This window comes from Myodes glareolus, chromosome 7, assembly GCF_982192425.1.
Source record: "Myodes glareolus chromosome 7, mMyoGla1.1, whole genome shotgun sequence".
NCBI lineage: Eukaryota > Metazoa > Chordata > Mammalia > Rodentia > Cricetidae > Myodes > Myodes glareolus.
The window spans coordinates 22,262,465-22,547,022 of NC_142032.1; the positions used below are offsets into that span (position 1 = coordinate 22,262,465).

The window sequence follows — 284,558 nt, forward strand, 5'->3', positions numbered from 1 at the left end:
AGCAAAAACAAAAATAGCATATATAATCCAACCTCTCGGTGTATTTTTCATCTTTCATGGGTTATTATACTTTTTATTACTTCATTTCTTCTTTAATGAATACTTTATTTAATTGCTCTTTTAATCTATGACTGTCTCTTTCCCTCTTCTCTCTCAAGTTTACATCATTTATTAAATGTAGTGTGACATATTTAGAGGTTTATTTTTGTTTTAATCTCTCTTTATTGTATATCTATAATCACTTTCTGACAAGGAGAGTTTGTAAAATGCTAAGTAGGCATAGCTAGTACCAAAGTGGAGCCTTTGACTGCTGACTTCCTCCTACTCAGATTTCCAACATGGCAGAGGTATGCCTACTGCCAGTTCTGGTTTCCATGCTTACCACCCCCACTTTGAGAATCAATGTGTCCATGCTGCCACCAAGCAGTCTGCAGCATGCTTCCCCCAAATCCCATTCAAGTTCTCTGTAGCAGGACCTCCTAAAAGAGATCCATTCTGCCTGCACAGACCAGGAAGTTGTCTCTTAAGGGAGACATCCATCTGCTCTTTGCCAATGCCCAGAACATGTCAGAAAAAAAAATTAGGCTACAGAGATGCCATTTCTGACTCTGATTTTGTGTATGTAGGTGAGGGAGGAGGAGAGGGAGTAGGGGGAGCGGGAGGGTATTGGGAGGAGGGGAGGAAGTGGAAAGAGTGTTTTCGGATACTTGAATAAACAAACAAACAAACAAAAATTAGATATCCAGGACAAAAAAAAAAATTCTCAGGCTTATGTGAATGTGAGCGCTCTGCAGGGCCATCGTATGTAGTTGAAAGTTTTTCTTCTGCCTGTCTGTTTCTGAATAGCTACCCAGAGGCTTATGTTAGTTACAAACTGTTTGGTCTATTAGCTCAGGCTTATTATTAACTAGTTCTAACTTCTTAGATTAACACATTTCTATTATTCTATATTTTACCATGAGTCTTACAGCTTGTTATCTCACATCTTGTTTCCCTTGTGGTTGTTGCTATCTCCCTGACTCTGCCTTTCTCCCTTAGATTTCCTGCTTGGCTCTATTCTGCCTGGCTATTGGACAAATCAGCTTTTTAAATTAACTAATAGTATTAATATCACAGCATACAGAGAGACATGCCACATCAACTAACTTATTGAATACTATTAAAGACAATTAAGTCATGAAAGTAACTAGTCATCTTATAAATTACCATTTCTTAATGTGTTCAGCACTTTCGTCTTAATCACTAGTGTAGTTGATTACTGGAATAAGCGTAACCTCCTGTGAATGTTTATTGTTTAGGTTATTTTACTTTATTATTTTTAAAAAGTTTTATTGTATTATTATTCATTGCACATTGTAAAATTACATAAGGCATATTCATAAACCTATATAACAAACACCAAGCTCAGTTCTCAGATACTTTCTGACTTGGTCCTTTCTCTAGCCTGTCTTCCATCAATCCCTCTTTCCTCTAGATGATTTTATTTTTATTTTCATTTCAAATTCTTTTTCCATTTTACATACCAACTACAGTTATCCTCTCCCCTCCTCCAACACACACCCCCTACCATGCCCCCATCTCACCCCATTCACTCTTCAGAAATATTAAGAATTCCTATGGAGAGAAAACCAAGGCTGGTATATCTAATAGAGGTATGACCAAGTTCTGCTCCACCCCACCCCCACCCCACATCAAGGTTGAACAAGATATTCTACTGTAGGGAATGGCATCTAGAAAGCTAGCTCAAGCATCAGGGATAGATACTGGTCCCACCACCAGGGACAACGCAAACATACCAAGCTTCACAACCATTTCTCATGTGCAGAGGTCCTAGTTCAGTCCTGTGCCAGCTCTCAAAGTGTCAGTCAAGAGTCCATGAGACTCCATGAGTTTAAATAAGCAGTCTCTGGGAGTTTCCCTGTCATGACTTTGACCAGTATTCCTCATATAATCCTTCCCCTCTCTCTTCAACTGGACTCCTGAAGCTCAGCCCACTGCTTGGGTGTGGATTTCTGTATCTGCTTCCATCAGTTACTGGATTGAGGGTCTATGATGACTATTATGGTAGTCATCAATGTAATTAGTGGAGAAAGTGAGTCCAGGCATCCTTTCCACTATTGCAAAGAATCTTAGCTAGGGTTATCTTTGTGTATTCCTCATAATTTCTCTGTTATTAGGTTTCTTCTTAACTCCACAATGGCTCTCTCTATCAAGATATCTCTTTCATTGTTCTTCCTTTCTGTCCCTTCTCCAAATCATACATCTCGTTTTCTAATATTTCCAGCCTACATTCCTCCCTGAGTTTACCAGAAAATCTCATCTACTTCTTCTTCCTAAGACAGTCATGTGTCCCTTTTAGGGTCCTCCTTGTTACCTAGCTTCTCTGGGACTGTGGATTGTATCCAATAGCCAGTTAAGAAAACAATATTGATGCAGTGACTAATCCAGCTGTCGCTGTCTTGTCATTCTTCTAAGGGTAATGAGGACCAACCACAAGGCATGCTCCAGTTCTGAACACCCAAGAGAGCATGCACAACCTTTCTCCTCCATTTTATACCATCACATCACCATAGAAAGCCATGCCCATGGCAAATTATCCCAAAAGACATTGGCCAAACAGATCAAGCTCCATTTTTTGCTAATTAAGAGGGTTCTAATTCAACATAAACTATGTACAGTAAGAATTATCGAGTATTATACAGATGAAAGAACAAAAAATGAGCAAAAGTGAAACTACAATGACCAAGAACAACATCAAGCAAGAAACACATTCTAAATATCCAGACCATAGGTAACACTCCAATAGCTGTCCTATTCTGAAGAATCCAAGTCTTGTACCTCATATGCCTTTAGTAAGGCAGAAAAGGATTGTAACTATAACTATCTAGTCTTCAACCCCATCAAAGTTCTGAGAAGAAAAATAATATTACCTGACTAGGCAGGAAGTCCAAGTCTATTCAAATTCCAAAAAACTGTAAGGAATAACAGAAAGAACAGGCCGCCAGGACAGACAAACAATGTTTCTCTGTAATATTGGGGCATCCAACTTAGGCTATAGGCCTAGAATATTATCATTATTGTATTCAGCATCACCAGCATCAGCACAGACTTTTTCTCTGGAGGAAATTAGAACACTAGAGAGACAGATAAGAAATCTGTAACTAACAGCTCTTGAAGCAGGAGAATCTACAATGGACCTTTGGAGGTTGTTTTCTCCAAAGAGAATAGGACCTCATAAAGCCAGTACATGTATTAGTGACAAGTCCCAGTGCCATTATCATTGGCCCCTCCGTCTACTCCAACTGTCAACCACATTCAGAGGATCCAGTTTGATCCCATGCTCATTCATTCCCATGTGGGTCGCAGTCTTTGTCCCCATCCACAGGGTGGGTGCCATCAGTAGGACTGGAGGGGGGTGGTGGGGAGGGTGTTCCGGGGAGCAGGAGGGAAGTGTGAGGAGGAGAATAAGTGGGAATTTTGATTGGTATTATTTAAAAGTAATAAAAGAATAAAACTTAAAGAAGAGAAAAAATTCTTGAAACATTTAGGAAATCAACTTCAATCCACCTCTCCCAGGTCAAATGGACTCCAGATAAGTTTTCCTGTCAATGAACAGCCTAACTTTCCACACCTGTTATCTATGCTGGTTGATGTGATCTCTTCCTCCTTTCTCTAGTTATGGAATTACCATTCCCCAAGTAACAAAACCCTGAGCCTAGAAGTTTCAAATGCACATCTAAGACAAAAATATTGCCCTAAACTCCTTAACTTCACATTCCATCACTCCTATGTATCTGTTCCAGCATATTTTATATTAATTAAAGGCTACAAACATCTCAAATGCTGCCTGCTCTTTCCCAGGCACAGATGGTCCCACAGAACCTGGGCAGTGCGTGAAACAACCTGTTCTTTCTGGCCTTAGTGAGCATTCCAGCTTTCTCGGATCTCCAAAGATATTGATGCCCCCAGATAACAGGAAACAGTCTAAAGAGCAAGGTGTTCCATTCCTACCTGACCAATAACTCCTTCCTATTTACTTACCTTTTATAATAAAATAGGAATGAAAGTTTTTCAACTCACATTCCAGAACCACGTGCTCCTCCATACTCACAAGACCTCCAACCATTGTCAGCACTGAAGGCCATGTGAAAAATCGTTACCAAGGTCCAATGGTACACATAATAACTAGACGCCTTTGACACCCAAAATAAATATAAGCAAAATTTACAAGAGCAGTTCTTCCCAGAGAGGTGAGTGGGTGCTAGCCTGGGCAGCCTGCCTGCCTCTCCGGGAAGGGAGGACAGCCCTTCCCCCCTCAGCTTCTGCGGCAGGGTCTTCCTTGTTCCAAGGGACCCCTCCCCTCCCCCCACTGCTGCGGGCCCTTTGTCTCCTGGGTCCTGGGAAGACCAGCTAGCCCTGTTGCCCTGCTGAGGAGTTCTTCCCAGAGAGGGCTGAGGAGCTCTATCCAGAGAGTGCTGTGAAGTCCTACCCAGAGAGTGCTGAGGAGTTCTATCCAGAAAGTGCTGAGGAGTTTCATCCAGAGTGGGGGAGATGGGCAGGCGCCAATGCAAGAATTCCTCCAACAACCTGAAAGGCAACATGACATCGCCTGAATCCAGGGAGCTCGAAACTAGAAGAATTGAACACCCTACTCCAGAAGAAATAGAAGAAATCGACTCTAAGCGCTTCTTTATGAAAATAATAGAGGAACTTAAACAGGAGGTGAAAATCTGCCGTAAAGAAATGGAAGATAAGTATAACAAAAAAATTGAGGAAATGAGTAAAGAATTGGAAGAGAAATATACCAAAAAGTTTGAAGAAATGAGTAAATCCGTAAATGAAATTCTGGGAAACCAAGAAAAAACAATCAAACAGGTAATAGAAAAAGTTCAAGATTTGAAAACTGAAATGGAGTCAATGAAGAAATCACAAACCGAGGGCCGGCTGGCTATGGAAAATCTGGGTAAACGAACAGAGACTTCAGAAACAAGCTTAACCAATAGAATACAAGAGATAGAAGAGAGAATCTCAGACTCTGAGGACACCATAGAGAAATTAAACACTCTGTCCAAAGAAAACAGCAAATCCAACAAATTCTCATCACAAAACATTCAGGAACTGTGGGACACAATAAAAAAACCAAATCTAAGAATAATAGGAGTAGAAGAAGGAGAAGAATTGCATTTCAAAGGTCCAGAAAATATACTCAACAAAATTATAGAAGAAAACTTTCCCATCCTAAAGAACGATATTCCTATGAAGGTTCAAGAAGCATACAGAACACCGAATAGACTGGATCAGAAAAAAACATCCCCTCGTCATATAATAATCAAAACACAAAGCATTCAGACTAAAGAAAGGATATTGAGAGCTGCAAAGGAAAAAGGTCAAGTAACTTATAAAGGTAAACCTATCAGACTTACACCAGACTTCTCGATGGAAACCATGAAAGCCAGAAGGTCCTGGATAGAGGTACTGCAGAAACTAAGAGACAATGGATGCAAACCCAGACTACTTTACCCAGCCAAGCTATTGTTCACTATCAACGGAGAAAACAAAATATTCCAGGATAAAAACAAATTTAAACAATACGTAGCTACTAATCCAGCCTTACAGAGAATACTAGAAGGAAAATCACAACCCAAGGAATCCAACATTCCCAACACTGCCTACATTAACTCAGACATCTAGCGACCCTTCACAAGCACAACTCAAAGAAGGAAAACACATACACGCTACTACCCAAAAAAATGACCGGAGTCATCGATCACTGGTCATTAATATCACTTAATATCAATGGTCTCAACTCACCTATAAAGAGGCACAGACTTAGAGATTGGATACGAAAACAGGATCCAACATTCTGCTGTCTACAAGAAACACACCTCAACCACAAAGACAGACACCTACTCAGAGTAAAGGGTTGGGAAAAGGTTTTCCAAGCAAATGGACCTAAGAAACAAGCGGGTGTGGCCATTCTAATATCTAACAAAATCGACTTCAAACTAAAATCAATCAGAAGAGATGGAGATGGACATTTCATACTCATAACAGGAACAATTCATCAGGAAGAAGTCTCAATCTTGAATATCTATGCCCCTAATATAAAGGCACCCACATATGTAAAAGAAACTCTTCTAGAACTCAAGGCAGTCATCAAACCACACACACTAATAGTAGGAGACTTCAACACTCCTCTCTCACCAATGGACAGGTCAAACAGACAAAAACCTAACAGAGAAATAAGAGATTTACTGGAGGTACTGAATCAAATGGACTTAACAGACATCTATAGAACACTCCACCCAAATAGGAAAGAGTATACCTTCTTCTCTGCAGCTCATGGAACCTTCTCGAAAATTGACCACATACTTGGTAACAAAGCAAACTTCCACAGATACAAAAAAATATTAGTGACCACCTGTGTCTTGTCAGATCACCATGGATTAAAATTAGAATTCAACAACAATGGTACCCCCAGGAAGCCAACAAACTCATGGAAGTTGAACAGTCAACTACTAAATCACCCCTGGGTCAAGGAAGAAATAAAGAAAGAAATTAAAGTCTTCCTTGAATATAATGAAAACAAAGACACAACGTATTCAAACCTATGGGACACTATGAAAGCAGTGCTAAGAGGAAAGTTCATAGCACTAAGTGCCCACCTAAAGAAAACAGAGAAAGCACACATTGGAGACTTAACAACACACTTGAAAGCTCTAGAAAAAAAAGAAGCTGATTTACCCAGGAGGAGTAGAAGCCTGGAAATAATCAAACTGAGGGCTGAAATCAACAAAATAGAAACACAGAAAACAATTCAAAGAATCAATGAAGCAAAAAGCTGGTTCTTGGAGAAAATTAACAAGATTGACAAACCCCTATCCAAACTAATCAAACGGCAGAGAGAGAACTTGCAAATTAATAGGATCAGAAATGAAAAGGGGGACATAACCACAGACACAGAGGAAATTCAGAGAATCATTAGATCTTACTACGAAAGTTTATATGCCACAAAGTTGGAAAATGTAAAAGAAATGGACATTTTTTTAGATAAGTACCATATACCAAAGTTGAACCAAGACCAGGTGAACAATCTAAATAGACCTGTTAGTCGTGAAGAACTAGAAGCTGTTATCAAAAATCTTCCTACCAAAAAAAGCCCAGGACCAGATGGTTTCAATGCAGAATTCTACCAGAACTTTCAGGAAGAGCTAATACCTATACTCCTTAATGTATTCCACAATATAGAAACAGAAGAGTCACTGCCTAACTCCTTTTATGAAGCTACAGTTACCCTAATACCAAAATCACACAAAGACACAACCAAGAAAGAGAATTACAGGCCAATCTCACTCATGAACATTGAAGCGAAAATTCTCAATAAAATACTGGCAAACCGAGTCCAAGAGCACATCAGAAAAATTATCCATTATGATCAAGTCGGCTTCATTCCAGAGATGCAGGGCTGGTTCAACATACGCAAATCTATCAATGTAATCCATCATATAAATAAACTGAAAGAAAAAAACCATATGATCATCTCACTAGATGCTGAAAAAGCATTTGACAAAATTCAACACCCATTTATGATAAAGGTGTTGGAGAGACTGGGGATACAAGGATCATACCTAAATATAATAAAAGCAATATACAGCAAGCCGACAGCTAACATCAAACTGAATGGAGAGAAACTCAAAGTTTTTCCACTAAAATCAGGAACGCGACAAGGCTGTCCACTCTCTCCATACCTCTTCAATATAGTGCTTGAAGTTCTAGCAATAGCAATAAGACAACATAAGGGGATCACGGGGATTCGAATTGGAAAGGATGAAGTTAAACTTTCGTTATTTGCTGACGATATGATAGTGTACATAAGCGACCCCAAAAACTCTACCAAAGAACTCCTACAGCTGATAAACACCTTTAGTAATGTGGCAGGATACAAGATCAACTCCAAAAAATCAGTGGCCCTCCTATACACAAAGGATAAAGAAGCAGAGAGGGAAATCAGAGAAGCATCACCCTTCATGATAGCCACAAATAGCATAAAATATCTTGGGGTTACTCTAACCAAGGAAGTGAAAGACCTATTTGACAAAAACTTTAAGTCTTTGAAGAAAGAAATTGAGGAGGATACCAGAAAATGGAAAGACCTCCCCTGCTCTTGGATTGGGAGAATCAACATAGTAAAAATGGCAATTCTACCAAAAGCAATCTATAGATTCAATGCAATCCCCATCAAAATCCCATCAAACTTCTTCACAGACCTTGAGAGAACAATAATCAAGTTTATATGGCAAAACAAAAAACCCAGGATAGCCAAAACAATCTTATACAATAAAAGAACTTCTGGAGGCATTACCATCCCTGACTTCAAACTCTATTATAGAGCTACAGTATTGAAAACAGCTTGGTATTGGCATAAGAACAGAGAAGTCGACTTATGGAATCGAATAGAAGACCCAGATATTAACCCACAAACTTATGAACACCTAATTTTCGACAAGGGAGCTAAAGGTATACAATGGAAGAAGGAAAGCATCTTTAACAAATGGTGCTGGCATAACTGGATGTCAACCTGTAAAAAAATGAAAGTAGATCCATATCTATCACCATGCACAAAAATCAAGTCCAAATGGATTAAAGACATCAACATTAATCCGTCCACTTTGAACCTGATAGAAGAGAAAGTGGGAAGTAGTCTACAAGATTTAGGCACAGGAGGCCTCTTCCTAAGTAGGACCCCAGCAGCACAGACAATAAGAGAAACAATGAATAAATGGGATCTACTGAAACTGGGAAGCTTCTGTAAAGCAAAGGACACTGTCAGTAGGACAAAAAGGCTGCCTTCTGACTGGGAGAAGATCTTCACCAACCCCTCATCAGACAAAGGTCTGATCTCCAAAATATACAAAGAACTCAAGAAACTAGGCACTAAAACTCTAATTAACCCAATTAAAAAATGGGGTACTGAACTTAACAGAGAATTCACAACAGATGAACTTCGAATGGCCAGAAGACACTTAAGGTCATGCTCAACCTCCCTAGCGATCAGGGAAATGCAAATCAAAACCACTTTGAGATACCATCTTACACCTGTCAGAATAGCTAAAGTCAAAAACACCAACGATAGCCTATGCTGGAGAGGATGTGGGGTGAGGGGAACACTCATCCATTGTTGGTGGGAATGCAAACTCGTGCAGCCACTGTGGAAATCAGTGTGGCAGTTTCTCAGGAAACTGGGAGTCAACCTCCCTCAGGACCCAGCAATACCACTCTTGGGAATATACCCTAAAGATTCCCTAACATACTACAAAAGCATTTGTTCAACTATGTTCATAGCTGCACTATTTGTAATAGCCAGATCATGGAAACAACCTAGGTGCCCCTCAATAGAAGAATGGTTAAAAAAGGTGTGGAACATATATACATTAGAGTTTTACTCGGCGGTAAAAAACAATGACATCTTGAATTTTGCATGCAAATGGATGGAAATAGAAAACGCTTTACTGAGTGAGGTAAGCCAGACCCAAAAAGAGGAACACGGTATGTATTCACTCATAAGTGGATTCTAACCATAATTAAAGGTCTTTGAGCCTATTATTCGTGATCCTAGAGAAGCTAAATAAGAAGATGAACCTGATGAAGATTATTTAGCTATCCACCAGGAGGTAGGAAATATACATGAGTCCCAGGTAACCTCGGGTGCATGGGGGGGTGGGAGGGTCGATGGAAGGGGAGAGGACTAGAGAGAAGGGAGTAGGGGAGGAACGGGGAAAGCTTGGTGGCCGGGGATGGGGGGGGGGAGGTAGGATGAATATGGGATCAGGGAACAATATATTTCAACTAAGGGAGCCATTTTAGGGTTTACAGGAGACTTGATTATATATGGGATCCCAGGTCCAAGGAGAAATCCCCCAGATTGCTCTCTGGACAGAGGAGAGGGTGCCTGAATCGGCCGTGGCCCATGCCCATACTGATGTATATTTTGCTTATCACCATAGATCCTTCCTCTGGCGAAGGACGGCTATGCAGTCGGAGGCCCATATTGGAGCACCGGATTGAGCCCCCCGAGGTCCGGAGGGGGAGCGGAAGGAGGAGGAACATGAAAAACGAAATCAATACTGCGAGGGATGCTATCACCCACTGATACAAGGGAATGGATCTGATGAGAGTTTACCAGGGCCAGCCGGACTGGGACTGAACGAGGACGTGATCTAGCCAGATTCTCGGAATTTGGCCGGATTCTCTGACTGTGGCTGGCCCGGGGTCTTTCTGAAAAGCCATTGACTATGACACTGGGACCTGTTTCCTCTGCATATGCTGGATTTTGGGGATCCAGTCTGTTTGGACGCTCGCCTTCCTGGACCTGGAGGGAGGGGGAGGGAGCTGGAGCTTCCCACAGGGCAGGAAACCCTGACTGCCCTGGGGGACAGGAGGGGAAGGAGGGGGGGAGTGGGGGAGTGGGAGGGTGTTGGGAGGGGGGGCGGAAATGGAAACTTTTATAATCTAATAAAATTTACTAAAAAAAAAAAATTTACAAGGTTCCACTATCACCAGTATTGTATGTTTTCTTTTATGTGTGTTCCATATCACCCTCTAAAGCATGTGCTATCACAGCCTGCTCTCTCTCCATCTCTCTCTTTCTCTCTCTCTTTATGTCTCTCCCTCTTTCTATCCTAGATTTCATTACCTCTTCTGAGGCAGTCATTTTCATACCATTTTCTCAATAAATACCTTGCTTATGTCTATTGCACAGTGTGATTTTTGTGGCATCATTCACTCTATAATTGATAAGAAAACCTTTAGATAAAAATTCCTTATGCATATATTGTAATATATTTATATGCATATGTCTAATAATAAATACAATTGCCACAGTTTGTATATTGTATACTTGTATGCATATTCACAAGTAACAGTATACATTTTTAAAGATGTAATCAATATATTCTGTGCCTGTGTTTATATATACAGTTTTGAGCAGGTATCTGAGTAAGCCCTAGAAAAGTGTTGAAAGTTCTCAGTGTTGTTGCAGGCAGTTGCGAGCCTCCATATGTGAGTAGTGAAAACCATGCTGCAGCCCGTTTCAAAAGCAGTAACCCTATTTATCTCCTTATTTGTCTCTCTTGTCCCAATTTATTACACATTTTCTTAAAATTAAACTACATAGAAGATTGTTCCATGTTGTTTTTGTATCTTGATATATTTAGCGTTGTATCTTTTAATAGAAAAACCCAATTGAACAAAGTATAAATATCTTGATCCAGTTTTACAGAAAACCTTATTTTAAAACATTTTATCTATGTATAGATTGTAGAGGTTGCACGGTCATTTGCTTCTGCACTGACACTGATATGTATGTAGACGTATGTCTGCATTCACCACTATAACAGTGGCTAAGGGGGAACAAAGTGACTTTTTTTGGAGTTGTTAGGAAAGCCTATGAGTGATGTCATTTGCCATGTGACATAACAAGATATCAGCAGATGGAAATTGATATTTAAGTTGTCAGCCCACCAGGAGGAATTGTTCTGAGGGGAAAACATCCTGTGAAGTAACAGACAGAAACAAATGATCTTAAAGAATCTATAGCTTCATGCTTTATAAGACGATCTCTAGATAGATAACAAAATGACTGCTTCTTTCCTTGCATCTGTAAGCTACAGCTCACGAATTAGAGTGGTGACTGAGAAAAAAATGTTTCTTCCTTTCTATGTGACAAGTTATTTATAATTATTTCGTGTGAGTTATTGAAATAACTCTGTTTATATCATTTACCAAAGAATTGAAATGTGACATTCAAATGTTGCTCCTGGATTACTTGATAGATTCTGTTGGGTAAATATATCTGTGAAGAACAAAGAAGAACTAAAGAATTCAACATAATAGAATTAAAAAAAGTATCTTACAAGACAATGTATAAGTAAGCGTCTTTTCTAATCAAACACTCAGATAGAAAGTCTTAGTGGATTTCATTCACACCCTGGGCAGTATAGGAGTTTGCTCTCTCTAGGTTATGATTGTTACATCTCATTTAATACCTTCCTGTGCTGCGGGGAGAGAATATAGCAACTAACAATAAAAATGATGCTTCCTCTGTTATTCTTGCTGTAGAGAAGATGGGAGCTTAGAGATGTGACAACCAATATAGAATTGAAATACATGCCCAGGATTAAACATGAAGAAGCAAGTCAAAAGAATACATTTGTTTACTAGCTAAGCATGAAATGACCTTACTCTCCCTGTATATTCTACCTATTTCTCTGAAGCTGGCTGCTGCTCCTGTTCACAGTTTATCTTTTTAAAATGAAAGCGCTTCCAGTAACTAGAGGGGATCCCCTGCTAAAGAGCTTTCTCATGCCATTCTCTTCAATAATTTCTTTTGCCTATCTGTGTTCCGGGGAAGAGTATAGGCCTGTGTGCGTATGTGATAACACACTGCTTGTACAATAGTGAGTATTTGCCTCTTTGTGTGTTGTGTGTGTAAGTGTGTGCACCTTCATGATCATGTGGAGGTCTGAGTTCAGTGTTTGGTGTTGTTACAGGGTATCCCAGTGAGACTCAAGGCTTGGCGAATATACTGGATGAGTTGCCTCTATCCAGAGATGCTTTTGACTCAGTCTCCCACTTTGGTATAAATAGTAATCACCACCAGGTCTGACTTTTAAGTTTAGTTTTGAATATAAATGTATGTACTTAAGCCCTTTATGACAAGAACATTGCTGTCTGAGCCATCTCAACATTATTCCCACTTTACATTCAGAAAATTTCTTGTTATATGATCCTTTGGGAGCTCCTTTTTCTTTCATTTCTTATTAAAACTTATGGAAAGTCTTTTGAAATGAGAAATACAAATTTAAAATGTTATTGTCAAGGACATACAGGAGATACAAACATAACTGTGAATTATTATATTGTTGGATCCTATTGATTTTATGTGGAAGACATGTTAACTACAACTTTACCTACATGTAAGTACAAGGGATGGTAACAGTGCCACGGAGAATGTGCAAAGGCAAATATCTTTGGCGATGACTTCAGAGACTGTAAAATGGAGAATTGATGATGTCCATGGGAAATTAGAGAATAGATGCTGTGAGAATATGGAAGGACAAAATGTTATATACAAACTTTGGGGGTGATTTCAGAGAAGAACACAGCAGGAACCAGGCATATAATTTTCATTAGACAGGAATGAAGCAGAGCTGGAAAGGTGGAGGTAATACAGAAAATCCATTGACCACTGGTGCATCATTGATATTTTTCAGAGGAACCAGAGATTTCAGCTTGAATTTCTGTAAAATAGTGGTCAGGAATAGAAACAGCTCCATGCGGGCCAGACCTTCTCCAAAACACACTCGTTTTCCTGTAGGGAAAAAAAGTCAAAAAAGGTAACTATGCCTTGTATATGAGTGAGTGTGGGATGCTCTATGTTTGTAACTAGCATAAGAAACTTATGTAAGTGCTGTGTTATTGGATGGGTGGTTAGTTGTATGGGTGGGTTCTTGGACAATTGCTTAAGCAAATACATAAAGGTGGGGTGTCAGAAGCTATGCAATCCAGTGTCAGATCAGAATACAAAAGTAAGTTCCTTCTCTGCAAAGGAAGTCCAGTGGAGACAGTATGTCACTTGTCAGGAAACAGTGGATTTGGGTGCCTAGAAGGATAGTGACATATTTGCTAGGCTTGTGTGCACTTTTCTCTTTCATTCTATTGGTGAATCTTTTGGTGAGTTTTAGTTTCCCTTTGGCAGTCACACATGCAACAGCTGTAATCTTCTCTAGAAACTCCATTCTTTCTCAAATAGTTTCTTCTAAGATTCAGCAGGGGGTTAATACTTCTTAATTTTCTTATCTGGAAATATTAACTGCAATGCCTTATTCTGGAAACTTTCCTGACTCAGTAGAGGCAGCAAATATTAACAAGGTATGCTTTTTTAATTGTTTTCAGGGAAAGGCAGATAGCAATACACCGTGAAGAAAGGAACTCAGAACGGTAATGGCAGGAAATACTGCGTTCATGTGAGGAAACAACACCTGGAACATTAACCATACCTCACAGTTCTGGGTAGGAGATTGAGGTAATCAATATACAAGAAATGGAATTACACAGTACCAACACTTGTGAATATGTTCCCTGGATACTAAGCATTAATGGCAGGATATGGTATACTACAAGAGTACAAAATGCAATGCAAAATCTGGGATGGATAAACCAGGAGCAATTTGTTGGTGGAAGAAGGAAGGTACAGTGGGATGGGAGAAGAGTGTGTTGACAAAGTTTGTCTTTTATAGAGAGAATGAGAGGAATAGCACCATCTTGAAGGCCAGGAAAATATATAAAAGCATTTCCTACAGACACAAAGCATTACTGAGGTTTAAATTTCGTTGTCCTAAGAGCAATGTACCCATGTCGGTAACCTTTTAACTTTTAAACTGTGAGTAGCTGCCAGCTTAGGTATGCACTCAAAGAACAGGATGTGCTTGGCTAGATAGTTAGTTAAACTTGCATAAGTGCCAGACTCTATGCCTAGACTGTGGTTGTATAAGGGATGAGAAAATGTGTTTCTGTAGTAGATGAGGGGCTAAAAAAGGTTTTTATGATGACTATGATGTAATTCTTAGAAGTCAATAGGAGAAACCAATAATAAAACTATTCATGGAATCCTGGTAGAATAAGCTCTGTTAATGTGTAAATAAAGATTGCTCATATTATTTGGGGCTAATTGTGTGCAAACATTAGTTAGTCATTTGAAGGTCCTGAACTTGAGACAGGATACTGACACTGGAGTACATGTTTTTCCCAAATAACATACAATCTTCAGAAATATATTGCTGAAGATTATCCTGAAAGGAAAATAAACCAGAGGAATGCATGAGCTATATATACAGCAACATAAATCAAATTAGCCTAGCAGATATTTATTGATAATGTAACACAATCATTGATGATCTACCTCATTCTGAGAAGTTCATGAACCTTTCTCTAAAACAGAATACATACATGGACACAAAGCATTTCTCAACAGATGTAAGAAAGTTAAAAGAAGACCTTTCAAACTAACTGATTGCCATGGACTAAAGATGAATACCACTACCTATATATATGTGTGTGTGTATGTGTTTGTGTGTATATACATAAAATTCTCTATTATTTCAAACAATTAAACATGTTTGAATGTGTGGGTGAATGAATATGTCCAAGTTACTTGTTTAGGAAGTTCAGGGGATGGCTCCAGGTCTCCTGGAGCAGGGAATACAGGTGGTTGTGAGCTTCCCAGGGTTAGTGCTGGGCATTTGACTCAGGTTTATGGTAAAGGAAGCAAATTCTGTTAATTGCTAATTCATTTACCCAGCCCTTTATTACCTTAGCAAAAATGGCTAACATTAGCCAAAATCCCAGCCAGGACTGGGAATATGCTCAAAAAGTCTCCCTCTAATGAAGAGAAGTGGGCAGCTAGAGGCTACTCGAAGAGTAGATCCAGTTTTCTGTTATCAGTTTGGCCACCTGTAGGTTATTCATTCTTCAGAGTGTGTCACTAAACTTGAAGCACACTAGCAGGACATAGTGTACTCGGTGCTTTAAGAACGTGTTGCATTGCTGAGGCTAACTAAGGGGCCACTGGCAGTGGCACCGGGATTTATCCCTACTGCATGGTCTGGCTTTTTGGCATCCATTCTATTTGGATGTATACCTTGCTCAGGCTAAATATAGTAAGGAGGGTCTTGGAACTTCCACTAGGCAATGTGCCTTGTGCTCTCTGAGGATTGGTTGGGGGTGGGTTGAGAGGGTTTGTAAGAGAATGGGCAGAGGGGAGAGCGAAAAAACTTGGATTGGTATTTTTTATTTTTTAAAATCTAAGAAGTTGAAATAAAGATAAAGAAAAGGTGTGAAAACTGGAAAAGGAATAAAAGTGCTGTGTACTAGTTGTATACTAAAAAATGATCATATACGAAGTTGTGGTAAGAGAGAATTGTGCAGGGTGAGAATTAAAGGCATTTGATGATTGGGATGAAAAATAGGTGTGGTTTTGATGAGAAGTCATTGTTTACATATATAAAACTCAAACAATAGGAATGAGATTGTAAAATGATATTAATTTTTGGTTTTGTCTTTCATTTATGTCCTTTGTGAAAGATAGAAAGTCGTAAATTAACATGTTGATTCACGTTTGTGTTTTATATTTGAAGTATTATTAGAGAGACAAATTGTGCATATTTTCCCTTAGTCATCCTTGGTCAGGGATGGGTGTTTCTCTCTAACCACAGTCCGAGCACATCAACCTCTTTCTCATCTGCTTCCCTGAGTGGGCTTCATGCCGTCGGAGCTTTTCTGTATTTTTTGGATGTGTTTCTACATAGCTGAGCCTGGAGAAGTGTGAAACAACAACAAAACAGGTAAAATTATGGTAGAGACTTTATTTAATGGTGATTGTTCAAAGGATAGGTGATGTTCATTCTCTATGAAGATGTCTTTTGTTCCATGGGATGTACAGATACAGGAAGACTACAAATTGTATGACCACTAGTATTCTTTACTTGATTGAAATGTGTGAAGTAAGTGTAACCTCCAAATTTGACTCCAGCATGGAAGAGGTGTCAATGACAGTGCACAGGTTCTAACCACACACAAAATGTAAGTCTATGAGTCCCTTAGGTGTCACTGTAAAATTTCCCACAGATCCTCATGTCACCAGAGTCATGAAAATGAGGTTTTATTACCTGCTGAGAAAGGCATAAAGTAGTCACTTTTCTTAAAGTTTCCTTTTGCATCCAGAAAATGAGCAGGATCAAATGTCTCTGGATTGGGGAATTCATTGCTGTCATACAACACTGATGATAGTGATGTTAATATGGTCGTTCCCTGCAAACAACTCACACAAAGACACCAAGTTACAAAGATATCATGGCTCCATAAAGTAGGTACAAAGAAGATCGGGGACATTTCAACAGATAGAACATGCAGGGAACAGGGAGGACTCTGAGAAAAGCCACAGTGATATGGCTAATGTGCCTCTACTGAATTTGAAGTCAGCACTTAGGTTTTGGTAGTAATCCTTCTGAGTGTTCCCTTTCCTTGCACACTTGGACATGGGTGTTTCAACACCTGCTTCTCTAGTTTGTCAGTTGCTTTATATAAGTCACATGGGTCATGATATCATGTGGAGAGCTGTACTGTATGTAAATAATATAGAAACTCATTCATGATGGAACACAAACAAAGTCTAGACACACAAACATCAATTGGTTTCTGTCATGGACAGAATTCAGATATAGATGCATTCCTACAGATCAACAAAGGAACGGTCTCTTCTCACATATACTGTCTATGTATATAAACACACATAAACCAGCAGGAGGGATGCTGCTTCATGAGGGACTAAAACTAATAGAACATAGAGGAAGCAATGTAGTTCTTTTTTATTTATTCTTTCATATTCTGTATCCTCATCTCCTTCCAATCCCCCTAGTCCCACAATTAACCCTCTTATTCAGAACCACTGCCACTCTGTTCCCCTTCAGAAAAGGCGGGACTCACAGAAATGTCAACTGAGCAATGGTTAACAATATGCAATATAGCTATGCAAAAATATCCATATCAAGGCAGAGAGGTAAAACATAATAGGAGCAAAAGGGTACCAAGAGCAAGAAAAAGTACAAAATATACCTGCACTGCCAGTGTTTGGAGATCCACTAGAAACCCAAAATAAACAACCAAAACATACTTTCAGAGGACATAGTACATATTCATTCAGGCTCTATGATGGCTGTTTCAGTCTCTGTGAGCCCCTGTCAGCCCTCCTGAGCTAATTCTGTGGGCTGTGTTTTCTTGGAATTCGTGATTCCTCAGACTCCTACCATCCTCCCTCCTCCTCTTCCACAGGAATTCCCAAACTCTGTCTAAAATTTTACTGTCAGTCTGCATCTGTTCACATCATCTGACAAAAACAGTCTCTCTGATGACTACTGATCTATATAGCAGATTACCTTTAAAGAGCATCTATTAATTTTTATTTTTGTTTTTTTTGCCAGTTCTTTTTTATTCTACCCTATGTCTCTGGGTCATTTAATTGTTTCCTGTGCTTCCATCCAGGCAGCATTTGACTTGGGTCTCATCTCCTGACATGGGCCTCAATTAGACAAGTCATTGGTTGGCCACTCCCACAAGTTCAGAGCTATTATTACCCCATAACATCTTGTAGGTAGGACAAATTGTTGGTCAAAGGTTTTGTGGCTGAATTAGTATTCTAGTCCCTCACTGAAAGCTTTGCTGGCTAATAGAAGATGGATGGTTTAGACTCCTTAGCCCCTATTACTAGGAGTCCTAATAACACACTTACAGATTCCAGGGATTTTCCCCTGAACAAGGATTCCACCATGATCCCCAAATGCCACCAAATTTTAGCCATCTTGCCCCATGAACTCTTCTTCCATCACCCCCCACACATGATCTCTCCTATTCCCATTCCCAATAGCCTTCAGAATCCACCAAATCTATTCTACTTTTCTTCCAAGTTCATCCATGTATTTCCCCTTGAGCCCTCGTTGTTATTTTGCCTCGCTGGGTCTGTGGATTAGCAGTTATCCATTAACTAATAGCTACTATGAACTTATAAGTGCGTAAATACCATATTCTACTATTAAATAGACCACATTTTTTCTATGGTGTCTTAAATTAGGGGCAATCTATAGTTTTTCCTGTTCATGGATCTTATAAGCAAAACTGCTATGAACATAATTGTGCAGTGTGGTTTTGGTAGGAAGGATCATCTGTTTGAGTATTTGCCCATCAAGTAGAAAATTTGATTCTTGAGGTAGACTGATTAACAATGTTCACAGCAACATGCACATTATTTCTGCAATGTATTTAAAATTTTGTACTCCCACTAACAATGTAGGAGCATCCAGATTGCTACACATTCTTGTCAACATGTGGTGTTACGTGTGCTATTGATCTGATATTCTAACAGGTATAAGATGAAATCTCAAAATACTTTTGGTTTACATTTCCCTGATGACCAAGGATCTTGAAAATTTGAGGTTTGCTCAGTCACTTGTGATTCCTCTATTGAGTATTCTTGTTTACTTATATATCCTATATTTAAATGGACTTTTTTATTTCTTGGTCATAGAACTTTGAATTCTTTATATATCTTGGATTTTGGCTATCTGTTAGATGTGGAATAGGTGAAAATCTTTTTCCATTCTGTAAGCTTCTCTTTTCTCCTATTGAGGGTGTCCTTTGCCTTATAGAAATTTTTCAGTTTCATGAGGTCTCATTTATTAATTATTAATCTTTGTGACTGGGCTATCAGTTTCCTGTTTAGAAAATTGTCTCAAGGCTAATATGTATTTCCTCTTGTATCAGGTTTAGTGTGCCTGGTTTTATATTGAAGTATCTGATCCACTTGTTTTGGTAATAAGTCATTCCTGTCCCATAATTAGTCTATTTACTATTTAGTTATGTAGAGTCATAAATTAAGTGTTGTTGTATTATTCTAGACTTCAGTATTAAAAACCACAATTCATATCTCAGGAATATCCTTTTGCCACAACTTAATTAGATAAAAATACTTCCTAAAGTATCCAAAGACATTGGTTTGACAAGTGGATATTGAAGTTACATTGATCAGAAAGGAAACTTATGTGCCATTAGATCAGTCGTACCTATTCACCAACTCAACTTTATCACATATTTATGTCAACTTCATCTGTGCTCTAAATGAATCATAAATTGAAAACATAATTTACATTTTGAGTTTCCCTACTCCCTTCTAGTCTCTGATTGCTCACACATTCTAAGTGTACTGATAAAAATTTTAAAACATTATATTTCAGTAAGGTTAGAAATTAAAATCCAGTTTTATTTCATGCCATCTGAAATTCATCAATTAGCTCAATAATAACACAAGCAATAGTGAAGTAAAATGAATTAAATTAAAAGTATACATAAATATTATGTGGGAAAATTAAATATAATTTACATTCTTACAATTTCAGATAAAGCATTTGTTCAACTAGTAAAATATATGTGTTTAAATAAAGTAATATCAATATAAGAGTTAAATCAATTTTTACAACCTTATTTAAAAATACAATATCAAGAATATTCATTATTCATTGAAACTCAAAGAAAATATTTCCAAACTACATCAGTGAAGCCATATCATTTTGGATTAAAAAAAAAACAAAGCACAAGTAAAAGTATAATTTTTTTATATTGCTTGAATAATGCAGGATATAACCTCCTCAGAGTTTTCATTAATTTTTTCTCTATGATAAAAATCACAAAATTTTCTTGAATGAATTTGAAAGAAAATTGGAAAATACATGTGGAAACATTAAACTCCAATCCTCATCCAAGCAAAATGTGGAAGGCTGAGCAAAAGTGGAATTATCACTATTGTGTCCCTGCCTGCTGTAGGACTGCCTTCCTGATTATGAAGCAGCATAAGGATCCCCAAAAACAGTGTGACTCAGAGGACCCGAACCACACTGTGAACCTGGGAGCATCATTAGCACAGAAGTACAGTAGAGAAGAAACAAGTTTACCTTGGGGATGAGGTAGTTCCTGAATTTAACATCACAGGTCACTTCATGGGGTAGGCCATTGGGGGCGATATCAATGAATCTCTGAACCTCATGAATCACGGCATCTGTGTAGGGCATTTGCTTCCTGTCCTGCATGCAGGGGCTGCGTTGTCTGCCAATCACACGTTCAATCTCTTCCTGGACTTTAGCTGGTTAGGAGCAATGACAAATGTAGAAATAGGGAAAAGTAGCAGGGTATGTGTGGGTCTTTGTTTGCACAGTTTACTCCAGTTATCTTATTAACCATCAGTGGGCAGGTTCAACACCAAACACTACTTGGAAATATATTTGTATTTTAACAACAACTGTTTTTATATTGAGTTATTGGTATGGAAAAAGAAAATGTCAGTTAAGCCCACATTCTATTTATAATTGCATATCACATATCACAGACATGTCCGTACCCATGTATACATGCATCCTTTCATTTCTCTATAATAGATATTAGATTATCATACTTAGTAATATGGATACTCATTGTGGAAAGAATTGCATATACATAAATATCATTCCCTATAACAAATATTAGAGTTAGGTTTCATTTTGATACATATTTTATTAATAAAAAGTTTTTCACTTTAGTTTATACTTTTCCCTTTAGTCAATTACAATTACTTAAAGGCATGTGCCACCACCAGACAGGACAACACATGATATGAATGAAAGAAAGTTCAGCAGAATTTTTATGGATTCTTGTAAAAATTCCAAATACTGATTTGAAATCATAATTTCAACATTATTGTAAATATATTTCTAAATGTCCAAACAGTCTTGATTTCTTCACAGAATGTAAAATTTCACAGGAAAAAGCATAGAATACTAGGATTACTTATTAACTTTTGTGATGTGAGTTCTTTTTTTTTTACCACATAACTATATTTATCAGAATAAAGAAAATAACTGCAAGAATTCATCTTTTCTAAAAGCTTGAAATTGGTGAAGAAGTCAATATCCAGCCATAGCTCCATATATGCTTTAGGTGCCTAAAACAGTACACCTGCCAGGGAGCACAAGCAAAGGACAATCTTTGATGGAAATTTCTTCAGCTACGGTTTCTTCATTTTTCTCAGTTATGCAACCCTTTGAAGCCATTGGAACTGCAAGTTAAATACTGAGATTTTTGAATAACAGCACACAGGGTACTGGCAGCATCTTGCCAGCATATTCCCAAATGCTATGGTTTACCACATGCAAACTCACCTGTGACATGTGGGTGCTTCAGCAGGAGCAGGAGAGCAAATCTCATTGTTGTCTTTAAAGTATCTGTTCCACCTTGAAGCATACTACTCAACGTGGCTGTCAGGTTTTCACGTGTATATATTGATTGCTGATTGTGATTTTCCTAAGGATGATTTGATACCGTTATCTAACAAATTCTCTCCTGCCATATTTAAGCTACAATTGAATATACAGTATTGTACAATTCTAAATTTTTGATAGCACAGAATCTAGAAGGTACAGCAGTGACTGAAACTAAATGGCATTTTGGAGACTGTGGTATAGATATCTAAACTTCATTATTCATACTTATATTTCCTGCTTATCGAAATTGCACTTGTAAGATTATATACTTGTGTGTGTGTGTGATTGTGTGGTGTATATACAATGTTGAACTGTAAAACTGTAGAAAATATGAATAGAAGCTGATTTTGTTTGTTGTCTCTTTTCTCAAATTAAAACACATGTGCTTGAAGAATTTATGTTTCATTTTACATGGACATAAGAAGACTCATTTATAAAAGGAAAGCCTATATACTCAACATGGTAAGGACATTGACAAGTTGACTCTAATGCTTCATGTCTACTCTATGATAACATGAGGGTTACAAGTCTCTTCATACCTGAGTTCAGAAGACATTTTATTTAAGGCATTCATAACTAGTTTTTCCCTTAAATAAGGAAACACAATCTGAATTAGAAGAAATAGGAGAATTGGGGACATAATGCTACCTTTTCAAAGCTCTATCAAGAACTTCCTTTTAAAATATTCTCAAAGATTTTTATGGACTAAGTATAGTTGTACACTCATTACTGAGTTCAAAGTGTTTAAAATAGATGAAGCACAGCTAGCAAGATTAGGTTCCCTGTCAAGATGATCTATCTCCATTCCATTAAGAAGTCAAATAGCAACATGATATATGTCCAAAGAGATATCATGGCCTGTATGGAATAAATCAAAAGAATGAATAATGCATTTGACCAAGCTGTAAAGATGCTGTGCTACAGGATTGTCAACAATGTTACATCTTGAAATGCTGAGGCAAGTCCAGAAATAAATCATCATTATTTTAGAATTATCAAACTGATAACATTTTCATGATTACTCGATGGTCTCCAGTGTATTAATATCATATAGTTAACACTATTTATTGCAACTGTCAAAGAAGCTCATCTATTTCTCTTCATAATACAGCTTCATGTGATTTTCTAACCAGAAATTGACATTACTTATGTCCAAATTAAATTTAATTAACTCTAGAGAATTATACTTAAAAACTAACAATTATATTTATATATGCTTATATGTATTTGGATATACAGTGGTTCAATTTTGGTTCATATCTTGTTAGTAAAACCACTTATTGAGTGTAAGGATTGCTCAACAAAGGGAACACATGTATGCGAGTGGAACCGTAGCTTCCTACTCTAGTGAGGAAATAGTTCTAAGAGAACAACACCCTACTTGCACTTTGACAAACCAGTAAATTTCTTAACTGTGTTAAAAATATTTATCCTAATACCCAAATAGTAGTGATGTGGGATATCCTTCTGTATATGTGTTGTGTCGCGACCACCTCGACCAGCAAGGAAGATGCAACACTTGACTCTTCTTTCAGCAGTTTATTCAGGAACCTTGAACAATCTTCTGACCCCGGGGAAAGCCAGCCCACAGCTTAAATAGCCTCTGGGTAGCCAACCCCAGCATGCCACATGGGAGATGCAGATAGGTCCAGATACGCGGAAGCAAGCCAGATCCTTAGCCTTAGCCATATATGGAGTTGTTTATGATCGAGAGCACTGACCATCGAGAAGGTGGAAGGCAGAAATCAGTGCCATCTTTAAGGCGTGGCACTACGCAGCTCTCTACAGTGTTGGTTTTATTGGGTAATGAATAAAGCTACTTTGGACCATGGCAGGGCAGAATATAGTCAGGGTTGAAGAGGTACACACACACACACACACACACAAACACACACACACACACACACACAGGAGAGAGACAGAGACAGAGAGAGAGGGCAGAGTCAGGGAGACACCATGTAGCTGCAGGAGAGGATGCCACAAGCTTACTGGCGGGTAACAGGGCCATGAAATTGATCCTAGCCATGACTGCTTAACATAAAAAAAAGTGCTTCTGGTCAGAAAATGATCACAGATACACGCTAAAGATAGATACAGACAGAAATAAAACTCTTAATGGGCCATAGTGTATTTTAAAAATGTACATAGGTTTGAGAGAGAGAAGGAAAAGAGTGTAGAGAATTATAAAAAGAAAGAGTTTCAAAAATAAAATAAAATCCATAAAGAGACAGTAAAAGAAATATAAAAGAGCATAGAGAGCTGCAGATTAAAAAAGGAAAGAAAATAAAATAATCCACATAACGATGGATTATACACAGACAATCTAAATGATAAAAATTATTGTGCTTTCTTTGGAATTTTTGACAGAAAAGAAACATTTGATTCTGGGGCCTTCTAAATTAAACCAACATTAAGTGTTTTGAATTGAAAATTGAGGACTAAGATGATATTGCTTTGAAAGAGGTTCAACTCTTGTTTCCACACAAGATGAGAACCTGTGGATTTCTTTCAGGCTAATGGGTTTTGATGGGACAAGATTCCCTGAAAAGTTTCTGTGAACGCTAAAATTACATTTCTCAAAGAATAGTAGGAAGAAGTTTTGAGAAAACTATGCCCAAATTTTCAAAATGATTGTTTATAAATGTTTGTTTTCATTTAAAGGGGGATATAATATAAAGATAAACACCTGGCATTGGTGTAGATCTTGGTCAATTGATACAATTTAAGGTTAATTTTGTTACATTTGAACATGTATTTCTGCTCTTGTTTAAGATAATATATTTGTGTAGCTAATTTAAAATTTATTGTATATTTAAGAAATACAAGTTAATAGATTGTCATCTACAATAATCAAACTTTAGTCTTATTAGTTAGTTTTCTAGATATATAGAAATATATTTCATTTAGATAGAAAGTCTTCAACTCTTCAAAGACCTATAGAATTAAAAAGGTTTTGAAGAACTTAAACTTTTCTTAATGATGATATGTGTCTGTTTGGGACAGCAACAATCTACTTAAAGAGGTTGAAGGACATTGAAGAAACTTGCTATGGAATTTGCCCTTCAGTGTGGTAGCTATATGATCTGTATATGCAGGACCTGGAGAAAAATGATTGCCGATATTGTTAAAAGAAGATGAGATAGTACTTCAGTGCTCCTGCTTCACCAAAGAAAATGCCAGACATTATGATGGACACCAAAGAAAGTGACTGACGAGGTACCAATATCGACTAAATAGTCTTTCAAATTTCCTGCTTCATGGAAGATTCTGTTGGATACTATGGATCTATAAATTGATGGTGGATGGCTCAACATTACAGAAGAACTCTGGGTTATTGTCCAGGCAGCAAGATGTCTCTGTCATTTCTATGAAATTAGAAGTTACTTACAATGCACTTCCTGCTTACTTAAGTAAAATTATATCCTTCTGGGTTCTTTGAACAGTTGAAGATAGATAGTTACAGTTATGGTTTTCCTAAGTTACAATAAAGGATAAATTAGGTATAAAGCTTTTTAGGCTCACAAAGATAGGTTAGATAATAGAGTATTTTTGTTAATTTGCCAAATGTAAATGGATTAAATATTGTAACTATAATTCTTGCTTGATAAATGTTTTGTGCATTTAATTTTACTATGTTAAAATTAAAACTTTCCTTGTTATTTAGACAGAAGAGGAGAGATTATATGGGATGTCCTACTGTATATGTGTTTCTTTTATTGGTTAATGAATAAATCTGCTTTGGCTTGTGGCAAGGCAGAATATAACCATGCTGGAAGAAATATATAGAGAGAGTAGGCAGAGTAAGAGAGACGTCTTGATATTGCTGAAGGAAAAGGATATCAGAAACTTATCAGTAGGCAACAGCCTTGTGGTGATACACAGATTAATAGAAATGGGTTAATTTAAGATGTAATAGTTAGTTAATAAAAATCTGGAGCTAATAGGCCAAATTTTTTGTTATTAATATAGTTTCTGTGTAATCATTTGTATCTGGGCAGCTAGGAAACAAATGAACAGTCTCCATTACACAGTAGTACAGGATTCACATCTCACAAGTGATGTATTTTTTTTACAGCATCAGAAGAAATTATAACCTATTAGCTTGTGGAGACAACTATCTATGGGATGTTCAGCCCCAGTTATAACATTCATCATACACCCATTATACTTGAGGCTCAGTGTACATCTTAGAATATGAGTGAGAATGATCGCAATAATCAGATATGTAAGAAACTTTTCTGCAAGATGGATTTTGTTGATATGACAGGGAAACTACACTCATGAAATCTCTAAAATATGACTGTTGAATATAATCTAAGTAGTTTTAACGTCAAGTGAATTATGATGTTGCTGAGAAGAGTTCCTTGGGACGACAAGCCCAGATGATGATTTGCAATTAAAAACTGTGGAGAAATAGAGATGCAGTCTTTCTCAGTGTTGAGCATTAGAAAAGTTTATTTAATGTTAAGGGGTCAGTCCTAAAATATACAGATGGTCAATATTAAATCTTCTCACATTGTTGAATTTATGTACTTATCCTTATGCAGTTACACATGTAGCAATAATCATTAAAGAATATTGGACCATGAATATCAAGGGCAGCTTGGTGCATGGTAGGTATAGGTAGAAGGAAAGGGCAGGAAGAAGTGGTGTAATTATATTATATTTAAACAACATACTAAAAATTACACAGACATTCTTTAGATAGTTCAGTTAAAAATACAGAACAAAAAGGAGTAGAGGAGTTAGATAACTCTCTAAAGTCCCATGATAAATTAAAGAAGACAGATAAAGATAAGTCAGGAGAGCACTTGAGCAATGGGAAGAGATCCAACCTTTGGAAAGTGTATATAGAAAGAGACTAACACAGCATAGATCACATTCTTTAGAATATCTTGGTAGAAAATTTCCAAAAACTGGAGAAGAATATTAACATCTATGTATAATAGGTGAACAGATATGGAAATACAGAGACAAGAACAGGATCTGGCATGACAATATACTCAAAATCCTACCCTTCTGAGGAGTGGATGTGTATGGGTTAGTAGGTGGTGGGGGGATAGAAGGATTGAAGGGAGGCGGAACTGTGGTTGATATATAAAATTAATAAAAAATAAATAGAAAAACAAAAAAATTACCAAATCTAACAAATTACATCAGTGAAATTTGAAGTAAAAAATTAAACTTAGGTATGACTCTGTATAACAGAAATTAGTGAACTAAAATGAAATCAAGGAAATAATCACATTTAAATTGTTGGAAAAGATTTAATATTGCATAATTACATGCATGAAAGATTGACATACTTAGAATCATTTCTGTATTTAAGAAGCTGAAAATAAATAAATAAGAATAAAACCAATTCATGCACAAGCCCTTAAATTTGAATAGCTTTAAAATGGAGGTATTATGTAGTAAGAGGAGAGCAGGCTGCGTCTTGCTGCCCAAGTAGCTTAACCCTCAAAATAACCACACAGAAATTGCATTGAATAAACACTGTTTGGCCCATAAGCTCTAACCTCTTATTGACTAACTCTCACATCTTAACTCAACCCATTTCTAATAATCCGTGTGTCACCACGAGATCGTGGCTTACTGGGAAAGATTCAGCATGTCTGATCTGGCAGCTGCATGGTGGCTCGGCTCTATCTGCTGTTTTCTTCCTCCCAGAATACAGTTCTGTCTTCTCTGCCTATCTAAGTTCTCTTCTATCAAGCCAAGCAGTTCATTGATTAACCAATGAAAGCAATACAAATAAAGAAGAACCTCCTACAACATTGTTATTCCTCCTCAAAGCAATCTAATGAGTCACTTCTATCTGTACTAAAAATCAAATAGGAAAACAAGTCCACAGATTAAAATGAAACTATGGAGTAAGATCTGAACCCTCAAAATGGAAACCTACAGCAATGAATGCAGTGTAGTGTTGGCACACATATCAAGATGCAAAATACTTTGATATCTAGATATACACAGAATACTATGTGGGCAAGGAAAAAGGCAAAAATCTTTTACACATGAAAGAAAACTCAAAAAATAAAGATTCTGAAAGCTATGAATCTTAAACTGTTAGTTGAAAATTTTGTGTGTTCTTCACAAAGGTAAATATGAAAAGAGTTTGAAACAGAAACTCCATGCTGGGGATATGCACAAAGAAAATGCAAACCTACCATCAAGAAACACGTGCACACATGTTTCTAAATGAATAGCTCAAAAGAGTCAGAGGTAGAAATAATGCAAAGACACAATATGATAAATGAGTGTATTGTTCCCATGCTTGTAAATGAAGGTTGCAGTAGCAGGTGACCACAGCACAGAAACAAACTGAACTTGAAGAGGCTTCCAAGATTTTATGCATGTGCAGGAAAAGAGAAAGTAGACCACCACTACTGAGAACTGGTTTAGATGTCAGTATATTCAGTCAGAGAGATACAGGAAAGTCCATAAAGAGAAAAATTACACTCACAGTTACTAATAATGCCTTGGAGTTTGGAGAGAAATTGTTAATGGTTTGGTGTGTTTGGTAGAGTGACGCAACATTTTGAAACTAGGAGATCATCAGTGCTTCAAATTGAAGTCTGGCAACATATGTTATTAATATGTCTGTTTTAAATGATTGACATTTTAAGTGCAGTCTCTGGGTGAATTTCCACTGGCCTCTCTACAAATATTGACAACATATCTTAAATTCATATGGAAATTTAAAGTATTCAGAATGTTAAAGCAGTCTGTCAGAAACATGTAGCAAAGTTCAGGGACTCACAATTCTGGATTTTAAATACTGATAAAATATTTCAATAACAAAGACCTCGAACACTGAACTACTAATAAAATATACAAACCAAGAAAGTGGAAGTACAACTGACTCCCATCACACCAGAATATTTATCATTAGTTTACTTCTTAGCAAGAGTGCAAAATAAATTGTGGAGAACTTTTTCTGAAAATACACAATGCCAACAGTTAATCCTGACAGCAAACCCAATCTCTAACCACACTGGCATTAATTCATTAACTCATGAGAAATTATACTCAAAGCTTTTCATCCACCTACTCTTTCCCATGGTACACATCATTTCTCCTTTAGAAGTCATATGTGGTGTTGATCAGTGCAAATATGTACATATCTCTTTTAATCCACATGATATGCAAGTGATCAAAACACAGTCATTGATGGTATTCATGCTCAAGTTAAGACAGAAAAGTTTGTGATTTATTACTTTATTGAAGTTTGTTTCCTTTTGTATTGTTTTTCTACTATGCTAGATTTTTTTTTGATTTTTCTTTTTTGGTTTTAATTAAAAGAACGGGGTCAATGTGTTTTTTATTAAAAATTTTAACCATTTTTCAGGCTTACATGCACATAAAAAATACCAATTTTTTTCCAAATGATACTTTTCAAATGATGGTTTTAAACATCACTTCAATGAATTATAAAATACTTTAGGTATTTAATAATTGAATAAATGAATATTAACACTTTACCTGCCTTCCTTTAATTAGGAAATAATCAATAAAGTCCTGAGGGTTGGTAGCATCCAAGGATTCCTCATGTTCTATTATTTTTGCCAAAAGGTAACTCTGAATACAAGTCAAGTTTTTATAATATGTATTATGGGTTCCTGGACAATAATCAATCAGAACAGGGAACATATTGCAAACCTGCAAGGAAATACAAGAATTTACTAAAAATAGACACTGTATTGACCTAAGTAAAATATATTAGTAATGTGTCCCATGAATGATTTGAATCACTAGATTGAGGATTGATTTATATTCATCATAAGAAGGAGTATTAATTACATTCTTTATTCTAATAGAGTGATTTGAGGAAGAAAATTCTCCCATAATTGTTAATGACCTTAGTAAAATTTACATATTCACCTATCTTTTATCATAAATTTTGTTCATGTAAACTCATTGAAGGCTCAAATAAATTCTGTCCTACAGTTTGACATACATGTGATTTAAACACTCACACACTTTCAATGTGACAATAGAAATTAAAATTTTGGGGGTGACATTTACAGAAAAATCTAGTACCCCAGGTTCAATATCTATCAACCACCTTCTGAAATGCAATGACTACTTAGTGTTGGGTTTGGCTAAGAGAAATGGATGTGTGGTAAAATCAATTGCACCACATATGTCTTAGGGGTTTCTCTTTGATCAAACAATCATTTTGTATGCAGAGAGCAAGAAATTTTAATTCAAACTAGAAGAATTCTGTGAGGATATTTAAGGTCCACACAGCATTAAAACATACATCTTTCCATTTTTAACTGACACCCTATAAACTAGAATCCCAACTGACCCATTAAATGACAGGAGTACTCAGTGTTTACTGACAGCTTTCTGTGCCATTAGTTTTCTTCCTCCTTTCAGAGAAAATTCTGTCTATACTGAAATAAAGCTCCCTAGTAATATGCTCAGAATGTGCTTAATGAAAAGTAGATACAGTATTTGATTAGTAAAACATACTGTGAATGACTGATCACTCTTATAGAAATGGGTGCAGCATTTTAATAATTCTGTAGTAATCGACAGGAAGATTCATGGATAAGAAACAATCAGGGTTAGTCAGTTGGCATCTGCCTCTAAGTTTTTGCTATTTGTACACTTATGGGTTGAGGCCTCCCTTCCGAGAATTATTTTCATAATACATTAGCCCTTGTCAGTTGGTCACCTCCCACCTTCATGATCCATATTGAATTTGAGCTCTAAGGAAGAAAGACCATAAGTATGTTCTCATAAGGAAAGAATATTAGCTTTACCTGCACCCAGAGAGTACCCAGAATCTTAGAGTTCGCATTCAGTTTTTCAATCAAGATAACAAAAACTTGATCTTTATATTCAAAACGATTTTGGAAAATAATGGAGCAAATGACATTGCAGGGAGCACAGGTCAAGATGAAGGAGGGATCATAGGGTGAGCCTGGAGAGTTGGAAACAAATGCCAAATGTTACTAAAATATATGAAGAAGAAATTTTGCTTTTGTTAGCTAGTTAAAGTAATTTAAACATTTAAAATTGTATTATAATTTTGAATATACTTAACCGCTATATATTTACCTGGTGAATAATACACAGTCATATTGACATTACATTTCAGTTAATCTTCAAACTCACTAGTTATATAAGAAGAGATCACATCTATTTTACTGGCTGTTTTAACCTCAAGTACGTGCTATTATCTGAAAAAAGATTTTTATTTATTTATTTAATTTTGACTTTGGTTTTCCCTTTAAATAAGACAATTGGGGTTGTGGAGTACATAGTACTCAGTAACAATTATATAGGCAAGATTGTAACCCAAACATGAAGTACAGGCTATTATATATAAATATAAAAGGCATTAAATTGAAAATTATTCTATGGAGTAAAGAGGGAGCATGTCAAACACAACATACAGTATGTCTAAACATATTGAAATTCTATTATTAAATTAAAATGTGAAATACTCTACCCATTTCTGCTAGAGAGTAAATGCTCCTTTTTCTGGATTTTCCTAAGTCGTAGTATCAGAGTTTACGTTTAACCACACATCAAAGCTTTACTCTCAGTACAAATAACCACAGAACACGTGCAAAATGCTTGTTGGTTTATAATTTCCATGGATCATCTAATGTGTAATGAACACAGTTACAATCCTACTTTGGGGTGGCCATATACGAACTTAAAAGTCACAACTTCCTGACTGAATATTTTTATTAAATAGGCAGGTCATCTGGGACTCTTGACTATTTCCTACCTCCTGGGGGATAGCTAAATAATCTTCATCAGGGGGTGGGGTGGGAGGGTTGTTGGAAGGGGAGAGGGTTAGAGAGAAGGGAGTAGGGGAGGAATGGAGAAAGCTCGGTTGACCGGGATGGGGGGAAGGGAGGAAGGATGAATATGGGATCAGGGAAGAATATATTTCAACTAAGGGAGTCATTTTAGAGTTTACAGGAAACTTGATTATATATGGGATCCCAGGTCCAAGGAGAGATCCCCAGATTGTTCTCTGGACAGAGGAGAGGGTGCCTGAACCGGCCTTGGCCCATAACCATACTGATGAATATTTTGCTTATCACCATAGATCCTTCATCTGGCGTTGGATGGCGATACAGACGGAGACCCACATTGGAGCACCGGACTGAGCCCCCCAAGATCCAATGAGGAGCAGAAGGAGGAAGAAAATGACGAAGGACTGCGAGGGATGCTATCACCCACTGATACAAGGGGTCGGATCTAATGAGAGTTTACCAAGGCCAGTTGGACTGCGACTGAACGAGCACGTGATCCAACCAGATTCTCTGAATGTGGCTGGCCTGGAGTCTTTCTGAGAAGCCATTGACAATGACACTGGGACTAGTTTCCTCTGCATATACTGGATTTTTGGGATCCAGTCTGTTTGGATACTCACCTTCCTGGACCTGGAGGGAGGGGGGAGGAACTTGAACTTCCCACAGGGCAGGAAACCCTGACTGCCCTTAGGGACAAAGAGGGAGGAGGAGAGGGAGGGAGGGAGTGGAGGAGAGGGAGGGGGGAGTGTGGGAATTGCTACCCCGAGTTATATTTCCCTGCCCCCATTTGAGGTGCTTATCTGCAAAGAATCTTAACTTCCCTCTGCTCCTGGAGTTGGATGAGGAAGTTTGAGTGCAGGTGATTATTCCTTGATCCCTGCTGGGGTCAGGTGACAGTCCCTACTGGGGACAGGTGAAGGTTGAGTGCATGTGATCAGTCCTTGACCCCTACTGGGGTCAGGTAAGAGTTCTTCCTTGGGTCAGGTGACAGTCCCTTCGCAGCCCCCTCCCCATTTGGTGCCATGGTATAAAAGCTAGCCCCAGCAGAACAATAAACGAGCTGCTGTTTCACCTCAACCTCGTGCTCTGTGGATTTCATTCAACCTGGACACCCTCCGCCGAGACTCGTGGTTCCAGACCGTGCTGGCGCGGTAGGGGAGTGGGAGGGCGTTGGGAAGAGGGGCGTAAATGGAAACTTTTTATAATTTAATAAAATTACTTTCAAAAAAAAAAAAAACCAAAAAAAAATAGGCAGGTCATTTTTACTTCTCATGAGGATATTATACTGTCATTTGATCATCAGACTTCCTTAGACTGACAGGAATTACCAGTTGCCCATTTGAAAGGATACTGATGATACTTTTAGAGCACTTTGTATCCTAATAGGTAAGGTCACTAAAAAGTTTTTGTTTGTATTCTGCAATTTTTATAACAGAACAATCTACCAAGTTCTAGGATCTTACAATAAATGGCACTACATCCACAAAATTAACCAATTACATTGTCATAGACTATTTGCAGTGCAAAGTTTGAACAATGACCAATATTAATTATTTATTTTTGTAGCTATATGAATGAGATCTGATGCGTTCAATACTAGTGTTCTAAAACATTTAATCAAATGAGTAAACTTCCATTACTCAGCGATATGCAAGGACTCTCTAGCTATCTTATTGGGCTTAATCACAGACCATTCACAATAATAGCATTTTCATATGAATTGTAGCATGACATTAAACCATTTCAGTTCTTGTATGTACATGGTGCACTGCTGGCTGATAATAGAAAAATTTTTCTGGCAGTATATTCTTAAGCTAAGTTGCATCCATCTATTTATGTGGCACCAAAATCAATGTCTTCATCTCATCTTTGGCAGATAACACTTTTGATCTTTGGTACACTAACGATTTTTGAATATACCACTTAAATATTTTCACCACCATCTTCCTTTTATCACGAAAAGATAATTCCTCCATGTCCATCAAAATTTTATTAATGATTCTATTTGAACACAAATCACTTTGACGAATTCTTTTGAGATATATTTTTTAGAGAGTATTTCTATCCATCTGGGGAATTTTGTACTACTAAAGGTCTGCATCACACATCTCTTTTAAGATATGACAAATCCTTGTCTTCTTCACTTTCCTTTTACTTCTTGAATTGCTATCAACATTCTCACTTGGGTTTTTGATAATGAATGTCCAGAATTTATGACGCATATCAAACAAGTTTGATACCCACAGACATTATAAGAATCACCTATTGTTTGGTCCTTTGGCATGACATACAAATCTGTTTCAAGATTCTCACACTCAGTACAGAAAAAAAGTTTATTTGTCCCATGAGATCCATTGAAAATATAGTAGTGATTCTTGAAATCAAAATGGGTCTGTGCTCCAAGGTCACAAACAAAATATTTAGGTGGAACTACTGGAGTCCTTTGAAATGTCATCCATGTTGATTATAACTGATTGATATATAACTGAGTTGATTATAACTGTTTTGATTCTAGTCTTATCCTTCATCCTTAGCAATCAACTGAGGCAAGTTGTTGAGATAGAAGAGTTTGACAGAGTGTGATTGACGGTGACAGGTACTTGGGCATATCAGTTCCTTTAATATTCAGGTGAATGTTTCTTTCATTGCAATTTTTTTGGTTTGTTTTTCTGAAGAATAAGAGCTGACATAATTTACTGCAAGAGTTCTTTCTTATATGATAACATTTTTACCACAAAATTTTAATCTTTTTGCTTCTGTGAGATGTTTCCTGAGAATAGGTACCAGTGACTACTCAACATCTCCTTTCTCAAATAAAGATATAAGCCCTTGGGGCTCATCATTGATAGGGAAAAGAGTCCCTGATCTGTCTGGATTGGCAGTTTTTCTGTGCTTGTGTATGCAGGGCTGAGAATGCTACAGGACAATCTCAGCAATGCTCCCATCTAAGTCAGTAGTACCTAATCCTAGAAAACTGGAGAGGACAATTCTGTGAGTCATGGGTGAATCTGAGTTCCAGGCAAGCCTTGTCTCCAGATCTACTTACAGGCCATTTAGTTCTACACAGAGAAATCCTATTTCAACAAACAAACCAAAAAACATAAACCAAAACAAAGCAAAAATTAATAATCTATTGTGCTAGTAATGTGGACTAGTAAGAATCATGTAGAAACATTCAAGGATTAGGAGGAAAAAAACTTGTGAAATGTGATACATCAGTGTTCTATGGGAAGAAAGTGTAAAAACAACAACTTTAACTGTGACCTGAACTGTTTACATTACTAAATTATATGAGAGACTGTATTTCCAATGTTCATTACAGGTAAAGCAAAATCATGAGAAAACTATTGAGGACTTTCCTTTTCACATGTTCATGTTTAAAACAGTGAATTTTGCTGTTTACAAAAGAATTATTTCATGTTACTACCTGTAGTGAAAGTATGATAAAAACAAAACTGGATGATAAATGGAAATAATGGAAAAAAATGGAGGAGAAAATATCAGTGTGACTTAAAACAAAGTTCATGACCAGTTATTAGAAACTTGTCTCCACGGTCTCATCCCAGAATCCAGTGGATTTTCAACAATGTTATTTTCTGGAAAGAAAATATTATTTATCATGGTGAAACTTCACTTTCAATACATTTGAGCGAAATTTACAGTTGTGGATATTTTCATTACTACTTTAGAGTAAGTATCAAAATAGTATATGACAGAAATGATTAAAATGTATGTATTACATAGATCATGTGATAGATTTTACAAGTAAAAAAGTTAGTAATCTGTGTTGATTAGTTTGAGTCAAGTTGACACAAACCACAGTTAGAACAAAAGAAGAAAACTCGGAAGAGTAAATGCTTTATCAACCTAAACTGAGTTCTTATCTCTTAATGATCTTCCTTCATTTCTGATGATGTGGGAGGACTCAACATACTACGGGTGATATGACTCACTTTGGTGAATTATTTTTAGGACAACACAGAAAAGAATAAAAAGATAGGAAAAAGTGATTATTTTCTTTTATTTCTTTCAGTGGTGAATTTACTGTGACCAAGAGACCATATTGTTTGTGCTGAAGTTGATCATAATTTATGTAGACTCAAAGAAGGGCAAATGATTTAATGAACTGGACTCCTGAGCATAAGAAATTCCTTGAACTTACTGATACTTTACCATACAATTAACATAATGTAGTACTCTAAGCAATACCAAGAGTTTAAGCAAAGCATTTGGAAGGTAAGACTTTGATATTGTTATTGTATGTGTGCATGCCATTCATATATAAAATCTGATAGTCAATCTTCTATTATATTTGTCAAGAATGCTAAAACAAATTCACTTAGGAATTCATAGACATAATGAGATTCTTCATTCATAAGCAACAGGTGAATAACATCCAGAGTGTTGGCAAAGTAACAATCATCACTTTTCTAACACAAAAACTTAATGGGGAAACTGACATGCAAGACTGAAGACACACAGGGAAATGCTAGAGAGCCAACAAAGCCACCTTTTTAAGTAAAATTACTAAGTTTAGTTTTTTCCACATGTACATTTATTTTGAATATTAGTGTTGAAATATGTTTTATTAAGGTCATAAATCAAACCATTAAATGTTATGCAAGAAGATATAACAATATCATTTTGATACCATGCAAACAGCTGAATTGCACGAATCAAAAAGAATTCTACTACAGTCATTGAGAAATAAATTATTACATCATACCACAGTAGCCAAAAACTACAAACATGATACAAGAAGGACCCTTAGACACTTTAGAGAAGCAGTCTAGACCATTGCCGTTCAAGAAAGAAAGGAAAAGTGAAGAAAAGAAAGGTGATGAAAAGAAAGCTAATACAATCTTTTCTAGGGTTCTTATGTTTTCTTAGTAACTATTGCTATTGGAAATTGTATTGTGATGAGATGATATGCAAAGGAAAACAGTATTTTTGATGAGGGGAATGTTGAAGGGGCACAATGCGATTGGTAATTAATGATCCACCAGACTAGATTAATATAAAATATACAGCTTTAATAAACAGAAGGAAGACTTACATCAGAACTCCAACAGTCCGTCAGGAACGTAGAAGCCAAGTGAGAGAGGGTAGGGAAGTTCACTGGCCAGGTTTATAGGTAAACTTTTGCCTTAGGGCAACACGCCCCATGGACAGAATGTGATTGGCTGAACTCCCCTATCAGAATGTATGGCTCTATATTTCCATAGAAATTTAACATGAGACCCATACCCATGACATCTCTTTAGAAAACAATGCTTAGAATAGGATAGAAAAAAATTGACTAATGCAGATATACATAGCACGAGATGTAAACATCAGATTATAAACCTGCACTTACCATTGGTTTTCTTGAGTTCCTCTACAAGGAACTGTGCTTCGTCTTGAATACGGTTCTCAATACTCCTTCGCCCCATGCCCAGTTTTCTCAGGGTTATGAGTGAGAAGTGCCTTGTTTTTTTCCATGTCTCTCCATTGCTAAAACCAATGCCTAAAGAAATTGGAATAGAAGACTAGGGAGTATGTCTGAGAGAGAGATAAAGGAACAGACTGGTCAGAGATATAGATCCCCAAACTTATTCCTGAAGAGCAAACATGACTTCTGCTTTCCATCCTCCATCTCACTACATATACTATCCAATATACACAGAAGCGCATGCATACTTACCAAGGTCTTTTAAAACCATCTGAAGAATTGGAACTTTTCCTCTTCCACTAAACTCCTCCCCATGACCTATGAGAGCTTCTTTTATTGCCTCATAGCCATGCAACACCACAGTGGGTTTCATGCCAAAATACAGAGTGAACACAGGGCCATAGATTTTAGAGAACTGGAATGATAATAGAAAACACAAATATTCTAAAAATGTCACTGTAGTTTATCTATTCATACCGGTAATTGAACTGTGTTAAAATATTTTTATGCAGAAAATCTAAGTTTGAAGTTTGCATATACATTTCAATATGATGATTATTACATATAGATGACCTTCTGGATGCCCGGTAATATCCCAGACCGTTTATAGTCTAATGAGAAAAAATCACCTTACTATGATATTCAACAGGTCACTTTGCCATATTTCACAAAGTACCTGAAGTAAAAATTCCACACTATTGGTGATCCAATAGTACACAGGTGGTTACTACAATTTTTTGTATCTATGGATGTTTGCTTTGTTACCAATTATGTGATCAATTTTTGAGAAGGTTCCATGAAATGCTGAGAAGAAGGTATATTGTTTTCTGTTTGGGTGAAATGTTCTATAGATGTCTGTTAGGTCCATTTGGTTCATTACATCTGTTAGCTCTCTTATATCTCTGTTAAGTTTCTGTCTGGTTGACCTGTCCATTGGTGACAGAGGAGTGTTGAAATCACCCACTATTAGAGTGTGTGGTTTGATGACTGCCCTGAGTTCTAGAAGTGTTTCTTTTACATAAGTGGGTGCTTTTATATTAGGGGCATAGGTATTCAGGATTGAGACTTTCTCCTGATAAATTGTTCCTGTTATGAGTATGAAATGTCCATCTCCATCTCTTCTGAATGATTTTTGTTTGAAGTCAATTTTGTTAGATATTAGTATAGCCACACTCACTTATTTCTTTGGTCCATTTGATTGGAAAACCTTTTCCCAACCTGCCGCGCACCACGGCCCCATGTCTGCACTCTGTGTGCTAGAACCCAGTTCTGCTAGCTTTGGACAAGGGGCTGGAGGTCGAGAATACACATGCAGAGACAAACCGACACATGAAGAGACAGACCGACACACGGACCTCCCAACACTGGTTCAGAAAGCCCTCTTTATTAACACCATGTAGGCTTAAATACACTGCAGTCAATGGCCAACAGGTGATAATCCCATCCTCTGATCCTCTAGACTAGGCACAGTTTCTAGTAACTTTAATTAGAAGGTTCTAGGAGGGAAGAGCAGCTGAAGGCCAAAACCATTAGTCCCAACATCCAGCTGAAGGCCAGGACTCATGAATTCCAACACCAAACCTTTACTCTGAGGTAGTTTCTGTCTTTGAGTTTGAGGTGTGTTTCTTGTAAGCAGCAGAATGTTGGATCCTGATTTCATATCCATTCTCTTAACCTGTGCCCTTTTTATAGGTGAGTTGAGTCCATTGATAATAAGTGATATTAATGACCAGTGGTTGTTAACTCCGGTTATCTTTTCTGGTGGTAGTGTTTGTGTGTTTCCCTTCTTTGAGTTGCGCTGGTGGAGGGTTGTCAGATGCTTGTGTTATTATGGGTGTTGTGGTGCAGCTTCTATCAGATCATTCTCACGCTAACTGCATACAGATATAGACATCAATAGTCACACGACTTCTGTGGAACCAGCTGTGAAATACTTTCTGCTGAAAATTACAAAACCTGTGATGAAGGGTAAACATCCAAACTCTTGGGTCACCACAAGTGTTCCAATTCAGTCCTCATCTATTGTTACAAAAGTACAGAGTAAGCGTCACAGAAGCTGCACCACAATAACAGCACCTTTAGAAAAATTATTCTCATCATGCACTATTTTTGGTCCCAGGCATAGACTTGTATGGAATCAAAGGAGATCAGGAAACCACAATATAAGAGAAGCTTCACTGTTTAAGGTTTCCTTTTCCTGTGTGATGCCATGCCCATTGCTTTACTTTTAATCAGGATCTAATTAATTCTACAGAGTAAGGCATGAATGAATAATCCACGAACAATGTATCTCTACAATTATGACTCATTTAAATAAATATTCACTGTAATGCTAATCCCAATTGGACTTAACAATAAACACCTAGAGTAAGATGTTAGGGGGTGAAAGCTGAGAGATCAGAGAAGCACTGCAGCCAGTCACTAGAGAGACTTTTATCCTCTACAGAATCCTCATATTCAAAGGGGTGACCCTACCTTTATGAATCTTCAAACTGCATCTCGAGACTGAATCCTCAGACTTAATGCTCAGACTGTATCCTCAAATGGCCTGCTCAGAGCACATTTGAACTCTTGTCTCCTCCCGCCTTGTGTCCTCTCTCTGCCCAACCATATCACTTCCCTTCTCTAACTCCCTGCTACTTGATTTAAAGGTGTAGCCACTACCACATGACTCTGTTTCCTTTGAGACTGGACCAGTATAGTGTAGCCCAGAGTGGCTTTAAAATCACAGAGGTCTGTCTGCCTTTATCTTCCAAGTCCTGGAATTAAAGTAATGTGCTACCACTGCATATATCTTTAGTTCTAATTTAATTAGCACATACCTGAAATTTATTTGTTAGAGCAGGAAATATCACTATAACACCCCACTCTACACCATTAGTCAAAATAATAGAAACTGTTCCTAAAAGGAAGATTTGAAAAAGTAGATAAAACTTTTAATTCTATGATTATATTATAAAATGTGGTGTCCTAAATATTCTGTAACATGAAATCTTGTTTAATACTAATATCAACTCCAGTACTACAGGCAACTCTCAGAAAACAAAAAACAACTTTATTGTTTTTCACTTTACACCCATTTAAAAAAATATTTTCTCTAGTACTACAGTTTCTTTGAAAGCAGCATCACTTATATGTCTCAAAGTGCCAGACAAGCATAAAGTATACTCACACTGGTAAAGGATTGGTGAACATTTTTTACATCTATCTGGTGGATATTGCCAATAATTGGCAGAGGAGTAGGTCCAGGAGGTAGCTTCCCTCTCTTAGAACTCCATTTGCGATGTGAAAAGAGAAGTAGACATGTCAGAATGAGCAACGAGACCATGACTAGATCCATGGTTAACCTTCCCACTGGCACAAGTGTGATCAGGTAGTACAGAGGTTTTATAATGCGGCCATAGAACTGACCTCTTGTACTTTGGAGCATCATTGAGTAACCAACTAGGCACTGTTTGAACTCTCCTCCAAGTAGACTTTGTCCCTGTGGTAACAAAAAAATAAGAATGAACAGTTATTTGACCTTGTCCATTTTAGGGTGCTTCTTAGTGATTTTGACCTAATTTTACAGACTTATGACCTAATATTGGTGATAACTATGAACAATGAATTTGATATTTGAAAACTGTCTTTATTTGAAAAAAGTTAATTTTTAGAAAGTATTTTATTCTGAAATTATAGAATAATTTAGTCATTTTACAGTTTCCTTTTCTTCATCCAAGTGTCCATGTTTGCATTTCCTTGTTTTCTTTCTACTGTGTGTTGTGTCTCCTCTTTTGTTTTCTTAGATTTTAAAAAATGATTTATTTACTATGTACACAGTGTTTTTTCACTTATTGTGCATACCAAACACAGTTTTCCCTTCCCTTCTCTTCTCCCAGTCTCCCCCTGCTTTCCATCTACTTGATTCTCTTTCACCCCCCCTTTTCTCCATTTAGAAAGGGGCAGAACCCCACAGGCTTGAAAAAAGCATGGCACATCAGGATGAGGCAGGACCTAGCTCCTACACTTGTATCAAGGTTGGGCTAGGTAATCCTCCATGGGGCCCATGCTTCCAAAAGTCAGCTAAGCATCAGTGACAGGAACTGATCTCACTGCTAGCAACCTTACATAAAGATCAATCTACACAATCTTTACACAGATGCCGCATGCCTAGATCCATGCCATGAAGGCTCCCTGAGAACTGATCCAGAGTCCACTAGCTCCCACAAGCTCAGATATCTCTGTGAGTCCCCCGACTGTAACACGCATGGGCTCCTACAATCCATCCTCCCTTTCTTCAGGAAGATCCCCAAAGCTCAACTCAGTGCTTAGGTGTGGATCTTGCATCTGTTTTCATCAGTTTCTGGATAGAGTATCTCTGGTGATAATTATTGTAGGCACCAATCTGATTACAGTGGATCGTGAGTTCAGGTACACTCTCTACTATTTCTAGGAGTGTTAGTTTATGTTATCCTTGTGTATTTTTGGAGGTTTATATGGTACCAGTTTCTCTCTAACCCCCAAGTGCTCCCCCATCAAGATATTTATTTAGTTAACTTATGTTATATAATATGATGAATAAACTGAAAGAAAACACAAATATCTGAATCAATATATTCTTAGAAAAAACACCGATGTCAACTATAATCCTCATTTCTATTACTGTTCTTGTGGCCTTATCTGGTGGTTATAACTAAATTCCCCTCCCATGCATTTTGGTTTTGCTTCAAACTCAAAAAGCACTACAGATAGCCTTGGTTCCTCTTAGTGATTTTGACCTAATTTTACAGACTTGTGGCCTAATATTGGTGATAAATATGAACAATGAATTTGATATTTTGAAAGTCTTCTTTATTTGAAAATAGTTAATTTTTAGAAAGTATTTTATTCTGAAATTATAGAATAATTTAGTCATTTTACAGTTTCCTTTTCTTCATTCAAAAGTGTCCATATTATATTTCCTTGTTATCTTTCTACTGTGTGTCCTCTTTTGCTTTCTTAATTTTTAAATTAAGATTTATTTATTATGTATACAGCATTTTTTCACTTATTGTGCATACCAAACACAGTTTTCCCTTCCCTCCTCATCTCTCAGTCTCCCCCTGCTTTCCATCTACTTGATTCCCTTCCACTCCCCCCTTTCTCCATTTAGAAAGGAGAAGAATCTCACAGGCTTGAAAAAAACATGGCACAGGCAGCCTTAGTTCTTTGTCTGGCTAAGAGACCTTCACCTTCATTCTTCACTGGTCTATGCCATCCTGCCAGGTTTAGGCACTATTAATCTCAATCACAGGACTTGCTATAAGCATGGGATGCTTGAAGTGATTTCCTTCACTCCAGACATATTTTCCTACTTCCATTGTGGGGCAGCAATTCATTTGCCCCATTGTAATCTATATCAATCACCCCTCCTAACATTGTTATTTATTTATAAGCCTTTTAGTTCAAGGGCAACAAAAGCCTAAAGTGGCCAGGGCAAAGACTGAACTTACAGTTCAAAGAAATGTTTATTATGTCTTCTGGCAGGATTACTCTCACAACTGTATGTAAAACTTCTAGTCCAGAGGAGCTCAATGTTTATTGAAAGGAAACAAAAGTTTTTCTAGTGTGTGAATAGAAGTGATAATATGTGCAATTTTTTTCAGACTTTGATTCATGAACCAATGGATATTGGCTGTGAGAGAAATTATACCACGTATTAGATGCTGATTCAAAATATATACTGCCTTCTGGAGAACCCTATCCAATCCTACAAGCTTATGACACCTAATTGATAAGGTAACTGTTTTTTTCTTAAGGATATTTCATTTTATTAGGTCAGATGCTCCAGGATATAAGGACACAATTAGAGTGTACATGCCATGATATGGGGCTTACAATCACACTTGTCTAGCTGCCACATGTGTTCATTAGTGAGAAGCAAACTGTATGGAATAATATGGAAGTGGATAAACTATTCTCTAAGTCCAAAGACGGTGGTTTTAGTGAAGGTATTATATGCAGGAGAGGAACCTCCATAACATAACCAGAATATGTATCTACTTGTATATAGTTAACACATTGTCTTTTCCACGAAGGAAGAGGTACAACTTTATAAATCTACTACAAAATCACTGGCTGGTCAGTCCAGGTATGGTGCTATATCTGAGACTCTGGTGTTTGTCTGTGAGAATATCTGGCACTCAGCAATAGGTGTTGACAGGTCAACCTTGGTGAGTGGATGCTGATGTTATCTAAGCCATTTACAAATCCCATCTCGGCAGCCATGGTTACTTTTTTATGGGCCCATTTGTCAGGACAAGGAAAAAAGCTGACAATCCACAGAATGTGTTCTTTGATCTACTATGTTATTAAATGCTTCCTCAGTTGAAGTCCCAAGCTGATGAGCATTTACACAGGAAACAATTATTTTCATATGCCCCTCACCAATTTGGAGAAAACTACCCATGGAAATCTTTCTCAACAATTTTATACTCCTGCTTTGCTCAAGACCCTGACCATCCAACAAATCAAGAACACCAAGGCCAGCTGACTGGGACTGATGGAGCATGTATTCAAACCAGACTCTCTGAACAAGGCTGACAATGGGGACTGACTGAGAAGCCAAGGACAATTGCAGTGGGTTTTGATTCTACTGCATGTACTGGCTTTGTCGGAGCCTAGTCTGTTTGGATGCTCACCTTCCTAGACCTGGATGGAGGGGGGAGGACCTTGGACTTCACAGGGCAGGAAACTCTGACTGCTCTTTGGACACTAGATGGAGGGGGAAGAGAAGTTGGGGAAAGGGAAGTGGTGGAAAATTTTAATAAAAAAAAGAATCAATGAACAATCCCACTTCTGGCCATTTCATTTTCAAACAGGATATATAAGCATGTGTAGATTCCAATATTCTTGGAATTGTGAAAAACTTTCCTTGGTGATATCTCAGGGTTGTCCCAGAAAAAAGTTGGAATGCAGCACCTGCCCACATCTGGATTGCAACTGTTAAACATGCAGTACGTTTAATTAATCTAGTCATAGTCTTCTATTTCTCAGTGAGCTAAACATAGGAAAACCCCCATGAGGCTATATGTTCATAGCTAGCAGCAGATGTCATTATTATTGGAATATAGGCAATAGGCATTTGGAAAACTTCATGTAACTTGCTTGTTCCTTCAATACCTGCTTGGACTGCATCATACATATACAACTTCCATTTGATATTATATGGCTGTTGTGCATAGCCCAGTTTTTTTTACAAGGTGATTCAAATAATACCTAGCTCATGTTGGGCATCTCAGGTTGCATAGTAACCTGGTATCACTTTGTCAAAAGTTCAGATTTAAGAAAGCCCAATAGCAGATCAAGAGCTTCTTTTCAACGAAAGGATAGTTGTCTGCACACGAGTGCAGAACTTGCTCCCAAATCCCAAAGTCTTCTTCTGTGATTCTCTTATAGGGGCCTACCAAAGGCTCATAAGAGTATTCCTACCTTCTACTGAGACCTCTACTACCATCTATACTTCTAGATCATATGGTCCAAGTGGTAGAATAGCCTATATAGGAACTTGCACCTGTTGAAGAACATTCTCCTGTACCAGACCACATGTGAAGATAGTAGCTTTTGAAGACACTCAGTATAGGAGTCAGAGTCACATACTCAGATAAAGAATATGCTGTCTCCAGAATCCAAAAAATCAACTAAATATTGTATTACTTTCTTGTTGATGAGAAGGGCTAGGTAGGTGCAATATATTATTCTTCACCTTGGAAGGAATATCTCTACATGACCCACAACACAGGATTCTTAAGAATTTCACTAAGATAGAGGGCTTTTAATTTTTGGGTGTATTTATTTCCTATTCTCTGAGGCAGATATGCGTTTGCAGAGTTTGAAATGGTTGCTTCTTCAAACTTATATGGTCCAATTATCATAATTTCTTTACTATAGTCCATCAAGGTTATATTTTGTGAAAAATTTAGATGATCAAGGTCTGTTCTAATCAAGTTATGATACAAGTCTGCAGGGGAAATGTATCCTTCAGGTATGAATGTAAGTGTGTACTGGTAGTATTGTTTTCTGAAAATATACGGTATTCTATTGGTCTTTATATATATGTGGAAAGAAAAGGCATTTGCTAAATCAACAGCTACAGACCATGTACCGGAATATGTGTTAATCTGCTTGAGTAAGGTCACTGCATGTGGTACACAGCATCAATCAGGGTCATTCCTGAGTGGATGTTTGACACTCAACGGTCAATCTCAGCCACACATGTGTCTTCTTCATTGACCTGATAGTAGTGTTAAATAGAGATGTGTTTGGAACCAGCACTCCTCCATCTTTCAAATACTTGATAGTGGCACTAATCTCTGCAGTACTTCTAAGGATGTGATACTGTTTACAAGTCACCTTTTCCTTGGAATATGCATCTCTAATGCTTTCCATCTATCCTTTCTAATCATAATATCCTTCACTCTGCAGGTCGGTGGATTAATGTGAGATTTCTGCTAACTTCTAAGTATATTTATCCCAGATAAACATTCTTGGACTGGGTAAATAACCATTGAAAGAGATTGGGACCTATTGGACATATTGGGATTTAGACTACATTAATTTCTCCTCTTATTCTGCTGTCCATTAGCTCCTACATCAACTGGAGAGTCACAAACCCAGCCCTCTGCAAAGTACTAGAAGGCAAACAACAACACAAGGAAATTGGCTACATCAACAAAAACATGGACAATTGATAGTCTCATAGCAGCAAATCTAAAAGAAGGGGAAAACACACAAATTAACAACACCAACAATGAAAACTAAATTAACAGGAGATAGCAACTATTGGTCATTAATAACCCTTAATATAAATGAACTCAACTTACCTATAAAAAGACACAGGCTAACAGATAGGGTATGAAAGCAAAATCCATCCTTCTTCTGCATACTAGAAACACACATCAACCTCAAAGACAGACATTGCCTCAGACTAAAGGGTTGGGAAAGAATTTTCCAGTCAAATGGACCTAAGAAACAAGCTGGTGTAGCTATCCTAATAGCTAACAAACTAGACTTCAGACTAAAATCAATCAAAAGACACAAAGAAGGACATTTCATACTAGTCACAGGAAAAAACTATCAAGAGGAAATGTCAACACTGAACATCCTTGTCCCAAATATAAGGGCATCCTCATATGTAAAAGAAAAATATCTAAAGTTTAAATTATAAATTAAACCCCACACTCTAATAGTGGGAGACTTCAACATTCCAATCTCACCACTGGAAAGGACAGTCAGACAAAAATTAACAAGGAAATGAGGCAACTAACAGATGTTATGACTTAAATGTACTTAACAGACATATATAGAATATTCTATCTGAACATAAAAGAATATACCTTCCTCTCAGCACCTCATGAAACTTTCTCAAAAATTGACCACACACGCAGTAACAAAATAAACCTCAACAGATACAATAAAACTGGAATAACCCTGTGTATCTTATCAGATCACCATGATTTAAAATTAGAATTCAACAGCAACACTCAATCCAGAAAGCCCATAAACACATGGAAATTAACCAGTGCTCACCTGAATCATCAATGGGTCAAGGAAGAAATTTATGGAGAAATTAAAGACTTCTTAAAATTCAATGAAAATGATCATACAACATACCCAAATTTATGGGACATAATGAAAGCTTTGATAAGAGGAAAATTTTAGAACAAAACGAAACAATCTAGCCCAAGAGAACTAAATAGTAGGAAATAGTCAAATTGAAAACCAGATACTAATCCACATACCTTTGAATACCTGATTTTTGACAAAGAAACAAAAAATATCAAATGGGAAAAAGAAAGCATATTTAACAAATGGTGCTGGCATAACTGGATATTGTAAAAAGAATGGCGGGCCACTTCCCATCGCCCACCCAGCTAGCTTTACCCAAAATAATTACACGGAAACTGTAAACACTGCCTGGCCCCTTAGCTGTAGCCTCTTATTGGCTAGCTCCTACATATTTATTCAAACCATTTCTAATAATCTGTATCTCACCACGAGGTCGTGGCTTACTGGGAAAGATTCAGCATGTCTGACCTGGTGGCTGGCTTCATGGTGTCTGCCTCATTGTCTTCTTCCCAGCATTCTGTTCTGTCTACTCCACCTACCTATCTTCTGACCTATCAGGCCAAGTAGTTTCTTTATTAATTAACCAATGAAAGCAACAGAAGTACAGAAGACGCACCTACATCATTTCCCCTTTTTCTGTTTAAACAAAAAAGAAAGGCTTTTATTTTAACATAGTAAATTAACATATAACAAAAGTTATCAAGCAAGAATTACAGTTACAATATTTATATCTATTTTATTTTTTGTAATAACTAAGGAAAACTATAACTATCCATTCTTCAACTCTATCAAAGACTCCAGAAGGATATAATATTACCTAAGCAAACAAGAAATAAGCAACTTCCAAACTCTATAAATGACAGAGACATCTCAATGCCTAGACAGTCACCGAGAGTTCATTTGTACTGTTGGGGCATCCATCTTCAGCCTACAGGCCCGTAGTATCCAGCAGACATTTCCTTGAAACAGGAAAATTCAGACAGTCCAATCACTTTCTTTTGTGTCCTGCAGAATGTCTCGCAGACTCTTTCATGAAGCAGGAAACCCAAAAGATCATCTCACCTTTAGACAAATTCAGCAGTGCTCTCTCTGCGGATTCTCTGTGTCCAGTTTATGCAACAGTTCAGGAAAGAACAGTTTCTTGCCCAAATGGCTATCAAACTCCATAAGGAGCCTCTTCGATGCCCATCTTCCTCTTGAAGTAGCTGGTGCTGCCAGGAGCAGATGTGTCTCATTGTAATGAAAAGCCCTAAGTTATTAAAACATTAAATGCCGTATTCTGTAGTCTTTGAAAGATATGAAGAATGCCTATCTAACTGAAATATATATCTATATATCTTGAAAATCTAACTAACATGACTACAAGCTTGATTATTGTTGATGGTTATACATTAACAACCTATATTTCTTAAGCAAAGACACACTGTTTATGATTTCATTTTTCTGTGTGAGCCCATACCCAATGGTTTCCCTTCAAATTAGGATCCAGTTAATTTTACAGAATAAAGCATGAATGACAACCTAAGAACAATACATGTCTAAAATTATGACTCCTTGAATCAAATATTCCTCCCTCTTTACCATCAGCTAAATTAGTAGAAAATGATGATAAATTCAGAATTTGAAGAAGCAGACAACTCTTTGAATTTTGTGAGTATATTAGGAAATGCATTGACCTAAATGTTTTTCAACCTGAAACCTTGCTCTTTACTAGTTCCCATAGCTGGACTAGAGGCAAATATGAGAAAAGTCATAGAGATTTACTTTTTTTGAATTTATACTCATTAAAAAAATATTTTCTCTGTTACTAGAATTTCTTTGAAAGCATCATGACTTATATTCCCTTTATAAAGTACTGGATGAGCATAAAGCATACTTACAATGATTATAGATGGGTTAATATTCATCACATCTATCTATAGGATATTGGCAATAATTGGCAGAGGAGTAGGCCAGGAGGAATCTTCTGTCTCTCAAAACTCTGTTTCCAAAGTGAGAGACGAAGCATACTGGTCAAAATGAGTGTGAAGACCACACCTGGATCTAAGGAGACCCTTCTGACTAACACAGGGATAACTAGGTAGCATAGACTTTTTATAATGAAGCCACAGATTCACCTCCTATACTTTGGAGGTTCATTGAATAATCAACTAGGCACTGTTTAATGTCTCTTCCAAGTAGACTTTGTCTCAGTGATAAAAAAAATAAATAGCTGTTTAACCTTGCTTTCTTGATGGGGCACCCCTTATTGGTTTTGGCCTAATTTTACTGAGTTGTGACAAGATATTGGTGAGAAATACTAAGAAAGAAATTGATGTCTTAAATGTCTTTTTTCCTTTGGATATAGTTGAAGTAAATTTCAGATAGCATTTCATTTTGAAATTACAATCTAATTTTGGCATTTTCCATTTCTCATTCAAAAGTTTTTGTATTTGTATTTCCTTGTATTTCATGGCAACTTTTGTTTTTAGTGATTATATATATTTGTTTATAGTACAAAATGTTTAAATTCATAAAATTAGAACACACACACACACATATATAGTTTAAAATCACACACACACACACACACACACATACACACACACACAGAGAGAGAAATAAATAGAGCCTGCTCTCTGTGTGTAACAGTGATTGTATATATGTTTTCAGGACTGACAATTTCAAATTAGATAACTAATTGTTTTCTTCCTTGTGGAAACCTGTTTGCCCTCTGTCAGCTTACCCAAATTATTGGTATTTGCTCTTTACTAGTTCCCAGAGCTGGACTAGAGGCAAATATGAGAAAAGTCATAGAGATTTACTTTTTTTGAATTACACTCATTTAAAAAATATTTTCTCTCTTACTAGAATTTCTTTGAAAGCATCATGACTTATATTTCCTTTGTAAAGTAATGGATGAGCATAAAGAATACTTACAATGATTTTAGATGGGTTGATAGTTCACAACTATCTGTAAGATATTACAATAATTGGCAGAGGGGTAGACCAGAGGGAGCTTCCATCTCTCAAAACTCTGTTTCCAAAGTGAGAGGAGAAGCATACTGGTCAAAATGAGCATGAAGACCACACTTGGATCCAAGGAGACCCTTCTAACTAACACAGGGGTAACTAGGTAGCATAGACTTGTTATAATGAAGCCACAGAATTCACCTTCTATACTTTGGAGATTCATTGAGTAATCAACTAGGCACTGATTACTGTTTACTGTCTCTTCCAAGTTGACTTTGTCTCACTGATAACCTTGCCTTCTTGGTAGGTCACCCTCTAGTGGTTTTGGCCTAATTTTACTGAGTTGTGACAAGATACTGGTGAGAAATACGAAGAAAGAAATTGATGCCTTAAATGTTTTTTTTTTTCCTTTGGAAATAGCTGAACTAAATTTCAGATAGCATTTCATTTTGAAATTATAATCTAATTTTGGCATATTCTATTCTTCTTCACTCATTCAAAAGCTACCGTATTTGTATTTCCTTGTATTTCATGGCAACTTTTGTTTTTAGTGATCATATATATTTGTTTATAAATACATAATGTTTAAATTCATAAAATCAGAACAAACACACACATATATATTTATATATATGATTTGAATCGCGCGCACACACACACACACACACACACACACACACAGAGAAATAAATAGAGCCTGGGTATTGTGATGTGGCTGTGGCCTACTAGCAAGTTTCCAGTATGCTCAAGTAGAGGTGCCTGTCTCTAGCAGTGGCTGTATGGCTTCTCTCTGACACTTCCTACTCTCTCTATATATATCTCTTCCAGCCTGGCTATATTCTATTAAGCCATTGGCTAAATGCAGCTTCTTTATTAACCAATAAAAGCAACACATATACAAAAGAACTTCCTACACCACTCAATGAGTAGAAAAAAGAAAGAAAGTACTTTAATACCAGTAGAATTATGTTGGTAATTTGAGAGGCAATTGCATTGGCCTTGTGAGTCAATTCTCACTCATCTATTTGTTTGCAATGGACCCACTTTCTTTACTGAGAAAATATTAATTCAATTTTTGAATTAAAACCTGGGAGATGGAGATTCAAATTTCTAATAAAACTTGAGCTTGCAGGTGGTAGGAAGTGTAGGACTTAAGGCCACACCACTTGAACTTCACATTTCTATCTACAAAGTAACATTCCACTTAATTGTAAAAGTCAGTTCCTACCAACTTAGTCATAAGGTTCAATATTGACCTTACTCAGTGCCAATCCAAATAAACAAGGATCTAGTAAATAATGTCCACATTTTTGCCACATGAATTTCACAACAATTTTGTTTTGTAATCCATAGAACATTAGTGAACCAAATACTTGGCTATTTCCTTTATCTACAATACAGCAAGCACTGCTTTATAACTGACTCATGTTGCTATAAATTTCCCCAAATTTGCACACTTTATTTTGGTCAAAATAAGCTTAGTATGCTTCTTTAAAAGCCTCATCATTTACCACTAGAGAAATGTTGTTGTTCCTCAGTCCATCTTTTATTTCTGTGATGAAGATCTGTACAGATGGATTGTCTCCTAGAATGCAAGCAAATCTCTTTTAGAGAGTTGGCATACTTAAAAATATTTTCATTAATTCCATTAATTTTGTTCAGTGCATTGAGATTCTATTAATTTCCACCTGATTATCATCAATTCACCTATCCTTCCATACCCTCCAAATGGTCAACTAACTCCATAAGGAGCCTCTTTAATGCCCATCATCCTCTTGAAGTAGTTTGGTGTTGTCAGAAAAGAATGTGTCTCACTGTCATAAAAAGTCTGAAGTTTTTAAACATTTTAAATGCCATATTCTTAAGGTCTCTGAAAGATTTGACAAATGCCTATTAACTGAAATATATCTCTACATATCTAGAAAATCTAACATGAGTACAAGCTTGACTAATATAGATGGCTATCTATTAACCTATACTAACCTATGGGGGCTTGTTTGTTTCGTGGCTCCTCAGATCCAAAATAACCACACAGAAATTTGTATTTATTGAAATAATGTTTGACCAATACCTTAATTGTATTTCTAGCTAACTCTTATATCTTAAATTAACCCATTTTATGAATCTGTTCATCACCAAGGGGCCTACTGGCAAAGTTCCACTAGGCTCCAGCAGAAGAATCTGTCTCCAGCGGCAGCTACAAGACTTCTCTCTAATGCTTCCTACTCTCTCTGTGTGTCTATTTATCTATCTATCTATCTATCTATCTATCTATCTATCTATCTATCTATCTATCTACCTACCTACCTACCTACCTACCTACCTACCTACCTACCTACCTACCTACCTATCTATCTATCTATCTATCTATCTATCTATCTATCTATCTATCTATCTATCTATCTACCTACCTACCTACCTACCTACCTACCTACCTACCTACCTACCTACCTACCTATCTATCTATCTATCTATCTATCTATCTATCTATCTATCTATCTATCTATTTATCTATATTCCAGCCTTGCTATATTCTGTTAAGCCATTGACTGAAAACAACTTCTTTATTAACCAATAAAAGCAACACTTATACAAAAGGACTTTCCACACCACTCAATGAGTAGAGAAAAGAATTGAAATTTCTTGTATATCAGAAGAATTATTTCAACATGGCCTGCTGGGAATTCTCATATCTCTGGAATTGCCTATGGTGTGGCTGTCAAATGTAGGTTTTATCTCAGTTTCTATCAATCTATGTGCCAGTAAAACTCAGGAGTCAGATGTGGAAGTAAAATCCTCCTAGATCAGAGAAACCAATAAGCAACTATCTGACCTTCCTTTTAGGCCAGACACCAAACAAGAGTAACATCTCCTTAGACATCCCAAATGAAAGAGGAGGTGAATCTCTAACTGATTCCCTTCTCCTTTCTGGCATCTCTGTGGAGATTTGGAGACTGTGATATAGAATGCAGGGATCGTGCCACCCACGCCAGGGGAGGTGTTGAGTACTGCCTTGGAATCTAAGAGAAGTTCCATGGAATGCTATGGGACATTTCAGAGTGACAAGTCCTCTGGCTTTTACTTCTGAGAGCAAGTGTCACATACCCTGTGGTTTGCGGAAGTGGCTGCCCTGAGGCCGCAGTCTCAGCTTGAAGCAGCTGTTCTGCTCACTGAAGGAAGTCTTAGAATAGATTAGGACAGTGAGATAATGTCTCTAGAGATCCTTGTTTAAAATGGGCTAGGATGTCTTGCAAACCCCCAGACCACCATTGCTATGTTAAGCTGCTTTGTGTGCATAATCTACATAAGTCCTTGGTTAACTCATGATCTATAGTTCCTCTTTTAGATAAAACTGTTGACTGAAGCAATTGCTTCCAAAGTGTATAAACGATTACTTAATAAGCACACAGCATGCAAATGCAAATGCTGTTTCTTTCCGCTCTGCATCCCCTGTGTCCTGGTTTGTTCGACACCCTTACCCAGGGACCCTGTCGCACTAGACGGCGACACATCTCTTTATACTTATTTCTGACTCCTCTGTCCTTTCTATGGTACTTCCTGTCAATGAGTCACTTGCTTAGCCCCTGTCCCAAGGTAAATTTTATTAACACAAATTTGGAGTTTTACAGTATGGCCAAATATCCTAAAACACTTCCTCATTTTTATGTCTAAATGAAAAGCAAAAGTTTTAACTATACCACAGCAAATCTACTTACCATAAGAAAACTTATCATGTAAGAATTTTATTCACAAGGTCTCAAGTTCTATAGTATTTCAAAATTTCGAGAAAGTAGTCTATTACCAGTCCTATCTTGGCGAGTCCAAAGTTTTACACTTAAACTACTTTCTATCATAACTTTTGTCATCCTAAAAATATCCTTTTATACTAACATAGTTCCTTAGATAAACAAATTAAACTTTTAATTCTCTCAACCTTATAAATTTTACAACTCGTTTGCAAGCTTCTCTTCTGAATTTTATGACAAAGAAAAAGTTACAACTATTCAGTTATAAATATCTTTGAGAGACACAAACCCAAGATGGATAAAATATTACCTGAAAACAGTTTAATTTTGAGATTATTGTGTAATCATATCATTTTCTACTTACCTTCTTTCATCCAAATGCTTCAATTTTTGCTATTTCATTTTTTGTAAGGTTATATTTTCAATGTATGGCCTTTTTGTTTTATTGGTTATTATATATACATATATATGATATATAAAAAAGTTATTGTTTAAATTCATAAACACATACATATTTGTGTATATACATATGCACATATACTCATACTGTGGAAAGTATGGCTGGTATTAAAGTGTGTCTTCCTGGCTCAATATCTAGATTAAAGACATGTAAGTTACAGACTCAAGACAAAGATCATAAGAATACCTTATGTTTCAAGAAAAAAAAATCTCTCATTGGCATGCTCTATATTATTGGAATATAGTTAATTCTGTATGAATTCCAGTTGAAAAGTAAGAATACCATCAACTCTGCTTCCTTTTCACAATATACTATGAAAGTTATAAATATACAATATGTATATTTGCATGTTTTAGTTTACACATATGAGATGGACAACATAATTTTTGTCTTTTTAAGTCTAGAGTACTTCTTTCTATATGATGATCTTTAGTTTCATGTGCAGTTCACAACTTACATGATTCCATTCTTCATTACGGGTACACATAAAATTCTATTGGGTTCATAGCGATATCTTCCAAATTTATATCTTCCTTCTTATTAATAGCCCTGTTACCTGTTCCCTCAAATTGCCTCCTCTGTTTACTTCTCCCTCCACCTTTCCTTCTGCCCTACCAACTCCTCCAACCACTATGCTCCCAATTATCTCAGGAGATCTTGTCTATTTCTCCTTCCCATGGAGATTTTAATATGTTTCTCTTATGCTCTCCTTGATACCTAGCTTCTTTGGGGTTGTGGACTATAATCTCATTATCTTTTGCTTTACATCTAATATCCACTTATGAGTAAATAATACTGTGTTCCTCTTTCTGGGTCTGGATTATCTCATTCAGGATATATTTCTCTAGTTCCATCCATTTGCATGAAAATTTCAAGATGTCATTGATTTTTACTGCTGAGTAGTACTCCATTGTGTAAGTGTGCCACAATTTTATTTATCCATTTTTTGATTGATATCTTGCTTGTTTCTAGGTTCTTTCTATAATCTCCTTAATTGAAAGTTTTTTTTCGTGGTACCTTTATGTAGGTTTGTTCATGGATTAGTTACTTTTAATTTATCTTTATCATAGTATGTCTTACTTTTTACAGATAATGTGAGTGATAATTTTTCTAAGTATAACAGTCAAGTCTATCATTTTAGAATGCTGAGGGTCTGCAATACATCTTTCCAGGCCTATTCTGCTTTTAGAGACTCCATTGTCATTCTACTAGTTCTCCCTTTATATGTTTCTTGTTTCTTTTCCATTCCAACCTTTAATATTCTTTCTTGGTTCTGTACTTTGAGGCTTATTGTTATTATTATTATTATTGTTGTTGTTGTTGTTATGTGGTGAGGGGACATTCTTTTCTGGTTGAATCTATTTGTTGTTCAATACCCTTTTAGTACCTTTGTAAGCATTTCCTTCATTGGGTTAAGAAAATTTTCTTATATGATTTTGTTGGAAACATTTTCTGAACTTAGGAGGTAGGATCTTCTCCTTCTTTATTCTTATTCTTAGGTTTGGTCTTTTAACAATGACCTGTTGTAATAAGGTCCACTTGTTTGTTCCTGACTGCTCAGATTCCAGAAAGAATCACACAGAAAATATATTATTTTAAATACTGCTTGGCCCATTAGCTCTAGCTTCTTATTGGCTAACTTCTTCATGTTAATTTAACCCATCTCCATTAATCTGTGTAGCACCATTTGGCAGTGGCTTATTGGCAAATTCTGGTGTCTGTTTTTCTCTTTTCTGCTTTTCTGTTAAATAAAAAGGAAGGTTTTAACTTTAACATGGTAAAATTACATAAAACAAAACAAGTATCAAGCAAGAATTACAGTCATAATATTTACATCTATTTTAACTCTTATCATAACTAAGAAAAACTAAACCTATAAATTCTTTAATTCCATCAAAGACTTCAGAAGAATATAATATTAACTAAGAAAACAGGAAGTACATTGTAAGAAACTCTCAAAAGTCTAGAATTGACAGAGACATCTCGCTGCCTGACAGTCACCCAAAGCTCTTCTGTAATGTTGGGACACACATCTTCAGCCTAAAGGCCCATAGTATTCATCAAACTTTTTCATGAACCAGGAAATTTCAAATACAGTTCCACTTATTTTTGCAGTTTTCAGTCACTTTCTTCTGTATCCTGCAGAATATCTAGCAAAATCTTTCAAGAAGCAAGAAGCCCAAAGGACCATCTCACCTATTGGCAAGTTCAGCAGTCATTTTTCTGTGGGTCGGTATGTCCAGTTAAGCAGTCCTGGCAAGAGTAACTTCTTGCCCAAATGGCTATCAAACTACATAAGAAGTCTCTTCAATGCCCATCTTCCTCTTGAAGTAATTGGTGCTGCCAGGAGCAGATGTGTCCTAAGTTCTGAAAAATTTAAAATGCCTTATTCTTTAGTTTTTGAAAGGTTTGAAGAAAGCCTATCCATCTGAAATTTATCCTATACATCTAGAAAATCTAGATGATTATCAATTAACTTATATATCTTAATTATATATTACATTTTTAAATGAACTACATAGTCACAATACCTTGATCAAGAACAGAAGTCCTTCTTATGAACTTAAGAAGTGCCATTGCTAGGGGAAATAGGGCACTGCCTGATTACCCCACCCAGTCCAGCATGGTAGAGCTGTTTGCTGTCTCTGAGAGCCATGCTCACAGCCCCATTATTAGGCACACAGTCAGTCTGTGTTGTCCTTAAGCAAGTTGTAGCACTCTGTTCACAACCCCATTTAAATTCTCCATAGCTGAACCTCCAGAAAGTGTCAGAGTTCACCCTGGCAGCACAGCTCAGAAAGCTGGCATTTCATATTTTAGGCTTTTTTTTTTTCTGCTAGTGCTGAATCAGGAAAACCTCTTTTAATGGAGTTGCAGTGTGCATCCAGCAAGCAAAGTCCATTTGGAAAAAAATGTGCTAAACTTTGTTTTTAGCATCTAAAATTCCTAGAAGACTTCTTAGGTTTATATTGATTTTACGTGAACAAGTGGGTGCACATTTATTGGGGAAGGGCAGCTTGTTTTGTTTCCAGATGCTCAGTACCAAAATAAACACACAGAAACTGTATTAATTAAATCACTGCTTGGTCCATTAGCTCGAGCTTCTTATTTGCTAACTCTTTCATATTAACTTAGCCCATCTCCATTAATCTGTGTATCTCCATTTGGTAGTGACTTACTGGCAAAGTTCTGGCGTCTGTGTCCTGCAGGACTACATGGCTTCTCCCTGACTCTTCCTTCTTTCTCCCAGCATTCAGTTCACTTCCCAGCCAGCCTACCTAAGTTCTGCCCTATTAACAGGCCTTTATTTATCAATGGTATTCACAGGATACAGATGGGAATCCGACATCAGTGACCCATATTTTCCTGGATCATTTGTTTTACAATGTTTTTGGATATAAAGTTTTCCTTGACCAATATTTCCATTTCTTCTAATCTATCTTCAAAATCTGAACATATCTTTCCATTTTCTTGTATTCTGTTTGTGAAACTTACCTCTGTAGCTCCTATTTAACCTCTAATTTTTCTTATATAGAATTTCCTCTCTTTTGTGTTCTTTATTGATTCTCTTTTCATTTTCAGGTCTTGAAAATTTTTATTTATTTCCTTCTTTGGTTTGTTTATGCTTTCTTTAATTTCTTTAATAGATATTGTTCACTTCCTTTAATTGTTAGTGGTTTTCTGGATTTCTTTAATAGAGTTATTCATTCACACAATATTTAAGTTTTCCTGAATTCTTTGAAGGGATTTATCAATTTCTGCTTTAAATAATTATCATTATCCTCTAGTTGTTTTATGGTATTTTTCTTGTGCTACAGTTATGTTGGAATAGTCGGGACCTGCTGTGGCTTTATATTTGTGCTCCAGAGGAGTCGCCTTATTCTATCTAATATTAATTGTGTTCCTATGCTGGCATCTAATATCTGGGTTTGGGGTGATTATAGGTTTAGGTACTAGTTTCTGGATTTGTCTTTTTGGGGTAGGTGTTTAAATGCTTGATTAATATTCCCTCTCAGGAGTTTCAGAGAGCATGTTGGCTGTGTATAGTTGATTTTGATGTTTGCTCAGCAGGGACATTCAGAGGAAACTTTGGTTAGCAAAGATGCCTGTTTGTCTTGGTGTTGTATTCCTGTCCTGATCAGCTGCTGTGTTCCCAATGAATGTCTACTGGAGTTGGAGGCTGGGACAGTGGGATGAACTTAGTGAAAGAAGGTTGAGGAAGAAAATATTTATGATTCATTGCGGTGGGATTATGGAGGGAAGGGAAGCATCAGGAATTTTCTTGCTACACAGCTTGGTCTGAGACTCAGAGATTAGATCTCAGGAGCAGAGGAAATGGTATAAATCCCCTTTCAGTCTACTTGTTGCCCTGTGGGGCAAGGCCCTTGGAATAGCAGGGAGTACCTGGTGGGTCTGGGACCTGGGTAAAACAAGGACAGTGAAGGGGATTAGAATGGGAAAACTGGGCAAATGCACAGGAAATGGATGTAGGGGGAAAGTAGGGGAAGAGTACAGGGCCAGGGAAGGCTGAAACAGGTTCTCTGCTACAGAGCTGAGAATGAGACTAGGGAGACGGGCTCTCGGGAGCAGAATGAAAGGTGTAGATCCATCTTCAGCCTACTTGTTGCCCTGTGGGGAGAGGCTCTTGGGCTAGCAAGGATTACACATATTTCTCATAAAACTAATATAAATTTCCCCAAGTGGAATTTTAATTTTTGACTCTCTCTCCTCCTTGGCTCAAACAACGTCTCCGCAGTACAGATTTGTACCCGAAAATTGGTGCAGCTGGTTTCCAAATTATCAAAAATCATAGCTGTCTCTGTACATACTAATGATCTTATATCTTAATGTGGCCTGTTCTATTTTTCTAAACTCTTTTACCTCTAGGGTTCTTCTTCCCTCCCTATTTTTTTTCTCTGTGATTTTTCTGTTTCCCCCTCAAAATCACTTAAGACTATACTGTAAAATTGTCTCAGGATTTGCAAGTTCATTGGATATGTTTCAAAAATCTGTAAAATTTGTAATATAATTTTGTCTTAAAATTAGAAAAAAAAGGCAGACGCACAGAGTGCTCCAATATGGCAGCCCCCGTGGACCCGGACTTGAAGAAGGCCTTCACAGAGCTTCAAGCCAAAGTTATTGATACTCAGCAGAAGGTGAAGCTTGCAGACGTATAGATCGAACAGCTAAACAGAAAGAAAAAGCATGCGCACCTCACAGACACAGAAATAATGACACTGGTAGATGAGACTAATACGTATGAAGGCATAGGAAGAATGTTTATCCTACAATCCAAGGAAGTAATTCACAACCAGCTGTTAGAAAAACAGAAAGTAGCAGAAGAAAACATAAAAGAACTGGAGCAGAAAAAGTCCTACCTGGAGCGGAGTGTTAAGGAAGCCAAGGACAACATGCGAGAGATGCTGATGGCATAGAAAGCATAGTAAGAGCTGCTGGCAGTGTCCTCTTCTCCTGACACCTGCTATCCTGTCAAGGCAGGGGTTCTGCGGGGTTTTGGTCTCCCTCGGCCTCTTGGCTCCACGGTCTCTCCAACACCTTGAACCCCCTTCAGATCCCACCTGAATATTGGTATCCCTGCCCAGGACACTGTTCTCCAGGGGCCAAGCCAGGAGCTCCCAACAGAGGGAAGTCTGGAGGGCAGATGGAGATGGAGATGGCTGCCCAACTCTGTCAGTAGACATTGGGTTAGATCAATAAAAAGCTGTGTCTTGCTCTGTGACATCTCCAGCCAAAGGAAAGAGCAAGTGTCTTCCTCAGCTCTTATCCCTTTCCTATTCTCTTACTGGTCCTTACAGGTAGCTCACGGGCCTCTATTTAGGGCACAGGAGGAAGAAGGGAGTTGATAGGTGAACAAAGCCACAGCTGGCCTCAAGATTTCTTCCTTGTTTTCTCCCCAAATTCCCAAACCAAGTTCAATAGCAAGAAGCATCTCCAAGGCTCTGTCTCTTGTCTGGCCATGGTGGGCCAGTGGTCCTGCATTCTAGCACCCCGAAGGTGGCAGTGGTTTGGGAGAGGTGGCTTAAACATTCTCATGAGAGCTCATTCATTTTGTTCAGCTTTCAGGAATTTTATTGTACGTCAGTTAAACACAACTATTAATGAAAACCAGTTGTCGACTTAAGTATTTAGAACAAAACAGTAAACATTTAGAATTTATCCCTTCCTGTTGCTCTGCACTTGACCACTGCACGGATTCAAGATCAGTTGCTGAGTACAGGCAGGGTGTTACTGTTTGGTGGCGGACATTGTCCCTCAATAAATTGGGGGTACTGATGTAGTATATAATGATAAAAAATAGACAAAATGATATATAATTAAAATCTCTACATAGTTAATTTTAATTTCCTATGATATCATATATATGTGACTCAACTCTTGTCTAGAATATATTTTAATATAAATTAGATTTAAATATTGTTTAGTAAAACATGTTTTTAAATAGCAAATAGCATGTAGCATTCCTCCATCTTGTCTAACAACCATATCAAGATGCAAGAAGACACATGAATGACAACCAGTTTCCTTAAATTAAAGAGTACATGCCATGTAATTTCACTATCTTAAGATGATCACAAATTCATAAAGAAGCAATTATGAATCTTCTTTGTCCTAATGAACTCTCTGCTTATCATTATATCTCTTTCTAAGACTAAGGAAACAACCACAGGTCTCAAAGGTATTTTATTTTGGTATGGATTTTGTATAATTATAAAAATTTAAGGTTATAAAGAAAGGCTCAGGTTAACAAAAGCTGACTTAGAGACTTACACAGTACTACTTATGCCTTTGCTAACTTTTCAACACTGGGTTCTTGAAAATGTTGGTATTACTACATATGTTTGATAAATAAGGTATATTTTGTAAATAAAGTTTATAATTCCTAATAACTATTCAGGTTCACAGTAATATTTCTCTTTCTTGTTTGTCTTTGTTTACTTTGTAAAGCTTTAGCTATTTGAATAAACTATATCATACAAAAACCTCTGTTAGTCTATGATGGTACACTGTAAAAGGATCAGATATATGTTACCAGTCTTCCTGTTGACTTTATGATAAAACATTTTTATTACTACTAAAATGTCTTCAATTAACAATTGTTCTTTTTAAGTATAAATCTAACAGGAATAAACATTAAAGTCCTAATTTTATAAAAAGAAAAAGAAAAAACTAGTAACTAATTATACTCTGTTAAATATAATTAAGGCATGTAAGTTTATAGCCAGTCATATTATAAATTACCAAATTGTTTGATGTGTTCAGAACTGTATTTGCCATCATCCTAAGTACTAGTGTAATAATTACAAGAATAAGCATTGCCACCTTTGTTTGTTTTCAAAGTCAAGCCTAAATCAGGTAATTAAAAACAGTCAAAGCTTGTTTAGTTTAGATATATTTAAGAGATAATGGTTCTAAAATCTTTTCAGAGATATGTTGAAAATAGCCTTTATATTGTATGATTAAAAAAGATCAGTATGACAGAAAGAGACCCTAGCTCCTAGTGGTGACACCTAGAAAATATTTAAAATCTATGCAAATTTGGAGAGTCTAAGAAAGTTTCTGAGGTGTATAATGGTTTGAGGATCTGAATGATAGTTAAAGTAAGTTCCTAGAGTCTAAGAAAATGAAATAAGATGTGAAAGTATAAGTTGTAAAGGCTTAAAAAGCGAAATAACATATGCAAAAATGTACTCTCCAAACTTGCATAGATTTTAAACATTTCCTTTCCAACTACTCATTTGGCAGAACCACAAGTGTTTCATTACTGAGAGCAGTTTTGCTAACAAGTTCTTCTCAACTAAAGAACAGTATAAAGCTAAAATGAACCCCTGTTGTGATTTTCTCTCTCTTCAGAGTCTGGTAGCAAGGCAAAAAAAGTGTCTTTCTTGATTAGAAAGTAGTAGCTCTGGGAAAGTGAGTCAGGGGTTGGACTTTTAAGAATGAATGAGATAACCCAGACCCAAAAAGAAGAATATGGTATGTGCTCACACATAAGTGGATTCTAGCCATAAACAAAGGATATTGAGTCTATTGTTTGTGATACCAGAGAAGCTAAATAAGAAGGTGAACCCAAAGAAATACATATACTTATTCTCCTGGATATTGGAAGTAGACAAGATCACCAGTCAATAGTTGGGCGCAGGGGTGTTGAGGTCGTTTGGGGGGAAGGGGAGATAGGAAGAGAGAACAGAGAAGGGAGGATTGGGGAGAGCTTGGGGGAACGAATAATTGAGATGGAGGAAGGGTGGATATGGGAGCAGAGAAGAAGATATCTTAACTAAGGGAGCCAATTTAGGGTTGACTAGAGTCTTGGCTCTAGAGGGGTTCTCAGATGTCCAAGGGTATTTCCCCAACTAGGTCTGTGGGCAGCAGATGAGAGGGGGCCTGAACTGGCCTTCTTCCATAGACACACTGATGAATATCTTGAATATCACCATAGAACCTTCATCTGACAAGGGATGGAGATAGAAACAGAGACCCACATTGGAGCACTGGACTGAGCTCCCAAAGCCCAGATGAAGAGCAGAAGGAGGGAGAATATAAGAAAGGAAGGCAGGACCGCAGGGGTGCGTCCACCCATGAAGACTGTGGAACTGATATAGTGGGAGCTCACCATGGCCACTTGGACTGGGTCTAAACGATCATGTGATCAAACTGGACTCTCTGAATGTGGCTGACAACGAGTGCGAACTGAGAAGCCAATGATAATGACACTGTATTTTGATTCTACTCTATGTACTGGCTTTTTGGGAACCTAGTCTGTTTGGATGCACACCTTCCTAGAATGGGGGGGGCTTGGAATTCCCACAAGTCAGGGCACCCTGACTTCTCTTAGGACTGGAGAGCAAGGGGGAGGAGGAGTAGGTGGAGGGGGCAGGAAATGGGAGGATGGTAGGAGGTGGAAATTTTAAATAAATAAATAAACTAAAAAAAAGAAAAAAAGATTTTTATGCTCTGTTGTGGTAATGTTACCTTAAAACGTCAAAATTTCTGAGTTTTAAAATTAACCAACAGAATTTCAGTAAGCTATTAATCTAGTTTTGGAAAGCACTGCTATTATCAAAGTCACACGCCCAATATTTTAAATTTATTTTATTGTTTTCTAACAATAGACTTAAAATTGCTTATCATGCTGTTTAAATCATCTCTGTCCATTCTATATATCAAACTCTCTGGAACAGGTCTTAAGTCTTCGTGTTCTACCATTAGTATATCTTTGGTCCAGCATATTTCTAATTAATTAAAGATTACAGACTGCTCCAAAACAGCCTGCTTGTCTCATTGAGTCTAGACAACAAACTAAATAGCCTGATCTTCGTGGGTTTCCCCTGCATTTCAGCCTTCAGCACCACCTAGCTTTACCCTCATCTCAGCAGGAAGCAATCACGAGTGATTTCTATACCCTTTTGTCAAGTACCTCATTTTCCTTACTGAACTATGGATCCCAGGGCCTGTACTGATCTTAAAATATTTCATTATTGATTGTGTAAATTTTGCCAAAGATTCTGTATATTTGGTTTTTTTGATTCAAGTTTCTCTGTGTAGCTTTGGTGCCTGTCCTGGAACTAGCTCTTGTAGACCATGTGGGCTTCAAACTTATAGATATCCACCTGCCTCTGCCTTCTGAGTGCTAATAAGTGTATTTTCTCACACACTCTTGATATGTACTTTTGAAAATGCTTTTCTTGTATAAATACTGCTCTGTATGCTTTGAGACAGATTGTCACTGCCCTCTCATAGTCAAATTGGTTTATTAATTGCTTTAATTGTAAATTTAAATATACTTATCAGCTTTAGCAACAGTCTTGATTCAACAAGTACATATTGCTATTCAGGTAAACTTTTTATCTAAATATATTTCATTGCAATTGGTCACTGAAAAACAAATAGATCCAAGGATTAGTGTAGGAGGGTCTTCTGTCTATGTGATACTTTCATTGGTTAAATAAAGAAACTGCCTTGGCCTTTTGATTGGACAGCAGATTAGATAGGCAGAGTAGACAAAACAGAACGCTGGGAAGAAGGCAATGTGGCAGATGCCATGATTCTTCGACCTGAAATGGACATAGGTTAGACTCTTCCAAGTAAGCCATGAACCCGTGGTAATACACAGACTACTAGATATGGGTTAAAGCAAGATGTGAGAGTTAGCCGAGAAGAGGCTAGATATAATGGGTCAGTCAGTGTTTAAATGAATACAGCTTCTGTGTAATTATTTGGGCATAAGCTAGCCAAGCAAATGGGATCGGGGCATGAACACAGCCCGCCATTCCTTTGTACTACAAAGATTAATAGATAAAGTTAATTTTCTACAAAAGCTGTTCTTTTATGATAACTTTGATTTAAACTAGACACACTCAACAACATTATGTCATATTAACTATTATAAATCTTTATTACTTCACTGCACTTTTTTGGATTAGAAATTTTCTGAGCTACACCTACAAGGCGTTTAGAATAGGTTTCACCTTCTATCCTACAGACTATTTATTATGGCAGCTTCAAAAGTCATTTTTTTGTGGTCATGAAAGTCCATTCAAGCAGTTCAGTCCAGAACAGTTTCTTGACCAAATGGCTAATAAACTCCATTAGGAGCCCATTAAGATCCCATTATCCTCTTGAAGTAGATTAGTGCTGCCAGGAGCATATGTGTCTCATTGTCATGAAAAGTCCTAAGTTTTTAAAACATTTTAAATGCCATATTTTATAGTCTTTGAAAGGTTTGAAGAATAACTATCCATCTGAAATACATCTTTGTACATCTAGAAAACCTAACTAACAAGCTTGACTATTATAGATCTATTATAATAGTCAAGATTATAATATAGATCTGTTATAGATCTAGTATAGATCTATTAGCTTGAATATCTTAATTATAAATTACACTTTAAATGAGCTGCATAAATAAAATACATTAATAAAGAGCAGAAATATACATATAACAAAATTGCCCTTAAATTTATATCAATAAACCAAGATCCATACCAATGCAGAGTATTGATCTCTATATCATATCCCTCTTTAAAAGAAAACACTTATTTATGAACAATCATTTAAGGAATTTGGGCATAATCTCTTCAACCTGCTTCTTCCTTTTTGGTGGGCAAAGTGTGTTTGGGGGTGTTCATTGTCATATTTTAGAGGGTCTTGTTCCATCAAACCATAGTTTCTCATCTTCTGTGGAAGCAAAAGCAGAACCTCTTTTCCAAAGCAATAAATCATTAACCCAAATTTTGGAATCAAGATAACTCTAAAATATATGTGTTAGTTTAGCTTTAACCGTCTACAATGAAATATCTCAGTATACTTAGCCCTCACATAGTCAAAATTTAAAGAAAACACAATAATATACATAATCTAGACTCTCTGTGTATATTCCATCTTTATGTGTCTTATTGTTCTTTATTCCTTTAATGTATGACTGACTGTACTCTGTCTCTTTAAAGACTTTGTTTCATTTTTTAAATGTTTTACTTCTTTTATAACTCTCTATACTTTTTCTTCTCTGTCCCAAGTCTATGCACATTTATCCAACATTGTTACCCATTTAGAGATCTTTTTTATTTGAGTCTGTCTTTTTTTTAATCTTTCTAAAAAAAACATTTTATTATAAAAAAGTTCTCTAAGATTTAAATTTCATTATACATACCCTATCAAATTTCAAATCCCTCCCTTTCTTCTTTTCATTCCCTCCATTTCCCACCCCCATCCACTCCTTGGTGAGGGAAAGGCACATTGTTTTGGGAGAGGGTCTAATATCTTCCCTATGATATTTAGACTAATCAAGGCATCCATCCATAAAGAATAGGTTCCAAAAAAAGCCAGGACACGCAGTAGGGACAAATCCTGAAGCCATTGCCATTATCCACTTAGTCAGCCCAAGCAATGCAACTGTCAACCACAATCAGAGTGACTAGTTTGGTCCTATGCTTCTTCCTTCCCAGTCCAGTTGATACTGGTGAGCACCCATTAGCTCAGGTACTGTTTCAGTGGGTGTACCCATCATGGTTTTGGTCAAATTCTCATTCTTCCCACACTTCAACTGGACTTTGGGAGCTCAGTTCAGGACTGCAATGTGGGTCTCTGTTTCTGCTTTCATCAGTTGCTGGAAAAAGGTTCTACATAATATTTAAGATATTCATAAGTCTGAATACAGGACAAGGCCAGTTCAGGCACCTTCTCCTTTATTGCTTAGTGTCTTAGCTGGAGTCATCTTTGTGAATTACTGGGAATTTTTCTAGAGCCAGGTTTCTTACTAACCCCGTAATGGTTTCCTCAATCAAGATATCTCTTTATTTGCCCTCATCTCTGTCCTTCCTCCATCTCAACTATCCCAATTTCTCAAGTTCTAATCACTCCTCCTCTTTGCCCCTCCTCTTGCCTTTCTACCCTCCTTTTTCCCCAACCCCGATGCTCCCACTTTTTTCTTGACTTTGTCTATTTTAAATTTCCAGGTGGATCTGTTTATATTTTTCTTAGGTTTCACCTTGTTACTTAGTTTTCCCAGGATCATGAACTATAGGCTAAATATCCTTTGTTTATAGCTAGTAATCACTTATGAGTGAATAGATATCATATTCATCTCTTTGGCTCTGGGTTACCTCACTCAGGGTGGTGTTTTCTTGTTCTGTTCATTTACATGTAAAATTCAAGATGTCTTTGTTTCTTACCACTGAGTAGTACACTAATGTGTAAATGTGCCAAAATTTTTTAATCCATTTTTTGTTGAGGTTGTTTCCAGGTACTGGCTATTACAAATAATATTGCTATGTAGGGAGATTAACATATGTATTTGTAGTATTACTGAACATCTTTGGGTATATTCCCCAAAATGGTACTGCTGGATCCCGAGGTAGGTTAATTTCCAATTTTCTGAGAAACCACCATACTTATTTGCAAAGTGTTTGTACAAATTTGCATTTCTACCAGCAAAGTATGAGTTTTTCCCTTACTCCACATCCTCTCCAACATAAGCTACCATTGGTGTTTTTGTTTTTTTTACAGTGGCATGTATTAGTATTCTTTATTATTGGTTTGAATATAAGTGCAATTATTGACAAAATATAAAAAACATGTCTATACATTTAATAAAATTTCTTTAATAGTCAATCAAAAGTAGACTGCTCTAGTTTTCACATTATGGTTAACTAAATACTGGCCTTCAAGAAAGGAGAGCTATCTTGCTAACCAGATCCATTAAAAAAACGATTGCTACAATTACATGGACTTTATAGTAAATATCAGTATGTTGCTGAATTCACAAGTAGATTTTAGCAATTCAATATCTACAAGTAATTACTTGTTCTTGAAATTAATCAACATCTGTTAAAAATAGCCATCAGAAAAATACATTAACTAAGTCTTTGATTACTTCCATAGGGAGGTGCAAATGAAACTAGTGATTTTTCCCCCCATGTACTTAGACATAAAATCATTTGTCTACCACAAAATGTTAATTTATATTCCTGTGACAGATAACAGAATGCCTAAGTGATTATGCACATTAATCCATTTATCTAACTTGTTTGTCCATATGTATTTTACACTCATTCATAATGCATTGTCACTAGTAACCCTGTTTTGATTTGCTAAAAAGAAATTTGAGAAACAAATTTATACATTTTAATAATAGATGCATAAATAAATATTAAGAATAATATTTTCTTTCCTAGTGCTTCGAATTCAGAGGGCTCTGTACACTAAATATTGTGATGTGACATCTTTTTTCCCCTGCTCTAATATTCTTTCTTTCTTTATTTTTTTATTAATTTATGAAAGTTTCCACTTCCACCCCTTCTTTCAATACCCTCCCACTCCCCCACTCCCTCTCCTCCTCCTCCTCCAGTCCTAAGAGCAGTCAGGGTTTCCTGCCCTGTGGGAAGTTCAAGTTCCTCCCCCCTCCTTTTAGGTCTAGGAAGGTGAGAATCCAAACAAACTAGGATCCCAAAAAGCCAGTACATGCAGAGGAAACAAGTCCCAGAGCCATTGTCAATGGCTTTTCAGAGAATCCCCATGTCAGCCACATTCAGAGAATCCGGTTTGATCACATGCTCGTTCAGTCCCAGTCCAGCTGGCCTTGGTGAGCTCTCATTAGATCAGTCCCCTTGTATCAGTGGGTGAGTGCACTCCCCCACGGTCCTGATTTCCTTGTTCATGTTCGCCCTCCTTCTGCTCCTCATCTGGACCTTGGGGGCTCAGTCCAGTGCTTCAATGTGGGTCTTTGTCTCAATCGCCATCCATCGTCGGATGATGGTTCCCTCTGATCCTGACTTCCTTGCTCATGTTCTCACTCCTTCTGCTTCACATTTGGACCTAGGGAGTTAAGTCCAATGTGGGTCTCTGTCTCTATCTCCATCCATCGCCAGTTGAAGGTTCTATGGTGATATGCAAAATATTCGTCAGTATGGTTATGGGCCAAGGCCAGTTCAGGTACCCTCTCCTCTGCTGTCCAGGAAACAATCTGGGGACCTCTCCTTGAACCTGGGCACCCCTCTAGAATCAAGTCTCTTGCAAACCCTAAAATGGCTCCCTTAGTTGAGATATATACTTGCCTGCTCCCATATCCATCCTTCCTCCCTTCCCCCATCCCATTTCCCCAAGCTTTCCCCAATCCTCCCCTACTCCCTTCTCTCTAACCCTCTCCCCATCCTCCACCTCCCCACCACCCTTGTGCACCCAAGTTTGCCTGGCAATCTTGTCTACTTCCAATTTCCAGGAGGATAACTATATGATTTTCTTCAGGTTCACCTTCTTATTTAGCTTCTCTAGTGTAGGGCCCCGTCTCCCCTTACTCCCTGGGGTGCGTCTCCAGGACAGTTTTTTCTGTCAGCTAAAGCTTCCTGCTGTTCCTGTGTTCTCTCTGCCATAGCCTGGTGATTTAGCTGTAGGGCTTTGCTTCATCTTTGGCATGGTAATTTCCCACCTGCCCAGGAAAAGTTCCTAATCGGCGCCATCCCCCCCACCCCCAAGGAATTCCTTTACTGCGGCCCTAGTATATTAGTTTTGCAAAAAGCTGCATAACGTGCATTCGGCTGTTCTCTTTCGAATGACCATGGTCTATTGTGTCTTTTGTTCTATCTCCAGGCCTTTGCCCAAACTCGCATGAGGTACGGTTGCACGCGAACCATACCGAGAGGGTAACACAGAATCAGGTGTTACAATTGGAGGCACTGCTGGGATCATCAGCAGCATCTGCAGAGACCCATCTGTGAGGTTCAGGAAATAGGGATGGATCCCTGAGAGATCACCCTTGGGAGGCTGGCCAGCCGGTAAGTGGTGAGGGTGTATTGGCTATGGGTGCAAGTATTTCTGTTCCAGTGTTAAGAGGCCAGTTAACAGGCCAATTGTTAGGACTTTTGGAGAAATAAGGCACCGGTATTAAGGTTGAGACGGCACAAGATAGCGTTAAGATGGTTATAGAGTTTAGTCCCTGGTTTCTCCATGCAGGAGGTTTTAATATTACTGATTGGGAGCAGGTAAAGGCTGACTTTCAAAATGCACTGAAAGAGCGAGGGCCAGAAGTTTTCCCCATAGCAATATTTTCGCTACGGCACTTAGTCAGAGATGCTCTTTTTAGTGATGATGTAAAAGTAAAAGAGCAATTAGAGGTTTTGAAAAAAAACCCTTGAGGAGATTCAGAAAGAAGAATCTGTGAGTTCTATTAAGAGTTTTGAGGAGCAGGAAGTTAGGAGTGTTGGGAATATAGAAGAGGAGGAAGAAATTCTAGAAAAGGAGATTGCACTTTTAAAAAGGTAGTTTTAAAAAGAGGATAGCGAGGAAGCAAGCAGAGATCTCTCGATGAGACCTCTACTGCAAAAAACTTTCTTTGCCACTTCTAATCATGGTACCGCTGCTTCCACCCCTATAGACCTAGAGGCGGGAATTCGAGAGATTCAGGACAGACTAAATAATCTAAGTAGGGAGAGGCAAATTTATCCTGTTGGAGAAATTATTGATCCCCAGGAACAAAGGACCAGGTAGCATAACCCTCTGGCCTTTAAAGATATTAAGCAGTTAAAAGAAGCAGTTGTGGTCTATGGAGCACATGTCCCTTTCACTGTGGCGTAATTAGAATCCTTTGCAAAGCTCAACCTTACACCCAGTGACTGGATGCAGATTTGCAGGGCTTGTCTCGGGGGGGGGGGGGGGGGGGGGGGATTATTTGTTATGGAGAGGTGATATGCAGGAAAATTGCAAAAAGACTGCACGGAATAATGCCATCACAGGTTTCCCGCAGCATAACCTTGACATGTTAACCAGCGAAGGACAGTATGCTGGCTCAGCAGCACAGATTGCATAGGATCCGGCGATTTATGCTCAAATAGCTGCTGTGGCTGTTAAAGTTTGGAAAACTTTGCCTAACAAAGGAGTGGGAGAACAGCTTTCTAAGACCATTCAAGGACCTTCAGAACCTTATTTTGAGTTTATTGACCGCCTTTTGCAGGTGAGAAGTCGTATTTTTGGGGATGTGAGCTCAGCTTTGCCAGCCATAAAGCAATTAGCCTATGAAAACGCTAACAGACTTTGCCAAGAGGTTTTGTGCCCCCGTAGAAATGGAGACTTAAATGACTTTATCCGTTTATGCAGGTACATAGATAGCACTCACATGGTGGGTCTGGTAATTGCCCCTGCCCCTAGGGAAGTTCAAGGCGGGGCTAGATCTCGGAATTGTTTTCATTGTGGAAGGTCAGGACACTTCAAAAGGGATTGTCCTGCCCCTAAAGGGGCAGTTATTCAATCAAGGAAAAATCCAGGTATTTGCCCAAAATGTCAAAAAGGGGCACATTGGGCTAATGACTGTCGTCCTAAGACAACAGTCAAGGAAATCCCATCCCCGTGTCGGGAAACGGGAGGAGGGGCCAGTCGGGCCCCCAAAACGCAAGTGCACAGGGCAGTGAGCGGACCAACTGCTCCCATCAGATACATTCCTCAAAGAAACGCCTCACTGTCTACGACCTTGTTCGAGGCACCTCAGGAAGTGCAGGATTAGATCTCTGTACCCCCGCCTGGGCAGTATTGACCCCACAAGTGTGCAGGCCTTGGGGACTGGAGTATTTAGACCTATTCCGGAGGGTTCAGTAGGGCTAGTCTTGGGTAGAAGTATTTCTGTGCTTAAAGGAATTAAAATTCTACCAGGAATCATAGACTGATTATAATGGAGAAATTAAAATTATGGTTGAAGCTGGTATGGGAGTCCTTGTCATCCCTCAAGGGGAGAGAATAGCTCAGCTAGTGCTTTTACCCAGCTTTCACTCTACTAATCCTTTCTGTAAACAAGAACATAGGGACAAAGGGTTTGGCTCCATGGGATTCCCTGGAGCATTTTGAGGCTCTAGCTTAGAGAACTGCCCCATGCTTACCTTAACAATCTCTGGGAAAAGGTTCCAAGGCCTTCCAGATACAGGGGCTGATTCTTCTGTGATTGCTAAAAAACACTGGCCTGCAGCCTGGCCTCTACAGCCAGCCTCCACTGCTTTACAATGGGTAGGAATGGCCAGTTCTCCAGAGTGCAGTACTCAATATTTAGATTGGGAGGATGAAGAGGGCCATAAGGGCATTTTTAAACCATTTGTCCTGGAACACCTTCCTCTTAATTTGTGGGGAAAAGATGTTTGGCAGGCTATGGGAGCAGTTCTGACCACTGAACCTGCGCAGCGCATGCTATCAAACCAGGGCTTTGTCCCAGGTCGGGGTCTGGGCAAAAACCTGCGGGGAGATGTGCAGATTTTAGCCGACAAGAAAATGATCCAACAATTACCTGGACAGAGTGCAGGGCTAGGAAATTTTTCTTAGGGGTCATTGCAGAGCAACCAGAATGCATTCCTATTAAATGGAAAACTGAAAAACCTGTATGGATAGAGCAATGTCCCCAGAGTAAGGAGAAATTACAGGCTGCTCATACTTTGGTCCAGGAACAGCTAGAGGCAGGACGTATAGTGCCATCCACTTCTCCCTGGAACACTCCTATTTTTGTTATTAAGAAAAAGCCTGGTAAATGAAGGTTGCTGCAAGATCTTAGAGCAGTAAATAATTGTATGGAAATTATGGGGACAACTCAACCTGGGTTGCCACAACCTGTGCGTATCCCTGCAGGATACCATCTTTTAATTATTGACCTGAAGGATTGTTATTTCACCATTCCCTTGCATCCAAAAGACTCTGATAAATTTGTTTTCAGTGTACCATCTATGAATTTCATAGAACCATACAGGTGTTACCAGTGGGCAACACTGCCCATGGGCATGGCCAATAGCCCCGTCATTTGCCAGATGTTTGTGGCATGGATTATTGCCCCCATAAGGCATAAATATTCTCAACTGTATATAATTCATTGTATGGACGACATGCTATTAGCAGGGCAGGACCCAGAGATAGTTCTTGAGGCTTTTGCTGACTTGCAAGAATGCCTAGCATGCGTTGGGTTGGTGATTACTTCTGATAAGGTACAACAACAGTTCCCATACCAATATTTGGGACATTAGTTATTGCAGACAGGAGTAAAACCTCAGAAAGTTACTCTTCGCTTAGGTAAATTACAAACTTTGAATGATTTTCAAAAATTGTTTGGAGACCTCAATTGGGTTCGGCCCAGTCTGGGAATTCCTACTGGAGTCCTAAAGCCATTTTTTGACATTCTGCAGGGGAATCCAGACCCGGCTTCCTCTTGTGAGCTGACACATCAGGCAAGGCAATGTATTACTTTAATTGAAGAAAAGCTTGCTGCCATGGACCGCCTCTTGTGGAGGCACTTAGACCGAGGAAAAACAGGACAAAGGCTCAGGAGAATTCAGAAATCCGGTGAGGAATTGACAGTCATTATCAACGTGATTGAAAATGCTGCTGCAATTTTATTTCAATCAGTGCAAGGTTTATATATTTTTTCAAACAAAGAACTTTTCAAAGGCATACATCAACAGATTTTAAAATAGAAAAGATCAGCATAAAACAGTTTTACAAAGAAAATCTTTGAAGATGCTTTGGCATGGGTACAAGGACTTTTGCTCTTTTATATTTTGTTAATTAAACTCCTTTTTCTTGCCTTTAAAGAGGCCACTGCACTTGAGCCAGGCCATCTTTATCAGCTTGCACCAGGTGGCTGGCTGGTTTGAGCTAAGTGACCTTGTGCTCCAGGGTGGGAAATAAGAAGGCTACTATCTCCCTGGGAAAACTTTCTGTTAGGAAATTTCAAAGACATAGTCTCGAACCTCTCTGAAACTCACTCCATATCATTGACCTCAACTCTTCTCCCCTCACAATTCTCAGGCTCCAATGTTGTCAGCTTAGGTTAGGTCTTTTTCTGCCCATAAGAAAGGTTTCATAGGCCTTCTGTTTGTAACTGCACATACTTCCCAGGCAAATGCCTAATACTGTTTTCCTGTAGAAGGCTCCTAAGGTTTTTCCTAGTAAAATTAACTCCTTTTGTTCCACATCGTGAAGGAATTATCCTAGTGATGACCCTGCCAATTTCCAGAACTGGCTACTTCTTTTAAGGCTTTAATGAATGGTAGGGCAGAGCTCAAAATGTCCTCAGCAGTCTTGTTTGTACCCGTAACTGCCTGGAATAGTCTGATCTGTTAGCAATATGCAAGAATCACAAAGAACACAAAGACAAGGAAAAAGACAGATATATGGCTCCAAGGACAGGAGGTCGAGTCAGTGCAGGTAGCAACTTCAGGTGGCATCATGACCACAGCTGATTGCCAAGGGACAGCAAGGGACATAGCTCTGTGAAGCGCATATCCCGATCCTTACGGCAACAGTCCATCCAGTCAGCATTTCTGCTACACTGGCATGACAGCCGTGAATGTAGCAGCTTGCCTCTGCTCATATTCATTATATTGACTATAGTCAGCTGCTGCCTTTGATAATTTTTCCCTCTCATCATAGTCCTACTCGAGTTTTTTGACTGAAAGGACCAATTCTATGGGTACATGAACACGTGTCACCTGTAAAAATTGTTGTCTCATACCCATTAGCTGTGCTACACGTTATTCAGAAAGGGTATAAACTTGGTTTACAAACCTTTGGAATGTTACCTGATAAGGTCATTACACCTTATACCCAGGCAGAAATAACTTGACTACAGAATTTTGCTGAGGATTGGACCTTGTTTTTATGCACTAATCCCTGCAAGTCTGATAATCATTTTCCTTCTGATAAATTGGTCATCTTTTTCAAAAATCATCCAGTAGGTTTCCCTAAAGTTATTTTTTTGCAGCCTCTGGCAGGGGCAAGGAATGTATTTACTGATGGTTCTTCCACTGGGAGAGCTGTGGTGGTCTCCCCTCCTGATTTTGACATTCGGCCTGTTGATACTAATTCTGCTCAGGTGACTGAATTGATCTCTGTACAAATGGCCTTATAGAAATATACTGACATTCCATTTAACCTTTTTACTGACAGTCAGTATATAAGAAAAATTCTTGTGCCCTTGGAAATTGAAGCTTATATTGCTTCTGTATCTCGAGTCCAGATGCAGTTATTGGCTATTCAAACTTTGCTTTGGGCCCAATCTGTTCCCATTTACGCAGAGCATTTGTAGGCTCATAGTGATCTGCCTGGCCCCTTGAGCGAGAGGAATGCTTTGGCTGATCAGCTCACTCGCCACATTTATGCAGTTAGTCAAGAATCTTATGAAGCTGTATATAAAGCTCATAATCATTTTCATCTCAATGCTGGGTCTTTAAGATTTCATTTTAAGATATCTCGAGAGCAAGCCACTGATATTGTTTTAAAAAAATGCCCTTTGTGAACAGAACTTTTAACTGTTCCCCATTTCGGAGTTAATCCTCGTGGGCTTGCTCCTAATCATTTGTGGCAAATGGATGTTACCCATGTTCCTTCTTTTGGGCACATGCAATATTCATGTAACCGTGGATACATAATCCCATCTTTTTTTTGCCTCAGCTCATACAGGAGAAAAATTACAGGATGTTAAAAGTCACTGTCTCCAGGCTTTTGCCTACATGGGAGTTCCTAAAGCTCTGAAAACTGACAATGGACCAGCCTACACCAGCACTGGCTTTGCTAAATTTTGCTCTGAGTTTTCTATTTCTCATAAATCGGCTATACTGTATAATCCCCAAGGACAAGCTGTAGTAGAACGAGTGCATCACACACTCAAAGCTTATTTACATAAAACAAAAAAGGGGAATTATGGTTCCACCCCCAGGGACCATTTGTCTTTTATTTTATACATTTTAAATTTTTTGACTGTTGATGCTCATTCCTAGACCGCTTCTGAGCGACATTATCGGCCAAATTCTTCTGGGATGCCTCATGTTAAATGGAAGAATCTAGCAGATGGCATCTGGTATGGTCCAGATCCTGTACTAATCTGGGGCAGGGGAGCTGTCCATGTCTTCCTGCAGGATGCTGCCAATCCAATTTGGGTACCTGAGAGTCTGGTGCGTGCTGTGGATTTTCCTGTCCAGAAGCCTGAAGAAAGGACAGAACCAAGAGATCCAGCAGACACTGACTTGCCAACTGAAAAGCTGCTGGATTCCTGAGAATCTGGCTGTGGTGGTCCGAGTGCCAAGGACCCTTCCTTTACTCATCTACCCTTCCCATGATATTGACAGCTATTGCTGTGGCTGCCAGAGCGGCTAATGCTATTGGATTTTTCCCTTGTTCAGTTAGTTGCTTCTGCTAGCGCTGTGGATACCCTCTCAGGGCAGGTTGCAAATGCCGTGGCTGTTCAAATTGAATTAAATTTACAATTGAATACTTCAGTTAATTTTGCTTTTGGTTGTGGTTTTTGACCTTTGCTAGGTCACAGAAAAGGCTTTCTGCTGTTTTTAATGTACCCTGGAGTACAAGATTTACTAACTGGCTATTATTTATTTTTCTAGTTAGCATAATACCAGGGTTCTTTCCACCAGTGCTGAAATCTTACTTAAAGGGCTCCATTTTGGGGAGATTTCTTAAGGATTGAGCAGGCACTGTCTCCTTTAGGAGTGCTAATATATGCTAAGCATCATCTTCATAATTTCATGGTGCCAGAGCCAAAGGCAAGATCAGGTCAGGGTTGCCATGTAGCAAGTCCTCTTAGCTATTTCCCCAGAGTTTTCAGCATAAATCTGGCTGAACTTGGTGATGAGTGACTAGCGAGCCTATAACGGGTGAGGTTTTTGGGGGGCTGCCCCAACCTAAGACAGGAAATATGTTTTGACCCGAATGCTTTCCCATGACAGACAATGGGTTTTGCCTGACGTCCACTGCCACCCAAAACACTCCTAGTCATATAATTTATATAAAAGGGGGACCTGAAGGGCCCCGGTCTCCCCTTACTCCCTGGGGTGCATCTCCAGGACAGTTTGGTCTGCCAGTTAAAGCTTCTTGCTGTTCCTGTGTTCTCTCTGCCATAGCCTGATGATTTAGCTGTAGGGCTTTGCTTCATCTTTGGTATGGTAATTTCCCACCTGCCTGGGAGAAGTTCCTACGGCGCCAGTTTCCCACCTGCCCAGGGAGAAGTTCTTAAAAGGGGCCAGTTCCCCCCCTACCCCTGCCTGGGAAGGAGTTCCCACGGCTCCAGTTTCCCCCCTGACTGGAAAGGAATTCCTATGGCGCCAGGTTCCTCTCACCTGGGAAGGAATTCCTTTACTGGGGCCCTAGTATATTAGTTTTGCAAAAAGCTGAATAAAGTGCATTCGGCTGTTCTCTTTCGAATGACCATGGTCTCTTGTGTCTTTTGTTCAATCTCCAGGCCTTTGCCCAAACTTGCGTGAGGTATGGTTGCACACGAACCGTACCGAGAGGGTAACACAGAATTGGGTGTTACACTCTAGGATCATGAATAATAGGCTCAAAGACCTTTAATTATGGCTAGAATCCACTTATGAGTGAGTACATACCATATTCCTTTTTTTGTGTCTGGCTTACCTCACTCAGTAAAGTGTTTTCTTTTTCCATCCATTTGCATGCAAAATTCAAGATGTCATTGTTTTTTAGCGCTGAGTAAAACTCTAATGTATATATGTTCCACACTTTCTTTAACTAGTCTTCTATTGAGGGGCACCTAGGTTGTTTTCAGTTTCTGGCTATTACAAATAGTGCTGTTTTTGATCTTAGCCATTCTGACAGGTGTATGATGGTATTTCAGATTTGTTTTGATTACTATTTCCCTGATGGGTAAGAATGTTGAACATTCCCTAAGTGTCTTTTCCCCATTTTGATTCTTCCTTTGAGAATTTTCTGTTTAGTTCTGTATCCCATTTCTTTAATTGAGTTATTTGAAATTTTAATGTCTAAATTTTTAGGTTCTTTATATATTTCTGTTTGATGTAATATTGGTGAAGTTCCTTTCCCATTTAGTAGTCTCCTTTTTTTCTTATTGTGTCCTTTACTTTACAGAAGCTTCTCAGTTTCAGGAGGTCCCATTTATTTATAGTTGTTCTCAGTGTCTATACTACTGGGTTTATATTTAGAACATGGCCTATTGTGCCCATGCATTTAAGGCTACTTCTAACTTTCTTTTCTATCAGGTCTAGTGCAGTCAGATTTATATTGAGGTTTTTAATTCATTTGGACTTGAGTTTTATACACGGGGATAGATATGGACCTATTTTCTTCTACAGGCAGACATCCAATTATGAGAGCACCATCTGTTAAAAGTACTTTCTTTTTTCCCATTGTATAATTTTAGCTTCTTTGTCAAAAATCAGTCATTCATAGGTATGTGGATTAATATCTGGGTCTTCAATTTGATACCATTGGTCACCCTCTCTGTTTTTATGCCAATACCAAGCTATTTTTCACTACTGTAGCTCTATAATTGAGCTTGATGTCAGGAATGGTGATGCCATCAGAAGTTTCTTTATTGTACAGGATTGTTTTGGCTCTCCTGGAATTTTTGTTTTTCATTATGAAGTTGAGTATTGTTCTTTCAAGGTCTGTAAAAAATTGTTGTGGGATTTTGATGGGGTATTGCATTGAATGTAGAGATAGCTTTTTGTACAATTGTCATTTTTTATTATGTTGATCTTACCTATCCAAGAACAAGCAGAATCTTTCCATTTTCTGATATACTCTTCAATTTCTTTTTCTAAAGACTTAAAGTTTTTGTGAAATAGGTCTTTCACTTTTTTGGTTAGTGTTATGCCAAGATATTTTATGTTATTTGTGGCTATTATAATAGGTGATGTTTCTCTGATTTCCCTCTCAGCCCCTTGATCATTTGTATATCGGAGGGCTATTAATTTTTTTTTAGTTGATCTTGTATCCTGCCACATTAGTGAATGTATTTATCAGCAGTAGGAATTTCCTGGAAGAGTTTTTGAGGTCACTTATATTTACTATTATATCATCTGCAAATAATGAAGGTTTGACTTCTTCCTTTCCAATTCAAAGCCCTTTGGTCTTCTTTTGTTCTCTTATTGTTATAGCTTGAGCTTGAAGCACTATGGTGAATTGATATGGAGAGAATGAACAAGATTGTCTTGTTCCTGATTTTAGTGGAATTGCTTTGAGCTTCTCGCCATTTAATTTGATGTTGGTTGTCAGCTTGTTGTATATTGTTTTTTTATTATGTTTAGATATGGAAGCAGGGGCACAAACCCGAACATATCAAAGTCAGGACTAAAAGAGTATCAGAAAAATTTCAAATCATAAAATTGAATATTTGAAGAATCTCTACTTATAATACCAGATTCCCAAAAACAATATATTTCTTCACTAATTTATCAGATTGAATGACAAGGTCTAACACTAGAGCAACAGGGTGTCACTAAGATACTAAGATTCAACAAATTATTCCTATTCCTTTGTTCATTCTTAACTGTTAGAGGTCCAAACTGTTCCCGAGTACGTATGTCCATGATACTGCTGTATTAATTTCTTTTCTTCTTTTTTCTTTCTTTTTTTTAAGTATCAGAAAGGAATTTTAGTGAGTACTAAACAGTTACTCACGTTTAATTTTCAGCGGCCTAAAATACCCCTGAACCCAAAAGGTAGGATTAAGACAAAAGACTGCATTAATATAATATAAAGAAATGAACATACCAATTGAAAGTTGCCTACATTCATAGTTAAACATTCTGTTGCTGGAAGAAAACAAGTTACCAGGTCGGACCAAAACATTTGAGGATTGTAAGAGATCTGAGTACCTGGTTTTGGTTTGTTTGTTTACTGTTTGTACTGTTTTGGATATTTTATTTTTATAAAAATACCAAGTATCAAAAAGTTTTAAATTTTTTCTCATAGTGAAATACAATGGAAGAATATATGAAATAATGAATAACAGATGGTGACTATATGTGATACATAACAATGTCTTACATATGGGATTAAACGAGTGCATTATTTTACGCAAGAATAATAAACATTATTGTTAGATGTGGGAGGTGTAAATGGTTTGCTCTGTCCCTTTAAGACACAAGCCACGTCCAATCCTTCTCAGTCCACTGAGGCAAGCTGATCTTCAGCTTCCAGCCTTAGTCCCTTTCTTTTTTGTCTCCCTCTCCAAAAGGTGACTTCTGTCTTTCTCCATTTCTCTTTCCCTTCTGTCTCTCTCTCTCTCTGTATTTCTGTCTCTGTCTCTCTCACTTATTGTCATCTTTCTGCTCTTTTCCCTTCTCTCCTTCCTATACATAACCAACTTAATAAATATCCAACCTCACTCTGCATGGTGTGCTTATTCATGTCTCTGTCTCTTGCCCACCATGTGTCTCCGTGCCCAGGACCAGCCACCATCAGAGACCTGTGGCATGGTCTCATGGCATGCCTCTCCATCTGTCTCTCCTCGGGGGATTTGATGCCCCTCGTGACCCAATGCAGCCACTTGGAGAACTGTGCTATCTCTGCCTGAGACTGGCCAATCTCAGGACCCACTGCCTGCCACTTGGGAACCTGCAGCATTTTACTTAATTCATTACAGGAGGCCGCTCTGTCTATGTGTTGCTTTTATTTGTTAATGAATCAAGAAACTGGCTTGGCCTGATAGGGTAGAACAGAGCTAGGTAGGGGATACTAAACTGAATGCCGGGAGAAGGAAGCCAGAGTCAGAGAAATGCCAGGTATCCATGCAAGACACAGATGCTGGAACTTTACCTGCTAAGCCACAACCATGTGGCAATACACAGATTGAAGGAGATGGGCTAGTTTAGGATATAAGAGTTAGTCAGAAATACACATAAGCTATTGGCCAAACAGTATTGCAAATAATATGACTTCTGTATGATTATTTCAGGGATGAGCAGCTGGGAACAAAAATGTTACCCATTACAAAAATTATTATAATGCTCAGTTTTATTTTCAAGCTTTTGCTTGTTCATTGATTGATTGATTGATTCATATTTAGTGTGTGTGTGTGTGTGTGTGTGTGTGTGTGTGTGTGTGTGTGTGCATGCTTTGGCACATGTGTGGAGATCAGGTGACAGGGAAGAGGTACAAAGATCTAGTGACTCTTCTCACCAAGTACTTCAGCTATATTCTCCATTCTAAAGTTAGGGCTTAGGTGAAGAATCAGAGTTATCATATGTCGGTAATCTGCTGTTTAGTAGTAGATCTCGCTTCTGTCATATCACATTCACCTTGTTAAGTCATAGATCTTGCTTCTGTCATATCACATTCACCTATCAAATTATCTACCATGTCATGCATCTCTTTCCAAGAAAAAAGTTTCTCCTCTAGACATCACATGATTTAGGCTTTTTCTTCTCCCAGAAAAATATTCTGGGAGGAATTCAGTACATTGATGTCTTTTCTTTTGATAATCTCATATGCAATACAAAAGACACAAGTGTCTTTGTATATCTTCATCACGGACAGGTCATTTACAAGTTCCTAATTTCTGTTTCAGAGCCTCAGTCTTGAGCTGAGATGATATCGTAATCTACTTTTTTAATCATTTCTATAACATATCCCCCTTTTATCTCTAGAGAACATTAACCATTTACAACCAAACCCTTTTAAAAGAAAACATACATTTATAAGCAATATTTGGGAATTTGGGCATAGTTTTTTAAGATATTTTCTGCTGATTGTGGGTGTTCATAATCTTGTGGGAATCCTGAGAAAATTCAGAATTACAATTAAATCTTGATTATAGTAATCTGTTAGACTGTATCATATCATTCAGTTGCCTTGAAACTGTCTGGATGTTGGATCACCTGGACCATCCTTTCCATTGGATACCTCAGAGGATCTTTGTTGATCAAACCATATTAACCTAGAAGGAATTCACAGCTTCTTATCTTCTGTAGAAGGAAAAGGAGAACCTCTTTTCCAAAGCAACATATTCTTAAACCCAAATTTTGAAGTCAAGACTCTTTTATGTTGGTTTTGCTTAGTAGCTCCCACAATGAAATGTCTTTCTGTAGTTAGTCCTTGAACAGTCAAAATAATGAATAAAAACAAAATAGCATACATAATCCAACCTCTCTGTGTATTTTCATCTTTCATGGGTTATTATATTTTTTATTACTTTATTTCTTCTTTAATGAATATTTTATTTAATTACTCTTCTAATCTAAGACTGTTTCTTTCCCTCTTCTTTCTCAAGTTTAAACCATTTATTAAATGTTGTATGACATATTTAGAGGTTTATTTTTGTATGAATCTGTCTTTAGTGCATATCAATAATCACTTTCTGACAAGGAGAGTTAGTAGGCATAGCTAGTTCCAAAGTAGAGCCTTTGACCGCTGACTTCCCCCTACTCAGATTTTCAACATGGCAGAGGTATGTCTACTGCCAGTTATGGTTTCCATGCTTACCACCCCCACTTTGAGAATCAATGGATCCATGCTGCCACCAAGCAGCCTGCAGCATGCTGCCCCCAAATCCCATTGAAGTTCTCTGTAGCAGAACTCCTAAAAGAGATCCATTCTGCCTGCACAGACCAGGAAGTTGTCTCTTAAGGGAGACATCCATCTGCTCTTTGCCAATGCCCAGAACCTGTCAGAAAAAAAAATGAGGCTACAGTGATGCCATTTCTGACTCTGATTTTGTGTATGTAGGATCTTTTTTTAAAAAAATTTTCTCAGGCTTATGTGAATGTGAGTGCTCTTCAGGGCCATCATATGTAGTTGAAAATTTTTCTTCTGCCTGTCTGTTTCTGAATAGCTACCCAGAGGCTTATGTTAGTTGCAAACTGTTTGGTCTATTATCTCAGCTTTATTTTTAACTAACTCTAACTTCATAGATTAACACATTTCTATTATTCTATATTTTACCATGAGTCTTATAGCTTGTTATCTCACATCTTGTTTCCCTTGTGGTTGTTGCTATCTCCCTGACTATGCCTTTCTCCCTTTGTTTTCCTGCTTGGCTGTATTCTGCCTGGCTATTGGCCAAATCAGCTTTTTAAATTAACTAGTATTAAATTCACAGCATACAGTGAGACACACCACATCAACTAACTTATTGAATACTATTAATGACAATTAAGCCATGAAAGTAACTAGTCATCTTATATTGCCATTTCTTAATGTGTTCAGCACTTTCATCTTAATCACTAGCGTAGTTAATTACAGGAATAAGTGTAACTTCCTGTGTATGTTTATTGTTTAGGTTATTTTACTTTATTATTTTTAAAAAGTTTTATTGTATTATTCATTGAACATTGTACAATAACACAAGGCATATTTGTATACCTATATAATAAACACTAAGCTCAATACGCAGATACTTTCTGACTTGGTCTTTTCTCTAGCCTATGTCCTCCATCAATCTCTCTTTCCTCTGGATGATTTTTATTTATATTTTCATTTCAATTTTTTTCCAGTTTACATACCAACTACAGTTACCCCTCTCTCCCCCTATCCACCACACATCCCCTACCATGCCCCCATCTCACCCCATTCACTCTCCAGAAATGTTAAGGATTCCTGGGAGAGAAAACCAAGCCTGGTATATCTAATTGAGGCATGACCAAGTTCTGTTTCACCCCACCCCCACTCCACATCAAGGCTGAGCAAGATATCCTACTATAGGGAATGGCATCTAGAAAGTCAGCTCAAGCAACAGGGATAGATACTGGTCCTACCACCAGGGACACCACAAACATACCTCACAACCAAGCCTCACAACTATTACTCATGTGCAGAGGTCCTAGTTCAGTCCTGTGCAGGCTCTCCAAGTGTCAGTCAAGAGTCCATGAGATTCCACGAGTTTACATAAGCAGTCTCTGGGAGTTTCCCTGTCATGATCTTGACCTGTGTTACTCATATAATCCTTCCCCACTCTCTTCAACTGGACTCCTGAAGCTCAGCTCACTGCTTGGCTGTGGATTTCTGCATCTGCTTCCATCAGTTACTGGATGGAGGTTCTATGATGATTATTATGGTAGTCATCAATGTAATTAGTGGAGAAAGTGGGTTCAGGCATCTTCTCCACTATTGCTCGGAATCTTAGCCTGGGTTATCCTTGTGGATTCCTAGGGATTTCCCGAAATCAGGTTTCTTCTTAACTCCACAATGGCTCCCTCTATCAAGATATCTCTTTCATTGTTCTTCCTTTCTGTCCCTTCTCCAAATCACACATCTTGTTTCCTGATATTCCCAGCCTCCATTCCTCCCTAGTTTACCCAGAAAATCTCATCTACTTCATCTTCCTAAGAAAACCATGTGTCTCTTTTTTGGTCCTCCTTGTTACCTAGCTTCTCTGGGACTGTGGATTTTATCCAATAGCCAGTTAAGAAAGCAATATTGATGCTGTGGCTGATCCAGCTGTCGTTCTCTTGTCATCCTTCTAAGGGTATTGACGACCAACCACAAGGCATGCTCCATCTCTGAACATCCAAGAGAGCATGCACAACCTTTTTCCTCCATTTTTTCCATCACATCACCATAGAAAGCCATGCCCATGGCAAATCATCCCAAAAAACATTGGCCAAAGAGATCAAGCTCCATTACACTTCTCCATTTTTTGCTAATTAAGAGGGTTCTGATTCAACATAAATTATATACAGTAAGAATTATCAAGTATCATCCAGATGAAAGAAGAAAAATGAGCAAAATTGAAACTACAGTGACCAAGAACAACATCAAGCAAGAAACACATTCTAAATATCCAGACCAGAGGTAATGCTCCAATAGCTGTCCTATTCTGAAGAATCATAGTCTTGTACTTCATATGCCTTTAGGTAAGGTAGAAGAGGATTGTAACTATAACTATCTAGTCTTCAACCCTATCAAAGCTCTGAGAAGGAAAGTAATATTACATGAATAGGCAGGAAGTCTAAGCAAGTGACTTCCAAAAAAAAAAATGTAAGAAATAACTGAAAGAGCAGGCCGCCTCAACAGACAACCAATGTTTCTCTGTATTCAGCATCACCAGTGTCAGCACAGACTTTTCTTCACGATGAGATTAGAACACACTAGAGGGACAGATAAGTAATCGGTTACTCACAGCTCCTGAAGCAGTGGAATCTAAAATGGACCTTTGGAGGTTGTTTTCTTCAGGATGCTGAATGCATTCACATTATATTATTCTTTGTCTTAGGATGCTGGGTCAGGGTTCCCCTATACCATTATGGTTTCTCTACCATCTGGTTTCTTTAAGGGGTAAATTTAAAATTTCTGAGGTTTTAACATTAACCACTGTAATTTTGGTAAGATATTAATCTAGTTCTGTTGAATACTACTATTATCATAATTGCAATCTCAAGATTTTAAGTTTACTTCAATTGTTTATTATAATTAGACTTAAAGGTGCTTCTCATGGTTCTTAAAGCATCTCTGTCCCATCTATATCTCTATCCATCTGAAATGAGTGCTAATACTTTTAACCCACAATCATTTTTTTTCCACCAAAAACCTTCAGAATGAGTCAAAAGCGTGAATATATTGCCTTTTTTATAATGCGTATTTCAGTACAGATTACACATAGTGGTAATGATAACATATCTAAAATTTTCATCTCTTTTTCTAAACTTAAAAAGAATTCTTAAGAGAGAGCAATGCACCCTGCCCTGTGTGAAGTCCAAGGCCTTCCCCAACCTTCACCCAGGCTTTGGAAGGTTTGCATCCAAAGAGAATATGATCCCATAAAGCCAGTATATGCAGTAGAGACAAGTCCCATTGCCATTATCATTGGCCACTCTGTCTGCCCCAACTGTCAACCACATTCAGAGGGTCCAGTTTGATCCCATGCTCGTTCATTCCCAGTCCAGTTGGAGTTGGTGAGCTCCCATTAGCTCAGGTACACTGTCTCAGTGGGTGAACCAACCCCTCGTGGTCCTGATTTCCTTGCTCATAGTCTCCCTCCTTCTGCTCTTCATCTGGACCTTGGGAGCTCAGTCCAACGCTCTGATGTGGGTCTCTGTCTTTGTCCCCATCCACAGGGCAGGATGCCTTGTGCTCTCTTAGGACTGAAGGGGGTGGAAGAGAGGGTGTTCGGGGGAGCGAGAGGGAAGTGCGAGGAGGAGAGTAAGTGGGAATTTTGATTGGTATTATTTATAAAGTAATAAAAGAATAAAACTTAAAGAAGAGAAAAAAAGTTCTTGCAGCATTTAGGAAATCAACTTCAATCCACCTCTCCCTGGTCAAATGAACTCCAGATAAGTATTCCTGTGAAACAACAGCCTAACTTTCCACACCTATTGTCTACACTTGTTGATGGGATCTCTTTCTTCTTCCCCTGGTTATGGAATTATCCTTCCCCAAGTAACAAAACCCTGAGCCTAGAAGTTTCAAATGCACATCTAAGACAAAAACATTCCCTTAAACTCCTTAACTTCACATTCCATCACTCCTATGTATCTGTTCCAGCATATTTTAAATTAATTAAAGGCTACAAACATCTCAATGCTGCCTGCTCTTTCCCGGGCACAGATGGTCCCACAGAACCTGGGCAGTGAGTGAAACAACCTGCTCTTTCTGGCCTTGGTGAGTATTTCAGCTTTCTCGGATCCTGAAAGATACTGATGCCCCCAGATAACAGGAAACAGTCTAAAGAGCAAGGTGTCCCCACTCCTACCTGACCAGTCACTCCTTCCTATTTACTTACCTTTTATAATAAAATAAGAATGAATGTTTTTCAACCCACATTCCAGAACCATGTGCTTCCCCCATCACTCACAAGACCTCCAAACATTGTCAGCACTAAAGGCCAATGTGACAGATCATTACCAAATCCAATGGTACACATAATAACTAAAAGCCATTGACACCCAAAATAAATATAAGCTAAATTTACAAGATTCCACTATCACCATTATTGTATGGTTTCTTTTGTGTGTGCTCCATATCACCCTCTAAAGCATTTGTTATCACAGCCTATTCTCTCTTCATCTCTCTCTCTCTCTCTCTATGTCTCTCCCTCTTTCTATCCTAGATTTCATTACCTCTTCTGAGGCAGTCATTTTCACACCATTTTCTCAATAAATACCTTGCTTATGTCTATTGCACAGTGTGATTTTGTGGCATCATTCACTCTATAATTGATAAGAAAACCTTTAGATAAAAATTCCTTATGCATATATTGTTACATATTTATGTACATATTTCTAATAATAAATACAATTGCCACAGTCTGTATACTGTATACTTGTATGCATATTTACAAGTAACATTATACATTTTTAAGATTTAATTAAAATATTTTATGCCTGTGTTTGTATATACAGTTTTGAGCAGGTATCTGAATAAGCCCTTGAAAAGTGTTGGAAGTTGTCAATGTTGTTGTAGGCTGTTGCGAGCCTCTATATGTGAGTACTGAAAACCATGCTGCATGGTTACTTTCAAAAGCAGTAACCCTATTTATTTCCTTATTTGTCTCTCTTGTCCCAATTTATTACACATTTTCTTAAATTTAAACTACATAAAAGATGGTTCTGTGTTGTTTTAAAAAGATGGTTCTGTGTTGTTTTATGTGTCTTGAAATATTTAGTGTCATATCTTTTAATAGAAAACCTGACTGAAGGAAGTATAAGTATCTTGATCCAGTTTTACAGAAAACCTTATTTTAAAACATTTTTATCTGTGCATAGATTGCACAGGTTGCATGAATGTTTGCTTTTGCACTGACACTGATGTGTATGTAGTCGTATGTCTGCATTCACCACTGTAACAGTGACTAAGGGGAACAAAGTGCTTTCTTGTAACTGATAGGAAAGTTTATGAGTGATGTCATTTGCCATGTGACATAACAGAATATCAGCAGATGGAAATTGATATTTAGGTTGTCAGCCCACCAGGAGGAATCACTCTGAGGGGAAAACATTTTGTGAAGTAACGGACAGAAACAAATGATCTTAAAGAATCTATAGCCTCATGCTTTATAAGATAACCACTAGATAGATAACAAAATGACTGCTTCTTTCCTTGCATCTTTAAGCTACAGCTCACCAATTAGGGAGTTGACTGAGAAAAAAATGTTCCTTCCCTGCTATGTGACAAGTTAATTATATTTATTTCATGTGAGTTATTGGAATAACTCTGCTTTTATCATTTACTAAAGAATTGAAATGTGACATTCAAATGTTGCTCCTGGATTACTTGATAGATTCTGTTTGGTAAATATATCTGTGAAGAACAAAGAAGAACTGAAGAATTCAACATAAGAGAATAAAAAAGGATCCATCATGAGAATGTATAAGTGTCTTTTCCCCTCCAACACTCAGATAGAAAGTCTTAGTGGATTTCTTTCATACCCTGGGCAGTTTAGGAGTTTGCTCTTTCTAGGTTGTGGTTGTTATATCTCATTTAATACCTTCCAGTGCTGTGGGAAGAGAATATAGCAACTAACATAATAAAAATGATGCTTCCTCTGACTGTTATTCTTGCTGTAGAGAAGACGGGAGCTTAGAGCTATGATAAACAATATGGAATTGAAATGCATGCTCAGGATTAAACATGAAGAAGCAAGTCAAAAGCATATTTAAAATGTTTACATTTGTTTACTAGCAAAGCATGAAATGACCTTACTCTTCCTGTATATTCTACCTATTTCTCTACAGCTTGCTGCAGCTCCTGTTCACTGTATATCTCTTTAAAATGCAAGTGCGTCCAGTAACTATAGGGGATTCCCAGCTAAATAGCTTTCTCTCACCATCCTCTTCAATAATTTCTCTTGCCTATGTGTGTTCCAGGGAAGAGTATAGGCCTGTGTGCGTACATGATAACAGACTGCTTGTACAATAGTGAATATTTGCCTCCTTGTGTGTTGTGTGTAAATATGTGCACCTGCATGATCATGTGGAGGTCTGAGTTCAGTCTTTGAACTCCGTTATCCCAGTGAGACTCAATACTTGGCAAGTATACTGGATGAGTTAGCTCTATCCAGGGATGCTTTTGACTCAGTCTTCCACTGTAGTATAATTAGTAATCACTACCAGGTCTGACCTTTAAGTTTTGTTTTGAATATAAATGTATGTACTTAAGTCCTGTATGACAAGAGCATTGCTGTCTGAGCCATCTCAACTTTTCTCGACTTTACATTCTTAAAATTTCTTGTTATATAGTCCAACAGGACCTTTGGGAACGCCTTTTTCTTTCATCTCTTATTAAAACTGATGGAAAGTCTGTTGAAATCAGAAATACAAATTTAATATGTCATTGTCAAGGACATACAGGAGATACAAATATAACTGTGAATTATTATATTGTTGGACACTATTGATTTTATGTGGAAGCCATGTTAACTACAGCTTTAGATACATGTGAGTACAAGGGATAGTAACAGTGCTACGGAAATATGAAACTGCAAATATCTTTGGCGATGACTTCAGAGACTGTAAAATGGAGAATTGATGATGTCCATGAGAAATTAGAGAACAGAAGCTGTGAGAATGTGGAAGGACACTGGATGCTTTCCGGGAAAGTGTTATATACAAACTTTGGGGGTGATTTCAGAGAAGAACACAGCAGGAACCAGGCATCTCATTTTCATTAAACAGGAATGAAGCAGAGCTGGAAAGGGGGAAGTGATATAGAAAATCCATTGACCAGTGGGGCATCATTGATATCTTTCAGAGGAACCAGAGATTTCAGCTTGAAGTTCTGTAAAATGGTGGTCAGGAATAGAAACAGCTCCATGCGGGCCAGACCTTCTCCTAAACACATTCGTTTTCCTGTAGGGGAAAAAAAGTAAAAAAAGGTAACTATGCCTTGTATGTGAGTGAGTGTGGGATGCAGTATGTTTGTAACTAGCACAAGAGACTAATGTATGTGCTGTGTTATTGGATGAGTGGTTAGTTGTATGGGTGGGTTCTTGGACAATTGCTTAAGCAAATACATAAAGGTGGGGTGTCCGAAGCTGTGTAATCCAGTCTCAGATCAGCATACAAAAGCAAGTACTATGGTCTCTGCAAAGGAAGTCCAGTGGGGATAGTATGTCACTTGTCAGAATACAGTGGATCTGGGCACCTAGAAGGATAGTGACATATTTGCTAGGCTTGTGTGCACTTTTCTCTTTCATTCTATTGGTGATTCTTTTGGTGATTTTTAGTTTCACTTTGGCAGTCACACACGCAACAGCTCTAATTTTCCTTGGAAACTCCATTCTTTCTCAAATAGTTTTCTCTAAGATTCAGCTGGGGTTTAATACTTCTCAATTTCTTGTCTGGAAATATTAACTGCAATGCCTTATCCTAGAAACTTTCCTGCCTTAGTAGAGGCAGTAAAAATTAACTAGGTTTGCTTTCTTTATTGTTTTCAGGAAAAGGCAGATAGCAATACACCGTGAAGGAAGGAACTCAGAATGGTAATGGCAGAAAATACTGAGTTCATGTGAGGAAACAACACCTGGAACATTTACCATACCTCACAGTTCTGCGAAGGAGACTGAGGTAATCAATACACAAAGAATGGAATTACACAGTACCAACAGTTGAGAATAAGTTCCCTGGATACCAAGAATTATTGGCAGGATATGGTATACTACAATAGGACAAAATGCAATGCAAAATCTGGGATGAATAAATCAGGAGCAATTTGTTGGTGGAAGAAGGAAGGTACAGTGGAATGGGAGAAGAGTGTGTTGACAAAGTTTGTCTTTTATAGAGAGAACGAGAGGAATAGCACCATCTTGAAGGCCAGGAAAATATATAAAAGCGTTTCCTACAGATACAAAAGAATTACTGAGGTTTAAATATTTTTGTCCTAAGAGCAATGTACCCATGTCGGTAACTTTTTAACTTTTAAACTGCGAGTAGTTGCCACCTTAGGTATGTGCTGCAAGAACAGTATGTGCTTAGCTAGATAGTTAGTTAAACTTGCAAAAGTGCCAGACTCTATGCCTAGATTGAGGGTGTATAAGGGATGAGAAAATGTGTTTCGGTAGTAGATAAGGGGCTAAAAGAGTTTTTTATGATGACTATGCTGTAATTCTTAGAAGTCAATAAGGGAAACCAATAATGAAACTATTCATGAAATCCTGGTAGAACAAGCTCTGTTAACATATAAATAAAGATTGCTCATATTATTCGGTGCTAATTGTGTGCAATCATTAGGCAGTCAGTAGAAGGCCCTAAACTTGAGGCAGGATATTGGCACTGGAGTACATGTTTTTCCCAAATAACATACGATCTTCAGAAATATATTGCTGAAGACTATCCTGAAAGGAAAATAAACCAGAGGTATGCATGAGCTATATAATTATACAGCAACATAAATCAAATTAGCCTAGCAGATATTTACTGATAATTTAACACAGTCATTGATGATCTACCTTATTCTGAGCAGTTCATGAACTTTTGTCTAAATCAGAATACATACATGGACCCAAAGCATTTCTCAGTAGATTGAAGAAAGTTAAAAGATGATCTTGCAAACTATCTGATTGCCATGGATTAAAGATAAATACCCACTACTGAAAGAAACTCTTGAAAGTTTAAAAACTCATGGAAACTGAACAAACCTCTACTGAATGAAAAATGAGTCAAAGGAGAAATTAATTGCTTTTAAAGTTGAATAAAAGTGAACACTAAAAACTATGACCCATGTTGAAGTTTCTCCTAAGAGGTTAGGTCATAGACCTAATTGTCCAACAAAACAAAAGCAAGGGAGAAAAAGAAAGGGTGGTAAAGAGAAAGAGATACAGAGAGAACACATATTAACTAAATGTCACACCTGAAAGCTATAGAAGAAAATGAAAAAAATAATACCCAGGAGGTAAAGATGGAAAGAAACAATTAAAGTGAAGTCTGAAATGAGTAAATATAAACAAAACAACAAGACAATACAGAGAATCAATGAAAGTTAGAATTGATTCATTGGGGAAAACAATACAGTTGATAAACCTTTAACAAATATACTAAAGGGTGAAGAGAAACAATCTAATTTAATAAAAGTAGATTTGAAAATTGCATAAAAAACGCTGAGGAAAGTCAGACAACAATAAGGGCACAGTGCAAAAATATGTATCCAACTAAATTGGAAAATCTAAAAGACAGATATAAATTTTTGATATATACAACTTAAAAGAGTTAAATCTGATTTAAGATAAGAAATTTAAACAAACTTATAACTCACAGTGGAAAAGAAGTAGTAATTAAAAGTTTTCAACCAAGCAAGCCTAGGGTATGATGGACTCTGTGAAGCAATTTATCAGTTTCAAAGAACAGTAAATAAAATTGACTCCAAACTATTCTGCAAAATAGAAACAAAAGGAACATTGCCTCATTATTTTTATGAGGTCACAATTACCCTGATATGGAAACCACATGAAGGCCTAACTGAAAAAGGGAATTCCAGGCAGATAGGAGTGGTGAGGGCTTTTTCTCAGCACTTGGTAGGCAGAGGCAGCAGTATTTCTACAAATTCAAAGCCAGCCTGGTCTACAGAGCAAGTTCCAGGACAAGCAATGCTTTTATACCGGGAAACACTATCTCAGAAACAAACAAACAAACAAACAAACAAAAAACAAGGAGGAGGGTGACAGAGCGAAAGTATTACAGAATTATTTATCAATTTGCCTTATGAATACACCATAAAAATACTCAATAAAATATTTGCAAGGCAAATACAGGACCACTTTCAAAAGATTATGTACAATGTTAAAATAGGCTTCGTTTCAGAGATGAAGGAATGGTTCAATATATATATATATATATATATATATATATATATATATATATATATATACATACATATTCATCATATAAGGAAAGTAGAAGATAATAACACAATTATATTTTCATTAGTAAAGGCTTTTTCCCAAATAGCACATTCCTTTCTCTGAAATGTCCTGAAATAGACTAGGGCTGTTAGAAACTGAGGTCAACATAATAAGAGTGACTTAGCATTAGGCCATAGACAAAGTCAACCTAAACAGAAAATCTCAAAGCATTTTTACTAAAATCAGGAAGATGATAGGAATGTCCACACTTTCCATATCTTTTTAATATAATATTTGAAGTATTAGTTAAAGTTATTAGACAACTGAAAGAAATCAAGGGAAGGAAAATAGGAAAGGAAGAATCAAAAATAGCCCTTACTTGTAGAAAAAATACAACAGGCCCATCTACAGGTGAAAGACTCTTTCAGCAAAGTGACAGGATGCAAAATTAACACAGAAAAAAACAGCAGGTTTTCTATGTACAATTGAGAATTGTATTTAGCAGGAAATTAAAGAAAAAATGCTTTTGCAATATTCAAAAACAAAGAGAACAAAAACAACAAAAATAAAAAACCAAACCAAAAACAAACAGAAAAGTAAACAAACAAACAAACAAACAAACATATTTTAGAGTATTTCTAACAAAATAAGTGAAATATTTAAGATAAAATCTTCAAGACATTGAAGAAATAGACGAAGATATTAGAAGATGGAAAGTTTTCCTGTGCTCATGGATCAGTGGGATTAATATAGTGAAATCGATCACCATATCAAATCAATCTACAGATTCAATGCCATTCCCATAAAAATTCCGACACAATTGTTTATGAAAATTGAGAGGAGAATTTTCAGCTTTACATAGAAACACAAAAGATCTAGGATAACTAAAAGGATCTTGAATGATAAAAGAATGACTACAGGTATCATTATCTCTGATAGATAATCACTATCTCTGATTTCAAATTATACTACAGAGCTATAGCAATAAAAATCAGCATGATATTGGTACAAAAAGAAAGAGGTTGAAGGAATCATGTTATGAGTTTATCGTCAAAATAAGTTGATCCATGAAGGAACATCCATGTCAAGCTATATGTCAGAACAGACCCTGTAGGTGTGAAGATGCAATATTTGTGACTAACAACCTGCTTGGTGGAGTGGCAGAGGCCCCAAAGATTCCAATAGAGTCTCCTGCCACAGCTACAAGGATTCCATGACCTCATGGTAACCTGGAAGTTTCCTACACCTAGACCTAGGATACACACACACACACACACACACACACACACACAAACACACACACTCTTGTGTGTGTGTGCGTATTCATAAAATTCTCTATTTTTTAAACAATTGAACATGTTTGAATGTGTGGGTGAATGAATTTGTCAAAGTTACTTGTTTGGGAAGTTCAGAGAATGGCTCCAGGTCTCCTGGAGCAGGGAATACACGTGGTTGTGAGCTTCCCAGGATTAGTGCTGGGTATTTGACTCAGGTTTATGGCAAAGGAAGAAAGTTCTCTTAATTGCTAATTCATTTACCCAGCCCTTTATTACCTTTGCAAAAATGACTAACATTAGCCAAAATCCCAGCCAGGACTGGGAATATGCTCAAAAAGTCACCCGTCTAATGAAGAAATGTGGGCAGCTACAGGCTACTCAAAGAGTAGTTCCAGTTTTCAGTTATCAGTTTGGCCACCTGTAGGTTATTCATGCTTCAGAGCATTTCACTAAACTTGAACCACACTAGCAGGACATAGTGTACTCGGTGCTTTAAGAATGTGTTGCATGGCTGGGGCAGACTAAGGAGCCACTGGCAGTGGCACCAGGATTTATCACTACTGCATGTACTGGCTTTTTGGGATCCTATTCTATTTGGGTGTATACCATGCTCAGGCTAAATATAGTAAGGAGAGCCTTGGACATTCCACAAGGCAATGTGCCTTGCTCTCTCTGAGAATTGGTTGGGGGTGGGGTGAGAGGGTTTGTGGGGGTTTGGCCAGAGGGGAAAACGTGGAAACTTGGATTGGTATTTTTATTTCTTAAAAAATCTAATAAATTAAAATAAAGAAATAGAAAAGGGGTGGAAACTGGAAGAGGAATAAAAGTGCTATATACTAGTTGCATACTAAAAAATGAACATGTATGAAGTTGTAGTAAGAGAGAATCACTCAGGGTGAGAATTAAAGTCATTTGATGATTGCAATGAAAAATAGATGTGGTTTTGATGAAAAGTCATTGTATACATATATAAAACTCAAACAATAAGAATGAGATTGTAAAATGATATTAATTTTTGGTTTTGTCTTTCATTTATGTCCTTTGTGCCAGATAGAAAGTCATAAGTTACAATGTTGATTCATATTTATGTTTTATATTTGAGGTATTAGAAAGAAAAATTGTGCATATTTCTCCCTAGCCACTGTCTTGGTCAGGGATGGGTGTTTCTCTCTAATCACAAGTCCAAGCACATCAACCCTTTCTCATCTGCTTCCCTGAGTGGGCTTCATGCCATCGGAGCTTTTCTGTATTTTTTGGATGTGTTTCTACATAGCTGAGCCTGGAGAAGTGTGAAACAACAACAAAACATGTAAAATTATGGTAGAGACTTTATTTATTGGCAATTGTTCAAAGGCTAAATGACGTTTATTCTCTATGATGATGTCTTTTGTATCCCTGAGATTTACATGTAAAGGAAGACTGCAAACTGTATAACCACTAGTATTCTTTACTTTATTGAAGTGTGTGAAGTAAGTGTAACCTCCAAATTTGATTCCAGCAGGGAAGAAGTGTCAAGGACAATGCATAGGTACTAATCACACACAAAATACAAGTCTATGAGTCACTTAGGAGTCACTGCAAAATTTCCTAAAGCTCCTCATGTCACCAAAGTCATGAAAATGAGGTTTTATTACCTGCTGAGAAAGGCATAAAGTAGTCACTTTTCTTAAAGTTTCCTTTTGCATCCAGAAAATGAGCAGGATCAAATGTCTCTGGATTGGGGAATTCATTGCTGTCATACAACACTGATGATAGTGATGTTAATATGGTCGTTCCCTGCAAACAACTCACACAAAGACACCAAGTTACAAAGATATCATGGCTCCATAAAGTAGGTACAAAGAAGATCGGGGACATTTCGACAGACAGAACATGAAGGGAACAGGATGGAGTCTGCGACATGCCACAGTGCTATGCCTACTGTTCCCCTACTGAATTTGAAGTCAGCACTTAGGTTTTGATAGTAATCCTTCTGAGTCTGTTCTGTTTCCCTGCACACTTGGACATGGATGTTTCAACACCTGCTGCTCTAGTTTATCAGTTGCTTTATATAAGTCACAAGGTTCATGATATCATGTGGAGAGCTGTACTGTATGTAAATAATACAGGAACTCATTCATGACGGAACACAAATAAAGTCTATACAAACGAACATCAATTGGTTTCTCTCATGGACCGATTTCAGATATTGATGTATTCCTACAGGTCAACGAAGGAATGGTCTCTTCTCACATGTACTGTCTATGTATATAAACACACATAAACCAGAAGGAGGGACGCTGCTTTATGAGGGACCAGAACTAATGGAACATGAAAGGAAGCAATGTAATTCTTTTTAATTTATTCTTCTCTCATATTCTGCATCCTCATCTCCTTCCAATCCTCCTAGTCCCACAAACTACTCTCTCTTTCAGATCCACTGCGACTCTGCTCTCCTTCAGAAAAGGCAGGTCTCCCAGGGATGTCAACTGAGCAAGGGATAACAAGATGCAAAACAGCTATGCAAAATATCCATATCAAAGCAGGAAGATAAATCATATATCAAGAACAAGAAAAAGTGCCAAAGATTCTGCACAGCCAGTGTTTGGAGTTTCACTAGAAACCCAAGATAGGGGCTAGAGAGATGGCTCAAAGGTTAAGAGCATTGCCTGCTCTTCCAAAGGTACTGAGTTCTATTTCCAGCAACCACATGGTGGCTCACAACCATCTTTAATGGGGTCTGGTGCCCTTTTCTGTGTGCAGGCATACCCAAAGACAGAATATTGTATGCATAATATATAAATAAATATTAAAAAAGAAAACCAAGATAAACAACCAAAACTACTTTCAAAGGACATAGTGTAGATCCATACAGGCCCCATGGTGGCTGCTTCAGGCTCTGTGAGCACCTTTCAGACCCCCTGAGCTAATTCTGTGGGCTGTGTTCTCCTGGCATCTATGACTCCTCTGATTCCTACCATACTCCCTCCTCCTCTTCCACAAGAATTCCAAAACTCTGCCTAAGGTTTCTGTATTAGTCTGCATCTGTTCACATCAACTGCCAGAGGAAGTCTCTCTGACGACCACTGATCCATAAAGCACATTTTATTTTAATAGGATCTATTATTTTTGTTTTTTTTGCCAGTTCTTTTTCATTCTACCATAGGCCTCTGGGCCTTTCAACTCTTGTTTCCTGTGCATCCATCCAGGCAGCATTTGACTTGGGTCTCCTCTCCTGGCATGGGCCACAATTAGACAAGTCATTGCTTGACCAGAGATATTATTACTCCATAACATCTTGTTGGCAGGACAACTTATTGGTCAAAGGTTTTGTGGCTGAGATAACATTTATTCCAGCCTCTTACTGGAAACTTTGCCTGCTAACAGAAGATTGATGGTTTAGGCTCCTTGGCCCCTATTACTAGGACTCCTAAGAACACACTTACAGATTCCAGGGATTTTTCCCTGCACAAGGTTTCCATCATGATTCTCAGTGCCATCAAATTTTAGCCATTTTGCCCTATGCCCTATGAACTCTTCTTCCATCACCCCACACATATTATCCCTCCCCTTCCCATTTCCAATGGCCTTCAAAATCCACCAAATCTATTCTACTTTTGTTCCAAGGTTAATCCATGTATTTCCTCTTGAGCCCTCCTTGTTATTTTGCCTCTCTGGGTCTGTGGATTAACAGTTATCCATTAACTAATACCTACTATCAGTTTATAAGTGAGTTAATACCGTGTTTGTGTTTTCTGAGCCTAGGTTACCTACTTGAGATTTTTTTTTTACCAGTTACATCCATTTGCCTGCAAATTTCTTGATACAATATTTATAGAAACTGACAATATTTTACTAGTAAATAGACCACAATTTTTCTATGGGGTCTTAAATTAGGGGCAAAGTATAGTTTTTCCTGTCCATGGATCTTATAATCAAAACTGCTATGAACATGGTTGTGCAAGTGTGGTTTCGGTAGGATGGATCATCTTTTTGAGTATTTGCCCATCATTGGAAAATTTGGTTCTTGAGGTAGACTGATTAACAATATTCACAGCAATATGCATATTATTTCTGCAATGTATTTAAAAGTTTGTATTCCCACTAGGAATGTAGGAGGATCCAGATTGCTATACATTCTTGTCAACATGTGGTATTACTTGTGTGGTTGATCTGACATTCTAACAGGTATAAGATGAAATCTCAAAATACTTTTGGTTTACATTTCCCTGATGGCCAAGGATCTTGAAAATTTCGTTTGCTCAGTCACTTGTGTTTCCTCTATTGAGAATTCTATGTTTACATATGTATCCTATATGTTATCATATATATATATATATATATCCTATACATATTTATATTTAAGTGGACTTTTTTATTTCTTATTTTATTTATAGCTTTTTGAATTCTTTATATATCTTGGATTTTGGCTATCTGTTAGATGTGGAATAGGTGAAAATATTTTTCTATTCTGTAAGCTTCTGTTTTCTCCTATTGAGGGTGTCCTTTGCCTTACAGAAGTTTTTGAGTTTCATGAGATCCCATTTATTAATTATTTATCTTAGTGACTGAGCTATCAGTGTCCTGTTTAGAAAACTGTCTCTTGTGCCAGTATGTTCAAGGCCTATATGTATTTCCTCTTGTATTAGGTTTAGTGTGTCTGGTTTCATCTTGAAGTCTTTGTTCCACTTGTTTTGGTAATAAGTCATTACTTCCATTTTTTAGTCTATTTACTATTTAGTTATATGTAGAATCATGAATTACATGTTGTTATATTTTGCTAGACTTCAGTACTAAATACCACAATTCATATCTCAGGAAGATTCTTTTGCCACAACTTAATTAGATAAAAATACTTCCCAAAATATCCAAAGACATTGGTTTGGCAGGTGTTTATTGCAGTTATATTGATCAGAAAGGAAACTTATGTGCCCTTAGCTCAGTCGTACCTATTCACTCACTCAACTTTATCACATATTTATTTCAACTTCAGCTGTGCCCTAAATGAATCATGAATTGAAAGCATAATTCACATTTTGAGTTTCCCTACTCCCTTCTAGTCTCTGATTGCTCACATATCGGATAAAATTTTTAAAACGTTATGTTTCAGTGAGGTTAGAAATTAAAACCCAGTTTTATTTCATGCTATCTGAAATTCATCAATTAGTTCAATAATAACATAAGCAATAGTGAAGAAAAAGGATTAAAAATAAAAGTATATATAAAATATTATGTGGTAAAATTAAGTATTATTTAAATTGTACATACATTTTCAGATAAAGCATTTTTAAGTAGTATAATATATGAGTTTAGGTAAAGAAAGATCAATATAATGATTAAATCAATTTTTAAAACCTTATCTAAAATACAATATCAAGAATATTCATTATTTATTGAAACTCAGAGAAAATATTTCCAAACTACATCAGTGAAAAGAAATCATTATGGAGAAAAAAACAAAGCACAGGTAAAAGTATAATATATTTTTTTACATTGTGTGAATAATACAGGATATATCCTCCTTCAAAGTTTTCATTATTTTTTTAATGATAAAAATCACAAAATGTTCTTGGATGAATTTGAAAGAAAATTGGAAAATACATGTGTAAATGTAAAACCCCAATCTTTGTCCAAGCGAAATGTGAAAAGGCAGAGCAAAAGTGGAATCATTACTATTGTGTCCCTGCCTGCTGTAGGACTGCCTTCTTTGATTATGAAGCAGTGTAACACACCCCCCCCCCCAAAGAAAACAGTGTTACACAGAGGACTGGAACCATAGTATGAACCTGGGTGCATTACTAGCACAAAAGTAGAGTACAGAAGAAACAAGCTTACCTTGGGGATGAGGTAGTTTCTGAATTTAACATCACAGGTCACTTCATGGGGCATGTTGTTGGGGGAAATATCAATGAATCTTTGAACCTCATGAATCATGGCATCTGTGTAGGGCATTTGCTTCCTGTCCTGCATGCAGGGGCTGCGTTGTCTGCCAACCACACGGTCAATCTCTTCCTGAACTTCAGCTGGTTAGGAGCAATGACAAATGTTGAAATACAGAAAAGTAGCAGGGTATGTATTTGTAGAAAGAACAGTGGTTTACTTCCCACCGCCCACCTGGCTAGCTTTACACCCAAAATAATTACACGGAAACTGTATTCAGCCCCACGTTGGGCGCCATCTGTAGAAAGATCGGCAGGCTGCTTCCTGCCGCCTGGCTAGCTTTACCCGAAATTATTACATGGAAACTATATTTTTTAAACACTTCCTGGCCCATTATCTCTAGAGAGTTAGTTACTGGCTAACTCTCACATCTTGATTAACCCATTTCTAATAATCTGTGTAGCACCACGAGGTGGTGGCTTACTGGGAAAGATTCAGCATGTCTGACCTGGTGGCTGACTCCATGGCGTCTGCCTCATTGCCCTCTTCCCAGCATTCTTTTCTGTTTACTCCGCCTACCTAATTTTCTGTCCTATCAAAGGGCCAAGGCAGTCTCTTTATTAACCAATGAAAATAACACATAAACAGAAGGCCCACCTACATCATGTGTGGGTCTTTGTTTGCACAATTTTACTCCAGTTATCTTATTAACAATCAGTGGGCAGGTTCAACACCAAACACTACTTGAAAATATATTTGTGTTTTAACAACAACTGTTTTTTATATTGAGTTTTTGGTGTGGAAAAAGAAAATGTCAATTAAGCCCGCATTCTATTTATAATTACATATCACATATTACACACATGTCTGTACACATGTATACATGCATCCTTTCATTTCTCTATAATAGATCTTAGATTATCATACTTAGTAATATGGATACTCTTTATTGAAAGAATTGTAGATACATAAATAACATTCCCTATAACACATATTAGAGTTAGGATTCATTTTGATACATATTTTATTAATGTTTATGTCTTTTCACTTTAGTTTATACTTTTCCCTTTAGTCAGTTACAATTAATTTAAGGTGTGTGCTAGCACCACCAGACAGAAAAACTTTTGTTATGTTTGAAAAGATTATTGTTCAGCAGAACTTTAAGGACTATGGTAAAACCTCCAAACACTGATTTAATTTCCACATCGTTGAAAATATGTATCTAAATGTCTGAACAGTCTTGATTTCTTCACAGAATGTAAAATTTCACAGAAAAAAAGCATAAAATACTAGGATTACTTATTAACTTTTGTGAGGTGAGTTCTTTTTTCTTTACCACATATCTAAACTTATCAGAATAAAGAAAGTAACTACAAGAATTCATCTTTTCTAACAACCTGAATTTGGGTAAGAAGTCAATATTTAGCCACAACACCATATGTGTTTTAGGTGCCTTGAATAGTACATACACCTGCCAGGGAGCTCAGATAAAGGACAATCTTTATGGACATTTCTTCAACTATGTTTTTTTCATTTTTCTCAATTATGCTCTCCTTTGCCTCCAGTGGAACTGCAAATTAAATACTGAGATTTTTGAATAAGAGCACACAGAGTACTGGTAGCATCTTGCCAGCATCTTCCCTGAATGCTATGATTTACCACATGCAATCTCACCTGTGATATGTGGGTGCTTCAGCAAGAGCAGGAGAGCAAATCTCATTGTTGTCTTTAAAGAATCTGTTCCACCAAGAAACATATCAGTCAACGTAGCTGTCAGGTTTTCACGTGTATATATTGATTGCTGATTGCCATTCTCCTAAGAATGATTTGATACTGTTAGCTAATAAATTCTCTCCTGCCATTTCTAAGCTACAATTGAATATACAATATTGTACAATCTAGATTGTTGATATCACAGAATCAAAAAGTTTCAGCCACTACTGTTAGTGGCTGAAACTAAATGGCATTTCGGAGACTGTGGTATAGATATCTAAAAGTCATTATTCATACTTATATTTCCTGCTTACCAAAATTGCACTTCTAAAATTATATACCTATGTGTATGTGTGTGTGTATGTGTGTGTTTGTGTGGTGTGTGTACAATGTTAAACTGTAAGACTGTAGAAAATAGGAAGAGAAACTGATTTTCTCGAATTAAAACATGTGCTTGAAGAATTTATGTTTCATTTTTTATGGACATAAGAAGACTCATTTATAAAAGGAAAGCTATATGCTACACATTGTAATAACGTTGACAGGTTCTTGAAACTCAAATGCTTTATGTCTACTGTATGACAATAGCATGAAGGTTACAAATCTCTTCATACCTGATTTCAGTAAACTTTTGATTTAAGAACTCATAACTAGTTTTTTTCCCTTAAATAAGGAAGTATAATTTGAATTAGAATAAATGGGAGAACTGGGGACACAATGCTACCTTTTCAAAGCTCTTTCAAGAACTTCCCTTTTCAATATTCCCAAAGATTTTTATGGACTAAGTATAGCTATACACTCATGACTGAGTTCAAAGTGTTTAAAAGAGATGAAGCACAGCTAGCAAGATTAGGTTCCCAGTCAGATGACTTAGCTCCATTCCATTAGGGAGTCAAATAGCAACAGAATCCATGAATTAAGGAAGTGTGAATGACATATGTACAAATGAGATACTAAGTCATAAAGATAGAACATGACCTAGTCACGGCCTTTATGGAATAAATCAAAAGGTTGAATAATGCATTTGACTAAGCTGTAAAGATGCTGTGCTACAGGATTGTCAACAATGTTACATTTTGAAATGTTGAGGCAAGTTCATAAATAAATCATCATTATTTTATAATTATCAAACTGATAACATTTTCATGATTACTAGATGGCCTCAAGTGTATTACTACATGGCTAAAATTATTAAAATAATTTGCCTTCCCTTTACTGCAACTGCCAAAGAAGCTCATCTATTTCCCTTTGTAATACAACTTCATTTGATTTTCTAACCATAAATTGACATTGCTTATGTCCAAATTAACTTAAAATTAACTATAAAGAATTATACTTAAAAACTAACATTTATATTTATATATGCTTAAATGCATTTGGATATACAGCAGTGCAATTTTGGCTCATATCTTGTTAGTAAAACCACTTGTTGAGTGTAAGGATTGCTCAACAAAAGGAACACATGGATGCTAATGGAATCCTAGCTTCCTACTCTAGTGAGGAAACAGTTCTACGAGAACAATATTCTTCTTGTACTTTGACAAACCAATAAATTTCTTAACTGTATTAAAAATATTTATCCTATTTATCAATTTATTTTTTTTGTGAGACAAGAAACCTCCAAAAAAATATTTATCCTAATATCCACATAGTAGGGATGTGGGATATCCTTCTGTATATGGATTGGTTTTATTGGGTAATGAATAAAGCTGCTTTGGCCCATGGCAGGGCAGAATATATATATATATATATATATATATATATATATATATATATATATATATAGAGAGAGAGAGAGAGAGAGAGAGAGAGAGAGTAGGCAGAGTCAGGGAGTAACCATGTAACTGCTGAAGGAGAGGATGCCACAACTTTACTGGTAGGTCATAGCCTCATGGTGATACACAGATTAATATAAATGGGTTAATTGAAGGTGTAAAAGTTAGTTAACAAGAATCCTGAGCTAGCCAGGCAGTGGTGACACAGGCCTTTAATCTCAGCACACGGGAGGCAGAAGCAGACCGATCTCTGTGAGCTTGAGGCCAGCCGGGTCTACAAGAGCGAGTTCCAGGACAGGTTCCAAAAACTGCAGAGAAACCCTGTATCGAAAAAAACTGAAAAAAAAGAATCCTCAGTTAATAGACCAAACTCTGTTATAATTAATATAGTTTCAGTGTGATTATTAGGGCGTGCGCAGTCAGAAAACAAATATACAGTCCCTGTTTACAAAATGGCATCCACACTCTGGGTCATGGATACATAAAAGTCCTGAAAAAAAATTTAAAGAAAAATAGGGCTTCTAGACCTACAAAAACAGGAGCCAATCACAGCTTCTTGGTAACCACATTTTTTCAGATTTTTTTTTCTGCTTGCTTGTGGCCCAGTTCCTTTAATAAAAGGCTTCCTGACAAAGCATTAGCAGCAAAAACTGCAGGGCTCTTTTAAAAGCCAACTTCTTGGTTTATGCTGGCAGCACAGATAGCTCTGTTTTTGATGGGAGGTCTTGTTATGGAGCATTTAAATGGGGTTTGTAAGCAGAGTGCATTAAATTGCTTAATGGCAACATAGACCCACTCTTTCCCTATAACTGGGTTGGTAAGCATGGCTGGCAAATCCTGTGAACATGATTCCACCATGTTGGACTGGGCAGAGCAAACAGGCATACCATGAAGTTGGTCCTAGCCATGCCTGCTTAACTTTAAAAAAAGTGCTTCTGGTCAGAAAATGATCACAGATACATACTAAAGATAGATACAGACAGAAATAAAACTCTGAATGGGTCATAGTGTATTTAAAAAATGTACGCAGGTTTGAGAGCGAGAAGAAAAAAAGTATAGAGAGTTAAAATGGGAGCTCACCAAATCCAGCTGGACTGGGACTGAATGAGCATGTGATCGAACGGGACTCTGAATGTGGCTGAAAATGGGGGCTAACTGAGAAGCCATTGATAAAGACACTGGGACTTGTTTCTACTGCATGTACTGGCTTTTTGGGACCCTAGCCTATTTGTCTATTTGGATGAAAGCTTCCTAGGACTGGATGTGGGGGGGAGCTTGGACTTCCCCCAGAACAGGGTTCCCTGCCCTCTCTTAAGGAGAGAGGGGGAGGGAGAAGGATGGGAAGAGGGGAGAAACTGTAAATTTTTTGAATTGGAAAAATAAAAAAAAGAAAAAAAATTGTTTTAAAAATAAAACAAAGTCTATAAAGAGACAGTAAAAGTAATATAAAAGAGTATAGATAGTTGTAGATTAAAGGAGTAAAAAAATAAAATAATCCACATAACAATGGAATATACATAGACAATCTAAATGATTATGTTTTCCTTGGAATTTTTGGCTGAAGAGAAACATTTGATTCTTGGGGCTTCTAAATTACACCAACATAAAGTATCTTGACTTGAAAATTTGGGACTAAGATTATGTTCCTTTAAAAAAAGGTTCTGCTTTTGTTTCCACACAACACAAAAACCTGTGGATTCTTTTCAGGCTAATAGATTTTGATGGGACAAGATTCCCTGAAAGGTCTCTGTGAACCCTAAAAATATAATTCCCAATGAATAGTAGGAAACAGTTTGGAGAAAACTATGCTCAAATTTCCAAAATGATTGTTTATACATGTTTGTTTTCATTTAAAGTGTGATATGATATAAAGATGAACACTTTGCATTGGTATGGATCTTGATCTATTGATACAAATTTAAGGTTGATTTTGTCACACTTTGTGCATGTATTTCTGCTCTTGTTTAAGATAATGTGTTTGTGCAGCTAATTTGAAAATATATTGTATAATTAAGAAAAGTTAATAGATTATCATCTACAATAATCAAACTTCAGTCTTATTAGTTAAGTTTTCTAGATATATAGAAATATATTTCATTTAGATAGATAATTTCAACACTTCAAAGACCTATACAATATGGAATTTAAAATGTTTGAAGAACTTAAACTTTTCTTGATAATGCTTTGAGTCTGCTTGGGGGAGCAACAATCTACTTAAGGACGTTGATGATCATTGAAGAAATTCATTATAGAATTTTCCCTTCAGTGTGACAAGGCTAGCACTTTTAGTAAGAAAGTGCTTTGCCTGAACTTGGTGATGGTAGCTGTATAATCTGTATATGCAGGACCCAGAGAAAAATGATTGCCGATCTTGCTAAAAGAAGATGAGACAGTACTTCAGTGTTCCTGCTCCACCAAAGAAAAAGCCAGACATTATGATGGACACAAAAGAAAGATACTGATGAAGTACAAAATATAAACTAAAAAGTCTTTCACATTTCCTCCTTCATGGAAGAGTCTGCTGGATACTATGGATCTATAAGCTGAAGGTGGATGCCTCAACATTAGAGAAGAACTCTGGGTTATTGTCCGGGCATCAAGATGTCTCTGTCAATTCTAGAAGTTTGGAAGTTGCTTACAATGCACTTTCTGCTTACTTAGGTAAAATTATATCCTTCTTGGGTCTTTGAAGAGTTGAAGACAGATAGTTAAAGTCATAATTTTCATTATTTATGATAAAGGATAAATTAGATATAAAACTTTTTAGACTCACAAACATAGGTTAGATAATAGAGTATTTTTCTTAATTTGCCAAATGTAAATGGACTAAGTATTGTAACTATAATTCTTGCTTGACAAATGTTTTGTACATTTTATTTTTACTATGTTAAAATTAAAACTTTCCTAGAGCTTTCAAGTGTGTTGTTAAGTCTCCAATGTGTGCTTTCTCTGTGTTCTTTAGGTGGGCACTTAGTGCTATGAACTTTCCTCTTAGCACTGCTTTCATTGTGTCCCATAGGTTTGAATACGTTGTGTCTTTGTTTTCATTATATTCAAGGAAGACTTTAATTTCTTTCTTTATTTCTTCCTTGACCCAGGGGTGATTTAGTAGTTGACTGTTCAACTTCCATGAGTTTGTTGGCTTCATGGGGGTACCATTGTTGTTGAATTCTAATTTTAATCCATGGTGATCTGACAAGACACAGGTGGTCACTAATATTTTTTTGTATCTGTGGAAGTTTGCTTTGTTACCAAGTATGTGGTCAATTTTCGAGAAGGTTCCATGAGCTGCAGAGAAGAAGGTATACTCTTTCCTATTTGGGTGGAGTGTTCTATAGATGTCTGTTAAGTCCATTTGATTCAGTACCTCCAGTAAATCTCTTATTTCTCTGTTAGGTTTCTGTCTGATTGACCTGTCCATTGGTGAGAGAGGAGTGTTGAAGTCTCCTACTATTAGTGTGTGTGGTTTGATGACTGCCTTGAGTTCTAGAAGAGTTTCTTTTACATATGTGGGTGCCTTTATATTAGGGGCATAGATATTCAAGATTGAGACTTCTTCCTGATGAATTGTTCCTGTTATGAGTATGAAATGTCCATCTCCATCTCTTCTGATTGATTTTAGTTTGAAGTCGATTTTGTTAGATATTAGAATGGCCACACCCGCTTGTTTCTTAGGTCCATTTGCTTGGAAAACCTTTTCCCAACCCTTTACTCTGAGTAGGTGTCTGTCTTTGTGGTTGAGGTGTGTTTCTTGTAGACAGCAGAATGTTGGATCCTGTTTTCGTATCCAATCTCTAAGTCTGTGCCTCTTTATAGGTGAGTTGAGACCATTGATATTAAGTGATATTAATGACCAGTGATCGATGACTCCGGTCATTTTTTTTGGGTAGTAGCGTGTATGTGTTTTCCTTCTTTGAGTTGTGCTTGTGGAGGGTCGCTAAATGTCTGAGTTAATGTAGGCAGTGTTGGGAATGTTGGATTCCTTGGGTTGTGATTTTCCTTCTAGTATTCTCTGTAAGGCTGGATTAGTAGCTACGTATTGTTTAAATTTGTTTTTGTCCTGGAATATTTTGTTTTCTCCGTTGATAGTGAACAATAGCTTGGCTGGGTAAAGTAGTCTGGGTTTGCATCCATTGTCTCTTATTTTCTGCAGTACCTCTATCCAGGACCTTCTGGCTTTCATGGTTTCCATAGAGAAGTCTGGTGTAAGTCTGATAGGTTTACCTTTATAAGTTACTTGACCTTTTTCCTTTGCAGCTTTCAATATCCTTTCTTTAGTCTGAATGCTTTGTGTTTTGATTACTATATGACGAGGGGATGTTTTTTTCTGATCCAGTCTATTCGGTGTTCTGTATGCTTCTTGAACCTTCATAGGAATATCGTTCTTTAGGATGGGAAAGTTTTCTTCTATAATTTTGTTGAGTATATTTTCTGGACCTTTGAAATGCAATTCTTCTCCTTCTTCTACTCCTATTATTCTTAGATTTGGTTTTTTTATTGTGTCCCACAGTTCCTGAATGTTTTGTGATGAGAATTTGTTGGATTTGCTGTTTTCTTTGGACAGAGTGTTTAATTTCTCTATGGTGTCCTCAGAGTCTGAGATTCTTTCTTCTATCTCTTGTATTCTATTGGTTAAGCTTGTTTCTGAAGTCTCTGTTCGTTTACCCAGATTTTCCATAGCCAGCCGGCCCTCGGTTTGTGATTTCTTCATTGACTCCATTTCAGTTTTCAAATCTTGAACTGTTTCTATTACCTGTTTGATTGTTTTTTCTTGGTTTCCCAGAATTTCATTTATGGATTTACTCATTTCTTCAAACTTTTTGGTATATTTCTCTTCCATTTCTTTACTCATTTCCTCAATTTTTTTGTTATACTTATCTTCCATTTCTTTACGGCAGATTTTCACCTCCTGTTTAATTTCCTCTATTATTTTCATAAAGAAGCACTTAGAGTCAATTTCTTCTATTTCTTCTGGCGTAGGGTGTTCCATTCTTCTAGTTTCGAGCTCCCTGGATTCTGGCGGTGTCATGTTGCCTTTCAGGTTGTTGGAGGAATTCTTGCATTGGCACCTGCCCATCCCTTCCACTCTGGATGAAACTCCTCAGCACTTTCTGGATAGAACTCCTCAGCACTCTCTGGGTAGGACTTCACAGCACTCTCTGGATAGAGCTCCTCAGCCCTCTCTGGGAAGAACTGCTCAGCAGGGCAACAGGGCTAGCTGGTCTTCCCAGGACTCAGGAGACAAAGGGCCCGCAGCAGTGGGGGGAGGGGAGGGGTCCCTTGGAACACCAAAGACCCTGCTGCAGATGCTGGGGGGGGGGCTGTGCTCTCTTCCTGGGCAGTGGTGAGCACCCACTCACCTCTCTGGGAAGAACTGCTCAGCAGGGCAACAGGGCTAGCTGGTCTTCCCAGGACTCAGGAGACGAAGGGCCCGCAGCAGTGGGGGGAGGTGAGGGGTCCCTTGGAACACCGAAGACCCTGCCGCAGAAGCTGAGGGGGGGAGGGCTGTGCTCCCTTCCCAGACAGGCAGGCAGGCTGCCCAGGCTAGCACCCACTCACCTCTCTGGGAAGAACTGCTCAGCAGGGCAACAGGGCTAGCTGGTCTTCCCAGGACTCAGGAGACAAGCCTTTGAAAAGAGAAATTGAGGAGGATACCAGAAAATGGAAAGACCTCCCCTGCTCTTGGATTGGGAGAATCAACATAGTAAAAATGGCAATTCTACCAAAAGCAATCTACAGATTCAATGCAATCCCCATCAAAATCCCATCAAACTTCTTCACAGACCTTGAGAGAACAATAATTAAGTTTATATGGAAAAACAAAAAACCCAGGATAGCCAAAACAATCTTATACAATAAAGGAACTTCTGGAGGCATTACTATCCCTGACTTCAAACTCTATTACAGAGCTACAGTATTGAAAACAGCTTGGTATTGGCATAAGAACAGAGAAGTCGACCTATGGAATCAAATAGAAGACCCAGATACTAACCCTCAAACCTACGAACACCTAATTTTTGACAAGGGAGCTAAAGGTATACAATGGAAGAAGGAAAGCGTCTTTAACAAATGGTGCTGGCATAACTGGATGTCAACCTGTAGAAGAATGAAAATAGATCCATATCTATCACCTTGCACAAAACTCAAGTCCAAATGGATTAAAGACATCAACATCAATCTGTCCACTTTGAACCTGATAGAAGAGAAAGTGGGAAGTAGTCTACAAGATATAGGCACAGGAGGCCACTTCCTAAGTAGGACCCCAGCAGCACAGACAATAAGAGAAACAATGAATAAATGGGACCTGCTGAAACTGAGAAGCTTCTGTAAAGCAAAGGACACTGTCAGTAAGACAAAAAGGCTGCCTTCTGACTGGGAGAAGATCTTCACCAACCCCTCATCAGACAAAGGTCTGATCTCCAGAATATACAAAGAACTCAAGAAACTAGACACTAAAACTCTAATTAACCCAATTAAAAAATGGGGTACTGATCTGAACAGAGAATTCACAACAGATGAACTTCGAATGGCCAGAAGACACTTAAGGTCATGCTCAACCTCCTTAGCGATCAGGGAAATGCAAATCAAAACCACTTTGAGATACCATCTTACACCTGTCAGAATAGCTAAAGTTAAAAACACCAATGATAACCTATGCTGGAGGGGATGTGGAATGAGGGGAACACTCATCCATTGTTGGTGGGAATGCAAACTTGTGCAGCCACTTTGGAAATCAGTGTGGAGGTTTCTCAGGAAACTGGGAGTCAACCTCCCTCAGGACCCAGCAATTCCTCTCTTGGGAATATACCCTAGAGATGCCCAAACATACTACAAAAGCGTTTGTTCAACTATGTTCATAGCAGCACTATTTGTAATAGCCAGAACCTGGAAACAGCCTAGGTGCCCCTCAATAGAAGAATGGTTAAAAAAGGTGTGGAACATATACACATTAGAGTTTTACTCAGCGGTAAAAAATAATGACATCTTGAATTTTGCATGCAAATGGATGGACATAGAAAACGCTTTACTGAGTGAGGTAAGCCAGACCCAAAAAGAGGAACACGGTACGTATTCACTCATAAGTGGATTCTAACCATAATTAAAGGTCTTTGAGCCTATTATTCGTGATCCTAGAGAAGCTAAATAAGAAGACGAACCTGATGAAGATTATTTACCTATCCGCCAGGAGGTAGGAAATAGTCAAGAGTCCCAGGTAACCTTGGGTGCATGGGGGGGGGTGGGAGGGTTGATGGAAGGGGAGAGGGTTAGAGAGAAGGGAGTAGGGGAGGAATGGAGAAAGCTCGGTTGACCGGGATGGGGGGAAGGGAGGAAGGATGAATGTGGGATCAGGGAAGAATATATTTCAACTAAGGGAGTCATATTAGAGTTTACAGGAAACTTGATTATATATGGGATCCCAGGTCCAAGGAGAGATCCCCAGATTGTTCTCTGGACAGAGGAGGGGGTGCCTGAACCGGCCTTGGCCCGTGACCATACTGATGAATATTTTGCTTATCACCATAGATCCCTCATCTGGCGTTGGATGACGATACAGATGGAGGCCCGCGTTGGAGCACCGAACTGAGCCCCCCAAGATCCAAACGAGGAGCAAAAGGAGGAAGAAAATGACGAAGGACTGCGAGGGATACTATCACCCACTGATACAAGGGGTCGGATCTAATGAGAGTTTACCAAGGCCAGATGGACCGTGACTGAACGAGCATGTGATCCAACCAGATTCTCTGAATGTGGCCGGATTTTCTGAATGTGGCTGGCCTGCAGTCTTTCTGAGAAGCCATTGACAATGACACTGGGACTGGTTTCCTCTGCATATACTGGATTTTTGGGATCCAGTCTGTTTGGATGCTCACCTTCCTGAACCTGGAGTGAGGGGGGAGGAACTTGGACTTCCCACAAGGCAGGAGACCCTGACTTCCCTAGGGGACAAAGAGGGAGGAGGAGAGGGAGTGGGGGAGTGGGAGGGCGTTGGGAGGAGGGGCGTAAATGGAAACTTTTTATAATTTAATAAAATTACAAAAAAAAATTAAAACTTTCCTTGTTATTTAGACAGAAAAGGGGAGGGAATGTCCTCCTGTATACGGTTTTTTATATCGGTTAATGAATAAAGCTGCTTTGGCTTGTGGCAAGGCAGAATATAACCATGCTGGAAGAGATAGAGAGAGAGAATAGGCAAAGTAAGAGAGACATCTTGTAGTTGCTGAAGGAGAAGGATACCAGAAACTTAGCAGTAGGCAACAGCCTTGTGGTGATACATAGATTAATAGAAATGGGTTAGTTCAAGATGTAATAGTTAGTTAATAAAAATCTGGAGCTAATAGGCCAAATTGTTTTCTAATTAATATAGTTTCTGTGTGATCATTTGTATTTGGGTAACTAGGAAAAAAATGAACAGTCTCCATTTACATAGTAGTATAGGATTCCCATCTCACAAATGATATATTTTTTTACAGCATCAGAAGAAACTATCACCTATTAGCTTGTGGAGAACCACTATCTATGGGATGTTCAACCCCAGTTAAAACATTCATAACACACCCATTACACTTGAGGCTCAGGATACATCTTAGAATATGAGGGAGAATGATAGCAATAATCAGATGGTAAGGAACTTTGCTGCAAAATGGCCTCTCTTAGATATGACAGGGCAGCTACACTCATGAAATCTCTAAAATATGACTGTTGAATATAACCTAAATAGTTATAAAATCAAGTGACTTATGATATTGCTGAGAAGAGTTACTTGGAACAACAAGCCCAGATGATGATTTGCAATTAAAAACTGTGGAGAAAGAGATATGCTGTCTTTCTCAAAGTTAAGCACCAGAAAAATGTAGAAAATGTTATCCAATGTTAAGTGGTCAGTCCTAAAATATACAGATAGTCAATATTAAATCTTCCCACATTGTTGAATTTATGTACTTATCCTTATGCACTGACACATGAAGCAATAATCATTAAATAACATTGGACCATGAATATCAAGGGAATCTTGGTGCATGGTAGGTATAGGTAGAAAGAAAGGGCAGGAAGAACCGGTGTAACTATATTATATTTAAATAACATACTAAAAATTGCACTGGCATTCTTCAGATAGTTCAGTTAAAAATAAAGAACAAAAAGGAGTAGAGGAGTTAGATAACTCTCTAAAGGCCCATGGTAAATTGAAGAAGATATATAAAGATAAATCAGGAGAACACTTGAGCAATGGGAAGAGACCCAACCTTCAGAAAGTATATATAGAAAGAGACTAACACAGCATAGATCACATTCTTTACAATATCTTGGTAGAAAATTTCCAAAAACTAGAGAAGGATATTAACATCTGTGAATAATATATGTACAGATTTGGAAATACAGAGACAAGAACAGGATCTGGCATGGAAATATACTCAAAATATTATAATAAAAATATCATAAAACAAAATCAGAAAATAAAGGAAACTAAAAGTTGTAAGAGAAAAAAATAAAATTACTCTTATGGCAGGGCTTTCAGAAATACATCAGGGGTTTCAACACACATATTTAAAATCAGAGGTGGCTATACCCGAAGATATGTCCTTCCAGAGGGGTGAGTGTGCATCCTACCAGAGGCCAGCTGGAAGCCTGGGAAAGGGAGCTCAGCTTGCCCCTCAAGAACCCCTTTCTTTCTGTTGGGTCATAGGATCTCCCAACTCAGCCTGCTTCGGGGCTGGGTGTCTGGGGTCAAAGTGGTGAGGCCAACTGCTGCAGGAAATTCTTTGTCCCACTGACTCTGCAACCCACAAGCACGCTCTTTTGTCTGCGCGGTCCCTGGCCAGCAAGCGGCCAGGATCCTGTACCAGAAGACCCGTCCTTCTAGAGGGGATCTCCCAAATCAGCCTGCTTTGGGTCTGAGGGTCTGGGGACAAATTGATGAAGGTAACTGCTGCAGGAGTTTCTTTGTCCCTCTGAGCCTACACCTAGAAAGCATGCCCTTTTGCCTGGAAAGTCACTGGCCAGCAAGCAGCCTAGATTCTGCACCAGTAGATCCATCGAAGAGCATTTGAAAGAAGAGATGGGCAGAGGCCAATACAAGATTTCTCCAACAATCTGATAAACAAAATAATAGCAGAATCCAGCAAACATACAACAGGAAGACTTGAACACCCCAATTCAGAAGACATAGAAGAAATAGATTTTAAATGTAAATTATGAAAATGACAGAGTCCCTTAAACAGGAAGTGAAAAACTCCCTTAAAGAAATGGATGAGAAGAATAACAACAAGTATTAAGAAATGAATAAGTCCCTAAAAGATACCCTAGGAAACCAAGAACAAGCAATCAAACAAGTAATGGAAATAGTTAAAGACTTGAAAACTGAAATGGAGGTAATGAAGAAAATACAAACTGAGGAATGGCTGGATATGGAAAGTCTAGGTAAACAAACGGGGACTACAGAAACAAGTATAACCAACAGAATACAAGAGATAGAAGAAAGAATCTCAGACACTGAAGATACCATAGAGGATATAAACTCATTAATCAAAGAAAACAGCAAATCCAACAAATTCTTAAAACATTCAGAAAATCTGGGACACCATGAAAAGACGAAACCTAAGAATAATAGGGGTAGAAAAAGGAGAAGAATTACAGCTCAAAGGCCAAAAAATATATTAAACATAATTATAGAAGAAAACTTTCCCAAACTAAAGACAGATATTCCTATGAAGGTTCAAGAAGCATACAGAACACTGAATAGACTTGATCAAACAAACAAACAAACAAACAAAAAAACCCAAAAACATCCACTTGCCATACAATAATCAAAACACAAAACATACAGAATAAAGAAAGACTATTAAGAGCTACAAAGACAAAGTCCAAGTAACTTATAAAGGTAAACCTATCAGACTTACACTGGACTTCTCTATGGAAACCATGAAAGCCAGAAGGTCCTGGATAGAGGTACTGCAGAAACTAAGAGACCATGGATGCAAGCCCAGACTACTATACCCAGCCAACCTATCATTCACTATCAATGGAGAAAACAAAATATTCCAAATAAAAACAAATTTAAACAATACGTAGCCACAAACCAAACCTTAAAGAAAGTAACAGAAGGAAAATCATAATCCAAGGAATCCAACAATGCTCACAATAACTCAGACATCTAGCGACCCTCCACCAGCACAACTCAAAGAAAAGAAACACACAAACTCTACTACCAAAAAAAGGAAATAACCGGAGTTAACAACCACTGGTCATTAATATCATTTAATATCAATGAACTCAATTCACCAAAAAAAGGCACAGGCTAAGAGATTGGATGCAAAAACAAAATCTAACATTCTGCTGCTTACACGAAACACACCTCAAACACAAAGACAGACATCTACTCAGAGTAAAGGGTTGGAAAAAGGTTTTTCAATCAAACGGACCAAAGAAACAAGTCAGTGTGGCTATACAAAAATCTAACGAAAATGATTTGAAACTAAAATCAACAAAAGAGATGGATATGGACACTTTATACTCATAACAGGAACAATTCATCAGGATGAAGTCTAAATCCTGAATATCTATGCCCTTTATATAAAAGTACCCACTTATGCAAAAGAAACATTACTAGAACTCAAGGCATACATCAGACCCCACATACCAATATTAGGTGACTTCAACACTCCTCTCTCACCAATGGAAAGGTCAATCATACAGAAACTTAACAGAGTAATAAGAGAATTAATGGAAGCAATGAACCAAATGGACTTAACAGACATATATAGAACATTCCACCCAAACAGGAAAGAATATACCTTCTTCTCAGTAACTCATGGAACCTTCTTGAAAATTGATCACATACTCAGTAACAAAGCAAACTTCTACAGATACAAAAAAATATTAGTAACCACCTGTGTCTTCTCGAATCACCGTGGAATAAAGCTAGAAATTAACAATAATTCTACCCCCAGAAAGTCTACAAACTTATGGAAACTGAACAGTCAACTGCTGAACCATCCATGGGTCAGGGAAGAAATAAAGAAAGAAATTAAAGTCTTCCTTGAATTTAACAAAAATAAAGACACAACATCCCCAAACCTTTAGGACACTAAGAAAGCAGTGCTAAGACTGAAGTTCATAGCTCTAAGTGCCCACATTAAAAAAAATGTAGAAAGCTCATATTAGAGACTTAACAGCACAGCTGAAAACTCTAGAAAAAAGAAGCAGACTCACCCAGGAGGAGTAGAAGACTGGAAATAATCAAACTGAGGGCAGAAATCAACTAAGTAGAAACACAGAAAACAATCCAAAGAATCAATGAAACAAAGAGATGGTTGTTTGAGAAAGTCAACAAAATTGACAAACCTTTATCCAAACTAATCAAAAGGCAGAGAGAGAACATGCAAATTAACAAGACCAGAAATGAAAAGGGGGACATAACAACAGACACTGAGGAAATTCAGAGAATCGTTAGATCTCACTATGAGAGTTTATATGCCACAAAGTTGGAAAATGTACAAGAAATGGATTGGTTTTTAGATAAATACCATTTACCAAAGTTAAATCAAGACCAGGTGAACAATCTAAATAGACCTGTTAGTCGCAAAGAATTAGAAGCTGTTATCAAAAACCTCCCGACCAAAAAAAGCCCAGGACCAGATGGTTTCAATGCAGAATTCTACCAGAACTTCCAGGAAGAGCTAATACTTATACTCCTTAATGTATTTCACAATATAGAAACAGAAGAATCATTGCAAAACTCTTTTCATGAAGCTACAGTTACCCTGATACCAAAACCACACAAAGACACAACCAAGAAAGAGAATTACAGACCAATCTCACTCATGAACATTGATGCAAAAATACTCAATAAAATACTGGCAAACCGAATCCAAGAATACATTAGAAAAATTATCCATTATGATCAAGTGGGCTTCATCCCAGAGATGCAGGGCTGGTTCAGCATACGCAAATCTATCAATGTAATCCATCATATAAATAAACTGAAAGAAAAAACCATATGATCATTTCATTGGATGCTGAAAAAGCATTTGACAAAATTCAACACCCCTTTATGATAAAGGTATTGGAGAGATTGGGTATACGAGGATCATACCTAAATATAATAAAAGCAATATATAGTAAGCCGACAGCTAACATCAAATTGAACGGAGAGAAACTCAAAGCCTTTCCACTAAAATCAGGAACACAACAAGGCTGTCCACTCTCTCCATACCTCTTCAATATAGTGCTTGAAGTTCTAGCAATAGCAATAAGACAACATAAGGAGATCAAGGGGATTCGAATTTGAAAGGATGAAGTTAAACTTTCCTTATTTGCAGACGATATGATAGTGTACATAAGCGACCCCAAAAACTCTACCAATGAACTCCCACAGTTGATAAACACCTTTAGTAATGTGGCAGGATACAAGATCAACTCCAAAAAATTGGTTGCCCGCCTATACACAAAGGATAAAGAAGCAGAGAGGGAAATCAGAGAAACATCACCTTTCATGATAGCCACAAATAGCATAAAATATCTTGGGGTAACTCTAACCAAGGAAGTGAAAGACCTATTTGACAAGAACTTTAAGTCCTTGAAGAAAGAAATTGAGGAGGATACCAGAATATGGAAAGACCTCCCCTGCTCTTGGATTGGGAGAATCAACATAGTAAAATGGCAATTCTACCAAAAGCAATCTATATATTCAATGCAATTCCCATCAAAATCCCATCAAACTTCTTCACAGACCTTGAGAGAACAATAATCAAGTTTATATGGCAAAACAAAAAACCCAGGATAGCCAAAACAATCTTATACAATAAAGGAACTTCTGGAGGCATTACCATCCCTGACTTCAAACTCTATTACAGAGCAACAGTATTGAAAACAGCTTGGTATTGGCATAAAAACAGAGAAGTCGACCTATGGAATCGAATAGAAGACCTGGGTATTAACCCACAAACGTATGAACACCTGATATTTGACAAGGGAGCTAAAGGTATACAGGGAAGAAGGAAAGCATCTTTAACAAATGGTGCTGGCATAACTGGATGTCAACCTGTAGAAGAATGAAAATAGATCCATATCTATCACCATGCACAAAACTCAGGTCCAAATGGATGTCCAAATGATGTCCAAAAGACATCAACATTAATCCGACCACTTTGAACCTGATAGAAGAGAAAGTGGGAAGTAGTCTACAAGATATAGGCACAGGAGACCACTTCCTAAGCAGAACCCCAAGAGCACAGACAATAAGAGAAACAATGAATAAATGGGACCTACTGAAACTGAGAAGCTTCTGCAAAGCAAAGGACACTGTCAGTAAGACAAAAAGGCTACCTTGGGAATGGGAGAAGATCTTCACCAATCCCTCATCAGACAAAGGTCTGATCTCCAAAATATGCAAAGAACTCAAGAAAATAGACACTAAAACTCTAATTAGCCCAATTAAAAAATGGGGTACTGAACTGAACAGAGAATTCACAACAGATGAACTTCGAATGGCCAAAAGGCACTTAAGGTCATGCTCAACCTCCTTAGCGATCAGGGAAATGCAAATCAAAACAACTTTGAGATATCATCTTACACCTGTCAGAATAGCCAAATTCAAAAACACCAATGATAGCCTATGCTGGAGAGGATGTGGAATGAGGGGAACACTCATCCATTGTTGGTGGGAATGCAAACTTGTGCAGCCACTGTGGAAATCAGTGTGGAGGTTTCTCAGGAAACTGGGAGTCAACCTCCCTCAGGACCCAGCAATTCCACTCTTTGGAATATACCCAAGAGATACCCTAACATACTACAAAAGCATTTGTTCAACTATGTTCATAGCAGCACTATTTGTAATAGCCAGAACCTGGAAACAACCTAGGTGCCCCTCAATAGAAGAATGATTAAAAAAGGTGTGGAACATATACACATTAGAGTTTTACTCAGTGGTAAAAAAAATGACATCTTGACTTTTGCATGCAAATGGATGGAAATAGAAAATGCTTTACTGAGTGAGGTAAGCCAGACCCAAAAAGAGGAACACGGTATGTATTCACTCATAAGTGGATTCTAACCATAATTAAGGTCTTTGAGCCTATTATTCGTGATCATAGAGAAGCTAAATAAGAAGGTGAACCTGATAAAAATCATGTAGCTATCTGCCTGGAGATTGGAAATAGACAAGAGTCCCAGGTAACCTCGGGTGCATGGCGGGGTGGGAGGGTTGTTGGAAGGGGAGAGGGTTAGAGAGAAGAGAGTAGGAGAGGAATGGGGAAAGCTCGGTGGATTGGGATTGGGGGGGAGGGAGGAAGGATGGATATGGGATCAGGGAAGAATATATTTCAACTAAGGGAGTCATTTTAGGGTTTACAGGAGACTTGATTATAAATGGGATCCCAGGTCCAAGGAGAGATCCCCAGATTGTTCTCTGGACAGAGGAGAGGGTGCCTGAAACAGCCTTGGCCCATAACCATACTGATGAATATTTTACTTATTACCATAGAATCTTCATCTGGCGATGGATGGAGATAGAGACAGAGACCAACATCGGAACACTGGACTTAACTCCCTAGGTCCAAAAGAAAAGCAGAAGGAAAGAGAACGTGAGCAAAGAAGGCAAGATCAGAGAGAACCTTCATCTGAAGATGGATGGCGATACAGACGGAGACCCACATTGGAGCACCGGACTGAGTCCCCCAACGTCCAAATGAGGAGCAGAAGGACAAAGAAAATGAAAAAGGAAATAAGGACTGCGAGGGATGCTATCACCCACTGATACAAGGGGACAGATCTAATGAGAGTTTACCAAGGCCAGTTGGACTGGGACTGAAAGAGGACGCAATCCAACCAGATTCTCTGAATGTGGCCGGATTCTCTGAATGTGGCTGGCCCGGAGTCTTTCTGAAAAGCCATTGACAATGGCACTGGGACTTGTTTCCTCTGCATATACTGGATTTTGCGGATCCAGTCTGTCTGGACACTCACCTTCCTGGACCTGGAGGGAGGGGGGAGGAACTTGAACTTCCCACAGGGCAGGAAACCCTGACTGCTCTCAGGAATGGAGAGGGAGGAGGAGAGGGAGTGGGGAGAATGGGAGGGTAGTGGGAGGAGGGGCGGAAATGGAAACTTTTATAATTTAATACAATTACTTTAAAAAAAAGGAACTTCTGGAGGTATTACCATCACTGACTTCAAACTCTGTTTCAGAGCAACATTAATGAAAACAGCTTGGTATTGGCATAAAAACAGAGAAGTCGACCAATAGAATCGAATAGAAGACCCAGATATTAACCCACAAACCTATGACCACCTGATTTTCGACAAAGGAGCTAAAAGTATACAATGGAATATAGAAAGCATATTCAACAAATGGTGCTGACAGAACTGGATGTCAATCTGTAGAGGAATGAAATTAGATCCGTATCTATCACCATGCACAAAACTCAAATCCAAATGGATGAAAGACCTCAATATAAACCCAACCACACTGAACCTGATAGAAGAGAAAGTGGTAAGTAGACTGTAACACTTGAGCACAGGAGACCACATTCTACATATAACCCCAGTAGCACAGACAACAAGAGCAACAGTTATTAAATGGGACCTCCTGAAACTTAGAAGCTTCTGTAAAACAAAGTATACTGTCATTAAGACAAAAGGCATCCTACTGAATGGGACAAAATCTTAACCAACCCGGCAACAGAGAAAGGTCTGATCTCCAAAATATACAAAGAACTCAAGAACCTAGACACTAAAACTCTAATTAACCCAATTAAAAAATGGCACTCTGAACTGAACAGAGAATTCTCAACTGAGGAATTTCAAATGGCCAAATGACACTTAAGGTCATGCTCAACCTCTTTAGCGATCAGGGAAATGCAAATCAAAACAACTTTGAGATACCATCATACACCTGTCAGAATGGCTAAAATCTAAAACACCAATGATAGCCTTTGCTGGAGAGGATGTGGAGTAAGGGGAACACTCATCCATTGCTGGTAGGTATGCAAACTTTTGCAACCACTTCGGAAATCAGTGTGGCGGTTTCTCAGGAAATTCGTGATCAACCTACCCCAGGATCCAGCAATACCACTCCTGGGAATATACCCAAGAGATGTCCTATCATACTACAAAAGCATTTGTTCAACTATGTTTATAGCAGCATTATTTGTAATAGCCCGAACCTGGAAACAACCTAGATGCCCCATGCCCCTCAATGGAAGACTGGATATAGAAAGTGTGGAATATATACGCATTGGAGTACTACACAGTAAAAAAAAAACAAAAATGACATCTTGAATTTTGCATGCAAATTGATGGAAATAGAAAACACTATGCTGAATGAGGTAACCCAGACCCCAAAAGATGAATATGGTATGTACTTTCTCATTAGTAGATTGTTGCCATAAATAAAGGACATTAAGCCTAGAGAAGCCAAATAAAAAGGTGAACCCAAAGAAAAACATATATAGATCCTCTTGGAAATTGGAAGCAAACGAGATTGCTGGGCAAAAGTTGGGAGCATGGGGCTGGGTGTAGGGTTGGGGTGTGTTTGGGGGAAGGGGAGAGGGGGAGAGAGAAGGGAGAAGGGAAAGACTGGAGAGAACTTGGGGGAATGTGAGGGTGGAGATGGAGCAAGGGCAGATATGGAAGCAGGGAAAAAGTTATCTACATTAAGGGAGTCATTTTAGGGTTGGCAAGAGACTTGGCTCTAGAGGGGATCTCAGGTGTCCACGGGGATGTCCCCAGCTAGGTCCTTGGGCAGCAGAGGAGAGGTGCCTGAACTGGCCTTGCCTCTCTAACACTCTGATGATTATCTCGAATATCATTATTGAATCTTCGTCCGGCGACAGATGGAGATAGAGACAAAGTCCCTCACCAGAGCAACAGACTGAGCTCCCAAGGTCCAATTGAAGAACAGAAGGAAGGAGAAGAAGAGCAAGGAAGTATGGAGCACGAGGCGTTAGTCCACCCACTGATACAGTGTGCCTGTTCTAATGGGAGCTCACCAAATCCAGCTGGACCAGGACTGAATGAGTATGCGACCAAACTGGACTCTCTGAATGTGGCCGAAATGGGGGACTGATTGAGAAGCCATTGATAAAGAACCTTCATCTGGCGATGGATGGAGAAGGAGACAGAGACCCACATTGGCGCACTGGACTGAGCTCCCAAGGCCCAGATGAAGAGCAGAAGGAGGGAGAACAAGAGCAAGAAAGTCAGGACAGCAAGAGCTGCGCCTACCCACGGAGACCGTGGGACTGATCTAATGGAAGCTCACTAAGGCCAGCTGGGGTGGGACTGAACAAGCATGTGATCAAACCAGACTCTCTGAATGTGGCTGACAATGAGGGCTGAGAAGCCAATGATAATGACACCGGATTTTGATTCTACTGCATGTACTGGGTCTTTGGGAGCCTAGTCTGTTTGGATGCACACCTTCCTAGACCTGGATGGAGCGGGGGCATGGGCCTTCCACAGGGCAGGGCACCCTGACTTCTCTTAGGACTGGAGAGTGAGGGGGAGGGGAGTGGGGGAGTGCGAGGGAAATGGGAGGATGGGAGGAGGTGGAAATTTTTAATAAATAAATAAATAAATATTAAAAGAATAAAAAATAAAACCAGAAGTGTCCAGAATGATATATTCCAGATTCTGAATGAAAGTTCTCAACCCAGAATAATATGCCCAGCAACATTTTTTATTACTATAAAGGAGAAATACATACTTAATAAAAGATCTTACTTATCTTTTCTTTTCTTTCTGTTCCTTCATGTCCAATACTCTAGTCTCATCCTCACCTCTGTATCACCTCACCTGTGGCAGACTCCCCTGTCTCCACAATGCCCTCCCTAGTTGATCCCATTGATTTTAGCCCTTTAAACCACCTCCCTCATCTTGTTGCTGTCTCACATTCCAAACATCAGGAGACAGCTTCTGGTGCCTAACCAAGATCCTTTCCTACCATGACATAAAATAGGGTGAGAAAGAATCAACACTTCTGCTCCTCCAGATCCACTCCTACCAGCTTAATCCCAAATGCTGTAGCAGAAAACCTACTCTTGCCTCCCTTTCACTCTTATAACCCTACTGCCCCACTGTATCACAAAAATCTTCTTCTACTACTTCAGTCAACTCATCCCATTATCCCAGCTGCCAACACCAGCAGCCGTTCACTAGGAACACACTTGTTCCTGAGAATGCCCTGGAAACAGGTGCATTAACTGAAGACCTTCACTGTTCCCTTTTCCCCTACAAATACAATACCCCAGTCATTTCCCTTGTTCTGCAACAGAACATGTGCTACAGAATAGAGGCTACAACATCTGTGGATCACACTGGCCATTCCCTCCTCATCTTCCTCTTCCCAATTGTCACTTTATCCCAGAAACCAACTCCAGCAGGTCCCCAGTAGGTGCCCCTCAGGCTTTGCCTGCCAGAAAGCTAAGGAGTCTGCATGCAGATATTCTCTTCTCTTGTGTTTTCCTATATCCAAGCTCTCATTCTTAACTCCAGCGCTCCAGTACTGTAGCAGAACAGTTGTTGCTGCCTTGCCTGCTCCCTTCTCCGACCTACTATGGATTGCACAGACCTTCCCATCCTTACTTATTTCTCTTATCCAAGCCTCCAACTTTAGCAGGCACTTCCTGCTAACAAACAGAGAACACTGCAAATGAAGCAGGTAGGCTGACTGTATATCTTCTACTATCCCTCTGTTGTCCTATATCTAACCACCCCATCTTATTTTCAGGAAATACATATGCTAACTTGACCTACTCTCAGTAGTAACTGCATCAAAGTCATATAGAGAAAAATCACAAGTTACAAAAGAAAAAAAAATTCCTGATGTTCAAGTTGGGGAGATGGAGTAGAGAGAAATGAAAGAGATACCTCAACAGAGGGAATCATTATGGGGCTAGGGAGAAACCTGATGCTAGAGAAATTCCAAGGATTCTACAAAGATGACCCATAGCAGTAGTGGAGAAGGTGCCTGAACTGACCTTCCTTTGTAATCAGAATGATGAATACCCTAACAGTCATCATAGAAACTTCTTTCAGTCACTGATGGAAGCAGATGTAGAAATCACATCCAAGTTCCATGATGAGCTATAGGAATCCAGTCAAAAGGAGGGAGGAAGGTTTATATGAGCAAATGGGGTCAGGATCATGATAGGGAAATCCACAGAGGCCCAAAATTGTGAAAAATCAAGAACCCTAGACCAACAACTGGGGAGCCTGTATGGGACAGAACTAGGCTCTCTTATGTGGGCAGCCTTGTTTTTTTTTTTCTTTGTTGTGGGACTCCTGTTAGTGGAACCAGCTCCGCAATGCATGAGCTGGCTTTCTGAAGCCGACTCCAAATAGTGGAATGTCTTTCTTAAACTTTATGCTGTGGGGGAGATGCTTAGTACTGCCTTAATTGAATGTGCCGGGCCTTACACTTTCTGAGAAATGGAGGGTGTGAATTATGGGAAGGTGGGTGGAACAGAAGGATGAAAGGGAGGGGGAACTAAAGTTGGTTTATAAAATTAATAAAAAATAATTAAAGAAAAATTTATCAAATCTAATAAAGTACATGAGTGCAATTTGAAGTAAAAATTAAACTTAGGTATGACTCTGGACAACAGAAATTAGTGAACTACAATGAAATCAAAGAAATAATTACACTTAAATTGTTGGAAAAGATTTAATATTGCATAATTACATGCATGAAAGATCGACACACTTAGAACCATTTCCGGATCTAAGAAGTTGAAAATAATAAGTGGAAAATCAATTCATGCACAAACCATGAAATTTGGAATAACTTTAAAATGGAGGAATTATTCATTCAAAGTAATCTAATGAGTCACTTCTATCTGTACTAAAAATCAAATAAGAAGACAAGTCCACAGATTCAAATGAAACTGTGGAGAAAGAGCTGAACCCTCAAAATGAAAACATACAGCAATGAATGCAGTGTGGTAATGGCACACACATCAAGATGCAAAATATTTTGATAGCAGATATACACAGGATAATATATAGACAAGGAAAAAGGCAAAAATCCTTTACACATATAAGAAAACAATAAAGTAAAAAAATCAATAATCTGGAATCTATGAATCACAAACTGTTAGTTGTAAATTTTGTGTATTCTTCACAAAGGTAAATATGAAATGAGTTTGAATCAGAAACTCCCTGCTGAAGATATGCACAAAGAAAATGAAAACCTGTCATCAAGAACCATATGCACACATGTTTCTAAATGAATAGCTCAGAAGAGTCAGAGGTAGAAATAATACAAAGACAAAGAATGATGAATGTGTGTGTTGTTTTCATGCTTGTAAATGAAGGATACAGTACCAGGTGACCACAGTACAGAAACAAGCTGAAATTTTAGGAGCATCCAAGATTTTATGCACGTGCAGAAAGAGAGAAAGTAAAGCCCCTCTACTGAGAATTGTTTTAGATGTCAGTATACTCTGTCAGAGAGATACAGGAAAGTCTATAAAGAGAAAAATTACACTCACAGTTACTATTAATGCCTTGGAGTTTGGAGAGAAAATGTTAATGGCTTGGTGTGTTTGATAGAGTGACTCAACATTTTGAAACTAGAAGATAGTCAGTGCTTCAAACTGGAGACTGGCTAAATATGTTAATATTATCTCTGTTTTTTTAACTTGCTCAGCCCCCTTAAATGAGTGACATTTTAAATGCAGTCTCTGTGTGAATTTCCACTGGCCTCTTTAAAAATATTGAAAACATCTCTTAAATTCATATGGAAATTTAAAGGATTCAGAATGGTAAAGCAGTCTGTCAGAAACATGTAGCGAAGTTCAGGAACTCACAATTCTGGATTTTAAATATTGATAAAATAATTCAATAATAAAACCTCCGACACTGAACCATTAATAAAACATACAAACCAATATAATGGTAGCACAAGTGACTCCCATCACATCAGAATATTTTCAATAATCTCTTTTTTAAACAAGAGTGAAAAATAAATTGTGGAAAAACTCTTTCTGAAATTACACAATGCCAAGTTAACCCTGACAGTAAACCCAACCTCTAACTGCACTGGTATTAATTCATTAACTCATGAGAAATTATACTCAAAGCTTTACTCTTTCATCCACCTACTCTTTCCCATGGTACACATCATTCATTCTTTAGAAGTCATATGTGGTGTCGATCAGTGCAAATATCTTTTAATATATCTTTTATATTAAAAAGTACAGATACCTTTTAATTTGTATGATATGCAAGTGAGCAAAATACAGTCATTGATGATATTGGTGCTCAAAGTAGACAGAAAAGTTTATAATTTATGACTATATTGAAATTTGTTTCCTTTTGTTTGCCTTTTGTGTTGTCTTTCTACTATGCTGTACTTTGTTGAGTTTTTCTTTTTTGGTTATAATTAAAAGAACGGGATCAATGTGCTCTTATTAACAATTTTAACCATTTTTTCAGGCTTACACATAAAAAATATTAAATTGTTTTTCAAATAATACTGACATGGTTTTAAACATCACTTCAATGAAGTATAAAATAGTTTACCAATTTAATAACTGAATAAATGAATATTAACACTTTACCTGCCTTCCTTTAATTAGGAAATAATCAATAAAGTCCCGAGGGTTGGTAGCATCCAAGGATTCCTCGTGTTCTTTTATTTTTTCCAAAAGGTAACTCTGAATAGAAGTCAAGTTTTTATAATATGTATTATGCGTTCCTGGACAATAATCAATAAGAACAGGGAACATATTGCAAACCTGCAAGGAAATGCAAGAATTTACTAAAAATATTCACTGTATTGAGCTAAGTAAGATATATTAGTAATATGTCACATGAATGATTTCAATTGTTAGAGAAATTATTCATACTCATCGTAAGAAGGTGCATTAATTATATTCTTTATTCTAATAGAGAGATTTTAGGAAGAAATTTCTCCCATAATAGTAAATGATCTTAGTAAAATTTCCATATTTACCTATCTTTTGGCATAATTTTGTTCATATAAACTCATTGAAAACTCAAATATATTCTGACCTACAATTTGAAATACATGTGATTTAAATACTCACACACTTTCAATGGAACAATAGAAGTTAAAATTTCTGGGTTGACATTTACAGAAAAAACTAACACCCCAGGTTCAATATCTATCAACCATCTTCTGAAATGTAATGACTATTTAGTGTTGGGTTTGGCTCAAAGGAATGGATGGGTGGTAAAATCAATTGCACTACATAGGCCTTAGGGGTTTCTCTTTGATCAAACGATCATTTTGTGTACAGAGAGTAAGAAATTTTAGTTCAGACTAAAATAGTTCTGTGAGGATATTTATGGTCCACATAGCATTAAAACATACATCTTTCCATTTTTACTGACCCCCTGTAAACTAGAATCCCAACTGACCCATTAAATGACAGGAATACTCAGTGTTTACTGACAGCTTTCTTTGCCATTAGTATTCTTCCTCCTTTCAGAGAATATTATGTCTATACTGAAATAAAGCTCCCCAGTAATATGCTCAGAATATGCTTAATGAAAAGTAGATACAGTATTTGATTAGTAAAAATCCTGTGAATTGGTGTAGAAGGTCCTTCTGTCTATGTGTTGCTTTCATTGGTTGAATAAAGAAACTGCCAGAACTTAGGTAGGTAGACTAGACAGAACTGAATTCTGGGAGAAAGAAAGCAGAGTGAGAGAGCTGCCATGGAGCCTCCAGAATGAGACATCTGAATCTTTCCCAGTAAGCCACGACCTCATGGTGACATACAGATTATTAGAAATGGGTTAAATCAAGATGTGAGAGTTAGCCAATAGGAGGCTATAACTACTGGGCCAGGCAGTGTTTAAATGAATACAGTTTCTGTGTGATTATTCCGGGTGTAAGCTAGCTGGGATGAGACAGAACAAGGTGCCCTGCTCTCCCTGCAACAGTGAATGACTGATCACTCTTATAAAACAAATAGCATATTTTAACAAATAATTCTGTAATAATCAGCAGGAAGATTCATAGATAAAAAACAATCAGGGTTAGTCAGTCGGCATCTGCCTCTAAGTTTTTGCTCTTTGTAAACTTATGGGTTTAGTCCTCCCTTCCAAGAATTATTTCCATAATACATTAGCCCTTGTCAGATGGTTGCCTCCTTCCTCATGATTCATATTGAATTTGAGCTGTGAGGAATAAACATAAGTATGTTCTAAGAAAAAGGATATTGGCTTTACCTGCACCCAGAGAGAGGCCAGAATCTTAGTGTTCACATTCAGTTTTTCCACCAAGTTAACAAAAACCTGATCTCTATACTCAAAACGATTTTGGAAAATAATGGAGCAAATAACATTGCAGGGAGCACAGGCCAAGATGAAGGAGGGATCATAGGGTGTACCTGAAGAGTTGGAAACAAATTCCAAATGTTGCTAAAATATATGAAGAAGAAATTTTGCTTTTGTTAACTACTTAAAGTAATTTAAACATTTTAAATGGTATTATAATTTTGAATACATTTAACCACTATATATTTACCTGGTCACTAATACACAGTTATATAGACCTTATATCTCAGTTAATCTTCAAACTCACTAGTTAAATAAGAAGAGATCATGTCTATTTTACAGGGTGGTTTAACTTCAAGTACGTGCTATTAGCTAAAAAAAAGGATTATTATTTACTTATTTAATTTTGACATTGATTTTCCCTTTAAAAAGACAATTGGGCATTGTGGAGTACATAGGACTCAGTAACAATTATTTTGACACAATTGTAACCCAAACCTGAAGTACAGGCTATTATATATATAAATAAAAAGGCATTAAATTATAAGTTATTCTATGGAGTAAGGGGAGAGGATACCATACACAACATATAATATGTCTAAACATATTGAAATTCTATTATGAAATTAAAATGTGAAAACTCTACTCACTTCTGCTAGAGGGTAAATGTTCCTTTTTCTGGAGTCCCCTAAGTAGTAGTATCAGAGTTTACGTATAACTACACTTCAAAGCTCTCTCAGAACAAATCAACCATGTAAAATTCTTGGTGGTTCATAATTCCCCTGAATCATCTAATATGTAATGAACACAGTTACAAGCCTACTTGGGGTGGTCATATACCAACTGAAAAGTCACAACTCCCCAGCTAAAAACTTTGTATTAAATAAACAGGTTATTTTTACTTCTCGTGAGGATGTCATACTGTCATTTGATCATCTGATTCCCTTAGACTAACAGGAATTACCAGTTGCCCGTCTGAAGGGATACTGATGACACTTTTAGAGCACTCTGTTCTAATAGATAAGGTCACTAAAAAGTTTTTATTTGTATTCTACAAGTTTTATAATGGAACAACCTACCAAGTTCAAGGATCTTGCAATAAATGGCACTACATCCTAAAAATTAGCAAATTGAACTGACATAGACTATTCACAGTCCAAAATTTGAACAATGACCAATATTAATTATTTATTTTGGTAGCTTGTAAATGAGGTATGATGAGTCCAATACTAGTGTTCTAAAACATTAACCAAATGAACAAACTTCCATTATTCTGTGATATATAAGGACTCTCTAGCTATCTTACTGGACTTAATCACAGATGATTCACAATAATAGCATTTTCACATGAATTGTAGCATGATAGAAACCATTTCAGCCCTTGTATGAACATGGTTCACTGCTGGCTGATAATAGAAATTTTTTTCTGGCAATATGTTCTTAAGTTAAATTTAATCCATCTATTTATGTGGCACCAACATCAAAATCTCCATCTCATTTTTGGCAGATAACACCATTTTAATCTTTGGTATACTAACAATTTTTCAATATACCACTTAAATATGTTCACCATTATCTTTTCTTTTATCATGAGAATATACTTTCTCCACATCTTTCAAAATTTTATTAATGACCCTATTTGAAGACAAATCACTTTGGCAAATGCATTTGAGATATATTTTTTAGAGTCTATTTCCATCCATCTGGGGAAGATCTGTACCACTTAAAGGTCTGCATCACACATCTCCTTTAAGATATGTCTAATCCTTGTCTTCTCTTTTCTTTCACTTCTTCAATTGCTGTCACCATTCTCATTAGGGTGTTTGATAATGAATGTGCAGAATTTATGATGTATGTGAAACAAGTTTGATACCCACAGACATTATAAGATTGAACTATTCTTTGTGCCATTGGCAGGACATGCAGATCTATTTTAAGATTCACACACTCAGGAAAGAAATTAAAATTTTTGAATCTATCAAAAAGTCTTGCAGCTTATTTGCCCCATAAGATCCATTGAAAATATAACAGTGATTCTTGACAACAAAATGGGTCTGTGCTCCAAGATCACAAACACAATATTTAGGTGGAACTACTAGACGCCTTTGAAATGTCATCCATGTTGATTATAAGTCTTTTGATTCTAGACTTATCCCTCACCTTGGCAATCAAATGAGGTAAGTTATTGTAATAAAAGAGTTTGACACAGTGATTGGCAATGATGGGTACTTCGGCTTATCAGTTGTTTTAACATTCAGGTGAATGTTTCTTTCATTGTAATTTTTTTGTTTTGTTTTTCTGGAGAATAAAGTCTTGCAGCTCCCGCAGCAAGGACTGACATTACTTACTTCAAGTGTTCTTTCTTACTTACAATAAAACATTTTTACCACTAAATTTTAATCCTTTTGCTTCTGTAAAATGTTTTTTGAGAATAGGTACCAGTGACTACTCAACATCTCCTTTCTCAAAGAAAGATATAACCCTTGGGGCTCATCATTGATAGGGAAAAGAGTCCCTGAAATCTGTCTGAATTGTCAGGGTTTCTGTGCTTGTGTGTGCAGGGATGAGAAGCCTATGAGCCAATCTCAGCAATGCTCCCATCTGTGTCAGTAGAGCCTAATCCTGGAAAACTGGAGAGGACAATTCTCTGAGTCATGGGTGAATCTGAGTTCCAGGCAAGCCTTGTCTACAGATCTACTTCCAGGCCATTCAGCTATACACAGAGAAATCCTATTTCAATAAACAAACAAACAAGAAAACCCAAGGCAAAACAAAATATATAATCTGTTGTGTCCTAGTAATGTGGAATATACGACATAGTGTAGAAACTTCAAAGAATTAGGAGAAAAAATTGAAAAACAGGGAACATCAGTGATCTATGTGAAGAAAGTGTAAATGCAAAAACTTTAACTGTGACATAATCTGTTTACATAACTAAATTATATAAGAGCCTGTATTTGCAAAACCACTCTAGGTAAGGCAAAAATCATGAGAAAACTATTGAAGACTCTCCTTTTCACATATTCATGATTAAAACAGTGAATTTTGCTGTTTACAAAAGAATTATTTCATGTTAATACCTGTAGTGAAAATATGATAAAAGTAAAACTGGATGGTAAGTGGACATAATGGAAGAAAATGGAGGAGAAAAAAAATCAGTGTGACTTAAAACAAAGTTCATGATCTGTCATTAGAAACTTGTCTCCCTGGTCTCATCCCAGAATCCAGAGGATTTTCAACAATGCTATTTTCTGCAAAGAAAATAGTATTTATCATAGCCAAACTTTGCATTCAATACATTTGAGCAAAACTTACAGTTGTGGATATTTTCATTGGTACTTTAAATATCAAGATAGTATATCACAGAAATGATTAAAATGTATATATTACATAGATCATGTGATTGATTTCACAAGTATAGAAAATGAGTAATCAGGTTCTGTGTTGATTAGTTTTAGTCAAGTTGACACAAACCACAGTTAGCACAAAAGAAAAAAACTTGGAAGAGTAAATGCTCCATCAACCTAAACTGGGTTTTTATCTCTTCATGCTCTTCCTTGATTTCTGATGATAAGGGAGGACTCAACATACTATGGGTGATATGACTCACTTGGGTGGATTATTTTTATGACAACACAGAAAAGAATAAAAAGATAGGAGAAAATGATTATTTCCTTTTATTCCTTTCAGTGGTGAATTTGCTGTGACCAAGAGACCAATATTGTTTGTATTGAACTTGATCCTCATTTATGTAGACTCAAAGAAGTACAAATGATTTAACAAAGTTGGATTATTGAGCATAAGAAATTCCTTGAACTTACTGATATTTGACTATACAATTAACATGATGCAGTACTCTAAGCAATACCAAGTATTTAAGCAAAGCATATGGAAGTAAGACCTTGAGATTGTTATTGTATGTGTGCATGCCATTCATATATAAAATCTGGTAGCCATATATAAAATCTTTTATTATATTTGTCAAGAATGCTAAACCAAATTCACTTAGAAATTCACAGACATAATAAGATTCTTCATTCATAAGCAACAGGTGAGTAGCATCCGGATTGTTGACAAAGTAGCAATCATCACTTTTCTAACACAGAAAGTTAAAGGGGAAAATGACATGCAAGACTGAAAACACACAGGGAATTGCTAGAGAGGCAACAAAGGAAACTTTTTAAGCAAAATTACGAAGTTTAGTAATTTCCACATGAACATTTATTTTGAATATTTGTGTTGAAACATGTTTTATTAAGGTCATAAATCAAACCACTAAATGTTATGCAAGAATTTATAACAATATTATTTTGACACCATGCAAACAGGTGAAATGCACTAATCAAAAAGAGTTCTACTATACTCAATGAGAAATAAAATTATTACATCATACCACAGTTGCCATAAAACTACAAACATAATACAAGAAGGACCCTTAGACACTTTAGAGAAGCAGTCTAGACCATTGCTGTTCAAGAAAGAAAGGAGAAGTGAAGAAAAGAAAGGTGATAAAAAGAAAGTTAATTCAATTCTTTCTTGGGTTCTTACGTTTTTTTAGTAACTATTGCTATTGGAAATTGTATTGTGGTGAGATGATATGCAAAGGAAAACAGGATTATTGATGAGGGGAATATGTAGCTCTATAATTCCATAGAAAATTGACATGAGACCCATACCCATGACATCTCTTTAGAAAATAATGTTTTGATTAGGATGGCAAAAATTGACTAATACAGATATACATAGAATGAGATATAAACATCAGAATATAAACCTGCATTTACCATTAGTTTTCTTGAGTTCCTCTACAAGGAACCGTGCTTCCTCTTGAATACGGTTCTCAATACTCCTTTGCCCCATGCCCAGTTTTTTCAGGGTTATGAGTGAGAAGTGCCTTGTTTTTTTCCATGGCTCTCCATTGCTAAGACCAATGCCTAAAGAAATTGGAATAAAAGACTAGGGATTATGTCTGAGAGATAGATAAAGGAACAGACTGGTCACAAACAGAGTCCCAAAGTTATTCCTGAAAAGCAAACATGACCTCTGCTTTCCACCCTCCATCTCTCTATGTATACTACCCAATATACAAAGAAGCACATGCATACTTACCAAGGTCTTTAAAAACCATTTGAAGAATTGGGACTCTTCCTCTTCCACTAAACTCCTCCCCATGACCTATGAGAGCTTCTCTTATTGCTTCATAGCCATGCAGCACCACAGTGGGTTTCATGCCAAAATACAGAGTGAACACAGGGCCATAGATTTTAGAGAACTGGAATGACAATAGAAAACAGAAATATTCTAAAAATGTCACTGTAGTTTACTTCTTCATACTGGTAATAGAACTGTGTTAGAATATGTTTATGCAGAAAATCTAAGTTTGAAGTTTGTATATATCTTTCAATTTGATGATTGTTACATATAGATGACCTTCTCGGTGCTAGGCAATATCCCAGGGCGTTTATAGTCTAAAGAGAAGGAATCACCTTACTATGATATTCAGCAGGTCACTTTGTCACATTTCACAAAGTACCTGAAGTAAAAATTCCACATTCATTTCCTGGGTTCTAATGCAAAGGAGTAGAGCCTTCATATCCACACAATGCTTATCCATTTCTTGGACAATGCAGATCATTCTCACTCTAACTGCATACAGATATAGCCATCAATGGTCACATGACTTTGTGGAACCAGCTGTGAAATCCTTTCTGTTGAAAATTACAAAACCTGTGATGAAGGGTAAACATCTAAACTCTTGGGTCACCACAAGTGTTCCAATCAGTCCTCATCTATTGTTACAAAAGTACAGAGTAAGCATCACAGAAGCTGCACCACAATAACAGCACCTTTAGAAAAAATATTCTCATTATGCACTATTTTTGGTCCCAGGCATACGCTTTGTATGGAATCAAAGGAGATCAGGAAACCACAATATAAGAGAAGCTTCACTGTTTATGGTTTCCTTTTCCTGTGTGATGCCATGCCCATTGCTTTACTTTTAATCAGGATCCAATTAATTCTACAGAGTAAGGCATGAATGAATAATCCGTGAACAATGTATCTCTACAATTGATTCCTTTAAATGCATATTTATTGTAATGCTAATTCCAATTGATGTTAATAGTAAACACTTAGAGTCTGATATTAGGGGGTGAAAGTTGAGAGACCAGAGAAGCAGTGTAGCCAGCCACTAGAGGGACTTTTAACTCCACAGAATCCTCAGATTCAAAGGGGTGACCCTGTCTTTATGATTCTTCAAACTGCATCTTGAGACTGAATTCTCAGACTGAATGCTCAGACTGTATCCTCAGATGGCATGCTCAGAGCACATCTGAGCTCTTGTCTCCTCCTGCCTTGTGTCCTCTCTCTGCCCAACCATATCACTTTCCTTCTCTACTTCCCTGGTACTTCAGCCACAACCACATGGCTCTGTTTCCTTTGAGACTAGACCAGTATAGTGTAGCCCAGGGTGGCTTTAAAATCACAGAGGTCTGTCTGCCTTTGTCTTCCAAGTCCTAGAATTAAATTTATGTGCCACCATTGCATATATCTTTGTTCTAATTTAATTAGCACATACCTAAAATTTAGTTGTTAGATCACAAAATATCACTATAACACCCCACTATTCACCATTAGTCAAAATAATAGACAATGTTCCTGAAAGGAGGATTTGAAAAAGTAGATAAAACTTTTAATTTTATGATTATATTATAAAATGCAGTGTCCTTAATATTCTGTAACCTGATGTCTTGTTTATTACTAATACCAACTCCAGTACTACAGGCAACTTTCAGAAAACACAAAAGCAACCTTACTGTTTTTCATTTTATACCCATTTAAAAATATTTTCTCTAGTACTAGAGTTTCTTTGAAAGCAGCATCACTTATATCTCTCTTTACAAAGTGCCAGACAAGAATAACGTATACTTACATTGGTAAAGGATTGGTGACCATTTTTTACATCTATCTGGTGGATATTGCCAATAATTGGCAGAGGAGTAGGTCCAGGAGGTAGCTTCCCTCTCTTAGAATTCCGTTTCCAGTGTGAGAAAAGAAGCAGACATGTCAGAATGAGCAGGGAGACCATGACTAGATCCATGGTTAGACTTCCCACTGGCACAAGTGTGATCTGGCAGTACAGAGGTTTTATAATGTGGCCATAGAACTCACCTCTTGTACTTTGGAATATCAATTAGTAACCAACTAGGCAATGTTTGAACTCTCCTCAAAGTGATAACAAAAAATAAAAATGAACACTTATTTAACCTTATGCCTTTTGGTGATTTGACCTAATTTCACAGAGTTACAACCCAATATTAGTGATAAATATGAACAATAAATTTGATATTTTTAAAGTCTGTCTTTATTTGAAAATAGTTAATTTTTATAAAGTATTTTATTCTGAAATTATTGAATAAATTTGTCATTTTTCAATTTCCTTTTCTTCATCCAAAAATGTCCATATTTGTATTTTCTTGCTTTTTTCTACTGTGTGTCCTCTTTTGTTTCCTTAGTTTTTTAAAAAATGATTTATTTCTTATGTATACAGTGTTTTTTAACTAATTTTGCATACCAAACACAGTTTTCCCTTCCCTCCTCTTCTCCCAGTCTCCCCCTGATTTCCATCTACTTGATTCCCTTCCACTCCCCTCTTTTCTCCATTTAGAAAGGGGCAGACCCCACAGGCTTGACAATAGCATGGCACATCAGGATGAGGCAGGGCCTAGCTCCTACACTTGTATCAAGGTTGTGCTAGGTAATCCTCCATGGGGCCCATGCTTCCAAAAGTCAGTTAAGCGTCAGTAACAGGACCTGATCTCACTGATGGGAGCCTTTTATAGAGACAAATCTTCACAACTGTTACACAGATACAGAGGGCCTAGGTCCATTCCGTGGAGGCTCCCTGACAATCGATCCAGAGTCCACTAGCCCCCACAAACTCAGATCTCTCTGTGAGTTCGTCCACCATGACACCCCAGGCTCCTACAATCCATCCTCCCTTTCTTCCGGAAGATCCCCAAAGCTCAACTCAGTGCTTAGGTGTGGATCTTGCATCTGCTTTCACAGTTTCTACATAGAGTATCTCTCGTGACAATTAATGTAGGCACCAATCTGATTACAGTGGATCATGAGTTCAGGTACACTCTCTGCTATTCCTAGTAGTGTTAGTTTGGGTTATCCTTGTGTATTTCTGAAAGTTTATCTGGTACCAGTTTCTCTCTAACCCCCAAATGCTCTCCCATCAAGGTATTTCTTTAGTTAACGAATGTTATATAATGTGATGAATAAACTGGAAGAAAACACAAATATGTGAATCAACATGTTTTTAGAAAAACACTCATGTCAACTATAATCCTCATTTCTATTACTGTTCTGTGGCCTTTTCTGATGGTTATAACTAGTTTCCTCTCCTACGCATTTTGGTTTTGATCCAAACTCAAAAAACACCACTTAGCTTCTTTGCTTGGCTAAGAGACCCACATCTTCATTCCTCACTGGTCTATGTCATCCTGCCAGGTTTAGGCAGTTTTTGTTTCACATTAATCTTAATCACAGGACTATAAGCAAGAGATGCTTGAAGTGATTTCTTTGACTCCAGACTTATCTTCCTATCTATTGCGGGGCATCAATTCAATTTCCCCATTATAAAGTCTATCTCAATCACCCCTACTTACACTGTTATTTATTTCTAAACATTTAAGTTCAAGTGCATCAAAAAACCTAAAGTAGCTAGGGCAAAGACTAAACTTACAATTCAAAGAAATGTTTATTATGTCTTTGGGCAGGATTGTTCTCACAACTGTATGTAAAACTTCTAGTCCAGAAGAACTCAATGTGAATGGAAAGGAAACAAAAGCTTTTCTCATGTGTGAATAGAGGTGAAATGTGTGCATTTTTTTCATACTGTGATTCATGAACCAATGGATCTTGGCTATGAGAGAATCTATACCATGTATTAAATGCTGTTTCAAAATATACTGCCTTCTGGAGAACCCTATCCAATCCTACAGGTTCCTGACACCTAATTGACATTGTAACTGTGTTTTCTTAAGGTTATTCCATGTTTTATTAGGCTAAATGCTTCAGGATGTAAGGACATGATTAGAAAGTACATGCCATAATATGGGGCTTGCAATCACAGCTCTCTAGCTGTCACATAAGTTCATTAGTGAGAAACAATACTGAACGGAATAATATGGAAGTGGATAAGCTATTCTCTAAGTCCAAAGACGATGGCTTTAGTGGAGGTATTATGTGTATGAGAGGAACCTCCATAACATAACGAGAATATGTATCCACTTGTATATAGTCAACACATTGTCTTTTCAATGAAGGAAGAGGTACAACATCATAAATGTACTATAAAGTCACTGGCTGGTCAGTCCAGGTATGGGGCCATATTTGGGACTCTGGTGTTTGTCTGCTGTGTGCATATCTGGCACTCAGTAATAGGTATTGAAGGTCAGACTTAGTGAGTGAATGTTTATGTTATCTAAGCTATTTACAAATTCCATCTCGACAGCCATGGTAACTTTTTATGGGCCCATTTGTCAGGGTAAGGAAAGATTGAGGGAAAAGGCTGACAATCCACAGAATGTGTTCTTTGATCTACTATGTTATTAAGTGCTTCCTCAGTTGAAGTCCCAAGCTGAAGAGCATTTACACGGGGAACATTTATTTCCATATACCTCACTAATTTGAAGAAAACTATCCACAGAAATCTTTCTCAACAATTTTATAATCGTGCTCTACTCAACACCCTGATCATCCAACAAATCAAGAATCACACATGGTCATTTCTTTTTCAAACAGAATGTATAAGCATGTGTAGAGTCCAATATTCTTGAAATTGTGAAGAATTTTCTTCAGTGATATCTTTCATGGTTGTCCCAGAAAGGGGTTGGAATACAGCACCTGCCCACATCTGGGTTGTAACTGCATAATGTGCAGAACGTTTAGTTAATCTAGTCTTCTCTCCCTTAGTCAGCTAAACATAGGAAAACCCCCATGAGGCTGTATCGCTAACAGCAGATGTCATTGTTATTGGAGTATAGACAATAAGCATTTGGACAATTTCATGTAACTTGCTTGTTGTTTTATGACCGCACCATACATATACAACTTTCATTTGATATTTTATGGCTGTTGTGCATAGCCTAATTTTTTAAAAGGTGATTCAAATAATACTTAGCTCATGTTGGGCATCTCAGGTTGCAGAGTAACCTAGTATCTCCCTGTCAAACTTTCAGCATTTAAGAAAGCCCAATAACACACCAAGAGCTGCTTTTCAATAAAAAAGCATAGTTGTCTGCACACGCGTGTAGAGACTTGCTCCCAAAACCCAAACTCTTCTTCAGTGATTCTCTTATAGGGGCCTGCCAAAGGATGCAAAGAATATTCCTACCTTCCACTGAGACCTCTAGTATCATATAGTCTTCTAGATCATATGGTCCAAGTGGTAGAATAACCTGTATAGGAACTTGCACCTGTTGAAGAGCATTCTCCTGTAACAGACCACATATGAAGATAGTAGCATTTGAGGACACTCAGTATAGGAGTCAGAGTCACATACTCAAATAAAGAATGTGCTCTCTCCAGGATCCAAAAAAACCCAACTAAATATTGTATTACTTTCTTGTTGGTAAGAAGGGCTAGGTAGGTGCAATATATTATTCTTTACCTTGGAAGGAATATATCTACATGATCCACAATACAGGATTCTTAAGAATTTCACTAAGGCTTTTAATTTTTGGTTGTATTTATTTCCTATCCTCTGATGCAGATATGTGTTTGCAATGAGTTCAAAATGGTTGCTTCTTCATATTTATATGGTCCAATTATCATAATGTCTTTACTATAGTGCATCAAGGTTATATTTTGTGAAAAGGTTAGATGATCAAGGTCTGTTCTGACCAAGTTCCAACACAAGTCTGCAGGGGAAATGTATCCTTCAGGTAAAACTGTAAGTGTGTACTAGTAGTATTGCTAACTGAAAATACACGGTATTCTATTGGTGTCTATGGACAGGTGCAAAGAAAAGGCATTTGCTAAGTCTACAGCTACAGACCATGTACCGGAATACATGTTAATCTGCTTGAGTAAGGACACTGCATGTGGTACACAACATCAATCATGGTCATTCCTGACTGGATGTTTGACAAATAACTGTCATTGTCAGCCATACATGTGTCTTCTTCATTGGCCTATAGTAGTGTTAAAGAGAGATGTGTTTGGAACCTACACCCCTCCATCTTTCAAATACTCGATGGTGACACTAATTTCTACAGTTCTTCTAAGAATGTGATACTGTTTTCAATTTACATTTTGCTTGGAGTATGTATCTCTAAAGCCTTCCATTTAGCCTTTCTAATCATAATATCCTTCACTCTGCAGGTCAGTGGATTAATGTGAGATTTCTGCCAACTTCTAAATATATTTATCTAAGATAAACATGGGACTGGGTAAATAACCATTGGATGAGATTGGGACTTATTGGACATATTGGGATTTAGACCACATTAATTTCTCCTCTTAATCTGCTCTCCAATAGCTCCTACATCAACTGGAGAGCCACAAACCCAACCCTATGCAAAGAACTAGAAAGCAAACAGCAACAAAAAGAAACTGGATACATAAACAAAAACACAGACAATTGATAGTCTCACAGCATCAAATCTAAAAGAAGGGAAAAACACATAAATTAACAACACCAACAATGAAAACTAAATTATTAGGAGATAGCAATTACTGGTCATTAATAACACTTATATAAATAAATTCAACTTACCTATAAAAAGACACAGGCTAACAGACTGGGTGTGAAAGCAGAATCCATCCTTCTGCTGCATACAAGAAACACACCTCAACCTCAAAGACAGACATTGCCTCAGACTAAAGGGTTGGGAAAGAATTTTCCAGTCAAATGGACCTAAGAAACAAGCTGGTGTAGCTATCCTAAAATCTAACAAACTAGACTTCAGACTAACATCAATCAAAAGATACAAAGAAGGACATTTCATATTAGTCACAGGAAAAAACTATCAAGAGGAAATGTCAATACTGAACATTTATGTCCCAAATATAAGGGCATCCTCATATGTAAAAGAAACACTTCTAAAGCTTAAATCATACATTAAACCCCACACACTAATAATGTGAGACTTCAATACTCCACTCTTACCACTGAAAAGGAGAGTCAGACAAAAAAATTAACAGGGAAATAAGTGCACTAACAGATGTTATGACGTAAATGTATGTAACAGACATATATAGAATATTCCATCTGAACTTAAAAGAATATACTTTCTTCTCAGCACCTCATGGAACCTCCTCAAAAATTGACCACATATTCAGTAACAAAACAAACCTCAACAGATACAATAAAACTGAAATAACCCGTGTATCTTATCAGATCACCATGGTTTAAAATTAGAAATCAACAGTAACACTCATTCCAGAAAGTCCACAAACACATGGAAATTAAACAGTGCTCACTTGAATCAATGGGTCAAGGAAAAAATAAAGGAAGAAATTAAAGACTTCCTAAAATTCAATTAAAATGATCATACAACATACACAAATTTTTGGGACACAATGAAAGCATTCATAAGAGGAAAACTTTAGAACAAAAAGAAAGAATCTAACCCATAAGAACTAAACAGCGGGAAATAGTCAAATTGAGACCCAGATATTAATCCACATACCTTTGAACACCTGATTTTTGACAAAGAAGCAAAAAATATCAAATGGAAAAAAGAAAGCATATTTGACAAATAGTGCTGGCATAACTGGATATCAATATATAAATGAATAAAAGTAGATCTGTATATCTCACCATGTACAAAACTCACGTACAAGTGAATCAAAGACCTCAATATAAAGCCAGCCACATTGACCCTCATAGAAGATAAAGTTGGAAGTACACTTGAACACATGGCCACAGGAGACCAGTTCCTAAATATAACCTCAGTAGCAGAGACACTGAGAGAAATAATTAATAAATGAGACCTCCTGAAACTGAAAAGTTTCTGTAAAGTCAAGGACATGGTCAACAAGACAAAATGACAGTATACAGAATGGGAAAATATCTTCACCAACCCCACATCAGACAGAGATCTGATCTCCAAAATATACAAAGAATTCAAGAACTTGTTTATCAAAAGAACAAACCAATAAAAACAATGGAGACCAGATTTAAACAGAGAACTCTCAACAGAGGAATCTAAAATAGCTAAAAAGATAGTTAAGAAAACGCTCAACATCTTTATCCATTAGAGAAATGTAAATCAAAACAACTCTGAGATTCCATCTTACATGTCTGAGAATGAACAAAACACTGATGACTACTTATGCTGGAGAGGTTGTGGAGTAAAGGGAACACCCCTTCATTGTTGATGGTACAGCCCCTTTGGAAATCAATGGCGAATTCTCAGAAAATTAAAAATCAATCTTTTTCAAGACCCAGTAATGCCACTTTGGGGTATATATTCAAAGAATGCTTAATAGCGCTGTAAGGACATGTACTCAACTATGTTCATAGCAGCATTGTTTGTCATAGCTAGAACCTGGAAACAACCTAAATTCCCCTTGACCAAATAATGGATAACAAAATGTGGTACATTTACACAATGGAGTACTTATGCAGCAGAAAAAGAAATCTTGAAATTTGTTTGCAAATGGATGGAACTGGAAAACATCATATTGAATGAGGTAACCCAGACCCAGAAAGACAATTATCACATGTGCTCACCATCCCACAAATCAAAATCCCAGAGAATCTAGAGAACAATGAAGACCTAAGAGAGACATACATGGATATAATCCACATGTGAAGTAGAAAATGACAAGATCTCCTGAGTAAATTGGGCACATGGGGGTCAAGGGAGATAGGTGAAGGAGAGAAGAGAGGCAGAGAGGGAACAGATAAAAATATAGAGCTCAATAAAATTAATTATAAAAAAGAAAAAATGTCACTGTAGTTTCCAGAGATTCAAATTTAGATTGGTAAAAGTGTTGTATTAAAATAATTTTATCCACAAAATCTAAGTTTGAAGCCTGCATTTACGTTTTGTTATGATGATTATCACATATAGATTACCTACCCTGTGCCAGGCAACATCCCAGGCAGTTGACACAGTAAAGCCAAGAAATCACTGCACTAAGATATTCAACAGATATCTTCATCATATTTCACAATGAAATGGAAATAAAAATTCCACACTCATTTCCAAGGTTTTATTACATCAGTAGAATCTCCAAGTCCATACTATGCTTATTGATTATTGGATGCTTGAGTTTCACTATCTTACTTACTCCATACTGAAATAGACATCAAGAGTCACATGACTGCTGTAGAACCAGCTGTAAAATATTTCTGGCTGAAAGCCTATGATGAAGAGTAGAAGTCTAAACTCTTAGACTCTAAAGTGTTTGCACCCAGTTTTCATCTATTGTTACAAGAGTAAAGAGGATGAAAATCCCAGATGTGTCACCACAAAATACAGCATCTATAGAAAACATATTCTCATTATATAGAATTCTTGACCCAAGACAGAGGCTTTGTTAGAAATCAAGGGTGACTGGGAATCCATAGTATGAGTGTAGACACACTGTTTATGATTTCATTTTCCTGTGTGAGCCCATACCCAATGGCTTCTCTTTAAATTAGGATCTAGTTAATTCTACAGAGTAAAGCATGAATGACAACCTAAGACAATACATGTCTAAAATTATGACTCACTGAATCAAATATTCCTCCCTCTTTACCATCAGCTAAATTAGTAGAAAATGATTATAAATTCAGGATTTGAAGAAGCAGACAACTCTTTGAAATTTGTGAGTATATTATGAAATGCATTGACCTAAATGTTTTTCAACCTGAAACTTTGCTCTTTAAAAGTTCCCAGAGCTGGACTAGAGGCAAATATGAGAAAAGTCATAGAGATTTACATTTTTTGAATTTACACTCATTAAAGAAATATTTTCTCTGTTACTAGAATTTCTTTGAAAGCATCGTGACTTACATTTCCTTTGTAAAGTACTGGATGAGCATAAAGCATACTTGCAATGGTTATGGATTGGCTGATAGTTATCACACATATCTATAGGATATTGGCAATAATTGGCAGAGGCGTAGGGCATGAGGGAGATTCCATCTCTCAAAACTCTGTTTCCAAAGTGAGAGAAGAAGCATACTGGTCAAAACGAGCATAAGACCACACCTGGATCTAAGGAGACCCTTCTGACTAACACAGGGATAACTAGGTATCATAGACTTTGTAATGAAACCACAGAATTGACCTCCTGTACTTTGGATGTCCATTGAATAATCAACTAGGCACTGTTTAATGTCTCTTCCAAGAGGACTTTGTCTCAGTGATAACAAAAAATAAATAGCTGTTTAACCTTGCCCTTCTTGATAGGGCACCCCTTAGTGGTTTTGGCATATTTTTACTGAGTTGTGACAAGATATTGGTGAGAAATACTAAGAAAGAAATTGATGTTTACCTCATATATTAAGTTAACCATTTGTTATTAATCTCTGTATTATCATGTGGTTGTTAAAATTTTCTGACCAGGAGCACCACTTTTTAAATGCTGAGCGGGCATGGCTAGGACCAACTATGTGATCCTGCATGTTGCTCTACTGAGTCTAACATGGCAGAGGCATGTTCACTGCCTCTGATAGCCATTCTCACGGCCCCATTTTCAGCAAATCATGGGTCTATGTTGCCAAAAGCAAGTTATAGCATTCTTCTCACAAAATCCATTTAAATGCTCCATAGCAGAACCTCCCAAAAGGGCCAGAGCCCTTTGTGCTGGCAAACTAGGGAGCTACCATTTTTAAAGAAGCCACACATTTTTTACTGCATCTTTCTTGCAAATAGAACATGTCTGAAAAAAAAATGCTGTTACCAAGAAGCTGCACTTGGCTCCCATTTTCGTGGGTCTAGAAGCCATCTTTTAAAGCTTTCTTAGACTTGACATGGGAATTCTGGCAGTCTGGCACTCAAATCTGTTGCTAGAGCCAATGTGATCATTTCCCTTCTTCTCTGACACAAAATAACCACACAGAAATCTGTATTAATTACAATACTGTTTGGCCAATAGCCTGAACATATTTTTGGTTAACTCTTATATCTTATATTAACTCATTTCTCTTAATCTGGGTATTTTGATGTGACTGTGGCCTACCAGCAAGTTTCCAATAGGCTCAAGTAGAGGTGTATGTCTCTAGCAGTGGCTACATGGCTTTCCCTGACACTTCCTACTCTCTCTATATATATTTCTTCCAGCCTGGCTATATTCTGTTAAGTCATTGTCTGAAAGAAGCTTCTTTATTAACCAATAAAAGCACCACATATCCAAAAAAAGCTTCCTACACCACTCAATGTGTAGAAAAAACAAAAAAGGTACTTTATTATTTTTTAAATGGGCCAATCAATTTATAATCTTTTTTAAAATTTATTTATTAAAAATTTCCACCTCCTCCCCACCTCCCATTTTCCTCCCCCTCCCCCATTTCCCTTCTCTCTCCCATTCCAGTTTAAAGAGAAGTCAGGGTTCCCTGCCCTGCGAGAAGTCCAAGGTCCTCCCCCTCCACCAGGTCTAGGAAGGTGAACATCCAAACAGACTAGGCTCCCACATAGCCAGTACATGCAGTAGAATCAAAACACAGTGCCATTGTCCTTGGCTTCTCAGTCAGCCCTCCTTGTCAGCATGTTCAGAGAGTCCAATTTGACCACATGCTTCATCAGTCCCTGTTCAGCTGGCCTTGGTGAGCTCCCATTAGATCAGCCCCATCAGTCTCAGTGGGTGAGCGCACCCCTTGTGGTCCTGACTTCCTTGCTCATGTTCTCCTACCTTCAGCTCCTCATTTGACCTTGGGAGCTCAGCCCAGTGCTCCAATGTGCGTCTCTTTCTCTATCTCCATCCATCACCAGCTGAAGGTTCTATGGTGATATGCAAGATATTGTTCAGTGTGACTATAGTATAGGGCCAGTTCAGGCACCCTCTACTCAGCTGCTCAATGAACATGCTCGGACCATCTCCTTGGACAAATGGGATCCTCTCTAGAGTCAAGTCTCTTACCAACCCTAAAATGGCTCCCTTAATTAAGATATATACTTCCCTGCTCCCATATCCACCCTTCCTCCATCCCAACCATCCCATTCCCCCAAGCTCTCCCCATCCTCCCCTTCTCACTTCTCTCTCCCCATCATCCCTTACACTCATCCCATCCTCACCCCCAAGCTCCCAATTTTTGCCTGGCAATCTTGTCTACTTCCAATATCCAGGAGGATAACTACATGTTTTTCTTTGGGTTCACCATTCTATTTAGATTCTATATAATCACAGATTATAGACTCATTGTCCCTTATTTATGGCTAGAATCCACTAATGAGTGAGGACATACCATATTCATCTTTTTGGGTCTGGGTTACCTCATTCAGTATAATGTTTTCTATTTCCCTCCATTAGCATGCAAAATTTAAAATGTCATTATTTTTTTACCACTGAGTAGTACTCTAATGCATATATATTCCATACTTTCTTTATTCATTCTTCCATTGACGGGCATCTAGGTTGTTTCCAGGATCTGGCGATTACAAATAATGCTGCTATGAACATAGTTGAACAAATGCTTTTGTAGTATGATTGGGCATCTCTTGGGTATAGTCCCAAGAGTGGTATTGCTGGATCCTGGGGTAGGTTGATCCTGAATTTCCTGAGAAACCGCCACACTGATTTCCACAGTGACTGCACAAGTTTACATTCCCACCAGCAATGGATGAGTGTTCCCGTTGCTCCCATCCTCTCCAGCATTGGCTATCACTGGTGCGTTTTATTTTAGCCATTCAAACAGGTGTAAGATGGGATCTCAAAGTTGTTTTGATTTGCATTTCCCTGATTGCTAAGGATGTTGAGCATGACCTACAGTGTCTTTTGGCCATTTGAACTTCTTCAGTTGAGAATTCTCTGTTCAGTTCAGAGCGCCATTTTTTAATTGCGTTAATTAGCATTTTAAAGTCTAGGTTCTTGAGTTCTTTATATATTTTGGAGATCAGACTTTTGTCTGTTGCGGGGTTGGTAATGATCTTCTCCCAATCAGTAGGCTGCCTTTTTGTCTTAATTACAGTGTCAGTGTCCTTTGCTTTACAGAAGCTTCTAAGTTTTAGGAGGTCCCATTTATTCAATGTTGCCCTCATTGTCTTTGCTACTGGGGTTATATGTAGGAAGTGGTCTCCTGTGCACATGTGTTGTAGACTACTTCCCACTTTCTCTTCTATCAGGTTCAGTGTTTTCAGATTGATATTGATGTCTTAAATCCATTTGGACTTGAGTTTTGTGCATGGTGATAGATACGGATCTATTTCCATTCTTCTACAGGTTGACATCCAGTTATGCCAGCACCATTTGTTAAAGATGTTTTCTTTCTTCCATTGCATACTTTTAGCTCCCTTGTTGAAAATCAGGTGTTCATAATTTTGTGGGTTAGTATCCGGGTCTTCTATTCGATTCCATTGATCGACTTTTCTGTTTTAATGCCAATAACAAGCTGTTTTCATTACTGTAGCTCTGTAATAGAGTTTGAAGTCAGGGATGGTAATGCCTCCAAAAGTTCCTTTATTGTATAAGATTGTTTTGCCTATCCTGGGCTTTTTGTTTTTCCTTATAAAGTTGATTATTGTTCTCTCAAGTTCTGTGAAGAAATTGTTGGGATTTTCATGGGGATTGCATTAAATTTATAGATTGCCTTTGGTAGAATTACCATTTTAACTATGTTGATCCTACCCTCCAAGAGCATGGGAGGTCTTTCCATTTTTTGGTTTCCTCTTCAATTTCTTTCTTCAATGCCTTAAAGTTCTTGTCAAATAGATCTTTCACTTCCTTGGTTAGAGTTACCCCAAGATACTTTATGCTATTTGTGGCTATCGTAAAAGGTGAAGTTTCTCTGAATTCCCTCTCTGCTTCTCTATCCTTTGTGTATAGGAGGGCTACTGACTTTTTTGAGTTGATCTTGTAACCTGCCACTTCACTGAAGGTATTTATCAGCTGTAGGAATTCTTTCGTAGAGTTTTTGGGGTCACTAATGTACACTATCATATCATCTGCAAATAATGAAAGTTTGGCTTCGTCCTTTCTGATTTGAATCCCCTCAATTTCCTTATGTTGTCTTATTGCCATTGCTAGAATTTTAATAACTATGTTGAAGAAATATGGTGAGAGTAGAAAGCCTTGTGTTGTTCCTAATTTTAGTGGTGGTGCAGGAGAATTGTCTGTATTCTGTCAATCATGTTTTAAATAAACGCTGATTGGCCAGGCAGGAGGAGTAGGTGGGAGAACCAGACAGGAAGTGGAAATGATGCAAGGAGAGCAGGAGAATTCTGGGGAGGAGGAAGTTGATTCCTCGCACTCCTGCCCAGATCACCGAAGCAGCAGGATATGAGCTGCCCCAGTGAAAAAGGTACTGAGCCACATGGCTAACATAGATCAGAAAAATGGGTTAATCAAGATGTGAGAGTTAGCTAATAAGTAGCCTGAACTAATGGGCCAATCAGTTTTATAACTTATAGAGATCTCAGTGTGATTTTTCTCTGGGACTAAATAGTTGGGGGTACCAGGCAGGACAGAAAAACACAAACAAACAGGCCCCACTCATGTTACATAGTGGAATGGCTTTGAGTTTCTCTCCATTTAATTTGATATTAGATGTTAGTTTGCTGTATATTGCTTTTATTATATATAGATATGATCCTTGTATTGCTACACTCTCTAAGACCTTTATCAGAAGTGGTATTGAATTTTGTCAAATACTTTTTCAGCATCTAATGAAGCTATCATATGTTTTTCTCATTCAGTTTATTTATATGCTGGATTACATTGATAGATTTTGTATGTTGAACCAGCCCTTCCTTTAGGGATGAACCCTACTGGATCATAATGGATAGTTTTTTAATGTGTTCTTGGATTCTGTTTGCCAGAATTTTATTGAGAATTTTTGCATCGATGTTCATACGTGAGATTGGTCTGTAATTCTCTTTCTTGGTTGGGTCTTTGTGTGGTTTAGAAATCAGCGTGACTGTATCTTTATAAAAAGGGTTTGGCCATGACTCTTCTGATTCTACTATGTTAACCACATTAAGCAGTATATGTATCAGCTTTTCTTGAAAGTTCTGACAAAGTTCTGCATTAAAACCATCTGGTTCTGGGCTTTTTTTGGTTGGGAGTTTTATTTTTATGATAGCTTCTATTTCCTCACGACTTATCGGTCTATTTAAATTGTTCACCTGGTTTTGATTTAACTTTGGTAAGTGGTACTTATCTAAAATCAAGTCCATTTCTTTTACATTTTCCAACTTTGTGGCATATAAGCTTTTGAAGTAAGACCTAATGATTCTCTGAATTACCTCAGTGTCTGTTGTTATGTCCCCCTTTTCATTTCTGATCTTGTTAATTTGCATGTTCTCTCTCTGCCTTTTGATTAGTTTGGATAAAGGTTTGTCAATCTTGTTGACTTTCTCAAACAATCAGATCTTTGTTTCATTGATTCTTCAGATTGTTTTCTGTTTCTATTTTGTTGATTTCTGCCCTCATTTTGATTATTTCTAGTCTTCTATTCCTCCTGGGTGAGTCTGCTTATTATTTTCTAGAGCTTTCAGCTGTGCAGTTAAGTCTCTAATGTGAGCTTTCTCCATTTTTTTCATGTGGGCACTTAGAGCTATGAACTTTTCTCTTAGCACTGCTTTCATAGTGTCCCATAGGTTTGGGTATGTTGTGTCTTTATTTTTGTTGAATTCAAGGAAGACTTTAACTTTTTTTTAATTTCTTCCCTGACCCTGGGGTGGATCAGTAGTTGACTGTTCAGTTTCCATGAGTTTGTAGACTTTCTGGGTGTAGAATTATTGTTAAATTCTAACTTTATCCTTCATGATCTGACAAAGCACAGGTGGTTACTAATATTTTTTTGTATCTGTGGAAGTTTGCATTGTTACCGAGTATATGATTAATTTTCAAGAAGGTTCCATAAGCTGCAGAGAAGAAGGTATATTCTTTCCTATTTGGGTGGAATGTTCTATAGATATCTGATAAGTCCATTTTATCATTCATTCCTAAACTGGTTCTGTTAATCCTCACTCATTTATTTATTTACAGTGGACCCACTTTCTTTACTAAGAAAATATTAATCCAATTTGTGAATTAAAACTTGGGAGATGGAAATTTGAATTCCTAATAAAACTAGAGCCTTCTGGTGATAGGAAGAGTAGGGCTCGAGGCCATACCACTTGAACTTCACATCTTTATCTGCACAGAAACATTCCACTTAATTGTTACAGTCAGTTCCTACCAATTTTGTCATAACATTCAATATTGACCTTACTCATGCCAGTCCAAATAAACATGGATCTAGTAAATGTCCAAATTTTTGCCACATGAATTTCACAAGAGTTTCATTTTGTAAATCATTTAACATTAGTGAGCCAAATTCTTGGCTATTTACTTTATTTATAATACAGCAAGCACTGCTTTCTAACTGACTTATATTGCTATAAAATTCCCAAAATTTACACACATTATTTTGGTCAAAATAAGCTCAGTATGATTCATTAAAAACCTCATCATTTACCACTAGAGAAATGGTTGTTGTTTCTCAGTCCATCCTTTAATTCTGTGATGAAGATCTGCAGAGATGGTTTGTCTCCTAGAATGCAAGCAATAAGTTTCTTTTAGAGAGTTAGTATCCTTAAAATTACTTTCATTAATTCTATTAATTTTGTCCAGTGCATTGAGATTCTATTTACTTCCTCCTGATCATCATAGATTCACTTATCAGTCCATATCCACCAAATGGTCACCTAACTCCATAAGGAGCCTCTTTAATGGCCATCATCCTCTTGATGTAGCTTGGTGCTGCCAGAAAAGAATGAGTCTCACTGTCATAAAAAGTCTTAAGCTTTTAAACATTTTAAATGCCATATTCTTAGGTCTCTGAAAGATTTGAAAAATACCTATTAACTGAAATATATCTCTACATATCTAGAAAATCTAACTAACATGAGTACAAGCTTGACTTACATACATAATAAATAATAAGCTTGACTTACATAATACATAGATGGCTATGTATTAACCTATGCTAATGTAAGACTGCTTGTTTGTTTCCTGGCTGCTCAGACCCAGAATAACCACACAGAAATCTGTATTGATTGAAATAATGTTTGGCCAATACCTTAATTGTATTTCTGACAAATTCTTATATCTTAAATTAACCCATTTCTATTAATCTGTTCATCACCACGGGGCCTACTGGCAGAGATCCAATAGGCTCCAGCAGAGGCATCTGTCTCCAGTGGCAGCTACATGACTTCTCCCTGATACCCTGTTACTTTCTACTCTCTCTCTGTGTCCATCTATCTATCTATCTATCTATCTATCTATCTATCTATCTATCTATCTATCTATCATCTTTTAGCGTGGCTATATTCTGTTAAGCCATTGACTGAAAACAACTTCTTTAATAACCAATAAAAGCAACACATATACAAAAGGACTTTCCACACCACTCAATGAGTAGAGAAAAGTATTGAAGTTGCTTGTATATCAGAAGAATTATTTCAACATGGCCTAGTGGGAATTCTCATATCTCTGGAACTGCCTAGAGTGTGGTTGTCACATGTAGGTTTTATCTCATTCCCTATCAATTTGTACCAGTAAAGACTCAGGAGTCAGATGTGGAGTTAAAATCCTCCTAGATCAGAGAAACTAATAATCAACCAACTAAGGTTCCTTTTGGGCCAGACACCAAACAAGATGTCTCAGACATCCCAAATGAAAGATGAGGTAAATCTCTCATTGACTTCCTTCTCCTTTCTGTGTATCTCCTTATCCTTATTTCGAATCTTCTGTCCTTTCTATGATACTTCCTGTCAACGAGACACTTGCTCAGCCCCTGTCCAAAGGTGAATTTTATCAACACACATTTGGAGTTTCACAGTATGGCCAAATATCCTAAAACACTTCCCTATATTTGTCTAAATAAAAAGAAAAGTTTTAACTCTACCACAGCAAATCAACTTACCATAAGATAAATTATCATGTAAGAATTTCATTCACAAGGTCTCAAGTTCTTTAGTATTTGAAAATTTGGAGAAAGTATTCTATTACCTGTCCTATCCTGGTGAGTCCAAAGTTTTACACCTAAACCACTTTCTATCATAACCTTTGTCATCCTAAAAATATCCTTTTATACTAACATAGTTTCTTAGATAAAGAACCTAAACTTTTCTTTCTCTCATCCTTATAAATTTACATCTTGTTTGCAAGCTTCTCTTCTGAATTTGAAGATAAAGAAAAAGGTACAACTATTTAGTTATAAACATCTTTCAGAGAAACAAACCCTAGAAAAATAAAATATTACCTGAAAACAATTTTATTTTGAGATTTTTCTGTAATCATATCATTTTCTACTTACCTTTTCTCATTCAAATGCTTCAATTATTGTATTTCATTTTTTGTATAGTTATCTTTTTAATCTATGGCATCTTTTTTTCTTTCATTATTATATATAAATATATATGATATATATAAAAGTTATTGTTTAAATTCATAAACACACACATATTTGTGTATATACATATGCATACACACACATATACAGCAGAAGCTATGGCTGGTATTCAAGTATGTCTTCCTGGTTCAATATCCAGATTAAAGGCATGTAAGTTACTGACCCAAGACAAAGATCATAAGAATATCTTTCCATTTCAAATTAGCAAAAAAATCTCTCATTGTTATGCTCTCCATTTTTGGAATATAATTTAATTCTAGATGAATTCCAGTTGGAAACTAAGAATAACATCAACCCTCCTTTTTTCGCAACATACTATGAAAGTTATAAATATACAATATATATATATTTGCATGTTTTAGTTTATATAAATGAAAGGGACAACATAATTTATGTCTTTTTAATTTTAGAGTACTTTTTTATATATGATGATTTTTAGTTTCATGTACTGTTCACAACTTACATGATTTCATTCTTCATTGTGTGCACACATAAAATTCTATTGGTAACATAGTGATATCCTCCAAATTTGTATCTTCCTTCTTTATTAATGGTTGTGACATCCTTACTTGTATATAATATGTGTTTCAAAAGATATAAAACAGTACATTAATTCTGTTTAATGTTGTTTTTATGTAAGTTTCTGGGACTAAATATTTGGTATTTGCTACACCAATATGTGAAACTCTTCTTGGGAAAAACAATTTCTCACACACTCCACATTCTTTTCCACTCTAATTAACTAATTAATTAATTTTCAAAAAGTATATTTTCTCATTTAACTACCAATGCATGTTTGTTCTCCCTACCCTCTTCCAGCTCCCTTCACCTTTCTTCCACCACTCTCCCCATCCAGTCCTCAGAGTGGGCAAGGCTTCCCATGGGAAGTTAACAAAGTCTAGTATATTGCTTTGAGGCAGAACCAAGGTCTTCCCCACAATATCTAGGCTCCTGCAAAAAGAACGGGTACCATACAGTAAGTATGAGCAGTAGAGATAAATCCTGGTCCTACTGCCAGTGGCCCCACAGTCTTCCCCAGCCATACAACTGTTACCCACATTCAGAGGATCTAGTTTGATCTTATGCTGGTTCCTCTACTGTCAGGCCAGAGTCGGTGAGCTACCATTAGCTCGACAAGCTATTTCAGCGGATGTCCCCATCATGTTCTTGATGCCTTTGTTCATAAATTACTCCTCCCTCTCTTTTGACTAGACTTTGGGAGCTCTGCCCAGTGTTCTGCAGCAGATCCCTGCATCTGCTTCCATTATTTGCTAAAGGAAGATTCAATGATGACATTTAAGATAGTCTTCAATCTGACTACAGGCGAGGTCTGCTCAGACACCCTCTCCACAATTGCCTAGGGTATTAGCTGGAGTCACCTTTGTGCATTCCTGGGAATTTCTCTAGTGCCAGGATTCTTGATAGCCCCACAATGGCTCCATCAATCAATTTATCTCTTTCCTTGCTCTCCCTCTCTGTTCTTTCCTCATCTCGACAATACTGTTCCCTCAAGTTGTCCTCCTCTGTTTACTTCTCCCTCCTCCTTTCCTTCTATCCTACCTTCTCCAACCACTCTGCCCCCGATTATCTCAGGAGATCTTGTCTATTTTTCCTTCCCATGGAGATCTTCATATGTTTCTCTTATGTTCTCCTTGATACCTAGCTTCTTTAGGGTTGTGGACTATAAGCTCATTATCTTTTGTTTTACATCTAATATCCACTTATGAGTGAATAATGCTGTGTTCCTCTTTCTGGGTCTGGATTATCTCATTCAGGATGTATTTCTCTAGTTCCATCCATTTGCATGAAAATTTCAAGATGTCAATGTTTTTTACTGCTGAGTAACATTCCATTGTGTAACTGTACCATATTTTTCTTTATCCATTCTTTGATTGATTGATATCTAGCTTGTTTCCAGGTTCTTGCTATAATCTCCTTAAATTGAAAGTTTTTTTCATGGTACCTTTATGTAGGTTTATACATGGAGATAGATATTTTTAGTTTGTCTTAATCATAGTATGTCTTGCTTTCTACACATAATGTGATTGATAATTTTTCTAAGTATAATAATCAAGTCTGTCATTTTAGGACTCTGAGTGTCTGCAACACTTCATTCCAGGCCTGTTCTGCTTTTAGAGACTCCATTGAGAATTCGTTGTCATTCTACTAATTCTGCCTTTTTATGTTTATTTTTCCTTTTCCATTCCAACTTTTAATAATTTTTCTTGGTTCTGTACTTTGAGGCTAATTATTATTATTATTATTATTATTATTATTATTGTTGTTGTTGTTGTTGTTGTTGTTGTTATGTGGTGAGGGTACATTTTTTCTGGTTGAATTTATTTGTTGTTCAATACCCTTTTTGTATCTTCATAAGCATTTCCTTCTTTGGGTTAAGAAAATTCTTTCATATAATTTTGTTGCAAAGATTTTTTGAACTTTTGAGGTAGGCTTCTTCTCTTTCCATTTTCCTCATTATTCTTATGTTTGTCTTTTAACAATGACCTATCGTAATAAGGTCCACTTGTTTGTTCCTGACTTCTCAGATTCCAGAAAGAATCACCCAGAAAATATATTATTTAAAACACTGCTTGGCCCATTTGCTCTAGCTTCATATTGGCTAACTCTTTCATGTTAATTTAACCCATCTCCATGAATTTGTGTGTCACCATTTGGCAGTGGCTTATTGGCAAATTCTGGTGTCTGTTTTTCTCTTTTCTGCTTTTCTGTTGAAATAAAAAGGAAGGTTTTAACTTTAACATAGACTCCAGAAGAATAAAATATTAACTAAGAAAACAGGAAGTACATTGTAAGAAACTTTCAAAACTCTATAATTGACAGGGACTTCTCACTGCCTGAACAGCCATCCAAAGTTCTTCTGTAATGTTGAAAAACCAATCTCCAGACTACAGGCCCATAGTATCCATCAGAATTTTCCATGAAGCAAGAAATTTCAAATATAGTTCCACCTATATTGGCAGTTTTCAGTCACTTTCTTCTGTATCCTGTAGAATATCTAGCAGACTCTTTCATGAAGCAGGAAGCCCAAAGGACCATCTCACCTTTAGCCAAGTTCAGCAGTCATTTTTCTGTGGGTCCTCATGTCCAGTTAAGCCGTCCAAGGAAGAGTAACTTCTTGCCCAAATAGCTATCAAACTACATAAGGAGTCTCTTAGAGACCCATCTTCCTCTTGAAGTAATTGATGCTGCCAGAAGCAAATGTGTCTCATTACCATTAAAAGTCCTAAGTTCTGAAAAATTTAAAATGCCATATTCTTTAGTTTTTGAAAAGTTTGAAGAAAGCCTATCCATATGAAATTCATATTTATACATCTAGAAAATCTAGATGATTATCAATTAACCTTTATTTCTTAATAATATATTACATTTTAAAATGAACTACATAGTCACAATACCTTGATCAAGAGCAGAATTTGTATGTGTATATATATACACACACACAAAATCACCCTTATATTTGTATCAATAAACTAACATTAATATCAAGGCAAATAAAGATCTATGCCAATGTAAATTTCTATAGTATATCCCTCTTTATATGTAAACAAACATTTATAAACAATATTTGGGAATATGGGCATACTTCTTCTCCAAACTTCTTTCTGCTATTTATTGAGTAAAGTAATTTTTTGAGGGGTGTTCGAGGTGACCTTTCAGGAGTCTTGATCCATCAAACCACATTAGTCTGGAAAAATTCCACAGGTTCTCATCTTCAGTGGGAACAAAAGAAGAACATTTTCTTCAAAGCAACATATTATTATACCCACATTTTGGATTCAAAATACATTTAAAGTATATATGTTGGTTCATTCACGGTGAATATATTCAAAGAAAACACAGTAGTATACATAATCCAGATTCTCTGTGTATTTTCTATCTTTACATGGCCTATTATACTCCTTTAATATATTGCTGTCTGTTCTCTGTCTCTTCAAAAGGTTTGTTTTATATTTTTTAAACCATTTACCTTTTTTCAAATCTCTATAATATTTTTCGTCTTTCTCCCAAGCCTATGTACATTTATCTAATACCACAACACATTTAGAGATCTTTTCCTTCTAAAGTTGTTTTATTGCATATCTGTAATAATCTTTTTCTTACCAGAAGTGCTTAAGCCTTTCTTTTTAACTTAAGAAGCACCATTGCTAGGGGAAATAGGGCACTGCCTGATCCCCGCCCAGTCCAGCATGGTGAAGCTGTTTGCTGCCTCTGAGAGACATGCTCACAGCCCCATTATTAGGCACACAGTCAGTCTGTGTTGTCCTTAAGCAAGTTGTAGCACTCTGTTCACAAACCCCATTTAAATTCTGCAAAGCTGAACCTCCAGAAAGTGTCAGAGTTCATACTGGCAGCACAGCTCAGAAAGCTGGCATTTCAAATTTTTGTCTTTTTTTCCTGCTACTGCTGAACCAGAAAAACCCCTTTTAATGGAGTTACAGTGTGCCTCCAGCAAGCAAAATCCATTTGGAAAAAAAAAATGTGCTAAACTTTGTTTTTTAGCATCTAAAATTCCTAGAAGACTTCTCAGGTTTTACATGGATTTTACTTGGCCAAGTGGGTGCAAATTTGTTGGGGGAGGTCAGCTTGTTTTGTTTCCAGCTGCTCAACCCCAAAATAATCACGCAGAATCTACTGTACTAATTAAATCACTGCTTGACCCATTAGCTCGAGCTTCTTATTTGCTAACTCTTTCATATTAATTTAACCCATCTCCATTAATCTGTGTATCTGCATTTGGCAGTGGCTTACTTGCAAAGTTCTCGCATCTGTGTCCTGCAGGGCTACATGACTTTTTCCTGACTCTTCCTTCTTTCTCCAGCATTCAGAACAGTTTTTTCCTCTTACTTAAGTTCTGCCCTATTAACAGGCCTTTATTCATCAATGGTATTCACAGCATACAGATGGGAATCCATATCAGTGACCCATATTTTCCTGGATCATTTGTTTTACAAGGTTTTTGGATATCAAGTTTTCCTTGACCAATATTTCCATTTCCTCTAATCTATCTTCAAAATCTGAGGATATCTTTCCATTTTCTTCATTCTGTGTATGAAACTTTCCTCTGTAGTTCCTATTTAACCTCTAATTTTTCTTATATAGTATTTCCTCTCTTTTGTGTTCCTTATTGATCCTCTTTTCATTTTCAGGTTTTGAACATTTTTATTTATTTCCTTCCTTGGTTTGTTTATACTTTTTAAAATTTCTTTAATGGATTTATTGTTCACTTCCTTTAATTGTTAGTGGTTTTCTGGATTTCTTTAATAGATCTATTCATTCACACAATATTTAAGTTTTCCTGGATTCCTTGAAGGAATTTATCAATTTCTGCTTTAAATAATTATCATTATCCTCTGGTTGTTTTATGGTATTTTTCTTGTGCTACAGTAATGTTGGAATATTCAGGACCAGCTGTAGCTGTATATTTGTGCTCCAGAGGAGTCACCTTATTGTGTCTAATATTAATTGTGTTCTTATGCTGGCATCTAAAAGCTGGGTTTGGGGTGATTATAGGTTTAGGTACTAGTTTCTGGATTTGTCTTTTTTGGGTAGGTGTTCAAATGCTTGGTTAATATTTTCTCTCAGGAGTTTCAGAGAGTATGCTGACTGTGTATAATTGATTTGGCTGTTTGCTCTGCTGGAACATTCACAGAAAACTTTGGTTAGCAAAGGTGATGTTTGTCTTGGTGTTGCATTCCTGTCCTGATCAGCTGCTGTGTTCCCAATGAATGTTGGAGGCTGAAACAAGAGGATGAACTTAGCGAAAGAAGGTTGAGGAAGAACATATTTATGATTCTCTGTGATGGGATTATGGAGGAAAGTGAAACATCAGGAATTTTCTTGCTACACAGATGGGTCTGAGTCTGAGATATTTTATCCCAGGAGCAGAAATAATGGTTTAAGTCTCCTTTCAGTCTACTTGTTGCCCTGTGGGGCGAGGCTCTTGCAATATCAAGGAGTACCTGGTTGGTCTGTGAGCTAGGGTAAAACAAGGACAGTGAAGGAGATTAGAATGGAAAAGCTGGGGAAATACACAGGAAATGGAAGTAGAGGGAGGATACAGGGCAATGGAAGACTGCAACAGGTTCTCTTCTATAGAGGTGAGAATGAGACTAGGGAGACTGACTCTCAGGAGCAGAAGGAAAAGGTTTAGATCCACCTTCAGCCTACTTGTTGCCCTGTGAACAGATGCTCTTGGTATAGTAGGGTGGTGCGGGAGAATTATCTGTATTCTGTCAATCATATTTTAATAAAACGCTGATTGGCCAGGCAGGCAGTATAGGCAGGAAAGCCAGACAGGAAGTACAGGTGGAGCAAAGAGACTGGGAGTATTCTGGGAAGCAGGAAGCTCCCTCTCCAGTTCTGTCCAGACCACCGGAGAGGAAAGATATAAGCTGCCCCACTGGAAAAGGTACTGAGTCATGTGCTAATGTAGATAAGGATCATGGGGGTAATATAAGTTATAAGAGCTAATAGGTAGCCTGACCTAATGGGCCAATCAGCTTTATAACTTATAGAGATCTCTGTGTGATTGATTTTTTTTGGGATTTGCTGGTTGTGGGGTACCAGATGGGACAGAAACCCCAACAAGCCAGCCCTCATGTTACAGATGGTGCCCAGACGTGGATAACTGAATCCACAGAAAGCCTGAGAAAGTTTGGGAAAGAATAGAGTAAAGCATAGATTCTTGGTAGAAGTAATTTCTCGGGTCTGCTCTGCTTGCTACAGGCAAGCAATTGCTCTCATCTAAGAGAGGCTTCCTGACTCAGCTTTAGCTGCAAAACTTTGCAGCTCTTTTAAGAGGTCCTGCCACTAAACACTTAAACTATGTTTGGGAAAAGCTGAACGCATGCTTTTCGGTTTTCAGCCATAGCAAAAACAAAACAAAACAAAACAAAACAAAAAATACTGTACTGTTTTAAAATGCTGGCTTCCTGGGCTGTCCTGCCAGGACAAACTCTGACTCTTTCAGGCAGGCTGTCTGACTGAGTGTGGTCTGTGAGCAGAATGCTACAGCTTGCTTGCTGGCAGGGACCTTGAAGTGTCAGAGAGTTGTGGCAAGAAAAATGGCTCCAGCGGTACCTCTGCCATGAGGCTGGAAAGCTAAGGAATGGGCTGGATATAGTCATCAAAGCCACGGTTTTCAGTATTGCTTTGTAAATTAAAGGCTCATGTGGTCAGAAAAAGAGAGCTATACAGTAAAGAGAGATTCAAAGATGAAGAAAACCTCTAATTGGTTTGCAAGGTGTTAAAAATATATGCATGCTAAAGGTTAAAGTCATTAAAAATAAAAAAGAAAGAAAGGGAGAAATAGGGTGTGGTGGTATACAACTTTAGTCCCAATGCCTGGGAGGCAGAGGTAGATTGAACTCTGTGACTTCAAGGGGCAGAGGTAGATTGACCTCTGTGACTTCAAGGTGTGGTAACACACACCTTTAATCCTAATGCCTGGGAGGCAGAGACAGACAGATCTCTGTGAGTTCAAGGTGTTGGTAATATACACCTTTAATCCCAGTGCTGGGGAGGCAGAGACAGGCAGATCTCTGTGAGTTCAAGGACAGCCTGGTATACAGAGTTAGTCCAGGACAAAGATATACAGAGTACATGTCTCAAAAAGTAAAAGTAAAAATAAAAGAAATAGATGTTGAAATAAAGCCACGTAAAGATGGAAAATACACAGAGAATCTTGATACTGTATACTATTATGCTCTCTTTGAATTGTTTGAATGCTGAGCAAGCAGTAATTGTTGCTAAAAGACTTTTGTTTATAAATGCTGCTGAACTAACCCAAGATAGGTATTTTGAAAATACCTTGGCTTCAAAACTGAAGTCAAAAGGTATGTTACTTTGGAGAAGAGATTTTGCTTTTGTTTCCACAGAAAATGAGAGGTTGTGGATTCATTCTGAGTTAAGAAAAATCCAGTATGATCAAGGAAGGCCACCTGAGAAATCTCCAACAGGAACAGATTGCCCAGATGTCTGAATTCTACATCCAGAACAGATTCAAGACTGCTGCCTGAGATGATCGAGACTCACAGGATACTTTAGTCAGGACTTGATTATTACTCTAAATTTTCTTTAGAACCCCATAAGATTATCAGCATCCCCAACCAGCAGGAAGTAGCCTGAAATACTACGCCCACATTCCCAACAAATTGACTATGGGTATTTGCCTTTGTTTAAAAAAAAAAAAAGAGGGAAATGGTGCGGGAGAATTATCTGTTTTCTGTCAATCACATTTTAATAAAATGCTGATTGGCCAGGCAGGCAGTATAGGTGGAAAAGCCAGACAGGAAGTAGAGGTGGAGTAAAGAGATTGGGAGTATTCTGGGAAGCAGGAAGCTCCCTCTGCAGTTCTGCCCAGACCACCGAAGAGGAAAGATGTAAGCTGCCCCGCTGGACAAGGTACTGAGCCATGTGCTAATGTAGATAAGGATCATGGGGTAACATAAGTTATAAGAGCTAATAGGTAGCCTTACCTAATGGGCCAATCAGCTTTATAACTTATAGAGATCTCTGTGTGATTGATTTTCCTTGGGACTTGCCGGTTGTGGGGTACTGGATGGGACAGAAACCCCAACAAGCCAGCCCTCATGTTACAGTAGGGGTTATCTGATGGGAGCTCAGGTATGGAGAAAAGCAAGAAGTAGGGTGAAGGAGATTAGAAGGGGAACCATCTGGCGTGAATGCATAGGCAATGGCTGTTGGAAGAAAGGTCTACAGGGTCAGAGATGACTGCAATAGATGTTCTGTTACAGAAGTGGGGCTGAATCTGTGAGATTGGATATGGGAGAACAAAGAGTTATTTTTTTTAAATTATAATCACATCATTTGCCCCTTCTCTTTACTCCCTCCTGAGCTTCATATATACACCTCCTACTTCCTTTTGAAATTCATATCATATTTTTGGTGTGGAAGAATTATCTGTATTATGTCTATCATGTTTTAAATAAATGCTGATTGGCCAGGCAGGAAGAATAGGTGGGAAAACAAGACAGGAAGTAGAAATGATGCAATGAGAACGGGAGAATTCTGGGAGAGAGGAAGCTGATTCCTCCCACTCCTGTTCAGATCACCGAAGCAGCAAGGTGTGAGCTGCCCTGATGAAAAAGGTACCGAGCCTGTGGCTAAAACAGATCAGAAAAATGGGTAAATCAAGATGTGCTAGTTAGCTAATAAGTAGCCTGACCTAATGGGTCAATCAACTTTCTAACTTACAGAGATCTCTGTGTGATTTTTCTTTTGGGACATTGCCGGCTGGGGGAACTGGGCAGGACAGAAACCCACAAACTAGCAGGCCCCCTCAAGTTACATATTTTTTTTAAATTTACTTATTTATTTATTTATAAAAATTTCCAATTACTCCCCTCCTCCCAATACCCTCCCATTCCCCCCCCTTCTCCTCCCACTCCAATCCTAAGAGCAGTCAGGGTTTCTTTCCCTGTGTGAAGTTCAAGTTTCTCACCCCTTCCTCCAGGTCTAGGAAGGTGGGCTTCCAAACTGACTAGGATCCCAAAAAGCCAGTACATACAGACGAAACAAGAGTCAGTGTCATTGTCAATGGCTTCTCAGTCAGCCCCCATGTCAGCCACATTCAGAGAATCTGGTTTGATCACATGCTCGTTCAGTCCCCATCCAGCTGGCCTTGGTGAGTTCTCATTAGATCAGTCCCCTTGTATCAGTGGGTGAACACACCCCTCACGGTCCTGACTCCCTTGTTCACATTCTCCCTCCTTCTGCTCCTCATTTGGACCTTGGGGGCTCAGTCCAGTGCTCCAATGTGGGTCTCCATCTCTATCGCCATCCATCTTTGGATGAAGGTTTCCTCTGATCCTGCCTTCCTTGCTTATGTTCTCCCTCCTTCTGCTTCTAATTTGGACCTAGAGAGTTAAGTCCAGTGTTCCAATATGTGTCTCTGTCTCTATCTCCATCCATCGCCCGATGAAGGTTCTATGGTGATATACAAAATATTCATCAGTATGGTTATGGGCCAAGGCCAGTTCAGGCACCCTCTCCTCTGCTGCCCAGGGAACAATCTGGCGACCTCTCCTTGGGCATGGGAACCCCTCCAGAATCAAGTCTCTTGCAAACCCTAAAATGGCTCCCTTAGTTGAGTTATATACTTCGCTGCTCCCATATCCTTCCTTCCTCCTTCCCCCATCCCATTCCCCCAAGCCATTCCCAATCCTCCCCCTCTTACTTCTCTCTAACCATCTCCCCTTACTTCCACCCCCCACCCCCTGTGCACCCTAGGTTGCCTGACAATCTTGTCTACTTCCAATATCCAGGAGAATAACTATACGATTTTCGTCAGGTTCACCTTCGTATTTACCTTCTCTAAGATCACGAATTATATGCTCCAAGATCTTTAATTATGGCTAGAATCCACTTATGAGTGAGTACATACCATATTCCTCTTTTTCGGTCTGGGTTACCTCACTCAGTGAAGTGTTTTCTATTTCCAGCCATTTGCATGCAAAATTCAAGATGTCATTGTTTTTTACCGCTGAGTAAAGCTTAATGTGTATATGTTCCACACCTTCTTTAACCAGTCTTCTATTGAGGGGCACCAAGGTTGTTTCCAGGTTCTGGCTATTACAAATAGTGCTGCTATGAACATAGTTGAACAAATGCTTTTGTAGTATGATAGGGCATCTCTTGGGTATATTCCCAAGAGTGGAACTGCTGGGTCCTGAGGGAGGTTGATTCCCAGTTTCCCGAGAAACTGCCACACTGATTTCCACAGTGGCTGCACAAGTTTACATTCCCACCAACTATGGATGAGTGTTCCCCTCACTCCACATCCTCTCAAGCATAGGCTCTCATTGGTGTTTTTGAGTTTGGCTATTCTGACAGGTGTAAGATGGTATCTCAAAGTGGTTTTGATTTGCATTTCCCTGATCGCTAAGGATGTTGAGCATGACCTTAAGTGTCTTTTGGCCATTCGAAGTTCATCTGTTGTGAATTCTCTGTTCAGTTCAGTACCCCATTTTTTAATTGGGTTAATTAGAGTTTTTGTGTCTATTTTCTTGAGTTCTTTATATATTTTGTAGATCAGACCTTTGTCTGATGAGGGGTTGGTGAAGATATTCTCCTAGTCAGAAGGTAGCCTTTTTGTCTTACTGAAGGTGTCCTTTGCTTTACAGAAGCTTCTCAGTTTCAGGAGGTCCCATTTATTCATTGATTCTCTCATTGTCTGTGCTACTGGGGTTCTACTTAGGAAGTGGTCTCCTGTGCCTATTTCTGGAGGACTACTTCCCACTTTCCCTTCTAGCAGGTGCAAAATGGTCAGATTAATGTTGATATCTTTAATCCATTTGGACTTGAGTTTTGTGCATGGTGATAGATATGGATCTACTTTCATTCTTCTACAGGTTGACATCCAGTTATGCCAACACCATTTGTTAAAGATGCTTTCCTTCTTCCATTGTATACCTTTAGCTCCCTTGTCAAAAATCAGGTGTTCATAGGTTTGTGGGTTAATATCCGGGTCTTCTATTCGATTCCATAGGTCAACTTCTCTGTTCTGTATGCCAATACCAAGCTGTTTTCAATACTGTTGCTCTGTAATAGAGTTTGAAGTCAGAGATGGTAATGTCTCCAGAAGTTCCTTTATTGTATAAGATTGTTTCGGCTATCCTGGGTTTTTTGTTTTTCCCTATATACTTGATTATTTTTTTTCTCAAAGTCTGTGGAGAATTTTGATGGGATTTTGATGGGGATTGCATTGAATCTATAGATTGCTTTTGGTAGAATTGCCATTTTTACTATGTTGATCCTCCCAATCCAAGAGCAAGGGAGATCTTTTCATTTTCTAGTATCCCCCCAATTTCTTCAAACACTTAAAGTTCTTGTCAAATAATTCTTTCACTTCCTTGGTTAGAGTTACCCCAAGATATTTTATGTTGTTTGTGGCTATCATGAAAGGTGTTGTTTCTCTGATTTCCCTCTCTTCTTCTTTATCCTTTGTGTATAGGAGGGCAACCGATTTTTCGGAGTTGATCTTGTATCCTGCCACATTACTAAAGATGTTTATGAGCTATAGGAGTTCTTTGGTAGAGTTTTTGGGGTCGCTTATGTACAATATCATATCATCTGCAAATAATGAAAGTTTAACTTCATCCATTCCAATTTGAATCCCCTTGATCCCCTTGTGTTGTCTTATTGCTATTGCTAGAACTTCATGCACTATATTGAAAAGGTATGGAGAGAGTGGACAGCCTTGTCGTGTTCCTGATTTTAGTGGAATGACTTTGAGTTTCTCTCCATTCAATTTGATGTTAGCTGTCAGCTTGGTGTAGATAGCTTTTATTATATTTAGATATTATCCTTGTATCCACAATCTCTCCAACAACTTTATCATAAAGGGGTGTTGAATTTTGTCAAATGCTTTTTCAGCATCCAATGATTATCATATTTTTTTCTTTCAGTTTATTTATATGATGGATTACATTGATAGTTTGCGTATGTTGAACCAGCCCTGCATCTCTGGGATGAAGCCTACTTGATCATATTTCTAATGTGTTCTTGGACTCTGTTTGCCAGTATTTTATTGAGAATTTTTGCATCGATGTTAATGAGTGAGATTGGCCTGTAATTCTCTGTCTTGTTTATGCCTTCGTGTGGTTTTGGTATCAGAGTAACTGTTGCTTCATAAAAGGTGTTAGGCAATGACTCTTCTGTTTCTATATTGTGAAATACATTAAGGAGTATAGGTATTAGCTCTTCCTGGAAGTTCTGGTAGAATTCTGCATTGAAACCATCTGGTCCTGGGCTTTTTTTGGTAGGGAGATTTTTAATAACAGCTTCTAATCCTTTGCGACTAACAGGCCTATTTAGATTGTTCACCTGTTCTTGGTTCAACTTTGGTACATGGTACTTAACTAAAAAAAAATGTCCATTTCTTTTACATTTTCCAATTGTGTGGCATATAGACTTTTGTAGTAAGATCTAATGATTCTCTGAATTTCCTCTGTGTCTGTGTTTATGTCCCCCTTTTCATTTCTGATCTTATTAATTTGCATGTTCTCTCTCCGCCCTTTGATTAGTTTGGATAAAGGTTTGTCAATCTTGTTGTTCTCCAAGAACCAACTTTTTGTTTCATTGATTCTTTGAATTGTTTTCTGTGTTTCTATTTTGTTGATTTCAGCCCTCGGTCTGATTATTTCCAGTCTTCTACTCCTCCTGGGTGAAGCTGCTTCTTTTTTTTCTAGAGCTTTCAGGTGTGCTGTTAAGTCTCCAATGTCTGCTTTCTGTGTTTTCTTTAATTGGGCACTTAGTGCTATGAACTTTCCTCTTAGCATTGCTTTCATAGTCTCCTATAGGTTTGAATATGTTGTGTCTTTATTTTCATTAAATTCAAGGAAGACTTTAATTTCTTTATTTCTTCCTTGACCCTGGGGTGATTCAGTAGTTGACTGTCCAGCTTCCATGAGTTTGTTGGCTTCCTGGGGGTAGTATTGTTTTTGAATTCTAACTTTAATCCATGGTGATCTGACAAGACACAGGTGGTTACTAATATTTTTTTTGTATCTGTGGAAGTTTGCTTTGTTACCGAGTATGTGGTCAATTTTCGAGAAGGTTCCATGAGCTGCAGAGAAGAAGGTATATTCTTTCCTATTTGGGTGGATTGTTATATAGATGTCTGTTAAGTCCATTTGATTCAATAGTGCCAAGAATTCTCTTATTTCTCTGTTAGGTTTCTGTCTGATTGACCTGTCTATTGGTGAGAGAGGTGTGTTGAAGTCTCCTACTATTAGTGTGTGTGGTTTGATGACTGCCTTGAGTTCTAAATGTGTTTCTTTTACATTAGTGGGTGCCTTTATATTAGGGGCATAGATATTCAGGATTGAGACTTCCTCCTGATGAATTGTTTCTGCTATGAGTATGAAATGTCTATCTCCATCTCTTCTAATTGATTTTAGTTTGAAGTCAATTTTTTTAGATATTAGAATGGCCACACCTGCTTGTTTCTTAGGTCCGTTTGCTTGGAACACTTTTTCCCAACCCTTTACTCTGAGTAGGTGTCTGTCTTTGTGGTTGAGGTGTGTTTCTTGTAAGCAGCAGAATGTTGGATCATGTTTTTGTATCTAATCTCTAAATCTGTGCCTTTTTATAGGTGAATTGAGTCCATTGATATTAAGAGATATTAATGATCAGTGGTTGTTGACTCAGGATATTTTCCTCTTTTTTGGGCGGGGTAGTTGAGTGTGTGTTTTCCTTCTTTGAGTTGTGCTTGTGAAGGGTCTTTAGATGTCTGAGTAATTGTAGGCAGTATTGGCAACGTTGGATTCCTTGAGTTGTGATTTTCCTTCTAATTCTTTCTGTAAGGCTGGATTTGTGGCTACGAATTGTTTAAATTTATTTTTATCCTGGAATATTTTGTTTTCTCCGTTGATAGCGAACGATAGCTTGGCTGGGTATAGTAGTCTGGGTTTGCATCCATTGTCTCTTAGTTTCTGCAGTACCTCTATCCAGGACCTTCTTGCTTTCATGGTTTCCATAGAAAAGTCCGGCGTAAGTCTGATAGGTTTACCTTTATAAGTTACTTGACCTTTTTCCTTTGCAGCTCTTCATATTCTATCTTTAACCTGAATGTTTTGTGTTTTGATTATTATATCGCGAGGGGAAGTGTTTTTTTGATCCAGTCTGTTCAGTGTACTGTATGCTTCTTGAACCTTCATGGGGATATCGTTCTTTAGGTTGGGGAAGTTTTCTTCTATAATTTTGTTGAATAAATTTTCTGGGCTTTGATCTACAATTTTGCTCCTTTTTCTACCCCTATTATTCTTAGATTTGGTTTTCTTATTGTGTCCCACATTTCCTGAATGTGTTGTGATGAGAATTTGTTGGATATGCTGTTTTCTTTGGTCAGCGCGTTTATTTTCTCTATGGTGCCTTCAGAGTATGAGATTCGTTCCTCTATCTCTTGTATTCTATTGGTTATGCTTGTTTCTGAAGTCTCCGTTCATTTACCTAGATTTTCCATAGCCAGCCGGCCCTCAGTTTGTGTTTTCTTCATTGCCTCCATTTCAGTTTTCAAATCTTGAACTGTTTCCATTACCTGTTTGATTGCTTTTTCTTGCTTTCCCAGGGTGTCATTTAGGGATTTACTCATTTCCTCGAACTTTTTGTTATACTTCTCTTCCATTTCTTTATTCATTTTTCAGTCTTTTTGTTGCACTTCTCTTCCTTTTCTTTATGGCAGATTTTCACCTCCTGTTAAATTCCTCTATTATTTTCATAAAGTTTTGCTTAGAGTCGATTTCTTCTATTTCTTCTGGAGTAGGGTGTTCACATCTTCTAGTTTCGTGATCCCTGGATTTTGGTGATATCATGTTGCCTTTCAGGTTGTTGGAGGAATTCTTGCTTTGGCACCTGCCCATGTCTTCCTCTCTGGATGGAACTCCTCAGCACTGAAGTAGGGATTGTTGGTATTCCAAGGACACAGGAGATAGAAGGGTGACCTTGGTGGCAGGGTAGGGTTGAGTGGACCTCTGAAGAGCCTGCAGCATAAGCTGAGGGGTGAGGCTGTGCTCTCTTCTGGGACAGACCACCCTGGATAGCCCAGACTCAGCCCTCTGGATAGAATTCCTCAGCACTGAAATAGGGACAGCTGGTAATCCAAGGACACAGGAGACAAAAGAGTGACAGTGGGGGCAGGGAAGAGTCCTCAGGTTACATATTTTAAAATTAAATTTACATATATATATATATAGCTAATCAAGCACATTCACCAACATAACAGAACCAGATGATTCTCCATCTCCCACCTCCTTCAAGAGCTATCATCACCTGAGTCCAGTGTGAAGTGTCATTAGTAAAGACACCTATGACACATTCCCACTGCATCACTGTCATATATTTTACATATGGATAAACTTTAAACTCCCCTACATATCTCCTACTATCAGAGCCTCCTCTCTATTTCCATGCCTTCTCAGTGGAAGCCATTTGCATTTACACCTTCCCCAATAAATCTCTTCCATAAGGTCTTCGGCATGGTGTGATTTTGTGTTATTTCTTTGTCTTCCAATTGCCAGAGCACCCTTTCTTACATAAGCTTATACTGGTGCAGGGATGTGGATTGGCTCTTCTGAGCAATGTGTTCCCCTCTGGGTTCTGAGCCACACTAAACCCCATCCATCTGCCACAGTCAAAATGTATCTGCTTCTGGCTTTCTCATTGCTCAGTGATCCATCAAACACTGGCAATTGGTATGCTGCCAGTCTGACCAGCATAAACACTTCCCTGAATTTAAACAAGTTATCTTTGAAAATTTAACACTCTTGGAGGCAAAGGTACCCTGAGCCATGGGGACTAAAGCTACTTTTGACACTTTTTACTGACCTAACATTTGATTCTTCCCCTCAGGTGAAGCTTCAAATGATCAGTTTTTGCCATTTAACTTCACTTGTAAGCACGGGTACCAGGTACCTAGTCTCCTCTGTCTTTTAGAACTGACCCCTACTGAGTGTGATGATTCTCCATTGAGCACTTTGTCTTTCTTGTTCTTCTCTGAGTTCTAAGTATGCCTTCCACTTAAGGATTAGTACCTTCTTTTCTTTCTTACCCAAGGAATGGTGTCATCCATACCTGAAGGATCCCAAATTTATTTGGTTCTACAATGAAATCTTGAATCAAGATTTCTTAGATAATGAATCCAAATATGTCACCTTCGATCCCAATGTTCAGGACATTTACAAATATTGCGAGTGATAAGAGTGCCAAAGAATAAAAAGAGGCTTCCTATTCTCTATTTCACTTTTTTCTGTACTAAGCCCGATATGTTTTCATCTGATCCATTCTACCTATTCCTTGTGTAAATGTTCTGTCTTTAAGATACTATTGATGGATTTGTAGCTCTGTTGCTAAAAGGTAGTCAGAGCTGGAGGTGGGGAAGAAAATAAAGAAGTAGGCCAATTGCAACTTGTTCTCACCTGACAAATGGTCCTGCCTGGCTGGTGAGTCCCTCTGCTTCTTCCAGAAGCACTTTCTATAGCCAAGGGTCAAAAATTCCTATGTCTAAGTCTTCTGTCTGATTTTCTTGTTTCCCAAATGCCTTTCCCCTTATAATCCAGGCATTTTGGTTATCTATTTCTTTTTTTTTGGCTACCCTCTTTGTCAGCTTCTTGATCAGGTTTCTCTTTTTGGTAGGAAGCTGCTCTAGAGCTTCTCTGTTCCCTCACCCCGATTTCCTCGCAGGATTTCAGTCTGTATTTACTCTGGATCATCCCAGATATTCCTACCTCTGATTATATTATCCCTCCAGTTTACCATATCATTTCTCCTTCATTGTACCTAGGAATAATCCTATCCCCCTGTTTTCATTTATTGCATTCATTTGTTTGGTTCCAACATCATGAGAATGTTATAAATTAGTTCTCTTCCAAATGAACTCAACTACTCGAGACCAAGCTGCTGATTGATTTCTCCTACAGTATGGAAAGATCGTTTGTGTCAGCTGCTTCTGCCTCCCTCAATATTTGATTTCAAATACCAGAGTTCCAGTCTTCAGCTGCTTTGTCTCTTCCCTCGACTTGATTTCTAACTATTTATCTCTCTTGGCTCTGGCCTGCTTTGCCCTTCACATGAGCATCTGTGTGTTTGTCTGGCTCCTGCAGCCTGCTATGCCTCTTGCCTGCTAACCCCATGTAGATAGCTATTTTTTTCTCCTGCTCTGTCCCCTCTCCTCCTCTAGCCACTTGTTTTATTTCTTTCTTGTGCCGTTCTCAGCCTCTACATTGCAAATTTCTTTGCCTTTCCTTAGGAGAGGCCAGCTAAGTACTACAGCTCCCTGAATTCTTCTGGGTTTCTATGACATTGTCTTTCCTGTCTCTTATACCCTGCTGGAGTTCCTGTATCTTCTTTACACCCTTCATGGATTCTATGATATTGGTCACATCTCTCTAGTGGAAGTCCTGCATGTTCCTCCTTGTCCCTTACCAATTCCTCACCATGTCTATGTCATGAGTGTCTTTCTGTCTCCTGCAGACTTCTATGCCAGAAGGCAGCCCACCTACTGGGAAACTTTCTACTTTCATCTCTTGGCTTTTGCCTTCTACACTCTCCTAATTCTCTCTACAAAACACACTTAAAGTTTCCTTTCATCCCTGCTCTATTCTAGCTTTCAGTTCCACTGCACTGTCTCTCAGTTCTTCCTGCGCGTCACAGCTTCTGCTCACACATATTCCTCATAAAACTAATAGAAATTTCCACCAGTGGAATTTTAATTTTTGACTCTTTCTCCTCCCTGGCTCAAACAACATCTTCGCAGTACAGATTTGTAGCGGGAAATTAGTGCAGCTGGTTTCCAATTTCTCAAAAATTATACCTGTCTCTGTACACTCAGTATTTGCAAGTTCATTGGATATGTTTTAAAAATCTGTAAAATATGTAATATAATTTTGTCTTAAAATTAGAAAAAAATAATATATAATTAAAATCTTTACATAGGTAATTTAAATTTTCTATGACATCATATATATGTGACTTAACTCTTGTCTAGAATATATTGTATATGTAACTTAGATTTAAATACTGTTTAGTAAAACATGTTTTTAAATAGCATACATGTAGTACTCCTCCATCTTGTCTAACAACCATATCAAGATGCAAGAAGACACATGACTGACAGCCAATTTTCTTAAATTAAAGAGTACAAGCCATGTAACTTCACTATATGAAGATGACCACAAATTCATAAAGCAGCAATTATGAATCTTCTTTGTCCTAATGAAATCTCTGCTTATCATTATATCTCTTTCTAAGACTAAGGAAACAACCACATGTCTCAAAGGTATTTTATATTGGTATGGATTTTATATAATGATAAAAATTTAAGGTTATAAAGACTGGCTCAGGTTAACAAAAGCTGAATTAGAGACTTACACAGTATTACTTATGCCTTTGTTAACTTTTTAACACTGGGTCCTTGAAAATGTAGGTAATTTACCACATATGTTTGATAAACAAGGTATATTTTGTAAATAATGTCTACAATTTCTAATAACTATTCAGGTTCACAGTAATATTTCTCTATCTTCTTTGTGTTTGTTTACTTTGTAAAGCTTTAGCTATTTCGAATAAACTATGTCATACAAAAACCTCTGTTAGTCTATGATGGTACACTGTAAAAGGATCAGATATATTTCCAGTTGCCCTGTTGACTTTATGATAAAACACTTTTATTGCTACTAAAATATCTTCAATTCATAATTGTTATTTTTAAGTATAAATCTAACAGGGATAAACATTAAAGTCCTAATTTTATAAAAAGGAAAAAGAAAAACTCGTAATTTATTATATCCTGTTAAATATAATTAAGGCTTGTAAGTTTATAGTCAGTCACCTTATAAATTACCAAATTGTTGGATGTGTTCGGAACTGTATTTGTCACCATCCTAAGTACTAGTGTAATTAATTACAATAATAAGCATTGCCAACTTTGTTTGTTTTCAAAGTCAAGCCTAAAGCAGGTAATTAAAAACAGTCAAAGCTTGCTTAGTTTACACATATTTAAGAGATAATGGTCCTAAAATCTTTTCAGAGATATGTTGAAAATAGTCTTTAAATTGTATGATTAAAAAAGCTCAGTACGACAGAAAGAGACCCAAGCTCCTAATGGTGACATCAAGGTCTCCAAAGAAATAATGGGGCACAACAACTTCTCTTGAATTGTGATAATATTAAGCACTGGGATAAATTCCCACATGTCTCACCTGCTGCCAGGACTCCACATACTGGACATTTTGGGGTTGATAGTCCTACTCTTCCTGGTCAAAGTAAGGTCTGTCCCCCAAGTTCCTCCTCTTCAGGAAAATCCCCCAGACTTTGATCTGGCAGAAAATTTAATACTGTCATGTATGACAGCTGAAGATCTACTGACCCCAAATAATTAATAGAGACCACAGGAGTCTTAGCAATGGCTTCATCTCTTCCATTTTGATTGGCAGATAGGCAATTTGAACTATATTTCTGGCTATAGTATATCCTTCTCAGTCTCTGGTAACATTAATGACTAAAGTGATGATAACATTGTCAGTTTAACAGCAGGTAATATACCTGCTCCTCCACCAAGGTTTCAGATGGCTTTTCAGTTATATTCATTCTTAAAAGTCCAACCCCTGACTCACTTTCCCAGAGCTACTACTTTCCAATCAAGAAAGACACTATTAACCTTGCTACCAGACTCTGAAAAGAGAGAAAAGCACAAAAGAGGTTTCATTTTAACTTTATACTGTTTTTTTTTTGTTCAAAGGAACTTAATAGCAAGACTGCTCTCAGCAATGAAACACTTGTGTGCCTGCCAAATGAGGAGTTTGAAAGGAAAAGTTTAAAATCTAGGCAGGTTTGGAAAGTCTAAGAAAGTGTCTGAGGTGTATAAGGGTTTTAGGATGTGAATGATTGTTTGTGTAAGTTCCTAGGGTCTAATAAAATGAAATAAGATATGTAAGTACAAGATGTAAAGGTTTAAAAAGTGAAATAACGTATGCAAAAAATAAAAAAATGCTTTATATGCACTGCTGTGCTAATGTTACCCTAAGACTTCAAAATTTCAGAGTTTTAAAATTAACCAATAGAATTCCAGTAAACTTCTAATCTAGCTTTGGAAAGCACTACTGAGTGCTAATATGTGTATTTTCTCACACACTCTTGTTATGTACTTTTGAAAATTGTTTTCTTGTATAATTACTGCTCTGTATGCTTTGAGACAGGTTTTTATTGCCCTCTCATAGTCAAATTGGTTTGTGAATTGCTTTAATTGCAAATTTAAAGATACTTATCAGCTTCAGCAACAACCTTGATTTAAATAATACTGCTATTCAGGTAAACTCTTTATCTAAATATATTTCATTTCAATTGATCACTGAAAAAGAAATTGATCCAAGATTAATAGATAAAGTTAATGTTCTACAAAAAGCTATTCTTTTATGATAGCTTTGATTTAAAATATTTAGACACACTCAACATTGTGTCATATTAGCAATTATAGATCTTTATATTACTTCTCTGCACTTTTTTGGATTAGAAATTTTCTGAGCTACACCTACAAGGTGTTTAGAATAACTTTCACCTTCTATCCTACAGATTATTTGTTTTGGATTGTAAATATTGATTATTGATAAGAAATATAAATGTTCTATTATTGATTGATAATATAACTATTGATTAAATAAAGATAAAGATTATTAATCTAGTTAATTTTTGAATCATTTCAATGAACACTTGTCAGTCTTTTAATCATCTTCAGACTTTCAGCTATCTACATTCGTTGCTGCAGTAAGTGATATTGACATGCTTCCTTTTTGTTAAACAGAAAAGGGAAGAATGCAGGGGCCTGTGGAAGTATACAGCATACAGCAATGGAAAATTCAGCTATCAATGGATCAGGGAAATAATTATCTGATGAAAATAATCCTGTCTAACCAGGCTTACAGGACCCCTAACTCTGAACACCAGTTGCCTGTATCGCAATATCTCTCATGTCACTTCACTTCTTCCATAAGAACAGCTTTGGGTGTTTTCCCACTGTTTGTGTGTTTATTTTGTGAAAATATTCCATCTATTGAGCACATATATAGCTGTGGTCATGAAGATGATTTCTGCTTATTTTGTATAATTTGGATGAGTAGAAATAATACTATTATATTTTACATTACTCAGTCTGACATACAATGCTGAACCCAAAGACAAACCCTGATCCGTTTCCTGCAAGTCGGGACACTGCAGCAGGAAATACAGATGTGTGTGAGCTACCTAAGAAGAGTTATGGGCATTTATCAGGTTGTGGTAAGAGAAGCAAGCTCTATTATTAATTATTAATTGGTGAGTTATCTATCCAGTCATATATTACCTTTACCAGTCAAAATTCAAGCCAGTACTGGGAATATGCTCAAAAGTGTCTCACCTTTAATGAAGAGATATTGAAAGTTAGAGGCTACTCAGAGAGAGAGATTCAGTTTTAGTTATCAGTTTGGCCATGTCTACATTATTCATGTATCAGTGGATATCACTAAACACATAAGCATACTAGAAGGACATTGCTCTGTGCTTTTAAAAGTGTATAAAGTTGTTAGAATAGTGCAAGGTGAGGGTTAAGTGCATGTGATGATTGGGTTCAACTATGGGAGCAATTTTGGTCAGAAGACATTATATACTTGTTTGAAACTCAAACAATAAAAATAAAATTACAAAATAGTATGATTTTTTGTCTATTACTTATGTTCTTTGAAGCATGAGGGAAGTTATCAATTTAAATGGTCATTCAGTTTTGTGTTTTATATTTGAAACATTAGAGAGGAAATTGTGCAGAATTGTGCAAATTGTGGAGAGCCAGCAACCCTCTTGCTCAGGGATGAGTGATTCTTTCCAACCACACATCCAACTACATTAACCTGTTTGCTTATCTGTTTCCCTGAGTGGGCTTCATGCCCACTGGAAATTATCTGTAGCTATGGAATGTGTTTCTGTATAGCTGAGCTTGGAGAAAAGTGGATCACCATAGAAATAAATTCAAATTTTGTTAGAGTTTTCATGTCGATGGTGATTAATCAGAAGCAAAGTGACATGTACTTTCTAGAATGATGTGTTTGGTGTCCCTGAAATATATATATAAAGAAAGACTGCAAATAGTATAACCATTATAATTCTTTATTTATTGAAATTTGTGAAAAATTGTAAGCTCCAAATTTGATTCTGACTGGGAAAAGACGTGTCAAGGACACACTGTTACTTATCATCAGAAATTACAATCTACCAGTCCCTTGGGTGTCACTGTAAATTCCCCTCTGATCCTCCTGCCATGAAAATGAGTTTCTGTTACCTGTTGAAAAAGCCGTGACATATTTGCTTTTCTTAAAGTTCCATTCTGCATCCAAAAAATGACCAGGTTCAAACATCTCTGGATGGGAAAATTCCTTTCTGTCAAGCAATACTGATGACAAAGATGTTAATATAATTGTCCCCTGCAAAAAACCTCACACAGAGACACCAAGTTACAAGAATATCTTGATTCTAAAAGACATATGGGAAATAACATTTTTCTCCTTTGTTCTATAGAGAAAATACAAAGAATATATTTCAAGATAAAGATCATGTAAGGAGCAAAGAGGAGTTTGAGACCAGTCACAGTGATGTGGCTAATGTGCCTTCAGTAACATTTGAAGTCAGCACTTGGATGTTTGGTGCTAATGTTTCTGAGTCTTCTCTTCTTCTCTATGCGTTTGTGCATGTGTGTTTCACCACCTTCTTGCTCTAGTTCATCTGGTATTTTTTGTTATTCACAATGTCATGATATCAAATAGAAAGCTGTACTGTATGTGAACGGATAAGGAAATCATTCATTGTGTTTAAATTAGCAAGGCCTAGAAACACAAATATCATTTCTTTTCACTCAAGGATACAATACAGATATAGATGCACATCTTACATGTCATGGAAGAAAGGGTCCATTTTCATATATAGTTTCCACATGTAGAAACACACATATACAAGCATGAGAGAGTCTATTTTTGGAGGAAAAGGAACCAATCAAACAGTGTAGGAAGCAATATAACTCTTTTTTCTTTCTATTTATTCTTCTATTTTATAATATTTCCTAATCATATCTATCCATTACTCCTACCACACCACAACATACCCTCTCCAGCAGATCTACTGCCCCTCTGTTTCCCTTCAGAGAAAAGCAGGCCTCCTGGGCCTATCAACTGGACAAGGTATAACAAGATGTAATAAGACGAGGCAACCCCCTCCCACACTGAGGATGGATGAAGAAACTCAATAAGAAGAAAAGGGCACCAAGATCAGGGTAAACTATCAAAGATACCTCCATGCCACTGTTAAAAAGCCCTACTAGAAACAAACTAAACAACCAAAACATTTTCAGAGGACCTAGTGCAGATCCATGCAGACTGCATTATTTCTGCTTCAGTCTGTGTGTTTCTATGAGTCATTCTTAGTTAATTCTGTGTGATTTGTTCTCTTGGGATCCTTAACTCCCCTGGCTCTGACAGTTCTCCCTCATCCTCCTTCATAGAACTTTCCACATTCTGCCTAATGTTTGACTAGGGGCCTCTGCATTGGCTCATATCACCTGCCAGAAGAAGACTCTCTGAAGACATTTAATTGATGGTTATCCCAGAATATCATTTAAAATCATTTCTTTTTGTCAGCTCTGTAAATTCCTTCTGATACGTAGCCTATCCTGTTGTAAGAGTCTGCGTGTTCATTCCCAGCTGCTCAGACCCAAGACAATCATACAGAAACTATATTATTAAATCGCTGTTTGGCCTTTTAGCTCTAACTTCTTATCAGCTAAATCTTACATCTTAATTTATCCCATTCCCATTATTTTATATTTACCATGAGGCTTGCGGCCTACTGACAAAGTTCTGGTGCATCTGTCTCTGAGGGCTACAAGGCATCTAATGAATCCACCTTCTTTCTCCCAGCATCCTGCTTAGCTTTCCCTGCCTAACTCTCTTCTAACCAATCACAGGTCAAGGCAGTTTCTTTATTAATTAACCAACCAAAGCAACACATATAAAGAAGGTCTTCCCTCTCCATTTTCCCTTTTCTGTTTAAATAAAAAGAAAGGTTTTACTTTAACATAGTAAAATTACATAAAACAAGCACAAAGCAAGAATTATAGTTATAATATTTATATCTACTTTATCTTTTATCATGGCTAAGGAAAAGTATAACTATACCTATCTATTCTTCAACTCCATCAAAGTCTCCAGAAGGATATAATATTACTTAAGTAAACAGGAAGTGCATTGTAAACAACTTCCAAAACTCTAGAATTGAGTTTGGGACAGTCACTCAAAGTTCTTCTATATTGAAAGAGCATTCATCTTCGGCCTACACGCCCATAATATCTGGCAAACTTTCTCATGAAGTAGGAAATTTGAAAGACAATTTCACCTATATTGGCAGTTTATCAGTCACTTTCTTCTGTGTCCTGCAGAATGTCTGGCAGACACTTTCATGAAGCAGAAACTCCACAGCACTGCCTCGCATTTAGAAAAATTCAGAAGTCACTTCTCTGTGGGTCTTACATGTCCAGTTAATGCAGCATAACTTCAATTTTTCCAGGCAAGAGCAGTTTCGTGCCCAGATGGCTAATCAAAACCATAAGGAGCCTCTTTGATGCCCAACTTCCTCTTGAAGTAGCTTGGTGCTGCCAGGAGCAGATGTGCCTCATTGTCATGAAAATTCCTAAGTTCTTAAACGTTTTAAATGCCATATTCTGTAGTCTTTGAAAGGTTTGAGAAATGCCTATCAATCTGAAATATATCTATATCTAGGAAATCTAACTGTCATTACTACAAGTTTGACTATTATAGATGATTATCTATTAACCTATATTTCTTAATTATACATTACATTTTTATTTTATTTTTTTAATTTTTAATTTTTTCATTCAATTATTTACACTTCCTTCCCTTCTTCCAATCCCTTACCGCTCCCCCACACCCCTTCTTCCCTCTCCCACCATGCTTGAGAGAGGGCAGGGAACCCTTCCCTGTGGGAAGTCCAAGGCCCTCCCTCCTACATCCAGACCTAGGGAGCTGTGCATCCATATAGACTAGGGTCCCAAAAAGCCAGAACATGTTGTAAAAACAAGTCCCAGTGCCTTTATCAATGACTTTTCGGTCAGCCCCCATTATCAGCCACAATAAGAGAGTCTGGTTTGATCACATGCCCATTCAGACCCGGTACAGCTGGATTTGGTGATCTCCCATTAGAACAGGCACACTGCCTCAGTTGGTAGACCAACCCCTCAAAGTCCTGACTTCTTTGTTCAGGACTTTCTCCTTCTGCCTTTCAATTGGACCTTGAGGCTCAGTCCGTTGCTCTGATGAGGGTCTCTGTCTCTATCTCCATCCATCACCGGTTGAAGATTCTATGATGATATTCAAGATAATCATCAGCGTGAATGTGGGGAAAGGACCATTCAGGTACTCTCTCCTCTGCTGTCCAAGGACCTAGCTCAGGACATCCCCGTGGAAAACCTGGGATCCCCTCTAGAGCCAAGTCTCTTGCCAACCCTAAAATGGATCCCTTAATGTAGGTATCTTCTTCCCTGCTCCTATATCTGCCCTTCCTCCATCTCCACCCACCGACTCCCCCAAGCTGTTGCCAGTCCTTCCCTTCTCCTTTCCCTGTCCCCCTCTCCCCTTTCCCCCAACTGCACCCCTACCCCTGCCCCCACCCCCATGCTCACAGCTTTTGCCAGGCAATCTTGTTTGCTTCCAATTTCCAGGAGGATAACTACATGTTTTTCTTTGGGTTAACTTTGTTATTTGGCTTCTCTGGTTTTGTGAACTATAGGCTTGGTTTACGGCTAGAGTCCACAAATAAGTGAGTACATACTATATTTATCTTTTTGGGTGTGGGTTATCTCACTCAGGATAGTGTTTTCTATTTCCATCCATTTGCATGCAAAATTCAAGATGTCATTACTTTTTACCACTGTGTAGTACTCTAATGTGTATATATTACACATTTTCTTTACCCATTCTTCCATTGAGGGGCATCTAAGTTGTTTCCAGATTCTGGCAATTACAAATAATGCTGCTATGAACACAGTTGAACAAATGCTTTTGTAGTATGATAGGGCATCTCTTGAGTATATTCCCAAGAGTAGTATTGCTGGATCCTGGGGTAGGTTGATCTCAAATTTCCAGAGAAAATGCCACACTGATTTCCAAAGTGGTTGCACAAGTTTGCATTCCCACCAGCAATGGATGAGTGTTCCCCTTACTCCCCATCCTCTCCAGCAAAGGCTATCATTGGTGTTTTCGATTTTAGCCATTCTGACAGGTGTAAGATGGTATCTCAAAGTTGTTTTGATTTGCATTTCCCTGATTGCTAAGGAAGTTGAACATGACCTTAAATGTCTCTTGGCCACATGCACTTTTTCTGTTGAGAAGTCCCTGTTCAGTTCAGTGCCCCATTTTTTAATTGGGTTAATTAGAATTTGAAAGTCTAGTTTCTTGAGTTCTTTATATGTTTTGCAGATCAGACCTTTGTCTGATGAGGGGTTGGTGAAGATCTTCTCCCATTCAGTAGGATGCCTTTTTGTCTTAATGACAGTGTCCTTTGCTTTACAGAAGCTTCTCAGTTTTAGGAGGTCCCATATATTCAATGTTGCCCTTATTGTATGTGCTACTGGGGTTATATGTAGGAAGTGGTATCCTGTGCCCATCTGTTGCAGACTACTTCCCACTTTCTCTTCTACCAGATTCAATGTGGTCAGATTTATATTGAGGTCTTTAATCCATTTGGAATTTAGTTTTGTGCATGGTGATAGTTATGAATCTATTTTCATTATTCTACAGGTTGAATTCCAGCTAGGCAAGCACCATTTTTTGAAGATGCTTTCTTTATTCCATTGTATAATTTTAGCTCCTTTGCTGAAAATTAGGTGTTCTTAGGTTTGTGGGTTAATATCCAGGTCTTCGATTCAATTCCATTTGTTGATTTCTCTGTTTTTATGCCAATACCAAGCTGTTTTCATTTCTGTAGCTCTGTAATAGAGCTTGAAGTCAGGGATGGTAATGCCTCCAGAAGTTCCTTTATTGTATAGGATTGTTTTGGCCTCCTGGGTTTTTTGTTTTTTCCATATAAAGTTGATTATTGTTCTCTCAAGTTCTCTGAAGAATTTTGTTCAGATTTTAATGAGGATTGCATTGAATTTATAGATTGCCTTTGGTAGAATTGCCATTTTTACTATGTTGATCCTACCCATCCAAGAGCATGAGAGATCCTTCCATTTTCTGGTGTTTTCTTCAATTTCTTTCTTCAATGCCTAAAAGTTCTTGTCAAATAGATCTTTCTCTTAAATGGTTAGAGTTTCCGCAAGATACTTTATGATATTCATGGCTATCGTAAAAGGTGAAGTTTCTCTGAATTCCCTCTCTGTTTCTTTATCTTTTGTGTATAGGAGGGATACTGATTTTTTTTTTTGAGTTGATCTGCCACATCACTGAAGGTGTTTATCAGCTGTAGGAGTTCTTTGGTGGAGTTTTTGGGGTCACTAATGTACACTATCATATAATGTGCAAATAATGAAAGTTTGGCTTCTTCCTTTATGATTTGAATCCCTTTGATCTCCTTATATTGTCTTATTACTATTACTAGAACTTCAAGCACTATGTTGAAGAGATATGGTGAGAGTGGACAGTCTTGTTCCTAATTTTTATGGAATGGCTTTGAGTTTCTCTCCATTTAATTTGATATTAGTTTTTGGTTTGCTATATTTTGGTTTTATTATAATTAAGTATGATCCTTGTATCTCTAACCTCTCCAAAACCTTTATCATAAAGGGTTGTTGAATTTTGTCAAATGCTTTTTCAGCATCCAATGAAATGTTCATATGATTTTTTTCTTTCTGTTTATTTATATGATGGATTACATTGATAGATTTGCATATGTTGAACCAGCCCTGCATCTCTGGGATGAAGCCTACTGGATCGTAATGGATAATGTTTTTGATGTGTTCTTGGATTCTGTTTGCCAGAATTTTATTGAGAATTTTTGCATCGATGTTTATGAGTGAGATTTGTCTGTAATTCTCTTTCTTGGTTAATCTTTGTATGGTTTTGGAATCAGGGTGACTGTAGCTTCATTAAAAGGGTTTGGCAATGACTCTTCTGATTCTATTCCGTGAAACACATTAAGGAGTATAGGTATCAGCTCTTCTTGGAAGTTCTGCTAAAATTCTGCATTAGAACCATCTGGTCCTGGGCTTTTTTTTGTTGGGAGGTTTTTTATGAAAGCTTCTATTTCCTCATGACTTATAGGTCTTTTTAAATTGTTCACCTGGTCTTGATGTAATTTTGGTAAATGGTATTTATCTAAAAACAAGTCCATTTCTTTTACATTTTCCAACTTTGTGGCATATAAGCTTTTGAAGTAAGACCTAATGATTCTCTGAATTACCTCAGTGTCTGTTGTTATGTCCCCCTTTTCATTTCTGATCTTGTTAATTTGCATGTTCTCTCTCTGCCTTTTGATTAGTTTGGATAAAGGTTTGTCAATCTTGTTGACTTTCTCAAACAACCAGCTCTTCGTTTCATTGATTCTTTGGATTGTTTTCTGTTTCTATTTTGTTGATTTCAGTCCTCAGTTTGATTATTTCCAGTCTTCTCCTTCTCCAGGGTGAGTCTGCATCTTTTTCTTCTAGAACTTTCAGCTGTGCAGTAAAGTCTCTAATGTGAGCTTTCTCCATTTTTTTAATGTGGGCACTTAGAGCTATGAACTTTCCTCTTAGCACTGCTTTCATAGTGTCCCATAGGTTTGGGAATGTTGTGTCTTTATTTTCGTTGAATTCAAGGAAGACTTTAATTTCTTTCTGTTTTTCTTCTTTCTTTTTTTCTTCCCTGACCTGGGGGTGGTTCAGTAGTTGATTGTTCAGTATTCCTCAGATTGTGACTTTCTGGGGGTAGAATTATTGTTAAATTCTAACTTTATCCATGGTAATCTGATAAGACATATGTGGTTACTAATATTTTTTTTTTGTATCTGTGAAAGTTTGCTTTGTTACCGAGTATGTGGTCAATTTTCTACAATGTTTCATGAGATGCTGAGAAGAAGGTATATTCTTTCCTATTTGGGTGGAATGTTCTATAGATGTCTGTTAAGTCCATTTGGTTCATTGCCTCCATTAAATCTCTTATTTCTCTGTTAGGTTTCTGTCTGATTGACCTGTCCATTGGCAAGAGAGGAGTGTTGAAGTCTCCTACTATTAGTGTGTGTGGTTTGATGTATGCGTTGAGTTCTAGTAATATTTCTTTTACATAAGTGGGTGCTTTTATATAAGGGGCATAGATATTCAGAATTGAGACTTAATCCTGATGAATTGTTCCTGTTATGAGTATAAAGTATCCTGATGAATTGTTCCTGTTATGAGTATAAAGTGTCCATCTACATCTCTTCTGATTTATTTTAGTTTGAAGTCCTGCTGTTTTCAGGCTCAGTGAAACAAAGGAACTCCTGCCCTGTTTCACACACCACTTTGTCCCCAGAGCCTCAGCCCCAAAACAGGTTGAGTTGGGGGATCTTATGACCCCAAGGAAGGGAAGGGGTGCCTGGGAGCAAGCTGGGATGGGATAGAAAGAGGGAGGCGGTAGCCGGGGAGAGAAGCTCCTGCAGATTGACCAGAAAGTTTAGGGGGTTGAGGGATGTCTGTGTTACCTTGATCTTCTGGTACAGGATCGAGACCACTTGCTGGCCAGGGTCCTCACAGCCAAAAGGGCAAGCACGCCTTTCACTTCTAACAATACTTTGAACTGTTTGAAGAAAGTGCTTCTCTTTTTCAGCTGGCAAGTCACGTCCTTCTTCTGTGGTGGTCTGCGCAGAACTGGCTACATTAAAATTTTTAAAAGGCTTCACAAACACAATACTTTAATCAAGAGCAGTAATATATATATATATATATATATATATATATATATATATATATACATATATATATATATAAAACAAAAGTGATCTAATCTAAAATTTGTATCAATAAACCAAAATCTATACCAGTGTAAAGTATCCATCTGTATAGCATTTCTTCCTTTAAATATAAACAAATACTTGTAAACATTATTTGGGAATATTGGCATAGTTTTCTCCAAATTGCTTCTTGATTTTTGTTGGGTGAAGTGTTTTTAGGGGTGCTCATGGTAAACTTTTTGTGGGTCTTGGTGCATCAATCCACATAAATTTGAAAGGATTCCACAGGTTTATATCTTCTGTGGGAACAAAAGAAGCTCTTTTCCAAAATAACATGTCACTAAACCCAAATTTTGAAGTCAAGAAAACTTTAAAATATATATGATGGTTTAGTTTACCAGCCCATAAAATGAAATGTCTCTCTGTGCTGAGTTAGGTTCTTTACAGTCAAAAAATTTAAAGAAAACACAATAATATTCATAATCCAGACTCTCTGTATTTTCCATCTAAATGTCACTTATTTTTCTTTATTTCTTTATCTACGGCTGTCTGTACTCCTCTTCAATGACCTTGTTTACTTTTTAAAATTAATTTACTTTTCCCCCAAATCTCTGTACTATTTTTCTTCTCTCTACCAAGCCTATGTATATTTTTTAAACACACTGTTTCTCATTTAGAGTTCTTTTATGCCTTAGTCTTTCCTATTGTGTACCTGAAATCTTTTTCTGTCCAGAAGTGATTTTTAAAATTCTAAGCATCTTGGTCTCACCAGCCCTGGGGGCTGTCTCCACCTCTCTCAGGTTTAAAATACGGTGGAGATAGTTCACCACAGAGTCTAGAACCCCTGGGTGGGAGTCATCCTCACCACCTCAACTCTGGGTAGCATTGTGCAGCATATAAACACTTTTTATCTGATCAAAAGCTAAATCTGCCATGCTGCAAATTGCATGATATGGAAACTGTTGTGGGAGTAACTTCCGCTGCCTCAACCAATAGTCGCTGAAATACGAGCCCACAGTGCAGCGGGGAGCGACTTCCGCTCCGTCAGCCAATAGCTGCTGAAATACCAGCCCACTGGGGCGTGGTATATTTCTCTTTTAAAAAGAGAAACATATCCGGAATAGGCCCTCTTGGTTCCGGCTCTTGGTTCCGGTGCTTGCTCCTGGCTCCTGCTCCCGGCTCCTGCGACTAGGCTCCCTTCCTGACGGTTTATGGTGTATGTAAGTTTTACCCCCCGCCAAATAAATAACCCCTTAAAACATAACTGGTGTGGGATTGATTCGTTAATAGGAAACATCTCTGTGTATTGCAGTAGGAATCTGCCAAGCTCTCCTGCTTGTACATGCCTAGTAGACCACAATCCACAACCTGTCAAATCAGAGAGCACTGAGCCATGGGCACAGTCTCTGCTAATTTCCACATAACCCCTAGTAGGCACACAAGCATCCAGGACCACAAACCCCATTCAAGTGCTCAGCCTCCTGAAAGAGTCAGAGCTGTTTGTGCTACTGTTTTGAAACCACACATGTTTTGTTGTTGCTGTTTGTTTATTTGTTTCTTTTGGTTTTGATACAAAATGGATACAAAAAAGGACCCATTTTATTCTTGCATCCTAGAAATACTCCTCAACATCAGGAGCATTCACAGACATATCTTCAAGGTACAGGATTAGAAGAGGTATTCTAAGCCAATGGAACTAATAAGAAATCTCTTGTCACTAGTGCAAGCTGTAACTAATTAGAACTAATACAAAACTAAATTAAAATAGATAGGTAAGAACAGGAGATGCTCATCTGCAGCAAGCTTTCTTTTGGACTACCCACTAGCTTCCAAATCATGACACTGAGACTTTTTATTCGTTAAGAATGTTTAGCTATATCTTAGTTCTTATTTTAACCTGTTTCACTTAATCTATATTTTGCTTAAAGTTTTTTTTTACCTTTTTTTCTTCTTGTATATTTTATTTTCCTGCTGCCTCCATGTTGTCTGTATGGCTTCTGGCCCTAGGTGTGTATTGCAAGCAAGTTCCAAAACTCTAGAATTGTCAGAGATATCTTGCAGCTTAGACAGGTACCCAAAGTTCTTCTGTATTGTTGGGAAATACATCTTCAGCCTACAGGACCATTGTAACCAGCATACATTTCCATGAAGCAGGAAATTTGAAGATCTGTTTTGTTACAATGTCAAATCCACCAGTTGCTTTCTTCTGTGTTCTACAGAATGTCTGTCAGACCATTTCATGAAGCAAGAATCCAAAGAACTGTCTCAACTTCTTTAGGCAGCTTGAAAAGTCATTTTTTTGTGGTCATTAAATTCCATTCAAGCAGTTCAGTCCAGAACAGTTTCTTGCCCAAATGGCTAACAAACTCCATTAGGAGCCTATTAAAAGCTCATCATCCTCTTGAAGTAGATTAGTGCTGCCAGGAGCATATGTGTCTTATTGTCATAAAACGTCCTAAGTTTTTAAAACATTTTACGTGCCATATTCTGTACTCTTTGAAAGATTTGAAGAAAAAAATCCATCTGAAATACTTCTTTGTACATCTAGAAAACCAAACTAACATAACTACAAGTTTGACTATTATAGATGAATATCTATTAGCCTGAATTTCTTAATTATAAATTACATTTTTAAATGAGATGCATAACAACAATACATTAATAAGAAGCAGAAATATACATATAACAAAATTGACCTTAAATTTTTATCAGTAAACAAAGATCTATACCAATGCAAAGTATTGATCTCTATATCATATTCCTCTTTAAATGAAAACACACATTTATAAACAATCATTTAAGGAATTTGGGCATAGTTCTCTTCAACCTTCTTCCTGCTTTTTGTTGTATAAAGTACAAAGTTTGGGGGTATTCATTGCAACATTTTAGAGGGTCTTGTTCCATCAAACCACAGTTTCTCATCTTCTGTGGAAAAAAGCAAAACCTCTTTTCCAAAGCAATAAATTCTTAAACCCAAATTTTGGAATCAACATACCTCTAAAATATATATGTTGATTTAGCCGTAGCTTCTCCTTTATTGCTTAGGGTCTTAACTGGGGTCATCCTTGTGAATTACTGGGAATTTCTTTATAGCCAGGTTTCTTGCTAACCCCATAATGGTTCCCTCAATCAAGATATCTCTTTATTTGCTTTCATCTCTGTCCTTTCTCCATCTCAACTATTCCAATTTCTCAAGTTCTAATCACCACTTCCCTTCACTCCTCCTCTTGCCATTCTACCCTCCTTTTTTCATCAACCCCTATACTCCCAATTTTGTCCTGATCTTATCTATTTTAAATGTTCAGGTGGATCTATTTATATATTTTTTTTGGTTTAACCTTGTTACTTAGCTTCTCTAGGATCATGAACTATAGGCTAAATATCCTTTGTTTATAGCTAGTAACCACTTATGAGTGATAGATACCATATGCATCTTCTTGGCTCTGGGTTACCTCACTCAGGGTGGTGTTTTCTAGTTCCATCCATTTGCATGCACAATTCAAGATGTCATTGTTTCTTACCACTGAGTAGTACTCTAATGTGTAAATAAATGTGCATATTTTCTTTATCCATTCTTCTGTTGAGGGGCATCTAGGTTGTTTCCAGGTACTGGTTATTACAAATAATACTGCTATGAAGAGAGATGAGCATATGTCTTTGTAGTATGATTGAGCATCTTTTGGGTGTATGCCCATGAATGGTACTGCTGGATCCTGAGGTAGGTTGATTCCCAATTTTCTGAGAAACCACCATACTTATTTCCAAAATGGTTGTACAAATTTGCATTTCTACCAGCAAAGGATGAGTATTTTCCTTACTCCACATCCTCTCCAACATTGACTATCATTTGTGGTTTTGATCTTAGCCTTTCTGACAGGTGTATGATGGCATTTTAGAATTGTTTTGATTTGCATTTTCCTGATGACTAAGGATGTTTAACATTCCCTTAAGTGTCTTTCAGCCATTTTGATTATTTCTTTGAGAATTTTCTGTTTAGTTCTGTATCTCATTTTATAAATTCGGTTATTTGAAATTTTGATGTCTAATTTTTTGAATTATTTATATATTTCTGTCTGATGTGATGATGGTGAAGATCTTTTCTCATTCAGTAGGCTACCTTTTTTATTATTCTGTGTCCTTTACTTTACAGAAGCTTCTCAGTATGAGGAGGTCCCATTTATTTATTGTTGTTCTCAGGGTCTGTGTTACTGGGTTTATATTTAGAAGATGGCCTACTGTGCCAATGCACTGAAGGCTACTTCTTACTTTCTCTTCTCTCAGGTTTTGTGCAGTCAGATTTATATTGAGGTCTTTAATTCATTTGGGCTTGAGTTTTTTACACGGGGATAGATACGGACCTATTTTCATTCTTTTGCAGGTTGACATGCAGTTATGAAAGCACCATTTGTTGAAATTGCTTTCTTTCTTTCCATTGTTTAATTTTAGATTCTTTGTCAAAAATCAAGTGTTCATAGGTGTGTGGATTAATATCTGGGTCTTCAATTTGATTCCATTGGTCACCCTCTCTGTTTTTATGCCAATACCAAGCTATTTTTCATTACTGTAGGTCTGTAATTGAGCTTGATGTCAGGAATGGTGATGCCATCAGAAGTTCCTTTATTGTACAGGATTGTTTTGACTATTGTGGGATTTTTGTTTTTCATTATGAAGTTGAGCATTGTTCTTTCAAGGTCTGTAAAGAATTGTTGTGGAATTTTGATGGGGTATGTAGAGATAGCTTTTGGTATGATTTCCATTTTTATTATGTTTTTATTTTATTATTTTATTCTGCCAAGAACAAGCAGAAGCTTTTCATCTTCTGATATCTTCTTTTGTTATGTTTGGATATGGAAGCAGGGGTTCAAACCAAAACAAATCAAAGTCGGGACTAAAAGAGTATCAGCAAAATTTCAAATCATAAAATTGAATAATTGAAGAATCTGCACTAATAATACCAGATTCCCAAGAACAATGTATTTCTTCACTAATTTATCAGAATGAGTTGACAGGGATCTAAAACTAGAGCAACAGGATGTCACTAAGATTCAACTAATTATGCCTATTCCTTTCTTCATTCTTGGTTGTTAGAAGTCCAAGCTGTTCCAGAGTACATAGGTCCATGATACTGCTGCCTTAATCTTTTCTTTCCTTTAATTTTTACTTTCCTTTCTTTTTTTAAGTATCAGAAAGGAATTTTGGTGAGTACTGAAGAGTCACCCAGGTTTAATTTCCAACTGCCTAAAATGCTCCTGAACACAAAAGGTAGGATTAAGATAAAAGACTGCATTAACATGATACAAGAAAATGAACATATCAATTGAAATTTGCTTACATTCATAGTTAAACATTCTGATGCTGGAACAAAACAAGCCAGCAGGTCAGACCAAAATATTTGAGGATTGTGAGAGATCTGAGTACCTGATTTTTGTTTGCTTATTTACAATTTGTACTGTTTTGGATATTTTGTTATAAAAACACCAAGTATCAAAAATATTTTTTAAAGTTCTAAATTTTTTTCTCATGGTGCAATACAAAGGAAGAATATATGAGAAAATGAATAGCAGATGGTGACTACTTTTGATACAAAACAATGTATTACATATGGAATTAAATAAAGTGCATTATTTCACATGCAAGAATAGTAAACATTATTATTTGATGTGGGAGGTATAATGGTCTGCTCTGTCCCTTTAAGAGACAAGCCACGCCCACTCCCTCTCAGGTGATCTTAAGCTTCCAGCTTTAGTCCCTTCCTATTTTGTCTCCCTCTCAAAGAGGCAGCTTCTGTCTCTCCCCACTTCTCTTCCCCTTCAGTCTCTCTCTCTCTGTCTTTTTTCTCTGTCTCTCTCTCTTTTTGTCCTCTCTCTGCTCTCCCCTTCTCCTCTTCCCTTACATAACCCACTTAATAAATATCCACCTCACTCTACATGGTGTTCTTATTCATGTCTCTGTCTCTTGCCCACCATGTGACTTCCTTCCCCGGGACCAGCTGCCTTCAGAGACCTGTGGCGTGGTCTCATGGCATGCCTTTCCATCTGTCTCTCCTCATGGGACTTGATGCCCCTCATGGCCCACTGCAGTCACTTGGAGAACTGTGCCATCCCTGCTTGAGACTGGCCAATCTTGGACCCACTACCCGCCACTCAGGAACCTGAAGCATTTTACTTAATTAATTACAGGAGTTATCTTTGTCTCTGTGTTGCTTTTATTGGTTAATGAATAAAGAAACTGGCTTGGCCTGATAGGGTAGAACAGAGCTAGGTGGGGGAAACTAAACTGAATGCCAGGAGAAGGGAGGTAGAGTCAGAAAAGTGCCATGTATGTGTGAAGACAGAGACGCTGGAACTTTAACTGCTAAGCCACAACACAGATTAAAGGAGATGGACTCGTTTAGGATATAAGAGTTAGCCAGAAATACACTTAAGCTATTGGCCAAACAGTGTTGCAAATAATATGGTTTCTGTGTGATTATTTCAGGACTGAGCAGCTGGAAACAAAAATGTGGCCCTTTACAACAATTATTATAATGCTTAGTTTTATTTTGAAGCTTTTGCTTGTTCATTGATTGATTGATTCGTTCATATTTAGTGTGTGTGTGTGTTTGTGTGTGTATATGTGCATGCTGTGGCACATGTGTGGAGATTAGGTGATAAGGAAGCAGTACAAAGATACAGTTACCCTTCTCACCAAGTACATCAGCTGGGTTCTCCATCCTAAAAATAGGACTTAGGTGAAGAATCAGAGTTATCATATGCCTGCAGTTTGCATTTAAGAAGTAGATCTCACTTCTGACATAATACATGCACCTGTCAAGTCATCTACCAAGTCGTACATCTCCTTCCAAGAAAAGAGTTTCTCCTCTGGATGTCACATGATTTAGGCTTTCTCTTCTCCCAGCAAAATATTCTTGGAAGAATTCAGTACATTGATGTCTCTTCTCTTGATAATCTCATATGCAGTACAAAAGGCACAAGTGTTTTGTATATCTTCATCACTGCCAGGACATTTAAAGTCCCTAATTTCTGTTTCAGAGCCTCAGTCTTGAGTTGAGATGATAGAGTAATCTACTTTTTTTTTATCATTTCTATATCATATCCCCGTTTTATCTCTAAAGCATTGATCATTTATAGCCAAGCCCTTTTAAAAGAAAACATACATTTATAAGCAAAATATTTTGGGAATTTGGGCACAGTTTTTTAAACTATTTTCTTCTGATTGGGGGTGTTGGCAATCTTGTGGGAATCCTGAGAAAATTCAGAATTATGATTAAATTTTAATTATTGAAGTCTGTGAGACTGTATGATCTCATTCAGTTCCCTCAAAGCTGTTCTGGATGTTTGATCACCTGGACCATTTCTTTCATTGGAGATCTCAGAGGATATTACTTGATCAAACCATATTAACCTGGAAGGAATTCTTAGCTTCTTATCTTTTATGGAAAGAAAAGCAGAACCTCTTTTCCAAAGCAACATATTTTTAACCCAAAATTTTGAAGTAAAGATACCTTTATGTTGGTTTTGCTTAGCACCTCCCACAATGAAATGTCTTTTTGTAGTTAGCCCATAAGCAGTCAAAAATATTGAACAAAACCAAATTGTATAAACAATCCAGCCTCTCTGTGTACTTTCCATTTTTCATGGATTATATTTTTATTACTTTATTTCTTTTTTAATGAATATTTTCTTTAATTACTCTTTTTTTTTATTGGTTTGACTTCAGCCTTTATTATACTGCATGTGCACCATATATGTTCTTAATCTTGGAGTGTAGTTGGTTGTTTATTAGAAGTGAATTTATGATAATTTTTTCTTTAGACCTTGAAGATTAATCTGTACTTTTCCTGCTTTTGGCTGGGAGAGGAGATTACAGTTAGTTGTCATTGGTTACCCAGAGGGTGAAAGGAACCATTAGGTAAGTGAGCTAAGGATAGATAGATTTAGCACAAACTGCACAGACTCTAAATATTTTCTGGGAAAACATGCAGCTCTCACTCACAGTGAGACACTGAATCTGTAGCTCCTTCATGTTTCACCACTACTAACACACCATGTCCAGGCACTATGTAAATTCTCCTAGACAGATGGATGAATCTTGTATTCTATCTTTTTCTAAGCATGTATGGCTAAGAATAGTTCTTGACTCTGAAACCACAAATAGTTTTCTAGGTGGGAATGCTGAGTATTTACGCAATTTGAACACAGAGTAAGAGGACATTAATTCTGCTTATGATCTGAAGCTGTTGCTAAACAGGTTTTCAGAACAGCTACATCCCTGATATAGGAAAATAAATACTGATGTATAACTTTGAAACTGAGCTTAACATGTTTGCTTGGTAAAAAAAGAGGCATTCAAGAGGCTGCATATTAAAACCATGAAGCATGGCAGCTACTCAAAACAAGCTTAGCCCAGACATGGACCAGGATATGGTCATGATGACTTCCAAAGTCACGCTGAGTGTTTTGATTATCCTGAAGGAAAAAGGTAGTGTACATTTTGAATTAGAAAGATGACTTGGAGAATTGTATCTCAAAGACAGATAAATTAAATTGTAGATTATCAGGGCTGGACTATAGTAACATTACATGGCCAGTGGTATACAGCTACACATTACAAGGCAAGGAAAATTGATTAAGGATTATTTTTTTGTTTTGTTTTGTTTTGTTTTTCATTTTTTTTTATTAAATTATAAAAGTTTCCATTTCAGCCCCTCCTCCCAACACCCTCCCACTCCCCCCACTCCCTCTCCTCCTTCCTCCCCATCCCCTAGAGCAGTCAGGGTTTCCTGCCCTGTGGGAAGTTCAAGTTCCTCCCCCCTCCCTCCAGGTCCAGGGAAGGTGAGAGTCCAGACAGACTGGATCCGCAAAATCCAGTATATGCAGAGGAAGCAAGTCCCAGTGTCATTGTCAATGGCTTTTCAAAAAGGCTCTGGGCCAGCCACATTCAGAGAATCTGGTTGGATCACGTCCTCGTTCAGTCCCAGTCCAACAGGCCTTGGTGAACGCTCATTATATCAGTCCCCTTGTATCAGTGGGTGCTCGCATCCCTCGCAGTCCTGATTACTTTTTTTATTTTCTTCATCCTTCTGTTCCTCATTTGGACTGTGGAGTGCTCAGTTCAGTGTTCCAATATGGGTCTCCATCTGTATCGCCATCCAACGTCGGATGAAGGTTTCCTGTGCCCTTGCCTTCTTTGCTCACGTTCTATTTCCTTCTGCCTCTCATTTGGACCTAGGGAGCTAGGTCCAGTGTTCCAACGTGGTTCTCCGCCTCCATCTCCATCCATCGCCAGATGAGGGTTCTATGGTGACATGCAAAATATTCATCAGTATGGTTGTGGGCCAAGGCCGGTTCAGGCACCCTCTCCTCTGTCCAGAGAACCATCTGGGGATCTCTCCTTGGACCGGGGATCCCCTTTATAATCAAGTCTCTTGTAAACCCTAAAATGATTCCCTTAGTTGAGGTATATACTTGCCTGATCCCATATCCATCCTTCCTCCCTCCCCCCATCCCAGTCCCCCGATCTTTCCCCAATCCTCCCCTACTCCCTTCTCTCTAACCCTCTCCCTTTCTGACAACCCTCCCACCCCCTCCATGCACCCGAGGTTACCTGGGACTCTTGTCTATTTCCTACCTCCTGGCGGATAGCTAAATAATCTTCATCAGGTTCATCTTCTTATTTAGCTTCTCTAGGATCACGAATAATAGGCTCAAAGACCTTTAATTATGGTTAGAATCCACTTATGAGTGAATACATACCGTGTTCCTCTTTTAGGGTCTGGCTTACCTCACTCAGTAAAGTGTTTTCCATTTCCATCCATTTGCATGCAAAATTCAAGATGTCATTGTTTTTTACCGCTGAGTAAAACTCTAATGTGTATATGTTCCACACCTTTTTTAACCATTCTTCTATTGAGGGGCACCTAGGCTGTTTCCAGGTTCTGGCTATTATAAATAGTGCTGCTATGAACATAGTAGAACAAATGCTTTTGTAGTATGTTAGGGAATCTCTAGGGTATATTCCCAAGAGTGGAATTGCTGGGTCCTGAGGGAGGTTGACTCCTAGTTTCCTGAGAAACCGCCACACTGATTTCCACAGTGGCTGCACAAGTTTGCATACCCACCAACAATGGATGAGTGTTCCCCTCATTCCACATCCTCTCCAGCATAGGCTATCATTGGTGTTTTTGAGTTTGGCTATTCTGACAGGTGTAAGATGATATCTCAAAGTTGTTTTGATTTGCATTTCCCTGATCGCTAAGGAGGTTGAGCATGACCTTAAGTGCTTTTTAGCCATTCGAAGTTCATCTGTTGTGAATTCTCTGTTAAGTTCAGTACCCCATTTTTTAATTGGGTTAATTAGAGTTTTAGTGTCTAGTTTCTTGAGTTCTTTGTATATTTTGGAGATCAGACCTTTATCTGTTGAAGGGTTTGTGAAGATCTTTTCCCAGTCAGAAGGTAGCCTTTTTGTCTTACTGACAGTGTCCTTTGATTTACAGAAGCTTCTCAGTTTCAGTAGGTCCCATTTATTTATTGTTTCTCTTATTGTGTGCGCTCCTGGGGTTCTGCTTAGGAAGTGGTCTCCTGTGCCTATATCTTGTAGACTACTTCCCAATTTCTCTTCTATCAGGTTCAAAGTGGTCGGATTAATGTTGATGTCTTTAATCCATTTGGACCTGAGTTTTGTGCATGGTGATAGATATGGATCTATTTTCATTCTTCTACAGGTTGACATCCAGTTATGCCAGCACCATTTGTTAAAGACGCTATCTTTCTTCCATTGTATAGCTTTAGCTCCCTTGTCAAAAATCAGGTGTTCATAAGTTTGTGGGTTAATACCCGGGTCTTCTATTCGATTCCATAGGTCTACTTCTCTGTTGTTATGCCAATACCAAGCTGTTTTCAATACTGTTGCTCTGTAATAGAGTTTGAAGTCAGGGATGGTAATGCCTCCAGAGGTTCCTTTATTGTATAAGATTGTTTTGGCTATCCTGGGTTTTTTGTTTTGCCATATAAACTTGATTATTGTTCTCTCAAGGTCTGTGAAGAAGTTTGATGGGATTTTGATGGGAATTGCATTGAATATATAGATTGCTTTTGGTAGAATTGCCATTTTTACTATGTTGATTCTCCCAATCCAAGAGCAGGGAAGGTCTTTCCATTTTCTGGTATCCTCCTCAATTTCTTTCTTCAAAGACTTAAAGTTCTTGTCAAATAGGTCTTTCACTTCCTTGGTTAGAGTTACCCCAAGATATTTTATGCTATTTGTGGCTATCATGAAAGGTGATGTTTCTCTGATTTCCCTCTCTGCTTCTTTATCCTTTGTGTAAAGGAGGGCTACTGATTTTTTGGAGTTGATCTTGTATCCTGCCACACTACTAAAGGTGTTTATCAGTTGTAAGAGTTCTTTGGTAGAGTTTTTTGGGTCACTTATGTACACTATCATATCGTCAGCAAATAACGAAAGTTTAACTTCATCTTTTCCAATTCGAATCCCCTTGATCCCCTTATGTTGTCCTATTGCTATTGCTAGAACTTCAAGCACTATATTGAAGAGGAATGGTGAGAGTGGACAGCCTTGTCGTGTTCCTGATTTTAGTGGAAAGGCTTTGAGTTTCTCTCCATTCAATTTGATGTTAGCTGACGGCTTGCTGTATATTGCTTTTATTATATTTAGGTATGATCCTTGTATCCCTAGTCTCTCCAACACCTTTATCATAAATGGGTTTTGAATTTTGTCAAATGCTTTTTCAGCATCCAATGCAATGATCATATGGTTTTTATCTTTCAGTTTATTTATATGATAGATTACATTGATAGATTTGCGTATGTTGAACCAACCCTGCATCTCTGGGATGAAGCCCACTTGATCATAATGGATAATTTTTCTAATGTATTCTTGGATTCGGTTTGCCAGTATTTTATTGAGTATTTTGGCGTCAATGTTCATGAGTGATATTGGTCTGTAATTCTCTTTCCAGGTTGTGTCTTTGTGTGGTTTTGGTATCAGGGTAACTGTAGCTTCATAAAAAGAGTTTGGCAGTGATTCTTCTGTTTCTATATTGTGAAATACATTAAGGAGTATAGGTATTAGCTCTTCCTGGAAGTTCCGGTAGAATTCTGCATTGAAACCATCTGGTCCTGGGCTTTTTTTGGTAGGGAGATTTTTAATAACAGCTTCTAATTCTTCACGACTGACAGGTCTATTTAGATTGCTCACCTGTTCTTGGTTCAACTTTGGTATATGGTACTTATCTAAAAAAATGTCCATTTCTTTTACATTTTCCAACTTTGTGGCATATAAATTTTCATAGTAAGATCTAATGATTCTCTGAATTTCCTCTGTGTCTGTGGTTATGTCCCCCTTTTCATTTCTGATATTATTAATTTGCATGTTCTCTCTCTTCCGTTTGATTAATTTGGATAGGGGTTTGTCGATCTTGTTGATTTTCTCCAAGAACCAGCTTTTTGATTCATTGATTCTTTGGATTGTTTTCTGTGTTTCTATTTTGTTGATTTCAGCCCTCAGTTTGATTATTTCCAGTCTTCTACTCCTCCTGGGTGAATCAGCTTCTTTTTTTTCGAGAGCTTTCAAGTGTGCTGTTAAGTCTCCAATGTGTGCTTTCTCCGTTTTCTTTAATTGGGCACTTAGTGCTATGAACTTTCCTCTTAGCACTGCTTTCATAGTGTCCCATAGGTTTGAGTATGTTGTGTCTTTATTTTCATTAAATTCAAGGAAGACTTTAATTTCTTTCTTTATTTCTTCCTTGACCCAGGGGTGTTTAATTACTCTCTTAATCTATGACTGTCTCTTTCCCTCTTCTCTCTCAAGTTTACACCATTTATTAAGTGTAGTATGACATATTTACAGGTTTATTTTTGTATGAATCTGTCTTTATTGCATATCTATCATCACTTTCTGACAAGGAGAGTTGGAAAAATGCTAAGCAGGCATAGCTAGTACCAAAGTGGAGCCTTTGGCTGCTGACTTCCCCCTACTCAGATTTCCAACATGGCAGAGGAATGTCTCCTGCCAGTTCTTGTTTCCATGTTTACCACCCCCACTCTGAGAATCAGTGGGTCCATGCTGCCACCAAGAAGCTTGCAGCATGCTGTCCCCAAATCCCATTTAAGTTTTCTGTAGCAGGTCCTTCAAAAAGAGATTTCCAATCTGCCTGCACAGACCAGGAAGTTGTCTCTTAAGGGAACCACACACCTGCTCTTTGCCAATCTCTCCCATTAATCCCTCTTTTCTCTAGATGATTTAACTTCTATTTTCATTTTAAATTCTTTTTCTATTTCACATGCCAATTACAGTTCCCCCTCCCTCCCCTCCTACAGCACATGCCCTCACCTGACTCTATTCACTCCCCAAAAGGGGTAAACCTTCCTATGGAGAGAAAACCAAGCCTGGCATATCAAATTGAGGCTGGACCAAGTTCCACTCCTGCTCTCCCCCTGCCTTCTTCTGCATCAAGGCAGAGCAAGATATCCTACTGTAGGAAAAGGCATCTTGAAAGCCAGCTCAAGCATCAGGGATAGATACTGGTCCCACCATCAGGGACCTCACAAACATACCAAGCCTCACAAGCATTACTCATGTGTAGAGGTCCTAGTTCAGTCCTGTGCAGGCTCTCCAAGTGTCAGTCAAGAGTCCATGAGATTCCACGAGTTTATATAAACAGTTTCTGGGAGTTTCCCTGTCATGATCTTGACCTGTGTTACTCATATAATCTTTCCCCTCTCTCTTTATCTGGACTCCTGAAGCTCGGCCCAATTTTTGGCTCTGGATTTCTGCATCTGCTTCCATCAGTTACTGGATGGAGGTTCTATGATAACTATTATGATAGTCACCAATGTAATTAGTGGAGAATGTGAGTTCAGGCATCCTCTCCACTATTACTAGGAATCTTAGCCTGGGTTATCCTTGTGGCTTCCTAGGGATTTCCCCAGTATTAGGTTTCTTCATAACCCCATAATGGCTCCCTCTATCAAGATTCTCATTGTTCTTTCTCTCTGTCCCTCCTCCAATTCACACATCTCATTTCCTCTTGTTCCCAGACTCCATTCCTCCCTGATTTTACCCAGAAAATCTCATCTACTTTTTCTTCCTAGGACAGGCATGTGTCCCTTTTAGGGTCCTCCTTGTTACCTAGCTTCTCTGGGGCTGTGGATTTTATCCAATAGCCAGTTAAGAAAACAATATAGAACAGTAGCTGATTCAGCTGTCGCTGTCTTGTCATTCTTCCAAGGCTGATGGAGACCAACCACAAGGCATGCTCCAGCTCTGAACACCCAAGAGAGGATGTACAACCTTTTGTCTGCATTTTATCCAGTCTCATCTCAATAGAAAACCATGCTCATGGCAAATCATCCCAAAAGACATTGGCCAAACAGGTCAATTTCCATGGCATTTCTCCCTTTTTTTCTAATTAAGAGGGTTCTAATTCAACATAAATTATAAACAGTAAATATTATCAAGTATTATTCAGATGAAAACAAAAATGAGCAAAAATGAAACTACAATGAACAAAAACAACATCAAGCCAGAAACACATTCTAAATGTCCAGACCATAGGTAATACCTCAATAGCTGTCCAATTCTGAAGAATCCAAGTCTTGTACCTCATATGCCTTTAGGTAAGGTAGAAGAGGATTGTAATTATAACTATCTAGTCTTCAACCCCATCAAAGTTCTGAGAATGAAAATAATAATACATGAATAGGCTGGAAGTCCAAGCAAGTGACTTCCCAAAGTGTAAGAAATAACAGAAAATCAGGCTGCCTGGACAGACAGCCAATGTTCTCTGTAACATTGGGGCATTCATCTTAGGCTATAGGCCTAGAATATTATCATTATTGTATTCAGCATCATCTGGGTCAGCACAGACTTTTCTTCACAAGGAGATAAGAACACATTAGAGGGACAGATAAGAAATCTGTCTGTGACTCAAATCTCCTGAAGCAGGAGAATCTAAAATGGACTTTTGGAGGTTGTTTTCTTCAGAATGCTGGATGAACTCACATTTTATTATTGTTAATCTTAGGGTGCTGGGTCAGGGTTAGCCTCTACCATTATGGTTTCTCTACCATTTTGTTTCTCTTTAGGGCAAATTCAAAATTGCTGAGGTTTTAACATTAACCAATGCAATTTTTGTAAGATATTAATCTAGATCTGTTGTGTACTACTATTATCATAGTCTCAATCTCAAGATTTTAAATTTTCTTCATTTGTTTACCAATATTAGAATTAAAAGTGGTTCTCATGGTTCTTAAAGCATCTCTGTCCCATCTATATCTCTATCCTTCTGGAATGAGGGCTAATGCTTTTAATCCACAATCATTTTTTTCCACCAGAAACATTCAGAATGAGTCAACAGCATTAGCATATTTCCTTTTTTATAATGTGTATTCAGCACAGATTACACATAGTGGTACTGATAATGTATCTAAAAATTTTTATCTCTTTTTGTAAACTTAAAAAAAAAATTAAGAGAGGGCAAGACCCTTCCTCCTTCATCCAGGCTTAGGAAGATATGCATCCAAAGAGAATAGGATCCCCAAAAGGCAGTACATGCAGTAGAGACAAGTCCCAGTGCCATTATCATTGGACCCTCCCTCTCCCCCAATTGTCAACCACATTCAGAGGGTCCGGTTTCGTCCCATGCTTATTCATTCCCAGTCCAACTGGAGTTCCTGAGCTCCCATTAGCTCAGGTACACTGTCTCAGTGGATGAGCCAACCCCTCATGGTCATGACTTGCTTGCACATATTCTCCCTCCTTCTGCTCTTCAACTGGACCTTGGGAGTTCAGTCCAGTGCTCTGATGTGGGTTTCTGTCTTTGTCTCCATCCACAGGGCAGAGTGCCTTGCCCTCTCTTAGAACTGGAGGGGGGTGGAAGGGAGGGTGTTGAGGGGATCAGGAGGAAAGAGGGAGGAGGAGAGGAAGTCGGAATTTTGATTGTTATTCTTTATAAAGTAAAAAAATAATCTTAAAGAAGTGAAAAAAATTCTTGCAACCTTCTGGAAATCAACTTTAATCCACCCATCACAGGTCAAATGGATTCCAGATAAGTATTCCTGTCAATGAACAACCTAACTTTCCACACCTATTGTCTCTGCTTGTTGATGGGATCTCTTCCTCCTTCCTCTTGTTATGGAATTACACTTCCCAAGTAACAAAGCCCTGAGCCTAGAAGTTTCAAATGCACATCTAAGATAAAAATATTCCCATAAACTCTTTAGCTTCACATTCCATCACTCATATTTATCTGTTCCAACATATTTTAAATTAATTAAAGTCTACAAACATCTCAAATGCTGCCTGTTCTTTCCCAGGCACTGATGGTGCCACAGAACCTGGACAGTGAGTGAATCAACCTGCTCTTTCTGGCCTTGGTGAGCATTCCAGCTTTCTTGGAATCCGAAAGATATTGATGACCCCAGATAACAGGAAACAGTCTAAAGAGTAATGTGTCCCCACTCCTACCTGACCAATCACCCCATCCTATTTACTTACCTTTTATAATAAAATAGGAATAAAAGATTTTCAATCCAGAACTACCCACATTCCAGGACCATGTGCCCCCCCTCTCACCAGGCATCCATCCTTGTCAGCACTAAAGCCAATGTGGCATGTCATTACCAAAGTCCAATGGTACACAAAATAACTAAAGGCCTAAGGGACCCAGAATAACTATAGACCAAATTTACAAGATTCCGCTATCACCAGTGTTGTGTGTTTTCCTCTGTGTGTGTTTCATATCACCTTCTAAAGCATGTGTTATCACAGCCTGTTCTCTGTCTCTCTCTCTCTCTGTCTCTCTCTCTCTGTGTGTGTGTGTGTGTATGTGTGTGTCTCATTATGTTTCTCCCTCTCTCTATTCTTTAATTTCATTACCTGTTGTGAGGCAGTCAATTTCATACCATTTTCCCAATGAATATCTTCCTTATGTCTAGTGCACAATGTGATTTTGTGGCATTCACTGACTATAATTGACAGGATAACCTTTAGATAAAATTCCTTATGCATTTATTGTAATATATTTATATACATATTCCTAATAATAAATACAATTGCCACATTCTGTATGTACACATTATACATGATGTATATTATTGTGCTTACCTTGAAATTTTTGACTGAAGAGAAAAATTTGATTCTGAGGGCTTCTAAATTAAACTAACATAAAGTATCTTGATTTGAAAATTTGGGACTAAGATTATATTCCTTTAAAAAGAGGTTCTGATTTTTTTTCCACGGAAGATGAGAACCTGTAGATTCCTTTCAGGCTAATGGGTTTGATGGGACAAGATTTCCTGAAAGGTCTCTGTGAACCCTAAAAATACATTTTCCAAAGAATAGTAGGAAACAGTTTGGAGAAAACTATGCCTAAATTTCCAAAATAATTGTTTATAAATGTTTGTTTTTATTTAAAGGGGGATATGATATAAAGATGAATACTTTGCATTGGTATGGATCTTGGTCTATTGATGCAAATTTAAGGTTGATTTTGTTACACTTTGTATATATACTTCTGCTCTTGTTTAAGATAATGTGTTGGCACAGCTAATTTGAAAATATATTGTATCATTAAGAAATACAAGTTAATAGATTGTCATCTACAATAATCAAACTTCAGTCTTATTAGTTAAGTTTTCTAGATATATAGAAATAAAAGTCATTTAGGTGGATAATCTTTAACATTTCAAAGACCTACAGAAAATGGAATTTAAAATGTTTGACCAACTTAAACTTTCCTTGATAATGCTATGAGTCTGCTTGGGGGAGCAACAATCTATTTAAAGAGGTTGATCGTAACTGAAGAACCTCGTTATGGAATTTGCCCTTCAGTGTGACAAGGCTAACACTTTGGGTAAGAAACTGCTTTGTCTGAATTTTGTGATGGTAGCTATATGATCTGTATATGCAAGACCTAGACAAAAATGATTGCTGATCTTGCTAAAAAGAAGATGAGACAGTACTTCAGTGTTCCTGTTCCACCAAAGAAAATGTCAGTCATTATGATGAACATAAAAGAAAGTGACTGATGAAGTACCAATATAGACTAAGCAGTCTTTCAAATTTCTTGCTTCTTGGAAGAGTCTGCTGGATACTATGGTTCTATATGCTGAAGGTGGATGCATCAACATTACAAAAGAACTCTGGGTTATTGTCCTGGCATCAAGATGTCTGTCAATTCTACAAGTTTGGAAGTTGCTTGCCATGCACTTCCTTCTTACTTAGGTAAAATTATGTCCTTCTGGGGTCTTTGAAGAGTTGAAGACAGATAGTTAAAGTTATAGTTATCATTAATTATGATAAAGGATAAACTAGATATAAAACTTTTTAGACTCACAAAGAGGGCTTAGATAATAGAGTATTTTTCTTAAATTGACAAATGTAAATGGAATAAATATTGTAACTATAATTCTTGCTTGAAAAATGTTTTGTACATTTTATTTTTGCTATGTTAAAATTAAAACTTTCCTTCTTATTTAGACAGAAATGGGGAGATGATGTGGTATGTCCTCCTGTATATGTGTTTCTTTTATTGCTTAATAAATAAAGCTGCTTTGGCTAGTGGCAAGGCAGAATATAATCAGGCTGGAAGAGATATAGAGAATAGACAGAGTAAGGGAGAAATCATGTAGTTGCTGAAGGAGAAGGATACCAAAAACTTAGCAGTAGGCAACAGCCTTGTGGTGATACACAGATTAATAGAAATGGGTTAATTTAAAATGTAAGAGCTAGCTAAAAAAAATCTGGAGCTAATAGGCCAAACTGTTTTGTAATTAATATAGTTGCTGTGTAATCATTTGTTTCTGGGCAGCTAGGAAACAAATGAACAGTCTCAATTTACACAGTAGTATAGGATTCAAATCTCTGAAGTGATATTCTTTTGTCTCAGCAGAAGGAGAAATTATCACCTATCAGCTTGTGGTGAACAACTGTCTATGGGATGTTTAGCCCCAGTTATAATGTTTATGATATACCCATTACACTTGATGCTCAGTGTACATCCTAGAATATGAGGGCGAATGATAGCAATAATCAGATGGTAGGGAACTTTGCTACAAGATGACTTTTCTCGATATGACAGGAAAGTTACACTCATGAAATCTCTAAAATATGGCTGTTGAATATAATCTAAATAGTTATGACATCAAATGACTCATGATGTTGCTGAGAAGAGTTACTTGGGATACAAGCCTAGATGAGGAGTTACAATTAAAATTCTTGGAGAAAGAGAGATGGGCACCAGAAAAGGTTATCCAAGTTAAGTGGTCAGTCCTAAAATATACAGATGGTCAATATTAAATCTTCTCACATTGTTGAATTTATATACTTATCCTTATGCACTTACACATGTATCAATAATCATTAAAGAACATTGGACCTTGAATATCAAAGGAAGGTTGGTGCATGGTAGGTGTAGGTAGAAGGAAAGGGCAGGAAGAAGTGGTGTTACTATATTTAAATAACATACTAAAAATAACACTGACATTCTTTAGATCAGTTAAAAATAAAGAACAAAAAGTAGTAGAGGAGCTAGATAACTCTTGAAAGGCCTATGATAAATTAAATTATATATATATATATATATATATATATATATATATATATATATATATAAAGATAAATCAGGAGAACAGTTGAGCAATGGGAAGAGACCCAACCTTCAGAAAGTGTATATAGAAAGAGACTAACACAGGATAGATCACCTTCTTTAGAATATCTTGGTAGAAATTTTCCAAAAACTAGAGAAGGATATTAACATCTGCGTATAATAATAGGTGTACAGATATGGAAATACAGAGACAAGAACAGGATCTGGCATGACAATATACTCAAAGTATCATGAAATTATCATATAACAGAATCAGAAAATGCAGAAACTAAAAGTTGTAAGAGAGAAAAATAAAATTACTCTTATGACAGGGCTTTCAGAATTACACCAGGGTTTTCATCATAAACATTTAAAACTAGAGGGATCCAGAATTATGTATTTAATATTCTGAATGACAGTTCTCAACCCAGAGCAATATGCCCAGCAACATGTTTCGTTACTATTAAGGAGAAATACTTCCTTAATAAAATACCTTACATATTTTTTCTATTCCTTCTCTTCAACCATGTCCAACACTCTACTTTCATCCTCACCTCTGTAGGAGGATACATGTGGCAGCCTCCTCTGAATTCACTTTGATCCCATTGGTTTTAACCCTTCCCATTTGTCACTTTATCCCAGATACCAACTCCAGCAGTTGCCCCTCAGGCTTTGCCTGTCAGAAAGCTAAAGAGTCTGATTGCAGATATTCTCTTCTCTTGTGTTCCCCCATATCCAGGCTAGCATTCTTATCTCCAGCGCTCCAGCACTGTAGCAGGATACTTATGGCTGCCTTGCCTACTCTCTTCTCCCATCTCCTATGGATTGCACAGACTCCCGTTCTAGCCTCCATCTCCTTACTTACTTCTTTATCCAAGACACCAACTTTAGCAGGCACTTCCTGCTAACAAACAGAGAACACTGCAAAGGAAGCAGGTAGGCTGACTGCATGTCTTCTACTGTCCCTCTGTTGTCCTATATCTAACCACCCCATCTCATTTTCAGTAAATACATATGCTAACTTGGCCTAGTCTCAATAGTAACTGCATCAAAGTCATATAAAGAAAAATAACAAGTTACAAAAGAAAAAAATTTCCTCATGTTCAAGTTGGGGGAAGGATAGAGTGGAGAGAAATGAAAGAGATATCTCAACAGAGGGAATCATTATGGGACTATGGAGAAACCTGATGCTAGGGAAATTCCAAGGATTCCTCAAAGATGACCCATAGCAGTAATGGAGAGGGTGCCTGAACTGACCTTCCTTTGTAATCAGGATGGTGAATACCTTAACAGTCATCATAGAAACTTCTTTCAGTAACTGATGGATGCAGATGCAGAGACCACATTAAGTACCAGGATGAACTATAGGACTCCAGTCAAAAAGAGGGAGGAAGGTTTATATGAGCAAATGGGTCAGGATCATGATAGGGAAATCCAGAGGCGCAAAATTGTGGAAAGTCAAGAACTCTAGACCAACAGCTGGGGAGCCTGCATGGGACAGAACTAGGCCCTCTTTGTGTGGGTGACAATTTTGTAGACGTTTTTTTGTAGGACCCCCGTCAGTGGAGCCAGGATCTATCCCTAATGCAACGGCTGACTTTCTGAAGCTGACTCCAAATGGTGGGATGTCTTTCTTAAACTTGATGATCTGGGGGAGATGCTTAGTCCTCCCTCAACTGAATGTGGCAGGCATTGTTACCTCCCCATAGGGGGCCTTATCATTTATGAGGAATGGATGGTGTGGGTTAAGGGAAGGAGATGGAACAGAAGGATGGAAGGGAGGGGAACTGTAGTTGGCATATAAAATTAATAAAAAATGAATAGAAAAGGAAAAATCACCACATATAATAAATTAAATGAGTGCAATTTGAAGTAAAAATTAAACTTAGGCATGACTCTGGACAACAAAATTTGTGAACTAAAATGAAATCAAAAAATAATCACATTTAATTTGTTGGAAAAGATTTAATATTGCATAAGTACATGCAGGAAAGGTTGACACACAGAACCATTTCTGGATCTAATAATTTGAAAATAATAAGTGGAAAATCAATTTAAGCATAAACCCCGAAATATGGAATAGCTTTAAAATGGAGGTATTATTCCTCAAAGTATTCTAATGAGTCACTTCTATCTTTACTAAAAATCAAATAGGAAAACAAGTCCACAGATTCCAATGAAACTATGGAGAAAGAGCTGAACCCTCAAGATGGAAACCTACAGCAATGAATGCAGTGTGGTGTTGATACACACATCAAGATGCAAAATATTTTGATATCCAGATATAAACAGGATAATATGTAGGCAAGGAAAAAGGCAAAAATCCATTACACATGGAAGAAAATTTTAGAACAAAAAAATAAAGATGCTGGAAGCTATGAATCATAAACTGTTAGTTGAAAATTTTGTGTGTTCTTCACAAACGTAAATATGAAATGAGTTTGAATCAGAAACTCCATGCTTGAGATATGCTCAAAGAAAATGAAAATGTACCATCAAGAAACACAGGCACACATGGTTCTAAATGAATAGCTCAGAAACGTCCGAGGTAGAAATAATTCAAAGACAAAGAATGACAAATAAGTGTATTGTTCTCATGCTTGTAATTGAAGGATGCAGTACCAGGTGACCATAGTACAGAAACAAGCTGAAATTTTAAGAGCATCAGAGATTTTATGCATGTGCAGGGAGAGAAAAGTAATCCCCCTCTAGTAATAACTGGTCGAGATGTCAGTATACCATGTCAGGGAGATACAGGAAAGTCCATAAAGAGAAAAATATACGCACAGTTATTAATAATGCCATGGAGTTTGGAGACAAATTGTTAATGACTAGTATGTTTGGTAGAGTGACTCAACATTTTGAAACTAAAAGATAGTCAGTTCTTCAAATTGGAGACTGGCTAAATATATTATTATTATCTCTGTTTTGTAAATTGCTCAGTCCCATTAAATGATTGACAATTTAAATGCAGTATCTGTGTGAATTTCCACTGGCCTCTTTACAAATATTGATAACATATCTTAAATTCATATAGAACTTTAAAGGATTCAGAATGGTAAAGCAGTCTGTCAGAAACATGTAGCAAAGTTCAGGAACTCATAATTCTGGATTTTAAATATTGATAAAATAATTCAATAATAAAACCTCTAACACTGAACCATTAATAAAACATACAAACCAATATAATGGTAGAACAACTGACTCCCATCACACCAGAATAATTTTCAATAACGTCTTTTTTAAACTAGAGTGCAAAATAAATTGTGGAGAAACTCTTTCTGAAATTACACAATGCCAACAGTTTACCCTGACAGCAAACCCAACCTCTAACTGCACTGGTATTAATTCATTAACTCATGAGAAATTATACTCAAAGCTTGACTCTTTCATCTACCTACTCTTTCCCATGGTACTATTCATTCATCCTTTAGAAGTCATATGTGGTGTCGATCAGTGCAAATATGTACAGATATCTTTTAATTTGTACGATATGCAAGTGAGCAAAATACAGTCATTGATGATATTGGTGCTCAAAGTAGACAGAAAAGTTTATAATTTATGACTATATTGAAATTTGTTTCCTTTGTTTGCCTTTTGTGTTGTCTTTCTACTATGCTTCACTTTTTTGAGTTTTTCTTTTTTGGTTTTAATTAAAAGAACGGGATCAATGTGTTCTTATTAACAATTTTAACCATTTTTTCAGGCTTACACATAAAAATATTAAATTGTTTTTGAAATAATACTGACATGGTTTCAAACGTCACTTCAATGAAGCATAAAATACTTTACCAATTTAATAACTGAATAAGTGAATATTAACACTTTACCTGCCATCCTTTAATTAGGAAATAATCAATAAAGTCCCGAGGGTTGGTAGCATCCAAGGATTCCTCGTGTTCTTTTATTTTTTTCTAAAAGGTAACTCTGAATAGAAGTCAAGATTTTATAATGTGTATTATGCATTCCTGGACAATAATCTATCAGAACAGGGAACATATTGCAAACCTGCAAGGAAATGCAAGAATTCACTAAAAATATTCACTGTATTGACCTAAGTAAGATATATTAGTAATATGTCACATGAATGATTTGAATTGTTAGAGAAATGACTCATATTCATCGAAAGAAGGTGCATCATTTACATTCTTTATTCTAATAGAGAGATTTGAGGAAGAAATTTCTCCCATAATAGTTAATGATCTTAGTAAAATTTCCATATTCACCATATCTTTTAGCTCAAATTTTGTTCATGTAAACTCATTAAAAGCTCAAATAAATTCTGTCCTACAGTTTGAAATACATGTCATTTAAACACTCACACACTTTCAATGTTACAATAGAAGTTATAATTTTGGGGGTAACGTTTACAGAACAATCAGGTGCCCCAGGTTCAATATCTATCAGCTGTCTTCTGAAATGCAATGAATCTTTAGTGGTGAGTTTGGCTCAAAGAAATGGGTGTGTAGTAAAATCAGTTACACCACATAGGCCTTAGGGTTATTTCTTTGATCAAACAATCATTTTGTATGCAGAGAGCAAGAAATTTTAGTTCAGACTAGAACAGTTCTATGAGGATATTTAAGGTCCACATAGCATTAAAACATACATCTTTCCATTTTTACTAACACCCTGTAAACTAGAATCCCAAGTGATCCATTAAATGACAGGAGTACTCAGTGTTTACTGACAACTTTCTTTGCCATTAGTATTCTTCCTCCTTTCATAGAATATTATGTCTATACTGAAATAAAGCTCCCCAGTAATATGCTCAGAATGTGCTTAATGAAAAGAAGATATAGTATTTGATTAGTAAAAGGTCTTGTGAATTGGTATAGGATGTCCTTCTGTCTATGTGTTGCTTTCATTGGTTGAATAAAGAAACTGCCTTGGCCTTTTGATGGGGCAGAACTTAGGTAAGTGAAGAAGACAGAACTGAATTCTAAGAGAAAGAAAGCAGAGTGAGAGAGCTGCCATGGAGCTCCCAGAATCAGACATCTGAATCTTTTCCAGTAAGCCACGACCTCATGGTGACATACAGATTATTAGAAATGTGTTAAATTAAGATGTGAGAGTTAGCCAACAATAGGCTAGAACTAATGGGCCAGGCAGTGTTTAAATGAATACAGTTTCTGTGTGATTATTTCGGGTGTAAACTATCTGGGATGAGACAGAACAAGGGGGCCTGCTCTCCCTACAACAGTAAATGACTGATCAGTCTTATATAAACAAATGCAGTATTTTAACAAATGATTCAGTAGTAAATAACAGGAAGATTCATGGATAAGAAACACTCAGGCTTGAGTCATTTGGCATCTATCTCTAAGTTTTTGCTCTTTGTACACTTCTGGGTTTAGTCCTCACTTCCAAGAATTATTTCCATAATACATTAGCCCTTGTCAGCTGGTTACCTCCTTTCTTCATGATCCATATTGAATTTGAGCTATAAGGAAGAAAGACCATATGTATGTTCTCAGAAGGAAAGGATATTGGCTTTATCTGCACCCAGAGAGAGCTCACAATCTTTGAGTTCACATTCAATTTATCCATCAAGCTAACAAAAACCTGATCTTTATACTCAAAACGGTTTTGGAAAATAATGGAGCAAATGACATTGCAGGGAGCACAGGCCAAGATGAAGGAGGGATCATAGGGTGAGCCTGGAGAGTTGGAAACAAATGCCAAATATTACTAAAATATGTGAAGAAGAAATTTTGCTTTTGTTAACTACTTAAGGTAATTTAAACATTTTAAATGGTATTATAATTTTGAATATACTTAACCAATATATATTTACCTGGTGAATAATACACAATTATATTAACCATACATTTAAGTTAATCTTCAAATTCACTAGTTAACTAAGAAGAGATCATGTCTATTTTACTGTCTGGTTTAACCTCAAGTACATGCTATTATCTGAAAAAAAGATTTTTATTTTCTTATTTAATTCTGATTTTGGTTTTCCTTTTTAAAAAGACAATTTGGGATCGTGGAGTACATAGTACTTAGTAACAATTATTTTGGCAAGATTGTAACCCAAACCTGAAGTACAGACTATTATATATAAATATAAAAGGCTTTACATTGTAAGTTATTCTATGGAGTAAAGGGGGAAGATACCATACACAACATACAGTATGTCTAAATATATTGAAATTCTATTATGAGATTAAAATGTGAAAAAATCTACTCACTTCTGCTAGAGAGTAAATGCTCCTTTTTCTGGATTCCCCTCAGTAGTAATATCAGAGTTTACATTTAGGCACACATCAAAGATTTACTCTCAGGACAAAGCAACCACAGAACACATGTTAAATGCTTGTTGGTTTATAATTCCCATGGTCATCTAATGTGCAATGAACACAGTTACAAGCCTACATTGGGGTGGCCATATACCAACTGAAAAGTCACAACTCCCTGACAAAAATTTTGTATTAACATAAGCAGGTCATTTTTACTTCTCGTGAGGATGTCATAGTGTCATTTGATCATCTGACTGCCTTAGACTGACATGAATTACCAATTTTTCATTTGAAAGAATACTGATGGCACTTTTAGAGCATTCTGTATCCTAACAGGTAAGGTCACTAAAACATTTTTGTTTGTATTCTACAAGTTTTATAACAAAACAACTTGTCAAGTTCAAGGATCTTACTATAAATTGCACTACATCCTAAAAATTAGCCAATTATATTAACATAGACTATTCACAGTCCAAAGATGGAACAATGACCAATATTAATTATTTATTTTGTTAGCTATATAAATGAGGTATGATGAGTCCAATACTAGTGTTCTAAAACACTTATCAAATGAGCAAACTTCCATTACTCATTCACAATAATAGCATTTTCATATGAATTGTAGCATGATATTAAACCATTTGAGCTTTTGTAGGTACATGGTACACTGCTGGCTGATAATAGAAAAAGTTTACTGGCAGTACATTCTTAAGCTAAGTTGCATCCATCTATTTATATGGCACCAACATCAATGTCTTCATCTCATTTTGGGCAGAAAACACCATTTTTTAATCTTTGGTATACTAACATTTTTGAATATCTTTTATCATGAGAAGATACTTCCTCCACATCCTTCAAAATTTTATTATTGATCCTATTTGAGCACAAATCACTTTGGCAAACCCTTTTGAGATATATTTTTTAGAGTCTATTTCCATCCATCCGGGCAAGATCTGTACCACTTAACTGTCTGCATCACACATCTCCTTTAAGATATGTCTAATCCTAGTCTTCTTCAGTTTTCTTTTACTTCTTCTATTGCTGTCACCGTTATCACTAGGATTTTTTATAATGAATGTCCAGAATTTATGATGTATGTAAAATAAGTTTGATACCTACAGAAATTATAAGAATCAGCTATTCTTTGCTCCTTTGGCATGACATGCATCTCTTTCAAGATTCTCACACTCAGGACAGAAAAAAAAATTTTGAATTTATCAAAAAGTCGTGCAGCTTTTTTGTCCCATAAGATCCAATGAAAATATTGTAATGATTCTTGACATTAAAATGGGTCTGTGCTCCAAGGTCACAAACAAAATATTTAGGTGGAACTACTGGAGGCCTTTGAAATGTCATCCATGTTGATTATAACTCTTTTGATTCTAGTCTTGTCCCTCTTCCTTAGCAATCAACTGAGGCAAGTTATTTTAATAGAAGAGTTAAACAATGTGATTGACATTGACAAGTACTTTGGCATATCAGTTGTTTTAACATTAGGTGAATGTTTCTTTCAGTGTAATTTGTTTTGTTTTGTTTTACTGGAGAATAAAGTCTTGGAGCTCCCGCAGCAAGGACTGACATAATTTACTTCAAGTGTTCTTTCTTACTTACATTAAAACATTTTTACCACTAAATTTTAATCTTTTGCTTCTGTGAAATGTTTTATGAGAGTAGGTACCAGTGACTACTCAACATCTCCATTCTCAAATAAAGATATAAGCCCTTGGGGCTCATCATTGATAGGGAAAAGAGTCCCTGAAATCTGTCTGAATAGGCAGGGTTTCTGTGCTTGTGTGTGCAGGGCTGAGAAGCCTATGGGCCAATCTCAGCAATGCTCCCATCTGTGTCAGTAGTGCCTAATCCTGGAAAACTGGAGAGGACAATTCTGTGAGTCATGGGTGAATCTGAGTTCCAGGCAAGCCTTGTCTACAGATCTACTTCCAGGTCATTCAGATATATACAGAGAAATCCTATTTCAATAAACAAACAAACAAAAACCCACAGCAAAACAAAAATAATAATCTATTGTGCTAGTAATGTGGAATATATGGAATCATGTAGAAATATCAAATAATTAGGAGGAAAAAATTGAAAAACAGGGAACATCAGTGATCTATGGGAAGAAAATGTAAATGCAACAACTATAACTATGACATGAACTCTTTACATAATTAAATTACATAAGAGCCTATATTTGCAAAATCCTTTACTGGTAAAGCAAAAATCATGAGAAAACTATTGAAGACTCCCCTTTTCACATATTGATGATTAAAACAGTGAATTTTGCTGTTTACAAAAGAATTATTTCATGTTAATACCTGTAGTGAAAGTATGATAAAAGCAAAACTGAATGGTAAGTGTAAATAATAGAAGAAAATGGAAAAAAATCAGTGTGACTTAAAACAAAGGTTATGATCTGTCATTAGAAACTTGTCTCCACAGTCTCATCTCAGAATCCAGTGGATTTTCAACAATATAAAGAAATATTATTTATTATGGGCATACTAACAGTTGTGGATATTTTCATTGCTACTTTAGAGTAAGTATCAAGATAGTATATCACAGAAATGACTAAAATATATATATTACATAGATCATGTGATTGATTTCACAAGTATAGAAAATGAGTAATCAGTTTGTGTGTTGATTAGTTTTAGTCAAGTTGACACAAACTACAGTTAGCACAAAAGAAAAAAAAATCAGATGAGTAAATGCTCCATCAACCAAAACTGAGTTCTTATCTCTTTATTTTCTTTCTTCATTTCTGATGATGTGGAAAGAGTCAACATGCTATGGGCGATATCACACACATGGCTGGATTATTTTTATGACAACGCAGAAAAAAATAACAAGATAGGAGAAAATGATTATTTCTGTTTTTAATCCTTTCAGTGGTGAATTTACTGTGACAAAGAGACAAAATTGTTTGTTGAAGTTGATCCTAATTAATGTATACTCAAATAAGGGCAAATGATTTAACAAAGTTGGACTATTGAGAATAAGAAATTTCTTGAACTTACAGATATTTTACCATACAATTAACATAATACAATACTCTAATCAATATGCTTGGTTTAAGCAAAGCATATGGAAGGTAAGGCGTTGAGATTGTCATTGTATATGTGCATGTCATTCAAATTTAAAATGTGATAGCCAGTCTTTTATTATATTTGAAACAAAAATCTAAAACAAATTCAATAGAACTTCACAGACATAATAAGATTCTTCCTTTACAAGAAACAAGTGAGTAGCATCCAGAGTGTTGGCAAAGTAACAACCATCACATTTCTAATACAAAATCTTAAAGGAAAAAATGATGCAAGACTGAAGATACACAGAGAAATGCTAGAGAGCCAACAAAGCCAACTTTTTAAGTAAAACTACTAAGTTAGGTGATTTCCACATGTACATTTATTTTGAATATTTGTGTTGAAACATGTTTTATTAAGGCCATAAATAAAACCACTAAATGTTATGCAAGAAGAAATAACAATATCATTCTGATACCATGCAAACAGCTGAGATGAACTAATCAAAAATAATATTTCTAAAATCATATGAGAAATAAAATTATCAAATAACACCACAGTTGCCAAAACCTACAAACATAATACAAGAAGGACCCTTAGGCACTTTAGTAGAGAAGCAGTCTAGAGAAGAAAGTCTTTCTTTCTTGCTGTTCAAGAAAGAAAGGGAAAGTGAAGAAAAGAAAGGTGATGAAAAGAGAGCTAATGCCATATTTTCTAGGGTTCTCATGATTTCCTAGTAACTATTGCTATTGAAAATTGTATTGTGATGAGATGATATGCAAAGGAAAAACAGTATTTTGACTCAGGGGAATGTATAGCTCCATAATTCCATAGAAAATTAACATGAGACCCATACCCATGACATCTCTTTAGAAAACAATTCTTTGAATAGGATGGCAAAAATTGACTAATGCAGATATACATAGAACGAGATGTAAACATCAGATTATAAACCTGCACTTACCATTGGTTTTCTTGAGTTCCTCTACAAGTAACCGTGCTTCCTCTTGAATATGGTTCTCAATAATCCTTTGCCCCATGCCCAGTTTTCTCAGGGTTATGAGTGAGAAGTGCCTTGTTTCTTTCGATGTCTCTCCATTGCTGAAACCAATGCCTAAAGAAACTGGAATAGAAGACTAAGGAGTATGTCTGAGAAAGATAAAAAGGAACAGACTGGTCAGAGATATAGATCCCCAAACTTATTCCTGAAGAGCAAACATGACCTCTGCTTTCCACCCTCCATCTCTCTATGTATACTACAAAATATATACAGAAGCACATGCATACTTACCAAGGTCTTTAAAAACCATCTACAAAATTGTGATTCTTCCTCTTCTACTAAACTCCTCCTCATTACCTATGAGAGGTTCTTTTATTGCCTCATAGCCATGCAGCACCACAGTGGGTTTCATGCCAAAATACAGAGTGAACACAGGGCCATAGATTTTAGAGAACTGGAATGACAATAGAAAACAGAAATATTCTAAAAATGTCAGTGTAGTTTACCTATTCATACTGGTAATAGAACTGTGTTTAAATATTTTTATGCAGAAAAACTAAGTTTGAAGTTTGTATATACCTTTAAATATGATGATTGCTACATATAGATGACCTTCTGGGTGCCAGGCAATATCCCAGGCCGTTTATAGTCTAAAGAAAAGGAACAACCTTATTTTGATATCCCACAGGTCACTTTGTCACATTTCACAAAGTACCTGAAGTAAAAATTCCACACCCATTTCCTGGGTTTTATTGCAAAGGAGTAGAGCCTTCATATACACACTATGCTTATCCATTTTTTTGATAATACAGATCATTCTCACGCTAATTGCATACAGATATAGACATCAATAGTCACATGACTTCTGTGGAACCAGCTGTGAAATATTTTCTGTTGAAAATTATAAAACCTGTGATGAAGGGTAAACATCTAAACTCTTGGGTAACCACAAGCGTTCCAATCAGTCCTCATCTATTGTTACAAAAGTACAGAGTAAACATCACAGAAACTGCACCACAATAACAGCACCAGTAAAAAAAAATATTCTTATCATGCCCTATTTTTGGTCCCAGGCATATGCTTTGTATGGAATCAATGAAAATCAGGAAACCACAACATAAGAGAAGCTTCACTGTTTATGGTTTTCTTTGCCTGTGTGATACCATGCCCATTGCTTTACTTTTAATTGGGATCCAATTAATTCTACAGAGTAAAGCATGAATGAATAATCCACAAACAATGTGTCTCTACAATTATGACTCATTTAAATAAATATTCATTGTAATGCTAATTCCAATTGGTCTGAATAGTAAACACCTAGATTCAGATGTTAGGGGGCGAAAGATGAGAGATCAGAGAAGCAGTGCAGCCAGTCACTAGAGGGGCTTTTACCTCTACTGAATCCTCAGATTCAAAGGGGTGACCCTGTCTTTATGAATCCTCAAACTGCATCTCCAGATTGAATCCTCAGATTGAATGCTAAGACTGTATCCTCAGATGCCCTGCTCAGAGCACATTTGAGCTCTTGTTTCCTCCAGCCTTGTGTCCTCTCTCTGCCCAACCATATAACTTCCCTTCTCTATGTCCCTGGTTCTTTATTTAAAGGTGTGAGCCACTACCACATGGCTCATTTTATCTTTGAGACTGAACCAGTATAGTGTTGCCCAGGGTGTCTTTAATCTCACAGAGGTCTGTCTGCCTTTGTCTTCCAAGTCCTGGAATTAAAGTTATGTGCCGCCTTTGCATATATCTTTAGTTCTAATTTAATTAGCATATTCCTGAAATTTATTTGTTAGATCACAAAATATCACTATAATCCCCCACTCTTCACCATTAGTCAAAATAATTGAAAATGTTACTGACACGAGGATTTGAAAAGGTAGATAAACCTTATAATTCTATGATTATATTATAAAATGCAGTGTCCTATATATTCTGTAACCTGAAATCTTGTTTATTACTAATACCAACTCCAGTACTATAGGCAAGTCTCAGAAAACACAAAAACAACTTTCCTGTTTTTCACTTTACACCCATTAAAAAATATTTTCTCTTATACTAGAGTTTCTTTGAATGCATCATCACTTATATTTCTCTTTACAAAGTACCAGACAAGCATTAAGTATACTTACATTGGCAAAGGACTGATGAGAATATTTTTTACATCTATCTGGTGGATATTGCCAATGATTGGCAGAGGAGTAGGTCCAGGAGGTAGCTTTCCTCTTTCAGAATTCCATTTCTAATGTGAGAAGAGAAGCAGACATGTCAGAATGAACACTGAGACCATAACCAAATCCATGGTTCGCCTTCCCACTGGCACACATGTGATCAGGTAGTACAGAGGTTTTATAATGTGGCCATAGAACTGACCTCTTGTACTTTGGAGCATCATTGAGTAACCAACTACGCACTGTTTAAGCTCTCTTCCAAGTAGACTTTGTCCCAGTGATAACAAAAAGTAAACAGCTATTTAAGTTTGTCCTTTCCAGGGTTCCTCTTAGTAAATTTGACCTAATTTTACAGAGATATGACCAAATATGAAAAAAGAATTTGAAATTTTTATTGTATGTCTTTCTTTGAAAATAATTAATTTTTTAAAAGTATTTTATTCTGAAATTATACTACAATTATATCATTTTACACTTTTCTTTTTTCAGCCAAAAATTTCCATGTTTGCATTTCCTTGTTATCTTTCTACTGTGTGTCCTCTTTTGTTTTCTTGTTTTTTTTTTAAAAAAGATTTGTTTATGTATTCATTATGCATCCAGTGTTCTTCCAGCATGTATGCCTGCAGGTGGAAGAGTGCACTAGATCTCATTATAAATGGTTGTGAGCCACCATATGATTGCTGGGAATTGAACTCCAGACCTTTGGAAGAACAGTCAGTGTTCTTAATTTCTGAGTCATCTCTCCACCTGTTTTGCTTTCAATGCTTATTTTATACACACATATGTTTATATTGCTTAAAATATCATATATATATATATGTATATTTATATTTCTAAAGATACAAATACAGACTACTCAATATGTATAAACTTGATAGTAAAGATGTTTTCAAACTGGCCATTGCAAACTATATAACTAAGCACTGTTCTTTTCATTCTGGAATCCTATTTCCCCTCTGTCACTATACCTTATTTATTGGTATTTGCTTGTGTAGGACTGAGATCCTCTTATATTTCCCCATCTATGTAAACCTGTGTATTTGTATTGCCCTTGAGTAAGATTTTATGGGTGTACCTGCTGACATTCCTAGGAGACATAATCACTTGTGTTAACTTATAGATTAAAGAAAGTCTCTCATGTATCTTCATTCTAAGTTTATTGTTCATGTAGATACATATATATTATGGATATTTTGTATACTTTATGATATGTGCTTATTTAATAAAGTCTTACTATTTTCTTTCCTCAATTGGTTTCAAAATTGCAGGTCTGTTTGTGCTTGCTCCCATGGCTAGATATATATACACACAGGACTGTATGTATATTTGATGGGATTTTAAAAATGGTTCTTGTTAAATTAAAACTATAGACACATATTCTTTTTTTCAAAGTTTATTAAATTATAAAAGTTTCCATTTCTGCCCCTCCTCCCAACACCCTCCCACTTCCACTTCCCCCATTCCCTCTCTTCCTCCCTCTCCATCCCTAAGAGTAGTCAGGGTTTCCTGCCCTGTGGAAAGTTCAAGTTCCTCCCCCCTCCCTCCAGGTCCAGGAAGGTGAGTATCCAAACAGACTGGATCCCAAAAATCCAGTATATGCAGAGGAAACAAGTCCCAGTGTCATTGTCAATGGCTTTTCAGAAAGACTCCGGGCCAGCCACATCCAGAGAATCCAGTCACATTCAGAGAATCTGGTTAGATCACGTGCTCGTTCAGTTCCAGTCCAGCTGGCCTTGGTGAACTCTCATTAGGTCAGTCCCCTTGTATCAGTGGGTGATGGCACCCATCGTAGTCCTGATTTCTTTTTTCATTTTCTTCATCCTTCTGCTCCTCATTTGGACCGTGGAGGGCTCAGTCCGGTGCTCCAAATGGGTCTCCGTCTGTATCGCCATCCAACGTCGGATGAAGGTTTCCTCTGCTCTTGCCTTCTTTGTTCACGTTCTCCTTCCTTCTGCCTCTCATTTGGACCTAGGGAGCTAAGTCCAGTGTTCCGACGTGGGTCTCCGCCTCCATCTCCCTCCATTGCCAGATGAGGGTTCCATGGTGATATGCAAAATGTTCATCAGTATGGTTGTGGGCCAAGGCCGGTTCAGGCACCCTCTCCTCTGTCCAGAACAATCTGGGGATCTCTCCTTGGACCTGGGATCCCATTTATACTCAAGTCTCTTGTAAACCCTAAAATGACTCCCTTAGTTGAGGTATATACTTCCCTGATCCCATATCTATCCATTCTCCCTCCCCCCCATCCCAGTCCCCCGATCTTTCCCCATTCCTCCCCTACTCCCTTCTCTCTAACCCTCTCCCCTTCCAACAGCACCCCCACCCCCCATGCACCCGAGGTTACCTGGGACTCTTGTCTATTTCCAATCTCCAGGAGGATAGCTACATGATTTTCATCAGGTTCACCTTCTTATTTAGCTTCTCTAGGATCACAAATAATAGGCTCAAAGACCTATAATTATGGTTAGAATCCACTTATGAGTGAATACATACCATATTCCTCTTTTAGGGTCTGGATTACCTCACTCAGTAAAGCGTTTTCTATTTCCATCCATTTGCATGCAAAATTCAAGATGTCATTGTTTTTTACCGCTGAGTAAAACTCTAATGTATATATGTTCCACACCTTCTTTAACCATTCTTCTATTGAGGGGCACCTAGGTTGTTTCCAGGTTCTGGCTATTACAAATAGTGCTGCTATGAACATAGTTGAACAAATGCTTTTGTAGTATGTTAGGGCATCTCTTGGGTATATTCCCAAGAGTGGAATTGCTGGGTCCTGAGGGAGGTTGACTCCCAGTTTCCTGAGAAACCGCCACACTGATTTCTACAGTGGCTGCACAAGTTTGCATTCCCATTAACAATGGATGAGTGTTCCCCTCATTCCACATCCTCTCCAGCATAGGCTATCATTGGTGTTTTTGAGTTTGGCTATTCTGACAGGTGTAAGATGATATCTCAAAGTTGTTTTGATTTGCATTTCCCTGATCGCTAAGGAGGTTGAGCATGACCTTAAGTGCTTTTTAGCCATTCGAAGTTCATCTGTTGTGAATTCTCTGTTCAGTTCAGTACCCCATTTTTTAATTTGGTGAATTAGAGTTTTAGTGTCTAGTTTCTTGAGTTGTTTGTATATTTTGGAGATCAGACCTTTGTCTGTTGAGGGGTTTGTGAAGATCTTCTCCCAGTCAGAAGGTAGCCTTTTGTCTTACTGACAGTGTTCTTTGCTTTACAGAAGCTTCTCAGTTTCAGTAGGTCTCATTTATTTATTGTTTCTCTTATTGTCTGCGCTCCTGGGGTTCTGCTTAGGAAATGGTCTCCTGTTCCTATGTCTTATAGACTACTTCCTACTTTCTCTTCTATCAGGTTCAAAGTGGTCGGATTAATGCTGATGTCTTTAATCCATTTCGACCTGAGTTTTGTTCATGGTGATAGACATGGATCTATTTTCTTTCTTCTACAGGCTGACATCCAGTTAAGCCAGCACCATTTGTTAAAGATGCTATCCTTCTTCCATTGTATACCTTTAGCTCCCTTGTCAAAAGTCAGGTGTTCATATGTTTGTCGGTTAATACTGGGTCTTCTATTCGATTCCATAGGTCGACTTCTCTGTTTTTATGCCAATACCAAGCTGTTTTCAATACTGTTGCTCTGTAATAGAGTTTGAAGTCAGGGATGGTAGTGCCTCCAGAAGTTCCTTTATTGTATAAGATTGTTTTGGCTATCCTGGGTTTTTTGTTTTTCCATATAAACTTGATTATTGTTCTCTCCAGGTCTGTGAAGAAGTTTGATGGGATTTTGATGGGAATTGCATTGAATCTATAGATTGCTTTTGGTAGAATTGCCATTTTTACTATGTTGATTCTCCCAATCCAAGAGCAGGGGAGGTCTTTCCATTTTCTGGTATCCTCCTCAATTTCTTTCTTCAAAGACTTAAAGTTATTATCAAATAGGTCTTTCACTTCCTTGGTTAGAGTTACCTCAAGATACTTTATGCTATTTGTGGCTATCATGAAAGGTGATGTTTCTCTGATTTCCCTCTCTGCTTCCTTATCCTTTGTGTATAGGAGGGCAACCGATTTTTTGGAGTTGATATTGTATCCTGCCACATTACTGAAGGTGTTTATCAACTGTAGGAGTTCTTTGGTAGAGTTTTTGGGATCGCTTATGTACACTATCATATCGTCTGCAAATAATGAAAGTTTAACTTCATCCTTTCCAATTCGTATCCCCTTGATCCCCTTATGTTCTCTAATTGCTATTGCTAGAACTTCAAGCACTATATTGAAGAGGTATGGTGAGAGTGGACAGCCTTGTCGTGTTCCTGATTTTAGTGGAAAGGCTTTGAGTTTCTCTCCATTCAAATTGATGTTAGCTGACTGCTTGCTGTATATTGCTTTTATTATATTTAGGTATGATCCTTCTATCCCCAGTGTCTCCAACACCTTTATCATAAATGGGTGTTGAATTTTGTCAAATGCTTTTTCAGCATCCAATGAAATGATCATATGTTTTTTTTCTTTCAGTTTATTTATATGATGGATTACATTGATAGATTTGCGTATGTTGAACCAGCTCTGCATCTCTGGGATGAAGCCCACTTGATCATAATGGATAATTTTTCTAATGTATTCTTGGATTCAGTTTGCCAGTATTTTATTGAGTATTTTGGCATCAATGTTCATGAGTGAGATTGGTCTGCAATTCTCTTTCTTGGTCGTGTCTTTGTGTGGTTTTGGTATCAGGGTAACTGTATCCCTCATAAAAAGAGTTTGGCAATGATTCTTCTGTTTCTATATTGTGAAATACATTAAGGAGTATAGGTATTAGCTCTTCCTGGAAGTTCTGGTAGAATTCTACATTGAAACCATCTGGTCCTGGGCTTTTTTTGGTAGGGAGATTTTTAATAACAGCTTCTAATTCTTCACGACTGACAGGTCTGTTTAGATTGTTCACCTGTTCTTGGTTCAACTTTGGTATATGGTACTTATCTTAAAAAAATGTCCATTTCTTGTACATTTTCCAACTTTGTGGCATATAAATTTTTGTAGTAATATCTAATGATTCTCTGAATTTCCTCTGTGTCTGTGGTTATGTCTGCCTTTTCATTTCTGATCTTATTAATTTGCATGTTCTCTCTCTGCTGTTTGATTAATTTGAATAGGGGTTTGTCGATCTTGTTGATTTTCTCCAAGAACCAGCTTTTTGATTCATTGATTCTTTGGATTGTTTTCTGTGTTTCTATTTTGTTGATTTTAGCCCTCAGTTTGATTATTTCCAGTCTTCTACTCCTCCTGGGTGAATCAGCTTCTTTTTTTCTAGAGCTTTCAAGTGTGCTGTTAGGTCTCCAATGTGTGCTTTCTCCGTTTTCTTTAATTGGGCACTTAGTGCTATGAACTTTCCTCTTAGCACTGCTTTCATAGTGTCCCATAGGTTTGAGTATGTTGTAGACACATATTCTAAATAATTGACACAAACAAGTATATAGCATATACTTTGAACAGAATAACTCAGACAAAAATGTCTTATATTAGTCCAAAAATTTTAATAAGAAAAACACTAAGTTGTTACTTAGAGAAAGTTGTATAGATTTTTTACCATTGTGGAACTCAACAGTGGACAATCCAGGTTATTTTGTCTTTTCTTTTTTCTGTTGGTGACAGTGTAACAGAAGGTCTGCCAATGTTTCACAGTTCACAGCTAGAAGAACTGAGAATTTAATGTGATTGTCTTGTGGCTGCAGGTATTTCTTATGTTTTTCACACAGCTTCACATGTATTAGATTTCTGTATATCCCATCATGTCCAAAGTGATCCAGGCTCAGTATAACGAACAGAATAACTATGTACAAGCACTTGAAGAAATGTAACTGGTAGTTTCTGAATTCCTCCTAGAGACATTACCTGTGTTCATTTTGTTCTCCTATTAACAAGAATTATGACAAAATGCTGTACAATAATGAGTGTTTTGTAAATATGGAGTAGCTTCCTGGGGTATAATAGAATATGAGTATTAGTTTAGAAATTACTATAAAAGGACCAAAGTATGAAGAACTGAATGGGTAGAGAAATTATTGAAGAGAATGGCATACCAGAACAACATTGACTATTTGAGTGGTACTGACATTGGTCATGCAAACGCTCCCTCTCTTAAGAAGTTATCATGCTTGTTATGATTAAGCAGTATCTCATAAACTTCTTCAGTATGGGAAGCTAACTCTCTTCTTGATACTTGCTAACATCACATTTTATTAGTCATTCTTATAGTGCTTCTGTAAATTCTCACTTTCTCATTTGTTTACAATTGGGTTTTACTTAGTTTACTTACCTCTTTACTGAAGCAAAATTATTTCAATTTGTGGATGAGAACCTTGACAGTGCAGATTCAGAACCCTGATAAAATTAGAGATGAAGATTTTAAGAAGAGTGGAACTTGAGGGTCCACCACTAGATCCTCACCAATTTCCCTGCACAGAAAATCAATTCTTAAAGACTTTGTACTAAGGTTCAATAATGACCTTACTCAGTGGCAATGGAAATAAACAAGGATATAGTAAATAATGCCCTAATTTTTGCTGCATGGATTTCAGAACAATTTGCTTTTGGTTATACATAGAACATTAGTGACTCAAGCTCTTGGCTATTTCCACTATCTATAACACAGTAAGCACTAGTTTCTATCTGCCTTACGTTGCTATAAAATTCCCCAAATAACACACTTCATTTTGGAAAAACCAAGCTCAGTCAGTTTCTTTAAAAACAGTATTATTTACCACCTGGAAAAATGTTTTTTTTTTCTTTCTCAGGTCATCCTTTTTCCCCTGTGATCAGGATCTGTACAGTGTTTTCCTCTAGTATGCAATCAGTAACTCTCTTTTAGAGAGATGACATCCTTTAAATATATTTTATTACATCCATGAATTTTACACATTGCACTTAGTTTATACTCATCTCTGCCCAATCCTCATAGATTCAACTTTCATTCCATACCCACCAACTTTGTGTCCTTATTTTTTAACCAACCAAGTCTAGTACATACTTCTTGGTTTGTTATGTTTCACCTAATAGTGGACATACTCTTAAGAAAACCAATCTTCTTATTTCTGGCAGCTTTCAGTCACTTGTAGCTCTTCGTCTAGTGGTGGGACATCATGATCAATGCCATCAAACACACACTGGATATCAGTTTGTTTGGCTTGGACTTCCACATGCCTTGTGTTTGCTGTCACTACTGTTTGAATTCATGTATGCTGTTACCCATTCCGTCTGGAAAGAACTTATTCCTTGTGTTTATCCATGATCACTGGCTTTTAAAACACTCTGGCCCTGGTTTTGTAGTAATCCTGAGTCTAGGAATGTGAAGATGTGTAAAAAAAGTCACACTCAGTACTGAGAACTCTGCAGTCCCATATTCTCTACATCTTTAATATGTGTGAGTCTTGTTAATTGTCGTTTAATGTTTGTAGAAAAAAACCCAAAATGTACCACTAGGGTTCAGTTAAGTACTATGTACCTTTAAAGTGTGATTGACTCTGTCTTAGCATCTATAACATATCTAGCTAAGATTCTTGGCCCTGATAATGGCATCAGATTTGAGTGCTATCTTGTGAAATCTTCTTTAGGTCCACTCAGAAATTGGCTGGAAATGGCCTCTATATTCATGTCAATATAGCATTTGGTCCCCAGTCTTGTCATACTCTTTGCCACAGAGTTCACAGCTGGATCATTGTGGTGAACACAATTCTTTTCTATTAGTCTGTATAGCATCTTAGAGCTCTATCAAATTTAGCAAGTATAGATATATCTTCCACATCATATATATATATATACATATATATATATAAATATATATATATATATATATATATAAAGAGTTTAAATGAGTTGCTCAAAATTATGGTAACAAAGTCTTTATTAGTTAGCATTGGATATCAAATAAAAAGCTTCTTGCAAGGCTCAAGTTATTTTTACTTGAGGTTTTATTGAGTCAAGTCCCATAGCCCCACAAATATTACAGATTATTGCCATGATCTAAGTTATTATTTAAAAGTCACTTGTAAGCCTAAATGCCTCCTACCAAAGAATGGACAAGGAAAACATGGTACATTTACACAATGTAGTACTACACAGCAGAAGAACTATAATGACATCTTGAAATTTGTAGACAAATTGATGGATCTAGATAATATCATATTGATTGAGGTAACCCAGACACAGAAAGACAAATGTCACATATGCTCACTCATAAATGTCTTTACAACATAAATTAAAGAAAAAACAGCCTATAAATCACAATTTCAGAGAACCTATTAAACAAAGAGGACCCTAAGAGAGACAAGCATGGATCTAATCTACATGGGAAATAGAAAAAGGCAAGATCTTCTCATTAAATTGTAAACATGGGGACCATGGAAGAAGGTAGAAAGGGAAGGAGAAAAATGAGGGGAGTGGAGAAAAAATATATAGCTCAATAAAAACAATTTAAAAACAAATAAAATTATAAAAACTCAGTGGTAAGATGCTATTGCTGATTATCCATCATTCTTGAGTTCAGGTACACACTTCATTCATCCTAGTAGTCTTAGTTTGGTTTATCCTTGTGGACTCCTTGGTGTTTATCTGGTACCAGGTTTCTCCCTAACCCCCAAATGCTTCCACATCAAGATTTTTCTTTAGTTAATTAATGCTATATAATAAGATGAATAAATTGAAAGAAAACACAAATATTTGAATCTACATATTCTTAGCAAAAACACTCATGTCAACTATAATCCTCATTTCTACAACTGTTCATGTGGCCTTATCTGATATTTATAACTAGATTCCTCTCCTACGCATTTTGGTTTTGCTTCAAACTCAAAAAGCACTACAGATAGCCATGGTTCTTTGCCTGGCTAAGAGACCTACACCTTCATTCCTCAGTGATCTATGTCATCCTGCCAGGTTTAGGCAGTTGTACTTTTCCATTAATCTTAATCACAGGGCTTGCTATAAGCAAGGGATGCTCGAAGTGATTTCCTTCACTCCAGACATATTTTTCTATCTCCATTGTGGTGCAGCAACCCAATTTCCCCATTATAATATATGTCAATTGTCCCTCCTAACATTATTTATTTCTATGCTTTTAGTTCAAGGGCACCAAAAACCTAAAGTAGCCAGGGAAAATTCTGAACTTATATTCAAAGAAATGTTTATTATGCCATGGCAGGTTTGTTCCCACAACTATGTGTAAAACTTCTAGTCCAGAAAAACTCAATGTGACTGGAAAGGAAACAAAAGTTTTTCTAGTGTGTGAATAGTGGTTATAATGTGTGTAAATTTTTTTTCAGACTTTGATTCATGAAACAGTGGATCTTGGCTATGAGAGAAACTATAACATGTATTAGATGCTAATTTAATGTATATACTGCCCTCTGGAGAACCCTATCTAAGTCCTCCAGGGTGCTGACACCTAATTGACATTGTAACTGTGTTTTCTTAAGGTTATTTTATTTTTGTTTTCTGTTAGGTCAGATGCTTCAGGATGTAAGGACATGATTAGAAAATATATGCCATGATTTGGGGCTTGTAATCACACTTCTCTAGCTGCCACATGAGTTTGTTAGTGAGAAGCAATACTGTACCAAATAATATGGAAGTGGATAAGCTATTCTCTAAGTCCAAAGATGGTGGCTTTAGCAGAGGTATTATGTGCAGGAGAGGAACCTCCATAATAACACCAGAATATGTATCCACTTCTATATGGTTAACACATTGTCCTTTCCACAAATATAGTGGTACAGTGTTATAAATCTGCTACGAAGTCACTGGCTGGTCAGTCCAGGTATGGTGCCATATCTGGGACTCTGGTGTTTCTCTGCTGTGTAAAGGTCTGGCACTCAGTGGTAGGTGTTGACAGGTCAACTTTGGTGAGTGAATGTTGATTTTTGTCTAAGCCATTCACAGATCCCATCTTGACAGCCATGGTTACTTTGTTTATAGGTCCGCTCAGTGAAAGAAAAGGTTGAGGGAAAATGGTGACAATCCGCAGAGTGTGTCCTTTTATCTACTGGGCTATTAAGTGCTTCCTCAGTTGAAGTCCCAAGCTGATGAGCATTTACGTGGGGGAACAATTATTTTCATAAACCTCACCAATTAGGAGATCGATATCCTCAGAAATCTTTCTCACCAATTTTCTAATCATGCTCTGCTCAAGACCCTGACCATCCAACAAATCAAAAAACCAGTGAACAATCCCACATCTGGCCATTTATCCTTTCAAACAAAATGTATAAACATGTGTACAGTCCAATGTTTTTTTTAAACTGTGAAGAATTTTGGTTGCCAATATCTTTTAGAGTTGTCCCAGAAAGGGATTATAATACACTACCTGTCCAAGTCTGGGTGTGATTACATAATGTCCAGGACCTTTAGTAAATCTGGCCATAGTCTTCTCTTCCTCAGTCAGTTAAACTTAGTGAAACCCCCATGAGGCTATATCCTCATACCTGGCAGCAGATGTCATTGTAATGGGGGTAGAGACAATCGGCCTTTGGACAACTTCTTCATGTAACTTGCTTGTTCCTTCAGTTCCTGCTTGGAATACATCATACATATATAAATTTCGTTTGATATTATATGGTTGCTGTGCATAACCTACTTTTTGACAAGGTGATTCAAATAATACCTAGCTCATTATGGTGGCTCAGGTTGTAGAGCACACTTTGTAGCATCCTGTCAAAAGTTCAGCTTTGAATAAAGCCCTATAGCAGACCAAGAGCTGCCTTTCAAAGAAAGGATAGTTGTCTGCACAAAATTGTAGAGACTTGCTCCTAAAACCCAAAGTCTTCTTCTGTGGTCTCTTACAGGGGCCTGCCAAAGGATTCAAAGAGTATTCCTACCTTCTACTGAAACCTCTAGTATAATTTATTCTTCTAGATCATATGGTCCAAGTGGTGGAGTGTCCTGTATAGGAAATTGCCCCTGTCGAAGAGCATTCTGCTGTACCAAACCCCATATGAAGATAGTAGCTTTTGAAGATACTTGGTATAGGAGTCAGAGTGACACAGGGATACGAAGAATGTAGTGTCTCCAGAATCCAAAAAGATCCATTAAATGTTGTTTTTCTTTCTGGTTGGTAAGAAGGGCCAGGCAGGTGCAATATATTATCCTTCACATTGGAAGGAATGTCTCTACATGATCCACATCACAGGATTCTTAAGAATTTTACTAAGGCTTTTGATTTATGATTGGATATATTTCCCATGCTCTGATGCAGATATGTGTTTGTAATGAGTTCTAAATAATTGCTTCGGCATGCTTACATGGTCCAATTATCATCATGTCATCATTATAGTGCATCAAGGTAATATTTTGTGGAAAAGGTTAGACGATCAAGGTCTTTCTAACCAAGTTATGACACAAGTCTGGAGGGCAAATGTATCCTTCAGGTAAAACTATAAGTGTATACTGCCAGTATTCCTAACTGAAAATAAATGATATTCTCTTGGTCTCTATGGACAGGTGTAAAGAAAAGACATTTACTAGATCAACAGCCACAAACCATGTAGCAGAATATGTGTTAATCTGCTTGAGTAAGGACACTGCATGTGGTATACAGCATCAATCAGGGTCATTTCTGACTGGATATTTGACAATCAACTGTCATTCTCAACCATACATTGTAAGGCCTGGACCTTCCCTTGCTCCCTGGGATACAAATCAAGGACTGTTTTGGCTAACCAGCTAAAGCTTCCTGCTAGTTCCATGATTGTTCTGCTCTAGCCTGGTATAGTAGCCTAGGGCTCTATATTACTTTGAAATGGTAATTTCTCAACCTGCCCAGGAGAGCCCAGGCACCAAGGTCCCTCTACCCTGTCTGACACTGCCCTGCACCCCTCGCCCACCTGCCTGTGGAGAAGCTCACTCGGCGCCAGCTTCCCCATCCCCCTCTGGCTGGGAGGGGTTTCCTTTCCTGGGGCCAAAGGGTATTTTAACCCCGAATTAAGTTGAATAAACGGGCACTCTCCTCTGGCGAATGACTCGAACTCTCTGTATGTGTGTGTGTCTTGTGTTTTAACCCCTAGGACCTTACCTAGCTCATGGAAGGTATGGAGCCACGGTCCATACCAGGTGGGTGGTGATACAGACCCCGTGTTGTGGAATGTTTGCCACCGATGGCGTCCCTTGGGTGGGCACGAAAACAGCTACAACCGAAAAACTCTTATCTGCAAAACGCTTATCTGGAAGTTTTTGGGAAGGAGAATCCATGGGGTCACCCTCAGGAGGCTGGCCAGCGGTAAGTGAATTTACGGAGGGTGGATTGGCCTGGGTTTGGCACATTTGGGTGTGGAAAACTTCTGCTCCAGGGTAAAGGCTGGATAAACAGATGTGGTTAGGCCTTTGGGAGAGAAATGGGCACCGATATTAAGTTTGAGATGACACGAGAGTTCCTTAAGACAGTTTTTTTTTTTTTTATGCAAGGTAGTAATTTCCTAATTTTTTAAATAGAGCTCAGTCCCTGGCTTTACTTGCAGGGGCTCTAATTTTTACTAAAGAGAACAGGCTGGCGAGGGTGCAGCCCGGCGGGAGTCCGTTTCCAAGGCGAAGGGACCCAGGGCAACTGGCAGCATGCAGGCCAGACTGGGCCGGGCTGGGTCGCGCCTTCGTCTGGCTGTGTCCACGCATCCCATACGTAGGACTCCGGCAGGCTGTACGACCACGGCTGGCGACTCAAGAGGTCTTGGGGACGCGGCGGCGAGGGCCAGGTCTTGGCAGTGCAGGCGGCCAAGGCGTGGAGTGCCGCAGCGCATCGGGCCAGGCGAAAGTCCCTGCTGCGGGCGGGCTGGCCGTCGCACCAAGTTGTGCGGAGGTGGAGCCACGGGCGTGCTCAAGATTCGGCCTCACTCGTCACTGCCTTGGCCAAGGAAGGCATTGCTTGCTAAATGGATAGAAAAGGTGTAGGAAAAATGATTTTTGGCCCAAAAAATCACCAAGTTACTGCTGAGATTGAATAGCCACATAATCACAGTAGCTAGCTAGCCTAACTCACCTGCAGATAAAAGACAAGCAGGGGCAAGAATAAATATGGAGAGCAAATTTAACCTCACACAGTCTATAAACAGAGGAGAGGATTCAGAAATTCTCCTAATTTTATGATTTACAAGTTAATATAAAATGATAGTTAAAGATCTGCCCGCCAGAGCTCAGGAGGCAGTCTGCAGACGGAGTCGGCCTGTGTCCCGTCCCCTGCTGTGGAGCACGGCTTCAGCTGAAGGGGAAAAGACAGGTTTAAATTAAGACAGCCTCTAAGATAAACAGGTTAAAAATGCTTCTTTTCCGTTTCACAGTTTTGCTTCTTTGTCAAAAGTCTGTGGTTTGTAGGCAGGTAAATTTGTATCCAAGGTAAACTGATTTCAGTACTGTAGCTCTGTAGTAAAGTTTAAAGTCAAAAATTGTAATGGATTCAAAAGTCCCTTGATTTGCACAGGATTTTAAGATTGCTTAGGCTATCCTGAGTTTTGTCTTTTCTCATAAGTTTGAGGATTTTTTTTAAAGTCTAAAAATTTTGTTATAAATTTCATGGACATTTACATTAAATTTGTAGATTGCTTTCAGTGATATTGTCAATTTTTCTATATTGTCGCTGTCTTTACAAGAGAATAGGAGATCTTTCCATTATCTGATGGCTTAAATTTCTTAAAAGGTTTAAAGTTCTCGTTATATAGGTTTTTCAATTTATGTAATTAGAGTTACTCAAAGATATTTTATGGTATTTATGGCTATCTCATTTATCAGGTGTGCAGAAGAGATACTATGATCCCTACTGTGATCCAGAGAGGCTGTGCCAGTCTGCACTTCCAGCAGCTATGGAGGGGCTTCTCTTAAGTATAAGTTATGAACAGTATTTGATCTTGGTCATGTTATAGGGATAAGATGGAGTCTCGAGTTATTTTGATTTACATTTCTCCAACATTTAAGGATGTTATATTTGAGCGTTTTTTTTTTTTTTTGAATGTCTTTCAGTCACTTTAAGTTCATCTAGTAAGAGTTTTCAGTTTAGGTCTATTGCATATATTTTTATTTGATTAATTGTTCTTTGGAGGACTAATTTCTGGAGTCCTTATGTTTTTTAAGTGGATTAATGACTGGTGAAAATTTTCTAATTCTATAGCCTGATATGTCTTGTTGACTGTCCTTTGCTATACAGAAGCTTCTCAGTTCTACAGATCCTATTAATTATTTCTCTAAATTTTGGTGGGAGGCTATGTGCCCCCATAAAAATGGCAATTTGGCTAATTCTATCCAGTTGTGTGAATGCTCACATACTGGATCAGATAATTACTTCTGCCCCTAGAAAAGTTCCAGGCAGAGCTCGTTCTAGGAGTTGATTTTTGGGTTGGCCATTCAGCCCAATTCAAAGGCCTGCTGTAGTGGTGCAGGCCAATAGGATTTACTCTTTGGAACAGAGACCTACAGGTCTCTAAGTTCAAGAACAGCCTACACCAGTGCAGGCTGTTCTAAATTTTAACCTGAGTTTTTTATTACTCTTAAATATTAATTTGAGAGAGGAGCTTTGTTTGTGCCTCTCCTAGGAATGCTGACATCCATTTGGTTACTGCTGTGCTGTGCTGTACATGGCTGTGATATCTTCTGTCCAGGGGCCTGAGGACGGGACCTCTGCTACAAAGCTGTCTGACCTGTCTGCTATGAAGCTGGCTGATTCCTAAGAAGTGATCCAGTGCCTGGATTCATCCTCCCCCAGCTCCCTCCCCGTGTTCTGTCAATCATTGCCATGCTGTCATTGCTGTGCATTGCTATGCTACTAGGTTTTCCCTTATCCTGTCAGCTGCTTCTGTTGAGCGCTATGGATACCTTCAGGGCAGGTTGCAAATGCCATGATCATTCAAATTAAGCTAAATTTACAATTGGATACTACAGTTTATTTTACAATTGGATATGGTTTTTGACCTCTGCTTGGTCAAAATAATTTTTGCTATTTTTTATGGACCCTGAGGTAACAAAACTTACTAATTGGCCATTGATTGTTATTCTAGTCAGCTCTACCAGGGTTTTCACCAGTGCTAAAGTCCTTACTTAAAGGGCTCCATTCTGAGCAGACTTTTTAAGGATTGTGCAAGCAGTCTGCTTTAAGAATGCTTGTGTGTGTGCTGGAACATCATCTTCATGATATCATGGTGCCAGAGTCATTGGCTACTCAGGTCAATGCTGCCACGTGACTTGTCCTCTTAAAGCATTTGCCCCAGAGTATCTCTCAGCATAAATCTGGCTGAACTTGATGATATATGGCTAGTGAGCACATGACGGGTAAGGTTTAAGGGGGCTTCCCCGACCTAAGACAGGAAATGTATTTGGACCTGGATACTTTCCCATGACGGATAAGGAGCTTGCCTGATGCCATCGCCACCCAAGACAGACCTAGTCATTAATTTATATAAAGGGGGGACCTGCAAGGCCCAGACCTTCCCTTGCTCCCTGGGATACAAATCAAGGACTATTTTGGCTAACCAGCTAAAGCTTCCTGCTAGTTCCATGATTGTTCTGCTCTAGCCTGGTATAATAGCCAAGGGCTCTATATTACTTTGAAATGGTAATTTCTCAACCTGCCCAGGAGAGCCCAGGCACCAAGGTCCCTCTACCCTGTCTGACACTGCCCTGCACCCCTCGCCCACCTGCCTGCAGAGAAGCTCACTCGGCACCAGCTTCCCCATCTCCCTCTGGCTGGGAGGGGTTTCCTTTCCTGGGGCCAAAGGGTATTTTAACCCTGGATTAAGTTGAATAAATGGGCATTCTCCTCTGGCATAAAAGATCATAGTTCTCTTTGGGAAAAGACTAGAACAATTTAAATATTTAAACTTTTAAGAAATAACAACCAAGCTTTCTAAAATGAAATATAAATGACAAAGCAAAAATTATCTTTTCAAAATTATAAAAGGCATTCCAACATGAGAAAAAGTGTACTTAGGACATAAGAAAAATCAGAGATCAAATTGTTCTTACACTCTAGTGTACCATTAAAGTACTATGTGAAAAATGATAATATATAATTAGAGGATATTTCCAGATCCATGTACCCCTGTGTTTGGTTCTTCAGTCTCTGTGAGTTCAAATTCCCCTTGCTTAGTTGATTTAGAGTGACTAAACTCCTAATGTCCTCTATTCCTTCTTCCTCTTCCATTATATTCGCCTTCTCTTCTGAGGGTTCCATGAACTCTGAGAGAGAAGTCTTTTCTAGAGTCTTCCCTTTTGATACTCTCTCTAAGTACTATCTGGCTGTGTTTCCCTGAATATTGCCGTCTACTACTTGAGAAAGCTTCTCTGATGATGATTGAATAAAGGACTGATTTATACATACAACAGAATATTAATAGGAGTCATTTTATTTATACTAAAATAAGTTTTTTAAGAGCAGAAGTACTTGTTTTTACTCTAGGTCTTTAGATTATCCATTCACGGATTCTTGGTTACCCTCACAGTGTTGATTATGGGTTACATCCCTTGGAATGGGCCTTATAAGCTACCAGCACAAGTTTTGTGGTACCATTACCCTAGCATATTTTGTAGGAAGGACATAGTGTAGGTCAAAGTTTTGTGAATTGGTTTGTTTATGTTATCCTTTTGCTGACCTACAAAGTGCATTCCTACTCTAAAGACACTAGACCAGCCTACCTTTCTTTTGTTCAAGGAGCTGTGTAGGGCTCTGCTGTTATTTTGCAGGGAGCAACTCATTATCTTAGCTATAGCATGGACTGTTTGCATATTTCCATGGGACCCTCACCCCACCTTGGACAACAATTCAATTGAATACATCTCAGTTCCATTATAAGAAGACTTGTTTTGTTACAAGAGATGACCAGTTGATGAATCTCTCCATTAGGAGCTATCTTTTGTATTATCTTCCTATAGTTTTGAAAGTCTCAGTTCAACTATGTTTCCATACCTTCCCTCCAGTACCCTCAATTCCAGCGGTCTGTCCCTGACTTCTTGCCTTCTATCCTTTCTCTGCATGTTCTCCTGTCACAGACTATGGAAAACCATCTCCCATATCTACTCCAGGATAATAAGAAGTAAACCTTACAATAGCAAATGTTTAGAGAAAAATTCTTATCCATCAAAAAAAGGCTTCATGGAAAAAAACAGGTTCATACAATCTGAAAGTAACTTTTCTTTACCATTGCTTCTTAAAACATTCCTCCTCTAAACAGTTTCCTATTTAGCTCTACATAGTTCTCTTTATTCTTTACAGTGCTGCTGCTGTTGTCTTTCTCTCCCTATATTGTCAGTGCTGTTTACTGCCTCTGCTCATCGCTCAAAGCTAAACTCTAGACAATTATAAATGACATTTTAAAGGCTGGACCAATCCTCATAACACAACATAAGTCACATAGTTTCTCTTAGGCTAAGAATGTCACAATGACCAGGAAGTTAGCAACCATGATTTTGCATGTAGCTCTAAATTGGTGAGGGATTCCAAAGAGTAAACAATTGGCTGAACCTTGAGTTTGTGGAGGTTGTGTAGCAAGTTCCATTACTGCAGGAAATTATGCCTACATTTGCTTCAGACTGTGACCTTGAATCAGTCATAAACATCACCTGGAAAATGTCCTCTAGAGGAAACCAGATTTTTGTCTCCAGGGGCAACTAGTCTGCTTTTAATCTGGTCTGAAGTATAAAGTTAGCTCTCTGTGTAGCGGTTGTCTTTATTAAGAATCCTATGTCAGAGTAATAGAAAATATCCTACTATTATTTCTATTCTTCAAATTTATGCAACTTAAGCATCATCTTCCTGATATCCTGCAGCTATATTCAAACCCAATAAGTGTAAAACACACCACAAAAATGCTGTGAAAAGAACCCCACAGCTGTTCTTATTGTGTGTAGGCCTAAGAGAAAAAAGAAGGAACATACTTGTGACACATATAGAGAACCTACCACTGAAGAGCAAGCATGGCCTCTGCTCACAATGTATATTGACCAGTATACACATGTATACATGTACACTTACCCAGGCCCTTAAAAACCTTTTCAAACCTGGGAATCTTCTTCTTTCAGTAAACTCCTCACCATGATAAATGAGAGCATCTTTGATTGCCTCATAGCCATGAAACACCACAGTGGGTTATACACTTTGGAGAATTACAACAAAAATAGGAAAGACAAATATTTGTAAAAATATCACTCTAGTTTCCAGAGATTCAAAATATTTACATTGCTAATAGTATTATATTATAATATTTTTATTCAGAAAATCTAAATTTGAAGTATGTCCTTACCTTTTGTTATGATGATTATCACATATAGATGACCTATGCTGTCCCAAGCAACATCACAGGCAATTGACACAGTAAAGTCAAGTAATCACTGCACTAAGATAACCAGCAGATCATTTTGTCAAATTTTATAAAGAAATGGGAGTAAAAATTCCACACTCATTTCCAAGGTTCTATTTCAAATCAGTAGAAACTCCAAGTCCATGCTATGCTTATTGATTACTGGATGCTTGAACATCACTATCATACTAACTCCATACTGAAATAGACATCAATAGTCACATGACTGCTGTAGATCCAGCTGTAAAATACTTCTGGCTGAAAAGTCTACAATGAAGAGTAGAAATCTGAAGTCTTAGGTCTCCAGGAGCAGATGTGTCTCATTGTCATGAAAAGTTCAAAGTTCTTAAAAGAGTTTAAATGCCACATTTTGAAAGTCTCTGAAAGATCTGAAGAATACCTATCTAACTCTATATATCTCTATCTCTATATATCTAGAAAACCTAACATGATTAAAAGCTTGGCTATTATAGATGACTATCTATTAACCTATATTTCTTAATTATATATTAAATTTTTAAATGAGTTGCATACACACAATACCTTGATCAAAAGTAGAAATATACATAACAAAATTGGCCTTAAATTTGTATCAATAAACTGAAATCCATACCAATGTAAAATATCCATTTTAATAGCCTATCACCCTTTAAATGTAAACAAACATTTTTCAACAACATTTCGGAATTTGAACGTAGTTCTCTCCAAACTTCTTCCTGTGTTTTTTTTTCTTTTTTTGCAAAGTAATTTTTGGGGGTGTTTGTGGCAACTTTTCAGGGGGGTCTTTGTTCATCAAACTATGATTGATGTACTCTGTCTCTTTAAACTTTGTCTTATTTTTTACAACCATTTACATCCTTTATAACTGTTTACATTATTTTTCTTCTTTCTCCTAAGCCTATGTACATTTATCCAACTCTGTGTTCTATTTAGAGGTCTTTTCCATTTGAATTTGTCTTTATTGCACATCTGATAGAATTTTCTGACCAGGAGCATTTCTTTTAAATGCTAAGTGGGCATGGTTAGCATCAACTTTACAGTCCTATCTGTTGGCTCTGCTCCGTCCCACATGGCAGAGGCATATTGTTGCCTCTGAGAGCCATTCTCACAGCCCCATTTTCAGGCACACAGTGGGTCTATGTTGCCATTAAGCAAGTTGTAGCACTATGATCACAAACCCCATTTAAGTTCTTAAACTGCTTCTATCAATGCTCACTCTTTCATTTATTTACAATTGATCCACTTTATTTACTGAGAAAAAATTAATCCAATTTGTGGATTAAAACCTGGGGAATGGAAATTAGAAATCCCAATGAAACTAGAGCCTGCTGGTGGTAGCAAGAGTGGGGCTTGAGGCCATACCACTTAAGCTTCACATCTTTATCTACACAGAAACATTTCCCTTAATCGTAACAATCAATGCCCTACCAATTTTGTCATAAGGTTCAATATTGACCTTACTCAGTGCCAATCAAAATAAGCAAAGATCTTGTAAATATTGTCAAAATTTTTGCCACATGGATTTCACAACAGTTTCGTTTTGTAATTCATAGAACATTAGTGAGCCAAATTCTTGGCTCTTTCTATTATCTACAACTCTAAAAGTACTGCTTTATAACAGACTCATATTGCTATAAAATTCACCAAATTCACACACTTTGTTTTGGATAAAACAAGCTCAGTATGTTTCTTAAAAGTCTCGTCATTCACCACCAGAGAAATGATTGTTGTTTCTTAGTCTATCCTTTATTTCTGTGATGAAGATCTGAACAGATGTTTCTCTCCTAGAATGGAATCAATAAATCCCTTTTAGAGAGTTGGCATCCTTAAAAATACTTTCATTAATTCCATTAATTTTGTCCAGTACATTAAGATTATATTTATTTCCTCCTAATCACCATCGATTCACCTACCATTTTATACCCACCAATTTTTATCCTGTTTTTTTTTTAACAATTTAAGTCTAGTACATACCATTGGGGATGTGATGTTTCACCATCAGTGGACATGAGTTTAATAAAATCAAGCTTTCAATGTAGCTCCTCAGCTAGTTGTGAGACATTATGACCACCCCCAAGCAACACATACTTACTGGTATTTTGTCTGGCTTGAACCTCCACATGCCTTGTGTTTACTTTCACAAGTGTTTGAGTTCATGAATGCTGGTACCCATTTCATGTGTAAAGTGCTTCTTCTTGTAGTCTTCTATGATATCTGGCTCTTACAACATTCTAGTCCTAGTTGTGCAGTGATTTATGAGTCTTAGAATGTGAGAATATGAAAAAATTTGTCCCACTCTTAAGTATCTTATCTTCTGCATACTGAATAGTTGTGGGTCTTGGTATTAATTTTCATTTAATGAAGTGTAAAAAAATTAAAATACATCATTAGGACTCAGTTAAATACTATGTCTTTATAAAGCAATGGTACTTGACTCTCCCCTAGTAACTACAACCTATAATCTATATGACTCCAGGTTCTTAGCACTGATAACAGTTCCAAATATGAGTTTTATCTTGTGGAGTGGGCTTTAAATTCACTCAGCAAGTGGTTGAATATTCCTACTTTATTCAGGCCTGGTAGTTGGATATCTCCCTGGTCTTCAATATATACTTGAATCATAAAGAAATAGTTTCTAATGGAATTGAAAGAATTGACTTTCTATCAAGGTAAGTATGTGCAGGTAAAGAACACAAGTTTCCTTCTTTCATGTCTATATACAGATTTCCAGCAGAATTTGTGGCCCAGATAAAAATGTGTGACTTCTTAACTCAAGATCTGGAGTTGATGTGGATCTTCCATCTTCCAATTAAGCATAAGTTTTTCACTTATGTGCCCCCCATTTTGGGATTTTATTTAATTGCATATTTAGTCAAGTTGAAAAATAAGATTAACCATCAAAATAATGCCTAAAGATGATATGATTACAATGCAGAAAATCAATATACATTATATCTTTAAACAGGTCAAAATTACGCCTAGAATGATATAACTCTTCAATGGAGAGTTGAAATGCATTATGAATATAGAATAGATGGCAATGTCCCTTGAGTGACATTTATATATATATATATATATATATATATATATATATATATATTTATATTTATATATATATTTAATTTTTGGTTTAAATTCATAAACACACAAATATATGTATTTATGTGTATATATAATCATTTGCACACATATACACTTCAAAAAGTATGGCAGGTATTAAAGTGTGTCTTACTGTCTCATTATCCAGATTAAAGACATGAAATTTACTGACTCAAGATAAAGATTAAGAGAATATCTTTCTGTTTCAAATTAGGAAAAAATAAATCTCTCACTTTCATGCCCTCTATTTTTGGAATTTATTTCAATTCTGGATATTGTCAAGTTGACAACTAAAAATAACATCACACCTGCTTCCTTTTTATAAATGTTATACATATACCATATGTATATTTGCATGTTTTAAGTTACATATATGAGTGGGACAACATAATATTTGCATTTTCAAGTTTTGAGAACTTCATTTTGCATGATCATTTTAGTTCCATGTACTGTTCACAACAGACATGATTCCATTCTTCATTATGGGTACATGTAATACTTCACTATGGGAATGTAGTGATACCTTCCAAATTTGTGTTTTTTTTCTTCATTAATTATTGTGACATTCATATTTGTATATAATATGTATATAATATGTATTTCTAAAGATATAAAAACCATATTATAACTCTGTAAAATGTTATTTTTATGTATGTTTTTGGGACTAAATATTTGGTATTTGCTACACCAACATGTGAACCTTTCCCTGGAGAAAAAATTGTCATTTCTCACACCCTCAACATTCCTCTTTAATTTTAATTAATTAATTTAAATAACTGTCTGTTCTAATTTAACTACCAATCCTAGTTCCTACTCCCTACCCTCCTTCAGCACCCTTCACCTTTCTCCCACCACACTCCCTATCCATTCCTCAGAGAGGGTAAGGGTTTCCATGTGAAGACAACAAAGTCTAGCACATTGCTTTGAGGTTGGACCAAGTTCCTCCCCACTCTATCTAGGCTTAGTAAGATATCCCTCCAAAAAGAGTGGGTCCCGAAAAGTCAGTACAAGCATTAGGGATAAATCCTGGTCTCACTGCCAGGGGCCCCACAGTCTGCCCCAGCCATACAACTGCCACCCGTATTCAAAGGATCTCGTTTGGTCTTTTGCTGGTGCCTTTGGTGTCAGGCCAGAGTTGGTGAGGGGCTATTAACTAAGGCAAGTTATTTCAGTGGATATCCCCATCATAGTCTTGATGCCTTTGTTCATAAAATTTCTGCTCCTTCTCTTCAACTTATCTTTGGGAGCTCTGCCCAGTGTTATGCTACAGTTCTGCATCTGCTTTCATTAGTTGCACATGAAGATATTTTGATGACATTAAAGATAGTCTTCAATCTGACTACAGGGCAAGGCTAGTTCAGGCACCTTCTCCACAATTACTTAGGGTCTTAGCTGGGGTCATCCTCTTGGATTCCTGGGAATTTTTCTGATGTCAGGATTCTTGATAGCCCCATAATGGCTCCCTCAATCAATAAGCCTCTTTATTAGTTCTCCCTCTCTGTTATTTCCCCATCTCGACCCTCCTGTTCCTTCAAGTTCTCCTCCCTTCTTTCTTTCTCTTCTCTTCCTTCCCTTCTGCCCTCCCTTCTCCCCCCGCCCCAATGTTCCCAATTTTTCTTGGGAGATCGTGTCTCTTTTCCCTTCCCAGAAAGATCTATGTATGCTTCTCTTAGGGTTCTCCCTGATACCTAGCTTCTTTGGTGTGCTGAACTACAGGCTCGTCATCACTTGCTTTACATCTACTATCCACTTATGAGTGAGTAAATACCAGGTTCATCTTTTTGGGTCTGGGTAACCGCACTGAGGATAATTTTCTCTAGTTCCATCCATTTTCTTGTAAATTTCAAGATGTCATTGTTTTTTTTTTAACCACCGAGTAGTACTCCATTGTGTAAACATACCACTTTTTTATCCATTCTTTAATTGAGGGGCATCTAGGTTGTTTCCAGGTTCTGCATATAACCTGCTTACATTGATGGTTTTCCTGGCACCTATATGTAAGTCTGTATTTGGAGATTGATGATTTTAATTTGCCTTTATAATAGCATGTCTTACTTTCTCCATATATTGTGATTGATAATTTTTCTGAGTATTGTAGTCATGTCTGGCAGTTTAGGACTCTGAGTGTCTGTAACATATCATGCCAGGCCTGTTCTGCTTTTAGAGACTCCACAGAGAATCCATTGTCATTCTACTAGGTCTGACTTTATATGGCTTTTGTGCCTCTTCTATTCCATATTCTAATATTCTTTCTTGGTTCTATAGTTTGGAGGCTTATTACTGTTATTATTATTATTTATTATTATTATGTGGTGAAGGGACTTTTTTCTGGTAGAATCTATTTGTTGTTCTATATGATTTTGTGTCTTTGTAAACATCTCTTTCTTTGAGTTAGGAAAATGTTCTTATATAATTTTGTTGGAAACATTTTCTGGGCTTTGGAGGTAAGTTTCTTTTCCTTCCTCTGTACTTATTATTCTTAGGTTTAGTTTTTTTCACAGTAACTATATTTCCCTAGATCATTTGTTTTAGGAGGGTTTTAGATACAAAGTTTTCTTTGACCAATATTTCCATATCCTCTAATTTATCTTCAATGTCTGACAATCTCTTTCCATTCTCTTGTATTCTGTTAGCAAAGATTTCTTCTGTAGTTCCTGTACCTCCTCTAATTTTTCTTTTTTAGAATTTCCTCTGTTTTATTTTCTTTATTGATTCTATTTTCATTTTCAGGTCTTGAACTGTCTTATTTATGCTTTCTTTTATTTTGTTAAGGGATTTATTATTCTTTTCCTCCAATTATTTATTTGTGTTTTTCTGGATTTATTCATTCCTCACCATGTTTGTTTTCCTGGATTTCTTTAAGGGACTTATTAATTTCTTACTTTAAATAACTAACATTATCCTCTAGTTGTTTTATGGTCTTTTTCTTGTGCTACAGTTATGTTGGAATATTCAGGACCTATTGTGTCTCTATAGCTGAGTTCTAGAGCAGTCACCTTGTTCTTCCTGATATTGTGTTCTTATGTTGGCAGCTAACATCTGGGTTTGGGGTGTTTACAGGTTTAGGTACTAGTTTCTGGATTTGTCTTTTGGGGTAGGTGCTCAAGTATTTGATTAATATCTCCTCTCAGGAGTTTCAGAGAGTATGTTGACTGTGTATAGTTGATTTTGCTGTTTGCTCAGCTGGAACATTCAGAGGAAACTTTGGTTAGCAAAGATGCCTGTAGAGGGCCGTAGCCACATTCTCCATCACAAGATGGCGCTGACATCCGGCTTCACTGCCAGGTGAATGCACATGTGCTCGGTAATTTCCCACTGCTGTCCCTGCCTACTCCCGAGGCATTCACCTGGGATTATGGACAGTTGACCTATCCAAGAGTGACACGTCCGAAGCAAGGACTGTTTCCTTTATATAGGGCTGGGTTCACCTTGTCCAGGGTCCCCGGCCATGTTGGCTGATGCTCGCTCTCTCAAGGGGCATTAAAGCTATTTCTGCAGAAGAATCCTGTGTCCCGCATGGTTCTTGCAGGCGAGACCAAGCACGGAACAGATGCCTGTTTGTCTTGGTGTTGTATCCCTGTCCTGATCAGCTGGAGTGTTCTCAATGAATGTCTACTGGAGTTGGAGGCTGGGACAGTGGGATGAAATTAGTGAAAGAAGGTTGAGGAAGAAAATATTTATCATTCACTGGGGGTGGGATTATAGAGGAAAAGGAAACATCAGCTATGTCTGAGACTCAAAGATTTGATCTCAGGAGCAGAAAAAATGGTGTAATTCCCCTTTCAGTCTACTTGTTGCCCTGTGGGGCAAGGCCCTTGGAATAGCAGGGAGTACCTGGTGGGACTGGAAGCTGGGATAAAACAAGGACAGTGAAGGAGATTAGAATGGGAAAACTGGACAAATGCACAGGAAATGGATGTAGGGGGAAAATAGGGGGAGGGTACAGGGTCAGGAAAGGCTGAAACAGGTTCTCTGCTATAGAGCTGAGAATGAGACTAGGAAGGCCGGCTCTCAGGAGCAGAATGAAAGGTGTAGATCCACCTTCAGTCTACTTGTTGTCCTCTGGGGAGAGGCACTTGGGCTAGCAGGGTTTACTTGATGGGATTAGGTCTGGGGAGAAGCAAGGAGTAGGGTGAAGGAGATTAGAAGTGGAAACATCTGGGGTGAATGCATAGGCAATAGTAGTTGGAAGGAAGATCTACAGGGTCAGAGATGGCTGCCATACAGGATCTGCTACTCAAGTGGGGCTGAGTCTGTGGGATTGTATCTAGGGAGACAGAGTGTTATTTTTTAAAAGTATAAACACATCATTTGCCCCTTCCCTTTACTTCCTCCTGAGCTTTACATATACCCTTCCTACTTCTTTTCAAAGTTCATAGCATATTTCAAAATTAATTTTCATTATATACAACTTGCTAATCAAACAAGAACCACACACATAACAGAACCAGATGATTCTCCATCTCCCATCTCCTTCAATAGCTGTTATCACCAGAGTCCAATGTGAAGTGTCATTAGTAAAGACCAGTATGCCACATTCCCACTGCATCACTGTCACATATTTTACCCCCTATATATCTCCTACTATCAGAACCTCCTCTCTACTTCCCTATTTCCATGCCTTCTCAGAGGTAGCGTTTTGCATTTACCCCCTCCCAAATAAATCTCTTTCATGAGGTCTGTGGTATGGTGTGATTTTATGTTATTCCTTTGTCTTCCAATTGCCAGTGTACCCTTTCTTACATAAACTTATATTGGTGCAGGAATGTGGATTGACTCTCTTGAGGCTTGTGTTCCCCTCTGGGATCTGAGGCACACTAGAGCCTATTCATCTGCCCCACCCAAAATGGATCCCCTTCTGACTCTGATTGCTCAACCCTCCATCAAACACTGGCCATTGGTAAGTTGCCCCTCTGACCAGTGTAAACACTTCCCTGAGTTTGAACAAGTGATCTTTGCTCTTTCAGCACCCCTCTGGTACACTTGAAGACAGAGGTACCATGGGCCATTGTGATTAAGGCTATTACTTGACCTTTTTTACCCACCCAACTTCGGACTCTTCCCTTCTGGTAAGGCTTCAATTTTTAGCTCAGTTTAGTCTTCTCTGTCTCTTACAACTGACCCCCACTGTGTGGGATGATGCCCCATTGAGCACTTTGTCTTCCTTCTTCTTTGCTGAGTTCTGAGGATGCCCTCCACTTCAGGACTAGAATATTCTCTTCTTTTTTACTCAGAGGAAAGATATCATCCCTGCCTTTTGGATCCCCTTTGGGATGCTTCTTAGAAACCTTCAGGTCTATCCACCAGCCACCTGACCTAATGATCCCAAAATTATTTGGTTCTGTAATAAATCTGGAATCAAGATCCCAAAGATAATCAACTGAAATACAGGATCTCAGATCCCAATGTTCAGGATATTTACAAATACTCCAAGTGATCAGAGGCCAGGGGATTAAAAGAGATTTCTTATTCCCCTTTCTCTCTTTTTTTTGTGCACAAAGCCCTATATGTTTTTCGCTGCTGCATCCCATCCATACCTTGTGTAAATGTTCTGTCTTTCATATACCATAGACACATTTTTAAGATACCATCTGTAACTTTGCTGCTAAAAAGTATTCAGAACAAATAAATAAGGTCATTTTCCCAAGTGTTGTTTATGATTCAAGGTCAGAGCTTGAAACAACTTTAATTTTTTTATTAATTTATAAAAGTTTCCACTTTCACCCTTCCTCCCAATGCCCCCCCCCACTCCCCCCACTTTCTCTCCTCCTCCCTCTCCAGTCCTAAGAGCAGTCAGGGTTTCCTGCCCTGTGAGAAGTTCAAGTTCATCCCCCCTCCCTCCAGGTCTAGGAAGGTGAGCATCCAAATAGACTAGTGTCCCAAAAAGCCAGTACATGCAGAGGAAACAAGTCCCAGTGCCATTATCAATGGCTTCTCAGTCAGTCACCGTGCCAGCCACATTCAAAGAATCCGATTTGATCACTTGCTCATTCAGTCCCAGTCCTGCTGGCCTTGGTGAGCTCTCATTAGATCAGTCCCCTTGTATTAGTGGGTGAACGCACTCCTCAAGGTCCTGCATTCCTTTTTCATGTTCTCCCTCCTTCTGCTTCTCATCTGGACTTTGGGGGCTCAGTCCAGTGCTTCAGTGTAGGTCTCTGTCTCAATCTCCATCCATCATCATATAAAGGTTCCCTCTGATCCTGCCTCCTTGCTCACATTCCCCCTCCTTATGCTTCTCATTTGGACCTAGAGAGGTAAGTCCAGTGTTCCAATGTGGGTCTCTGTCTCTATCTCCATCCATTGCCAGATGAAGGTTCTATGGTGATATGCAAAATATTCATTAGTATGGTTATGGGCCAAGGCCAGTTCAGGCACCCTCTCCTCTGCTGTCCAGGGAACAATCTGGGGATCTCTCCTTGGACCTGGGAACCCCTCTAGAATCAAGTCTCTTGTAAACCCTAAAATGACTCCCTTAGTTGATATATATACTTCCCTACTCCCATATCCATCCTTCCTCCCTTGCCCCATCCCAATACCCCAAGCTTTCCCCAATCCTCCCCTACTCCCTTCTCTCTAACCATCTCCCCTTCCAACCCACCCCCCACTCACCCTGGCACCCTAGGTTTCCTGGCACTCTTGTCTACTTCCAATATCCAGAAGGATAACTATATGATTTTCTTCAGGTTCACCTTCTTATTTAGCTTCTCTAGGATCACGAATAATAGGCTCAAAGACCTTTAATTATGGCTAGAATCACTTATGAGTGAGTACATACCATATAAAGTGTTTTCTATTTCCATACATTTGCATGCAAAATTCAAGATGTCATTGTTCTTTACCACTGAGTAAAACTCTAATGTATATATGTTCCACACCTTCTTTAACCAGTCTTCTATTGAGGGGCACCTAGGTTGTTTCCAGGTTCTGGCTATTACAAATAGTGCTGCTGTGAACATAGCTGAACAAATGCTTTTGTGGTATGATAGGGCATCTCTTGGGTATATTCCCATCAGTGGAATTGCTGGGTCCTGAGGGAGGTTGACTCCCAGTTTCCTGAGAAACCGCCACACTGATTTCCACAGTAGCTGCACAAGTTTGCATTCCCATTATCAATGGATGAGTGTTCCCCTCACTCCACATCCTCTCCAGCATAGGCTATCATTGGTGTTTTTGAGTTGAGCTAATCTGACCAGTGTAAAATGGTATCTCAAAGTTGTTTTGATTTGCATTTCCCTGATCGCTAAGGAGGTTGAGCATGACCTTAAGTGTCTTTTGGCCATTCGAAGTTCTTCTGTTGAGAATTCTCTGTTCAAATCAGTACCCCATTTTTTATTGGGTTAATTAGAGTTTTATTGTATAGTTTCTTGAGTTCTTTGTATATTTTGGAGATCAGACCTTTGTCTGATGAGGGATTGGTGAAGATCTTCTCCCAGTCCGAAGGTAGCCTTTTTGTCTTACTGACAGTGTCCTTTGCTTTACAGAATCTTCTCAGTTTCAGCAGGTCCCATTTATTCATTGTTTCTCTTATTGTCTGTGCTACTGGGGTCCTACTTAGGAAGTGGTCTCCTGTGCCTATGTCTTGTAGACTACTTCCCACTTTCTCTTCTATCAGGTTCAAAGTGGTGACATTAATGTTGAGGTCTTTAATCCATTTGGACTTGATTTTTGTGCATGGGGATAGATATGGATCTATTTTCATTCTTCTACAGGTTGACATCCAGTGATGCCAGCACCATTTGTTAAAGATGCTTTCCTTCTTCCATTATATACCTTTAGCTCCCTTGTCAAAAATCAGGTGTTCATAGGTTTGTGGGTTAATATCCGGGTCTTCTATTCGATTCCATAGGTCGACTTCTCTGTTCTTATGCCAATACCAAGCTGTTTTCAATAATGTTGCTCTGTAATAGAGTTTGAAGTCAGGGATGGTTATAACTCCAGAAGTTCCTTTATTATGTAAAATTGTTTTGGCTATCCTGGGTTTTTTTGCTTTTCCATATATAGTTGATTATTGTTCTCTCAAGATCTGATAAGAATTTTGTTGGGATTTTGATGGGGATTGCAATAAATCTATACATTGCTTTTGGTAGAATTGCCATTTTAACTATGTTGATCCTCCCAATCCAAGAGCGTGGCAGATCTTTCAATTTTCTTGTATCCTCTTCAATTTCTTTCTTCAAAGATTTAAAGTTCTTGTCAAATAGGTCTTTCACTTCCTTGGTTAGAGGTATCCCAAGATATTTTAGGCTATTTGTGGCTATCATGAAAGGTGAAGTTTCTCTGATTTCTCTTCCTGCTTCTTTATCCTTTGTGTATAGGAGGGCAACTGATTTTTTGGAGTTGATCTTGTATTCTGCCACATTACTAAAGGTGTTTGTCAGCTGTAGGAGGTTTTTGGTAGAGTTTTTGGGGTCGCTTATGTACACAATTATATCATCTGCAAATAACGAGAGTTTAACTTCTTCCTTATCAATTCGAATCCACTTGATCAACTTATGTTGTCATATTGCTATTGCTAGAACTTCAAGCACTATATTGAAGAAGTATGGGGAGAGTGGACAGCCTTGTCGTGTTCCTGATTTCAATGGAATGGCTTTGAGTTTCTCTCCATTCAGTTTGATGTTAGCTGTCGGATTGCTGTAAATAGCTTTTATTATATTTAGGTATGATACTTGTATCCCCAATCTCTTCAACACCTTTATCATAAAGGGGTGTTGAATTTTGTCAAATGCTTTTTCAGCATCTAATGAAATGATCATATGGTATTTTTTCTTTCAGTTTATTTATATGATGGATTACAGGGATAAATTTGTGTATGTTGAACCACCTCTGCATCTCTGGGATGAAACCTTCTTGATCATAATGGATAATTTTTCTAATGTGTTCTTGGATTCAGTTTGCCAGGATTTTATTGAGAATTTTTGTGTCAATGTTCATGAGTGAGATTGGCCTGTAATTCTCTTTCTGGTTAGGTCTTTACGTGGTTTTGGTATCAGGGTAACTGTAACTTCATAAAAAGAATTTGACAATGACTCTTCTGTTTCTATATTGTGAAATACATTAAGAAGTGTAGATATAAGCACTTCTTGGAAGTTTTGATAGAATTCTGCATTGAAACCATCTGGTCCTGGGCATTTTTTGGTCAGAAGGTTTTTGATAACAGCTTCTAAATCTTCATGACTAACAGGTCCATTTAGATTGTTCACCTGGTCTTGATTTAACTTAGGTAAGTGGTACTTATCTAGAAACCAGTCCATTTCTTCTACATTTTCCAACTTTGTAGCATATAAGCTTTTGTAGTAAGATCTAATGATTCTCTGAATTTCCTCTGTGGCTGTTGTTATGTCCCCCTTTTCATTTCTGATCTTATTAATTTGAGTGTTTCTCTCTGCCATTTGATTAGTTTGGATAGGGGTTTGTCAATCTTGTTGATTTTCTTCAGGAACCAACTTTTTGTTTCGTTGATTTTTTGGATTGTTTTCTGTGTTTCTATTTTGTTGATTTCAGCCCGCAGTTTGATTATTTCCAGTCTTCTACTCCTCCTTGGTGAGTCTACTTCTTTATTTTCTAGAGCTTTCAGGGGTGCTGTTAAATCTCTACTGTGTGCTTTCTCCAATTTTTTTAATTGGGCACGTAGTCCTATGAACTTTCCTCTTAGCACTGCCTTCATTGTGTCCCATAGGTTTGAGTATGTTGTGTCTTTATTTTCATTAAATTCAAGGAAGATTTAATTTCTTTTTTTATTTCTTCCTTGACCCAGGGGTGATTCAGTAGTTGACTCTTCAGCTTCCATGAGTTTGTAGGCTTTCTGGTGTTAGAATTGTTATTGAATTCTAACTTTATTCCATGGTGATCTGACAAGACACAGGTGGTTACTAATATTTTTTTGTATCTGTGGAAGTTTGCTTTGTTACTGAGTATGTGGTCAATTTTCCAGAAAGTTCCACGAGATGCTGAGAAGAAGGTATATTCTTTCCTATTTGGGTGGAATGTTCTATAAATATCTGTTAAGTCCATTTGATTCATTACCTCTTTTAGTTCTCTTATTTCTCTGTTGGGTTTCTGTCTGATTGACCTGTCCATTGATGAAAGAGGTGTGTTGAAGTTTCCTACTATTAATGTGTGTGGTTTGATGACTGCCTTGAGTTCTAAAAGTTTTTCTTTTACATAAGTGGGTTCTTTTATATTAGGGGCATAGATATTCAGGATTGATACTTCATCCTGATGAATTGTTTCTGTTATGAGTATAAAATGTTTGGCTCCATCTCTTCTGATTGATTTTAGTTTGAAGTCAATTTTGTCAGAAATTAGAATGGCCACACACACTTGTTTCTTAAGTCCGTTTGCTTGGAAAACCTTTTCCCTTCTCTTTACTCTGAGTAGATGACTGTCTTTGTGGTTGAGGTGTGTTTCTTGTAAACAGCAGAATGTTGGATCCTCTTTTCATATCCAATCTCTTAGTCTGTGCCTTTTTATAGGTGAGTTTAGGCCATTAACATTAAGTGATATTAATGACCAGTGACTGTTGACTCCGGTTATTATTTTTTTTGTAGTAAAGTTTGTGTCTTTCCCTTCTATGAGTTGTGGATGTGAATGGTCGCTAGATGTCTGAGTTATTGTCGGCAGTGTTGGCAATGTTGCATTCCTTGGCTCGTGATTTTCCTTCTATTAATTTCTGTAAGGCTGGAATTATGGCTATGAATTGTTTAAATTTGTTTTTATCCTTGATTATTTTGTTTTCTCCATTGATAGTGAACAATAGCTTGGCTGGGTAGAGTAGTCTGGGTTTGCATCCATGGTCTCTTAGTTTCTGCAGTACCTCTATCCAGGACCTTCTGGCTTTCATGGTTTCCATAGAGAAGTCTGGTGTAAGTCTGATAGGTTTACCTTTATAAGTTACTTGAACTTTTTACTTTGCAGCTCTTAATATTCTTTCTTTAATCTGTATATTTTGTGTTTTGATTATTATATGGTGAGGGGATTTTTTTGATCAAGTCTATTTGGTGTTCTGTATGCTTCTTGAACCTTCATAGGAATAAAGTTTTCTACTATAATTATGTTGAATATATTTTTTGGCCTTTGATCTGCAATTCTTCTCCTTCTTCACTCCCTATTATTCTTACATTTGGTTTTTTTATTGTGTCCCAGATTTCTTGAATGTTTTGTGATGAGGATTTGTTGGATTTGCCGTTTTCTTTGATCAGAGTGTTTAATTTCTCTATAGTATCTTCAGCATCTGAGATTCGTTCTTCTATCTCTTGTATTCTATTGGTTATGCTTGATTCTGTGGTCTCTGTTTGTTTACCTAGATTTTCAATATCCGGCCATCCCTCGGTTTGTGTTTTCTTCATTGCCTCCATTTCAGTTTTCAATTCTTAAACTGTTTCCATTACCTGTTTGATTGTTTTTTCTTGGTTTCCCAGGGTATCATTTACGGATTTACTCATTTCTTCAAACTTTTTGTTATACTTCTCATCCATTTCTTTACTCATTTCTTCAAACTTTTTGTTATAATTCTCGTCCAATTCTTTAAGGGAGTTATTCATTTCCTGTTTAAGGGACTCTATTGCTTTCATAATGCACTTTTTTCCACTTCTTCTGGATTAAGGTGTTCAAGTCCTTCTATTGTATGGTCGCTGGGATCTGGGTGTCGCTGGGTGTTTTCATGTTGTTTTTAGATTGTTGGAGGAGTTCTTTCCTTGGCGTCTGCCCATCTCTTCCTTCAAATGCTCTCTATTGGATCTTCTGATATCGGGTCAGGTTCCCTTGTTGGGCAGGGACTTCACTGACAGAAGGCCTACCTTTCCTCAGGCAGGCTATTGAAACACATGAGCTGCCTCCTGCTGGGTTGCGCTTACAGCCCAGGCCCAGCTCAAGGCAGTTGAGTTGGGGAAATTTTATGGCCCCAGGGGGAAGGGAGGAATAGATGAAGGTTACCTGGGTGAAAGCTGGGATGCGAGGCTGGAGAGCTTATCAGGGTGGAGCCATCCTTGCAGGGTGACCAGGGAATCAAGGGTGTGGGGAAATTCTGAACTCCTCCTTGCCGGGCTTCTGCCGTGGGCCAGGAGCAAACTCATTCCTCCAATGGATGTCTGCTAGAGGATCAGTACCCCTTGCTGGCCAGAAATGTTGCTGAGCTGACACCAGGCCTACCTGTCCTCAGCAGGCAATTGAAACACAGGAACTTCCTCCTGCCTGGTTGCACTTACAGCCCATGCCCAGCACTAGGCAGCTGACCTGGGGAAATTTTATGGCCTCAGGGGAAAGGGAAGAATAGAGAAAGGTATACCTGGGTCACAACTTTAATTTTTCACACACTTCCTACCACTCAGGTCCAGGTCATTAGTTATTATTGCTAACTCTTGAATATCAATGTCACTTTCTGTCTGAGAACCCTATCCTTTTGAGCTACGTGCATAGCTAAGCCTTAGTTACTCACTGGTGAGTCAGTGTTACCACCCTAGCCAAAGAGAAACTATGTGGATTATCAGGTATTATGAGACCGGGTCAATCCCTGGAATTGTAACTCATAGTTGTCCAGAGTTTGATTGTGAGAGAGCAGGAGTGGCAGTGTTGAGAGAAGGTGGATGTGGAGATAGAGAAGTATAAGAGATGAAGAAGGAGAAGACTGAGAGAAGTATAAGAGTGAATGAGGGAGAGTGGGTGAGTAAAGAAAATGAATATAAGGTAGAAGAAGCATATATGTGTGACTGATTGCATGGGAGAGAGCTGTGTGCAAGAGCTGCTGCTACATGGAGGAGCTATGTCTAGAAACTGCACAAATAGATGCATGATGAGAGGGTTATGTAAATGAGATGTGTAGCTGTGACTGCATGGAGATTTGTAACTGGAGGCAAGGAAGATGAAGCTGTATAGAAAAGAGATGCAGAAGATAACTACATAAAAGAAAGATGTGTAGTCATGTAAAAAAAGTTCTAACTGAATATAAAAATATGTAGCTGTGCAGGAGAGAGATATGTGTGTATAAATACAGACTGTCAAGAAAAGAAATTGTTTCAGTTGAAGTAAAATAGAAAGTAACTGTCATGAAAGTGGGTGCTTGTTCCTTTTTCTTAGGCTACCAGTAGAATGCGTGCATGCTTTCTTACTTTTCCCTCAGATATAAAAGTCTAGGTCTTGTTGCCTTTGTGTATTTTCTCTCGTACCTAGGGCTAACTAGGGGCTGCTAGTTATACTATGCAAGTCAATCATACTTAAGTCCTGTGTGGTAAGAATGTTGTTGACTGAGCCAAATCCACAGTTTTACCTCTTTCCATTCTATAGGTTTCTTGTTTTATGGAAAAGCTGGATCTTAGTAGACCCTGTTTCATCGCAATTCTTATAAAATTGAAAGAAAGACTGTCTGGATCAGAAATACAAACAATAGTTTCTTATGAATGACAAGCAGAAGAAACATATAAGACTTTGAATTATTATATTATAGGATTTTATCCATTCTATGTGGAAGCCATAATAGCTACAAGTTTAGAACATGTGAGTATAAGGGATAATAAGAGTGTTATAGAGTGTATGAGATAGCAATTATCTTTTGCACTGACTTCGGAAACTGCAAAATGGAGACTGGATGTCCCTGGGCAATGAGAGAGCAGAAGCTGTGAGAATGGGGAAGCAGCACACAGTGTGCCTGCTGGGAAAGTTTAAATGGAAGTTGGGGGTGACTTCAAAAAGAACACAGCAGGAACCAGGCATCTGACCTTCTTTAGACAGGAATGAAGCAGAGTTGGAGTGAAACTATTGACAACTAATGTAATAGTGATGCCCTTTGGTTGAACCAGAGTTTTGAGTTTTAAGTTCGGTAAAATGGTGGTCAGGAATAGAAAGAGCTCCATGTGGGCCAGGCCCTCTCCTGCACACTCCCATTTTCCTGTGTGGGGTAAAAGTGTGAAAAAAGGTAACTTTGCCTTATATATAAGTGAGATACACTGGATTTTTTTAACTGAAATAAAGGAATAAGATATGTGCTGAGTTACTGGATGTGTGGTTAGTTGTATGGGTAGGCTAGAATCGATGACTTAAGCAAATAGACAAATGTTGAGTGTCAGGAACTGTGCATCCCCGTCTGGTATCAGCATATGAATGCATATCCAATAGGTCTCTGAAAGGCAAAGCCAGAGGAGACTGTCACTTGACAAGAAACAGTGGACCTTGATACAGAGCAGAACACTACTGTAATCTCATGGGTTGTAGGCCCTTTACTCTTTCATTATGTTGTTGATTCTTTTGGTGGATTTTCATTTTACTTTGTTAGTCATACATTCAACAGCTATAATTTTTCCCTGGAAACTTCTTTCTTTCTAAAATGTTTTCCACTAACATTCATCAGAGGCCTAATGCTTGTCAAATTTCTTATCTGAAATTATTAACAGCAACTCCTAATCATGGGAACTTTACTGATTCAGTAGAGACAGTTAAAGTTAATGGGACTTGTTTTCATACCTGTTCTCCAGGAAAGGCAGATAGCACCACCCTGTGGGGAAAAGTGTTCATAGACAAGCATGGCATGAAATAATGGATACATATGAGAAAACAATATCTGGAACATTAACCATCCCTCACAGTCCTATGAAGGAGATTAAGATAATCAATATACAGAATGTGAAAAAAAATCTCAGAGATAAATGTAGTGCCAACTGTTGATAGTAAGTTTCCTTGTGTGGGGAGTCCTTCTATCTGTATGTTGTTTTTATTGATTAATGAATAAAGAATTGGCTTGTCCTATAGCACGAGAGGAAGAGGGTGGAGTCAGAGAGAGAAGCCTTGGATCCACAAGAGTCAGACATGCTGAAACTTTGCTGGTAAGCCACTGCTACATGGCGATAAACAGATAAATCAGATAAATGGAAATGTGTTATATTAAGGTGTAAGAGTTAGCCAAAAAGAAGCTAGAGCTAATGAGTCAAGCAGTGTTTTAATTAATACAGTTTCTGTGTGATTATTCAGGGCTGAGCAGCCGGGAACAACCAAGTGGCCCTCCTCCTGCAATAGTTTTCTGGATACCAAGCATACAAAATCAATGGTAGGATCTGGCATTCTGCAAAAGGAAAAAAAATACAATGCAAAATGTGTCATGGATAAATCAATTTTGACCATACACAGGAGCATGTACTGATGGATGATGAATGCTATGGTGGGATGGAAAAGGAGTGCCTTATCTAAGTCTACACTTTGGGGACAACTGAGAGGAGTATCACTGCCTTGTATGCCAGGGGACTATATAAAAGTATATCGTATAGACACAAAAGAATTGTTCAGGTACAAATGTTGTTGTCCTTAGAGCAATTTAATAATATCTAAAACCTTTAAACTTTGTAACTGTAAGTAGCTGCCAGACCTCATAAGTGCTACAAGAACAGGTTGTGCCTGAATTGATAGTTAAGCCTTGAAAAAATGCTGAAATGTTTGTCTAGAATCAGGTTATGTAGAGATTGGGAAAATGTGTTTGGAGAAGCATAAAAGGAAAAGGGGGGACTTTTATGATGACTATGACATAATTCTTATAAATAAACAAATAGAATTCAATAATAAAACTATGCATGTAATCCTAGAAGAGCAAGCTCTGTTGAAGTATAAATAAAAATGACTCAAGCTATACAGAGATAGTTGTACTTATTAAGTGGTCAGAGATTTTTTGTGCTGATGCTCCTTTCCCATCTCAAGAACTGAACCCAAGCGGAGGCAGAACACCTGCAGTGGGACATCTTATTCCTGCTAACATATGATCTTAAAAAATTCATTATTGAAGGCAGGTCATGCCCCCCCAAAAAAGAACAGAGAAATACTTGAGCTATATGACACCATAAATTGAATGAGCCTAGCATATATTTATGATCACTTCACAAACACCTAAATCCATATACTTTATTCTCAACAGTTCATGGAGCTTTCTCCAAAACTGAACGCATACTTGGACACAAAGCATTTCTCAACAGATGCAAGAAATTAAGACAATACCTTGAAAACTATCTGACTGCTGTTGATTAAAAATGTCAGAGGCAGGGAAATCCCTATGTGTGCAAAATAAGACTGGCCTACAGAGCAAGTTTCAGGACAGCTGGAGCCTTTATACTACACAGAGAAACTTTTCCTTAAATACTGAGAAAGAGAAAGAAAATTAGAGAATTCTACACCATTTGTCTTAATAACATAGATGTAAAATCTCCTTAAAATACTTACAAACCAAACAGGTACACTTCAAAAGGTTATGAGCCATGATCAAATCATCCCAGACATGATGGAATGGTTCAGCATACATAAATCAATAATGTGATCCACCATGTAAACACACTTAAAGATAAGGAAGGACAACATGATCATTTCAGCAGAAAGGAATTTTACCCAAAGAAAGAATTTCTTCATGTGAAGTATCCTGGAGAGACTAAGGATAGTAGGAAATTCCCTCAACACATATTAAAAGTGAGTTAGAGCAATTGCTACAGGCTACAATATTATACAGTAATTGCTCAGCCATCTTTTCACTAGTGACTTATCAGAACCAAGGGATCTGTAAAGGTTAAACCAAAAAGCAAGGCTTTTTGACATTATTGCATTGTGACTAAATGACTGTCCTTTGTTGTAGATCCTTAGCTGTAGCTGAATTCCCTTTCTGTTACATATTTGGAAATTAATTCCCTAGTTCAGAACAGTTATACCACTTCAAATGGTATAACCACTAGAATTCTTCATTTATTGAAATTTGTAAAATAAATGTAAGCTCCAAATTCAATTCTGGCTGTGAAAAGAAGTGTCAAGGACAGTGCATGGTTACTTATCATGCACAAATTGCAAGACTAATAGTCACTTGGTGTCACTGTAAATTTCTCCTCCTGTCAACAGAGCCATGAAAATGTATTTCTGTTACCTGTTGAAAAAGCCATGAAGTAGTCTCTTTTCTTAAAGTTTCATTCTGCATCCAGAAAATGACCAGGGTCAAACATCTCTGGATGGGGAAATTCCTTTCTGTCATGCAATACTGATGACAGTGATGTTAATATTGTCTGTCCTTGTAAACCACTCACACAAAGACACCAAGTTACAAAGATATCATGATTCTAAAAGACATATGGGAAATAACATTTTTCACCTTTGTTCCATATAGAAAATAGAAAGAATATATTTCAACACAAAGATCATGTAAGGAGCAGAGAGAAGTTTGAGATCAGTCACAGTGATGTGGCTAATGTGCCTTCAGTAGCATTTAAAGTCAGCATTTGGGTGTTTGGTGCTAGTGTTTCTGAGTCTTCTCTTCTTCTCTATACATTTGGATATGTGTGTTTCATCATGTTCTTACTCCAGTTCATCTGGTGGTTTTATTTTGTGATTCACAATGTCATGATATCAAATAGAGAGATGTACTGTATGTGAATGGAATAGGAAATCATTCATTATGTTAAATGAGCAAGATCTAGACACACAAATATCACTTGTTTTCACTCAAGGATACAATTTAGACACAGATACACAATTTACATGTCATGGAAGGAAAGGTCCATTTCCATATATAGTTTTGCATAAAAGAAATCTCACACTTGCTTAGAATTGAATATAATAGAGGATATTTTTTAAGGGTAGACTTACAGATCACAATCCTCTGCTGGAACAGGGAATAGCAACCGAATCCCACAGCCGGAAAAGAGGCCAGATGCATGCTTTACATAGGCATAAATATTATAAGAGGCCACGCCCAAGTGGCCTCAAAATGTAAACAATGTACAATTATCTTGATCAGAGGTAAAAATGTGCATTGCAATATGATAAATATGTTCTAAAATTGTATCAATATACAAAAATGTTTTAAGCAGAGGTAGAAGCATGAATATATACAATCTGACAAAATTACTTTGCCTAGATATACAAATATTGTAGAATAAAATAAGAACTTATTCAATATAATTTAAGCTTGTATCAACATACAAGAATCTACACTAATGTAAATTGCCTATAAATAATAGCTAACAAGTATTCACTCTATTACTCACTATTATTATTAGTGTGAGTATGCTCACACTAAACTATTATCCCATCCAATTCCCTTCCCCTTTTTTCCCCAAAGAGATCCCTGAGCCTACATTATTTTCCCTCCAACCCCCAACCCTATACCAACTATTATCAACTCCTAAATAATGTCCCTAACTCTGAGGACAAACTTTGTTGGGAGAAGGGACATCGTCTTCTAGAATTACTTCCAATAGTCATGGGGACAATGTTCTTTATATGGGATCATGTGAAAGTAAAATGACAATTAAGTTCCAAGATTACTGTCTGATATAATTGCAAATAGTCTGAGTATTGGGTAGGGCTTTTCTGAGATTCCTATTTGGAGTTCTGGTCAGAATGTTGTAAGAAAAAGGTGCACCATTTCAGCTAACCAAGTTGGAACTATCTTGAGCAGCTGGTACCTACAACAGGTCTTATAGTAGCACTATCAGCATCAGGACTTCATATTAATCAGAAGGAGTCATTGTTGACGGGCCCCATCTTCTTCCTGGAAGCTTGAAAGATCACTGCAGGAAAATTCATTTTTCATTGTGGAAAACATTATTTATACAGACATATACAGAATATATATTTAGTGAAAGTTATGATATAGAGAAAAAATAGGGATAAAGAAAGGTAATTTTTTTCTAAATTCTTTCTTCTTTCAGTCCCATATCAGACATCTCTTAACATGAGATGGAAACTCTGAATTTTTCTTTTAACAACATGCTTAGATTTAGAGAAGAGCATAACTATTGTCCAACTTTAAAGCCAGCTCTATCTATCTATCTATCTATCTATCTATCTATCTATCTATCTATCTATCTATTTAAATGTATATGTTTTGATCATCTGCGTTACAAGTCATATTTCTTTTTCTTGATCATCCTTATTGGATAGTTACTTCTCCTTCTGTCATCATCCAAACACCCAGGATCTCTTGAATTTTTGAAGATTTGTCTTTTCCTGTAAATACAAGAGCAGAACCTTGCCCCAACCCTTATGAGGTTTTCATATCACCTGTATGATTATCACTCCTATGGATGAGTTATCAATTCTATTTCTCAAGAGGTTTCTCTTTTTCAATCCAAATTTTTATTAATTTTGATGGTATCCATTGTTTATCTTCTCCTGTGGAAACAAGAGCAAATAGCCTTCCCCAATGTTGCAAATCTCCTGGTTTCCATTGTGAGGTCAACACATCCTTGAACTACATCTGCTGATTTAATTTAGAAGATTTTTTTTATTATCTAATGTCTCTCTGCTGTTGTTGTCCATTTCTCATCAGTATTAAGAATATTCAAGGTTAGTAAAGCATTATGAAGCATTAAGTAATCTATTTCTGGGTTATTTTCCATCCCTTTCTGTTTGTTTAACATATCATTTATAATTCAATTTGATCTTTCTACAACTACCTGATTGTAGAATTGTGTGCCTTATCTGTAATATGCTTTATATTATAATAAGCAAAAAACCTGTTTCATTCTCTTAGAGACATATGCTTGTACCATTATCTGTCTTTATTTGTGCAGGAATATCCATGATGGCTGTAACTTCTAATAAATATGTGATTACTGAATCAGCCTTTTCTGAGCTTAAAGCAGTTGTCCACTGAAAACCTGAAATAGTGTCAATGGTGTGGTGTACATATTTTAATTTTCCAAATTCTGCAAAGTGAAACACATCCATCTGCCAAATCCCATTCCTTTGAGTACCCTTTGGATTACTCCCTGTGGGCAACGGTGTTTGATTATAGAAAGAGCAAGTAGTACATCTTTTTATAATCTCCTTAGCTTTTTGCTATGTAATAGAAAACTCTTTCTTTAAACCTTTGCTATTGTCATGATGTTTCTTATAAAATTTTGAGGTTTCAACATACTTCCAATCAGTAATCAATCAATTTCAACATTGCCTTGTGCTAGAGGTCCTGGGAAACCCATATGGGATCAGATGTGTGTTATATATATTGAACAAAGCCTATTCCTGATTGTATCTTAAACATGTATGAATGATGAAGTCAATTATGTATCACCTTGTGTAAATTCAGTGGTTTGAATATGCAAAACAACTCTTTCTACATATTGTGAATCAGTAACTATATTAAGAGGTTCTTTGAAATCCGTTAGCACCATGAGAATAAAAATACTCTATAGACTGCTTGGAAATCTTTTGCAACTCTACTAGGCAGTAATTTTGAAACTCAACTATCACTTTACTTTTCCAGAATCCTATTAAGAGAACATCACCTCCATGACAGCTGGAAACAATTCTAGAGGATGATGGATGCCTCCTATCCCAAAAAAGCTTTTCGTTAGGGTTGGGAACACCGTCTTGGGGTTGTTGATTATTACTTGTACTAGATAGAGGGTTGGGGTAAAAACTATGTTTGTTCATAAAAGGGAATAAAAATAGTGGGTAATACAGTGAATACTTGGGAACTATTATTTATGGATAATTTACATTGGTATAGTTTTGGTATATTGATACAAGTTCAAATTATATTTGTTATTGTTGTTTACATTATTTGTACACTTACGTAGATTTAATCTGTCAGATTGTATATATGCATGTTTCTATCTCTGTTTAGGACACTCTGTATAGTGATACAACTTTTAAGATATATTTTCATATTGTATCATATATTGCTCCTACCTGTTTTGAAGATACTTATGTAGACTGTATTTTGAGGTCATTATCCTCATTTGTTGCATATTTTTTTACAGATTATTTAATATTCTGATATGAAGTTTTAATCTTTAAGTTATACAGGTATTAAATATTATAGGTCAGTAGTTGTTCATGTTTATTGTACATACAGTTAGAACAATTAGGTTCTTTAGATACATAGAGATTGTATTCTGTCTAGATAGGTAATCTTCAACCACTTCAAGGATCTGTAGAACATGGCATTTAAATAACTTAGGGTTTTGTTGGAATGAGACATGATTGCTCCTGACAGCACCAATCTATTCCCAAGAAAATGTTGAGCACTGAAGATACTCCTCCACTCAGAGTTTGTTTTCTTTTTAGCACCACTGGATTTTGAGCAAGAAATTGCCCATACCTCAGTTACTGACAAAGTACATAGTATCCAGAAATGAATAAGCAGGACACAGTGAAAAAGACTGTCAAATTATGCCAGGACAGGGTAAGACAGTTCTAAAAAATTTCCTGCCTCTAAAAATGATCTGTCAGTTATGCAAGGCCTTAGCTAAAGTTGGTTGCTTCAATGTTGCAAATGAGACTTTGGATGATTGCTCAGGTAGCTAATTGTCTCCATCATTTATTGCTCACTTTGGAAGCTGCTTGATTGTACTTCCAGCCTGCTCAAGTAATATTATTTCCTCTCAGGTCTTTCATGGGGTTGAAGATTAGCTAATCATAGCTGCATTCCTAACATTTCAAAAGAACTTTGGATGACTTTCCAGGCAGCAAGATGCCTCTGTCAATTCTAGAGTTTTAGAAGTTGTGTACAATGCACTTTCTGTTTACTTAGGTAATATTATATCCTTCTAGGGTCTTGAATGAGGTTGAAGAATAGATAGTTATAGTTATAGTTTTCCTTAGTTATGATAAAAGATAAATTAGATATGAAACTTTAGGCTCAAAAAGAAATATTGTAACTGTAACTCTTGCTTGATACCTGTTTTGTTATATGTAATTTTACTACGTTAAAGTTAAAACCTTCCTTTTATATTTAAACTGAAAAGAGGAGATGATGTGGTATTCCTTTATGTATGCTGTGAATATGTATTATTACCACTGGTTAATAAAGAAGTTTCTTTGGCTTATGGCAAGCCAGCAGATAGCGAGGTTGGAAACTCAATCAGAGACATATATATAGAGAGAAAGTAGGCAGATTCAAAGAGATGCCATGCAGTGGCTGAAGGAGAAAGATGGTAGAACCTTACCAGTAAGTCACAACTTGTGGTTGTATGTAGATTAATAGAAATGGGTTAATTTAAGATGTAAGAGCTAACTAGAAGTATACCTGAGCTATTAGTCAAACAGTGTTATAATTATTTATAGTTTATTATTGATTATTCAGGTTTGGGCAGCCAGGAAATGAAAGATCAGTTTTCATTTTGAATTGTCAAAGATTAAAATTTTTAACGTTGAGACAAGTTCAGATATATATCATCACCATTTTCTAACTCTCAAATTCATAATATTTTTATAATCAGTGGATGTTCTCCAGTGTATCTAATATTATATAACCAACACTATTTAAACTACTAACCTTTCCCCATTGATTCCTGCCACACAAAAATACTTATCAGTCTCCTTTTGTAAGACAGCTATATGCTATTTTCTAAAGATAAACTTAGCACTGCCTGTGTTCAAATTAACTTTACATTAGTCTAAAGAATCACACCCAAAATTAATAATTCTATTTCTATATGCTGAAATGCATTTGGATATATAGTGGTGCAATTGTGACACTTATATCTTGTCAGTAAATGCATGCTAATAAAAGCCTAGCCGAGCACTCTAATGAAGTAATAGTTCTAAGAAGACAGTTTCGTATTTCCACTTTGTTAATCCAGCAAAGTTCTTCAATGTATTACAAATATTTATCATCACCCGCAGATTAGTATAGAATTCACATATCAGCAGTGAAACTTCTTATAATAATAATAATGAAGGAAGAAATCATCACCTAGTGAATTGTGTAGAGGAGTTGACCATGGGATGTCCATCCCCAGTTATAACATCTATAGTAAAACCATTATACTTAAGGCCCAGGGTACATCATAGAATGTGGGGAATAAGGATTTAAGAATCAAACAAAAGGATGGGTGATGCAGATGGCTACTTCTTGATATGACAGGGAAGCTACATGCATGGAGTCTCAAAAAATATAGATGTTGAAATTGAAACCAAATAATAAAACATTAATTAAAATTATGACAAAATTTTCATGGGATTACAAGCCTAGATGATGAGATGCAGGCAATTAAAAACTATGGAGATAAAGAAGTGCAGTTTTTCTCAGGGTTGAGTTCCATAAAAGTTTATCCAATCTCAAGTCATCAGCTGTAAAATATACACATACAATCAGTTATTATGTGTTCTCAGCTCATTGCATTTATATACTTATCCACATGCACTTACATATATAACAATCATAATTAAAGGGCAGAGACCATGAATTTCAAAGAGAGCTTGGAACGTTGTAGGTGTTGGTACTAGTAGAGGTCATGAAAAAATGATATAATTATATTTAAATAACATATAAAATAATATTAATATTCTTTAGATATTTGGATTAAAAACAAAGACTAAAAAGAAGTAGAGGAGCTAGATAACATTCACAAGGTCAATAATAATATTTGAAAGAAATATAAATAAAAATTAGGAGAGCACTTGGGCAGTATAGAATGACCCATCCTTCAGAAAGTATATATAGAAAGAAACTAACACTACATAGATCATATTCTTTAGAATAACTTGAAAGAAAATTACTCAAAATCAGAGCAGTAGATTACTATCCAGGTATAATACATCTACAAATATTGAAATGCAAGGCCAGAACATAATTAGGCATGATAATGTAGTTGAAATATAAAAATCAGAAAACAAATAAAGGTCATTAAAATCTGTAAGAGAGAAAAGTCAAACACAAAGGCAAGCCTATCAGAATTATACCAAGGTTTTCTTTTTTTGGGGGGGGGTTTCAAAGTTTATTAAAATATAAAAGTTTCCATTTTCGCCCCTCCTCCCAACACCCTCCCACTCCCCCCACTCCCTCTCCTCTTCCCTCTCCATCCCTAAGAGCAGTCAGGGTTTCCTGCCCTGTGTGTAGTTCAAGTTCCTCCCCGCTCCCTCCAGGACCAGGACGGTGAGTATATAATCAGACTGGATCCTCAAAAATCCAGAATATGCAGAGGAAACAAGTCCCAGAGTCATTGTCAATGGCTTTTTAGAAAGACTTCGGGCCAGCCACATTCAGAGAATCCAGCCTCCTCCAGAGAATCTGGTTGGATCAAGCGCTCCTTCAGTCCCAGTCAACTGGCCTCGGTGAATTCTCATTAGATCAGTCGCCTTGTATCGGTGAGTGATTGCTCCCCTTGCCGTTCTGATTTGCTTTTTCATGTTCTTTCTCCTTCTGCTCCTCCTTTGGACCTTGGGGGGCTCAGTCCGGTGCTCCAATGTGGGTCTCCATCTGCATTGCCATCCATCGCCGGATGAAGGTTCCCTCTGATCTTGCCCTCCCTGCTCACGTTCTTCTTTCTGCTGCTTCTCGGTTGGACCTAGGGAGTTAAGTCCAGTGTTCCAACGTGGGACCCCATCTCTATCTCCATCTATTGCCAGATGAAGGATCTATGGTGATAAGCAAAATATTCATCAGTATGGTTATGGGCCAAGGCCAGTTCAGGCACCCTCTCCTCTGTCCAGAGAACAATCTGGGGATCTCTCCTTGGACCAGGGATCCCATTTACAATCAAGTCTCTAGTAAACCATAAACTGACTTCCATAGTTGAGATATATTCTTCCCTGAAACCATATCTATCCTTCCTCCCTCCCCCCTTCACAGTCCCCCGAGCATTTCCCACTCCTCCCCTGCTCCCTTCTCTCTAACCTCCTTCCCTTCCAACTACCCTCCCAACCCCCCATGCACCCTTGGTTACCTGGAACTCTTGTCTATTTCCAATCTTCAGGAGGAAAACTACCTGAATTTTCTTCAGGTTCACCTTCTTATTTAGCTTCTCTAGGATCACGAATAATAGGCTCAAAGACCTTTAATTATGGCTAGAATCCACTTATGAGTGAATACATACCTTATTCCTCTTTTTGGGTCTGGCTTACCTGACTCAGTAAAGCGTTTTCTTTTTCTTTTTATTTATTTATTTATTTATTTATTTATTTATTTTTATTTAATTTTTACTGGGAACCCCTCAAGAATCAAGTCTCTTGCATACCCTAGAATGGCTCTCTTAGTTGAGATATAAACTTCCCTGTTCCCATAACCATCCTTCCTCCCTCCCCTTTCCCATTCCCCCAAGCCATCCCCAATTCTTGCCCTCTCTCCTCACCCTAACCATCGTCCCTTACTTCCACCCCCCCACCCCCCATGCACCCGACTTTGCTTGGCAATCTTGCCTAGTTCTATTATCCAGGAGGATAACTATATAAATTTTCTTCAGGTTCACCTTCTTATCTATCTTCTCTAGGATCACTAATTATAGACCCAAAGACCTTTAACAATGACTAGAATCCACTTATGAGTGAGTACATACCATATTCCTCTTTTTGGGTCTGGGTTACCTCACTCAGCAAAGAATTTTCAATTTCCATCCATTTGCATGCAAAATTCAAGATGTCATTGTTCTTTACCGCTGAGTAAAACTCTAATGTATATATGTTCCACACCTTCTTTAACCATTCTTCTATTGAGGGGCACCTAGGGTGTTTCCAGATTCTGGCTATTACAAATAGTGCAGCTATGAACATAGTTGAACAAATACTTTTGTAGTATGATAGGGCATCTCTTGGGTATATTCCCAAGAGTGGAATTGCTGGGTCCTGAGGGAGGTTGACTCCCAGTTTCCTGAGAAACCGCCACACTGATTTCCACAGTGGCTGCACAAGTTTGCATTCCCACCAAAAATGGATGAGTGTTCCCCTCATAACACATCCTCTCCAGCATAGGCTATTGTTGGTGTTTTTGACTTTAGCTATTCTGAGAGGTGTAAGATGGTATCTCAAAGTGGTTTTGATTTGCATTTCCCTGATCACTAAGGAGGTTGAGCATGACCTTAAGTATCTTCTGGCCATTCGAAGTTCATCTGTTGTGAATTCTCTGTTCAGATCAGTACCCCATTTTTTAATTGGGTTAATTAGAGTTTTAGTATCTAGTTTCTTGAGTTCTTTGTATATTCTGGAGATCAGGCCTTTGTCTGATGAGGGGTTGGTGAAGATCTTCTCCCAGTCAGAAGGCAGCCTTTTTGTCTTACTGACAGTGTCCTTTGCTTTACAGAAGCTTCTCAGTTTCAGCAGGTCCCATTTATTCATTGTTTCTCTTATTGTCTGTGCTACTGGGTTCCTACTTAGGAAGTTGCCTCCTGTGCCTATATCTTGTAGACTACTTCCCACTTTCTCTTCTTTCAGGTTCAAAGTGGACAGATTGATGTTGATGTCTTTAATCCATTTGGACTTGAGTTTTGTGCATGGTGATAGATATGGATCTATTTTCATTCTTCTACAGGTTAACATCCAGTTATGCCAGCACCATTTGTTAAAGACGCTTTCCTTCTTCCATTGTATACCTTTAGCTCCCTTGTCAAAAATTAGGTGTTCATAGGTTTGAGGGTTAGTATCCTGGTCTTCTATTCGATTCCATAGGTCGACTTCTCTGTTCTTATGCCAATACCAAGCTGTTTTCAATACTGTAGCTCTGTAATAGAGTTTGAAGTCAGGGAAAGTAATGCCTCCAGAAGTTCCTTTATTGTATAAGATTGTTTTGGCTATCCTGGGTTTTTTGCTTTTCCATATAAAATTTATTATTGTTCTCTCAAGGTCTGTGAAGAAGTTTGATGGGATTTTGATATAGATATTGAATCTATAGATTGCTTTTGGTAGAATTGCCATTTTTACTATGTTGATTCTCCCAAGAGCAGGGGAGGTCTTTCCATTTTCTGGTATCCTCCTCAATTTCTCTTTTCAAAGTCTTAAAGTTCTTGTCAAATAGGCCTTTCACTTCCTTGGTTAGAGTAACCCCAAGATATTTTATGTTATTTGTGGCTATCGTGAAAGGTGATATTTCTCTGATTTCCCTCTCTGCTTCTTTATCCTTTGTGTATAGGAGTGCCACTGATTTTTTGGAGTTGATCTTGTATCCTGCCACGTTACTAAAGGTGTTTATCAGCTGTAGGAGTTCTTTGGTAGAGTTTTTCGGGTCACTTATGTACTCTATCATATTGTCAGCAAATAAGGACAGTTTAACTTCATCCTTTTCAATTCGAATCCCCTTGATCCCCTTATGTTGTCTTATTGCTATTGCTAGAACTTCAAGCACTATATTGAAGAGGTATGGAGAGAGTGGAAAGCCTTGTCGTGCTCCTGATTTTAGTGGAAAGACTTTGAGTTATTCTCCATTCAATTTGATGTTAGCTGTCGGCTTTCTGTATTTTACTTTTATTATATTTAGGTATGATCCTTGTATCCCCAGTCTCTCCAACACCTTTATCATAAATGGGTGTTGAATTTTGTCAAATGCTTTTTCAGCATCCAATGAAATGATCATATGGTTTTTTTCTTTCAGTTTATTTATATGATGGATTACATTGATAGATTTGCGTATGTTGAACCATCGCTGCATCTCTGGGATGAAGTCTACTTGATCATAATGGATAATTTTTCTAATGTGTTCTTGGATTCGGTTTGCCAGTATTTTATTGAGAATTTTCGCATCGATGTTCATGAGTGAGATTAGCCTGTAATTCTCTTTCTTGGTTAGGTCTTTGTGTGGTTTTGGTATTAGGGTGACTGTAGCTTCATAAAAGGAGTTTGGCAGTGACTCTTCTGTTTCTATATTGTGGAATACATTAAGGAGTATAGGTATTAGCTCTTCCTGGAAGTTCTGGTAGAATTCTGCATTGAAACCATCTGGTCCTGAGCTTTTTTTGGTAGGGAGATTTTTGATAACAGCTTCTAATTCTTCACGACTAAGAGGTCTATTTAGATTGTTCACCTGGTCTTGGTTCAACTTTGGTATATGGTACTTATCTAAAAAAATGTCCATTTCTTTTACATTTTCCAACTTTGTGGCATATAAACTTTCGTAGTAAGATCTAATGATTCTCTGAATTTCCTCTGTGTCTGTGGTTATGTCCCCCTTTTCATTTCTGATCCTATTAATTTGCAAGTTCTCTCTCTGCCGTTTGATTAGTTTGGATAGGGGTTTGTCAATCTTGTTGATTTTCTCCAAGAACCAGCTTTTTGCTTCATTGATTCTTTGAATTGTTTTCTGTGTTTCTATTTTGTTGATTTCAGCCCTTAATTTGATTATTTCCAGTCTTCTACTCCTCCTGGGTAAATCAGCTTCTTTTTTTTTTCTAGGGCTTTCAAGTGTGTTGTTAAGTCTCCAATGTGTGCTTTCTCCGTTTTCTTTAAGTGGGCACTTAGTGCTACGAATTTTCCTCTTAGCACTGCTTTCATAGTGTCCCATAGGTTTGAATACATTGTGTCTTTGTTTTCATTAAATTCAAGGAACACTTTAATTTCTTTTTTTATTTCTTCCTTGACCCAGGGGTGATTTAGTAGTAGACTGTTCAACTTCTATGAGTTTGTTGGCTTCCTGGGGGTAGCATAGTTGTTGAATTCTAATTTTAATCCATGGTGATCTGACAAGACACAGGTGGTTACTAATATTTTTTTGTATCTGTGGAAGTTTGCTTTGTTACGAAGTATGTGGTCAATTTTCGAGAAGGTTCCGTGAGGTGCAGAGAAGAAGGTATATTCTTTCCTATTTGGGTGGAGTGTTCTATAGATGTCTGTTAAGTCCATTTAATTCAGTACCTCCAATAAATGTCTTATTTCTCTGTTAGGTTTCTGTCTGATTGACCTGTCCATTGGTGAGAGAGGAGTGTTGAAGTCTCCTACTATTAGTGTGTGTGGTTTGATGACTGCCTTGAGTTCTAGAAGAGTTTCTTTTACATATGTGGGTGCCTTTATACTAGGGGCATAGATATTCAAGATTGAGACTTCTTCCTGATGAATTGTTCCTGTTATGTGTATGAAATGTCCATCTCCATCTCTTCTGATTGATTTTAGTTTGAAGTCGATTTTGTTAGATATTAGAATGGCCAAACCCACTTGTTTCTTAGGTCCATTTGCTTGGAAAACCTTTTCCCAACCCTTTACTCTGAGTAGGTGTCTGTCTTTGTGGTTGAGGTGTGTTTCTTGTAAACAACAGAATGTTGGATCCTGTTTTCGTATCCAATCTCTAAGTTTGTGCCTCTTTATAGGTGAGTTGAGTTCATTGATATTAAGTGATATTAATGATCAGCGATTGATGACTCCAGTCATTTTTTTGGGTAGTAGAGTGTATGTGTTTTCCTTCTTTGAGTTGTGCTTGTGAAGGGTCGCTAGATGTCTGAGTTAATGTAGGCAGTGTTGGGAATGTTGGATTCCTTGGGTTGTGTTTTTCCTTCTAATATTCTCTGTAAGGCTGGATTAGTAGCTACGTATTGTTTAAATTTGTTTTTATCCTGGAATATTTTGTTTTCTCTGTTGATAGTGAACAATAGCTTGGCTGGGTAAAGTAGTCTGGGCTTGCATCCATGGTCTCTTAGTTTCTGCAGTACCTCTATCCAGGACCTTCTGGCTTTCATGGTTTCCATAGAGAAGTCTGGTGTAAGTCTGATAGGTTTACCTTTATAAGTTACTTGACCTTTTTCCTTTGCAGCTCTCAATATCCTTTCTTTAGTCTGAATGCTTTGTGTTTTGATTATTATATGATGAGGGGATTTTTTTTCTGATCCAGTCTATTCGGTGTTCTGTATGCTTCTTGAACCTTCATAGGAATATCGTTCTTTAGGATGGGAAAGTTTTCTTCTATAATTTTGTTGAGTATATTTTCTGGACCTTTGAAATGCAATTCTTCTCCTTCTTCTACTCCTATTACTCTTAAATTTGGTTTTTTTATTGTGTCCCACAGTTCCTGAATGTTTTGTGATGAGAATTTGTTGGATTTGCTGTTTTCTTTGGTCAGAGTTTTTAATTTCTCTATGGTGTCCTCAGAGTCTGAGAATCTTTCTTCTATCTCTTGTATTCTATTGGTTATGCTTGTTTCTGAAGTCTCTGTTCGTTTACCTAGATTTTCCATAGCCAGCCGGCCCTCAGTTTGTGATTTCTTCACTGACTCCATTTCAGTTTTCAAATCTTGAACTGTTTCTATTACCTGTTTGATTATTTTTTCTTGGTTTCCCAGAATTTCATTTACGGATTTACTCATTTCTTCAAACTTTTTGGTATATTTCTCTTCCGTTTCTTTACTCATTTCCTCAATCTTTTTGTTATACTTATCCTCCATTTCTTTATGGCAGATTTTCACCTCCTGTTTAAGTTCCTCTATTATTTTCATAAAGATCCACTTAGAGTCGATTTCTTCTATTTCTTCTGGAGTAGGGTGTTCAATTCTTCTAGTTTCGAGCTCCCTGGATTCTGGAGATGTCATATTGCCTTTCAGGTTGTTGGAGGGATTCTTGCATTGGCGCCTGCCCATCTCCTCCACTCTGGATGAAACTCCTCAGCACTTTCTGGATAGAACTCCTCACTACTCTCTGGGTAGGACTTCTCAGCACTCTCTGGATAGAGCTCCTCAGCACTCTCTGGGAAGAGCTCCTCAGCAGTGCAACAGGGCTAGCTGGTCTTCCCAGGACCCGGGAGACAAAGGGCCCGCAGCAGTGGGGGGAGGGAGGGGTCCCTTGGAACACTGAAGACCCTGCGGCAGAAGCTGAGGGGGGAGGGGCTGTGCTCTCTTCCCGGACAGGCAGGCTGCCCAGGCGAGCACCCACTCACCTCTCTGGGAAGAGCTCCTCAGCCTATACCAAGGTTTTCAATATGAACATTTAAAACCAGAAGATGCCCTAAAATGATACATTCCAAGTTCTGAATGACAACAGCTCTCAATCTAAAATACTATTACCAGGAACATGCTCACTAAAATTAAGAGAAAATATAAACTTAATAAATAATCCTGCACGTATTTTCTTTTACCTTTGTTTCCCAGATTCAATTATCTGGTCTTACCCTCAACTCTGTAGGAGAATACAAATGGCAGCCTTATTGCATCCATGGTCTCAGGTCTTGCTGATCCATCAGATTTTTTCTCACTTAAGCTACATCACTGATATTGTTGCTTTGTTACACCCATCCAAACACCTGTAGGCCACCTCTCCTACTAGGGCAATAATAATCTAAGCAACAATCCACACCTCTACTTCTGTTTCTCTAGGCCTAATACACCAAGTTTCATCCCCAACTTTGTAGCAGAAAACATGCAGTGGTATCCCTTTCCTCTCTTATAAATCTGCAATGGATCACAAAGATCTATAACTTTCCTTGAGTCAGTTCATCTCATTATCCCAGCCTCCAACACCAGGAGGCATTGAGTAGAAACCCACCTGCTTCTGAGCAAGCCAGGGAAACAGTCAGCTAACTGAAGATATTCACTGTTCTTTCCTCCCCTCAAAATAATATCCCTCCAGTCATATCCCTTTCTCTGCAATAGAACATCAGTTAAAGTCTACCTTTCCCTCCTGACCACAACTGCCTTGGATCACACAGACAATCCACTCCTAATCTTTTTCCTTTCATTTGTCACTTTTTTTTTATTTGCTCCTCATCTTCCACCCCCCACTATTATCTGTCTTCCTTGAAAGTGTTAATTCAAAATGAAAGGTTTTTGTTTATTTTTGCTTTTTTTTAAGTAAATTTTATAAAATTATAAAAGTTTCCATTTCCGCCCCCCTCCCAACACCCTCCCACTCCCCCCACTCCCCCTCCTCCTCCCTCTTCGTCCCCCAGGGCAGTCAGGGTTTCCTGCCCTGTGGGAAGTTCCAGTTCCTTCCCCCTCCCTCCAGGTCCAGGAAGGTGAGTGTCCAAACAGACTGGATCCCCAAAATCCATTATATGTAGAGGAAACAGGTCCCAGTGTTATAGTCAATGGCTTTTCAGAAAGACTTCGGGCCAGCCACAGTCATAGAATCCGGCCAAATTCCGAGAATCTGGTTAGATCACGTCCTCGTTCAGTCCCAGTCCAACTGGCCTTGGTAAACTCTCATCAGATCCGTTCCCTTGTATCAGTGGGTGATAGCATCCCTCGCAGTACTGATTTCGTTTTTCATGTTCTTCCTCCTTCTGCTCCTCATTTGGACCTCGGGGGGCTCAGTCCGGTGCTCCAATGTGGGTCTCCGACTGTATCGCCGTCCTTCGCCAGATGAAGGATCTATGGTGATAAGCAAAATATACATCAGTATGGTCATGGGCCACGGCCGATTCAGGCACCCTCTCCTCTGTCCAGAGAGCAATCTGGGGGATCTCTCCTTGGACCTGGGATCCCATATATAATCAAGTCTCCTGTAAACCCTAAAATGGCTCCCTTAGTTGAAATATATTCTTCCCTGATCCCATATTCATCCTTCCTCCCCCCCCCATCCCAGGCCACCAAGCTTTCCCCGTTCCTCCCCTACTCCCTTCTCTCTAACCCTCTCCCCTTCCATCGACCCTCCCACAAGAGTCTCATTTGTCACTTTATCCCAGATACCAATTCTAGTATGGTTCCCCTGATAAGCCTTAGGCCTTGGCTGAAAGAAAACCAGGTAGGATGCATGCATAGATTTTCTTCTCTACTGCTACCCCATATCTAATCAGTCTCATCTCTAGCACTACAATAGAACACTTGCTGCTACCTTCCCTGCCCCCATTCCCATCTCCTGTGGACCTCACAGACCCTCCTATTCTATCATATTGTGGGAAACCTCTTTCTCCCTACACATTGCTTTTTCCAAGCCCCAAACTTCAACAAGCACTCCTTGCTAACACAGAGGCCACTCTTACAAAAGAAGCAGCTAGGCTGACTGCATATTTTCCACTGCCCCTTTGTTGTTCTAGATCTAAGAACCCAATCTCATTTCTGAGTTTATAGCAGATCTCCCCTGTAGAATTTTCTTCATTCTTTCATCCCATTCAAGGGAGACAAAACAGGCAGGCCCATTTTGAACATTTTGCTTTCCTCTCTTCTGTAATTTTTTTCAAATACATAGCCTATCCTGTTGTAAGAGTCTGCTTGTTGTTCCCAGCTGCTCAACCCCAAAATAACCACACAGAAACTGTGTTATTAAATCACTGCTTGGCCTTTTAGCTCTAACTTCTTATTGGCTACCTCTTACATCTTAATTTAACCCATTTCCATTATTTTATATTTACTATGAGGCCTACTGGCAAAGTTCTGGTGTGCCTGCATCTGGCAGGGGCTACATGGCATCTCATGACTCCACCTTCTTTCTCCCAGCATTCTGTTTAGCTTTCCCTGCCTAGCTCTCGTCTACCCTATCTCAGTCAAGTCAGTTTCTTTATTCATTAACCAACAAAAGCAACACTTATAAAGAAGGTCTTCCCTCACCATTCCCCCTTTTCTGTTTAAATAAAAAGGAAGGTTTAACTTTGACATAGTAAAATTACATAAAACAAGCCTCAAACAAGAATAACAGTTATAATATTTATATCTACTTCATCTTTTATCATGACTAAGGAAAAGTATCACTATAACTATCTATTCTTCAACTCCATCAAATTCTCCAGAAGGATATAATATTACCTAAGTAAACAGGAAGTGCATTGTAAACAACTTCCAAAACTCTAGAATTGATAGAGACATCTCACTGCCTGGACAGTCACCTAAAGTTCTTTTATATTGTAAGAGCATTCATCTTCAGCCTACAGGCACATAATATCTGACAGACTTTCCCATGAAGTAGGAAATTTGAAAGAGAATTTCACCTATAATTGCAGTTTGTCAGTTATTTTCTTCTCTTTTCTGCAGAATGTCTGGCAGACTCTTTCATGAAGCAGGAAGTTCAAAATACCATTTCATATTTAGGCAAATTCATCAGTCATTTCTCTGTGGATCTTGCATGTTCAGTTCATACAACATAGCTTCAAATAGTTTGGGCAAGAGCAGTTTCTTGCCCAGATAGCTAACCAACTCCATATGGAGACTCTTTGATGCCTAACTTCCTTTTGAAATAGTTTGGTGTGGCCAGGAGCAGATGTGCCTCACTGTCTTGAAAACTTCTAAGTTCTTAAACATTTTAAATGCCATATTTTATAGTCTTTGAAAGATTTGAGGAATGCTTATCCATATGAAATATATCTCTGTAAATCTAGAAAAATCTAACTGTCATGAATCCAAGTTTGACTATTATAGATGATTATCTATTAACCTATAGTTATTAATTATACATTACATTTTTAAAATAGGTGCACACACAGAGTACCTTAATAAAAAAATTAATCTAAAATTTGTTTCAATAAACCAAAATTTATACCAATAAAAAGTATCCATCTCTATAGCATGTCTCCCTTTAAATGTAAACAAACATTTATAAACATTATATGGGAATAATGGCATAGTTCTCTCCAAACTGCTTTCTGTTTTCGGTTGGGTGAAGTATTTTTATGGTTGTTCATGATGACTTTTCTGGGGATCTTGGTGTATCAATCCACATTAGTTTGGAAGGATTTCACAGGTTTATATCTTTTGTGGAAACAAAGAAACTTTTTCCCAAAATAACATATCCTAAACCCAAATTTTGAAGTCAAGAAACCCTTAAAACGTATATATAGATTTGGCTTACCAGCCCATAAAATGAAATGTCTCTCTGTACTTAGCTTCTTCACAGTCAAAAAAATTAAAAGAAAACACAATAATACACATAATCCAGACTCTCTGTATTTTCCATCTAAATGTCACTTATTTTTCTTTGTTTCTTTATCTATGGCTGTCTGTACTCTGTCTCTTTAATGACTTTGTTTTATTTTTTAAATGATTTACTTTTTTCCAACTTTCTATACTTTTTATTCTCTCTCCCAACTCTCTCTCTCTCTCTCTCTCTCTCTCTCTCTGTGTGTGTGTGTGTGTGTGTGTGTGTGTGTGTGTATTAAACATAGTCTTTCTCATTTAGAGGTCTTCTATGTCTTAGTCTTTCCTATTGTATATCTGAAATCTTTTTCTGTCCAGAAGTGCTTTTTAAAATGTTAAGCAGCTTGGTTTCACCAGGCCTGGGTGCTGGCTCCACCTCTCTCAGGTTTAAAATATGGTGGAGATAGATAGTTCACTACAGGTTCTAGGACTTCTGGGTGGGAGCCATCCTCACCACTTCAACTCTGGGTAGCACTTGGCAGCATATAAACACTTTTTATCTGAGCAAAAGCTAAATCTGCCATGCAGCAAACTGCGTGGTCTGGAAATATCTCTGTGTATGGCAACAGGAATCCGCCAAGCTCTCCTGCTTGTGCATGCCCACTAGACTCAATTTGCTGCCTGCCATGGCAGGGAGTGCAGAACCATGGGCATAGTGTCAGCTACTTTCCTCGTAACCCCTAGTAGGCACACAAGCATTTGGGCCCACAAACTCCATTCAAGTGCTAGCCCTCCTGAAAGAATCAGAACTGTTTGTGCTGCTATTTTGAAACCACACATGTTTTGTTCTTTGTTTGTTTGTTTTCTGTGGGAGAATTATCTGTATTCTGTCAATCATATTTTAATAAAATGCTGATTGGCCAGACAGCCAGTATAGGCAGGAAAGCCAGACAGGAAGTAGAGGTGGAGCAAAGAGACTGGGAGAATTCTAGGAAGCTCCCTCTGCCACTCCCGAGCAGACCACCGAAGCAGCAACATGTAAGCTGACAACTGAGAAAGGTACCAAGCCATGTGGCTAACATAGATAAGGATAATGGGGTAACCTAATTATAAGAGCTAATAAGTAGCCTGACCTAATGGGCCAATCAGCTTATAATCTTATGGAATCCTGTCTGTGATTTTTCTTGGGAGCTGCTGGCTTTGGGGTACCGGGCGGGACATAAACCCCAACAAGCTGGCCCCTCACACTACAAATGGCACCCAGACGTGGTTAACTGAATCCACAGAAAGCCTGAGAAAGTTTGGGAAACAATAGAGTAAAGCATGTTTTCTTGGTAGCAGCAATTTCTCAGGTCTGCTCTGCTTGCTAGAGGCAAGCAAGCACTCTCATCTAAGAGAGGCTTCCTGACTCAACTTTAGCTGCAAAACCCTGCAGTTCTTTTAAGAGGTCCTGCCATGAAACACTTAAACTGTGTTGATAAAAAGCTAAATGCATGCTTTTCGGTTTTTAGTCGTAGCAGGAAAAAAGCTGTGCTGTTTTAAAATGCCGGTTTTCTGGGCTGTCCTGCCAGGACAAACTCTGACTCTTTCAGGCAGGCAGTCCGACTGAGTGTTGTCTGTGAGCAGAATGCTGCAGCTTGTTTGCTAGCAAGGACCTTGAAATGCTGTAGAGTTGTGGCAGTGAACACAGTTCTGGCTGGTATCTCAGCCACGAGACTGGAGAGCTGGGGAGTGGGCTGGATCTAGCCATCAAAACCACTGCTCTCCATATTGCTTAGTAAATTAAAGGCTATGTAGTCAGAAAAAGAGAGATATACAGTAAAGAGAGATTCAAAGAGGAAGAAAACCTCTAACTGGTTTACAGTATGTTAAAAATATATGCAGGCTAAAGGTTAAAGTCATTAAAAAGAAAAAAGAAAGAGAGAAGTAGGGTGTGGTGATACACACCTTTAATCCCAATGCCTGGGAGGCAGAGGCATATTGACCTCTGTGACTTCAAGGTGTGGTAGCACACACCTTCAATCCCAATGCCTGGGAGTCAGAGACAGACAGATCTCTGAGAGTTCAAGGTGTTGTAGCACATACCTTTAATCCCAGCACTTTGGAGGTAGAGGCAAGTGGATCTCTGTGAGTTCAAGGACAGCCTGGTCTACAGAGTTATTCCAGGACAAAGATATACAGAAAACCTGTCTCAAAAAGTAAAAGTAAAAATATAAGAAATAGAGGTTGAAGTAAAGCCACATAAAGATGAAAAATACACAGAGAATCTTGATGCTGTATGTTATTATTTTCTGTTTGAATTGTTTGAATGCTGTCAATGTAAAAATAAAAGAAATAGAAGTTAAAATAAAGCCACATAAAGATGGAAAATACACAGAGAATCTTGATACTGTATATTATTATGCTCTCTTTTAATTGTTTGAATGCTGAGGAAGGAGCAACAGTCGCCAAAAGACATTTGCTTATAACTGCTGCAGAATTAATCCAAGATAGGCATTTTGAAAATACCTTGGCTTCAAAATTGAAGTCAAAAGGTATGTTACTTTGGAGAAGAGATTCTGCTTTTGTTTCCACAGAAAACAAGAGGCTCTGGATTTATTCAGAGTTAAGAAAAATCACCTTTGACCAAGGGAGGCCACCTGAGCAATCTCCGATAGGAACAGATGGCCCAGATGACAGAGTTCTACATCCAGAACAGATTCAAGACTGCTGCCTGAGATGATCAAGACTCACAGGATACTCCAGTCAGGACTTGATTATAACTCTAAATTTTCTTTAGGTCCCCATAAGATCATTAGCGCCCCCAACAAGCAGGAAGTAGTCTGAAATACTATGCCCACATTCCCAACAAATGGATTATGGGTATTTTCCTTTGTTTAAAAAAAAGAGGGAAATGGTGCGGGAGAATTATCTGTATTCTGTCAATCATATTTTAATAAAACGCTGATTGGTCAGGCAGGCAGTATAGGCAGGAAAGCCAGATAGGAAGTAGAGGTGGAGCAAAGAGACTGGGAGTATTCTAGGAAGCTCCCTCTGCCACTCCCACGCAGACCACCGAAGCAGCAACATGTAAGCTGACAACTGAGAAAGGTACCAAGCCATGTGGCTAACATAGATAAGGATAATGGGGTAACATAAGTTATAAGAGCTAATAAGTAGCCTGACCTAATGGGCCAATCAGTTTATAATCTTATGAAGTCTTGTGAGTGATTTTCTTTGGGCTTGCAGACTGTGGGGTACTGGGTGGGACAGATACCCCAACAAGCCAGCCTTCATGTTACAAATGGCGCCCAATGTGAGGCAAGCCGGCCCCTCACACTATAGTTTTGGTTGATACAAAATGGATTTTAAAAGATGTTGAAATACTCCTCAACATCAGGGGCATTCACAGACATATTTTCAAGATACAGGGTTAGAAAAGGTATTCCAAGCCAATGGACCTAATAAGAAATCTCTTGTAACCAGTGTAAGCTGTACCTAATTAGAACTCATACCTAACTTAATTAAAATAGATAGGTAAGAACAGCAGATGCTCATCTGCAGCAAGTTTTATTTAAGACTACCCACTAACTCCCAAATCATAACACTAAGACTTCTTATAAATTATAAATACTCAGCATTATTTTTGCTCTCATTTTTATTCTGTTTCTCTTCATCCATGTTTTGTCTTGGGACTTTATACCTTTCTTTCTTTCTCTCTCTCCTTCTTTCTTCTCTTTCTCTTTCTCTTTCTCTTTCTGTATATCTTAATTTCCTGTTTTCTCTATGTCTGGCTTCCTAGTTGCTGCATAGATTCTGGTCCCAGGCATGCCCTTCCCTTCCTTTCTCATTCTTTTAATTCTCTCTTCCTTTTTGTTTCTCCTCCGACTTATTCTCTCTGCCCACCAGCTCCTTCTATCCTTCTTCTGCCTAGCTCTTGACTATTCAGCATTTCAATAGACCAATCAGGTGCCTTCAGGAGGCAAGGTAAAACAGCAACACATCTTTACATAATTAAACAAATGCAACATAAACTAATATAACACATCTTTACATCATCAAAAAGGTAGCAGGAACAAATGTAACACATCGTCACATAGTTAAAGTAATGCTTGGTGACATCAACCATTGTAACATATCTTAAACTAACATTCACAAATTTCCTTGTTTTTCTCTAAATCAAAATGAAAGGTTTTAACTTTAGCATAGTAAAACTAAATAGAACAAAAACAGTTATCAGCTGGAAATTATGTTTACAATATCCAATATATTTGTGTTTGGTAAAATAAAAAAAACCACTCCTTATCCTGTCTTGGTGAGTCCAAAGTTTTGTACCTAATATAATTTCTACAATAACTAAGGAGGACTGTAACTATAACTATCTAGCTTTCAACTCCATCAAAGACCCCAGAGGAATACAATATTACTTGAGTAAACAGGAAATGTAGTGCAAGTCACTTCTAAAATTATAGAAATGAGAGACAACTCCAAACTTGGGCAGGTAGTTTTGCTTAAATTGCTATTTCTACTTAGTGAACTGGATTTTTTTCCCCAAGTTTTTCAGGCCCTATGTGGAAATTTGTGCCTCGTGTCTGATTGCCAAGTGTAAAAGGCATTTTATTGGGCAACCTACCAGCTCCTGAATCATGACACTGAGACTTATTATTAGTTAAGAATGCTTAGCTTTATCTTAGTTCTTATTTTAATCTGTTTCACTTAATCTATATTTTTCTTAAAGTCTTTTTACCTTTTTTTCTTCTTGTATATTTTATTTTCCTGATGTCTCCATGTTGTCTGCATGGCTTCCGGCCCTAGGTGTGTATTGCAAGCAAGTTTCAAAACTCTAGAATTGTCAGAGACATCTTGCTGCCTAGACAGGCACCCAAAGTTTTTCTGTATTGTTGGGACATCCATCTTCAGTCCACAGGACCATTGTATCTAGCATAATTTTTCATGAAACAGGAAATTTGACAATCTGTTTTGTGTTACAATGTCAAATCCACCAGTTGCTTTCTTCTGTGTTCTACAGAATGTATGGCTGACCATTTCATGAAGCAAGAATCCCAAAGAACTGTCTCAACTTCTTTAGGCAGTTTTAAAAGTCATTTTTTATGGTCATTAAAGTCCATTCAAGCAGTTCAGTCCAGAACAGTTTCTTGCCCAAATGGCTAACGAACTCCGTTAGGAGCCTATTAAAAGCCCATCAACCTCTTGAAGTAGATTAGTGCTGCCAGGAGAATATATGTCTCATTGTCATAAAAAGTCCTAAGTTTTAAAAACATTTTAAATGCCACATTCTGTAGTCTTTGAAAGGTTTGAAGGATAAATATCCATCTGAAATATATCTTTGTACATCTAGAAAACCTAACTAACAAGTTTGACTATCATAGATGACTATCTATTAGCTTGTATATCTTAATTATAAATTACATTTTAAATGAGCTGCATAAATAAAATACATTAATAAAGAGCAGAAATATACATATAACAAAATATACATATAACAAAAATTTGTATCAATATGCCAAGACCCATGCCAATACAAAGTATTGATCTCTACATCATGTCCCTCTTTAAGTGAAAAGACATATTTATAAACAATCATTTAAGGAATTTGGGCATTGTCCTCTTCATCCTGCTTCCTGCTTTTTGTCGTGTAAAGTATGTTTTGGGGTGTTTATTGTGACCTTTTAGAGGGTCTTGTTCCATCAAACACAGTTTCTCATCTTTAGTGGAAACAAAAGCAGAACCTCTTAGCAATAAATCCTTAGACCCAAATTTTGGATCATATATATATATATATATATATATATATATGTGTGTGTGTGTGTGTGTGTGTGTGTGTGTGTGTGTGTGTGTGTGTGTGTGTGTGTTGGTTTAGCTTTAGCAGTCCATACAATGAAATATCTCTGTGTACTTAGCTCTTTCATAATAAAAATTTAAAGAAGCACAATAATATACATAATCCAGACTCTCTGTGTATATTCCATCATGTGTCTTATTTTTCTTTATTCCTTTAATCTATGACAGACTGTACTCTGTCTCTTTAAAGACTTTGTTACATTTTTTAAATGCTTTACTTCTTTTATAATTCTCTATATTTTTTCTTCATTCTCTCAAGTCTATGCACATTTATCCAACATTGTGACCCATTTAGAGAACATTTTCATCTAAATCTGTCTTTTTTCTTTTTTAATCTTTTGAAAAAGAAGTTCTTTAAGTTTTAAATTTCATTTTACATACCCACTTTATTTAATTTAAAAATTCCCACTCCCTTTCTTCTTTCTATTCCCTCCATTTTCCACCCCCATTCTCTCCTCAGAGAGGGCAGGGCACCTTTTTTTGGAAAGTCTAAGGTCTTCCCTATGATATTTAGACAAATCAAGGCATCCATCCATAAAGAATAGGTTCCCAAAAAGCCAGGAAAGCAGTAAGTATAAACCCTGAAGCCATTGCCATTGTCCCCTTAGTCTGCCCACGCAATGCAACTTTCAACCACATTCAGAGTGACTACTTTAGTGTTATGCTTCTTCCTTCCCAGTCCAGTTGATACTGGTGAGCACTCATTAGCTCAGGTACTGTTTCAGTGGGTGTACCCATCATGGTTTTGGTCAAATAGTCATTCCTACCACTTTTAACTGGACTTTGGGAGCTCAGTTCAGGGCTGCAATGCGGGTCTCTGCTTCTGCTCTCATCAATTGCTGGATAAAGGTTCTATGGTAATATTTAAGATATTCATAAGTCTGAATACAGGGCAAGGCCAGTGAAGGTACCTTCTCCTTTATTGCTTAGTGTCTTAGCTGGAGTCATCCTTGTGGGTTACTGGGAATTTCTCTAGAGTCAGGTTTCTTGCTAACCCTATAATAGTTCCCTCAATCAAGATATCTCTTTATTTGCTCTCATCTCTGACCTTCCTCCATCTCAACTATCCCAATTTCTCAAGTTCTCACCACCCCTCCCCTTAATCCCTCCTCTTACCTTTCTACCCTCCTTTTTCCCCCACCCCTATGCTCCCAGTTTTGTCTTGATCTTGTCTATTTTAAATTTCCAGTTGGATCTATTTATATTTTTCTTAGGTTTCACCTTGTTACTTAACTTTTCTGGGATCATGAACTATTGGCTAAATACCCTTTGTTCACAGCTAGTAACCGCTTATGAGTGAGTAGATACCATATTCATTTTTTTTTTTTTGGTTCTGGGTTACCTCATTCAGGGTGGTGTTTTCTAGATCCATTCATTTACATGTAAAATTCAAGATGTCTTTGTTTCTTACCACTGAGGAGAGGAGTACCCTAATGTGTAAATGTGCCATATTTACTTTATCCATTTTTTGTTGAGGTTGTTTCCAGGTACTAGCTATTACAAATAATACTGCTATGAAGAGAGATGAACATATGTATTTGTAGTATTATTGAACATCTTTTGGGTATCTGCCCCAGAATGGTACTGCTGTATCCTGAGGTAGGTTGCTTTCCAATTTTCTGAGAAACCACCATACTTATTTGCATAGAGTTTGTACAAATTTGTATTTCTACCAGCAAAGGATGAGTTTTTCCCTTACTCCACATCCTCTCCAACATAGGCTATCATTGGTGTTTTTGATCTTAGCTATTCTGACAGGTGTATGATGGTATCTTATAGTTTTGATTAGCATTTCCCTGATGGATAAAAATGTTGTACATTCCCTAAGTGTCTTTTCCCCATTTAGAGTCTTCCTTTGAGAATTTTCTGTTTAGTTCTGTATCCCATTTCTTTAATTGGGTTATTTGAAATTTTGATGTCTAATTTTTTAGGTTCTTTATATATTTCTGTCTGATGTAATGCTGGTGAAGTTCCTTTCCCATTTAGTAGCCTGTCTTTTTTTCTTATTGATTGTGTCCTTTACTTTACAGAAGCTTCTCAGTTTCAGGAGGTCCCATTTATTTATTTTTGTTCTCAGTGTCTGTCTTTCCCCAAATCTCTAACCCCTTCTGTCTCTCTCTCTCTGTCTCTGTCTCTCTCTCTTTTTGTCCTCTCTCTGTTCTTTTCCCTTCTCCCATTTCCCTAATAAGCCACTTAGTAAATATCCATCCTCACTCTGCATGGCGTGCCTATTCATGTGTCTGTCTCTTGCCCACTGAGTGGCTCATTGCCCAGGGTCAGCCACCATCAGAGACCTATGGTGTGGTCTCATGGCATGCCTCTCCATCTGTCTCTCCTCATGGTATCTGATGCCCCTCGTGACCCACTGCAGCTACTTGGAGAACTGTGCTATCCCTGCCTGAGTCTAGCCAATCTCAGAACCCACTGGCTGTCACTCCGGAACCTGCAGCATTTTACTTAATTTATTATAGGAGGCTCCTCTGTCTGTGTGTTGCTTTCATTGTTTAATGAATAAAAAACTGGCTTGGTCTGATAGGGTAGAACAGAGCTAGGTGGGGGAAACTAAACTGAATTCTGGGAGAAGGGAGCCAGAATCAGAGAAATGCCATGTATCCCTGCAAGACCCAGACGCTAGAACTTTACCTGCTAAGCCACATCCACGTGGCAATACACAGATTGAAGGAGATGGGCTAGTTTAGGATATAAGAGTTAGCCAGAAATACACATAAGCTATTGGCCAAACAGTATTGAAAATAATATGGTTTCTGTATGATTGTTTCAGGGCTGAGCAGCTGGAAACAAAATGTGGCCCCTTACAATTATTATTATGCTTACTTTTATTTTCAAGCTTTTGCTTGTTCATTGTTTGATTCATTCATTCATATTGAGTGTGTATGCATGTGTATCCATGTGTGGATATCAGGTGATAGGGAAGAAGTACAAATATCTAGAGACCCTTCTCACCAAGTGCATCAGCTGGGTTCTTTATTCTAAAGGTAGGGCTTAGGTGAAGAATCAGAGTTATTATATATCAGTAATCTGCTGTTAAGAAGTAGATCTCGCTTCTGAAATCACATTCACCTATTAAATTATCTACCATGTTGTACATCTCTTTCCAAGAAAAAAGTTTTTCCTTTGGACGTCACATGATTTAGGCTTTCTCTTCTCCCAGCAAAATATTTTTGGAGGAATTCAGCACATTGATGTCTTTTCTTTTGATAATCTCATATGCAATACAAAAGGCACAAGTGTCTTTGTGTATCTTCATCACTGTCAGGTCATTTACAAGTTCCTAATTTCTGTTTCAGAGCCTCAGTCTTGAGTTGAGATGATATAGTAATTTACTTTTTTAATCATTTCTATAATATATCCCCCTTTATCTCTAGAGAGCATTAATCATTCACAACCAAACCCTTTTAAAAGAAAACATACTTTTATAAGCAATATTTGGGAATTTGGACATAGTTTCTAAAGCTATTTTCTGCTGATTGGGGGTGTTGGTAATCTTGTGGGAATCCTGAGAAAATTCAAAATTATGATTAAATCTTGATTATAGTAGTCTGTGAGACTGTATCATTTCATTCAGTTGCCTTGAAACTGTTCTGGATGTTGAATCACCTGGACCATTCTTTCCATTGGAAATTTCAGAGGATCTTGCTTGATCAAATCATATTAATCTGGAAGGAATCCACAGCTTCTTATCTTCTGTGGAAAGAAAAGAAGAACCTCTTTTCCAAAGCAATATATTCTTAAACCCAAATTTTGGAGTCAAGATACTTTTATCTTGGTTTTGCTTAGCAGCTCCCACAATGAAATGTCTTTCTGTGGTTAGCCCCCAAACAGTCAGAAAAATGAACTAAATCAAAATAGTATACATAATCCAGACCCTCTGTGTATCTTTCATCTTTCATGGGTTATTATATTTTTTATTACTTTATTTCTTCTTTAATGAATATTTTCTGTAATTACTCTTTTCATCTATACCTGTCTTTTTTCCTCTTCTCTCTCAAGTTTATACCATTTATTAAATGTAGTATGACATATATAGAGGTTTATTTTTGTATTGATCTGTCTTTATTTCATATCTATAATCACTTTCTGACAAGGAAACTTTGTAAAATGTTAAGCAGGTATAGCTAGTACCAAAGTGGAGCCTTTGAACGCTGACTTCCCTCTACTCAGATTTGCAATGTGGCACAGGTGTGTCTACTGCCCATTCTGGTTTCCATGCTTACCACCCCCACTTTGAGAATCAATGGGTCCATGCTGCCACCAAGCAGCTTGCAGCATGCTGTCCCCAATCCCATTCAAGTTCTCTGTAGCAGGACCTCCTAAAAGAAATTTCCATTCTGACTGCACAGACCAAGAAGTTGTCTCTTAAAAGAGCCACACATCTGCTCTTTGCCAATGTACAGAGCCTGTTGGAAAAAATGAGACTACAATGATGCCAATTCTGACTCTGTTTTTGTGTATCTAGAATCCTTTTATTTTCTAAAAAAATAAGTTTCTCAGGCTTATGTGGAAGTAAGTTCTCTGCAGGGGCACCATATGTAGTTGAAAGTGTGTCTCCTGCCTGTCTGTTTCTGAGTAACTACTCAGTGGCTTATGTTAGTTATAAACTGTTTGGTCTCTTAGCTCAGGCTTATTGTTAACTAGCTCTTACATCTTAGATTAACCTATTTCTATTATTCTATATTTTACCATGAGTTTTATAGCTTGTTATCTCATATCTAGTTTCCCTGGTGGTTGTTGCTATCTCCCAGATGCTGCCTTTCTCCCTTAGATTTCCTGCTTGGCTCTATTCTAACTGGCTATTGGCAAACTCAGCTTTTTTTTATTAACCAATGGTAATAAATTCACAGCATACAGAGAGACGTACCACATCAGCTAACTTATTGAATACTATGAAAGACAATTAAGCCATGCAAGTAACTAGTCATAAATTACCATTTTTTAAAAGTGTTTAGCACTTTCATCTAAATCCCTAGTGTAGTTAATTACTGAAATAAGCATAGCCTCCTGTGTATGTTTATTGTTTATTTTATTTTACCTTATTATTTTTCAGCTGGACTGTGATGGAATGAGCATGTGATCAAACTGGACTCTCTGAATGTGGCTGACAATAGGGGCTGACTGAGAAGCCATTGATAATGGCATTGAGACGTTTCTACTGCATGTATTGGCTTTTTGGGACCCTGGTTTGTTTTGATGCAGACCTTCCTAGGTCTTAATGGACAGGGGAAGGCCTCAGGACAGGGTAACCTGCCCTTTCTTAAGATTGGAAGGGGAGGAAGGAGGGTGAATGGGGATTGGGAGGAGAATTGGAGGAGGGAACAAAGTGGAAATTTTTGAATGGAAAAATAAATAAATAATAAAAAAGAAAACTTTAAACATCAAAAAAAGAAAACTTGAAACATCAAAAAAGTTTCATTGTATTATCCATTGTACATTGTAAAAGTACATAAGGCATATTCATATACCTATATAATAAACACTAAGCTCAATTCTGAGATACTTTCTGACTTGGCCCTTTCTCTATCCTATGTCTCCCATCAATCCCTCTTTCCTCTAGATGATTTTACTCCTATTTTCATTTTAAATTCTTTTTCCATTTTACGTACCAATTAGAGTTCCCCCTCCATCCCCTCCTCCAGAACACGCCCTACCTTGCCCTCACCTCACTCCATTCACTCCCCAGAAAGGGTAAGCCTTCCTATGGAGAGAAAATCAAACCTGGCATATCCATTTGAGGCAGGACCAAGTTTTCCACTCACCCTCCATCCCCACCCCACATCAAGGCAGAGCAAGATATCCTACTATAGGGAATGGCATCTAGAAAGCCAACTCAAGAATCAGGGATAGATCCTGGTTCCACCACCATGGACCCCACAAACATACCAAGCTTCACAACCATTACTCATGTGCAGAGGTCCTAGTTCAGTCCTGTGCCGGCTCTCCAAGTGTCAGTCAAGAGTCCATGAGATTCTACAAGTTTACATAAACAGTCTCTGGGAGTTTCCTTGTCATGATCTTGACCTGTATTCCTCATATAATCCTTCCTATCTCTCTTCATCTGGACTCCTGAAGCTCAGCCCACTGCTTGGCTGTGGATTTCTGCACTTGCTTCCATCAGTTACTGGATGGAGGTTCTATGATGACTATTATGGTAGTCATCAATGTAATTAGTTGAGAATGTGGGTCCAGGCATCCTCTCCACTATTGCTAGGAATCTTAGGCTGGATTCCTAGGAATTTGCCCAGTATTAGGTTTCTTCTTGACCCCATAATGGCTCCCTATATCAAGATATCTCTTTCAGTGTTCTTCCTCTCTGTCCCTCCTCCGAATCACACATCTCATTTCCTCATGTTCCCAGCTTCCATTCCTCCCTGAGTTTACCCAGAAAATCTCATCTACTTCTTCCTAGGACTGCCATGTGTCCCTTTTATGGTCCTCCCCATTACCTAGCTTCTCCGGGAATGTGGATTGTATCTAATATTCACTTATGAGAACAATGTAGATGAAGTGGACTGATCCAGCTGTTGCTGTGTTTTCATTCTTCTGAGGATGATGAAGATCAACCACAAGGCATGCTCCAGCTCTGAACACCCAAGAGAGCATGCACAACCTTTCTTCTCTATCTCCATAGAAAACCATGCCCATAGCATATCACCCGAAAAGACATTGGTCAAACAAATCAAGCTCCATTACGTTTCTCCCTTTTTTAGGCTAAGAGGGTTCTAATTAAACATAAATTATACACAGTAAGAATTATCAGATATTATCCAGATGAAAGAACAAAAATGAGCAAAAATGAAACTATAGTGGATAAGAACATCAAGCAAAAAACACATTCTAAGTGTCAAGACCATAGGTAACAGTCCAATAGCTGTCTTATTCTGAAGATTCCAAGTCTTGTACCTAATATGCCTTTAGCTAAGGTAGAAGAGGATTGTAACTATAACTATCTAGTCGTCAACTCCATCAAAGTTCTGAGAATGAAAATAATAATACTTGAATAGGCAGGAAGTCCAAGCTAGTGACTTCCCAAAAATGTAAGAAATAACAGAAAGATCAAGCTGCCTGGACAGACAATCAATGGTTCTCTGTAACACTGGGGCATCCAACTTAGGCTATAGCCCTAGAATAATATCTTTATTGTATTTAGCATCACCAGTGTCAGTACAGACTTTTCTCCTGGAGGAAATAAAACATACTAGAGGGACAGATAATAAATCTGTGACTCACAGCTCCTGAAGCAGGAGAATCTAAAATGGACCTTTGGAGGTTGTTTTCTTCAGGATGCTGGATGCACTCACATTTTATTACTCTTAATCTTAGGGTTCTGGGTCAGGGTTAGCCTCTACCAACATGGTTTCTCTACCATTTGGTTTCTCTTTAGGGGTAAATTCAAAATTTCTGACTTTTAACATTAACCAATGCAATTTTGGTAAGATATTAATCTAGTTCTGTTGAGTACTACTATTATCATAGTCTCAATCTCCAGATTTTAAATTTTCTTCAATTGTTTACTATGATTAGACTTCAGAGTGCCTGTATGGTTTTTAAAGCATCTCTTTCCCATCTATATCTCTATCCCTCTGGAGTGAGTGCTAATTCTTTGAACCCATAATCATTTTTTCTACCAAAAGCCTTCAGAATGAGTCAAAAGCATGAATATATTGTCTTTTTTATAATGTGTATTCAGTGCAAATAATACATAGTGGTACTGATAATGTATTTAAAATTTTTATCTCTTTTTGTAATCTTAAAAAAAAATTCTTAAGAGAGAGCAAGGCACCCTGCCCTGTGGGAAGTCCAAGGCCCTCGCCAACCTATACCCAGGCTTAGGAAGGTTTGCATCCAAAGAGAATAGGATTTCAAAAAGCCAGTATATGCAGTAGAGACAAGTCCCAGTGCCATTATCATTGGCCCCTCCATCTGCCCCAACTGTCAACCACATTCAGAGGGTTCAGTTTGATCCCATGCTCGTTCATTTCCAGTCCAGCTGGAGTTGGTGTGCTCCCATTAGCTCAGGTACACTGTCTCAGTGGGTGAACCAACCCCTTGTGGTCCTGATTTCTTTACTTATAGTCTCCCTCTTTCTGCTCTTCATCTGGACCTTGGGAACTGAGTCCAGTGCTCTGATGTGGGTCTCTGTCTTTGTACTCATCCATAGGGCAGGGGTCCATGTGCTTTCTTAGGACTGGAGGGGGTGAAGGGGAGGGTGTTCGGGGGAGTGGGAGGGAAGTGCGAGAAGGAGAGGAAGTGGGAATGTTGATTGGTATTATTTATAAAGTAATAAAAAAAATCTTACAGAAGAGAAAAAAATTCTTGCAACCTTCAGAAAATCAACTTTAATCCACCTCTCAGAGGTCAAATTGACTATAGATAAGTATTCCTGTCAATGAATAACCTAACTTTCCACACCTATTGTCTACACTTGTTGATGCAATCTCTTCCTCCTTTCTCTAGTTATGGAATTACCCTTCCCCAAGTAACAAAACCCTGAGCCTAGAAGTTTCAAATGCACATCTAAGATAAAAATATTCCCCTAAACTCCTTAACTTCACATTCCTTCATTCCTATGTATCTGTTCAAGCATATTTTAAGTTAATTAAAGGTTACAAACATCTCAAATACTGCCTGCTCTTTCCCGGGCACAGATGGTCCCACAGAACCTGGGCCGTGAAACACCCTGCTCTTTCTGGCCTTGGTGAGTATTCCAGCTTTCTCGGATCCCCAAAGATACTGATGCCCCCAGATAACAGGAAACAGTCCAAAAAGCAAGGTGTTCCCACTCCTACCTGACCAGTCACCCCATCCTATCTACTTACTTTTTATAATAACATAGGAACGAATGTTTTTCAACTCACATTCCAGAACCGTGTGCTCCCCCATCACTCACAAGACCTCCAACCATTGTCAGCACTAAAGGCCAATGTGACATGTTATTACCAAAGTCCAAGGGTACAGAAAATAACTAAAGGCCATTGGGACCCAATGTAAATATAAGCCAAATTTAAAAGATTCCACTATCACCAATATTGTATGTTTTCTTTTGTGTGTGCTCCATATCCACCCTCTAAAGCATGTGCTATCACAACCTGCTCTCTCTCCATCTCTCTCTTTCCCTCTTTCTCTATGTCTCTCCCTCTTTCTATCCAAGATTTCATTATCTGATCTGAGGCAGTCATTTTCATACCATTTTCTCAATAAAAATCTTGCTTATGTCAATTGCACAGTGTGATTTTTGTGGTATTCATTGACTCTATAATTGATAGGATAACCTTTAGTTAAAAATTCCTTATTCATATATTGTAATATATTTATATACATATTTCTAATAATAAATACAATTGCCAAAATATGTATACTGTATACTTGTATGCATATTTACATGTAACATTATACATTTTTAAAGATGTAATTAAAATATTTTTTGCCTGTGTTTGTATATACAGTTTTGAGCAGGTATCTGAATAAGCCCTAGAAGAGTGTTGGAAGTTGTCAGTATTGTTGTAGGCAGTTGTGAGCCTTCATACGTGAGTACTGAAAACCACGCTGCAGCCACTTTCAAAAGCAGAAACAGTATTTATCTCCTTATTTTTCTCTCTTGTCCCAATTTATTACACATTTTCTTAAAATTAAACTACATAAAAGATTGTTCCATGTTGTTTTTGTATCTTGATATATTTAGCGTTGTATCTTTTAATGAAAAACCCAATTGAACAAAGTATAACTATCTTGATTCAGTTTTACAGAAAACTTTATTTTAAAACATTTTTATCTGTGCATAGATTGCATAGGTTGCATTATCATTTGCTTCTGCACTGACACTGATGTGTTTGTAAAAATATGTCTGCATTCACCACTATTACAGTAGCTAAGGAGCAACAAAGGGGCTTTCTTAGCACTGATAGGAAAGCTTATGTAATGTGACGTAACAGAATATCAGCAGACGAAAATTGATATTTAGGTTGTCAGCCCACCAGGAGAAATCTCTCTGATGGGAAAAACATCCTGTGAAGTAACAGACAGAAACAAATGATCTTAAAGAATCTATAGCCTTATGCTTTATAAGACGACTTCCAGATAGATAACAA

The 284,558-nt window shown here is 37.6% G+C and overlaps 3 protein-coding genes and 1 pseudogene across 9 annotated transcripts; 1 reads left to right on the forward strand and 3 right to left on the reverse strand.

Moving 5' to 3' along the window:
- Positions 1 to 12,837: 12,837 nt before the first annotated feature.
- LOC146893653 (cytochrome P450 2C26-like) lies at positions 12,838 to 40,492 on the reverse strand. The gene is made up of 9 exons (XM_087907912.1): positions 40,285 to 40,492; positions 37,365 to 37,527; positions 37,038 to 37,187; positions 30,671 to 30,831; positions 29,382 to 29,558; positions 21,795 to 21,936; positions 20,556 to 20,743; positions 16,725 to 16,866; positions 12,838 to 13,369 (listed from the first exon to the last, which is right to left on the reverse strand). Exons 1-9 carry the CDS (start codon positions 40,450 to 40,452, stop codon positions 13,188 to 13,190), a joined length of 1,473 nt encoding a protein of 490 aa, XP_087764038.1. The 5' UTR covers positions 40,453 to 40,492; the 3' UTR covers positions 12,838 to 13,187.
- Positions 40,493 to 58,936: 18,444 nt separating this feature from the next.
- Positions 58,937 to 59,302, forward strand: LOC148121316 (prefoldin subunit 1 pseudogene; annotated as a pseudogene).
- A 29,037-nt stretch (positions 59,303 to 88,339) lies between these two features.
- Positions 88,340 to 133,877, reverse strand: LOC125412197 (cytochrome P450 2C26-like). The gene is made up of 9 exons (XM_085693855.2): positions 133,671 to 133,877; positions 131,849 to 132,011; positions 131,524 to 131,673; positions 126,692 to 126,852; positions 125,053 to 125,229; positions 100,683 to 100,824; positions 98,964 to 99,151; positions 94,784 to 94,925; positions 88,340 to 88,885 (listed from the first exon to the last, which is right to left on the reverse strand). The coding sequence occupies exons 1-9, from the start codon at positions 133,836 to 133,838 to the stop codon at positions 88,704 to 88,706; spliced, it is 1,473 nt and encodes a 490-aa protein (XP_085549981.2). The 5' UTR covers positions 133,839 to 133,877; the 3' UTR covers positions 88,340 to 88,703.
- Positions 133,878 to 137,010: 3,133 nt separating this feature from the next.
- Positions 137,011 to 213,010, reverse strand: LOC125412199 (cytochrome P450 2C54-like). Of its 7 annotated transcripts, none has more exons than XM_085693858.2 (6): positions 212,792 to 213,008; positions 210,951 to 211,113; positions 210,624 to 210,782; positions 148,368 to 148,442; positions 138,528 to 138,582; positions 137,011 to 137,244 (listed from the first exon to the last, which is right to left on the reverse strand). In XM_085693858.2, the coding sequence occupies exons 2-5, from the start codon at positions 210,967 to 210,969 to the stop codon at positions 138,545 to 138,547; spliced, it is 291 nt and encodes a 96-aa protein (XP_085549984.1). In that variant the 5' UTR covers positions 210,970 to 211,113; positions 212,792 to 213,008; the 3' UTR covers positions 137,011 to 137,244; positions 138,528 to 138,544. The 7 variants fall into 7 exon arrangements, 1 of the variants encoding a protein (XP_085549984.1); XR_015003293.2 differs by lacking the exons at positions 137,011 to 137,244; positions 138,528 to 138,582; positions 148,368 to 148,442 and adding exons at positions 196,158 to 196,660; positions 204,216 to 204,393; positions 211,239 to 211,309 and having other exon boundaries at positions 210,624 to 210,808; positions 212,792 to 213,010; XR_015003292.2 differs by lacking the exons at positions 137,011 to 137,244; positions 138,528 to 138,582; positions 148,368 to 148,442 and adding exons at positions 196,158 to 196,660; positions 204,216 to 204,312 and having other exon boundaries at positions 210,624 to 210,808; positions 212,792 to 213,007.
- Positions 213,011 to 284,558: the final 71,548 nt, after the last annotated feature.

Bases quoted from the DNA above. Each gene is read 5' to 3' on its own strand.
- LOC146893653 (XM_087907912.1), bottom strand. From the start codon at position 40,452: ATGGATCTAGTCATGGTCTCGTTGCTCATTCTGACATGTCTACTTCTC. The intron at 20,744-21,794 runs GTGAGTTTGCAT...GCTCCTAACCAG, and splicing joins GAAGCACCCACATGTCACAG to CTAAAGTCCAGGAAGAGATT. The intron at 16,867-20,555 runs GTAAACTTGTTT...AGTTGTTTGCAG, and splicing joins GGAACTACCTCATCCCCAAG to GGAACGACCATATTAACATC.
- LOC125412197 (XM_085693855.2), bottom strand. From the start codon at position 133,838: ATGGATCTAGTCATGGTCTCCCTGCTCATTCTGACATGTCTGCTTCTT. The intron at 131,674-131,848 runs GTAAGTATGCAT...CAATTTCTTTAG, and splicing joins AATGGTTTTTAAAGACCTTG to GCATTGGTCTTAGCAATGGA. The intron at 125,230-126,691 runs GTAAAGCCAATA...ATTTCCTTGCAG, and splicing joins TGGCCTCTCTCTGGGTGCAG to GTTTGCAATATGTTCCCTGT.
- LOC125412199 (XM_085693858.2), bottom strand. The intron at 148,443-210,623 runs GTAAGTGCAGGT...CTTGCATTCTAG, and splicing joins GGAACTCAAGAAAACCAATG to GAGACAAACCATCTCTGCAG. The intron at 138,583-148,367 runs GTAAATGATGAG...TCTTGTATGCAG, and splicing joins CAACAACCATTTCTCTAGTG to CAGAAGGATGGATTCTGCTT.